This window comes from Dermacentor variabilis, chromosome 4 (genome assembly GCF_050947875.1).
Source record: "Dermacentor variabilis isolate Ectoservices chromosome 4, ASM5094787v1, whole genome shotgun sequence".
Taxonomy (NCBI): domain Eukaryota; kingdom Metazoa; phylum Arthropoda; class Arachnida; order Ixodida; family Ixodidae; genus Dermacentor; species Dermacentor variabilis.
In genome coordinates, this window is record NC_134571.1 from 182191105 (window position 1) to 182479462 (window position 288358).

General features: G+C 45.1%; 1 protein-coding gene and 1 long non-coding RNA gene across 6 annotated transcripts; both read left to right on the forward strand.

Annotated features, from left to right (window-relative positions):
- The first annotated feature begins 12410 nt into the window (after positions 1–12410).
- Positions 12411–13860, forward strand: LOC142578088 (uncharacterized). Its single transcript, XR_012827162.1, has 2 exons — positions 12411–12571; positions 13733–13860. It is a non-coding gene; the product is annotated as an uncharacterized LOC142578088 (long non-coding RNA).
- Positions 13861–101135: 87275 nt separating this feature from the next.
- Positions 101136–224012, forward strand: LOC142579985 (luciferin 4-monooxygenase-like). 5 transcript variants are annotated; one of them, XM_075690687.1, is made up of 11 exons: positions 101136–101243; positions 101300–101368; positions 104803–104951; positions 108772–108973; positions 136526–136629; positions 153575–153777; positions 193311–193479; positions 195128–195409; positions 196807–196951; positions 203279–203548; positions 223845–224012. In XM_075690687.1, exons 3-11 carry the CDS (start codon positions 104829–104831, stop codon positions 223961–223963), a joined length of 1617 nt encoding a protein of 538 aa, XP_075546802.1. In that variant the 5' UTR covers positions 101136–101243; positions 101300–101368; positions 104803–104828; the 3' UTR covers positions 223964–224012. The 5 variants fall into 5 exon arrangements, with proteins under 5 accessions (XP_075546802.1, XP_075546807.1, XP_075546805.1 ...); XM_075690692.1 differs by lacking the exon at positions 104803–104951; XM_075690690.1 differs by lacking the exon at positions 101300–101368 and having other exon boundaries at positions 101137–101243.
- The last annotated feature ends 64346 nt before the right edge of the window (positions 224013–288358 follow it).

Genomic DNA, 288358 nt, shown 5'->3' on the forward strand with positions numbered 1-288358 from the left:
TATTGGCGTTACACAATCCATTCATAACCATCACGTCAGTTTTCTCTTTTTTCTATTACGCAAACAAGGCCTTTTACTTCATCAAAGCAAAGGTGTCAGGATCTGCGCTAATTGTATGCTTTCTTGCTTTGCGAGCCCTGTACTTCAAATATATACAAGTATGAAGTAACAAATCTCTAGTTCTCGCGGTGTGTTTCTGCTTGACTGCTTGATTATACGCCGAGATGTATAAATCACCGAAAACTTGCACGAAACCATTCAATGGAATGCTTGAACTGTTGTGCAAAGCAGCGGCACTTTGCTGAATCTCATGGACGAGGACAACGGCATCAAGATGATGAGAATAAGAACACCAAATGTGACAGGGCAACGAATGTGCCATGAACAATTGCAAGAGACCAACGCAAGAATGCAATATTTGGCGGGAGATGTATTTTCTGCGACTTTTATTTTAAACGAATGTGGTGTTTATATGTGCACTGTATATATATATATATATATATATATATATATATATATATATATATATGAACGGTGTTTACACTGATTTTATTGCAAGAGGCGCATACGATAATTCTCTGTATCCAGGTGCTACTAGTGGAAGAAGCGGAGTCTGGCGCACCATGTCTCTGTGGGGCGTTATCGCCAAAGCCTTATCGGAAGCATTATCAGTCACACAAGCGCCGAGTTGGTTTGCACCCCTAATCAGTGCTCCTAATAGTTGCAGCTCTTCAGCCGGCAAGAGCGAAACACATTCGACCGACGCATACCACCTACCACCAAGATCTAGACCTTTGTTTTTTTTTCTTAGTCTGCCAACAAACGTCTTCGGCTGTACATCGCCGATCTCAAAGCTCTGGGCAAGCGATTGTGCCGAGACAATCGACCACTTTTCCAACAAAGGTAAGCACAGCTTAGGTTCGCAGTCGTAGCGAGGGAGAAATTAAATTGGCGGCATTACATGGATATTGGTATGACTGTGTAAACAATGTCTAAATGCAAATACCACATTATCTGCTTAAGTGCAGTTGTGGCGGCATGCTCCTGCCTGCCTTGACATGTGTTCGTTTAGAAGGTCGGCGTTGATAATCATATACATAAGCAGACTAGCATGCCTGCGAAAATGTGTTTCCCATAGAGTCCACACAGCAAACTTCGTATTCACCTCGTGTGATTTTAAGAATATTTTCTATATTTGAAGTAAAATCATTCCAATTTCAAACTCAAGCTCTTGCAAGATAATCACGCGCGACCTGCAGATCACTGAAATTTGCCAACACTTAAGTGCTCCTAATGGTCTGGCATACTGTTGTCCGGTTTGAATGCGCTGAGGGGTTGCAGCCTCAAAATCATCAATCTTACATATTCCTTAAAAAAAAACTATTGTCAGTTTTAGTACATCGTTTGCTGATCGAACATATAATAGTAAAATTTGAGGTGTTCTTGTATATACAGTAATAGGTTCTGGCGCTATCCCATTCTCCTCTTCGCAAAGCATTAATACCCTTTAGTTCTATTTTATTAATGTGAGTAGCAGCGAAACAGTTCTTGCGGCTAGGTGGTATCGAGGTTGCCTATTTCTATAGCGGAAGAAAGAGAACTATTGCAGAGAACTATTGGAGTGGTAACTTGCCTTCAATATCTGACATTGCAATGTGCCAAATTTCTACTCTTCAGCAAGACGTTGATTGCATTAACTTCACGATCTCTCCTGATGATGTCGTATTTCGGACCTGAGCCGCACTGTGACCGCCAAGAACACTGCATACGGGTTTAGTTTAAGATAGAACTTCAATATACAAAGTGAATATATGAAAAAATGATTTCTGCATCAGTAAATTTCATTTCCACAATATCAAGAATACCACGATAAGGCTTTGGTAAGCAAAAGAAAAAGTGCACTTACAAACGACAGGGGGCGACGTCCCCTCGATGTTTACGCACGACCTGCTCGCTGCGACGTAGGGAATTTTGACAGCATCTCCTAGGGCCTAGTCAGCGGTAAAGGTAGACTACATTGTTTTCTAAGGAGTCGAATGATGAACAGGCCACTTTCGGGATCATGTGCTGGGTAAACGTGGCCTGAATACAAAGAAAAATAATATGGAATTCGTGAAGTCCCGGCGAAATACACGCATTGAGTTTTTGGCACAAAACTCAAAAACATAAATTTACCCTCATTCTGTCTTCTAATAACCAGCCTATTTTTTCGAAATTAACGACAACAGAGCTTTGCAAGAACGCTTAATTTGTATAAATAATTGAGTGTATTGCTTTGGGGCGCCGTTAGTATGAAATTGAAGACAATAAATAGCTAACAGTTGTCAAATACCCTACTTAGTTGGGGCTGGCGAATCGTCAAGGGGACTTTGTCTTTGTATATGTGTATATGGTAGGCCATTAGGCAGTCATGGCTGATATTGCCTGTAGCGCTGCATCGCTGCTGGCGCCGCATGAAACATGTTTGGCTAGTTGTAAGCTGGTGATTATGGAAAAAAAATACATTTATGCTGATCAAAACTGTACTCGTCCACAGAGAGAGGCCGCCATGAAGGACTGCGCCGAATATTAGGCCGTCATAGTAGACAATTAGGCAGTTATGGCTGATATTCCCTCTAGCGCTACATCGCTGGTGGCGCCTCATGAAACTTGTGTCATGAGTCCCTATATAGTTTGCATAGTGCGACCTTACGCAAACGCAAATTCCTGAAGAGAGTCTGCGTCTGGTGGGTGGCGTTGACCTATAGCGACTAGACAGCAGAAACGTGCCCAATGCACAAAACACTGGAAGGATGCGCAGTAACTGAACAGTGTGGAGCAAGTACAGTCCATGTTATAGGAAAATACGTAGGGGAAACACACAAGCCGATATAGGATCAGCCAAGGTGTAGTAGGCATCGTACGATGGGACAAACGTCAGCTAAAGTGTGTATGGTCAAACTCTACAGACAGCTAAAAAAATTTACAGTCACTTTAGGATACGCTAAAGAGTATGAAGGCAGAAGCCTGGCCACACATCGGACCATTACTTGACATTTTCAGTCTAATTTGTTGTCACATCCGACCAGTTCTTTTTCATTACCAAAGGTCTTGGGTTAGAATGCTCTAATTAGCTTTATCTTAATTGAGACTACCTAAATTTGCTTCAATTAACCCCAAAGGTAGAATTCTCGACGCATCCTTCACGATGTGAATTCGAATCAAACTTCGAGATATGGGCGGTTCGCCCATATTTCCGTGTAGGGTCCTGGGCTCCAATGCCTTAATCACTTCACCCTAGGGTTCGACTCCCTCAAAGGGTCGTTGCCTCTTATGCCAACCTTAGTGTTGTCATTTGACTATAAGACTGAATTAAAATCCAACTTGGAAGCGGGTTTGGCTCCTGCCAAATTTGGTGGGTAAGAGTGCCGCAATTAGATGCGGCCTCACTAACTTAATACTGCCTGGAATAAACTTAATCTTAATTGGTCCCATCTTAAAATCCGAAAAAATATCTTAATTGGCCCCAAAGGTCGTGGGTTCGACTCCAACCAAAGGTTTGGGTTCGACTGCTTCGAGTGCTTGAACTTAGGCTTAACTGACTCGAAAGGTCGTGGGTTAGACTCCCACCAAAAGTCGAGGGTTCGACTCTCACAAGTTGTCGTGTGTCCGACTCTTAATGTTAGCGATGGCAATTGGAATTCAACTTGAAAATATGCCCAAAAGCCCATGGCTCAGTGACCGGTCGAGGTTTGAAATGTCTTAATCACTTTGCTTTAATTAACATGAACGACTGTGGGCACGACTCCCACCAGGGGTCGGGGCTTCAACTCCCAATAAGCATAGTTGTTTCGAATCACCCTTCACGATGTCAATTGAAATCCGACTTGACGATATGGCCGGTTCGCACTTTTATTGCACATGAACTAACTTCGTCTTAATTAACACAAGAGATTACGCGTTCGAATCCCACCAAAGGCCGCTGGTTCGACTTTTGAAATTCGCAATGGAAATTGGAATCCAACATGGAGATATGGACGGTTTTCGAGTGGGTTCGACTCCCTGCAAATGTGGCGAGTTCGAGTGCAGTAAATAACTCTGTTTAACCAACGGTGGCTCATCATGAATACCATAATAATAATAATAATAATAATAATAATAATAATAATAATAATAATAATATACAGCCTGGTTATGCCTACTTCAGTGCAAAAACCCTCCCGTACTTCTCCAATTACCCCGGCCATGTACTAATAGTGACCATGTGGTCCCTGCAAACTTCTTAATCTCATGCGCCCACCTAACTTTCTGCCTCCACCTACCTACGATTTCCTTCCCTTGAATCCAGCCCGTAACCCTTAATGACCATCGGTTTATTTCCTCCTCATTACATGTCCTGCTCATGCCCCATTTGTTGTTGTTTAGTTCAACTATGATGCCATTATCTCGCGTTTCTTTCCTCACCCAATCTTCTCTCTCCTTATCTTTTTACGTTACACTCATCACTCTTCTTTCCATAGCTCGTTGCGTCATCCTCAATTTAAATAGAACCCTTTTCGTAACCGTCCAGGTTTGTGTCACGTACGTCAGTACTGGTAAGACACAGCTGTTGTACACTTCTTTCTTGAGAGATAATCGCAAACTGCTGTTCATGATCTGAGATTGCCTGCCAAACGCCCCCCCGAACATTCTTATTCTGATTCTTTCAGTCTCATGATCCCGATCCGCGGTGACTACCTGCCCTAAGTAGATGTATTCCCTTACCACTTCCATTGCCTCGCCAGCTATTGCAAACTGCGGTTCTCTTCGGAGTCTGTTAAGCGTTACTTTAGTTTACTGCAGAATATTATTTAGACCCACCCTTCTGCATTGTCTCTCCAGGTCAGTGCGCATGCATTGCAATTGGTCCAGTGAGTTACTAAGCAAGGCATTATCATCAGCGAATCGCAAGTTACTAATGTATACTCCATTACCTCTTACCCCCAACTCTTCCCAATCCAGGTCTCTGAATACGTCTTGTAAACACGCTGTGAATAGCATTGGGGAGATCGTATCTCCCTGCCTGACGCCATTCTTTATTGGGATTTTGTTGCTTTCTTTATGGAGGACTACGGTGGCTGTGGAGCCGCTATAGATATCTTTCAGTATTTTTACATACGGCTCGACTACGCCCTGATTCTGTAATGCCTCCATGACTGCTGAAGTTTTGACAGAATTGAACGCTTTCTAGTAATCAATTAAAGCTATATATAAGGGTTGGCTATATTCCGCACATTACTCTATCACCTGATTGATAGTGTGAATACGGTATATTGTTGAGTAGCTTTTACGGAATCCCTCCTGGTCCTTTGCTTGGCAGAAGTTTAAGGTGTTCCTGATTCTATTTGCGGTTACCTTAGTAAATATTTTGTAGGCAACGGACAGTAAGCTGATCAGTTTAATTTTTGAAGTCCTTGGCGTCCCCTTTCTTATGGATTAGGATTATGTTAGCGTTCTTCCAAGATACCGGTACGCTCGAGGTCATGAGGCATTGCGTATACAGGGTGGCTAATTTTTCTAGAACAATCTGCCCACCATCCTTCAACAAGTCTGCTGTTACGTGATCCTCCCCAGCTGCCTTCCCCCTTTGCATAGCTGCCAAGATTTTCTTTAGTTCTTTCGGCGTTACTTGTGAGATTAGATATTCCTGTAGGATATTCTCTCTTCCATTAACATCGTGCGTGCCAGTGGTACTGTATAAATTTCTATTGAACTCCTCAGCTACTTGAACTATCTCATCCATATTAGTAATCATATTGCCGGATTGGTCTCTTAACGCATACATCTGGTTCTTGGCGATTTCTAGTCTCTTCTTCACAGCTTTTAGTCTTCCTCCGTTCCTGAGAGCATGTTCAATTCTATCCATATTATACGTGCTTATGTCAGCTGTCTTACGCTTGTTGATTAACTTGGAAAGTACTGCCAGTTCTGTTCAAGCTGTAGGGTTAGAGGCTTTCACACATTGGTGTTTCTTGATCACATCTTTTGTCTCCTGCGATAGCTTACTGGTAACTCTCTAACGGAGTTACCACCGACTTCTATTGCATGCCCCTAAGATTGTCGTTCATTGCTTCAACACTAAAGTCCTCTTCCTGAGTTAAAGCCGAATACCTGTTTTGTACTTTGATCCGGAATTCCTCTATTTTCCCTCGTACTGCTGACTCATTTATCGGCTTCTTATGTACCAGTTTCTTCCGTTCCCTCCTCAGGCTAGGCTAATTTGAGTTCTTACCGTCATATGGTCACTGCAGCGCACCTTGCCGAGCACGTCCACATCTTGTATAAAGCCAGCGTCAGCGCAGAGCATAAGGTCTATTTACTTTTTGTCGCGCCATTTGGGCGACTCCACGTAAACATTCGGCTATGCCGCTTGCGGAAGAAGGTATTCATTATCCGCCTATTATTCTGTTCTGAAAAGTCTACTAATAGCCCTCCCCTGTTGATCCTAGTGCCTATGCAATATTCCCTCACTGACTTGCCTCCAGCCCGCTTCTTGCCTTCATTGGCATCGAAGTCGCCCACCAGTTTCTTTTGGCTTTACCCATCGCCAATTCCACGTCATCATAGAAACTTTCGACTTTCTGTTCATCATGAGTAGATTTAGGCGCGTAGACCTGTACGACCTTCAATTTGTATCTCTTATTAAGTGTCACAACACACGCCACCCTCTCGTTGATGCTATAGATTTCCTTCATGTTACCAGCTATATTCTTATTAATCAGGAATCCTACTCCTACTTCTCGTCTCTCCGCTAAGTCCCGGTTGCACAGGACGTGCGCGCGTTTAGCAATGTATATGCTTCTTTTGCCCTCCTAACTTCACTGAGCCCTATTATATCCCATTTACTGCCCTCTAATTCCTCTAATAGCACTGCTAGACTCGCCTTACTAGATAACGTTCTAGCGTTAAACGTTGCCAGGTTCAGATTTCAATGGCGGCCTGTCCGTATCCAGGGAATCTTAGCACCCTCTGCTGCGTCACAGGTCTGACTGCCGCCGTGGTCAGTTGATTCGCAGCTGCTGGGGACTGATGGCAGGGGGTTTGATTGTTGTATTCATATGGGATGTTGTGGCCAAGTACTGCACCAGGGTGGCCAATCCTGCTCTGGTGAGGGAGTGCGTTACCGGTTCTGTTCAGCGGGAACAGGCCACCCTCTAGGCCTGATTATGCAATTTTAACAACATCCGGCTTTTTTTAAATCCGGTGGAAAATTGCATGACACCAGGAATCGAACTACGTTTCTCTTGCACGCGAGGCGGATGTTCTACATCTACGCCACCGCTGCACCGCGATATTTAAAGAAGAAATGAGCCGCCTATTCCACCACACCGGCCCGGAAATATCCCAGAAGAAGAAAGTCGGCCTACTGATGCGTTGTGTAAAGGAGGAACTTATCCGCGGAATGGTACGGAGCACACCGAAGACTGTCGACGAGTTTCTTCGCCAGGCCACCAGCATCGAGAAGACACTGCAAATGCGGAACCGGCAATTCAACCGCCGCACGCACTCGCCAAACTACGCCGGCGTTCAGTCACTTGCCACCGACAATCTGCGCGAGACTATCTGAGCGGTCGTACTGGAGGAGCTACAGAAGCTGTTTGCTTCATCACAGCCTCAAGTGAATTTAAATGCCGACGCCGTCCGTGAGGAGCTCCAACAACAACTCATAGTAGCCCCTGAATCGCCTCAGCCGCAAGGGATTACATACGCCGCTGTAGCCCGCTGTCATGTTCCCCCTCCGCGCCCACGGCAGGGCCCAGTGATGACACAGTTCCGTCGTCTGCCACCACCCCCGCCGCCGGCACGCCAACCCGTCACCCCACCCAGCATTCCAAGGAAGACTGACGTTTGGCGCGCCCCCGACCACCGTCCGCTTTGCTATCACTGCAGGGATGCCGGGCACATCTACCGCCGATGCCCATACCGGGAGATGGGACTCCGAGGGTTCGCCGTCATGGCGCCGATACCACAGCTTGGCGAACGACCTCGCCATATCAGCGACTACCTCGCCACCACTCAGTGGAGCCCTCGACCACCGTCCCGTTCGCCATCACCAGGCCTCTACCAGCCGCCGCAGCGCCGACCATACACTGGCCCATCCCGGGGCCGCTGCGCGAGCCCATATCCGGAAAACTAAAAGCAGCATCCGATGGAGGTAGGGTTGCTGTTCGTCGAACTGACGAAGATCCTCCGCCGCCGACGAAGACGCCGAAGATACTACCTCGACGACATAACAACGACACGCCGCCGTCCCGGCGAAGTCCAGAAGCAAAGAATACGCCTACGAAGGAAACCTGACGACGCCACGTAACAGCCACAGGTAAAGGCGACGTAGCCGTGATCTGACCCTAAGACCTAACTGTAACGCAAGGCATAGAACCACCGACCTCGACGTGCTTCTCGACGGCCACGCAGTCACCACATTAGGAGACACAGAAGCCGATAACTCCATCATGAGTGACCCCATCGCAGCCCAGTTAAAGAAAGTTAGGACTGCATGGGAAGGCCCTCAAATTCGGACCGCTCGAGGACACATCATTCCGCCGACTGGAATATGCACGACAAGAATTGCCGTTCCTGACCGTACTTACCCTACCACCTTCGTTATCCTCCAACAATTTTCACGCGACGTCATTCTCTGCACGGAATTCCTAAGCCAACACGGCGCATTCATCGACCTGAAGTCGAAGTAGATAACACTGTCGGAAGATCAAGCGATACCTCTGGAGAGCTGTCGTAGCCACCATGCCTTCAGCATGCTCGAAAGTCAAGTCAGCATCCCGCCTCACTGAAGCAGTGTCATTTCCATCGGCACCAAAACACCTGCAGACGCAGAAGGCATCATGAAGGGTGACCAACGCCTACTGCTCGACCGTGAAATTTGCGTCGCAAGAGGAATCGCTCGACTGCACGGAGGGAAAACGAAAATGTTGCTGGCAAACTTCAGCCAGGTGTTCAAGCACATCAACAAAGGCACGACGATCGCGTACACTGAGGAACTTCTGGAAACCAGCAATGCGTTTGTCCTCTCGGATTCTGCCGCATCTACTCCGACGACCATAGTTCCCGAACCAGACTTCGACGTAAATCCAGGTCTCACCATGAGTAAGCAGCAACACCTCAGAAGTTTGCTTCGATAATACAAAGACTGCTTTTCGACGTCATCGAGGATTCGACAAACACCAGTTGCAAAACATCGCATAATAACCGAAGAGTGCGCTCGACCACTCCGCCAGAACCCTTACCGAGTTTCGAAGCGAGAACGTGCAGCTATTAGGCACAACTCGACGAAATGCTGCGCGACGACACCATCCAGCCGTAGAAAATCCGTGGGCAACTCCTGTAGTCCTGGTGAAGAAAAAGGACGGAAACCTACGTTTCTGCATCGATTATCGTTGACTGAACAAGATTACGAAGAAGGAGGCATACCCTCTTCCACGTATGGGCGACGCATTGGATCGGCTCTGCAACGCAAATACTTCTCGTCGATGGACCTCAAGTCTGGCTACTGACAAATAGAAGTCGACGAGATAGATCGGGAAAGGACCGACTTCATCACGCCAGACGGCCTCTACGAGTTAAAGGTCATGCCATTCGGACTATGCTCGGCGCCTGCAATGTTTGAGCGTGTCATGGACACGGTGTTAGAAGGATTGAAGTCGCAGACGCGTCTTGTTTAGTTGGATGACGTCGTTGTCTTCGCCGGAAATTTCAACTATCACCTTAGGCAGCTGGCGACAGCACTTGAGGCCATGAAGTCATCAGGGCTCACTCTGAAGCCGGAAAAGTGCCGCTTCGCTTACGATGAGCTTCTGTTTCTAGGCCACGTCATCAGAAAATCTGGAGTGCGCCTCGACTCGCAGTAGACAGCTGCCATCGCAAAGTTCCCGCAGCCCACTGAAAAGAAAGCAGTGCGTAGATTCCTTTGCATGTGCGCCTATTACAGGCGCTTTGTCAAGGTCTTCTGCCGCATCGCTGAGCCGCTAACACATCTAATGAAATGTGATATCGAGTTCAAGTGCGAAACACCACAGGCCGACGCATTTCAAGAACTCAAACGATGCATGCAGTCGCCGCCGGTACTTGCACATTTCAACGAAGACGCCGATACGGAAATCTACACTGACGCCAGTAGCCTAGGCCTTGGTGCCGTCCTAGTCCAGACGAAAGACGGACTCGAACAGGTGATATTTTATGCTATCCAGTCGCTGTGAAAAGCGACTACGACTGAAAATGAATGGCTCACCATCATTTGGGCTACGGCAAAATTCCGCCCTTACCTATATGGCAGGCCATTCAAAGTCAGTCAGCGACCATCACGCGTTCAGCTAGCTTAAAAGACCCTTCAATTCGGCTTACGCGGTGGAGCCTCAGACTGCAAGAATATGACCTCACGGTAGTCCACAAGTCCGGACCAAAACACTGTGACGCCGACTGCCTATCGCGCACCACCATTGACCCCCCTCCAGAAGACTACGAGGACGATGACGCCTTCCTCGGAATAATGAGCGCGGAAGCCTTCTATAAACATCAAGGAGCAGACCCGGAGCTAAAAGGCCTCGTCGAGTACTTGGGAGGGAACACCGACATTGTCCCTGGGCATTTAAGCGCGGATTGTCTTTGTTCACGCTACAAAACAACGTGCTCGTGAAGAACTTCTCGCCAGTCCACGCCAGCTACCTTCTTGTTGTTCCGGCAGCGCTGCGTCCACAAGTACTCCACGACCTACATGAGGATCCTACCTCTGGGAACCTCGGCTTCTCCCGGACGCTGTCGGGGATACAGGAAAGGTATTACTGGCCACGTCTGACCGCCGACGTCGCCCTTTATGTAAGAACATGCCGAGACTGTCAGCGACGCAAGACACCACCGACAAGGCCGGCAGGCCTCCTTGCCGACCATTTCAGCAGATTGAAATGGATTTGTTTGGACCGTTTCCGACGTCAAAATCAGTAAATAAGTGGATCGCCGTGGCGAGCAGACTATCTCACCCGCTTCGCTGAAACTAAAGCTCTACCGATGACAGCGCAGCCGAAGTGGCGAAATTTTTCGCCGAGAACATCCTACTGCGGCATGGTGCCCCAGAAATCCTCATCACTGACAGAGGAACGGCCTTTACAGCAGCGCTCACCCAAGCTATTCTGCAATACAGCCAGACAAGCCACAGGAGGATAACTGCCTGCCACCGGCAGACGAATGGTCTCACGGAGCGCCTGAACAAGACCCTCGCCCACATGCTAGCAATGTACGTTTACGTCGAACATAACACCTGGGATGCCGTCCCGCCCTACGTAACCTTCTTACAACACTTAAAACATGGCGGTGCAAGAAATGACACACATCACGCCGTTTTAGCTGGTTTACGGCAGGAAGCCAACGACTATTCTCGACGCCATGCTGCCGCACGTCTGGGACGAAGAGAATCTTGACGTCGCCACCTATCTCCAGCGCACCGAGGTAGCCCGACAACTCGCCCGCCTACGGATCAAGAACCAGCAGGGTATCCACAGCCGACACTGCAACCTCAGTGGATGCTTCGTCGAGCACCAGCCCGGCGACCGTGTTTGGGTTCGGACCCCGATACGTTGACGAGGACTGAGTGAGAAACTATGGTGACGCTTTTTCGGACCCTATAAGGTCATTCGACGCATTGGCGCACAGGACTATGAGCTCGCGCCCGACGACATTTTGCATTCACAGCGGCGCCGCGCACGATCTGAAGTGGTCCACGTGGTGCGTCTTAAACCATTTTACGGACGCTGACGAACTTCCTTGTTTTGTTGTTCTCATTGCTACGGGTGTTTTTCTATATTTCGTCTGCAGTATCGGTTCGATACTGCTTAAAAGGGGGGTATTGACATGTGTACTTGTTTGTCTGTATCGGGCGGCACGTTTCACCGCCTAACAAATGTTATCGCACAGTGCGGGACTCGCCTGCATGCATCGGAAGTTTCTGGAATGTTATCGCTGCTTCCATCCGCTGTCTGTAACCGAACCTTGTGTAATCTGATCGCATCTGTGTGCGACGCGAATAATGTAGAACTTGGTCGAAGGAACGCGGGTCCCTGCGATTACGAATGATGTTTAAAAGCCGGCGCCATAGAGAAAGGGATGGAACAAGAGCGGACACTGGGCGAAAATTGGAAACAGGAAACACGTCACGCTATACTTTTAACATCGACGAATTGGGGCCGCGAGCATCGAGAAAAAGAAGAATGTGAAATGAGATTAACAGAAATTGTTTTATGTTTTTTTATTCTTTCTCGGAAAAATTAAAAATATCTGCGTATAAATTAAATTAAACTTTGCGGCTCACTTCCGTTGCCTAGCGACAGGCGAACCGGCGAATGACGAGCCAGATGTTTGCGTCATTCGTCAGACACGCCGCCGAAGCTAGAGAGAGCGGCCGCGCATCTGAGCGTTGGACTGTTCGGGCGCCCGTCTGCCTGTTTTTCTATTTTGGTATTTAGCCTGGTTTGGTGGCCTCCCGGCGAATTATTGCGTTCATTCGGAACTTCGACATGGCAGCACTGCACTATTGGACTACGGCAAGGTGAGAAACGTTGTTCGACAGTCTGCGACGCACTTCAAGCAATTAGGCTTACTGCCCGGCAACTAGGCTAGACTTGTGACGCAGTTAACGAAAAACAGCGTGGCTTTCGTGGAGCAGTTAATTTGAATTAAAGAATCGCACTGGGAGATGTTTGCGACGCTTCCTATAAGCCCCAATATTGTTTTAACTAATTTCGGTAGTTTTTGGGCACACTAGTCGCACAGGGTGCTGTGACGCAGTTTCGCGTGTACTGAATTTTACTGTGACAAGTTTTGGCGCTTTCTCTGACTGCCAACATTATTGAAACTGATTTCATAGCTTTTTGGGTTACCTTTCGAGCGCAGTGGGCGCGCCTGGCGCTGTGACTCGGTTAGCGAAAACCGTGGTGCGCGGTTTCGCGCTTTAATGTACTGACAAGTTCATGGCGCTTTTCTTTCTCTGACGCCCGACATCGTAGAAAATTATTTTCGATACATTTATGTTATGAGGCCCGCTCGCCGCGCCTGTTGTGACGCAGCGAAAAGCAGCTCGGCCGTGGTGACAGTTTGGCGCGTACTGAATCTTACTGCGACAAATTTGTCGCAATTTTTATGTCCCCGCAACAATTTAAGCCTTATTTCGGTACCCACGCTTGTCGAAAACGCGACGAGCAATCGTCAAGAGTGATAACACGGGAGTGCGTTGCTTGCGCCTGCAGAACGCGCAAGGGATAAGCCAAGGAGCTCAAACGCCAGGAACTAGTAACTCAAAAATTCTGTCTTCTGAACGGCACCCACGCATTTTGTCTTGAGTGCGAGTAGAAGGAATTCTGCGAGCGTCCAGCATGCTCTGATTGAGAGCCTGTGTTGTGGCCACCTCAGTGTACTCGTAGCGTACTATCGCGTCGGTTGTAGCCAAGTTCGCGAAACGCGCCGTTGCCCGCGCATTCGTGCTATTAAAGTGCAGGAAATAAGTATTGGGAAGAGGCGAATGCTTGGAATTAGAATGTGTTTGTGGTATGTACGGTATTGCTTGGGATGAGTCGGGTATTTTCTACTCCGTGTGTGTAAATACGAACTGCTTTTGTTCGTAATGCCGCCCACTCGCCACTTTCGCACGCTTCGTCTCTACAGGCATTATTCTTAGATGTTAATACCAAAATAACGCTTGTAATTTTTTCAGCTCACATCGTCTGGTGGAGCTTCCTGCGGAAACTACTGCTGCTTACCTGGTGCCACAACGCTGGACGAATGCACAAAAGCCCGCGACGAGCATTTACAAAGAATAAAATAAACGTTAATTTTTCCACATTTCACAAGGTGTCTTGCGTCTTTATGAAATTGGACGTGTCACATATTCAATGGAGGCTTGTGAAGATCGTTCGCAATCAATTTTACTTAATAAAATAATTTGGAAATAAATATTTAATAAATAAAAAATATGTAAATAAATATTTGCTGCAAAAGCAAAAAACAAAAAAAAACTGAGCCGGCGGGACGCGCACCAGCTAGAATTCAAAACGCGCGCGCACGAAACCGAAACCGGAAGTGTGCTTCAGGTTTTAACATCCACGGCTTGGTGCGCTGCAGTCAATTCGGCCGCTGGGCTCCATGGGAGTGTCCGCTCTTGTATTCCTTTCTCTATGCCGAGGCGCTTGACCGGCTGACAAGATTTGCGACGATCGCCGACTGTGTTCGCCGTTTTCGTTGAGCATTGAGTGTAGCCTGTCTTTCTGGGCACAGGTTCGCCCAATAAACTTAGTTTCGCCATTCACAGTTTTCTTGCTGTGGCCTCAACTGCCGCTACCACGTGAAAATATCTGATTCTTGCCTATTCCTTGTTGCTTCTTCATTGCTTTTAGGCTTCCTCCGTTCCTGAGAGCTTTTTCAATTCTATCCGTGTTATAATTCATTAATGCCAACTTTCTTACGCTTGTTGATGAACTTAAAAACTTCTGCCAGTTCTATTCTACCTTTAGGGTTAGAAGCTTTTATACAATGGCGTTCCTTTATCAAATATTTCGTCTCCTGCAATAGCTTACTGGTATCCTAACAGAGTTTCCACCGACTTATAGTGCACATTCCTTAATGATGCCCATAAGATTGTCGTTTATTGCTTCAACACTAAAGTCCTCTTCCTGAGTTAAAGCCGAATACCTGTTCTGCAGCTTCAGCCAGAATTCCTCTATTTTCCCTGTTACCGCTAACTCATTGATCGGCTTCTTATGTACCAGTTTCATCCGTTCCCTCCTCAAGTCTAGTCTAATTCGAGTTCTTACCATCCTATGGTCCCTGCAGCGCACCTTGCCGAGCACGTCCGCTTCTTGTATGATGCCAGGGTTAGCGGAGAGTATAAGGTCTATTTCATTTCTAGTCTCGCCATTGGGGCTCCTCCACATCCGCTTTCGGCCATCTCGCTAGCGGAAGAAGGTATTCATTATCCGCATATTATTCTGTTCTGCAAACTCTACTCATTACTCTCCCCTGCTATTCATAGAACCTATGCCACATTCCCTCACTGCCTTGTCTTCAACCGGCTTCTTGCGTACTCTGGCGTCGCCCATCAGTATAGTGTATTTTGTTTTGACTTTACTAACGGTGTCTCACTTCGCTTTAACACCACAGTTCGTACTGTCGCTTCCTTGCAACGGCATCAAGTTTTCTTTTAGAGAAATTGATAGCCTGATTCGCCTTTATCATCCCCAAAGTTCGTGGGCTCCACTCCCAACAAAGGTCGAGGATTTCACTCCCTGCAGAGATCGTAGGTTTTAACTAAATTAGCCTCATTTACCACCCAAGGTAATGGGTTCGACTCCCAGCAGAGGTCCAAAACTGCGACCGGAATAGAAGTTGCGTATATATATTTATACCATCTGTTATTGCAGCTTTTAGTAGAAGGCTAGCTCTCACATTTTGTACGTATCTTCATAATGCGTACAGTTTGCGTGCTCAATAAGATATTGTTAGCTGAAACTTTGTGAGTACGAGCGCTCATTCAGACAGCTTAAATTTTCTCACAATAATACGGATGTTCGCGCAACAAAAATACGGAATTCTGTCTGTTTCGTGCAAAACAGTGTATAGCCTTTATATGATTACAGTGAAAATGTCCGTAAAGCTTAAAACGGAAAGCACTTTCCGTATATTAACGGCAGGTTTTGCCGTATTTTTGAAATATGACATATTTTCTGTATATTTACCTGCAGTTCTCCGTATAATGACGGAAATCCTCCGTATAATGACGGAAATTTTTTACAGTGTACGCCACTGATCGCTTGCGAGCCTTGTTTCTTCGATTGCATTTGAAAGCTAGCTGCTGGGTACTTCGATGAATGATTAGGACCTGATGTTGCAGTGCAACGACTTTCTCTTCGACGTGGGCGATTTCTCTCGCTTTTGTTGATTCGGTGAGAAGCTTCAGTTCTGAACTTTCCGAAGATGATGGCGATAAGGCTGTGCTTATTGGTGTGCACTGCTGACTGGTGGTACGACTGACATATAGTGATGCAATGTGTGTGCGATGTTTTTTGCCTTCATGGAAGCATTAGTTTTGATCTTTGATGATCTTTAGTTCCGCTAGGTCTTGGTAGGATATCTTCATTCCTGTTTGCTACGCCAGAGTAAAGAGTGCCGTAATTATTTTTGTATCCAGCATGTTTGTAATGATTTTGTTCCTACTGTCAGACGCGTAAGTCCTGGGTGAAGACATTGTCAGGAGACATAGGAAGCTCCTTTTGCCTTACCCGATGGACATATTTCACAGTGTGTTTTTATGTATAACATAAATTGAAATATCGGCCTTGTGCATGGAGAAATAATTGTGTGGGGTAATTGCTGGTTGTACTTGTGATTAGAAGGTGTTGCTTTGGTTGGCTGCGCGAGAATGGAGAAGCCATGATGACCAGCTCAGCCACCTAGGATTCGGCGCAGCAGCTCCGCTGGGGTTCCGGGTCGTTCCATGTCGCATCCGAGAGCAGGAGCTGGATGTTGAGTGAGAAAGCTTCCGCTGCTGGTCTGTGTATTAACCGAGAGCTCTATCGCGAGTGGTGCCAGCGGCTGGTAATTTGTGGGGATGGGGTCGCCTTGGCCAGTCAATCAGGGAACTCCTTGGAAGCTGTAGAATGGGGCCCCAGATATAGGGCGCACCCGGTGTGGCCAGAGTGGTGCACGTTGGCTTCGGTGAACCACACTGCGGGCACACGTGGACTTCGAGGCTTGACAATATGCCAGTTTATTGGACACTAGGTGGCGTATGCGCGAGACGTGTGTGGTTGGTCGGTATGGTTTGCAGCATACCTTACCTCTGTAGTAACGCACGAAGAAAAGTACAGTCTTGCCAGTGAATGTAACCACAGTCACTGAGGTTGGTCTGAGCATCAAGACATTTAAGAGTTCTTGGTCAGGTGCGGAAAGCACATTGAGGAGAATTTTCCATGGAAGTTGCTGTGGGAATACCGCGAATAACTCATTTGGCTGCGCGGTCGTTTGCCGCAATTCATGCGATGACAAAAAAATTATTGACTGCCAAGGTGAATTTGTAGCGATGGGACGGATGCTCATGCCTAGCTCTTCTTTTGGTGTGCTAGGAATAACGACTTCTCTATTGGATCATTTTGAACAGTAAGGGTTCATACGCGATCAGCGGTTGGATGCTGAAATGCCATTTTGATGCCTTCAGCAACCTGTCGCCTGGTCCAGCTGGCAAGGTCGAGTTTCTTGAAGAGGCGGATGACGACTTTGTGGTCTTGTCGGGCAGCAGTGGAAGTGAGTGTAGTCTGGGCACCAATGAGTGTCGGGTTGCAGGGGCGGGTACATCAACAAACACATCTGTTGAATTTGCGTGCTGGGGTCGCACCTAGACCGCCTAGAGAAGGAGTAGAATGAGCGAGCTAAATTGGATGGAAAGCTAGAAAAGGAACTCAAGAGCGAATAGAAGCAGATGAAGGAGGTAGAAGAAAAGCTAGCCAACGTAGAAATTAAGCTGAGAAGCGCCATTCCACAAAGCAATGGCAAACGTTTCTATGCGAGCACGGCGGACGGGGCTGGTAACGAAGCGAGAGAAAGTAAGAAAGATGAAATCACCACGCCGGTAAGCAGTAGCGAAAACTTCAGTGATGGTCACGAAGGGGCTACTTCATACGTGCCGGCTGCGGAAGGTAATAATACAAAGGAGAAGGATGAAATAGAGAGGCAGGGTATCGCGGCCCCTGGTTAAGCTTTCGGCGATGAGGAGGAGAAAAAGCGCGGAGTAGTTTTTGATACGGATTCAAACATGCGAAAAGTAGAACCAGTGATAACAGGGAGGGTAGGAGCAGGTGAACGATTGCAGATTAGCGCGCTTCCTGTAAGACCGATTAGGCAGGTGATATTGAAAGGCAAAGAATGCATATGGGACACAATGGAGGAGAGACACCTAGTGGGATAATGAGAGGAGTGATAGATGTACTGCAAGGATGAGGGTCAGGGATCACGAAGATAATAGCCAAAGGGGTCAGCGACCTGCCGAATGTTTCAAAGGGAGTACAGATGGCAGTGTGCGCTGTGCCAGAGGTTGAAAGGTAGGGGTATGCAATTTAATGAGCAGTGTTTGCACTAAACTGGGAAATTTGAAACGTAGCTAAAGCAATACATTTTACAGTCATTGACATCAACAAGAAGTGCACCCAGCAGGCCACGAAGGTGCTTTTGTGCGTGAGAGGATATAATTTAATCGAAGTGTGATAGCACCGGTTGCAAGAAGATTCGGGGTCTAGGCTACAGCGATTTTAGGCTAGCTCCAGGCGATCAGGAATGAGGAATAAGCATTCAATGTAGCGGCACACTACTAAATGGCGAAATTGGACTATAAAGAGTTACGAAAAGACCCCCTAAAGGATAAAACTAGAGAAGGTAAAATTTGTTACATAAACATGCATGGTGGTCGCGAGCAGGAAAAAGGGTTGGAAATTCCAACCCAGCTGATTAATGAAGCGATTAGTGCGTGCACCTTGACTGAAACGAATCTGCGAGATTTGCAGCAGCCTCCTGTTATTGATAATTTTTTTATGTGGAACGGGCAATAAAATCATGGGGTTAAGGAAAGACGGATGAGTAAGCATGCTAAATGGGCGAAGTATAAAGTGTTAAAAGAGACATATAAGGATCATTTGTTACACTAAGAGAAAATCAGGCATCCACCCGTTCGTAGCAACTGCTACAAAGGAAACTCATACGGGTTCCTCGAAAGAAAAGCCTCGCAGTTGAAGAAAAATTCGTTCTGGTCCGGGACAGGAACCCAAGACCACCGCCTTTCTGGGGCAGCCGCTCTACTATCTTAGCTAACCAGGGGCTAGCAGATGGTACTGCGAAGTCGAATTTGTCGACAACTCGAAGCACAGGCGAGAGTTCTGACGTAATGTTTCTGCGGAAACCCGCAAGATGCAGGGAAGTAATTTAATTACTTCTCCGCACCTTGGACAGAAGTGATTTGGAGAAAAGTACTTCTCTCGAAATTCAAGAGAAGTATTTCTCTAGTACTTTCATAAGGGCCTGTTTACCCTCGAGTCGCCCATCGCCGCAAGCCGCACCGCACGCTTGCGATTGCACGAAAAACTGCACGTATCCACAATTTGTGCATAAATTACCGCTTACACTGTGTACACAGTGTATACCGTACGCATTGTAAACCGAAATTTGTGCACATGTGTTTGATACGTGCAATTTTTCGCACGACCGCACGTGTGCGGTGCAGCTTGCGGCGATGGGCGGTTAGAGCGTAAATCGGCCCTAAAATGGAGTGAAGTACTTCTCTTTACTTCTCTCCACCTTGGAGAGAAGTTAAGGCAGGCAGACGCTTATAGGATAATATTTTTGTACTAACTCCGTGCATAGTGATTTCAGTAGCTCAGACAAGACCTTTATTGATAGCATTTCCAGATAATAGAAGAGCTTATGACAACGTCGACAGGGAATCGGTCTGAGATATTCTTAAGCACGAAAAGATACAGGACAATTTCTTGGAGCTGCTGAGGGAGATATATACAGAGAACCGAATCAAAATTGTATGGGAAGGCCTAAATTGTGATGAAGGGGTGGAAATTCTACAAAGACAAAGGCAAGGATGTCCTGTGTCTCCAGAGGTGTTCTCGCTTTATGTTTAGGGAATAGAAAGACAGCTGGAAAACAGTCAATTATGATTTGTTCTAGCATACAAGTGTAATGAACAAATGGTGCAACAGAAGGTTCCCGCACCGATGTATGCGAACGACATAGTGCTACTAGCGCACAGTGCAAAAGACGTACAGGCACTGGCTAATATGTGTAGCGACGCAACGACAAATGTTGGCCTTAATTTTAGCGCATAGAAATCTGGAATAATGATTTATAATGACGAGACGGCGAACTATGAGGTGTCGGTTAACCAGCAAGTCATACCAACAGTCAAGAAATATAGATACTTTGGCACATACGAAAACGTGGGAAAGACGTGCTCAAGTACCCACCAAGACAGCCTGAATATAAAAGATAAGCGGAATGCAGCAATAATGAAACATAGGGTTCTATGTGGCCACAATAAATATGAAGTTGTGCGTGGAGTCTGGAAAGAAGTAATAGTGCGAGCGCGAACGCTCGAAAATGTGCCTAATATCCTGTGCCTATTGATGTGCCTATTCTGTGCCTAAAACAGGAAATATTTGAGGTGTTTGTAATTACCTAAGTATCGGTGGGCCGGTTGGCTTTGGGAATCCACGGCAAAACCACAAATTCCGCAGCGCAAGGGGGCATGGGTTGAGCCTAGTTTGATGTCGGAGAAGCGCAGAGGGAAATAAGTTTTGAAGAAAGACTTTAGAAGATGACTCAAAAGAAATGGGTGGCATAAGCGCAGAAGCATCTGTACCTAAACTACGTTGTGATAGACTGAAGGAAGAGGTCAAGGAAGTTGGGAGCCAGGCACGGATAAATTAAAAGGATAGATAGACAACTACGAGGAATCGGAAAGAAAGTGAGAGAAACAGAAACAGCGAATTGGATACGAAGAATTCAAGTGAAAAAGAGCAAGCAGATTTACAAGAATGAAAAAAAAGAAATTAGAAAGAAAAATTCGCATGATGACACAAGGGAAAGCGCATATCTATTTGAAGCTTTAGATGGTTGTCTAAGGTCAAAACCGTACCACAGAAAACATTCGCAATTAGATGAGGCATGTAGAGACTGCAGAAAATATCCGGAGACCACTGAGAACATCCTAATGGAATGCGAAGGCATTTACCCAGCGAGATCACTATGCACAGTGCACCTTCCAGTAACACTTGGATATAAAGTGGATGGAAGCATCAACGAGTGAGCAGTTGAGATAAGCAAGATACTTTTAGAGTATTGGTTAAAAAAAGCAGGGAAGAGGTTGATACGAACGGATCGTATACAGGCATACCAAGCGACACAATGCGGATAAAGAAATCCTGAGCAAAAATAAGAAATAAAGGAAATGTATACAAAATGTGCTAGCATGAAAAACAAGTATAGAATACCTGAATAAATCAAGCAGTATGGGCGACTTTTTGTCATTGCCTCGCTTCAAAGTGGTTTCCAATAAGTCATCATCAAGATAATCATCATCTGACCATCATCTGACTGACCGCTTCTTTGCTTTATAGGAAACGCCGACGTTAAAGAAAGCAGCAAGCATCGTCCAAACCAAGCTTTCCCGGCCGAAAAGGAAAAGAAAAGACTGAGCACGTGTCGTCACAAGGCACCGCAGGCAAAGCGTCTTCAGAAGCAAGATATGGCCGTGATTTCAACTACGTTATCTGGGGAAAGTGTCCACCTGTCACTGGATGTCGGAACCAGCAGGGTATAAAGGCGTTGCCTACTGGGCATCGGTTGCAGTCCGGCGGAGTACTTGCAGAGTGGAGACTGACCGCTTCTTTGCTTTATAGGTGAGAATGCCTAATTAGGTATTATTGCTTATTTCATTGTTGCATACTTCTCCGCTGGACTGCACCAGTGTTTCCATGATGGCTGAGTTTGATTGCCTTGCGTGCATGAAATCAATTGCTGATGTTTTGCAGAGCCTCACATGTGCCGAGTGCGACAATCGGTATCATGCAGGAAAGTGCTCGGGGGTTACGAAAACGAACTTGAAAAACTTTTCCACTAAGGAAAAACAACAGTGGGTGTGTCTGACTTGTGTAAATCGTGCATCGCGATTGCCAACTGGAAACTGTGACGGCGTAACCCAGAAGGATTGAGCAACTGATGTATCGGTCGAGCTGTCACTGACGCATGTACTGGCCAAACTTGATGTCGTACTGAGTCAACTAGATGCGTTAGAAAGGCGGCAAGACGTGCAGTTGGACAAGCTCGACGCTTCCAACCAGGAAATGCTGGCGCAGAGGACGGCATGCAGGGTATTGAGACATTATTGGGATTGCTTTCATCTAATTATGACATAATGCTGCAAAAGTTGGAGGAGCAAGGAAAGGAACTTAAGGAAACAAACAAAAAAAGTAACTGAACTGGAAGCCGAGCTTTTGGCCAAATCTGACAGGCTGTCGAATATGGAGCAAGCAGTAGATGATCTTGAACGGTACTCACGAAAAAGCAATCTAGAAATCCACGGTGTCAAAGCGAGTGATAACGAGGACCTACGAAAGGAGGTGGAATCTATTGCAACCAAACTCGAACTTCCTAGGCCCAGTCACGAGGACATTGAAGCCGTGCACACAATCAAAGGCAAAGCTACCTCCGTCCCACCTATTCTGGTGCGATTTTCAAGGAGTGAAACAAAAGAGCGTTGGATTGAAAAGCGGAACAGACTGAAGGGTGAAAAGATATACTTGAACGATAATCTAACTTCCCGAATGAAGAAACTGCTATGAATGACAAAAAAATCTGGCGAACGATAAACAATATTGCTTCGTCTGGGTGCGCAATGGCAGAATACTTGTAAGAAAACGTGAAGGAACGTCCGTGTTACGCATTGACAATGAACAAGGCTTACATAAAATAATCTAAAATGATTGACCAAGTACACTCAACTGAACAATGGCTATCAATGAAAGACGAGTGGGCGTCAGAGCTTTCTAGCAGCTTATTGCTTGAGCTAATCCATGTGATTGTGAGAAGCCTGCGCAAACACTGGGACATGTTAAATATTCATCTCGCTAAAGCACTGCCATCATTACATGTTTTAATTTTAACCGAAATCAATATTTCAAAAGACGAATTAGCTCATTTTGCACTGCGTGGTTTTCAGTCTTTCTTTTTGAGCAGGGATAACAAAAGAGGTGGTGGCATAGCGGTCTATGTAAAAAGTGATTGGCACTGTGAACGAGTGTCCTTTGGTTTTGAAGATGCTGAAGTAGTTACTGTACTAATGACTAAAGCAGATCTGGAATTTACAGTATGTGCTGTTTATAGGCCACCGAGCACTAACCTAAATACATTTTTAGACGATTTGGCAAGCTTCCTCAAAAAGTACGCGGACAGAAGCAGCATTATTTTGGCCGGTGATTTTAATATAGACATTTTTACAGCAAATAAGCCTGCAACATCTGATTATTTAACACTTTTGGCAAGCTACGGACTCGAAAACAAAATTCAGAGTTATACACGAGAGGAAATTCTCGGTCATCGTTTAACAAGGTCGTGTATAGACCATATCAGCACAAAAATGTGCAAATATAATTCATTTGGCTGTGTTATTAGGGAAAAAGTAGCGGACCACTACTTTATCGCTATAGCAGTTTCAGGAGATGCTGCTGCTCTGACTGAAACAAAGACTGTAGAGAAATGTGTTTTGAATTCTAATGAAGTAGATAAACGTGTGAGAACATTCAACTGGGATTCTTTAACGCGGCACAGCCACCTAAAGGCTTACGAACTGTTTGTAGAGGCCTTTAGAGAAATTTACCTTTGCTCAGAAAAGAAAATAAAGCTTAAAAGAAGAAATAAAGATAGCCCGTGGATTGATAACGAAATAATGGAGCTTTGCAGCGTTAAAAGCAAGCTCCTTAGAAAATGCCAAGATAAACCCGGGGACGCTCTTGCAAGAGAAGAATTTAGGCAGATGAGAAACAAAGTAAACGCTAAAATAAGACTAGCTAAGAAGCGCTACCACTCAGGCAAGTTTGCAGCTTGCAGTCGTAACACCTGTAAAACATGGACCTTGGTTAACACTCTAATAGGGAGACCTGCAAAAAAGAGTATTGATAATACTCTTGCGGACGCCTTTCTCGAGTCACCTGCTGCTCAGATAGCGAATGATTTTAACAAACACTTTATCGAATCAGTAAACAACATTACAAATGGGTGCATACCGGCAAATATCCGAAACAATGTCACGTTCTCTAACATTCATTCTGCTTTTGTGCCTACTGTTGATGAAGCAGAGTTACCCGCCGTGGTTGCTCAGTGGCTATGGTGTTGGGCTGCTGAGCACGAGGTCGCGGGATCGAATCCCGGCCACGGCGGCCGCATTTCGATGGGGGCGAAATGCGAAAACACCCGTGTGCTTAGATTTAGGTGCACGTTAAAGAACCCCAGGTGGTCAAAATTTCCGGAGTCCTCCACTACGGCGTGCCTCATAATCAGAAAGTGGTTTTGGCACGTAAAACCCCAAATATTATTATATTATGAAGCAGAGTTGTGGGATATTATACGACCCATGAGTTTAACAATATCTCCAGGTTTTGATAAAATTAGGATAAGAGATATAGCTGCGAACTTCGATGTGCTCAAATCAACACTACTTTACATCCTTAGTGAAACAATAAAAACCGGTCAGATGCATGAAAACGTGAAAGTTAGCATTGTGAGACCTCTTTATAAGAAAGGATCTCGAAAACTTTACGAGAATTACCGACCAATTTCAATTCTTTCGTCTTTGGCAAGCATATTGGAAAAAGTAGTCTATATTAATATGGCCTCATTCTGTGAAAAGTTCAGCCTTTTTAACCCAGCGCAGTTTGGCTTTCGCTCGGGACAGAGTACTGTGGGTCTTTTGGAAGATTTTAATGACTATATCTGTAACGAAATCTATAAAAACAATGTTGTTTTGACTCTTTTCGTTGATTTACAACGAGCATTTGACACATTAGATCATGAACAGTTACTATCAAAACTAAGCAGGTGTGGTTTCAGAGGCCCGTATTACTCATTTTTTAAAAAATTGTTTAACATGCAGACAACAGTGTGTCCGTGTGGCGGAGTCCTATAGCTCTTTGTTGCGTGTTAAATCAGGGGTACCGCAAGGGTCCGTATTGGGACCGCTTTTGTTTAACATTTACATGAATGATCTTGCTTGCTTACCACTAAAATCAAAAATTTATTTATACGCTGATGACACGGCTTTGGTAGTATCAAACAAATTTTCAAACGAAGCCGCTAGAGTGTTACAGTATGATGCCTGTAAACTACTTGGTTGGTTCATTAATAACAAAATGTTCATTAATAAATCGAAGACTAATATGATATCTTTTCACAGCCCATACAAAGCACTCGGGGATATTTCCCCTGTTTATCTCCACACCAGTGACTGCCTTGCATGCTCATGTCCGCCGATAGCTCTGGTAAACAGCACAAAATACCTGGGACTACACTTCGACGACACATTGTCATGGAATGTCCACATTGAAGAACTCGCAAGGCGCTTACGTGCTGTGTGCGCTCATTTGTATGCCCTAAAATCTTTCTGTGATGTAAATATTCGTAAAATGGTTTACAAGGCACTTGGGGAATCGATCATAAAGTACGGAATAACAATTTATGGCTTTGATTCTTCTAGTAGACTTAAGATAATTAACCGCATCCTAAAAAAATTGCCTATAGCCTCTCGTATGGCACACTTGGTCACGGGGAAGATCTCTTGCTGAGCATGTTCCAGTCAGGCATGTTGTTTGTCGAGCAACAAGTTTTGTTCGATGCCATGTGTAAAAGTTATTTTTCTACTAAATTCAAAAACTTGAACGTGAAATCTCGCAGCTTACGTCGGACAGAAAAATATGTGGTACCTCGTGTGTACACAAACTATGGCAGGAGAACTCGTGCTTTCTACGTGCGGCTAATTTTAGTAAATTAAATGAGAATGATATCGCGGGAACATTTCAACAAATAAAATCACATTTAAGGTCATGGGCGATAAGTAATGCCCACATTCTTTGTAATTTTCTTCGGGATTTGAAGCATGCGAACCTGATTGCGAACTCATCCCTAATGTCAATGTGTATTTTTTTCCCTGTTGATGCAATAATATCTTTTGTTCAAATAATATCTTTGTTCACTTTTGCAATATTTTTTTCCTATATTCTTTTTATTAATTTGTTTGTACACATATCAGTACTACCAGCTGACTGCCCAGCCTCGCACACAAGCAATGTTGCTTATGCGGGCTGGATCTGTAACCATGACATCACTGGATGTAATAAAGATTATTATTATTATTATCTGCTCACGGTCATTACGTTCTGTGTGCCCATATGTGTCTGCGACTGCCACACTACGCATGCTTACATAGTTACCTTACGTTTACTGCAATTCAAGCTGCCCATAACGCTGCGAGCCTTATTTCGTGTAACATTGTTGCGATGTCTAAAATGTTGCAATCGCATTCAGTGTGTCGACCTCATGGGAAAATGTGACGACCTTCTATATTAAAATTTCAGAGCCATTTTACTGTGTAAAGGTGGATCACCAGCGGAGCTTTAGAAATGGGGATAAATATGTTGATAAAAAATAGGGTGATTCAAAATAAAAGACACACCCATAACGAATTTCGCTTTCTTTAACAATTGTTTGTTGCTTTTTAAATTACATACACAGTGCTTCTTTATTTCATCCTTATTTTGTTTGCCTTTTTTAGATTTATTATTTGGCCACCAAGTGAACTATCGCTTTATGATCACTCTGATACATTGCCAGGGGCTCTGTGGTGACACTGGAAAGATTCTTGGCCAGTGTGAGGTCTGTACACGACCGATGATGCGTCCTGTGTAGACTGATGTTTGTCTGGAATTTAATGCCAACAAATGGCAAGGGAAACGCCACGAAACAATTTCCGTCTGGCTTTTACACGTCTATGTTCAAATTACCCAGTATAAGGATGGGAGTGCTGTCAGTAGCGGTGATCCAAGCAGAGGCGCATACGCGTGGCATGTGCGGTACGCTCCGTCCCTATTACTTGCCGCCCGCCGTTGCCGCGCACATTCCCGCATCTCTCCACGTTGACGTTATGCGTAGGCGCGTTGTTCTTCCACAGTCCTCCCCGCACGTGGCCTATGCGGGTGGAAGGGAACTGAGGTAAGGTTATGTGATTTACCCATAGAGCCCGTGAAGTCAAACCGCGGTCCACACTAACCAATATATATTCTGGTTTTTCTTTTTCTATTATGATTTTTTTATCCTAGAACGTTTTGACACTTCTCGCGATTAAACGTAGCTACGGCATACGCGGCGATAGGCTTTTGCTTTAGGCTGTAACACTTCCAGCTCTGGGGCGGTCGCCATATTTTTTACCTACGCAAACAAACCGGCAGAACCTAGCGTGTAACAGCTGATCTGCAATAAATTTAATGAAGTTTTCCAGAACACGTCAAAGGCGCGAACATACACAACCTGGCGGGCGTGATACTCCAGGCTTAGTTGAGGACAGACTCCAGGTCGGCCCTGTTGCGTTGCGTTTGCGACGTGGCTTCGGGCCACTAATGTACTTCGCTGAGTGGGCACCTTCTCCGATAAATCATTTTTTCTCCCTGTCTAAAGCTGGAGTGGCGCAAGCCGTTTAGGCTAACGTCAGGACAAGTGGTTCCTAATAAGGCTTGAAACAATCGATGTGGACCATTTCACGGCTTGGCGACGGCGATCCATAGAAGCAGGGAGAGGTTCGGTGACGTAATTGGCCAGAGAAAGTTCCTTTAGAAACCGCACCGATGATTTTTCGAAACAAACTTCTATAGAACTCTGATGTTGTTGTAGAAGGCACCCATTACCCCACCATAAATTCAAACGAAAACTGGTGGTATGGCAGTCCGTCGTCATCACTAAATATCTGCTGGTCTAGCGCCGTGAGGGTGCCAATGAGTTGCCGAAATTCTTCTTTATATTGAGTGTGTTCTGAAATACGTGTGTTTGACGATGAGTTGGCCTGGTAAGAAATAATGGTGTGAATTGGAGAAGAAGGTTCTCGGCTATAGAGTTAAAAGGGGGAATCGTCATAATCGAATCCGAGTTTTAGAATATAGAATCGTGGAACGTATTTCTTAATTAGCATGTCATCCTGTGCCGAAATGTGGGCTCCGTTCGAAGAGTGTGCAGTAAAAGCATAGTTGAGTCCGATGCTCTTCCCACTACGCTCGAGCGAGGACAGGCGCGCTAAAGCGCGTTGAGCAGTGACTGCACCCCTTGCTCACCTCCAATTTGTTAAGGAAGAAGGTGACTTCCGTCATCTTTGACTGGAAGATGAATCGCCTTCCAACTTTTTCTTTATTTTCTATTAGTACAGTATACTTTCCTGCTGAGAAGCTGTGTGTATGCGCACCGGTCTGAGCAAAACGGGCAACGAACGTCTAGCTCACATTACCTAATATATTGTGGCATGTAGCTTTTCGAGTAAATTTCAAGAATTCTTTATTGCTAGGCCAATGTTCTGCGACTAATTTTCTTTCTTTCGCATATAACAGTTTTTGCGAAGCATCTCGAACTCAAGGGGGAGCCAGCGTTCTACAAGAACACGGACTGCCATATAGGCTTTGAAGACGTTTCGAATAAAGGCCCGTTCGCTCCAATTACTTCTGTCGGTTGGCTATAATAAGAATACTAATTGCAGCACACACAATAAACTATTTACGTTTAAATACCTGCTAACCTTGTGATAGTGCGAGTTTACGCCTGAGTGTGGTACTGCTCTGCTCAGCGCGTTCCCGGAATGTTCTAGCGACGCACATTGCGCTCTCTCTGCCCCAGCGCATGTGGTTTTCAATAAACCGCCATCAAGGTTAGTGTGAATCCACACATGGTGGAATGACCAGCGAATGTGGCGTTGAGTCCAATTCACTGTGCGGCGGTACTGCCAACCCCTATGAAAATTCTCGCAGATCTGGCGATTTCAGGCTTTGTCAGAAAAAAATGAAATATTTTTATAGCCGTAGAAAACTTGCGCTTCTACAGGGACGAAATATATATTGCGATCACACGCACATGTTGGAATCTATCTTATTCGAAGCTTTAGTGAAATATTACGCCGCCAATCTAACTTGATCTTATAGACACCCAAATTATACTAACCGAGCTTCCCCTAAATTGTACTCGTCCGGGTTCACCCGAACTCAGTTGCACCAATGATCAAGGTCAAGCGAGCCTCACTCGACCTCAGACAGAAGAAAATTCTATTTATCCGGGGTCACAGATATTTTAACTCAGGCAAATTCTACTGGCAGGCACAGTTGAACTCGGCAAAATGTTGGTCAGCCAGCTTCACTCGGATGCACTACAGTCCCAGGGACAGCATGATTGCATCACAGTCCATCGCAGACTGCGTGAGCCTGAGCAAGTTGTAAATGAGTAGGTTTACTGACCGAACGTAATTATGTGCAACTAGTATCAACTTGAGTCATTTCTGAGGCGCGTTTCATTGAGTGTGTAAAAGATCTTGAAAGTCTTCATCACTTATAATTTGACGTCAAGCCGTAGAAGCTCTGTTATTAAGGTGAAACTTCTACAAGGTTTGGTGGCTGTAGAAGCATCAGTGTCGCTAATTGCTCTCCTCAATAGTTCATTTGAGTGCATGTACTTGGGTACATTCATTTAAAAAAAAATCACCTGTATTTTTCGTAAGGACAATCATAACTACGCACTTTACGAAGTGATTTAGACTGTCATAGTAATCAGATGCACACTCGATGCCGATTTTTTGCAGGCTGCAGATGCCATGGGGTGAAGGAGACATCTTCTTTGGCTCGCAGCCGATCACGCACCAGTCCGGCATGCTGTACTTTATGCTAGCTTTGCTGGATGGTGCTAGTTGCACTCTTTCATCGGCCAATCTCACACCTGCGGAAATACTGGACTCTGTGGATAAGTACAAAGTAAGGAATTTTTCGAAGTCCGGATTTTGGGAACGCAAGCTTACAACATCGGGCACATCGCTCCTTGGCACATATTGATGTTTTCACAATATAACATCGTGAAAACATCAGACCATCCAGAGAACCAATCCGCCTCTGCTGCCTTCTTCTCGCCCCTTAAATTCGCACATCTCAAGTATTACCGTGGCTATCGTTCAATCGGTATATTTTCTCTTGTTTTCGTTATTGAGGAAACGGCAAAAAATATGAAGATTCCACGCGGTGTGAACATCAATGTAAACGATGCTTTTGATGAGCTGAAAAACGCAACAACCCTTCGCCTTTACCCGTTACTATTACTCTTTAGGGTAACTGTGCCTAAACATGACACCTGGCAGTATTTGGTATCTGGGTACATGCAAAAACACCTCCCTTCACTCTACATCGAGGATCCCTTCCGTGTGAAGAACTCTGGTGAAGTCATCCAGTTCCTGGCGACAGCAGCTCCTTGCCACATGTCTGTGTTTAGCATTCCCGTAGCGGATTTATTCTACTCTCTAGAGCATGACACTTTGATGAGGTTTGTGCTGCACTGCAAAGAAAATGACAATGATAAACTGTGTTCTTAAGACAAGTGTGGTATTTCTGTGGGGGATTTTCTGGAACTGCTGTCCGGGTATTTATCATCGACGTTGGTCGTTTGGTCTGATGAAGTTTATACCCAGAGATCATAAGTTTGTATAGGTGCCCGTGTAGCGCCGATTCTTATTCAATTTTACCTGAGTAGGGTCGATTGTGACCTAGCGGGTGTTTTGGAAGGTGTGGTGCTAAAAACGAGGCGTTATGCTGGCGAGTACATTGTTTTTGTTGTAGCGAACCACTGCGTCAGTACCAGAGTGAATGTGCTCTAGATATTTAAAGAGAATGGTTGTGGTCTTAACTTCACCCTTGAATTACCTAGGTTGCAGAGTATTCAGTTTTTTAGATATAAATATCTTAATTGGGCGTGAGCATACCTGCGGGCTGTATTCACCGAGGTCTCAGAAGCCCATGCTGGATTTCCGTTCTGGTCGCTCGAAGTTAGTGAAGAACGGTACTCCCACACCCTGTTTAGAGGCCGCGTTGCGTAAGTCTTCCCCGCATCGAATGAGTGAAGCTTTTTCTAATCAACTCAACAACCTTAGCCAATGCAGTAAGTACTGTAGCCTCGCTCAGTGACATATTATTGAGGAAGTTAAAATTGGAAGCAAAAGGTGTCGTGACAAGAGAGGTCGACACTAACGATAAGCCAGTCACCAGTATTCCATATGTACACAGCTTCTCTCGGCCCGTGAAAAAGGTGGGTGGTAGATTCGACATAAATGTTGTCTTCTCGGTGATAAACAAGTTGGGCCGCATGTGGGCAAAAGTAGGAAGAAAGTACGAAGGCAATACAAAGAACTGGAGGGACGGTGATGTCAAACACCGTGACGAGTTGGTTAATTGTGAAAGGAGTGTGATGTATCACATTCCCCCGTCCAGTGGGAAGTGGTACATTGCCTAAACAAGAAGGTATTTGAATAACCGATTAATTGAGCACAGAGCTTCTTTGGAAGGCGGCCGTCATCTAATCTGAGCCTACATTGCAAAGAATGTAAGTGCAACCCGTTGCTACGAGATAGGAAAGAGCTGTGAAGACACAAAGATAGGACAGCGATTGAGATTGTGGAAACTTTCTTTATTCATAAATCCTCTGACATGCGCGTGGCTAGGCCATCAGTGCGTCTGCACAAATTAGAAATTGATTCTTTTACTCCTAATCTTTAGGCTAATACATGTGTTTCTGCCAGTGTATATAGTTTGCGTGTTCTTCAAAATAAACTATTGTTGCTAGTCTGCGCTTGTCTGTGTTCTCGCCGTTTGCGCCATTCCCCCTTCAGCGAGTGGTAGAAACGTGGCGAGGCATTATGAAATGAAACGTTCTTGTGCATAGAGTAGCGGCGGTTTACACTCGAAGAGATTTCGGGCAACGACGATGACACGCAGTATAACGGAATGGCTCTCTAGGAAAGCTTCGCTTTAGAGCAATACAGATCCAAGTCACATGTTATCAGCGATGTCAAACGATGCTTTCGTGCAGCAGTTAATTTAATGCTATACGACTGATCAACTTCTGCAATGCTTATAACACTAGCACCAGCGTTCTTTACTTGTGCAATATCTGTCATCCCCAGTTCAATCTGCGATAAACTAACCAACTAAGTCAAATATGGCCAAATAATCCAAAAGAAAGTTTCGTTAGAATAACATCATTGTGCGCTTGAAGGCTGTTGTTTTAGTGAGCAAATTCAGGTACGATTTTGGAGGATTCAGAGTTAAGTCCAAGGGTGAGGATGAGAGGCCCCCAGCCCGCATGCGTGTTCTAATGGAGTCGCTTGCAGGTGCGATGGTAAGCCAAGAAGGCTAGTAGCTTGATGTGCGCTGTTGTGCCTGGTGATCCCTCGGAACAAACGAGGCTTCATCGGCAAACGTGCAGCTGACTCCCGTGCTGTTCACTATTCGTAGTTTACTCAAAGCGCCTAAATCAGCGTCACCTTAGTCTTACGAACAAGAAGTCATGCATATCTTCGGCTTTTCGCACGAACAGAACTGACAGGCGAGGCGAATGCTAGCCCGGAATACGATTGGACCGAGGGCCGGCGGTGACGCGCATACAATGGCAGCTCATTTCAATGCAACTCCACGCTCCAACTACCGCGAAGGCCAGTTTCCCAATCTCCATATATTGGCCGTCACGAAAAGGACACTAATTGATGAAAGGGCCATTGTCAAGGACTCCCACGAAACGGCGTCACTTCTGGTTCACAGTTTGCCACGTGGTTGTCTCGTATTGTGCAACATTCGAGAACAAGGAGACGCCAAAGGAGTGGGAGTGCGGCACAAGGTCGGACGTTGGGGCGGGGACATAATCTGAACTGTTCTACATTTGGGATGGGCCAGTGAATTTCCTCGACGAGATTGAAGTAAACGGCATAAGGAGCAGATCTGTATTGCTGTGAGGAGAGATGCTAGGAAATGCAAGGACTTTAGCATGTAGCGTGCTCGGAGAGTTGGAGCTGTGTTTGTAAAAGACAGTCATGTACATTTGAATATAAAAATTTTTCTCATCCCTTAAACATCCCTGCGGACCTTTCTTTCTCCTGGCGCATGTAAAGGCACAATCCGTGGGACCTTCGTGGATGTGCAGGCCTCCGAATTCAAAACAGCGGCGTCTTTTCCCGCACCTGATGCTATAGGTTACGATCTCCCCTCAACACTACCAGAATTTGGGCGTGTGGAGGGGAACCTGCGTCTCCTTTACAAGTGCACCCACTGTTGTGTGTTGTTACCAGTGAGGCTAGGTTGTGCTAGAGCATGGCGGACGCATATGAAACCCGCACAAGCTGTGTTGTAGTTCACCAGCTGCGGTTGCCAGGTCGAAGACGAGCGAAGTAGGAAGGTGGCCTCATGCTCGCGCTCCTCTTGCGCACTTACTATTGTAATGCACGTTATCATATTTTCGCAATCGCGGTAGAGCTCAAAAGGGGAAGCCAGCGACAACAAAAGACGTGTTCTTTAGGAAAACACGTGATCTCGCCGATATCGATGGTACTGCTACCGCCAGTGTTGTGGCAAGTGCTCGTGGTCATTGAGTTGAAACTGTTCATGTTTGCAAGTCGACATTTACACTGCATTTTGAATTAATAAGTGGATATTTCCAACAATTTACACGGTCAATAAAGTTACAAACGTAACTTCGTGTGTGTACCTAACACAGTGCTATTACTATCAATGCCTCGGGTTTCCTGTGATACTGTGACTTTTGTTGTAGTGCGTCGCCAGCCTTCGTATTCTTTAAGCTTCTTTAGATTACTGCGCTTTTCAAAAAGGATCAGGCACGTAGTATGTTAGCAAAGCGATGCCAACTCGAAAAAAATCCTCACCATTCCTACGCCCTGATTCATCCTAATAATTTTGATCTCTGTGCAGGCGACGACGGCCTTATTCTTCCCATCTCAGATCAAAGCTATCGTGAGTGGGATGCGACGTACTGGAAGGAGGCTGCCCAGCATGCGAGCAATCGTCGTGGGTGGTAGTGTGCTTTCGGCTTCCACAGCCGATGCAACGCGTGAATCATTCAGTGGTCTCAAGCTCCTGCTGAACATGTATGGAATGACAGAGTCGTGTAGCATTGTCGCAGGTCAACCGAAGACGTGTGCTGTCCAAACCAATGCTGATGTGGGCGTTCCAGCAACCGGTGCTGGCTGGAACGCTGGAAAGGCAGGCTAGTCTGGAAACTCGTGGTGCAAAAAGAACAGTCAGAATCTTTTTTATTATTATTGTGCCGTACTGAGCATCTGTAGAGGGTCAGAACAAGCGTAGGCATATGGTTAAAAGATTAAAGTGATGTGTCAGTTTATAAACACGGGTTTGGCGCGAGCGTATGGGCTCGATTACCTTTTTGCGCATTGCGTGTAGAAGTTTTTACAAATGCCTTGATTGGGTGTGAGTGTGGTGCTTTTTTAAACGCTGACGTTTTATTTTCGAAGCTTTATGTGCACTTTTCGGTTTCTAGAAAATATAAAGTTCCATTAGGCAAATTGGTAAGTCATTGTAATGAAGTGCAAAGTCTTTATTACTTCAAGCAATTGGGTAATTTACTGCTGACACTATTCCTGTTTCCCTTCTCCTGCTTCCCCCTCTGAAGTCTCTTGAGCACGCCAGGCCCACGCGTTTTGCCGGCCTTGTTCAGCTCGTGGCCGGCGCTCGGCGACGACATCGGGGTCGGTCGACTTGCGCTCGCTCTGCCCCTGTTTGCGTCACTGCTCCGTCATTCTCGCTGGGTGCTCGGACCCTCGATCATGAGACGAACCCGGCACGTCCATAGCGCATGCGGAACCCGTAGCAACTGCCAGAGGAGGCCGACCCAGCTGGCCTCCAGATACCGTCCTGTTCCGCGACGCTTCGCCTCCTTTCTCATTCCCCTGTACGCCCAACGCCTCCTAGGTATTCCTCTTGATGACGTTCCCTTGCGGCGCGCTCGGCGCGCTCCTCCGTAGACTGCCCAAGCGCGATACTCTTCTCCACCTGCAGGTGCCTTCTTCTGGTGTTCGTTTCTCTCGCAGTAACACACATAATGTCTATCGATTTCACAGGCGGGGCACGTACGCATGTACGTAAAAGGGAGGTCTAAACGTCCCCTTCGCCATCCCAAAACGCAGCAGTCACGCACGTACCTCAGGCGACTATCTTCCGCTAGAACCCGCGAACGCTCCTCGACATAGATTTGCTGAAGATTTGTCCCCTTTAAAGATGACTCCGATGAAAGTGGTCCGTGGCATCGCCGCGACCACCTGTTAGCGAAGCACGTGCACGCTTGTGCATGATGAGCGAGCGCTTTTTCGTTTGGCAAAGGCGCAAACTCAGGATGATCTCTTGAACTCTTCAGTGTACCGAAGCTGTAGGCCCGTATGCTGCCGGCCGTCCAAGCTAGCGCACGCGGCCCTCTGCTCTAGCGGCTCCGGCGTGAACTAGGACGTGTTATGTCAATGCCCACCCACACCAAAGTGACAGTGCATTTGCCCACTTGGACGCGCTTATCCGACCGGACTCTATTTGCCTTGAACTCTAGCCTCGCGGCATGCGCCCTCTCTCCAAATGTGCGCGCGGGTGAGCGCGCAGCAAGGCGTCCTAACGATCTCGGGCACTCCTGATCATCGGACGCAGGGCGCGGCAATTAAGCGAAATGTCGCTTTTTGTCACCACATCACACAGCGACAGTAACACGGAGGCTGATACTCTACCCCGTTTTCGATTACTTACTCTGGTTTTTATCACATCTTCAGTGGCTGACTTTTTCTACGTATTATAGAGATTATTCTTATTATTTGATACCATTGTCATGTTCATACAACTTCTATAAGTCCCCTAGCTGACCGTTTCTTTCCTAAAGTGGTTACAGGATACTCCGATACTCGAAATCAGTGCAAGTCGACTAAGAAGACGTTGCTTTATAAAATAACTGGTGTTCGGTTATCACCACCGCGGCGGCCCACTGCTGATGTCGTTGTGCTGCTCAGCTCGAAGTCGTGCTTTTGATCCTTACCGCCGGGGGTGTATTTGGATATGTGCGAAAAGCCTAAACGCAGGTGCACTTAGACTTTGGTTGGAGTTTCCGCTTCTTTTGCACCACAATCCCATTATATTGCTTTGACACAAATAAACATAAAAACAAAAAAGAGAGAACTGGCATGGAAGGCAGGAAAGAACCTGCGAGTTGAAACGCAGCTTGACTGGCCCAAGCTCCCAGCGAAATAAGGCGACATAGTGCGGGCATTCGAAAATGCAATGGAAGGTTATGAAATATAATGAACGTTACGTCACATACAAAGAGGCACAGATTAGAAATACGCCAACAGGAAAAACAGGTCAAATATTTAAAACAGCAACAAATGCGTCAATGCACGTCAACATAAAATTTATCCAGTGAAAGCAAGCTAAAAGAAATACAAAACATACCGTTGCAAATTTTCTTCTATAACCTTTTTCAGATGAATGCATTGCTAACAATGGTACCAATGCAACGTAACAAACGCATTGTTTCCGAGAAATTAGGGACAATCTCTCAGGTGTAAAATCAAAATCATTAATTCTGTACCTAAGTGTAAACTTTATCATTTCGAAACAATACTTTGATTCGCACCGGGTAACGGTCCAGTACTCATTGTGGCTAGTGAATCGGGGCTAGGTGTCGCGCTCTAGACATGCTATGGAGCTAAGGCTTTCATTCCCTTTATTTGTTTCATGTTTATGAGCATATATTAAAAATATTCCAACATGCTATCCAATCGTAACAGTTTAAATCTGTTAAATAAAGGTCAAGTATTAGCATTAAATTTGGCGATCGCAATAAATCAATATCCATCAAATTATATCCAATATAGCTCTGAAACAGTGGTAGCAAACAACACCACAAAATTTGTTCATACTCATTTAGGTTTTCAGTCTTAATTATGAAGGTGTTTTCTACTTTCATCATCATTGGGCTTCAAGGAGCAGGACACAAAGTGTCCTGCTCCCTCTATGTTGCATTGCAATGCGACATGCCCTTTAAAATGCTTTGTATGAACAATATCATTGCTCTTTCTGGATTTGCTGTCTACATAATAGCTGATATTTCCTTTTGTAAACTGCATGAAACATATCTTTTAGCACTGCAGGATTCCCTCACGTATTTATTACGTACGAGGTCTGTTAGAAAAGTATCTGACCTTTTTTGCGAACACCTCATGAATATGGACAAGCCCGTTTTCATCAGCCGCCCTTGGACGTTTGTGCGCATGCAGGATTTTTTTCCTGCCTGCCAATAGCGTGAATTGCTGGGACGCAGCGTTTGAATGAGGTAGTACACAGTGCTGTCGTCAGTCTTTTATTGCAAGGAAAATTGCGGAGCAACTGGAGCAGTGCTACTGCATCAAAGTTTGCCAGAAACTGGGCGACAGCCAAGTGGAAACCATTCGGAAGATTCAGACTGCTTTCGGTGACTATGCTATGAGCAGCACACAGATTAAGGAGTGGTACAACCAGTTTAAAGATGATCCCACATCGGTGGAGAGCGAGCCACGCTCCAGCCGGCCATCAACATGCCGAAATGACCAGGTCATTGCCGAAGTGAACCCCGTGGTGATGCGGGACCGTCGTGTGACTATCCAGGAAATTGCGGAAGAGGTGGGCATCAGCACATTTTATCCACATTCCATTATCACCGAAGATTTGACCATGAAGAGAGTTGCGCCGAAATTCGTTCCCAAGCTGCTCATGGTGGAGCAAAAGCAACTTCGTGTTGAAGTCCCACAGAGATGCTGGATTCCACAAACAGTGATCCCAACTTCATGAACACCATAATCACTGGTGACAAGTCTTGGTTGTATGTTTACGACCCGGAAACCAAATCCAGTCGTTACAGTGGAAGCATTCCACGTCACCAACGAAAGAACGCTAAGTGTGCAGCAACGTCAGTGTTGCTGACTGCTTTCTTTGACTCCCGCAGTGTAGTACACCACGGATACGCACCACGAGGTCAAACAATCACTAAAGATTACTACAGGGATGTCCTCCATGGCCTATGTGATGCTGTATGGCGCAAGATACCAAAGTTGTCAACAGGAAATTCGCGCATCCATCACGACAATGCTTTTCTCGCACTTGATTCAGACTTTTCTGGCGAAAAACCAGACTCCTGTAGTTCGACAGGCTCCTTACTCTCCTGATATGGCCGCCTGCGACTTGTGGCTGTTTCCCAAAATCAAGAGGCCATTGAAACAAGTGCGATTTCAGACAAGAGAAGACAATATGGCTGCAACGACAGCTGAGCTAAACTCCATTCGGAAAGAGGCCTTCTCGGAATGCTTCTAACAATGCAGCACCGCTGGGAGAAGTGGCTGGATTCCCAAGGAGACTACTTTGAGGGTGATTAGGTTTCCGACGCTCCAGTTATGCCAGTTTTTTTTTCTTCTTCAGCCAAAGGTCGGCTACTATTCTAACAGACCGCGTATTAATATTTTTTGTGCAATGGCAGTATGGTTTACCTGGCCCACACCAAACACAAGCCTCGTTGCGTTAGAGCATGTGTCCCTTGGCAATTAAATGCAGACCCTAACACCGCTTCTCTGTCATCTGTGTTGCATACGAAGCCAGCTTTGTCGTCTGCATTCCCGGCCGGCAAGCGGTGCGCACATCCGAGAAAAGTCGGTGCTGACAAAATTTCAAAAAAGAATTTCTCGCATTTAAAAATAATGCGTTTTTTAACTTCACACATGCATAGCAAACATGTAGAGCTATCCAATAATGTATCACATATTTTTTGGCCAACTACGAAAGATGTTTTTTGCTTGAACATGAAGCTTCTTGCAAAAGATTAGAATTTTTTTTACAGGCGATCAGCTGAACCTTCAGAGCTTCATATATTTTTCTCCTATACTACGTCACCTGGGCTAACATTCTGTATTTAATTACTGTCCGGTGAATTTTTTCTTACAAAAAAAACTAACGGATTGCAATTTGACTCATTTTTGCCGGTGCCAAAAGCCGTTGAAGTATTCAAATATTTGAAATATTGGCTATTTCGGCAGTTATATCCCTTCACCGTATTTCCACGCACACCATTTGAAGGCCTCGATCAATACAACGTGAACTTGAAAAAAGAATGTTGATTGATGTCCTCTAGCTCAGCTGAGCAGGAAATCTAAACTGTCACCAAAATGCTACAAAATATCTGGCAAAAATAAATAAAAGTCGGTAACGAGTTCTGAACTCTAGTAAGCATATGGCAATGTTTCAGCTATATGTGTGGTGTCAAAAAAACGCTTGTTGATTCGGCATGGAATCACACACCTGCAAGTGCATCTGTGGCATTTTCAGAGTTCCGTAAAAACGGCATTTTACGTAACTTTGTAAAAATGGTTTATTGCTATCTAAAATACATGAGTAAAAATTATTAGGTATAAATTGGCTTAAATTTAAAATGCGGCAGAAAATCTCCAGTAATGGCAATGATGTGCCTTTCATGTTTGCATAAAACCATATCTTCTGAATTCTTTCGTTATTTTTTCTGGCAGTGAATAAAAATGAAATGGAAGTACCACAAGGAGTAACTTTGCTGTATTCCAGCACATCAGTAATAGCTGTCTTTTTTCATATAAAAATCTGAAGCATTTAATATGAATAGGTCGCTTGATATGGAAAGACCTGCACAGGAACGTTATCATGGCAGAAAACACAACTGGATCATGCAACAGCAATGCAGCATAATAAACTGCTCCCATAAGCATCACTTATTGCGATTCCCAAGTATCAAAAGTATGTAAGGTTTACTGAAATTGGCACACACCATTCAACCAACAAATAAGGATTGTACAGTGATCCTTTTTCAGTTTTACAGATTTTTTAAAAGTTGTCTGCCAGGTAGCATAATTCTTGTTCTTGAGCTGGATTATTCAGAGGTGGACATTACTAGCACAAGAAATGGAAACATTAAACTGATTGTCATAAATTTATTAATTCACTTATAATATAACGACACATATTTGGGTTTGCAAATTGTAGCCAGTGAGTTTGAAAGACATTCACTTGAAATTAATTTCCAGGATGACACCAGTTTCGAGATTTTTCCATAAATGTGAGAGAAATACATTGGCATTCCGGTTACTTTTGTGCTTCAATGCATAACAGTGCGTTTTATTAAAAAAAAGTAAGAGCTACAGCAGTGCATTTCTACAGCCAGTTTTATGGCATGTGTCTCGTTACTGGTGTCATTCAGGAAAATCATTCTAAGTGCATACACCTTGTAATATTACCGGCTACAATTCGTAAAAACTTTATTAGGAACTGAGATTTCGTTAATCAGCTGACTATGGTGTCTTGATTTGTCATGCAAGTAATGTTTGGCACTCTGTATCTAGAATTATGTTAGCTGCAATAGTCAGTCTTCAATAAATTCCATGAAACTTAAAGATAATTACCCTGCATACGAGGTCTCCGTTGAGTGCTGTGGGCCATGGTTATAGTACCACTGGCTACCTAATAGAGAAAGCAAGTACCTTTTTTGAGTATTCTTATTTACAGTCATGTCAGTCTGCTTGTATATTTATTTATTTAGGAATTTATTTTTTAAATTTATTTCTTTTGGGAAAGGTGTTAGTTGAGGGCCACACAGACATCTTCAGTATTCAATTTTGTTAGGGTGTTAAGCTGTAGGAAGTTTGTACTGTGCAATAGTTTTAAGAAGTTTCTGATGTTCTCAAACTACAAATGGTTGTACATTTACACAGATGTTTGGTTACAAATAAGCAGTTCACCTAGAAACATGCTTTTTGTCTGCATCAGTTCAGCACTCTTGATTTTTCGGAGGACCATTCAATCTGACAATTGAAGAAATTGGCATAACAGTACTGCTAGCAGTCTTACAATATGGTTTATTACAGGCAATCTACGAGCATGCTTTTGAGCCCAGGGTGACAGAGGCCTGCGATACAGAACGCCCGTATTTAAATTTTATCCCTATGCTCTCACAGCAAACATACTACTGTGACATCAAAGGTAATTATATGCAACACAGCTCAGCAATATTTTAAGGAAAGTGCAGGTTTAAACTGCTAAATACCCAGTGAGGCATAAAGGGCTTTGAACGTAATTTGTGTTGATGTTCAACAGATCTGCAACAGTTCGTCCTTGGGCTTTCAATATTGACGAACAACACATCTCAACTATACCTCAAAGGGCTTTCAATTTTGAGACTCAACACATCTGCAACAATGCTTCAATGCGCTTTCAACAGTGAAATACACCATAGTTTCAACGATATGCCAATGATCTTTCAATTTGAGAGGCCACAATGATGTTTCGGCAAAATATCGCGGGCCAATTATCAACACTTGTCAACAATTTCCTCGATGATGTTTCAACAATTCCCCAATGATGTTTCAAGGTCATTTGTTGACATTGAACAATGATATTTCAATAACCTTTCAACAGTTTTTTGTAAGGGGTAGCCAGTCCTGTAAGTTACCCGAAAGTCAAATTCTTGAAGTCGTAAAGCCGATCGGGGCAGTTCACGACACGGTTCTGTAATACTTACAAGCAGCATAAAAATGATGGTCGGTGGTGAACGTGTATAGGCGACCGTAAATATAAAAGTAAAATTTCTGAACAGAAAGAACAGTCGCTAGGCTTTCTTGATCCGTCACAGTGTATTTTCGCTCAGAATTGCTGATACGACTAGTGTAAGCAACAACGTGTTTCGCGTCATTGTATTTTTGTTCCCAGCAATGGTGTAATGCTTATCGCACTAGCATCAGCATGAATATTTGGGGAAATACAAGGGTCGAGGTGACGTAGTATAGGGACCGACGTAAGTAGAACTTAATTTGACAGAACGATGACATGCGCTGAGGTGTCCAATCGAAGTGTACATCTTTTTGCAAACGGACAGGTCAACTGAAGAATGTCAGCTAATCTCGGAAAAAAGCTGGGGAAATATGAGCTCGCGTATTCTAAGGAAACTGCGGAGTTCTGGTGCAGTCTGCGGTTACTGAAGTGCGCTAACTCCTCCATTCTTCTGTCCGTCAGGTCAGACTCCATCCCTGCTCACGAGGTGCCCAAGAACCAATGTCTGGCGCTCACCACACCGACACTTCTCGGAGTTGGGAATAAAGCCGGCTTTCTCCACGCAATACAAAGCAGGGCTAAGGCAGGTTTTGTGGTTTTGTGCTTTGTGTACGACCGAAAATAACGTCATCCCTGAAACACAGACATATCTCCCACTTTATTCCGCGAAAAATTGTGCGCATGGATCACTCAAGAATGGCGGGCGCGTCACAGAGCCCGATCGGCACAACGTTATATTCCAAAAATCTGCAGGGTGTCACAAATGCGGTCTTCCCTTTGTCGGCGTGATTCATAGGAAAATCCCGCTAAATTGTTATCAACTCCACTGACGAAAAGAAGGCCGAATGCACGCATTCTACCGCGTCGCTGATTCCTGGAACCGGGCACACGTTTTACTTTGTGAGCACGTTTAGCCGCCTGCAATCAATGCATTGTTTCCAAAGGCCATCTTTTTTCTTCACCAGCATAACTGGAGCAGTCCATTGGTTCAGGACCCTTGGATGAAATTTTGTTTAGCATCTATTGCACTTGCTCGGCAATAATCTTCAGTTCAGAAGTAGACACGCGATAAAGCTTGTGCCGGATAGGGTGAGCTTAGCCACTCTCAATCCGTAAGCGAGCGCGCGAAGACCGAATAGATTCTGGTTTTCACCTTGGAAGAAGTCCAACACGGAAGCATGTGGGGATAGCAGTTGTAGCAAGGCGTCACGTATACGTGAAGACAAGGGACTTGCTGACCATGCTCCGGATATTCGGTTCAAGGGGGTAGATGGGTGGATTGTTCGATTGGGTAATTGGTGCCGTGGCTGACGATTGTAATAGAACCGTACGTGTGGTCCTCGAAAACAGTATCCTTCATGTGCTCAGGAAGTAGTACGGACACGGCAGAAGTTTAGTGCCCACAACGACGTGGTTCCATTGGTTACACATACAACGCCGCTAAGCAATATGTCCTTCTCGAAATAGGTGAGTTACTGTACCGTGGCGCCAAATGAACAACAAATGTATTTTGTCGACGCGATCGTTCATCGACAATTTCATCGACAAAGACGCGGCTGAGAGAGAGCTGACAAGTGCGGCTATCAGAAGGTGCCCCGCATGTTTTTTTTTTTAAAGTCAGTTCCCAGGATAACATCATGCGTGGAGTGCTTAAAACTGCAAATTCAGTTAATAAACACTTCCCGGCCAGTAAAATATTCGCCACCGAAATACCAAGGAGACGAGGTATCTCGCTACTTTCACCACGCAATCTAGTATGGCCATCTATAGAAAGCATTACTTCTCGGCAAAAGCGGTTCTTGAAAGGAAGGCTCATAACAGTTATTCTTGCCCCAGTGATCGGCAACGCCATCCTAGATAGGCCATGAAATTACAGTTCCACTTTGTTTCGGAGCATCATAATTGACCGAGGCATCTGTGTGGTATCGCTTACGCTAACCTCACAGTCATCGGTCATGCCGGCTACTTACCCGGCGATGGTGGTGGTGACAGTTAACGTCACCGCGGCGAGAGAGAGTAACACTGGCGTTATAATGGCGGATTGAAAGTGCGGTCGCAAACAGGAGAAACACTGCCGTGATTGCATCGTGGAGCGCTTTTGGGGAAGCTGGTCGCATGTGACCCTTGACAACCAGGATGGCAGAAGTTTCGGCTCCCGGGCCAAAACGACATTGATGGTGGTTATACCACCTTGATATTTTGCGGCCTGGGCAAAAGAAACCAGCAATATGTCCACTGGCCCGCGCAACTGGAACACACTGGAGGTTCCTGGCCGACGACGTACCTTTGAAAGGAGATGTAAGAGCTCTTAGGCCGACAAAATTATTTGTTTGGTTCTGCGTAGCCAATGAAATAGCGACCCGGTTATCTGGCAGCATGGTGGTAACTAAACTTTGGGCGGTAATTCTGTTGCACACTTTGTGGTGACCTGGCGCGGTAGTGCTCGACATCTGTTGCAGCATAGGACAAAGGAGCCAGTGTGGGATGGTAAAGCTACTGAGCATCATGAAATCGAATTTCGTTGGTCATTTATACGTGTTGATTTAGCTCATCCTACACGATTTCCTAATAGTCAATGTGAGGTCGACTGACGGGTAGCCGTCTACGCTGGAAACAGTCGTAACATTTACGAGGCGTCCAAACTTCGGTGTGAGGCGCTAGGTGTTCAGGGTGTCGAAAGTGCAGCAATTACGTATTACGTAGTCGACTGAGTTGAGGCTCTGCTTGCTGGTGAAGAAACAATCAACACCTTCGCCGATTCTCTGCAACAAATGGCCAGGTTTGCATTTCTGTAACATGCGAGGATTGATCATACTGCAGAGCTTCAGTATGGCTTCTGTATACGCTGTCAACCTGGAACTTGGCATCTTTGAAGCAGCGTCTGCATCATCTGCTTCTTCTTTGCGACGGAATCACCGGAGCACTCTTTGATTCAGGAGACGAAATGAGCCCATGTTGTAAGCGCATCTTAGTAGTTCTCGATCTGCAACAGCGCCTTTTACGTCATGAACAATACATTTGAGAGCTGACTTACTCTGTCCTAATGGTAGTAGTTGCTCACCCGATTGTTATGGGTGAGCCACTCGTCTACGTACTTGCCGGACTTACCTGCGTAAAACCAGGACTCCATAAGGTGCAGACGCTGCCAGGAACCAGGCACCCCTGATACTGTCACTGAAGAGCACGCTGAGCTGGTGCAGTCCGGGCTCTACCTTCATCACGTGACATCTCGAAAACCACTGGTCGTGGCGTCAGTCAAGCAAGGCCGCGCCTTAGGCGAATATCAGGTGGTTGGAGCTATTTGTTGGCGCGGTTGAGGTACCCCGCCGCGTCCATCAAAAGAGTAAGGAATGATTGTGTGTTTATTTACAGTAAAAGGCTCGCAGAGAGGATCCTTTGGGAAGATGGCCGTTGAAATGCTTCTGCTCGCCGCAGAGATTGTCGTCGTCCTTTGCTGGGCCATTAGTAATCACCCGCCGCAAGAACTCCTTTCTACACTAATACCCTGAATCAGGCACGTAGCCTGGGGGGGAGGCGGCCCGCACCCCCCCCCCCCCGCTACCGAAATTAGGGGGCGTACTCCCCTCCCCGCCCACACCACCACTCCTCACACACATTCCTAATGCGCTGACAAATCAATCTATTCAAAAGTCAACATTTTGATGCATTTTACAGCGAGAGCTGTATATGACTAGCCTTACATAAGGATATAAAGTTGGGCGAGTTGGTACGGTAACATGGTCTTAGATTGTAGAGCGAAGTGACACGGACACAGACTAGAAGCCCTCGTTCTGTCTGCTTCTAGTCTGTATCCGTATTACTTCGCCCTACAAACCAAGATCATGTTAACCTTACATAGTTTTTCGTGATCCGTCTACATAAAAAATCATCGTGTGGGCCGATCCTGGTGATAGTGCAGAAAAGGTGCAAACGCAATGGCACATACCGCTGTGGGCTAGGGAACCTGTAACGCGCCCTTCGAAACCTTCGGGATGGACCCACGTATGGGGAGTGCTCAACACCTGCTTCACCTCCGCCGCGGGTGAGCCAGTATTACACTATCTTCAGGATCGGCTCACGTATAGGCTCCGACGATAGTGCAATACTAGGTCCACCCGCGGCGGAGGTGAAGCAGGCGTTAAGCACTCCCCATACGTGGGTGAAGCACCTCCCTTTCGTTTGAGAGCTTTGACTGCGGAGGTGAAGCAGGCGTTAAGCACTCCCCATACGGGGGTGAAGCACCTTCCTTTCGTTTGAGAGCTTTGACTGTCGTAAGCTCTCGCTGCCATTCCATCTTCAGAGAGTAGAATGGTTGTCAATTTTTGTCACTCCTTTTGGTTGGCGGCAGTTATCGGCATCTCCTGGAGCGTGAAGGCCAGTTTTCTCATCGATTCGATGCCCGCGCGATTAACACGAGATGAGTTCAGTTGTCACCATCTATTCAACGATTACGCGCATCGCTGTTGCTTTGTTAGTTCAACCTTCTTTGTTTAGACTGATCTACTGACCACGAAAGGATTTAGGGTCGTAGTCAGCGTATCTGTATGCTTGAGGAACGAGTTGCGGCAGCAGAAAACGCCAGTTGCGTTAAACTTTTCCTTTTTCTTCATAATTTCCGCAAGTCACGGCTCGCCGCGACGCTGGCAGATCCTCAGAAGCAGACCCGCCATATGGGTTGCATAAGGCGGAAAATAAAATGATGCCAAACAGCGTCCATCATCTGATGCTGCAATAACCGGTAAAACCATAAATAATATGATGGTCACCCGTTACCTCGTTACCTAATTATGGAGCACTTTTCGTGAAAAATAACAAACTAGAAAGAAGTGTCAGAAAGAGTTGAGAAATTAAGCGATCTACTAAGGGAGAGAGCCAGGCAACAGCCAAACACGAAGGAAAACAGAAAATTAACAAAGTTAGCTGTTGTTTGTGAAAGCATTTATGGGTCAAAATCTCTATTTAAAAAGGAAATAGAGAAAAGGCCGCCGGAAGTGGAAAATAATTCCGTGTGTTTTGAATACCGCTTCTACAGTTATCAGTGGAGCCGCCTGACGTAGCCTTTTCTCTGCTGTGCTAATGTGAGTGTTTTTCTAACACGTCAAGAATCGCAGCGTCCTGCGCTCTACGCGGTTGTACGGGACTGGTGACCACGCGTCGTTACGCAAATTCCCAAATAGCAACACGGGTCGATTTTGGCACCTAAATTGGTAGAGCAGTAAACGAGGGATCCAAAAGAACTGTGATTGTTTCGCAAACGTATGTATTTCACTGTTTAATTCTTCCAGGGGCAATTCAAAAAACGGTACTAGAAATCTTTATTTTTTACTTTCGCTTGTTTAATTGTTCTTTCCAGCGTTCTTCCTGCGCTTCTGTCATGCGCGAGTCCATTTGATGTGCTTCCTTGTTTGCCAAGTAAAGGAGTGGTGTATCTCACAGGCGCACTTATTTCATTTCTCTTTTGCGGATTTACGTGTCTTTATGGCGAATGGTGGCTATTATTTACATTTGTACTAGTAAAGTTACCTCCCCCCTCATTTGCATAGGAAAAGCAACCTTGTGTTGGGCACCCTCTGAAAAAAAAAAATCCTGGGTACGTGCCTGCCCTAAATAATTAAAAGTAGTAATTCGGCAAATTCATAACTTTCTTTAAAATAAAAGCGTGACCTCCGATATAAAGCCAGCTGCCGCGTCCTGAAACATGCTGTTTAGTCATATTGGGAGCGCTGTCTCCTGCGTAAATATAATTTCGTGCTTACATGTCGCGCGCGAGATACAAAAGTTACAGGGACGTTTCACTTCGTTAACGCGTGTGACGCGCTAGCGTATGGGTACTAGAGGGCACACGACGCTATCGGCCCTCGCTGCGCCTGGACGGCTACACTGTCCGCAAAGGATATCGTATTCAAGACATGACTCGTGCGGTTGCACCATACACAGCAGCCGACGGAGTAGAAGGCCCCGTTGTAAACATTCGCCTATTATCTAAATCATCTAACATATTCTGAGCGCTCAAAAGCAAACATGAAAACGCGCTGTCAAAATTTTGACAGGCTGTCAAAACGCTGGCGTGAGGAATTGCTGCAGAAGCAGCGAGCGAAATGACCGTCGTGTTGTCTGTCTCTTGAAACGAAACTGCGCGGTCAGAACACAGGACACGGAAAGCTACGAGCAGGGGGCCCACCTAGACTCTGCCCCCACATCAGATCGTTTTTAGTAAAAAGCCAGTGCGACCGCGTCTAACCGCACCCTGGCAGCCAGTGGTGGCTGCCAGGGTAGTGCCGTTCTGTACCGCATGGTGGCACAGTGGGAGGGGGAGAGCTCTCGCATTCTTCCTTCGTGACAGCTAGCGCTTCGAGACGCTGTCAGGTGAGAAGCTGTCGCTGAGACGCTGAGCCTTTGGCTATAGCATCTGGAATGAGGTGGTAGCAGGCGCTGCCACGCAGTTCCTATCGCATTGCGTGAGGGAATGGCGGCGCTCGAAGTACCAGTTGGCTTCCGTGTACGGGTAAGGCACGGCAGAGTGCCTTACCGTAACAGAGTGCAATAAAATGCCGCAAATAGCCGCTTGCCACTGCGTGCTTAACGTATTCTTGAATAGTAAGCCGATAGGTTCCTCACAATTTTATTCGTTATTCATTATTAGCAAACATTGAAGCAGCGCCATTCGCGAGACATGTGTGTCAGACTTCGTGTTCAGAGATTTAGTTTAAAGCGTATGAAGGGCGCTTAACAACTTCTAACCAGAAATTTCTGCGTTGTCGTGGGACAAAGTGCTAATTTAGGGTACACCAAAGGCTAATATTAAGTCAACGTGGACTGCTGAAATACCATCCCAGAAACCTCGAAACGCTTGTTTCGTGCAAAGAAGAGGTTTATTTTAAGAGAAAATGCATTCTGACGCGTCCGCGTACTTCTAGCGCAGTTCAAGTCGCTCGCCTTCCGTATAAAGGAGTGGTGACGTCATGGTCTCATAGTGATGTTGCGCGGTCGGTGAGTAAAACGGCGCCCGCAGATGGCGCTAATGCTTTTCTGCGCAAAACGCAAGCGCACGGCTAGAAACAGAGCGAAGACAGAGCCACTGCCGCTCAATGGAACGCACTTTGTGCGGCCCGTTGCGTCGGGCGAGAGAGGCGTGACGCGCCTAGTTGCCATCGCTACCGCTGCAGCGCTACTGCTCCGGGACAGTTGCGGGGAGGAGAGCTGTGCTCTCCGCCCGCCGCGGCCTCACGGTCAGGGCTTCATTTGTACTGATAAAGAGCTGTGTAGCGGTGTTTCACAAAATATGAACGGTAATGCCAACTGGCGATTTGCTACTGATAGCAGTACATCAGCATCGCTGCAGTTGTCAGCGACAATTCGTGTCGGAAGTCACCTATGTTAGGTGCGCTTCTTCGAGCGTTCGCCTATTCAGTAACTCGCGTTCGACACACACGAAGCCGGTTATCCGCTATATTAACTTGTGGCATATAATTAGTTGGTTAGCATAAAAATGCTCGTTTTAAGAAATCCTAACTCTGATCAGTCTGGTCCACAATTAGAGCCGATGATTAACGCTGTTTTCCGTTTCTGGACATGCAGAGATCTACTGCATTATAGTTCAGCCGGTTCACGGGTATGTGCGGGAAATATTTTGCAAATGGGCACTACAAGCCTACATCAATGCTCGGAAAGAAAACAATAAAGCCAGAAGTCAGTAGCTTGACTCCCGTTTTCCTTTTCATTTCAAAGTTCATGTACACAAAATCTGAAAGCGTTACAAGCGCAGAACGTTTCTCGAGAGAAGTTATGTGCAAGCAAAATTTTTTCCAATGTCGAATTCAGGCTGCTAGCCCAGTTCGTCAACAATGGTCTTATGAGCTTGCTCAAAAATACTCTGGAGAAGTCCTCAGCGTGGTTGCGATCCTCTTTTTCACAAGTCAGCGCCGGACATTGTGTGAACTGAGGAAGTAGTGCTGACATCAAGGTGTTTCATAGCCTGCTGGTTCGTCTCGCGTCTGAGCACTTCATGACCTTGGTGACGAAGGTGCGTACAAGCTTACACATGCCAACTGCTTCTATTGTTGGGTACCTTAGCCATCCATCATCAACGTTGCGGTTCAATCCACAAATTGCTTCAGCCGGCCTCGCTGCTTGAAGAAGGAGTTTGCAGGAATTACAAGCCACTTGAGGACGAGCATAACAATTTAGTTCGAAAACGGTACAAAAGAACATAATCTATTATATACGTAATGAAATCCACCACAAACATATTTCATTATATATATATATATATATATATATATATATATATATATATATATATATATATATATATATATATGTGTGTGTGTGTGTGTGTGTGTGTGTGTGTGTGTGTGTGTGTGTGTGTGAATTCGTCACTTAAACAAAGGATAAAATAATGCAAGCCTAATTCAATTTTTTTTACCTTGTCAAACAACTGTACCTTTTCCTCACATGCACGTGCAACGTAGCCGGCCTGGTATACAATTGGTCCTAACTCTATATCAGCTACCAGCTCACTCCACATAGTGATGAATTCAAGCTCTCTCGAGAGCTCACTGGCTGCAGATGAGATGGCAGCTGGCAAGACAAGTTTCACCATACTGCATGGTAAGTTTGACGTCTGCTTTCGCCAACCATGGCGAAACCATGTTCTTCAACCATAAAGCCCACCGTTTGGGATCGCGCGGAAATTCATGATATCGTCGGATCTTTCCTTGCATTGGTGCTGCACAGCGGCACACAGCAGTTGCTCGGCATGGCACTGTCTGTGCTAAAACGTCTGTTCGCACCGTACACGATCACACACGTGCGCAGATGCAGTAGGGCAGTCGTATATCATGAAGAAACCCGCTGCGACGCGTGAGACTCACTGGTTCTGCACTGGTTCTGCGGCGCTCGGGCGCTCTTCCTCCTGCAAAGCGTCCCGGAGCAGTGGCGCCCCGACGGCGGAAACTGTAAACTCTCGCATCACGCTCTCGCCCAGTAAAACCGGCGCGACGCGACGGGCCGCACCAAGTGCGTTTCCATTGAGCGGCCGTGACAGAGCCGACAGCAGCGCGAAAGCAGAACTATGGTGGTTAGCGGAAGGTAATGCGCGCGACAATAAGCTGGTTCTTTATTTTATGACGCCAACTTCGACGCTCGTTGCAATGAACGACCGTGACAACGACACATTGGCTCGCGATGCTGGACTCGACTTCAGCAATTTACGCGCTGATGAACGTGACCTGCTGCTGAGAGCTCGCGCTACTGGCGTCGTTACGTACTACTACGACGTCGGCCTGCTTTGAAAGACACTCCACGCGACTTCAGTAAGTCGGCGTTGAACTCGTAATCCTCTGGACGAAAGTGCAGCGAGCACACTATGCGTTTTCTTTTGGCTCTTTGCCAACGCGCTTTGACAGAGGTACGGCACGTAACCACTTCAGACGGAGAGGTTCACTCGTTGGCACACAGTGATAAGTAACGTTAGATTCGCCGCTGCAACTGCCCTTGGCCAAGTTCCGTGGACCGTTCGCGCATCCCACGACATCACATTGACGTGACATTCTCGCTGCTTGTTCCAAACGAAAGCTTCACGAGCCAGCAGGACCACCGCAGCACGACGCGATAACAAAACAACTGACACTTCAAAGCGCGCACGGCTTAAAGTCGAGCGCGCAGAGTCGAGCGAAAACGTAACCTTTCGATCACCCATACTCCTCAAGGGTAACGTCGAAATGTTATTTTTTCTTAGAATCGAATAGAAGTACTCAAGTAGCAGTTTCTTCCGTCTTATTATCTAATGAAATGATCTTTTTATTACGAGTAGTTCATCACTAGTGAAATAAATTATGATCAGGGGTGCCTCCATGATCGGGCTAGTACCGGAATGCCGCCGGGGAGTCTGAAATCGTGTCAGGCATATATTTTATTTTCTCGGTTAGTAAATCTCTGTTCGTAATTATATTGACGCCTTAGACGTTCTAGAGCATTGCTTTATCACTTTAGCTTGACTTCATAGTGACCTTTATTTTCCCTTTAAATGGGCAGATGAAATTCCGAGAGAAACCGGAGCAAGCACGGAGGCCTAGGCGCCTTCCTCTATCGCTTGCTTCGCGGATTCAAACGAATTTCGGCGATTATAAGAGCTGGTCATTTACACTTGCGCATAATATGCCGCGAGATTAGGAGCATGTGAGCCTCAAAAGGAGTCGTTTCTTAAACTAGTTGAAGGGAATAATTCGGCTCATAGGGTGCTTGGTGCAAACAACACCTTTCCACACACGCTTTCATTGTTTGTGTACGTGTGTTTGTATAAAAGGCTCACTAACTTCGCTTGACTCGGCAACCGCATGAAGTGGCGAGCCGGCGCTGTTGCTATTGACTTCCACTCATCGCAAGTTGCCTTGCCCTGTGTGGGTATCGCAGCCTTTGCAATAATAGAGAAACCCTGTGTGTCTCGTGTAATGGAATCATCTTAAGCATTTTCAGACACTATTTCCAGCTAGATTCATTAGTGTATTGGGTTTTAATTCTGCGTAGTCTAGGGTTTATATCTGGGATGCGCACTATGTATCAAGTTTAATTTATCAAGTAGCATGCTAGGTGTGCCGCGAGGTAAACCTCTCCGGGATTCATGAAAGAGCGTCTCTGTCTCAGTGCTGACTGGACCCATAGAGCTTATATTAACTGACGATTTGTCTACATTTTCTAAACGGCGCAGTTTTTAAACTTTTGGCGAACAAGATAAAAAACAATGTTATTTACTGTTTTCTAGGGAGCACCATTGTTTCTTTGGTCGAATGGTCACACTGAGGGCAAAAAACATCACTAGCTCCTGAGGTTTTCTTCCAGCGTTTCTCCCTTAAATATGTATCCTCGCGCATCATGCAAAATTTCTTATATTCTTTGACGTAAGGTGGTATTGTCCGATTTCTACTTACAATTTGCGAGATGGCACTTACATATGATTTGCTAAAAGAGGTTCATTGCCCCATGCGTTGTCTTTGGCAATAAATTAAAAAAAATATAGTTGTGCACCGTCATGGCACCAAAGTGAGCATTCAAGACAGCATATAGACAAGTATCATAATAAATACTTTCACGTACTTTATGCTATGAAATCACGTTTTAATTCCCAGATTGTTGACGTGCGCACAAGTCGGAAACTCGGTCCCCACGAGACCGGCGAGATATGCTTCCAGTCATTGTCGATGGTGAGGGGCTATTACAAGCGACCGAAGGAGACCGCCGAGCTTTTCGACGAAGAAGGCTGGTGTAGGTCAGGTAGGCAGTGTCATAGCTCGGCACTTTTGATGACCCTGCACTTTAATTACCATGTAAGCATTTATTTAAAAGCGTGATTGCTCACGTGCGCAGCTTTCTGCGTTTTCTAGCAAACGTAAATAAGTACACCGAACGCTGCTAGAAGTTTCAAACATTTGCGACATTTAGGAATGTTAGGAAGATCGATCTTTTTCCTCACTCACATGTTTATCTTGCCTTTTGCTGCACAGGCAACTTGCATAACATAAAGCGACGATACATCGAACGTTGTCGATCGGCTACGAAAACACGGTAATAGTTAAGATACAAACACATCTCATCAAAATTATTATTAAAAGAAAAAGTGTGGAAGAAGCTTAAACTTCGCCTTCAACAGTAGAACGCGATAGCATTCAAAGACACCTGATTACTTCTTACGTACGCCTCGTGGCAACTGGAGCGCATATAACCGTAATGTTTACCGGGGAACGCTGGCCGCGAACGCTATGCACGAGAGCGGGCTTTCTGGTAGAAATGCGCCTCTTGCATGGGCCGCGATGTGAAGCAGGTGAGCGCCAGCTGGAGGTATTGCAAGGAACCGTGCGCGCCACTCTGTATCCCCCGAGACAACCGCGCACCGGCGAGCGAAAATGACAGACGCGACGGCTGGTTATGAATGTACAAACGCTGGAAAAGTGGGTTCTTCGAGTTTTCGCGTTACATAATTATCTTTTCTTGTATAGTCAAATTACAATCCGTGAGCTATTATGTCTGTAGGTTGTGTGTAAGTCATAGTTTACGATTTTTCTACCTATTTTAACTTGACAAATTCAATCAGTTCACTAAATTCTTTGCGTCACATGGAGAGCAAGCAAGTATGGGTGGTCCCAAAATGTTTTCGCCGAAACGACTTCCGGCACCGACACCGAAATTTTGTGCGACACCGGCTCGTAACGCTATCGCGTTAAAGGCTAATGTCAGACTGCTCAAGCTACTTGATATCCGTGAGGACCTCGCAGGAGGCCTTACGAGAATTAACGCCTGTTGCTCTAGTTGCACCAACAGGACAGGGTGGTGCTGTTGTTGGTATCCTGCAGTTCCGCCTCGATGTAATGGATTACTGGAACGTATCCGATACAATGCACCAGGTTTCTCACACAGCGTGCAAATACTGTTGCAGGCACAACCTATAAAACAAGGTGTTTCCGCACTTAGTTCTGCAGTCAGGTTGCGAAACGATACTACACTTTAAGTCCGAAATATTAGGAACAAAGTCACTTGTGTAGACGTGAAGCTCTACTGTTGGGACGAAATTACACAAAGCAGAAAGGCACTCGAGGCCTAGTGAAGACGACAGAGAGAAATGCTATACTGATTATACGTGCAGCATTTCTCTTACTGTAGTGTGTGTCTCTTACTGTGAGTGTCTTCAGGCTTAGTGATTAGAAGCATACATGCATGAACTGATGCAACCTGTCACCATACCGTAAGCGCTATAAGGCGCTGTAGAGAGAATTGCGTTCAATGTAGCGTTGAAATGAGCATGCTGGTTGCTGCGAAGGCCCGATCGTCTGAGCCACGCCTCCCCACTAATACTACTATTATTTTGGCGCAGGTGACGCTGGCTGCTATGATAAAGACGGCAAGCTGCACATTCTCGAGCGACTGAAACAGATGATCAAGTGCACAGATAATCAGGTCGTCCCCGCAGAATTGGAGGAACTGCTGCTCCGCGAGCATGCACTCGAGATGGCTGAGGTTTCCGTGGTGGGCCTTCCGCACTCGGGCTATGGTGAGGCACCTGCCGCTGACATCGTCCTTACGGAAGAAGGCAGGAGGAATGACCTGCCGACACTCGCCGATAGAATAAAGGCCATGGTTGCCGGTGAGTTGCTTGAGGAAACAAGTGGTGGTTGGGCTATATTCTGCAGATAACTGTGAGCATTAAGGTAAGATCGCGATATCTGACAATCAGGCAGTCCGGCAAGCAATCTTGATAGGCGTCATAGGACGACCCTAGATTAATTTCTGTCTATGTCTCGACTATCTACTTTGCTTTTGCATGGGTTCGTTCATAGCGAGATGCCTACTGCGAAACCTGTGATCGCGCATTTGAATTTGTACCTTTGTACTTCAGTTGTAAGAACGAATATTGCCACTGTACGCAGAGCACTGTTACGATGGTCGATTCATTCCTTCTATAACACAAGCTTACAAAGTGTTCCGCACTCCGCCCACCATATCAGAGTCTCGTTTTGTGCCTCTTTATAAGATTGCGCATGGCGTTCAAATGGTCCTAGTAGCTGGTGCTAGATTGTCTCCAGACCATATGCGCTTCTAGCAAGTCGTGCCATAAATAGCAGAGGTTTCACAATTAATAGATTCATGACCGCCTTCAAGATTCATCGGGAGGAGATTTTTTTTTCTAAAATATTGCCCATTGCTTTCATTTCATTTATTTTACCCTCAAGGTACATAGCACATTATAGAGGTGAGGAGCTAAGAGAATACAAAGCAAACATCGGTAAAAGTAACTCAAACAAAATAAATAAGAGCAGTAATAATTCCAAATTTTGAGTTGACATCCGATGATAACTAACAGAGGTACAAAGGTACAAATACAAATGTGATGTACACAATGGCAAAGAGGTTCGAAAAACATATTATGTACAGTAGATTTACAAAATGCATTGTGAACTTTTTGATCATGATGCTGATGAAAACGCAGCAATAGAGAAAGGTACATACACATAGGCAAGACAAATGGTAAGTATATTACAATAGTTAGTTTTGAAGTGCGTTTATAAACATAAGTGGACTAATTATACCTGTTAATGAAGGGGATTAGTTGTTCCAGTCTTTGCTAGTCATTGGTAAGAATGAATTCGCGCCAATGATAGTAGTGAAATGTGATATGCTAACTTTATGATTATGATCACGGCGAGAAGAAATAACCATATTAAAGATATTACAAATTAACGGAATTTAGATTTATTTTCCCACAAATACGAGAATAACGTTGTATATATCAGATGTACTGGCAGTCGGGCCAGTAAAATTAGACTTATGCTATAACTCGGCTAATGTACGTAGCATATTTTATAGGTACAACACTCCCAACTACCCGTGACTGGGTAAGACTTTTGAAGATCCTACACAAGCGTTTTTCTTTTTTTGTCATCTTACCAAGTCCACTAGCTGGATCGGCTTGTTACTTCCTTCGGACGAAAAATCCGACAAATATTCATACGTATTGGGCGCGTAATTATGGCAGGATGATACTACATACGCGCGTGTGTGCTCGCATATTTGTCCATAAAGTAGTCTTGTTGTGACCAATAGAGGGTGGCCGAAACACACAAAAGAACGAGTAGTCCGTCTCTGGCGTAGTCCACATAAGCCTGGTCTATCAGTGCAACAGCGGACCTGCTTCCTGCTCCTAAACTATATTACCTGACAAACGCCTGTATACAACAAGTACAATTTGATTACACAGCGAAAGTACATGTTCTCTACATTCTTCTGTTCATTTCCCCTTTCTCATTCCCCATCTAAGTTCAGCTTTCACCTCAGTATTTCATAAACCAAAGTCAACAATTATGCTATCCAGAAATCGCAATTTTAATGCCTGCGGGTATCAGGTTTTTGTTTTATGAAGTTCTATACTCTACAACCTCAAGTGTGAAAGCTTCTTTCGGTGTTATTCATCCGTCTTCCTACGCTGAGTTATCCTACCGTTACACACCTAGAAACATGGAGCGCTGCTGAGGCGCAATGAGCAACTAATGACGATTGAGAGAATGCGAGCGGCACGGAAACCTCCCCGTGTTAAATCTATGACGCGCGTAGCCACCGAAGGACTGAAAACACCTTTCGCACTTCTTGCGTCAGTGTAATTTATGATACTCTGGTACTCTTGAAATAAACCACAAATCAGAGTAATTTGGAGCGTAGATTAGAACATCAACTGTTGCTGTTACATTTCGCTTCGTCTCTGTCTGACTTGCCTTCAACAGCAAGGCATAGATTGGGCTGCTTAGAATTGCACTCGTTCAAGGAAAACGCATTAACCTACAAAGTGCAATGACTAATTTTGCGTTTTGTCTCACTGCCTTTCAGGTAACCTTGCTGTGCACAAGCATCTGTTCGGGAGTGTTTATTTCGTGGATCATTTGCCGAAAATGGAGACATCAAAAATCAATAGATCAGAGTTGGCTCGCACTCTGATAACAGCCTAGTGTCTAAACTCTAGCCTTATCCCTTGTCCAGTGCAGGAGTGTTTCTTTTAGTCTATCAATAAATATTTTTTGTGTCACGAGTCCTTCCGAGTGTTCCTCTAGGGCGGACTGCAGATATTCATTGCGGAACATTGTTAGGATATGAATAATTCATGGTTTCATTTGCTACTCTAATGAGATAGAAACATAGATGCAATTCTTTTCAGAGTCCTGAAAACAATTACACAGATTTGTGCGACTTAACACAGCATGTTCCACTTAGTATTTGTTTTTGCACATCAGGTGACTTGCCTAAAACTTCTTATCACTTGCATGCGCCTCCAAATTGTACAACGCGCATAATTTTATTTGCGGCAGCAAGGAATATTTATCGCCTGCACAGATTGGGGCGAACTTGTACCATAACAGACAAAAAGAAGCACAAATTTGTGCGCCATAGTTTAGGAGTGAATAGTTGTCATTCGCCAAGTGCATGCTTGATTGCGCAATAATCGTGACAGTGCTGCTGGACATTCCAGGGCTTGGCCGAGGCGCGCAGGTGGTGTATACATCTGGCTACATTGATTTGGACAGAAGGCACCGATAAAGAGCCACAGGCACATCAGGACCACACTTTGTATGAAAGACCTCAACGTTATATCGAAGTTTTTTCAGCTGCCGTTTCCTGTAAATGGTCTTTAGTTTTCTTTTTAATTACATGCCAGCGCGAGGAATAGTCGGCTCAAACTCGCGCGGGGGGAGGGGGAGGGGGAGCGCGCCATCTTCCGTGGCACGCAAGGCAACGAGGGAGTGAGGGGGGAGGAGTATTCTATTCCGGCGGCTGCTGTGTATGACCGGGCCGCGCGGACGCCGTATTGAGAGCCATCTGCGATGGGATAGACTGCGCCGAGTGCTGACTTGCTCACTGCTACTGCCGTGCTTCTTCACTCCAGCGTTTTGACAGCGAGTTTCCGCGGTCATCCAGCGAGGTGTGTTCATGATTGCTTGTGTGCGTGACATCATGCTTGCTAATTTAGTTAGTGAGCGAAAGTTTAGAAGTTTATGCGGCTCGTAAAACTGTTACCCTTACTTTCTTCAGCTGTCTACTGATTTGCTATCGCAATCAATGCTTAGCCTTGCGGGCGAAACGGCAACTTTATTTTGTTTGCTTAATGTTACCATATTTAAACCAACTGCGCTAGACACAAAGCATCAATAACACCATTGTTAATTGTGAGGATTCGCACAGAATAGGTGGCAAGCAGTGAGGAAGGGTAGAGGAACAAGAGTGGATGGCGAATCAGAACAGTCTCTAATTAGCCGATGTAATGAAAAGTTATAATACATTTGGTGCCGTTGGCTATTCGGGTTAACCTTGTGTTAGTGAAAAGGGCAGATGAACTCGCAGCGCTGAAGTTTTACAAGGCCGATGGTGAAGGAAACAATAAATTTTGAAGAAACGTGCACTTCCTTAGGGTTACGTGTCCTCGTGGTACAGAACACACCGCCGACAAAAGCGGCGCTGATCGAGAAAGCAGTTCATCATTATCATCATCATCATCATCATCATTTATTTACCCTTAAAGGCCCTTGGCTTAGGGCATTACATAAGGGGGGGGGGAGCAGTCGTTACATATACAATGGTCGGTAACAACAAAAAAGCAATACAAAGTGCAGGGTTCATGTTCAACAGTAACATCATCAGAAGCAACACTAAGATAGACACAGCGGCTCAAGAACAACTTGGAAACAAAACAAAACACGCATACACATTCAAAAACACGGCAAGATAACTCAGCCCTTGAAATGTGCTGTTAATAAGTGCCTGAATTTATTAGGTTCTATTTGAGTAACTATGGAATCGGGTAAGTCATTCCACAATGTAATGGAGCTAGGTAAAAAAAATTATTAAATGAGTTTGTGGAGCCATGTATGCGCTGCAAACTTAAAGAGTTGAAAAGACGGCGTGAGGTGCGAAGCGGCGGGTGTAATACAGAATTCCTTAGCTGTGGAAAGGTATAGTACCATTTGTGAAATAGGCAAAGCTGTGAAATTTTACACCGAAGTGCCGAGGGGTTGAAGATAAAGGGATGCCTTGATAAGAGTTATACTGTGTCGTCTGTCATACTGCGATGTGTTAAAACGGGCCGCGCGATTTTGGATGGCTTCAAGCTATCCAAAATTAGTTCCGATTAGCTATCCGATTAGGTTAGTTCTATCGATTAGATAGTTCTGATAGGGATTCCAGATCGCCGAGGCATATTCGAGTTTCGAACGGATGAATGTTACGTAGGCGAGTTGACGGACAGAACGGGGTGAAAAAGCGAGGGATCGTCTAATAAACCCAAGCAACTAAGAAGCATCTGTACAAAGTTTTGCAATGTGCTCAGACCATGCTAGTTTGTTGTTCACGATGATTCCAAGATACCTGTATGATTCTGTTTCAGAGAGTGGTGTAGAATTTAATGAATACGGATAGCTGAGGTCATAGCTGGTTACTGACACATCGGGCAGCGGCAGCGGTGGCGGTGGCACGTTGCTGCACAAGAGTGCTCAAACAACTGTTTTGAATTTTGCAGTTCCTTCGCTGCTGTCCGTCTGCAAGAATTTCCGTATCAAGCGCTATCTGCATTTCTGCTGGCTTCATTGACGCACCGTGTGTGACTGCCTACGTGCTGTCATCACGTGAAGATAAGCCCCTTCCTTCTGGCTATAAAGCTGCGCAAGTCGTCGAGAGCCTTCACACATCGGGCAGCGGCAGCGGTGGCGGTGGCACGTTGCTGCACAAGAGTGCTCAAACAACTGTTTTGAATTTTGCAGTTCCTTCGCTGCTGTCCGTCTGCAAGAATTTCCGTATCAAGCGCGATCTGCATTTCTGCTGGCTTCATTGAGGCACCGTGTGTGACTGCCTACGTGCTGTCATCACGTGAAGATAGGCCCCTTCCTTCTGGCTATAAAGCTGCGCAAGTCGTCGAGAGCCTTCACACATCGGGCAGCGGCAGCGGTGGCGGTGGCACGTTGCTGCACAAGAGTGCTCAAACAACTGTTTTGAATTTTGCAGGTTAGTTGTCTTTTCTTACTGTTGTTAAGCTGCCAGTGCATACTGCCGCCGCTGCTGCCACTGCTGCCCATCGTTTAGTGTCTTGCTTGCAATGTCATTTGAAAATTTTGATCCTTGTTCTGCATGCTACGAAGACATTATAGATGGTGAAGAATTTATGACTTGTGCAGATTGCTGTCAAAGGTTTCATATAGGGAAGTGTGCAGGGGTTGGGGAGCGGAGTTTCAAAGCAAAAAATGCTGAATTAAGAAAAGCCTTGAAATGCTTGACTTGTCGATCTTCGGCGTCTCGCAGTCAGGATAGCAACAGTGATGCATCTTCTGCTGTCCTATGCAAACGGCTTGCTGAGATTAGTAAGTCGTTGGCAAATCTCACGGCCAAAGTGGATGATCTCACATCTTTGAAGGAAACCGTTTCAAGCATTGAAAAGTCTGTACAACATATGTCTGACACGTATGACAAATTGCTCGAAGTATCTAATAGGCATGACAAGGAAATTGAGCTCCTGCGTAAGAGAGTTGACGACACTGAGGCAAACCAGGACGGGCAGCAAATTCGAAAACTGCGTCAGGAATTGAACGACCTGAGTCAGTACAGTAGGCGGCAAAACATGGAAATACATGGAATGCCTGTGACAGATGGTGAAGATTTACTGAGCAAAGTAAACAGCCTTGCTGTGAAGCTTGACTTGCCCACACTTGTAGCAAATGACATTGATGGGCTACACCGCCTTCCATCTAAACCAGACAAGGTGCCTGTGGTTTTGATCCGTTTTGCCAACCGATCCACAAAAACAGACTGGATTTCAAAGCGCAAAGAATGCGAAGATGACATTCGATTCTTTGATAACCTGACGGCTTCTAGCAGGAATTTACTGTGGCTCGCTAAAATGAAGGCTAAGGAAATGAAGTACGCTTTCGTCTGGTCAAAGGAAGGAAAGATCTACGCTCGAAAGCAACCTGGTGCACGAGCCATCAGGATCGCTTGTGAGGAGGACATTGATAAGATGGTTTAATCACTGTTGCTGCGAGACTGCGCAGTACACCTGCACAACAATGGCTTATTTTACTGCCGAGTCATTCACCGACTTTCTAAAGGATGGTGCGTACAATCCTCGCAACACACTATCTCTTTACCACTTGAACTGTCAAAGCCTAAAAAATAAATCAGAAGAAGTAGAAGCTGAATTAACTAAACTGAACTTTAATTTTGACCTTATTGCCTTCACTGAAACTTGGTTTACCTCAAATGCAGATGTCAGCGAGTTTCCTGGTTACAAACCCATTTCGGTATTTCGAGATGGAAAGCGTGGTGGTGGTGTATCTTTATATGTGCAAAATTATTTGTGCTTTGAGGTCTTGTCGGATTATTCAATTGTTTGTACTGATTTTGAAACTGTCTGCATTGCTTTTTATAGAGTTGCTATTATGGTTGTGTATCGCCCCCCTCAAGGAAATTCTGACAATTTTTTTCGCTTCATTGATTGTTTTCTGCAGTTTGCTAACCAAAACAACTGGCGTATCATTGTGCTAGGTGACTTCAATATTAACTTTTTGGAGGATAACGCTCTGAAGATTAACTTAAATGAAATAATGCTGTCTAATGGTTGTGACAATACTATTAAATTACCTACTCGCATATCCTTGCACTCTGAAACATTAATTGATTTGTGCTTCACTAATTTCCCACCTCAGAGTTGCATATCCGGTGTTTTTTCTTCTGGAATTAGTGATCACTTGCCTTTCTTTTCACTTTTTCCTGATACAACCAAATTGAATAAACGCGTTCACGCTCGTAGAGTTAATGATGAAAAGAGCATCTCCAGATTTTGTCACCTGTTGTCTACAATTAATTGGATAGATGTATATGGTGAAAATGACTCGTCCCGTGCTTATGATATATTTATGCAGAAGCTGCTTAAATGCTATTACGCTGCGTTCCCAACTCAAACTATAAAAAAACATAGAAAGGCTAGAAAAGAATGGATGACAGGAGCACTTTTGAAACAAATTAAAGAAAAGAACAAAATGTTCTCTCGTTTTTTGGAAACGCAATGCCCGGATGATTTAGTTAAGTTTAAGAAGTTTCGAAATAAATTAAACTCAGATCTAAAGAAAGCTGAATCTTTTTTCTATATTAATAAGTTTTCGTCAATCTTACACAATCCTAAATTACTTTGGCAAGGTATTAACATTATTATAGGGAACAGGAAGAACTGTCTTCCCTCTGAGCTGAAAGTGAATGGGGTGAATTATGCTGGAATTTCACTTGCCAATATGCTGAATGAACACTTTTTAGTTGCCGGAGCATACCGACCCTCTGCTAGCTGTCATTCAACTCGGTCTGTTGACTCATACTTACCCTCTTGCAGTACTGAATCTATATTTTTGTCCCCTACTTCAGTGGATGAAGTTATTTCTATCATTAATTCATTCAGGAACACCTGTTCACCTGGAGATAACGAAGTTGCCGCTTTTCCTATCAAATGTACTGTAAATATTATTGCTGGCCCTCTTACGCATATTTGTAATAGAATGCTTCTTTCTGGTGTATTCCCTAGCAAATTAAAAATCGCGCGCGTTACCGTTTTATTCAAAGGAGGCAACAAAAATGACCCAAATAATTACCGTCCTATTTCGGTATTGCCTCTGTTTTCGAAGTTAGCTGAGCGTATACTCTATAGGCGACTAAACAATTTCTTACAAGCTAAACATCTTATCTGCCCCCAACAGTATGGCTTTCAGGCCGGTAAATCAACAGAATCTGCTCTGTTAGATATTAAAACTTTATAATTAACAATTTTGAAACTAAGCTTTTTTCTGTTGGAATTTTTCTCGACCTGCGCAAAGCTTTCGATTCTGTGCAACATACAATACTGCTCCACAAATTAAAGACTTACGGGATCCGTGGAGTGGCAAATTCACTTTTGGAAAGTTATCTAACTGCACGGATACAGTACACTCAGATTCATGATGTAAAATCCAGTTTTGGTATGATAAAATTCGGTGTCCCTCAGGGTTCAATTCTGGGACCACTTTTATTTATTCTCTATATTAATGACATTGTAAACATTCCATTAACTCCTAACATCATGATGTATGCTGACGATACTAATGTCTTTTTTTTCGGCTCCAGTCTCCAAGTAATTGAACACCAATGTAATACCTGGCTTGAGGAGTTAGCGGTTTGGCTCTATGTTAATCAACTTCAATTAAACGTAAACAAAACAAAGTTTATGCTCTTCCATCTAAAAAACAAACCATTAGATCATCACATCAAACTATTTTTTAATGACTTTAACATCGAGCAAGTTCATAGTTGCCGGTTCCTTGGTGTGTTTTTTCGTAGCGATTTGGGTTGGAGTGATCATATAAACTACATTAGACTAAAAATGGCCAGATCTATTTATGTTATTTATCGTGTTAGACATCTCCTCCCACTACAAGTTAAAAAACAGTAATATTTTGCCCTTGTTCAGTCTCACCTGGTGTATTGCAACCTAGTGTGGGGTACATGCAACAAAACTGATTCACACAAATTGCTTTCTCTCCAGAAAAGAGCTCTACGTTTATTAAGTTCAAGTTCATCTGTTGAAGCAAATCTTTTCGAAACATTTCATGTTCGCAATTTATTTCATTTATACAATTTTAGTTTGGCTCTTCACATTTTTTATAAAATCAAGCATGACTTTAACTCTTTTTCTAATACTTATAATTCAAGAAACGTTGCGTATGGTCTACGTTCCGTTGCCCTATCTACTGCAAGACCCAGAACAAATTATGGTAAACAAACAACCGATTATCAAATTATAACATTGTGTAATGCCTAGCAGTCTCTTACTCAGATTGCTTTATAAAGTTATAGTGTGTCTGTATTTAAGAAAAAACTGACGATTCTTTTCCCCCCCGGTTAAATTTCAGCTAATTCTGTATACTTGTTTTGTTCTGTATAATTCTGTATAATGTTTTGTTTATTGTTAATTGATATTTATTAATGTCTATTATTAACTATTTTTCTATTGTGATCATGTTTGCTCATTGTTTTTTTTTCTTTTTTTTTGTCCATTCGGCCCCCGTTTCCATGATGTGTGATCGGAGTGTAGGCCTTGTCAGGAGGTATGCTTGGTCTACCTCCTTTAGCCTCACCTCGAGGGCATATTGTATATAATATGGCCAACTAAACATACTACATTTCGCTTTCTTGATACATGCATGAACTTACATTTGGAAATGTTCAGTTGCATAAGCCATGTCGCACACCAGGTTTTTATGAGATTTAAGTCGCGTTGAAGCAGAGTGATCATCGGGAGTAGATATGCGGCGGTAAAGGACACAATCGTCTGCGAAGAGGCGGATACAAGATGATATGGCATTAGGAAGATCATTTATAAATATCAGAAAAAGGAGTAGTCCCAGCACCGATCCCTGGGGCAAACCAGAGATGACTGCAGTATTTTGCGATCTGTGGTTCCCTATTACTGTATATTGTGAGCGTTCGCGGAGAAGGCAGTCAATCCATGACAAGATTAAAGGGGTAATGTGGAGGCAGGACAGTTTTGCCATTAAACGCCGATGTGGAACGCGATCGACGGCTTTGGAGAAGTCTAGGTAAATGACGTCAGTTTGAAAAGAAGAATGTAAGTTTAAGTGAAGGTCTGTGGTGAATTCGAAAAGCTGGGACTCGCAAGAATGGCCTGATCTAAAACCGTGCTGTTTTTCATAAAAGAAAGCGTTATTGTCGAGGTGCGATGCGATCTGCGAATATAAAATGTGCTCCAGTAGCTTGCATGCAATAGATGTTAATGAAATTGGCAGGTAATTAGAAGGATCGGATCGATTGCCTGCCTTAAATACTGGGGTTACTTCACTTGTTTTCCAATCATTTGGTATTTCGCCGTTTGAAACAGACTGCTGAAAAATAATTTGCAAAATACGGCTAGAAATGCTCACGGTGCCCTTCAATATTTTGGCAGTTATGTTGTCTGGCCCAGGAGCGCTTGACAACTTAAGGTTGTCGATGAGTTTAGCGATACCTTCGTGGGTTATAAAAACTGGTGGCATTAGGGAAAAACTAGTTGCAGGTATTGGGGGAATACGAAGTGCAGGTTCGTGGGTGAACACGGAGGAAAAATATGAATTCATGACATCTGTGCGCTCAATATCAGGGGCAAGTAAGCCATCATGGTTAACCAAAGAAATGTTTTGAGTACGGCTTTTGCACGGGCTGACCAGATTCCAGAAATTTTGGGGGTTAACTCGCATAATGTTTTCAAGATCTTCGTGAAAAAAAATTCTTTTTAGAACGTCGTAGTATGCTAATGTATTCTTGTAGGCACTTGCTGTACGTTTCCATTTTTTTACAGAATTTGTGTGCTTGGCCGCACGATAGAGGCGCTTCTTTTTGTTTGCTAACTGTCGCAAGGCGTTGCTATAACAGGGCTTGTTACAGTCACCACGTATGCAGACAAGGGGGACATAGGTTTCGACAAGGGATAAGATTTTATTCTTGTAGAGCAGCCAGTTTTGTTCTACTGATCTAGTGGGTGCGGCCTGCTGGAAAAAGTAGAAAAAGTTTCTAACTCACGGTTAATAGGGCGAAAATGTGCTTTATTGTAGTCGCGAATGTATTTTATGGAGCGTTGCTTTGTGAGGATGGGAACGGAAAAATTGAACACAAGCACCTCGTGATCGCTCAGACCAGTGATGCTTGTTAATGACTCAATTAACTCAGATTTGGAAGCGAGAACAAGATAGAGAATGTTGTCGCCACTAGTTGGCACTTTAACTGTCTGGGTGAAGTTAAACGTGAGGACTAAATCAATGAATTTGTTCGACGGACTGGAAGGTGCTGACAGTGTTTCCCAGTCGATATCGGGAAAGTTAAAGTCTCCACAAAGTAGGAAGTTTGCATGGACAAACCAAGAGTGCAGATCAAGTAGGACGGAGTGAAGTTCGGTAAGAAAGGAGGAGTCGGAATTAGGGGGCCGATAACAAGCAACAATAATGTTTGTACAGCTAGGAAGGGCCAGTTTAACGCTAACTATCTCGTGAGAGGAACTAACATGGACGGGGGATGTATGCAATTCCGATTTCGAGAGAACAAGGACGCCACCACCCCTTCTTACCGATCTGTCGAGCCTGTAAGCAATAAAAGATTTCGTTTCGCAAAGAAGTTCTGTGTCGTCGATATCTGGAGTTAGCCAAGACTTGGTAAAAATAGCAATGTCCGCGGAACTATCTTCAAGAAGGGACCCTACTGCTTCTTTCTTTGGGAGGTAACTGCGGATATTTGTCAATATTAGAGTCATGTTCTTTCAAGCCCGCGCATTTCTGTTAGCTAATGATGTTTGATGAGGATTGGCACTTAGTGGGCGGAAAGGAGGTGGTGGTGATGGCTATGATGACAACAGCTCTGTTACAGTATCGGTTGTGTCATTGTAGACGTATTGCTTGCTACCAATAACAAGTTTGTTGAAACGTATCTTGAACGCAGCGTTAGTTTACTGAGCATACGCAAAAAAATGGCCAGGCTTAGCTTGGTTAAGCCAAGAATGCGTTGCATATTGCGCGAGTTGGGGCCCAGCTTTCCCTCCGGCTGTCGTGAGGTCACGTCACGTGGTTGCGCTAAAGGTCAATGGTGGCTGCCCGGCCGCGCCCAAGGGCTGAAGTGAGTGATTGCAATATGCAACGCATAAAAATAGAAGCAACTTAATAACAAACATAGCAAACTTAAAAGAATAGACCCACATATGAGACGCGCAGCAATGAACAATGGCTCAAACCCTCAATGGTGGCTGCGCGGCCGCGCCCAATGGCTGAACTGAGTGATTGCAATATGCAACCCATAAAAGTGTTTTCCAGGCCAATCTGACACGGGCTGAATAATCTTCGCGAACAGTATACCCTGAATTTTTAAGCTGAGATGTAGCTGAAAGTGTTAATGATTTGGTTTTGAAACGCGCAAATTTTACAATAATGGGGCGTTTCTTTGCTTCCGTGTAACGACCCATTCGGTGCGCGCGCTCAATGTCAGCAGGATCAAGTGACACACGAAGTTTGTCGCGACAGAAGGAAACGACATGTTCTTCAGATCGCGCCCACGTTTCTTCTTTTACATCCACATTCCAAGAAAGATAAGGTTCGACCTGCGGAGGCGGTTCTCCGCGTCATCGCATTTTTCGGCTAGCTGTTTGATTTCAAACGAGAGCTTAGTACTGTTCTGGCTTGTGTTATTGTGTGGGCAGGGGCTACTCGCTTAAATATTCCCAATATTTCTTTCCAAATCATCGACACGCAGCGACATACGAATGACCGTTTCTTGTATGTTTGACTGCGCACCACGAACAGCTGACAACTCGGCAATTATTGTGGCATGGGATTGTTCGAGACGAGCGAAGGCTTCAGAAATAGACTTTAATGACACAGGGGGCCCAGGGTTAAGTTCAGTATCACCTGACTGAACGAGCATCAAAAAAAAACAAGGAATGCATTAAAGTAGTGGAAACATGACAGGCGAAGCATTCGGCGACAACAATCAAGCATTTCAGCGGGCCATGTCATCGCGAGCAAGAACGGGTCATTTGAACGGAACGATGCCGAGGACGGCAGGTACCTAACCTGCGTAAGAAGGGGCGAAATCATGACCAAGTTCCGACCGGCGACGTGCCCCAAGTGGCTCCAGAGCAGATGCGTCTTTTCTAGTCGATGCGTATCTCCCGCGCTGATAGTTCCGCCAGGTTGCCAGGCGTCATACTTGACAAGCGGCTGGTACGGCGGTGGTAGGCAAGTTTCAAGTTCTTCGTGGGCGGTGACGGAAGGGTTCCAAGGTAAGTCGATGAAATCAAAGAATCCAACAGGATAGTTGATGCAGGAAGGCAGTGGGGTGATGCAGAGCAGAATAAAAGCCTGCGTAAGAAGGGGCGAAATCATGACCAAGTTCCGAGCGGTGACGTGCCCAAAGTGGCTCCAGATCAGATGCTTCTTTTCTAGTCGATGCGCATCTCCCGCGCTGATAGTTCTGCCAGGTTGCCAGGCGTCATACTTGACAAGCGGCTGGTACGGCGGTGGTAGGCAAGTTTCAAGTTCTTCGTGGGCGGTGACGGAAGGGTTCCAAGGTAAGTCGATGAAATCAAAGAATCCAACAGGATAGTTGATGCAGGAAGGCAGTGGGGTGATGCAGAGCAGAATAAAAGCCTGCGTAAGAAGGTGCGAAATCATGACCAAGTTCCGAGCGGTGACGTGCCCAAAGTGGCTCCAGATCAGATGCGTCTTTTCTAGTCGATGCGTATCTCCCGCGCTGATAGTTCCGCCAGGTTGCCAGGCGTCATACATGACAAGCGGCTCGTACGGCGGTGGTAGGCAAGTTTCAAGTTCTTCGTGGGCGGTGACGGAAGGGTTCCAAGGTAAGTCGATGCAATTGAAGAATCCAACAGAATAGTTGAAGCAGGAAGGCAGTGGGGTGATGCAGAGCAGAATAAAAGCCTGCGTAAGAAGGGGCTAAATCATGACCAAGCTCCGAGCGGTTGCGTGCCCCGTGACGTGAATAACCCTGTTTCTCCTCATAAGTTCCAAACAACGTTCTCATTAAAACCTCACAAACTCTTTGAATAAGGCAGTAATCGAAGCATGGTGGTTGGCTCGACGTTACTCTTACAGCAGCAGCGGGCTTTACTGTGGGAGCTGCTACAGCAACTTATCAATCTTACATATGACACATTTGAATGCCAGAGTCCATACACTCAGCATGTAGCGCCACATAATTTTGACGGCACCTCAAGTTCAGCAGGTATGTAGATATAGTTCTACCAATACGCATGCACAAGTCAGTGCAGTTCATGCGAGCATAAATTAATGAACATGACGCTGATTCTGTCAGCAATTGCCAAAAAGTGGTTTGACTTGCGAATTCTGAGTCAAGCCAATGAGTCATCGAACTAGTGGAGAGAACAATTTTTAACCACATTAAAGAAAAATTCCTGTCAGAGGTGGGATGCAGCTCTGATTTTCCAAGAGAAAGAAAAGGGCGACCTGACTATCTTTTGAGAAGACAGGATTACTACAGAATGCACAACCATACCTGCTAGGATCTGCATTCGTGTCACTGATAATTCAAGGCTTGATCCATGAACCTCATAGGAAACTGTAACCTCAGCTCCCGAAAAGGATTGCGCACTATATCCGCTGCCGCTAAGATTTGTTTTGTGCGCCTAATGAGGCGGAGAAGTTTGAACAGCCTGTACTTGAAGAGAGTAATATGCACCGCATGGAAATCTCTAAAGCTCAACCAGAAGGAACTTGTCGCAACATAAATTTTGTGAAGAACCTGAACGTGTCTATCTGGTCAACCATAATAATATATCTACTCGGACGCTTGTAAATGGCAAAGTGGTGGAAACTTGTCGACACTCTAGCCTCGGTGAGTGTCGAGCACCAGGACTTTGCTGACAGGAGTGACATTTCTGAAGGAAAAGCGATAACTGTTGACAGCTACGACGGAAAATGCAGGATTCTAAAAAAATTGATGATATTATGTGTTGAGTTTAAAGGACATAGTTTCGAAGTCGAAGCTGTTTTCATAAAAGATCTTGACTTTACTTTCATCCTAACGCGTCCCGACATGGCGCATCTTAATATGAGTATATCTTGGCTAGGTGGAGAGACAATGCATGCAATGGAAAGCATGCAATAAGCCGGTGGTGCCACAGTGCAGGAGCAGGCTAACGCGTCTCGCGTGGTCAGTGCAGCACCTGGCCCATGAGTCGAGCCGTGTCAGGTTGTCAGAGGAGCTTTGCAACGTCGTGTATGAATTGCTGCATCGTAAACTGTGCTTATAGCTACAACAGCGGCCCACTTGAAGCAAAGTTTTTCAGTTTTCCGGCGGGACCATGCTTCAGAGAACAGCGGGAACGCTCGATTCGCAGTGTATGTCGTGTGAAGTGATCGCGGACATCTCGCGGCATTAACTCCACGAGTTCTGTTTTGGCCCCAAATTGCTCTGCGCATGCAAGCGAAGCCACACCACGCTTGTACTGAGCTACGTGACGGCTCAAATAGCACGTGGAAAGCTGGCACGCAACGTTAACTTAATGATAGCCGTAACTATAGGTAAAAATATCGGCGTAACGTTACAGTTTCAGCTGCTACACAGTCAGATGCGTGTCGAATCCGTTCGGTAGGCACAGATGACGCTTCATGGGGCCATAGGAAGACTGAAACAGAAAATCGGAAACACCCCGCTTCACGTCTATTACTCAAGCACTCATGCCGCCCGAGCAACGTCCCTAAAGGAAACTAAGCTACAGTAAACGAAACTTCGCACAACAGCTGCGAAACCATTAATTGCAACACCGTTTGGAGATCATACGTTTGACTGACACCTATTGCTCTCAATGTGAGATAATCTTAAGATGACGCTTCACCACATGTCGGACGCAAGTGTCATTGTCTACACAGTAATAAGCAGAAAAAATAACGATGCATACTAACCTCGATGATGACGGCGCATGCCTCCAAGTTTACACTGGCCTGTCGCACGCATCGCCCCTTTAGAACGCTAAGTCACACGTCCGCGCGTCCTTCTGTCACGTCAAAAACATGATTGCTTTGGCATAATTTGTCTCTTCTTTTCAGGCCCTAAAAATTACAGCACTGTTAACTTTCTTGTAACCTATCTGTTTTGTTACACCTGTCGCGATCGCGCACTCGCACTTCCATGCAATGCCGGCGCATCAGCAGACGGGGACGGCAGTCCGTAGCACACCGGTGGAAAATGAAGTGGCCGCTCATGGCACTGGCGCACTTAATTTTTGCGCCACCTGTAGTTGCTGCACGTTCGCCACATTTTCTTGTGCTCCTGATAACACAACACTTGTTGGGAATATTTCTAGTACGGATGGCATAAGAATGAAATTCCCGCAATTAACCCGCATTAAATGCACCCACCTGCATCAGTTATCTTGGAAGTAGATTTCATGCTTCGTGACACGATAGTTGCCTAAAGTAGTTGTACAGCCATGATAAGAAGTTACGATGGTTTCGCATGATAAGACGCTATAGCTAAATGGATGAACCACGGAAGATGTAAGGTGCTTCGATTATAAGATCACCTCTGTCGACAGTTGCTTCCTCAATCGCTATCCTGTAAAAAAAAAGAATATTTCGTTTCGACTGACCAGACAATATCGGCACAGGTATATCCAGACTGATAATCCCCCTTTCCAATGCCTCTAAACGACGACATCATAAATAAAACTGACAGTTCTCATTACTGTTCAAGAATATACCTCTGTAGGTGTCATTGGCAACCGCCGCTGCAAGAAGAGTACGAAAAGTTCACCAGTCTTGTTACACAATTTGAATTGCTCGAATCTAATCGCTTGTCATTCGGTTGGAAAAACTTTGGGCCCTAATTACAGAAGATGATGAATAATGTGCTCAGTTATTTTGCTGAAATATTGACAATAGACAATAGTCAATTGACAATAGTCAATTTATTACCGCACAACATAGGGACAAGAAAGCACCTTTAATGTACCCAGGAAGAATTGAGCTAATCAAAATTGAATATCAACAGCAGAACAGTGTGAGTTCTTCTAGGAGCAGGTTGTTTTTCTCGGGAGAGTTTTCGAGGATGAGATCTGTACTAAAAAAATCATCCCGCGGAGGTGATTCAGAAGCCTGTGACACCTTACCATATTCACTCGCTCACTCTTCCTTGGGTTAGCTAGTCATTTTCACATGTTTATCAAATACTAGGCCTATTATTAGGACCATTAGGACTATTATTTGGAGCAATGGCTACGAGGAAGGCTACCAGCACTTTGTCCGTGCTATTTCTTCAGACCCAGTAATTGTGCTGCAAAACTTTAACAAGCCGTTTTAATTATGCAGCGGCGCATCCAACTATGGAACTTGCGCTCTGGGATCTATTCGAGAAACAAGGGCGACAGAAAAAGTGGTCGGATTTTATTCATGCAAATTCTTTACGGCCCAGCAGCACTGCACGAGTACCCGAGCTGATGCAGTTGCGGTTGGCGCCTAAGTGTTTTAGAAGTTATTTCGACTGCTTACCGACCGCGAGGCACTGTTAGGGCTAACTCAGCCAAAAGGAAGGCTGGCACGCTGTATAAGCGAAATGTAACACTTTGTGTTCGATGGGAGTCACAGGACTGTAGATGAAATTCCAGATGTCATATGATGTCGAGGCTGCACATAACAGGTACCGATGAAGAGTGAAACAGGCAAGTGAGCAGTTTATTTGAAGGCGCTGAAGATAGCAATTGTAGAGTGACAAGCTTTCTGTTCTACGAAGTCTAGTGCCACAAATTCTGCGAACATACCGTGACAGCCCTAACTCCAGAGGCCACGAGGGCTTCTGTAAAACGTACTGGAATATTACGAGCCGGTTATATTGAAGAAATACGAAACAGGATGCACGAAACTACGTGCAAAGCTGTCATTAATGTCCAGTTACTAAAGGTAAGAACCGCCCGAAAGGAAACAGAATGTTAATTTCCGTTTTCTCCAAAGTCCGATACAAAGTTATGAACCTCGACACTGCTAAGCTGAAAAGCGGGTGCAAGGAAAGCACAAGACTCAAGCCTTCTCATTTCCCATATATGAGTGTAGACTCTAAAAACAAAGAGAGTTCCGGGCACTCTCATTGAACGAGTATCTGTTTGTCCCCTATTTCACTCTTTCCGAGAGTAGATCGACCCTCATTCAGCGAGAGTAGGGCAGCCCCTCCTGACCGAGTTTTGTTACTCCACCGCAAGGACGTGTTATTACTCTGCCGCAGAGTGTTAATACTCTCGCCACAGGGGTAATAGTACTCCCCCAGACCGAGCACTTCTACTCCTCCAAACCAAGTATTTCTACTCCTCTAAGCCGAGTTATCGTGCTCCTTCAGAACAGAGTGTTAGTACTCTTCACAATAGTGTGAAAGCACAATGTAGATCCAGGGTCACGTTGGAAGGGATTCGCAATACTTACGTGTGGAGAATATTTTATTCCTTCCTAACAAATTCCTGCACTTATGCTCGGTGAACGGAATGTAATCTGTAGTCGCCAAGTTATCCAAGTGAAACATTTTCTCTCTTAAAAGGTCAAAATCATTATTGATCAGTCACAAGACAAACAGAATAATAATTGGAGAAACATACTGACAAATACATATATACAGATTACAATGATGCCCATGAACTTTACAACACATCTTTTAATAAAACATAAGTATATTCTCTAAAGTTTCATCAGTATTACAGCGTATAAGTATTCTTTAATCTCAAACGGATCCTTCTTGTAAAAAAAGAAGCATACAATGGATAGGTAAACATAGAACAAACGTGTGCAACCTCACAAAGTATTGGCACTATGATCGAAGATGAATATGTGCCACATTACTGGCCAGCAAAAGCATCTCTGGCACAAAGCGCATGCACTTCTTTGGCAGAAGTTACCAGATGAGCTTTTAAGCATGGGGCTGGTAATCTAGATAAATTGTGCAAGAAATTTTTTTGTGTTCCATATTCTAAGACAGCAGCTCATATGATAACGTCCTGTACAGCGCATGGATGTTCCCGAGTGAGAGTACAGTGTTTTAAAAAAGGTATCGTATATTCTCATTTGAGAGCCGCAGGAGTAGCGAGCTTTGCTTATATTTCACATGGTTATTCATGTATGGGCTGCACCCCATTGTTGCTAAGTGTGTCTTGTCGTGGTTCTGCAGCAATATCGAGCCTGGTCTCAAACCGGTACAGAGGCGTATTATAATTCCTATTCGGTTGGCCCCTTCACGAAAGTAGTTTCCGTGTACTGTGGGTAGCAAATGAGTATAAAACTGTTAAGAGCATTAGCATTAGAATCTTTCGCATCAAATTTCTTCTCATATATGGTAACTTTTCAATCTCATTGCGGTAAGAATGCCATACTTATGAGGAGCAGCATGCATAATTACGTGATTATTTATTGTGACTCGTTGAATATGAAATCTAACTAAAGTATAGCATGGCTTCAGATGTGGACCAAACATCAGTTGTGATGAATATGATGCATCAAAGGCGACACACGCATAAGAACAGGCAGGGCAGTGCACGAAAAAGACAAACAAAGAAGCAAAACGTAAATTGATAATGGCACCATCCTGTTTCACATATCCCTTCCGAGCACGTGGATTTTGCATGCGACTATGCATATATTTGCACAATGAACCAACTACCTAAAACCAAACCTTTTATTTCTAGCGAAGTGGTTAACATGCGCTAAAGTAAGTAAAATAAATTATCGCACTTCACAGAATCATCGTCTCAAAACAAGTACATATGTGTCTAGGAAGACTAATACATCTCCTGAATGTGCACGCTATCTTAAGTCCAGAAATTTACCATGAAACAAATGTTTTAATTTTATTTTGCCTTATAAAAAATTATGTCTACAGAAGCCACGAAACTACGGGGATCTTGCTTAACACTATATGTTCACATCCGTCAATTGATGAACAAGTGTTCTACTCAGATGCTTTCAGTTATTTGCATTGAACGCGTCTCTACCTCCTCTAGCATACTTGGATGACAAGTAGATTGATTCACCCAAATCAAAATATCAAATACCTGCCAGAATCTATCTGACTATTTCACAGAAGGAGAAACCACAATTTTACAATTTTAAAATAATTTTCAATTTCAAGTGACTTTCCGGCTTCTAAGACGTAAGGTGTGCACCACGGTGTACACAGTTAAAGGCCTGAATTGCTCCTTGCTTTCGCTTCGGGAGGGAAGAGCGGATCTAATGAACTGGTTTCTTGAGCATGCAGGTAAACTATAGTGATTTCTTAAACATGGGACTCTCTTTTCACAATGCTTCCCCTTTCTGGAACCTAAAACGAACCCATAATTCTAAACTTGAGTGTGAAAAATAAATAAAGGGGTAGATATGAAAATCTGTCTCCTTCATGTCAGCATTTAAAATACAGAATCACTGTGGTTTGAATTTGCGCCTTGTGTTCACGTGCTGTTAGATGTAAGCTATTAAAGCCGTTAAATGCATGTAAGCACCTTACCAAGCATGAGGTTTTGCTTTTTATAGTGAACACAGTCACCGTGCACATTGCAAGTATGTGTCATATCACTAAGAAAATATGCAATTTCATTGCGCCACTATTTTTTTATCACATGGATATATCTGTTGAAGCAAGACAAAAAGCAGTCACTTCTCACAACTAATCAGTTTTTTCTAAAACACATTTGTAACTTTCCAATGGCACTTGCTCCTATGTGTTTGTCTCCAGAGAGCATCCTTAATTTTGATTTTCCCATCAGAGACATCACATAAATATACCATGTTAAGATGATTGCCTAGAGAACATGACAATTTTCGTCTTGGTGTGATATACTGTATTCTTATTTTGTTGACATTTAATCAAATGCTACACACAATATACCCACATTCTAGTTCTCTTGTCCAAATTTCATGGCAATGTATTTTGATTCTTTGGCGTGCGCTCCTCTGCACTATGTGAAGTCGCGCGTAGCTGGCTCTTTGACATCCTTGCGTCCTTGCAGCGGCCTTCTTGCGGTATATAAAGCTGGTGCCTGAAAATTATCGTGTGCAAAGGTAAACACTAGGACATGGTGTAAAACAACATCAGGACAGTCAAGGCCATGGCACTAAAAGAAAGTCTTAGCTCTTAGTCTTCCTAGTGAAATGCATGCCCAACATCTAAATGACTGCAGCAGTGAACTGCTGAGGAAACTTCAATTTTTAGATTTAAACAGAATAAAAAGAACCGACAGTTCATCCTCAATCTGCACAAATGTTAAAATACTGCTTCATGTAAATAGAATATTGGTCGTTGTCAGATGTCATAAGTCTGTCATTAGTCTGGTGTGTCGCAAACACCGCTTGTGACGCATCCTCAGCACGTGCCCAGTGAGCTCCCCGCATCATCTCTGGTTGTGCCACTGCTCAAGCCATAATTTGAGGATCATATCGGCAAACATGATGCTCAGTAGCGATGAAAATATGGTCATCCAGCTCCGTGGATACGACGGGGTGTGCCTATAAGAAAGCGCGACAAGGCTTGTTCTGGCAAGCTTACGCACATTTTAAAAATAAAAAGAAAGTTTATTGCGGCCTGCATCTAAGCTTACTAAAAGGCATGAACTTATTTTCATTGATGAGGTGCGCAATGGAGTTCATTTTTGACAGACTCGACTACTGCTGCAGTTTGAAATCTAGCATTTTACATTGTTGAAGGCATGTAAATGTTGCAGTTAGACCGCAGTTATTAGTTTATTAGACCAACTCTTTCTTTTTCGTACAACAGACAACTGGTAACGCGGAATTCAAGCAAAGTTTTATTTTGATACTTTATTTCTCCACTAAACATATTAAAGCGATATACAACATTTTGATCTGCGATACAGTAGCAAGATGCACAAATTACATTTTAACCCCCAGAGCAAGGGTGATTAAGCTGTTCATATGACATAAATGAAACGCCAACGCATATTAGGAACTGCACAGGCATGTCCAAAAGAATAATCGTATGCTAAGTGCCCCTGCAATTTTAATTCTACACAGCAGCCGTTATATTATATGCCGATGCATAACTCGCTGCTTGACAATTCACCGAGGACGTAGACACAAGCACCCTTTCAGAACCGAACCGTGCTCGAAAACCGCCACAGGAAACAAAAAATCAGACATATAGTTACATCATCTCAAGACATGAGCAAAAACCGTTCAATCTTTGAGCTAAACACCATAAGAGCGATTTAGTGCGCGACGGCGACGAGCGAGGACTTCGAGTGACAGCACTCTTGAACAGATCGCTTGGGTCTGGAAACCTAGAAATTGTCGCTCGTCCCCCGAAAATGCTGTGAGCGACTAGCCAATAGCGCGAAGCCGGAACTCTGTGTACATCGCTCAAATACTACCGATTGTCGCGCGGGACGAGCAAACTATTGAATTTTTATACGTGCAAGAATAAGAACCTCCTGCAAGACCTTCGGAAATATTTTAGGCTACTTTTTTTATAGTAAAATACATCAAAGTTTAATTACTAATGCTCGCGTCACGCTAGTTTCGACGCGTATTTGCAGCCCTCATACCGGCAACACCGGGGAGAAGTCGCTCAAAATTGTCGATCGCACGGAGTGCGACTTGTAGGCGACGAGCGAACCCAACAGCCATCTCCATCGCATCGCTTGTAGCTGTCGCGAGCGCAAGTTCGCTTATATGGGGTTTATACTTTTTTCAGCAGGAAACATGGCTTCCTCATGCGTTTTCAGTAAGTTCAAGATTACGCGCCCAATTGAGCTTTTACAGCATGCAGCTGAATGCCTGCGGCAAAGTTCTAACTAGCACTGGAGCTGCACTTAACGTCAGTGGTCGCCGATTACCCATGCGCGAGGCACCGTCAAGAGCGCGGCTTGTTTATAAGGAAAGCATGCCGCCAGCAAAATGACGCCTTCTGTTATGTGACTCCTTATTTCAACATCGTTCCGTACACAGCAGACTGCCAATGTAAATAAATTCAAACTCACAAAACGCACGTTATGCACGCTCCGCATAGACTCGGAATCGTGGGCTGGGGTGCTATGCAGGATGCGCTGAGTTTGGCGAAACTCGGGATCTTCACGAGCTCTGGCGACACCCCAAGATGAAAGCACAAATCGTACCGAGACACACTTTATCTTTCGACAAGCCTCCAGTTTCATTGGTTTATCTAGATTAACTCTGGGTGGCTATCATTCCTTGGGCGTTGCCTTCTGGGCGGTCGACAAACTGGGGCTCACGTGATCATACCGTCGGTGCATGGTCGCGCCTTCTTTCACTTGTTTGTCGTTCCACCGAGTGCATTACACGCACAAGCGAGTTATAAAACAAATGCATTTGGTACAATATTATTAGTTAGCTTAACGTGGTTTAAAAGCATTTTAAAGCTTACAAGATGTACACTTAATGTATATCCAACTAATTTGTAATTTAGTACGCTTCGCATTATACCACGAGGGAACGCTGTGGTGGCGTCATCACATACATTCATCGGGCGAGCATGGCGGCTAAGCATCGGAGAGGCCCAGAGTAAACAAACTCGTACAACGAGCTTGCAGTGCGCGACGTAGTGATCAGGCTCGACGATGACCACTATTTCTTGTATAGTTCTGTTCCTCGGTGAGCAATCTTTCCGTGCACCCAGAAAGGCTGCTAATAGCTTAGGCGATTTTACAGATTGCAACGCGCACCTACTGTTCACTGCACAATCCTGAACAAACAACTTATCTGGTGCTGCTTCTGTGAGTGCGCCGAGTTCCTCCACTCTGCGTGACTGCGAGCGTCACGAATATTGCATAGTGTGTGCAAAAGGAAGACAGCCGATACAGCTACGATGCGACAAGGAGGTGGTGCCGATGATGGATCTCGCAAACAACACAGTGAAGGAGGCATCGACAAACTGCGGATAAGTATATTTCTACTGTTTCATATTTAGTATAATAATAATAGTGCACGGATTAAGTCACTTTCGTAGTAACGAACTGAATCTCCAGCAGTTTAAAAAAGGCATTGAGAGCCAATGAGTGTTCGTGCTTCTACATGTACGTGGGCCCGCGGAAATACGGAAAAGATAAAGGTAACCTTCACTAACTTAGTGATATAACAGAAATTCATCAGTGGCATTCAGCCCGCAGAATCTATGAGAGTATCTTTATCCAGGTGAAATATTAATAGCAGGTACTGATATAAAGCAGGAAACTTACACAATTTCATGGGTTGAACTGCACATAGGAGGCATTTCCGAATCGTGATCGCCACGTTACCGATATCCTTGAAAAATGTTTAGAATCGTTGCATTCTACCGGTTATGCAATATGGGACATAAACCTGGAGGTTAACAAAGAAACTTGAGAAGTCGAGGACTGTGCAGAAAGCGAAGTAACAAAAATTGTTGGAGATAGCATTAAGGAAGGAAGACAGTGGCGTGGTAAACCGTGGCAACTGATATGCTACTTGAGATTAAGAAAAAAAATGGAATCGGTGGGCAGGCTATGCACGTCTTCAATCACTTGTTGCCAATTTATAACAGGTGATTACATAAGTGTGACAGAATGGATGTCAAGGAAAGAGAACTGCAGCCGAGGATAGTAGAAAATTGCGTAATGGGACAAAAATATGATTTTTGTAGGCATAGGATGCAATCAGCTCGCATAAGACGAGATTGTAGGGGGCGCCATTGATTTTGGAGTGAACAGAAATAGGTTTGTGGTGCTGACAGTAGAGACTCGTGAATGTGCCAGGACACCTCAGCTGTTAGCACACTAATAAACATTACAATTGGCTCTGAAAAATAAACCAACCTGTTATGAAAAATAAAGCAATGTTGTCCCGACAAATTGTTTTATAATGCATACACTAAAGGCTTCCACAGTTAAGGGCAGTTAGTACCGATAGTGCAATGAGCATTTTTATTTGTAAATAATGGTTTATATGCGATTGATTCATTCCAACAATCCACTTTTTTTTGCAGCAGGACATTCTGTTGCTGGAGGCACTCAACCGCCTGGTGGCAGTAGGCGAGCGCCAGGCACATGCTCTTGAGAGTGTGGCAAGGTCCAGAGGCCTGTTCTGCAAAAGTAGGATCAGTGCCCTCATTGCTTTCTAGTCGAACCCCGAGAACACACCTTATAAAGGAGCTTTCAGTTTCTTATTTTGCTTATTATTCAAGAGCATGAATAAAATTATTGCAGTAAACAATGTGCTGTGCATATTGGGACACTTGTAACATGCACTTGATGTCTCTTCAAAATGGGCAAAAACGTAAGACAACCTGTGCCACTATTGGACCATGTAAATGAAAAAGACACTAATACAGCATATACGTCATTGTGCTGTTTGTTCTTTCTGTGTGCAAGAATACAGTGGTTGTTGGTTAGCCACAAGATGAACAGTGTGTGTATTTCACAATGAAAAGTCAGGTAACGACATGACCTTAATAATGCTATCACCTATAGACTGTGCAAAAGAATGCAACACACCCCGATTTAAACGTGCCATTACATGCATGTTCGATACCACATGTTCTTTAACAGTGTCATATATTAGCATGTACTAATTTTCACACAGCTTAAGCTCATGCGTAGCTCACTTGTGATGCATCTATTTCATAGGCCAAATAATTGTACACTTTGTCCTTTTGTGTTGTATGAAAAGCGGCATCCTCTAGTCGGATACAACCTCACAAGACAGGAGAGGCCCCGCCCAGATGACCAAAGCGTAGCAGCCGATTGCCTCCACGTCTAAAGAAATAGTCCCTCTCCAATGAGCGGCTATTAGTGCGCCCAGCGGCATGACGTCAGTGTAGAGTGTGTGCCCATTGGTGCAGGCTTGTGTTCACCTGCCGTTGAAGTGCAGGTTCTGCGGCCTCCTAAAGTTGTATCCGACTATAAAATCACGTAATGCCTTGCACTGGTTGCATAGACCTTAGCAACTTGATAGCACACAATGATCAGGAACAGAAATCTATAAAGGCACCCAAGCAAAGCTGGCTGGCCACACTTCCATTATGAGGGGCTGTAAACAGTTCCCACCAAATATTCCCATGATCCTTGAAAAAGAAGTGGTGTTTGGCACTTTAGAATCAAAAACAAATTACAGTGAATGTTGTGTACCACGTTAAAACAAACTGAGCGTGGTTATCCCCACAGCATGTAATGGAAGCTTGTGCTTCACATAGGAAAGAAAGTGCTCTGTCCAGTACAATTGTCGAGTTCGCTGTGGCACCTATTATGTCATTATGTCAACACACAAATTTTCAAAGGCCATTCATTTCACCATTATTTTTGTATGACGGTTCTTTAAATCAGTGCTTGTATTACATGAGCGGGTGGATTTGAGAGCAAAGCTTTGTTTGCAAACCTTCAGACTTCCATAATTTTGTGGCAAGGCGCTGCCATGGTGTCGAATAGCTCACGCTTCCTCGGTGCCGCACCAAAGAGGCCCAATGCTCTATTTGAAGTTGGATCGTGCAACAATTCGACAGCACACAAAGAAGAGTAACACACACAGCAGAGCGTTCTGCTGTGTGTATTTCTCTTCCTCGGTCCATCACCAAAGAGGCCCAATGCTCTATTTGAAGTTGGATCGCGCAACAATTCAACGGCCCACAAAGAAGAGTAAGACATACAGCAGAGCGTTCTGCTGTGTGTATTTCTCTTCGTTGTGTCCCTTCGAATTGTTGTGCAAATTCAGCTTCAAGCTTCTATACCAATACAACGAGTCTTCAACCTCACCAATGATCTGGTTATTAAGCCACAATGGCGCACGTCTTTGAAATGTCCCAACACGAATTAGCTCTCCAACAAATCACCACAAGCATAAAATTTTGCTACACAGGTATATGCACGTGCCATATTTTGTACCACTAAACTCACAGGAATCGAAGGGGCAAGCATTAACCAGCCTTACTGCTGCCGTTACCATCATCATCATGACACCAATAGAAAGACAGTGCTGCGTTTCAGTAAAGGGAGTGCCGGAGGGAAAGGCGTGACAGCGAGGCTTACAATAAAAATAGCAGTTACAAGACATGTTCAATGCCAAATTATGCTGGATATCGCTCATCCTACTTTGGCATTGTGGCAAGCTTTTACACATTTGAGCATGTCACAGTTTGTGTAATCATTGCTCTAAAGCTGACCCGCCGTGGTTGCTCAGTGGCTATGGTGTTAGGCTGCTGAGCACGAGTTCGCGGGATCGAATCCCGGCCACGGCGGCCGCATTTCGATGGGGGCGAAATGCGAAAACACCCGTGTACTTAGATTTAGGTGCACGTTAAAGAACCCCAGGTGGTCTAAATTTCCGGAGTCCTCCACTACGGCGTGCCTCATAATCAGAAAGTGGTTTTGGCACGTAAAACCCCATATATTATTATTATTATTATTGCTCTAAAGCTGTACAAAAGGTCTATTCGCTCTGCAATCTTTATTTTTATCATGGCGGGTTAAAGACCCATTTTTCATTGGCATCTGCACCAAATTTCCCCCGATACGTAATTTTGTCTTGACGGTTCACGACATCTTCACGCACACCCGAGTTCTGCAGAGCATCGGATCTGCATTGTTCTACTGCTGAAGAATTAGAGCCCCATTATGAGAGGAAAATAGACAATTTGTCCGTACAGAATAACGCTGGCCCCCCCACAAGAAAATACACTGAACCACTGGCACATGCACCAACAGTGAACACAGCAAACCCTCTGGAGTATTTTCTTCATGCAAGCCAGCACACTAAGATTCTCAATGCATTTTCATTTTGCCATAAATGCATAGGCACAACTGGCTTGGCGCGACATCCGCACCTCGCACTGCAATGAATTGTGCAATGCCTTGCTGTTTCATAGTGTGGCCGACAGATGACGCATGACCAAAATTCAGCATTATGCATACTAAGTAACTTGTACTAAGTACTAAGTCTCATAAAGAACCCCAAGTTCTTTATGAGATTAGCATTCACAGGGTACTTCACACAATTTGTGATATCCATTTATCTATTTATACTTCATTAACCTCTTTCCCCAAAAAGTGAGCCATTTGGAAGGCACCCTGATAGACAAGTAGAACAATTGGTAAAAAGTCAGCAACCAGCGAAAAAGTCAGTATCATAGGCTGCCGCATGTGTGATGTCGGTAACACAAAATTTAAGTCGGCTACACAGAAGTGACAAATTTGGCAATATGGTGCGTCTACACATTGCTTCAATGCTAATCACAGTAACGCTGACATTGACGGCACCTTAATTCCTACGTACGTTCCGTCGACACGCCCGACTACGTTCGTAATGTTTCCGCAAAGTAAGAAGCGTTCTTTTATAAATGCCCGCTCAGCCGCAGTCTTAGGGAAAGCCAGCCACCGCTTCCGCACTGCCGCATCATTAAGCGCATCAGACATCTGTGATACAGAGGCTCACAGTAGTTTTATGACGTCCAATGTAGCGCTCGGCGCCGACGCTTCCCTGAAAACTCCCAGTCCCGTAGAAACGGAGGGCGCAGAGGAGTTGCTCTTCGACGGTGAGTGAATGAAGCCCGCCACGCTGTCTCCAGAGACGAGAGTCTTCGCTTAGCTCGTCACACAGCCAGCGCACTGATGTCTTCGACAGGCCAAAATGACGCTGAAACTCCACGGCGGTCATGTACGTGAACGGGTCCAGACGGTCATACTGACGCTTGCTGCCGCTGGCTGCAATAACACAGGCTGCTGCTGCCGCCGCCGCCATGTTCCCGAGTTGAACTCGGAGGGGGTTTCGCGATGTACGAGTTTAGCACGAGTTCGCCTGTCAATCAAAGCCAGAGGTCACGCCCCGCGCGAGGCATGTAACTCTTGTGCGCGCACCCACCACGGTTTGGCCGCGCCCAACTTATCTTTCGGCAACAGCGACGCGGTGCCGAGCGGAGAGGCATCAACAATATTCACCACCGACATAAAACACGCACAACGCACTGTCATCGGTGATGTACTGCACACTACTATCAAAAACAAAGCGTTGACTGTCGCTGGCTTATGCATATATCTTCTCGGGCTGAGATGGCCCCACAGCACGGTTTCATTGCCTGCATTGTGGCGACGTAGCGCACAGTATATAATTATCGGCACGTCACTGTAGCTGCTTGCAAGCCGTCGATGCGCCAAGGGTGACGATGATGCTGAGGAGTGCGTATCGCAGCAGTCGTTTGAGGTGGCTGCTCTGTAATCGGTGATGTATCGGAGCCACAACGTCGTAAACACGATCAGCGGCCGAGAATCGCTCGCTGTTCTAGACCCAGTGCAATGGCATTTCTTGATCACAAGCACTGAGCACTCAACAGTTCCAACACCTTCCTCAGTTCGAAGTCTCATTTCATAACCGCACACAAGAGCCCGCACCTGCCAAAATGCGATTGCTGCGGTGTCGTTACGATATCCTTCTGCGATCGCTGCTGGCTCCAGCATAAGTAATCCGCAAGCACCTTGGTGCGCACTAAACACTCAAATACTGCGTACATGCGCTCAGGGGCACTTTCAGTGGGCAAGCGATGACAAGCGATGAATTGTGTCGATGGGAAGCACGCACTTCTTCGCAATGCATCGCCGAGGCTTCGCGCACAAAGATAAACTGCTACATTTTCACTAAACTGCGCCACTACGGGAACTACGGACCGCCATTTTCCAGGGACAGCCGTTGCTTCCGTATTTATGACTAGTGTGTCGTTTTTAGTTAAAAAGCGGGGGCCTTAAGGCGCCTGCGATGAATAGCCGTACTGCGGCGCTGCGTTTCTATTCCCCTAATAGAGAAAGAGTGGTGATCACTGACATTATTGAGAATAGCACTGTAGCGCCCCTAGGCGACTTCTCACCGTATGAACTGCCTCGTGCGTGCGACCCGTTTCAATGTATCCACTTCTAAGCTATCGCCTCTCTGTCGCAACTCGCGGCAAGAACTGCAAAATTTAATAATTTGCTCGATCTCCGTTTGTCATCAGAAATTTCTAGCATTCAAAACGAAAAACAGGCACTTAAAGAAATAAAAATGTTCGTTATTTTATCTGTTGTATTTTAACGTATTCGTTTGAGCGAAAGCGTAGGTGCAAGAATGCGCAGCATGTACGCTGTTCGCATTCGATCGAGGATAGATAGTTGCCGAAAGAGGATGCACGCCCTTGACGCGCCCGGGAGAGGCGTGGCAAGCGGCTCACGGCAAGTGTGCAGGCAGACAGCGGGACAGCCACGGTATTGCTAAGTTGCGATAATCCGTTGATAACAATACGCGGCGCTAGCGCGTTTCGTTGTGCAGCCGTCTGCGCTTGAAACGTGCAAGCAGCGTGCCGCGCAGGGTGCGCTCATGTTGTCGTACGCGGCTTTTTGTCTACATATTTTTTTGCCTGCAGCCTTTGCGTGTTTCACGCTATCTCCGTTCACTGACTGCCGCCGAGCAAACTCGGGTAAAACTCGGGTGAACGAGAAACTCGGCGCATCCTGCATAGCACCCCTAGTCAACAAACCATTTATCGGTCCTCTCGCCTCACGTCCTATTCAACATACCATGGTTCTGGCAGCGTTTGCGATTTTCATAGCTCTTACGGATAGCGGCAAGTGATAAAATCACATTCAGTTATCGCCACGACTGGCTTTTTTGATTGACATCGAGAGACACAGCGCGCTTGCCTAGTCCGTTTCCAACCGCATCGGCTAAGCGCAGCGACGACTTACTGGCGATAGCATGTCATATACGCAGAATGTGTACCTAAGTTAGAATTTCACTCCACTCCGCATTTTGGGTGAATAGAACAACGCTCTGAAAAGTAAATCGGCCGCTCCACTCCTGCGATACCCTCCCTAGTTTTTAGAGTGCACACGCACACATATGGTGAAATGGTGGAACAAGATGCGAACTCGGTCATCGTGCTATTGGAACGAATATATGACACGTCGCGTTGCGCAACGCGACAAATGGACATCACTTACGCGAGAAAAACAAGACACGACACCTGAGCGCAACAGTGTTGATTATTTTGAACCAACTAGCCCATCGGAAATTTTCCTCTTGGAATGAAGGTAATTCAAGGAAAATATAGTGTTGGATAACGTGGCAGCGTTAACCAGAAAGAAACTCAGGAAATTGGCTCATCACATTTTAGATTCTCCGTGTCCTATCACCCCGACGGAAATTGACTCGCTGGAAAACGCATAAGGGACCTAAACACGTTCATCTCACATTACCACAACTTCTGTGGTTGGTGCATGGCGCGTTATAAGCTGCCGTCAAGCGACATAATTACTCCCAGACGACTAATTTAGCATGCAGTCCAATTTTGCTGCATTCGGTCCACTATCACGGTTACCGGCAGATTGCACCTTTTGCATTACTTAAAGTCGGCTTCCCGAAACAGCTGAAAACCCAGCAGCAGCTTGCATGCTACAAGTCCACCATGAAAAAAGGTTACCACCGACAACGCGCCACGAGTGTTCTCGTAATTGTGCCAAAACGGAAAGTTCTTGTTTCGAGTAGGACCTTACACAGTGGTAAAAACAGTTAGCCAACAAGGCGTCACGAAGGCAAGCTATTGTTTGGCTTCAAACAGTGACATCGAAATAACGACAGTTGCAAACGTTGTGCCTTATCATCTCAGGATAGATGAAAATAAGCGTCCGAGAATATGTAATAATAATAATATTTGGGGTTTTACGTGCCAAAACCACTTTCTGATTATGAGGCACGCCGTAGTGGAGGACTCCGGAAATTTTGGCCACCTGGGGTTCTTTAATGTGCACCTAAATCTAAGCACACGGGTGTTTTCGCATTACGCCCCCATCGAAATGCGGCCGCCATGGCCGGGATTCGATCCCGCGACCTCGTACTCAGCAGCCCAACACCATAGCCACTCAGCAACCACGGCGGGTCCGAGAATATGTGAGGTATCGCAAAAAAAGAAGACGAAAGGCGTCAGTGAGGGTAGATTAACAATAAAAATGCAGGGGTAATCAGAAGAGTGTAAATAAAGTATGCAATAAAAAGTTTTTGACATTATTGAGACAGTTCACTGTACAGGCAAAAGTTACTGCCTAGTAAGCGATATTTAGGTTTCAATAAATAGGATTCCTTGTTATTAATTAGGTTACAATTCTTTGGGAACCCAGTTTGCGGTATGTTTGCCTATCTGTTTGTCCGTATCTAACCTCTTTCTTGGCAACTAGCATCACGTCGCAGTCCACGGTATAAGAAGCGGAGTGTCGGCCTGCAGCGCTGAGGAAATCTCATTTGAAATCAAACCGTTTGGCTAACATGATCCATTCGGTCTCACCGGGTTCCTACCACTCCTAATGAACCTCTTTCGAAACATATTTAGTCACTCGGTATGTGCCATTAGAAGTATACTCTTCAACGAACATCTTTGACACCAGTTTGGGTTACAGGGTGTGTGCCACCGATTATGTGCCATGGTTAGGTCACAAAAAATTATTTAAAATTTCGCTCATGCTGGGAGAAATCAAACCCGTGTCGCTTATATTCGGACTGTCTTGTATGAGTCTATATACCGACGCGCGCGCGAGGTGCCAACTTCGCTGCGGTGTGGCAAGGCGGCGCAGCGTGTTCAGCAAGAACCGTGAGAGAGGTACCCGGCTGCAGTACACACCGCATACATGACCTGTTTCTGCGAGAGCCATGCAATGTGGCATTACATTGCTCCATTGCTAATTACATTGATGTGAACTGTGACCCTGAGATGGTTTCTTCAATAATTGTTTGCTTCACCACAGGCGCATGCAAATCATCTACATGCCGGCACGCATTAGAAATGATCATTTTAGTTCCTTCATAAGGTCATTAGGGGGTAATTTGATATACCTGGCGCAAATCTGCTCATTACAATAAACTATGACTCTATTATCCAACGTCTCACAACTCTGTCGAGGTTTTTTTCTGGCCCTGTCGTCGACAATTAGGAGGGTCCTGCAGCAGAGCTCCGTGAAATAAAACGAAATGGACACGGATGAAAGTAATGGGCACACATGCGGGGTCAAGGGAAGACAGTGCATTGGTACAGCGATGTATTACAGGAGACCAATGGCTGCGTCAGACTGTAACGATATAAAGTCTATCACAGTGCCCTCGCTGCGGTGACACTGCGCACGGCGTAATTAAACAGCGCTGTTCAGTATATATGTAAGAGTAGGGTTGGGATAGTTGGTTGGACATGAATAATCTAATAGCTTGAAGACAGAGCTTACGTGGAGGACAGTTGTGAGAACACCGAGGTCTAACCTACCCGGTAATATTTGAACGTCATACCGACGATTTATTGTAATTACCCTTCTTTATCTTTTTTATCCTCAGGTTTTAGGCATTGCAGAAGGAAGTGACATATTACAGTGCAAATTCTAAGCACTTGACACAACAGCCAAGATAAACAATTGGCACGTTTGCGCAAGAGTACATCTGGACCAAAGCAACAAAAAGAAAGTACCAGCGTAGCAGTGCGCGCTCGGGACCCAGTAGAGATAAACAAGGCCATTCAGAAGAACAAATCAAGAACAAATAAAATAACACCATCGAACACGTTTATGCATGTTAATAAAAAAACTTATCAAATGAGATGTATGCGTGATAGAAGTTAGTGCTCCTGGTGGCTGATCTCATTCAGAAGTAGCTCTAAGCAATATTTCTGTAGAATAGGTCACAATTTTACATAACTGTTTGTAAGATTGTCAAGTGCAGATGATATGGAATGAAGGACGTTCAATGAGCAATTCTCGCACATGATTCTTTTGATAATAATTTTATGGAAAATACGAAGTCGGGCTCTTTTACTCCAGAAGGTAATTTCTGGAACGTTAAGCTGTGACTTGATCAAGGTAACACTGGCCCTGCGGCTATAAGTTGATATGGTGAACCAAATGGAAAGATTCCGCACTGCTTTTACTTCCAATGTTATTGTTGTTCGACCAAAATCTTAAATATTCAAGTGACGGGCAAATATAAGTTTTGTCCAGAAGCTTTTGAGCGATAGGGGTTCGATACCGTAGTTTATTCGGAAGTGAAAATGTGCGCGCTTTGCGCTGGCGATGATGTACTCGACGTGATAGCTCCATGTCAGGTTGCCAGGGACATGGAAACCGAGATGCTTGTAAGAAGAAAACGGCTCAAGAGACACGTTATCAAGGGTACGCTGTACACATGTGTTAATGAGGGGCGAGAAGCGCGCCTTGAGTTGCATTCAGAAATGTTTATATTCACGTCCCGTGATTTCCGGACGGCAAGTATGGGCGCTATAACGTAAACCTATTCCAAACTTTTCTATTCCAATTCTGAAATCAGCCCTTTGCGATTGGTGAAAAACTTTTTGGACCACCCCCACTTCACCTGTCTGTCACGCTACATCACGAAAATCGCGATAGCTCTCCATCTGATATGACGTGTACACACTGACTATGTATGCTTTTACCGAACAAAAGAAAAATAGTTATTTCTGATTCGACGCATTTTCGCCATTAGCGCTCGGTTATTGGTCAAAAGCTTTCGGGCTGCGCCCACTTCACTTGACGTCCCAAAACCGGAAAAACTCACCGTGTCAAAATAACGTGTATGCGTTAAAGATGCATTAATATACCGAACAAACCTGGATTTTCTTCTGAATAGCCGCAGGCTGCCCCGTTCCGAAAGGAATAAAAGATGACTGCCGCCGATCGCTCACGTACTGGATACTCGCACCTGCTGGAGAGCATGGATTTATTTGCGTATTATAAAACATTTTGCGTGGCCGTGTGACGTTTTCGAGCACTTTCGGCACCTTTAGAACCTCCTTCTGCCAACTCTTCTTTGCTGAGGATCCGTTTTAGCGTCATTCTTAAGATTCCGTTGCATGCTGCCGCGATTGTCGATGAAGCCACCGTAAGCTAAGTAAGGGAAAGGGGACAATCGCCGATGCCGCACCACCCTCCTCATCCGGTTATCGAATTTCAGTGTAGTGGCTCGGCCCCATTGAATCGATCTCCACTTGAGAGTGCTTCTCGCCTCTGGTGAGCCAATTAGATAAGACAAGCCGCTCAGTGTGGGCAATGTTATTCGTTTTTCGAGCAAACAAAAGTGACCTCCTATGAACGAGATGACCGTTCGATTGGGGTGTTGAGACAACCCTGCCGGTGACCGCCCGATGCTTGCGTCGGCGGTTGCGCTAACTTGAAGGCAGCAGATTGGAATAATAACATGTTGGAATAGTTTTAAGTTACAGGGCCCTATGTTAGGTCTATCTGAAGAGGTGCAACGTAGTCTTTATTAAGTAATTTAGTGTAAATCATGCAGTCATCCCCGAACGGGAAATTATTTAGTCAGATGTTAGCAGGTAAGTCATTGGTAAAGATTAGAAAAAAATGGGGCGCGCCATACAGATTTCTGTGCAACAGGAGAGAACAGCGACTGGTCAGGGCAATCAGTATGCTTAGCGGAAAAGTACCTAATTGATCAAGCTTAAAAAGTAATACGTGATGTAGGAATGCAGAGTCGACTAACAGGTGCAGGGCATTAGCACAAACAAGAAGCTGCGTTTAAGTAAACAATTTTTGGGGACGACACGTTGCGAGGCTGCCAAAAACTGATAGCACTCAAGAATGTTAGCAAAGCGGGTGGAAATATTTTGTTCGAAAAATTCACATCGAATAGATGTTAGCGAGAGTGAGGAAATGTGAGGGAATGTGTGTTACCCCAGACTTTTGCTCAAAGACAACTTTCCCTGTCACCTAGTTATCCAGAAGGTTAGAATGATGTAAAGATAGTGGAAATGTGCATACCTATATGATCGAATAGTATTCCACAGTGTTTGTTTTGCAGAATTTCCTAGTGACACTATCCATGTCACATGACGATAAGTATTTAAGGTTGTTGATGACGCCCCAAACATTTTCAAAACCGATAACAATGGCCTCAATGTATAATTTAACGGATAATGGCATGAAGTGATTACTGCAGTGCCTACAAGACGAGCAAACGCTCTTATAAATCGGAAATTTAAGACAGATGCGCACACTGCTTAAGGTAAGAGGTCCAGGTTCTGCTCTTTTACAAAAGTGCTATTGTGCTGCGTTCGTTGTCTCGTAGAGCACTCTAAAGCCTTTTCAAATAGGTTAGGCATAGGTAGAAGGGGTTTGATTAAAAAGGAAAACATTTGCTTGTTTTATTTCAAATAAGTAAGAAGGCTTCATAGCTTCTAGGCTGACCAACGTTTATCAGGCCGAGCGTTGACAACAGCGCTCAAGAATCGGTTTTTTATGTTAGAAATATGTTTCATATGTGCGTTGTACCACAGGGGGCTCGTATTAGAAAAAAAAATTCTTGATCGGGATGCATTTACCTTTCAGTTCTGGAATATTACCTTGGAACAAGAACTCATCTAAAGGAGTTGTTAAATATGTGTAGTTGTTTGGTGGCGCCCTTCTAGCACGAGAATTGTGCACGAGACAGATAGATCTGGGCGGGCCCTTAGAGCATCAGCACTAGCAACGTGCGTACCAATTCGACAGGCTGAGATTGCAACAGATTTTGGCGACGAGGGTAACACTCCATAAGGTAAAATTTGCCAAAGTACGGTTCCCTCGACCCGTTAGATCCAGTCCCTGGCAAGCGTACCCGGACCATATGCAGGAATTCTTTGTGGCGAATGAGGTGCCGAACCACAGGAAAAGCATGGTCTTGCTCAGCTGCTGCGGCTCACGCACCTACTCGATTCTCTGCAGCCTCTTCGCACCGAATAAGCCGACTCAAACTACACTTTTAACCTGCCTAAAGATGCTGTAGTATGGTAGCCAGCTGGGCGAGTCAGTATATCTGCATTATTATTAATTACCGCGCGCAGTTTTTTTTTCTATTTTTGGGCTGCTTGAATGCAATAAACTTTTAGTCGCTCGTGTTTCGTCTCTCTTCTGTGTCCAGTAGTAATAACTATTTAGAACGAATTGAAGGAGAGACAACTAGACTTAAATAGAGTGTTGAGCATTGTGTTTAGATAGCATTTGTTTAATCGAAGATAAACCATAAGGGATTGGAATGTTGGTGTACAGGGCCGTGATGTCAAGTGTAGCTAGAATTAGGTTTTGGCTTAGTGTGCCTTTAGTAATAATTTCCTCCATATTTCTCAGTAGGTGGGGCCTATGTTGTACAAATGACGGAAGTGTTTTTGGAAAGTCCCCAAGGAAGTGGTTAAGGAATGTGGAGATGCTCTCTGTTGGGGTGTTGTTCTTTGATACTATCGGACGGCCTGGGATATTAGCGGTGTATAGTGCCATGCATAGAAAGTTATGAATTTTTGGAAGGAGGTAGAAGCGCCCAGCACTTTTGTTGCTTGGTTTAAGAAATTTGTATTCGGACAGTGTTGTCAATTTATCAGCCACAAGTGATTTCAGCCTGTTGGTAATTGTCAGTGTGTACTACCATAACGTCGGATCGTTATCTAGCTTACGGTGAGGTTCTGCGTTGTTTAGTAGTCTGTAAACCTCGTGGTCGTATTTTTCTACTGGCCAAGTAACTATACTTCCAACCTTATCTGCTTCCTTAATGCCAAGGTCATTCTGGCAACTAGGATTTGAAATCCGCCGCAGGTATGTTTATAGGTCGCGTAGATGTCTTGGATTGGCTTATACTTCCTTTGCGAATAGTTTTTAGATAAAGGTGAAGTTCTATGGCTTGTTTTGGTTCGATAGTCAAAATCGATTGGTCTCCATGTGGTGTCCTCCCCATGTCTGGTGGGTTGTCTGCGAAAAAGTATCTCATACGCATTCGGCGGGATAATTCTGAAAGGTTTCGTGAAGCTCGAATGCATTTATTGTGTTGTTTGTCGGAAAAAAGCTCACGCCCTTGGTGAGCACGGCTATTTCTTCTTTACTTAATGTTTTTGAAATGGCTACAACAACAGACTGGTTTAATTTTGTGGAAGCTTCCGCCACGTCTGGCATTTCTAGGATCGAGGTCCCTCATGCTGGCGTGAGGCGGCTGTTTTCCTGGAAGGTTGTTCTTTGATGAAAGTCAGCTTTTTCCCATTGTTTTTGAACCAATTTGCCAGACTGATTTTCTTCGTAATGCTCTAAATCTTTCTGCTCATCCGGTGTCAGAGCTGTGTTCTGAAGTCTGTGGCTAAAGCTTTAGAGTTATTGTTCGCAGTGCTCCTTGATGATATTCAAAAGTGAAAGTGAGGCATTGTTCAATGTTTGTCAGTTTGCGCGATGGTGAGGTGGGAGCGTTCCTAGAGCTTGTATTTCCTTCAGTGTTAGACCTTCAGGGATTATATGGTTTTCTGTGTAGACTGTGTACGTTTTCAGATGGGAGGTGTAGCTCGCATGTTTTTTGGTAAGCTTTCTAGCCTGTAGGAATTCGGTGCTTCGTGGCCGAGAAAAGTTGTGGACTTGCGATGGCTGTCATTTATTTGTATTTTTGCGGGTTGATCTGCGTGGGATGTGTTTATGTTTGGCACGTTTCGTCCCTCACGCCATCTATAATTCCAGCTCGGTTTCTCTTTGACTTTGTGCGTGTGCATGCGGGCATGTCACTGTCTGTGTGAACACTTCGGTAGTGGATTTTCTGTCGTCTGTTAGATTTGTGTCTCTTTGTACTCTCGTTGATGCCGTTTTTGGAGTAGTGTGTGTGTTGTGGCTCGTTTCACATTCTGCTGTCTGTGTTCCGAGTTTTCCTGAGTTGACTGTTGCCGTTCGTTTGTTCGCGGTGGAACGGTCGGAAGAGCCGGGGGGGGGGGGAGGGGGGGGGGGCTGGTATCTGAGGTAGACTTAAAGTGTAGTTCTGTACTTATCGTTAATAAAGGATTTGATGTGTTGAGAAACCAGCTGGATTCCTCTGCGGTTTATTTGGAAGTCTTCCCAAGCTAGGTGTTCCTGCGGTGCTTCGTGTATTTCTGCGTGGTGCATGGCGTCAACGTTCTTGTGGAAGTGTTCTAAGTAGAAAATAATAAGTTGAGTTGTCTGGTCTCCTCATTGTGTTTCATGAGTGCGTTAGTTTGGTGGATTAGTGGGCGGTGTTTGTTTTATAGGTGGGGAGCGACAGTTGTACAGTGATGTGTGCGTTTGAGCGAGTTGTTTGTATTACGACGTTGATAGAATCACAATTTAGCTAAAGACTTTATTGAACATGGTCATATATTCGACAAGGCAAGGCTCTTGCTACTAAAGAGAAATATCTGTTCACGTCGCGAGAGGATATATACGGAATCATGGCTCATACAAAAGTTTAAATGCGTACACCCGACGGGAATGAATTTGGCACGTCGCTGCTTAGAATCTTTAAAAGCTGGACCTTAAATCTAAAATTCTCATACCATCAGCCAAAGCACAAAACACATTGTGCCACCAACTAACATTAATTCTTAACCACACCTATTCCTCCATTTCCAATTTTTTCCTGCCTACTACTCAATTTTCTCTTTCATGTTTTTATGTTTATATAGTACCAAGAATTCAGACGTCTAACCCGCTGTCCTTCTTTATGCAGTTTGCGGTCAGCATACTCCTTATCGGTGGGGATGCGCACACCGGGCTGCTGCCGGAGGTGATCAGCCGAACGCATATCAACACTGGTTTCCACGTGCCAGATTGCTCCTACCATTCGTGCTGGAACAACTGACCACGTGGTTCGACGACCGACGCGCCCTGCTGGACACATGACCGGCATCGAGCGCCATCTATACAACCGTCTATATATGGTCTTTCTTCGCTGCCGGAAGCCATTGGGCACGGCAGTACCACAAGAATCCAGACGTCTAACCCGCTGTCCTTCTTCATGCAGGTGAGGAGGCGTCACGATAAGTGTTTTAGATCTATAGTAACCCCTTCTTGTTGGTGCTGCCGCGTCCGCGGCTTCTTGTTGCAGTTGCCGGTGTTGTATTGTTTCTATGGAAACTTCTTTTAGTAGCTGGGGATGTAGAAGAGAATCCAGGCCCCGAGTTAAGCCAGATTGCTAAACAACTAAAGGATATCGCAACCGATATAAAAGATATCAAAGGACATCGGCTAACCGAAATTGAAAAGAAGATAGACGCCCTCTCCAAACTTGAAGAAAAAGTAATCTCATACGAAAAGAACATATTGCAGTTGGAAAAAGCTTTTAAAACATTAGAAAGCAAGGGTTGATGATTTAGAAAACCACAGAAGAACATCAAATCTTATTGTTTACGGACCTCCCGAGGACGAGGGCGACTACAGCTCTACATTGGAACACAGCGTTAATCAAACAATCATCAAGGAAATACTTGGCCTGGAGCCAGTTGCATCGAACGAATACATCGCTTAGGCAGGCCGAATAAAGACAAAAACAAACCAGTAATCTTAAAGCTACTTGATTCAAGTAACAAACCAGCGATACTGAAGAAAGGCTATAAATTCAAGAACAGTAAGTACTCTATAGGTGAAGATTTCAGTCGTAGAGTGCGGGAAAAGAGAAGAAACCTCTGGGAAAGCGCCAAATCAAACCGTGAGAAAGGTGAAAAATTATCCCTATTCTTTGATAAACTGTACATAAGCGACAGCACGTTTGTCTGGGATGACGAAAAAAATGTGAGAGTCGCAGTTCGAAAAAGCGCCGAAAGAAGTCGACCAGTAACTCGAAGCCACAAACATTCCCAGAAATAACACTGCTAAATGTGAACGCGAGAATATTGTAAATAAAGCTGAATCATTCGAAAACCTGTTACTCGAGCACAGCCCTGACATTGTTGCTATTACTGAAACATGGCTTTCACCAGAAATATACAGCCACGAAATAGCACCCCCGAATTACTCAGTTATCCGTAAAGATCGACCAACTCGAGGCGGTGGCGTAGCTCTGCTTATTAAGAAGCCCTTACCCTTTGTATTGATGCCCGACGTTCCAGATGTCGAGCCTGTGTTCTGCAGTATTATGTGCGATGAGTTTGCTATACTTACTGGTTGCTTCTACAGAAGTCCTCTTTCTGGTCACGAAAGTGTTATTGCTGTACAGGAGCTTATGCAGAAGCATGCTAGCAACCGAGTTATTCTTATTGGAGACCTCGATTTACCTGATATTGGCTGGAATACCATGCACCACACTTCACTCTCATCAAATTCGCTCATTTATTTGAGGCTAAATTTCGGGCTTCATCAAGTTGTAACCTCTCCTACGCGAACACAAGAAACAGGCGCTAACATCCTAGACTTAATATTGATTAGTGAAAACTTCCCCCTTGATCTACTGAACTCGGAGATCATAAATGTTATCTCAGACCTCAACATACCAAAATGCCAGCTGCCCCTCTGATGCACTGCAACAGCCAAAACTAGTGAAATTATTGTCCCTAATTTTGAAAAAGCAGATGATTCCGCTATACTAACCTATTTAGCGCATGAATATCAAGAATTTTACGAAACTGCCAACGAAACTTCTGTTCACGTTAATGATCTCTGGCTTCATTTCAAGCGTATAGTATCGCACTGCATGCGTCATTACATCCCGAAGAAAGGTAAAAAAATCAAACAAAAAAAATCATTGGATAACTCGCGATATAATTCATGTCAAGCGCAGAATAAAAAAGTTTGCGGCGTAAGATGAAAAAGAACGGTGCAAGTACACAAACAAAATCGCAACTCTCCCGCGCGGTCGACGAGCTCAAGTTAAAGACGAAGCTTGCGAAGCATATATATTTCAATGAAACATTGCCTAACCTTATCAATCACAACCCAAATCGCTTCTGAAACTTTTTTCGCGCACGCCCCGCAACGGCACCAGATCGTCCACGCGAGGAAATGCTGGCACTCGCTGATAAATTTAACCAACACTTTCAATCAGTCTTTACTAAAGATAACGACACAATTCCATATTTGGCACCGTCATCATTTCACACTATTGACACATTAACAATAAACGTCTCCGGAATATTTAAGCAGTTACTTGAGTTAGACGTGAAGAAATCAAACGGTCCCGATAACATTCCCAACGAGTTATTGAAAAGATATGCTGAATGTAACAGTAATTATCTTGGCCTTATTTACCGCAAGTCACTTTCGACGTCAGAGCTACCTGCAGATTGGAAAATTGCCAAAATTGCACCCATTCAGAAGTCAGGTGATGCTAATCTGCCATCTAACTACAGATCAATTTCGCTTACCAGCACATCCTCTAAAATTTTGGAACACATTATTCTCAAACACTTAACCGCATATTTGAAGAACATATTCTAGTAAATGTTCCACACGGTTTTAGAAGAGCCTTATCGACAGTCACTCAGCTAACGGAGGTCCTACACGATTTTGCTTCAAGTAATAATAATCATAATCAAACGGACCTACTTTTACTAGATTTCAGTAAAGCGTTTGATTGTGTGTGTCATACTAAACTAACTGCCAAAATTACAGCTGCGATTGGCAATGGACCCATTACTGCATGGATAAAAACTTTTTATCTCACCGACCCCAATTTGTCGTCATCGAAAACATCCCACCTGCTCCGGTGCCTGTGACATCAGGGGTCCCACAGGGCTCAGTAATAGGTCGGCTGTTATTTTTACTTTTTATCAATGACATTGCAAATAATATTGATTGTAAAATCAAACTGTTTCCAGACGACTGCATAATATACAGAGAAATACGCAATCACCAAGATCAAGTTCTGCTCAATAATGCACTAGCAAAAATAACCGAATGGTATGATAACTGGCAAATGACCATTAATACAAACAAAACGGTTTGCATGACAGTAACGAGAAAAAAGCACGCATCGTTTTTCCACTACACACTTAACGGCAGCCTCGTAACTAGAGTTCAACAGCATAAGCATCTTGGTTTAACAATAACGTCCAGCCTTAACTGGACAGCACATATTAACAACATTACTTCTTGTGCATTACGAAAACTCTTCGCTCTCAAAAGGTACCTGCGGTTGGCATCAACTAACGTCACACTTTTAACTTACATTACATTTGTGAGACCTGTCCTTGAGAATGCTAAGGTCGTATGGTTCGCGTACACTAAAACATACATATTTAAGCTGGAAAGGATCCAGAGAAAGCCAATTAGGTTTATCCACCGAAAATACCGGCGCAGTGATTCCCCTACTCTTCTTGTAACACAGTCAGGGCTTGCAACTTTGGCTGTACCAGCAAAACGAGCTCGTCTAAAATTTCTGCATCAAATATTACACAGCCGACTAAAAATAATTGCCTCTGCATACGTTACCTTTTCTAAATCCCGCGTACTTCGTCATAATCATGCATATACACTAAACGAGTTCCTTTGTAATAACGATACCTTTCAGTCTTTCTTTCTCCCCCGTGTTGTTCGCGAGTGGAATAACCTAGCTACATCTGTAACTAACACAGTATCGCAGTCTGATTTTGTTAAGTTATTAGAAGATGAAATACTTAGTTAGGAAAGAATAGATCTTATGCATATATAATCGTCAGAACTCACATTTCTTGAACTGTAGCTAAATATTTACCCCCTTTGTTTCTTTCTTTGTTTTTATAACACTGTAATAATCCTTACGTACATGTAACCTGAAGTGTACTATTTCTGTGAGTTTCTCTTGTTATTCATATTATTTGTGTCGTGAAATTCTGCATTGAACTTGTTTTATGTATTTCCATTTACATGTTTTGATGTTCTTACGCTTCGGTATATAAAACATGAATTGTATGTATAATCATATGCTAACCTGCTATGGTCTCGATATGAGACTGGCAGTATTGTAAATAAATAAATAAATAAATATCAACTGTACGACCCCTTTTCCCATGTACACCAGCCCCCGCTTGCTTCTGCTCATGCCAACCTACTATTCTGGATTCGATTAAGCCCCCTTTTATGCCTGTTTTTATTATATTGTTTAAAACAGCCTCACCAACACATTCCAAAGTCGAAGATGCCAGGATACCTTTTTCGGCGCCTCAGCCATACAGGGTATTCCCACTTCTGTATACCGCCGTGATGAGACTTACACTGAGCTACTGCGGTAACGTCCATTGAAAGGCCATGCCGCTACTTTCCAGCCACCCCATGCATAGCACCGCAGACTCCTTATCGCCATCCCAACTCTTTCGAAATTACCCGATGCATCGCTGCTACGCTACTCAAGTCATTATTTCATCATCATCATCATCATCATCATCAGCTTGATTACGCCCACTGCAGGGCAAAGGCCTCTCCCATACTTCTCCAACAACCTCGGTCATGTACTAATTGTGGCCATGTCTTCTCTGCAAACTTCTTAAGCTCATCCGCCCACTTATCTTTCTGCCACCCCCTGCTACGCTTCCCTTCCCTTGGAATTCAGTCCTTAACACTTAATGACCATAGGTTATCTTCCCTCCTCATTACATGTCCCGCCCATGCCCATTTCTTTTTCTTGATTTCAACTAAGATGTCATTAACTCACGTTTGTTCCCTCACACAATCTGCTCTTTTCTTATCTCTTTCTTTCTTCCTTTCCTTCTTTCTTTCTTTATCATTCTTTCAACTTCTGTCTTTTTGGGTCTTTTTTTGTTACTCGCCCACTGACCGCCTGACCGGCTATTGTAAAGCCATAAAAACATGTCGGCAACGACACCCCTGCATGCTCCCTAACCTCTCGCTTCCTCAACGCCCTGCATGCCTTTCTTCTTGTTTACTTTTTCTTTTTTTCCCTCTTGGTGTCTTTTTTTCTCATATTCTATCTTTTCTCCCAGGCGACAGTGCTCATTCTCTTTGAAATCTGTCCCTTTACAACCAACCGCCACTGACAACAACCGAACGTGACATCACTGCACTACCCTTTAAAGCTAACATGCCGAGGATGACAAGGCCGCTTTTGACGATGCCCTGTACAACGCCTCTCATGACATACACGATGTGCAATGGGGATCCTCAATGGGGATCATCAATGTATATTTGAAGGAAGGACGCAACCTCCCCCTTGCAATTGACGAAATTCGTTCGATAGGAAGATCTTCTGTCTGAGTCCATGAAATCTCTCCTTTTATACTTACGTAGTCAGGAAATTACAAGCTGTAAACACAAGTTTTATTAGGATTCCTTGATGAATTTGAGTAAAGGCATGTGACAACGCATCAGTATATGGCTATAAATAGTACTAAAAAGCACTTTTTAGGTGATAAGAAATCCTGACTATAGTATCTGAAATTCCCTCGCAATGTTTAGATATGGTCCAGGGATACATTGGCAAAAATCTAAGGAGCGAAAACACTTCCCATGACATATTCGCTGGTACTAGAGTTCAGTGACCACTACTTGTATTTACCTAATCATTTATACAGCGATAGCAGTTCCCGAATACGTATACGAAGTCACGAGTTCTAACTTAACCTCCAAAGTGACGTTTTATGTTAATGGAAGGCTCTAAACATAACAGCTCCACAAATAGCGCTCGCAATCGACCGTAGCAATGTTTTATTCTTAAGTGATTGATCATGGTGGCGGCATGGTAACTTTTTTGGCTACTTTTTAAGCACCTGCAATGAAGTGGATACATTTATGGCTACTTTTCGCGATTTCGTGGCCACTGGCCAGGCAATCGCGGGATTTGCTGGCTAGTGCCGGGATTTTGGGATTTCCTGGCCAGTGCAGCGAGAGGTCCGTCTGCTGTACCAGCGTGTGTGACGGGGATCAGTGCACCAGTAAGGGGAACGGCTACGAGTAAGGTTTGATGTGATGCTACCTTGGGTGTTGCCGCTTATACTTGTGCCATGACTTGCTGGTGAAGAAGGGCTGCTCTCTTCGTTCGTGGAACGAAAGCGTGAGAAGAAAAGTGACGATGGCCGCGATATGGCGCCAAAGTAGCACACGTCGTCTGCATTAAAACAAAGCGCTGCATGAGCTGAGTGCTGTCTGCGGTGGTTTCTGTGAAACGCAACCACGCATCCCCCACACGCAGCCTCTTGGGATCTCCCGATTAGCGAGGAAAACGCGCCGCACTTCACTCCATTTGGAACGTGCCGCACAAGACAGATTGACCGCGCCAGCCAATATATCGCGAAATCAAAACGCATATAAAGCTGCACTCAAATTTTGTATTAGGGAGTATAGTAGTTGCCGCTGAATTTTTTGAAAAATCAATTGTGGAGTTACGAACAGTTTTGAATTAGAGAATTAACAAAAAACGAAGGCTTACTCCGAGTGTATGGAAAAAGTCGCAGAATCAACCTATTGCAGCACCCATCTGGGAAGTTGTCTGGTTGACCACATGGTATCGATGCTGAGGTTGCACTTCCATTGCGTATGTTCCCATTTGCTAAGGGCAAGTACCTGCATCGTCCCCGCGGCTAACTTGGTTAGACGTGTAAGACAGGCGCGTGCGGCGAGACCTGTGTGATCGGGCCTCAGCGCAGCTTGTTCAATTCAGTCATTGCGGCATAAACGCTTCCCTATTCGCAGTTTAGATGTCTTCCGTTCGCCGAAACAGAACATATGCCCTCCTCTTCAATGCGAACGAAAAGAAGAAAGTTAGCGCCTTTGCAAGACGTCTGTGAAATTTCACCATAGGACAGTACGCGACCCCAATTTAGGCGCACCCGCTTTGACTTATCTCAAGAGCTCTGCGACTTTCGAAACGTTTGGCTGCTAGAGATTGTGATATAAAGTCTCAAGAACATTGATAGCAAGACTCTACTGCCACCCAAAAGCGTGAACGCTCGAGTAGGCTCGTATCGAGAAAATAAAAAGGCTACATACAAAGGGGCGAGCAGAGAAACTAGGAGGGTCCTCTGACAATCCTTCTCTCTTTGCGCTAGCCAGATAAGATAGGTTTGAAGCGCAGAAGCAAATAAAACACGATAATACCGTGGCTTTCCTTTGACGACGCCTCTTCTGAGCAAAGTCTTTAGATTAAAGGCGACTGCAGAGATTGGATGGGCGTCATCATGCTTGATTAGGTTTACGCTTCCAGTGCACCGTCAGTAGAAGCTGCTGGCGCTGTATTTTCGGTAAGCTCCCTCTAACCGTGTTTTCTTGTAATTCACGGCTTCCTTGACGCTTCCAGCCAAGCGAACACACGTCGTAAACCTGACAGAAACGTGCAACTCATTTTTTACTGGCGGTTCACACGCAGGTAAGTCTTCAACACGCTATTCAATGAACGGAGCGTACGCAGAATTGACGCAAGGCATGAGCGAACCCAAGTGCTATCATACCTATGTTAATATCATTGTAGATTTTTGCTTATATTACTGAGTCGCAATTATGTGAAGTTGTATAAGTAGAGCCTACATTTCGGAGATGCAAGTCGGCCCAAGACGCGCCTTCGTATATGTTATCACCAAACCTATACTGAAAATGTTTGTATGAGGTTGCACAAGCCAAGCGAATAGTGGTGTGCGCTCTGGAACCAACTCCAGAAGCAGCAACTACGCTGTAAATTGCGACGAGTCGGTAATGCAATAGTTATCAGACAGTTTTAGTTACACGTACGTAGAGGCTTTGCGTACGCAGAGCTTCTACGTGTGAGCAGTGCGCATGCGTAGAACGTAGCGGCCCCGCGCGCGTCTCACGGACGTACGTGAGATTCAATTCTTTGCGTGCGTTTTTTGCGCACGCAGACAGCTTCGCGAGGGAGTTCCGCGAGATCACGAACAAGCGATAGCGGGCCGCGCGCCCGCAGACGGCTCGCATCGAAACACGGCGACAGGATTGAATTGGCTACCGCCGTGTTCTTATTTCCCGATAGATGGAGCTACGGGGCCCCTCTTGGCGTGTGTCGCGTACGTGTAGCTAAAAGCGTTTCAGATGGCGTGCACGTAAAGTACGTAGGCTTTTGACGTTTGCGTACGTGAAGTCTCTACGTACGTGTAACTAAAACTGTCTAGCAGCGGACAGTAAATAAAGCATCCTTAGTGGCACAGAGATAACTTTTGCTGTCGCTAACTGTCTGTGATTGTCGAGACCATCATTTTAAGTGGTTCGTATGAAGTCTCCGTAGCATTCGTTGCTCCTGAAGAAGCGCACGACTATCCAGTTGGCAGAAGTAACAGAACTACGCCAACCTATTGAACGTGATGCGTAAAAGATGTTTCATTTCACGCCGGCAGGAAGTTCGGGTGGTATCTTGGCGGACATATTACGTTTGGCTCTCGATAGTGATAGATGATAGTCTAGCTTATCTGAACAAAGCAGGCGGCTTGCCTTGTTGCTGGCTGCAATCGCCGTGGCTAAAACGGCCATACGGTCTTCTTAGCTCATCGGCGCTCAGGTTTTACTTTCCTACGTAGAATAATACTACATCACATGAGTAGGTAAGTTTGTTTTGTTTTCTTTAACAACAGTATTTTGTGGAAGGTTTTAGCAGTTACGTAACCTTCGATTATCATTTTTTAGCAGAACAGTATTAATAAGTTGAATCGCTGAAAACATGAGCCAATCAAACTTCGCTATGCATCTAGAGCGGTCTAGTCTAGCTGTTGATGGAAATAAACAGTGGAAATCGTGAATTCGTAATATCTTGAACTAAAATAGCGCGGCATATTAACATGGTTCTACGGCAGTCGCATTGAAGCGGTTGTTTGGCGGCCTCTACATAACGGCAGCTCAAATCATCAACTATATCTGCTAGGACGGAAGAAGGTAGACATTTCGTATAGGCAGCGTGCCGCAGGGCGCGTGTACTCGTTGGTTTCAAGCTACGAGTAAACGAGTACGGGTATCAGTACCAGAACCTCTATGGGCTGCGTAATCACTATCCGACGTATCACAAAACAAAGCCTTTATCGGCACACCCACGGACTCTCCACGGCACACACGCTGTATTTTTCCACAGGTAATTGGAAGTCACTTTGACGTTGTACGTAAATTTTGGTTACCTTGTAAGACATAAACTGAGACGTATTCAAGATGCACTGTATACTCTAGGAGGAGTTCTTGTTTGTCTATTTTGTCTACAGGTGTTTTTATATCTGTCGTTCATCTTACCGGTGACCAGAACAACAGTTTAACCTTGGTATTTCTGCAGTGCCGAACTTCTTGCCTATACTGCTGTTTTTGATTTCCCGGATAACTTTATCGAAATCTTAAAGATATGCAATGCAATCTAGGAAAACGTGACCGATTGCATGTTGGTTGCTGTATGCAACAGTTAGCACAGTTTAATAAAGTCACTCTTTTGAATATTTTATTCAAGAATAATTACTCTCTGCAAAAGTGCCGAATATAGGGTAAAACTTCAAATGAAAAGTTTGTAGGGCCTTCCGCGACAAATCTCACGCAGTGCCCTTTAATTTACTAAGCAGAGTTATGGAGTGGGCCCCACCATTCCATTCCCACGGTGTTGCGGAGTGCGGAAATGTTTGGAAACTCTTTGGCATGAGTGGAGTTTCACCACTCTCAATCTTTAACTGGCCTTGCTGACCGATTCTACTCCTACTTTACAGTAAATGAAACCCTTTCTCTATAATGGCTGAATATTTTCGCTTACACGGCCCTTAACAATAACATACTCTTCAAAACTTAACAATCTGACCAATAATAATGCGTATAATTGTTACCGCGTACGTACTATTATTTTATCACTTTGGAAAGCATTCTTGTTTGGCACGACAATATCGCGTTTTATATTTACTGGAATATGCGAGGTGGCATTATTTTTTCCAGGACACCTTTGTGACCACCTGTTATCCCGCCTTCTCGATATTAGACAATGTGAAAAAAAAAAACGCGTGCTTAAAATCACCATGGACTGGCGCAGGCTGTAATCATATGCGACATCGTCTTCGGCCTCAAAGTTTCTGGGGTCATTGAAGAGTGGTCTTGAGAAATCGAATCATTCTTGGCAGCTAATTCGTGCTGACTTTAAACGCACGCAATCCTTGTAACGCAGAAAAGTTTCATGGTCTCCAGAAGTGTTGAATGTGTAGAATACCGTTTTGTTGGTAATTATTGCGGCAGAGGCAGTCACCTATGGAAGATACTAAAAGAGCTGTGATTAAAATATGGAAATTTGTAAGAAATTGGCCAAGTCTAGTTTAGAGAAATTTACTGATATAGTGTACTTGTAGTGCTGTTTAAAATGAACGTTTAGCGGTCCAGAATAATGTGCTCATTTGATTCAAATTCCATTCCGGAATTTCGGTGTTTAATTCCTTTTCCATTCCATCTGCCCTACAACCATTCCGCTGGTTGGAAAACGTGAAATGATTATCATTTCAGCTTCGCGTAGCCAGTGCGCAACACTAGGAGAAAGTCCGCAATGTATTAAATAAATCAAGTGACACGCCTGCTTGTGTGCCTCATTTACAACAATTACAATCATGTCATGTAAAATACGAGAGTTTGGCAATTGTGCCTGAAGCAGCATAAAGAGGCAGAGGTGGTTAAACTGCTACAATACATTTCCCTCAGAAGCCCCACCGTAAAGAACTATTTGGTGCGGCTCCTGCGAGTGCATACGGGCATCCTTGTCCATTGCACGTAGAGTTATGGGACTAGAAATCAGGAGTATTTATTTCAGAAATGTCGACAAGCTTTTATGCGCTTCAATTTTGCTCTGTGATGCAGTGATCCCGATAATATTACCCAGAAATATGAAGGCTCGTATCCATGATCGTGTCATCTACTCGCCATACCCCGATGTGGACATTCCTGAGTGCTCTTTCTACTATCTGGCCAAGGAGAAATTGCTTGTGAACCCTGAAAAAGTACTGCTGGTGAGTACACAGTAATGTTCGTTTCGGGATTGCATCACATGTACATCCGGGGCCGTGGCTGTGTTGCAAGTCACGAATGAGTTTTTACAACGGTGGTACACCACATTGCATTTCAGGTACATTGTAGACACTCACACGAAGATAATCATCTAGCAAGTCACTAATGCACCAGATGAAGGTAGTACAGCAGGCCAGGTTTCCTGATGCGGCCCAGTAAGCGCGGGCGCGTCCAATCAAGGGTCAAAAAAGAAAACTCGGACGAGTGCCGGCTTGTGCTCTCTTCCACTCACGGAAGTAATGTAGTTGTCGAGTACAGTTTTCAATTCGTGTGGGACAGCTTTGCGCGATGAATGATGCGCTATGTATAAAACATAAGGCGTAACAATGCCATATATATGTATTTTGGTAACAAATGCTTTACAAAAGCTCATATTTCCTCCAACGTCAGATGGCGTGGCACTGCAGTTTCACGCCTGTTTCACGGAGCAACTGTTATTCAGAAGCGCTGCAGTTTTTTGAAAGCTGCGACGCCATGCAAGTGCGATATACGGGCAAAGAGTAAAAGTCTACTGTCCTAGGCCCGTTGTGAAAAGACGTACATTCCATCTAAAGGAGCCCATGCGTACGCGTACCTGTTTATACGCGTTTCAAATCACCACCTTGTGCCTGTAAGTGGCCAGTCAAAAAACGATCGCTCCAGATTGATAAGAACAGAAATTTGCCTCTGGTGAAGGGACTCCACCTTTATCATGCTTGTTTGGTGGAAAAAAATCGCACGTAGTAAATGATGGGAAAGTGTTACATAGAAAACAAGTTCGCCTAAGTGGATGCCTGGGCACCTTGGTAATAATCTGCTATTATCAAGAATGTCAAAATAACGATGGAAGCGAGATGAATGTTTACTGTTCTGTACACTTCTTCTAACATTGTTACAAGGAATAAAGCCCTCCCTTATATAATGCCTCCGGGCCTTTAAGGTGAAAATAAATGAAATGAAATGAGATACCCCGGCTATATATTAACCCAAAAGCCCGATTAAAAGGTGCGAGATGTAATGACCCTGGAAGGATGGTTGTTGTGACTAGAAAAATGCAGAATTTGTTTTTATCTTTCAAAAGAAAAGGCCTGAGTATGAGAAAATAAGTTTTTCTTTTGTATAATAGGTGAGGACTTGCAGTAAGGAAACACTGTATACAGATGTCTCTAAGCCAATACATGTTACAAATGAAAAACACTTCGCATAACATTGCATCAGGTTAACAAGAGACCATTCCACCACCGGAGATGACTTCCGCAATAGAGAATACAATAGGAATACCGATGAAGCTAACAGAGGTTGACCAAGGCAGGTAACTAAGAAGCGAGAGGCATGATAATATTTATTGGGACCAAGCGGCCTTTGCGGTCACTGGCTTCTCTATTAGCGGAGCTCCACAGCTGGAATCACGCTATAGCAAGCAACCATGCTGCTCACGCGGTTTCCGGTGGTCCGACGAGACTATCTGAAATTCACGAACTAGGCCTTTTCACACTATTTTATTCCGCGGCATGGAACGGCCGACCTCCTGCTCACACACCATTGTACCGAGAGTAGGCTTGCAAACAGTTATGATGCAGTAAGACAAATATTATGGCTAAGATAGCGGCAAAAGCTTCTGTGTGTCTGACTTATTTCTGGTCGAGGATTAAGTCCACCATCATGCGTGGGTCACCAACATGAGTGAAAAAGCACACTTTCAGCATTTCGTAAATTGTCTACTGCACCTGTGGACGGTTGCCAACTGCACTGAGAACTACTATAAAGGCTAGCATACGTAAGGAGATTCACATGTATGACGAACGAAAGACTTACTGAGGTCATAAGAAGCAAAACAATAAGGTTCTACTACCTTACTGTGAAAACCATTTCGCAGATGAAGCTCGCTGCTTCGAATTAAGAGTCGCAGACTGCGAAGGCAAAGTCAGCGCCAGTAGCAATACATGGCAACGTGATGTGCCTTGTTGTGTGAACAGAAAACATTATTTATGAGGACACATGACATAGACCCTCTGTGAGTGGGCTGCTGGCGCTCAGTCCTATATTTCGTCAGAGCAGGTACCGGTTTATTGCTACAATCATACATTCGTGCACATGTTGAAGTACAGGTAGCGAATTTATCCCACCATCTATGTAGGTATGTGTAGAATCGCAGTAAGGTGTGTATATATATATATATATATATATATATATCTGCGTTTCGACTAAAACACTTTTTCTCTTTGTGAACACCATCGCTGATGCCAGGGTTTCCAGTGTTTCATTGCAGGTCCTGTCGTTTGTGCTCATGATTATTACGAGACAGTCATTTACGCATGCGCATGTTCATCGCTGAAGTGTTGCAGAAAGTTTTTGTCTCTGAGCGGCAGTCGCTATCCCCAAAAAGTAACATCAAATTACACGTTCTCTCCGCACATCATGTATGTAGGACGCTGTTTGGACTTTCATAAAAGAGCTTTGATTGAATATTATATTGAAACACCTCTACGCGCGTACTTCGCTCTCTACACGAATAGTAAAGAAAATAACTTTAAGATGTCGTTTACAAGCCTTTAGGCGAGTCACGCAGCTTCTTAAAATAATTTATGCAACAAGAACAATAATAAGGAAGAGCAAGAACAAGAACACGAATGTCTCTTGCAATGGCCATGAATTCCACGGTGATACCCGAGGGAACCTATTTGCGCACGCAGCACGTGAGCCACAGACAAGCAGCGCGAATGCCCAGCAGCGACCAGCCACATTGTAGGAACTAGCGTGAAACACGTTGCGCTGGGTGAAAAGGAACCTTGAATCCCTATCGATACTCCATTGGTCTCTGTTTAAACAAATAGTATTTCCCTGCCAGAATAACGGCGCAACTGAGAAAAAGACGCTACTAATTCATACCTTAAATTCCAGGTGTTTGTTACACTGTGCGGAATGACAACTAATTGAGAACTGACAATTAATCAAATATTCGCGATAACTTTTCAAAAGGGTTTCCAGCGTTACCATGAGCGCAATCAAGAAATTCAAGCTCTGTTATTGAGTGCGCTGTAGAGGATTTCTGCTTCACAACTGCATGAATACTACGCCCTTCTGGTATGAACTATGTTGTATAGCGTAGCCGCTTACCGGAGCGAGATAGTGTCTGTCAACCATAGTGGGGCGTAGAACCCATTGGCAATATTCGCCAGACTATAAGCGATTACATATTAGCTGGGGGTGTAATAACAGTGTCCGTGAGCCAAGTCTCTGCTGGCAAACTCTTCAGTCGGTACAATGCGCAACTATTAAAATGATAATACCAAGGGGATGGAGATAACAGCTTGAAAACTTCTTTGTCGTGTAACCTACTATGACCTAGCTGAGGACCATTTGCTCCACAATACCAATATACGCAGAGTACTCTGTGCAACGTAAGGACGATGTATCCCCGCTAACATGAATATCGTTGTAGCACCTGCACATTCCAGCATTCATCCCCGTACGTGTGGGAACCTTTTTAGAATTTTTATAGGCAATGACAGGCTATCCTTAACCCTATAGCATCATATGGTGTCTTTCGGTTGCAACTCAGCAAGTGGTGGATGTCGTGTCGTCCAGGATTTTGAAGCCTGGGTCTGACTCGGAGGTGGCTCCAATGGTCGAGCTGCTAAATTGCTCGAATGATAGCCTGCTTGAGGACAATGAGAACCACATAGTTAGGTCAAATAAACGTCAGATGGCAGATGGTACAATTGTGCCATGCGGTGCATTAGTAGAGTGTTGCAAACGAGTGAACGTTACGACCATTTGCAGGTTAGCGATGTCGTCAGCCTCACTGGAAGCCAAACCTTGGTTCACATGAAGCGTTATGCTGTTGGTTTCCGGAATAATGGCGTGGTTCCTGGAGACCGGGTCTGCATACACCTGGACAATGGAGTGGAAAATCTGGTAGCCATCTATGGCTGCATCCTCGCTGGAGCAGTCGTTGTCTTAGCCAGGCGTTCGCTTACTGAAAGTAAGTGGAGCACAATTTTCCTCTTGTTTGCTTGCAATGGAAGAACGAAGATGTGAGGGGGCGGGAGGCGTGGATTTGTGATTGGCCGAGAAAAAGCAATTATGGGTACAGAAGAAGAGTAATCGAAAATTGTGTACAGAAGTTTATGATTCTGCACAAATCACTGACCGTAAAGGTTGTCTTTCTGCACCTGCTCTCTTTTTCTTCTCTTCGCCTCCCCTATCTACCACCCCACGTGTAGGGTGGCAAACTAAACAAGGTCCGGGTGACCTCCCTCCCTCTCCTTCCTGCGTTCTCTATCTCTGTCTTTCAGCAAAGCAAACTAGCCCGCATTGGCAGTGAAACCGCTTTCTCTGTCTGTATAAGTGCGTAGTTCTACGTTCGAAGAGACAAAATGTATGTGAAACTAATGCTGGGTACTCCGAGACAAACATAATGAATTGTTAGGTGAGACCACCACTCGTCTTATTTGTAGTTCTTTCAGTATCTGTCAGTGTGTGTAGGACATCCGCTTAGCAAGATTTCTACAAATACCCTACAAAGAAATGCTTTAGGGAAATTCAATGTTAAATAATAGCTACCGTGATTAAGTGAAAACTACGTGCTGGGATGCGCAGTTATCACTTTTTAAAGCCAAGCTTTCTTTGACTCTTCCTTCGACTATCCCACGGCTGTTACTGCTGCTATTGTCTTAAACACCACGTCAGGAGGTGCTTCAGAGCATGTGTTTGCATGACAGGAGTGCGGCAGAGAGGAGAGGCAACGCGAGAAACTTGTGAACCTTTGCACTGTGGCGAACGTGCACAATGCCCTCTCGAGCTCCCTGGGCGTCGCCGCATTAGGCTCGTGACATCTGTTAAATTTTTGATTCCCGCCAAGCACTGCAGAAATTCTAGCGCTGACCTCCCTACTAACGTGCAAGTGCCGTAGGAAACTAGATAGAATGATAGAGAGGCGGGTGGAGAGAAGGCAGAGAATGAGTAGAATCGACACAGTCGCGAATCGAGTGAAGAACCGCCTTGCCACGTTTCGCTTGCAGTTTCCATACAAGGTGGAGGTAGGGGATAAGGAAAATGTGACCTGAGAAGGCAAGGAAGCGACCCGCCGTGGTTGCTCAGTGGCTATGGTGTTGGGCTGCTGAGCACGAGGTCGCGGGATCGAATCCCGGCCACGGCGGCCGCATTTCGATGGGGGCGAAATGCGAAAACACCCGTGTGCTTAGATTTAGGTGCACGTTAAAGAACCCCAGGTGGTCAAAATTTCCGGAGTCCTCCACTACGGCGTGCCTCATAATCAGAAAGTGGTTTTGGCACGTAAAACCCCAAATATTATTATTATTAAGGCAAGGAAGCGCTACACAAGAAAGTGGTTGCGTGCAAATGGGTTAAATATAAGTGCAAGATGCCATACGGTACGATTCTGGTATTTCTGAAAAATAAATGCCACATATATTCTTCAAGTGCACAACTTACACAGATCGTGCAGAAGGAGAGCCGCATTCAAGCACAGCGTATGGTCTGGCAACACTGCGGAAGCGGTTACACGTCACATCAACGCTTCTGTGCCCACTGTTTTAGTTTTACAGCTATGACATTGCTCGAGGTCGCGGGTTTGGTACCGACTGCGGCAGCCGCATTTCGACAAGGGCTAAATAATAAAACGCTAGTTTTATGGACACATTACAGAACACCACGGCGCCGTGCATCATAGAAAATTGTGGTTTTTGCACGTGCAGACCCATTGTTACATAAACGTTTATTACTTCTGTCGCGATCCGTTGTGCCATGTAAGGCTATGAATAAGCTCGACAGCCTCAGAGGTTATAAAGTATTGCGCACAACAACACTTCAACGAAACACCTCCCCATGTGCGTTCTTTCTACTAGGCGGTGAAACCGCCGTAGTACACGCAAGGTAAAATTTAATCACAACGCGCCACCCTCGTATCGGCTAAGCGTTGAAGATGATACTAAACATTCGCCGTCAATATCTTAACTAAGCAAAAAGCGCAGAATGATTCGGTTACATTGTTTTCCACAGCACGTGGGACCCGCATAACTTTTATTTCCTTTATTTAGAACCTTGTTAAACGTTGTGAGCGCTCTTGCCTATGCAGACAGAAACAAAGTTGCCAATTTGGGTCTGACAAACCTTGTTGTGCTCCGACATGTGAATAATACGCGCAACGACGAAGGATTGATAATAATGGATTAATGATGGTACAAGTATGGTGTGACTAGGACGACTTGACGATGACGGCATGTTGACAATGCAATGACGCTGATTATTGTCATGAGCGGACAACTGCTTACTGCGCTTCGTAAGGTGACGATACCGTGACCAGGACATAAGCACCGTACAGCCGGCGGTCATGTTCTCACGCCGATCGCCAAATGCACTGCGAGGGTACAATACAAATTTGTGAGGCCGCATTTGTCGGTTCATTTATCACCTGTCAGAGTGTTCTAGGCAGGTCATACTCGGCATGGACTTTCTTCGAGAGTACGGCGCTATCATAAAGCATCGCGAGTTGCTTCGAACACGCAACTCATTCGGACGACGATCACCCACAGTCCACTGTGTTATACGTTTCCGGTGACTGCTCTACTTTGCCACCCCGGAGTACTGCTTTGACCACCGTAGAAACAGACGATCATCCTCCCCATCTTGGAATCGCTGAAGGCAATCTGTCAGTCTTGTTGGCTCGACAGCTTTGTATAGCCCGATGCATCTTGCAGCTGTCGTCACGGACTGCTCAGATTTTCGTGCCCAATTTCCGTCGTGAATACCAGCATTTCGCCTTACGAACTTCCATCGCCTATTTGGAGCCAGTCAGTGACAATTGCTATGTTTAACTGGAGGACGCAATGATCGATATTCTAACTGTGACGTAGCAGCCAACAGCAATAATGATGTGAATTCTAAATTATCAGGCGAACAACAAGATAGCATTCGAAGCCTTTTACAGTCTTTTGCGGACTGTTTGGCTTCATCATCGAAAGTGAACAAAACGCCTATTGCGAAACACAGAATTATTACAAGTCCCAATGGAACACCCGTGCGCCAACGTGCCTACCGTGTTTGTCGTAAAGAGCAAGACGCCATCCGAAAGCAAGTCCATCAAATGTTTACCGACGACATCATGCAGCCCTACACCAGTCTATGGGCGTCACCTGTGGTTCTGGTGAAAAAGCAAGACGGTACACTGCATTTTTGCATTGACTATCGCAAGCTTAACAACGTTACGAAGAAGGACGTTTATCCCGATCCCCTCATCGACAGCTCTTTGGACCGCCTTCGACTTGCTCGATACCTCTCATCGATGGACCTTCGCAGCGGCTACTGGCAAATAGAGGTTGATGACCGTGACCGTGAGAAAACCGCATTTATTACGCCTGACGGACTCTACGAATTCAAGGTCCTTCCTTTCGGTCCTTCCTTCCTTTCTGCGTCTGCTACTTTCAGCGCATGATGGACACGGTTCTTTCAGGTCTGAAGTGGCACTCACGCCTTGTCTATTCAGACGATATCATTGTGTTTTCAAAACATTTAAGCAGCACCATCAGTGCTTACCAGCAGTTCTTGCGCAATTTGTACTGCTGGCCTGTCTTTAAAGCCTCAAAAATGCCATTTCGGGTATGACGAACACAAATTATCTGGCCATGCCATCAGCTACGAAGGCATTCGACCAGACCCGACAAAACCATTGCTGTTGCTTCGTTTCGAACACCTTTGAACAAAAACGAACTCCGCCATTTTCTAGGGCTTTGCGCATATTATCGACGCTTCGTGGCTAACTTTTCAAGGATAGCCGAACCTTTGCAATGGTTAACAAAGAATAATGTGCCGTTTGTCTGGGAGCAGGACCAACAAGAGGCCTTCTGTGGACTCCAGGAACGTCTGCATAGGTCTCCAGTTCTAGGTCACTGACGAAGACAGTGGCACCGATTCGCACATGGATGCCAACAACGCTGGCCTTGGTGCCGTCCTTGTACAGTGGCAAGATGGAGTCGAGCACGTCATTGCGTACGCAAGCCGCACTTTGGCTCAAGCTGAAAGGAACTATTCCACTACGGAGAAGGAATGGTTCGCCGTTGTGTTGGCAATTGGTAAGTTCCAACCATATTTGTACGCCCGATCGTTTCGAGTTGTGACAGATCACCATTCATTGTGCTGGCTCGCCAGACTGAAAGATCCATCTGGCCGTCTTGCAAGCTGGAGTCTTCGGTTGAAAGAACACGATATGAGCATAGTGTTCAAGTCCGGGCGTAAACACATCGACGCCGACGGCCTTTCACGGGGCTCCTTTTCACCCGTCGCATTCGACGTTGATGAATAGGACGCATTTCTTTCCATTATCACAGTATCAGACATCAGCAAGCAACAGCGCGATGATTCACAACTCCGGCCTCTCATCGACTACCTTGAGTACCGTCCACCAGAGCCGCCTCGTATGTTCGTCCGCAAGTTATCCTCGTATTTCATCCGCGATGGCGTCCTCTACAAATTTGGTTTCCACTCGACCGCAACCGCCTGCCTTCTTGTAGTGCCGTCTTCACTACGTGACGACATCCTTCGGGCTTCTCACGACGGGCCATCTTCGGGCCACTTGGGATTCGCACGGACGTCTTCACGCATACGCCAAAATACTTCTGGCCTAAACTTTTGTCTTTTGTGGCTTTGTTTATGGCAATATGTCACCGTATGAACTCGCCCAACTTTCTATCCGGGTCTCCAGTCGTCGGCATATGCACTGGGCGTGACGTAAAGCAATACGTGAAGACATGTTGCGACTGCCAAAGAGGCAAGACACCACCCATGCTTCCCGCTGGATTTCTCTCTCCCGTGGATCCTCCGCAGATCCCTTTTCAGCAGGTTGGCATAGATTTGCTTGGACCATTCCCCATGTCGAGGGCTGATAACCGTTGGATTGCGGTTGCCACAGACTGTCTTACACGTTACATTGAAACCCGAGCTATCCCACGACGCACTGCTAATGATATTGCAACCTTCTTTGTACATCGTATCGTACTCCGTCCCTGTGCTCCAACAGTGGTTATAACCGACCGGGTCACAGCATTTACAGCGCAGCTCACAGAAGATAGCATGCTTCTCAGTGGTACAGTTCACCACAAAGCCACTGCTTACCATCCCCAGACGAATGGGCTCGCAGAAAGAGTAAGGCCCAAACAATGAAGCGTTCCTTTCCTTCGAGTGCTTCCTAACCTTACGTGAGGCCTCCTTACAGCGAAGGACCGATGGAGGAAGCAAGCGTACTCTGAAAGATCCCTTCGCCCGTCCTCACGTAAGGAGCAGTTGTCGCATGCCTGGGTTCGAGATGAACTCTTAAAAGCTTTACGCGAACACATATTCCATAAAAAATGCTGTGTTGTCACACAATTTTTAAATTTAAGAGGTAATATAGAGATGCGTGGGTGTCTTTTTCTAGTTTTGTTCACTAAACGCAAAAAAAGTACCATATTACAGTGCAAAACTTGATGTGCTCCAGCAACCCTGGCACGCCGGCGTCCTGCAACGCCTAGCAACGCCTATCAACGCTTTCATGCCGCACTCGTGACTGAAACGAACATGCCTGGATACGCGTACCATGCTCGCGCTTCTCCGCACGTGGACGACAGCGCGCATGCGCAAGGAAACCAAGTGGCTACGCGTTGGGGTGAAGCGCTCGTTCAGGGCCAGGAGCGGAGTAAGGACGCATGAAGGTAGCTTCGGAGCTACCTTAGGATGAGGAAGCACCAAGGAAGCCTTTACCGAGGGCCCCTCAGTAAGGAAGCTTTCAGAGTGACATAAGGTGGGCCTCACCGCAATGAAGGCTTCCTTACTAAGGTAGGGAAGGTTTTATGGTTTGGCCCTAAAGAAAACTATCGCTGATATGATTTCCATGTACGTTAACATCGACCACAAAACCTGGGACGACGTTCTCCCATATGTTACGTTTGCATATAATACTGCCGTTCAAGAAGCTACCAGCTTCACCCCTTTTCGCTTGGTCCATTGCCGGGAGGCTGTCACAACGTTGGGCGCAATACTTTTACCTACGAAATGTTGTAATGTTGTCACTGATGCTGCCGAATTCGTTCGATGCGACGAATAGGCGCGCCAACTCGCACGAATGCGTGTCCGTTACCAACAACACAAGGACGCCGACCGATATAATCGTCCTCCCCGAGACGTTACTTATCAACCCGGTGACAAAGTATGGGTGTGGACGACAGCGTAGTCGGTCGGAGAAACCTTTGCGCCGTTACTTTGGACCTTATAGGATCGTTGAACGACTCGGCGACGTCACAGAGGAAGTGATTCCTGAAGGAGAAGGCACCACTTGCCGTACCCGACGCCCACGTATGTCCGATGTGGTTAACATCTCTAGGTTGAAGCTATACTACTCCCGCTGACCGCAAAGCTCTACACCTCTCTCACCACCTACGTCTTCCTTAACGGTATAACCGTAGCAATCTCCAGTGCATCAATGTTCCGCATCGAGACGATGCCTCTAGGGAGGGGATAATGCCACGACCTTGAAACAACTGACAACCACTCGGTGCAATTCGGTGCCACATGCTGGGCATGTTTGTGGCTCCAGCCCCAAGACAACGACGAAGGTGCCAGGACAGCTATGCAAAAGATCTATAGCGTAGACGGAAGTCTTTTGTGGCTTTGTTTATGGCAATATGTCACCGTATGAACTCGCCCAACTTTCTATCCGGGTCTCCAGTCGTCGGCATATGCACTGGGCTAGTGATAATTACTGGCCACTCAACTACCGTTCTCTTTATCATACCGGAGTGCTGCCCTTATGATCTGATTCTGGGTCGCGACTCTTGTGACCCACCGTAAGCACATTGACTACTCTACAGGCATTGTTTAGTTAGACATGCTTTGCGATTCTGGCCCCTGTTTCGTGCTGCACCTCCTTATTTATGGTCTTTTGATTTCAGCCGGTTACCATATGAAGCCGCTGTTTCCCTCATTTTCAACTCACATCCGCTTGTACGTGACATAGACTATGTCATCTCTCCACTCGTTGACATGGCTTTGACGTACACTGTCGCTATTCCTGTTACTGTCGTCGCTATTATGAGCCACGCCACCTCCCTTCCTGTCCTCATCTTTGAATTGTTTACCATGCACTTCTTAACACTGTCGTGGCCCGTTTAACACCTTCGAGTGACTGTGAAATCTTATTGCTCACTGCCGATGCTTCTTCCTATGCCAGCATTACCCGGACGTGCTCTCGTCCTTGTTCGTCACCTGACCCCACTAATGACAAGAGGATCTCTGCCGACATTGCTCCTACTGTGAATAAGAAACTTCATTGCCTACTCATCACTTATCGAGGCATTTTAGAGCGCAGCTCTTTGGCGTCCGTTCCTGGGTTTCGCGTCGTCGTCGGCCTCGTAACCAGCTCCGCCCCCCTTTCATCCCCCAGCGCTAGCAGCGACCGACTGATACCGCTGGATGCCGCTGACGCCGCTAGAGAGTCAAGATAACGTGACTGCATAGAACACCGTCGCCGCCATGCAGAAAGAGGAGGAAAGGGTCCCCCCCCCCTGTTCTTGTGTGGCGGATAGGGTGCTCTTCAGTTGCCGACGCGCCGGTTATTCGTTGTCCCTGAAACCAACTCCGCAGCTGGGGTTGACTCACTATCGGCGTCAGCGGCATCAGTCAGTCGCTGCTATCTCTTCCCTCCTCCCTTTATCGTGTTGTCCGCTTGCTGCGCGCGCTTCTGCCCCCATCGTTTGCCGCTGGGTGTACACGCCGCCCCCCTCCCCCCTCTTCCTGCGAGTCTCCGGTTGTCAAAGCGCCGGCTCGAACTTAATTCCTTTCTTCGCTCCTCCTCCAATGCAACCCCTGTGCGGTGGCAATCAGAGCCAGATCGGTGGCGGCGGATCTGTATATGTGCACCGCCCGAGCCGAAATTGCCGCTGCCGTTCGCCCTGTGCGGTGGCAATCAGAGAGCCAGATCGGTGGCGGCTTGACATAAAGACAAACAGCAATTTCCTAACACTTATGCGGGAGAACATCCCGTTCCTCTCGCTCGTAACGCGTCCCACGGCTGTGACAACCTCGCGAGGCACTTGTATAGATCTCGTCTTTGAGAATCAAGCATTGGTGTACCAAGTCGAACATATATCAGTCTATTTCTCCGACCACAAAGGTTTCTTCATGACTGTCAAGAACTGTTAGTGGAGTTTTTGTTAAAGGAATACGTGTGAAAAATAAAAAAAAATTCTGTGATAGCGCATACATGTGTTGCTCGATTTCTTTGCCTCAATCTATCGAAAAGGTGAAACAGCTTATTTGCTGCGCTCAAATTTCGCATTAGGAAGTAACGTAATCGTCGGTAATTTTTTTTTATTTCGACGATCATCATCTAGGCCAAACAACCATCGGTACACATTGCATATGTAGGGGCGCAACTATCACCTGCCAAGCAGGCGAAGAAAATGGGCTAACATGGAGGTAGCGCGAAAATGGAGCACGCTGACGCGCTGAGCGACCGGGGATCCATGCCGGCAGGCCTAAATAAACCATGACTACGGCGGCTACCTCTTCGCGCAACATCATAATCATCATCATCATCACCATCAGCCTATTTTATGTCCACTGCAGGACGAAGGCCTCTCCCTGCGATCTCCAATTACCCCAGTCCGGCGCCAACCGATTCCAACCGAGTTTTTTCTCTTAATGCCTATTAGAATATCGTCTTTAGCCGTTTGCTCTCTGATCCAAGCCTCTCTCTTTCTGTCTCTTAAATTTATCCCTAGCATTCTTCCATCGCTCTTTGCGGGTTCCTTAATTTGTTCTCAAGCTTCTTTGTCAGTCCCCAAGTTTTTGCCCATATGTCAGCACCGGTAAAATGCACTGACTGTATACTTTCCCTCTCAATAATAACGGTAAGCTCCCAGTCAGGAACTCACGATGTCAGCCGTGCGCGTTCCAACCCAATTTTATTCTTCTGTGAAGTTCCTTATCATGATCAGGGTTCCCTGCGACTAGTTGACCTAGCTAAACGTACTCCTTCGCAGACACTACAGGCTGACTTGGGATCTTGAACTCATGTTCCCTTGCCCGGTTGTTTACCATAATATTTGTCTTCTGCATGCTAACCTTCAGTCTTATCCTTACACTCTCCCTGTTAAGGTCCTCAATCATTTGTTGCAACTTGTGCGCAGTGTTGCTGACTAGAGCTATGTCATAGGCAAACCGAAGGTTGCTGAAGTATTCGCCCGTCGATCCTTCCTCTTAAGCCTTCCCAGTTTAATAGCTTGAATACGTCTTACAAGCAAGCAGTGAACAGCATTGGCGAAATTGTGGCTTCTTCTCTGACCCCTTTCTTTATAGATATATTCCTACTGTTCTCGTGTAGAATTAAGGCGGCTGTGGAATCTCTGTAGATATTTTCCAGCGTATTTACGTAAAGGGTCTGTACTCCTTGATTACGCAATGTCTCTATGACTGCTGGCATCTCTACTGAATCAAATGCTTTTTTCATAATCTGTTAAAGCCATATTCAGAGGCTTATTGCAAGCTGTAGATTTCTCGATAACGTGAATAATGACGTAGACGTGATCCATTGTAGAGTATCCCTTCCTGATGCCAGCCTGTTTCCTTGGTTGACTAAAGTCCAGTGTTGCCCTTATTCTATTGGAGATTATTGTGGTAAATATTTTTTAAATACTGGGAGTATGCTAATAGACCCCTAATTTTTATATCAGTTCATTAACGTCTCTATTACTGTGGATCAGTTTAATGTTCGCATTCTTCCAGTTTTCTGGGACCTTTCCAAGTCGATAGACACTTCGTATAATGAGCCACCAGCTTTCCTATTATTATGCCTCCTCCATTTTTGAATAAATTAACTGTTATTGTATCTACTCCTGCCGCTCTTTCCCGTTCCATGCCTTACAAGGCCCTTCTCACCTCATCTCTAGTTATAGGAGGAGTTGCTGTTTTAATTTCGAATATAAAATATTTTCGTCGTGTTGATCAGTTTGGACAGTTCCGCGAATTCTATTTTATCTCTTGAGTGGACACTTTCATTCTTTGTCGTTTTTTTATTAGGTCCTTTGTTACTTGGGAGAGCATGCCTACTGGTTGCCTTGGTGGCTTGCCTCTCACTTGAATTGCTGCCTCTTAAGTCAGCCTCGTTATCGTTTCCTTCATTTCCTGTATGTGATCATCATCATCTCTCTGTTCTAAGGCGGCATATTTGTTTGCAAGTACCAGCCTGAACTTGTGTGCTCTTACCCTTACTGCCTCTAAGTTGACCTGTGTTTTCCTGAACAATTTTACTCTTTCTCTGTAGAAATTGAGGTAAATCCTAGCCCTCCCTAACCTATGATCACTGCACTTTACGCTACTTATCACTTCTACACCCTGCACTATGCTGTTATCGGCAGAAAGTATGAAATCAATTTCATTTCTTGTTTCACCATTAAGCCTTTTCTAGGTCCACTTTCTGTTGCTACCGTTCCTGAAAAAGGTGTTCATTATTCTCAGCTTATTTATTTTTGCGAATTCTACCACCATATTACTTACTTTCTTCCATGTGTGCCTATATATGATCTTAATGTGCTTCTATTCGTTGCTTTAGAAAACGCACATTTAAATATAACAGGACGTCCCGGTACAGCCTTTGACTATCGGACCTCCTTCTGTATATTATTCTTTTTTATAACCTGTAATCCATAATGAATAAAATCAATTCAATCTCTCCTCTAGCGTTTTTACAATCGATGCCGCAGTAGCCAATTGCGTGTTCACCGGCCTGCTTTTTCCCCAAATTTACATTGAAGTCACCCATTACTACTGTATACCGAGTTTGCACTTTTCTCGTCCCTAATTCACCATCTTCATAAACCTGAGCTACTTCCTCATTGTCGCGACTGGGTGTTGGAGCGTAGACTTGTACTACCGTTATTCTATACCTTTCATTAAGTTTAATTACGACTAGTGCTGTCCTCTCTTTATTGCTATAGAATTCGTCAATGTTGCCCACTATGTGCTTATGGATTTCGAATCCTACTTCGTATTGCTTCTTATCAGGGAGACCTCTCTAGCAGAGGAGATGGCAGTTATTTAGCAATAGGTAAGCCTCACCAGTTCTTATAATCTCACTAAGGCCCATAATATCCCAAACAATGTCTGATAGTTTCACAAAGAGTCCTGCTAAGCTAGCCTCACTGGAGAGGGTTCGGGTGTTAAACGTTGCAACGGTCTGTTTCTATTGGCAGCCTGTCCTGAACCAGAGATTCTTAGCACCCTCTGCTGCGTTACAGGTCTGACTGCCGCCTTGGTCAGTTGCTCCGCGGCTGCTGGGGACTGATGGCCATGGGTTAATTGTAGATATCATCCGGGAGGTTGTGCCCGAAAACTGTACCAGGGAGGCCAATTCCTCTTCTGGTCAGGGAGTGTCTTGGTTCAAGCTTAGTGGGCCTTCCTAATTTGGTTTCAAGTGGATTAGTATTGCCGCACCCACTCTCGACATCGTTAGCCGGTGTCAGGCGTCACTCCAAGCCTCCAGATGTGGTGTACTGGAGAAAGTAAAGAAAAAACGGGGGCGGGGGATTTGAACATCCGGATACCGCAACCGAGCATTTGACATAGCTCAGTAAGATAGTCCGGCAGGCAGCAAGGGTACCTTGTCGCCGATCTGTATGGCCCTGAGGGCACTACATGCCTAAGAGTTTCCGCTGATTCGTCCTAGATGGCACGATATAGTGACAATTCTCGGTGGCCTTAACCTCGTTTGTCGAATCTCAGGCATGCACGTTGTCTGGAACGCACCTAGGTACACGATATATTTCGCCATTGGAATATGAACCTGGCAAGGTTTAACGCTAGAACGTTATCTAGTGAAGCGAGTTTAGCAGTGCTATTGGAGGAATTAGAAGGCAGTAAATGGGATATAATAGTGCTCAGTGAAGTTAAGAGGCCAAAAGAAGCATATACAGTGCTAAAAAGCGGGCACGTTCTGTGCTACCGGGCTTAGCGGAGAGAAGAGTACTAGGAGTCGGATTCCTGATTAATAAGAATATAGATGGTAACATACAGGAACTCTATAGCATTAACGAGGTCTTGTTGTTAAACTTAATAAAAGGTACAAAATGAAGATTGTGCAGGTCTACGCCCCTACATCCAGTCATGATGACCAGGAAGTCGAAAGCTTCTATGAAGACGTGGTATTGGCGATGGGTAGAGTGAAAACTAAATACACTATACTAATGGGCGACTTTAATGCCAAGGTAGGCAAGAAGCAGGCGGGAGATAAGGCAGTGGGGGAATATGGCATAGGCACTACGAACAGCAGGGGAGAGTTATTAGTAGAGTTTGCGGAACAGAATAATATGAGGATAATCAATACCTTCTTCCGCAAGCGGGATAGCCGAAAGTGGACGTGGAGGAGCCCGAACGGCGAGACTAGAAATGAAATAGACTTCATACTCCGCGCTAACCCTGGCATCATACAAGATGTGGACGTGCTCGGCAAGGTGCGCTACAGTGACCACAGGAGGGTAAGAACTCGAATTAGCCTAGACCTGAGGAGGGAACGGAAGAAACTGGTACATAAGAAGCCGATCAATGAGTTAGCGGTAAGAGGGAAAATAGAGGAAATCCAGATCAAGCTACAGAACAGGTATTCGGCTTTACCTCAGGAAGAGGACCTTAGTGTTGAAGCAGTGAACGACAATCTTGTGGGCATCATAAAGGAGTGTGCAATGGAAGTCGGTGGTAACTCCGTTAGGCAGGATACCAGTAAACCATCGCAGGAGACGAAAGATCTGATCAAGAAACGCCAATATATGAAAGCCTCTAACTCTACAGCTAGAATTGAACTGGCAGAACTTTCGCAGTTAATCAACAAGCGTAAGACAGCTGACATAAGGAAGTATAATATGGATAGAATTGAACATGCTCTCAGGAACGGCGAAAGCCTAAAAACAGTGAAGAAGAAACTAGAAATCGGCAAGAATCAGATGTATGCGTTAAGAGACAAAGCCGGCAATATCATTACTAATATGGATGAGATAGTTCAAGTGGCTGAGGAGTTCTATAGAGATTTATACAGTACTAGTGGCACCCACGACAATAATGGAAGAGCAAATAGTCAAGAGGAATTCGAAATCCCAAAGGTAACGCCTGAAGAAGTAAAGAAAGTCTTGGGAGATATGCAAAGGGGGAAGGCAGCTGGGAAGGATCAGGTAACAGCAGATTTGTAGAAGGATGGTGGGCAGATTGTTCTAGAGAAACTGGCCACCCTGTATACGAAATGCCTCATGAACTCGAGCGTACCGGAATCATGGAAGAACGCTAACATAATCCTAATCCATAAGAAAGGGGACGCCAAAGACTTGAAAAATTATAGACCGATCAGCTTACTGTCCGTTGCCTACAAAGTATTTACTAAGGTAATTGCAAATAGAATCAGGGACACCTTAGACTTCAGTCAACCAAAGGACCAGGCAGGATTCCGTAAAGGCTACTCAAGAATAGACCATATTCACGCTATCAATCAGGTGATAGAAAAATGTGCGGAATATAACCAACCTTTATATATAGCTTTCATTGATTACGAGAAAGCGTTTGATTCAGTCGAAACCTCAGCTGTCATGGAGGCATTGCGGAATCAGGGTGTAGACGAGCCGTATGTAAAAATACTGAAAGATATCTATAGCGGCTCCACAGCCACCGTAGTCCTCCATAAAGAAAGCAACAAAATCCCAATAAAGAAAGGCGTCAGGCAGGGAGATACGGTATCTCCGATGCTATTCACAGCGTGTTTACAGGAGGTATTCAGAGACCTGGATTGGGAAGAATCGGGGATAAGAGTTAATGGAGAATACCTTAGTAACTTGCGATTCGCTGATGATATTGCCTTGCTTAGTAACTCAGGGGACCAACTACAATGCATGCTCACTGACCTTGAGAGGCAAAGAAGAAGGGTGCGACTAAAAACTAATCTGCAGAAAACTAAAGTAATGTTTAACAGTCTCGGAAGGGAATAGCAGTTTTCAATAGGTAGTGAGGCATTGGAAGTGGTAAGGGAATACATCTACTTAGGACAGGTAGTGACTGCGGATCCGGATCATGAGACTGAAATAATCAGAAGAATAAGAATGGGATGGGGTGCGTTTGGCAGGCATTCTCAGATCATGAACAGCAGGTTGCCATTATCCCTCAAGAGAAAAGTGTATGATAGCTGTGTCTTACCAGTACTCACCTACGGGGCAGAAACCTGGAGGCTTACGAAAAGGGTTCTACTCAAATTGAGGACGACGCAACGAGCTATGGAAAGAAGAATGATAGGTGTAACGTTAAGGGATAAGAAAAGAGCAGATTGGGTGAGGGAACAAACGCGAGTTAATGATATCTTAGTTGAAATCAAGAAAAAAAAATGGGCATGGGCAGGACACGTAATGAGGAGGGAAGATAACCGATGGTCATTAAGAGTTACGGAATGGATTCCAAGGGAAGGAAAGCGTAGCAGAGGGCGGCAGAAAGTTAGGTGGGCGGATGAAATTAAGAAGTTTGCAGGGACAACATGGCCACAATAAGCACATGACCGGGGTAGTTGGAGAAGTATGGGAGAGGCCTTTGCCCTGCAGTGGGCATAACCAGGCTGATGATGATGATGATGGGGATAAAAGTTGATGGAGAATGCCTTAGTAACCTGTGATTCGCCGATGATATTGCCTTGCTTAGTAACTCAGGGGACCAATTACAATGCATGCTCACTGACCTGTAGAGGCAAAGCAGAAGGGTGGGTCTAAAAATTAATCTGCAGAAAACTAAAGTAATGTTTAACAGTCTCGGAAGGGAACAGCAATTTACAATAGGCAGCGAGGCACTGGAAGTCGTAAGGGAATACATCTACTTAGGGCAGGTAGTGACGGCAGATCCGCATCATGAGACGGAAATATTCAGAAGAATAAGAATGTGCTGGGGTGCGTTTGGCAGGCATTCTCAGATCATGAACAGCAGGTTGCCATTATCCCTCAAGAGAAAACTATATAACAGCTGTGTCTTACCAGTACTTACCTACGGGGCAGAAACCTGAAGGCTTACGAAAAGGGTTCTACTCAAATTGAGGACGACGCAACGAGCTGTGGAAAGAATAATAATAGGTGTAACGTTAAGGGATAAGAAAAGAGCAGATTGGGTGAGGGAACAAACGCGAGTTAATGACATCTTAGTTGAAATCAAGAAAAATAAATGGGCATGGGCAGGACATGTAATGAGGAGGGAAGATAACCGATGGTCATTAAGGATTACGGACTGGATCCCAAGGGAAGGGAAGCGCAGCAGGGGGTGGCAGAAAGTTAGGTGGGCGGATGAGATTAAGAAATTTGCAGGGACGGCATGGCCACAATTAGTACATGACCGGGGTAGTTGGAGAAGTATGGGAGAGGCCTTTGCCCTGCAGTGGGCGTAACCAGCTGATGATGATGGTGATGAACGGCACTTAACACTTGTGTGTGAAAAAAAGGAAAAAAATTAAGCGCTTACCGAGAGGCCCCGAGTCGCGTATCAACCGCTTGTCGAGCCTGCTTTTATCTTGGCGTCCGAAAACTAGCGCTCCCGGTTAGCAATTCAGAATGGTCAGTCGCACCGCCATATCAGTACCGCGCTCAGCTTCGCACAAAGCAGGTGACCTTGACCTCTCCCAGTAGTGTCTTCAGCCTTTCTGCAGCTTTGGACAGCGGTTACACTAGAGTTAATGAGAAGGAGGAAAGGGGGGGGGGCGTAACTGACGCCGCATTTTTGATGGGAACGCTGAGGGCCTACACGCTAGGGAGTTGAGTATTGTACGCCTCATTGAACCTACAGTGTCGCCTTTTTCGATCAGTCAGCCATGGTTTCAACATTTCTGGCTTCTAAGAAATTGACAGTTGCAATATCATTCCCGGGAATACACACGAAATTAAGCAAGAACGAATAACTGCAGATGCAGATGAAAGGACCGGGCGCATATACGTTCGTTCTGACGCGCTGAATATCTGTGTTGACTTTACAGCTAAATGTTATTTCTTGCTTTCCCTTATTCTTTGCGTGAATATTGTAAACAAAAACCTTCCCGTGATTTTTCTCTGTACGATTTGCGCGGAAATTTCGCATCCTCAAAGAACGCCCGTTTTGGCAGCGCGCCTCGTAAGTTCTTGCAGATACAAGAGGATGCGATGGCTACCTCTTCACACCACCGCCCACAAATTGACGACCCGGACAACCGAGCCCTGCGAAGCCAACATGAAGCCATAAATTGGTGAACCGGACGACCAGAGCCCATACATGTCAGCGTCAGCGCAACGACTCCACCAAGGCAAGTGACGTGGAGTCACGCGGTCCGGCAGAGGTACCGCAGTTGTAGGACGTCTGGAAACTTTACATCCACTTGCCGGGCATCTGGTTCATTTAGATGGGCACTAATTTCCTTCTCAGCAAGGTTCCAGGCTCCCGCTGCCCCTTCCGGGGCCCCAATGCTATGACGACTAGCGGGCAGAAGTCTTTGCTCACTACGTCACCGCGAGTGCTCACTCAAAACTGCTCTCGCTACTTCAACCGTGGCGTGATTCCGCAGGTTGTCGTCCCACATTGCCTGCGTACACCGGTGCCCATCGTCAGCACGCGCCGGCCCCACCATAAGACCCCTTTTGAGTTCGTGAGCCTCCTCCCCAGCTCGAAGGCTGCTGCACGACGACTCTTTCCAAAGCAGGCACTGGACCAAACATAAGCGTTTCGGCCTATTCTACGGTACGCCGCTCTCTTTCCTTCGCCCTCCTTGCAAGCTATCCGCTCTCCATTCAGGGACACCTCACTGGTTACCTATACAGTTTCACTCTTGCAGGCACGGCGACGTCACAAGCACAACCTTCGCGATGCATTCACCGACCGCTGCAACGCTGATGCTATCGGCTTTTGAGCTTCCACCGGAAGCAGCAGCAAACGCGCCTTCCCATGTTCTGTGCTCACACCTTCCACGGATGCAGTGTCCACCGTATTACAGGACGAACAGCTCTGCCATCTGGTTTCTTCAGTTTAAGAATCACTTCTACGTCTTGGTCGAATTGGTCGAATATGGTCGAATTGTGGATCTCTGACTTCGTCACGCCTGGCGATCTGCGAGAGCTTGCGGCAGGGGGCGATTTTCCACTACAGTATCACAGTAGCTGCGCCTCGCTCACAGCCTACGTTACCAGTGCTGTCTGGTACATCTCCTTTAGATTGCTTGGATCCGGCACTGCCAACGACGACACGATCTGCCCACTTTTCCAGGACTTAACCATTGGACTTTATTTCAATCGCTCTTCGCAATATGATGGGGGCCTTGTAGCGGTGCCGCTATCGCCTCCAAAGCAAGCGAAGAACAAGATGGGTTCACGTGCAGGCAGCACGAGAAACGAACACGCTAACCCGTTTGACATGAGCGGCTGCGGTGCCGGTCTCTCCCTAGATCCCGCGGCAACATGGCTGCCCTGCCTAAATAAACCGTAGCTACGGCGGCTACCTCTTTGCGCCGCCTCCCATACATTGCCACTAGTATTGTAACTCCCACCCACCGAGTTCTGTATCGTGTTTCTGTTGCCGAGGTGGAAATCGAGGTGAGCGAAGTGAAAAAAGTACCAGATAACTTCGTGAACATTAGGCTCACCTCTGTTCCTGGCAAGTCACCCTCGTAAATCAAACTGGTGCGCGCGGTGGATTTGCGTTGACTACCACCATATAAGCAGGGTTACCGAAGAAGTCCTCTATCTTTGTCTCGCACCTAACATGCATTTATTGTTTTATGGTGCACTGTATTTTTCGTTTACTGACTTCCATTCGTAATACTGGCCGATTCTTGTTTAAGGGAAGAACCACGAGAAGACTGCTGTTATTACACAAGGAAATCTTTACCTATTCCGAGTTATGCCCTTCGGCCTCTGAAACCCATCAGCGCGTTCGAGGGAAAGATGGACACCCTTCTAGTAGGTTTGAAGCAGTCAATTTGCTTTTCGTACCTCGACGATGTCTTCAATTGTGCCCCAACATTTGAAATGTACCTTTAGTGCTTGTGACTATGCTTGCTATTTTCCGTGCACCGACCTTCAGTCGAACGCATCAAAATATAACTTCGGTCACTACGACATCCCTGTCCTTGGACGCATCGTCAACACTCAGCAGGTTCATCCTGAAAGCTGTAAATGTAGGTGTTGTCCACACCTTCCTCATGCCGTGCTCTGTTCGAAGCTTTATCGGCTTGTTCTCGTACTACGAACACTTTGCTTAAATTTTGCTCACATGCCTTGCCCTCGTACCGAGGTTCTGATGAAGAATGTACCTTTGTTAAAAGCAAGAAGACGGTTTCATTGCGCTCGTTGAAGTCCTCTCAGACTCCCCAATTTCATCCCCATTCCACATTTCTGTACCCACGGTGGTCTTTACAGACGCTAGTGGATGCGATGTCAGTACTCTTCTAGCTCAGATCCTGAGTGATTAAGAAGCCGACCTCGCTTATGCTAACGGGCTTCTCTCGTGCCCAAACTCAGTTACTTTATAAGCGAATTAGGGTCTTTTTAAGAGTCTGGGTAATCGCCAGATTGCGTCCGTACCTGCTTGGTCGCTCATTTCGTGTAATTTCTGATCACCATGCACTATTCTGACTATAGTTGCTGAAAGAACTTCCAGGTCAACTGGGCTGGGCATTGCGATTGCAGGAGTACGCATTCACTGTCGTATATAAATCCGAACGTGTACACCAAGGCGCTCACTGCATGTCTCGATATAGAGCGAATCCCCCAAGGTCACAGACAGGACTTTGCATGTTGATGACACCACACTTCTTTTAGTCGTTGCTGCGCACATTAAGTCTATCACCCTCTATCGACTGCACGATGAGCCTACCACTAGGCACCTCAGCATTACCCGCACTATGACTGAGTCTGCCTGTTTTTTCTGGCCCCGTCTTCAGCGTCCTGTGCGCCGATATCTTTACGCTTGAGACGTAGGCCAACGCTGCTGACGCCCTTCCACGCTTCCCACTAGTCTTCTTGATCCCATCAACATTTCTACCCAACCTTTTTTTTTTTTTGGTGTAGGACTCTATCTACTTGGGTCTTTTCCAACGTCCAGTGTCGGCTCCAAATGCGTGTCCGTAGCGGGCGATTACGCCACCCCCTCCACCACTACACTATGCTAGGCAATCTGCTAGGCCACGGTATTCCTTCTGCACTATCTTTCGTCGCACCAAGAAGAATGCGCATATCCAGTGAATTTTCGCCGGTGAAAGATAATCTGCTGGTGAAAATTAATCCGGAGTCCCCCACTAAGGCGCAACTCATAAACAAATCGTGGTTTTCGCACGTAAAAGTGCCGAATTCTGTTGCACTACGGCGCTCGTCGCGTGATACACATGAATCACGAATGCTGCTACTTATCGAAAGTCATTGAGTAGATTCATCAACCAGGCTATACTGCCCGCTTAGTGGCCCCTGCTTATCACCAGCAAGGAAATGGCCTTACCGAACGCCTCCACAGAATACTGAGTGACATGGCTGCTCTGTATGGCGCCGTAGACCACCGCTACTAGGACGTCGTTCGGCCGTATGTCACCTTTACATATAGACCACCCGCCATGAGGTAGCTTGTTAATCGCCGTTTTACGTACTGTTTCGCCGTGATCCTGTTTTGTATCTTGGCAACGTATATTCCAATGCACTACAGTCGACTAGCGCTTATCTCCAATAAGCAATATATCTCGCTGCCCAGGCTTGTCAGATTGCACGCATCCACCTCGCAATTCCGAGGCTTACCGAAAGTCCCACTGCAGCAGGCGCCACAGGGACTTTGAGTTTTCTTCTGGTTCCCTCGTTCTCCTGCCGTCAGCTTCTCGTCGTTTTGGCCTACCAAAATCATTTTTGTGGCGTTATTCAGATTCCTACAGGATCCTACGACTACTTTCCGATGTAAAATATATTGAAATTTATGCAGCCGACTGTGCTGCATCGTCAGTTCAACCAAAAGCGGATGTTATTACTGGTGCTTGTTTGAAACACTACATGACAGTGGCTTGCCCACGAATGGCGTCCGATTCCCGGCGGCGTATTCTCGCATGGAAGAAGCCGACTAGCAAATTAAACGAGGAAGACGGAGTTCGCTGTCATGACCTAGCAGCTGCCGGTGCCACATTTTGAGGCTAAATTGTACCTGCTGTGTTGGCCGTATTACTTCAGTTTGTGCTTGCTTCTGCGTCGAAGCAATATTATTGAGATGCTTTATCAGATTTACAGTGCTGCCATCTTTTCTTGCCGCTTTTTTCGCGGCGTGCACGTTCCCTTTTCAATCCTACGATTTATATCCTGCCCCAGATGCATTAGGTGAATAAACCGGGGCGCCCGTTATTTATGGTATAGGCACTGTAATTGAAAATGTATCTACGTATGTAGACTGTGTTGTTAGTACCAGGCGCTATAAGATAACGCTCTCTCACTTTTTTTTCTCTTTCAATATGGCAATCAGCCCTTCAAGATTGTTCAAAAAATTTTCAGGCCACCGACACTTCGCCTGTCTGCCACGCGAGGTCGCGAAAGCCGCGATGCGACGTTGGCACCTTGAATATATATGTCTACCACGAACGAAAGGCAAATAATTAGCGCTAATTTTACGCCTTTTTCGCCATTAGCCCTTGCCATTTGTCGAAAGCTTCCGCGCTGTGCCTACTTCGCTTGTCTGCACACGACGTAACAAAACCGCAAAAGCTCTTCGCGTCAAAGGTAGGTGTACGCGTTAATGACGTGTTAGTATGCCGAACAAAAGTGAAATCTGTTGTAAATAGCCTAAGACTGCCCTCTTCTGAAAGGAACAAAAAATGGCTGAAGAACAACGATTCTCGCACGGGCTGCTCGGAGCTGCCCTGAGCATCGATTTATTTCCATGTAATAAATCCTTTTGCGTGACAGTGTTACATTAACCAGCCCTTGCAGCACATATGCGACATCGCTCTGTCACCTCTTGACAATAACAACAACTTTATTGAAGCGTCCTGAGGAACTTGACTGGAGGGATCTCAAGGCACCCCAATCAACTTGGTGACTCCGCCCACGTTGGGACCGGGAGGTGGTTACTCTCTGCGACGTCATGGGCCCTCTGGGCGGCCTGTAGTTGGGGCGTGAATTCCGCGCTCTTCAGCAAGGCGTCCCACTTGAAGTTGTAAGGAAGTACGGAGCCTGCGTTTTACGGGCACAGCCAGAGCATGTGGTCAAAGGTACAGCATGCGTGACATCATTTGGAGCACGGCTGTGGCAAGTTGGTGTCTATCCAACTAAGAGCTCTTGATGTGAAGTGTGATCTTGTTAGTAAGATTCTGAAAATAGCGGCCTGAGGCCTGTTCAGTTTCAGGCTTGGGGGAGGGAATTCCCTCCTGCTTTTTCTGTAATGCGACGTAATTTCGTAATAGGTGGTAACAGGATCTTTGAAGGGGCAATCCTGTGGGTGAGATGGAGCGATATCTCTGGCGCGGTTCATAAATTAGCGCGCCAGGGAGTTGGCCCGCTCGTTAGGGTTCCAACCCGCTTCCTTAAGATATATCGTTCACATGGGCTGCGAACCAATTGCTAAGCTATGGCCCTGCAGCTTTCTCGCTGGTAGCACTACGAAAGGATCAGTTGACGATGCCGGTGCGTGTTTAGAAAATAGAGCGGACGAGAAAGCCCTGACCGCCGTCCACGAGTCGGAGAAAATGGTCGTCGGGACTTTTGAAGCTTGAAGAGCCAAGGCTATCACGGTTTCATCCGCCTCGTTCACGTATTTACTGCACATTAACGCCACACTGGTAAGTTATAGGCGCACGTCAACGACCGTGATTGCAAACCTGTCTTCGCTGCCGTATTTGGCGGCATCGACCAAGAATGCGTCTGCCCTGTAAGGAGCGATTCCTTGAAGAATGGTTCTAGCTCGTGATCTTCTGCAACCTTCGTTATATATCGGGTGGATGCGCCACGGTATGGGCTCTACCTTTATACGCTCGCGCGCTAATTTTGACAGGGAGTATCTGTTGAGCAGTGCCTGTATAGGGACCATCTTCTTCAAGAATCCCAATTCCCGGCTTAGTTGATGAAAGCCTGGAGATCTGAGCAATAAGCTGTGCTCCGATTAATTCACGTGTGGTGTTCTGAATTCCGAGTTCGAGCAGTTTTACCGTGCTGGTAGACTGTGGAATACTGAGTATTATTGTGACGCTGGACTTGATGAGCGTGTCGAGTTTGTTCTTTTCGATTTTGCTGCATTTGAGAAACGATGCTGTGTAAGTAATATGACTTGTGAAAAAAGCTTGGAAGACCCTGAGTAGGTTGTCCTCCTTGAGTCTTCGCCTTTTGCTTATGATTCTAGTGACAAGTCTTAGTATACTGCTCGCCTGCTCACCTAGCATGTTTAGAACTTCTGCATTATAGCGCTAAGCATTCATTAAAACTTCGAAAATTTTGATAGAGTTCAACCACGGAATGGGGTGTCCGTCTCGTGTCGTAATTCTGACTGGCCGCATTTTCAGAGGCTCGAGGATCCTAACGCCCTGCCTGGACTATCTGTAGAGATGGAGTTCGGATTTGGTCGGTGAAAGCTTGCAACCCGTGCATGTAAGCAATTATTCGGTTACCTCTATAGCCGCCTGGAGAGTTTGCTCTAGATCAGCCAGAGATCCCCCCGGGGCCGAAAACTGCGGGGCTCCGTGGTTGCCCAGCTCGTAACGGCTGCCCGAGATCGTCCCCAGACAAAGGAACGCGTTCGTTTCTTACAGGAACCGAAGCGGTATATTAAAGAATTTCCGCCCCAGGTTCAGAGAAGAAATTTCGTTCAGGATGGTGCTCGTGGGCCAAGTTATCAAAGACCTTTGCGAGGTCGAGTGCAATGGTTCCTTTGACGTCCCGCGTCTCGTTGTCCAATGCGGACCTTTTCAGGAGGAGCATTGCGTCCTGCATGGAAACTCTCTTTCTAAAGTCTATTAGATTAGGCCTAAATAGTTAGTGGTTATCTTTGTGAACGACTATTCGATTGTGCTATGCGTGCTCGGCCACTTTGCAACTATACGATGTTAGAGACATGGGACGCAGGTTATTTATGTGCGGAAGTTTCCCTGGTTTGGGGATGAGCACCACCTTGGCAGTGCGCCATTCCGACAGGACCTGTCCCGAGCTCCACACGTCGTTTATCTCTGCCGTTAGGATATCGATGGCCTTGGCGTGCAGGTGCAAAAGAGTTTCTTGGTGACCACGTCCGGCCCAGGGGCCGCCGACCTTCCATTTAGGCTAAAGAGTGCGTCTCTGATTTTCTAAACTGTGAAAGGTTCGTATAGTTTTGGTCTCCCTGGCCCCGTGTATGCCACTCTCGCGTTTCTGCCTTGTGAATCTTCTTCCTTGACGGCTAGGTAGGTTTGCGTCAGGTCGTTGACAATTAATTCTTTCTTGAGGCCCGAGATGACCTGCTTACGTATGAGCCTATCGACGGCGACATTTAACGCACTCCTTGACTGTTTGTCGTTCAGGAGGCCTTTAAGCAGATATCCTACCTTTTTTCATACAACCATCCGTTTGGTAAGCACGTCTCGTCCCACTGTTGAAGGCCCAGCTGCCTTGAATACCAGTCTATTTTTTTGTTTACTGACGTTAGTTTTGCTTGTAGTAGGCGATTTAATTTCTGCGTTTTCCACCTCTCCGCGAGAGTGTGTTTAGCCTCCGGGATATGCGCTAACAGCGAGTCCATTTTGGGGACTTCAAGATGTGTGGTAATTTTATTGGTCGCGTTTTTGACGGCCTAGTTAAGATTGGCAATTAGATCTTTGAAGGATTAGCTTAAAGGGCCCGTTTCGGCTCGACCTTTCCGGAAAAGATCCCAATTGACAGATTCATATTTGACAGGAGGTTTGGGTTTGACTTGCACCGCAATTTCGAGAACTTAGTGATCACTACCCAAGTCCTCCTGGAGATTATCTCACGTGCCCCCAATATTTCGGAAGAATGCGAGGTCTAGTGTTGTGTCTCGACTGACCGAATTTCCTCTTCTGGTGGGAAACCTAAGATCCGTAAGAAGCGTGAGGTTAAAATCGAATGTATATTCCGCTAAATTTGTGCCCCTTTTGCTGTTAAAGCCGTATTACCATTCCGTGTAGGGAGCGTTGAAGTCCCCGCCATTAAGACGGGCGTGTTTCTGGCTGCCCTGATTGCGGAAAGGAAGAGTGCAAGAAAGTCTCTGCTCTTATGCGCGGGTGGACTGTAGACATTAACAATTAAGACATTCGCGTTGATGGATCTACTGGGCACGATCTCGATCAGTTGCGCTCCTACTCCTCTCCAATATTTTGGAACAGTGTGCTCCACAAAGGAGACCTTCTTTTTAACTAAGACGGCAATGCCTCTCCCTGTTTCGCTTTTCTATTCTACTTGTACGATAGCCCGATAGAGTGGTCTCCTTCTCGGCGAGCCTCCCCTGCAGTAAGATAACTTGTGGCTTGTCGGCCACCAACCTGATGAGCTGACCTAATGAGGCCTTGCGCCCCTGGAACCTAGCGCAGTTCCACTGCCATATTTTGACGGTGTTGGTATTTTTGATCGCCATCTTGTTTACCTTGAAATTTTCAGAAACCTTTGGCACCCTCGTCTGTATTTGAACCGGTTGGGAGCGGTTCAGAATGTGTTTGTTCAGTATGCTTAGAAATAATCAAAATATTCTATGCCTTATTTGCGCATATGGCGTCCTCCTTTGCTTGCTCCTAAGGCACGGCCACCGCCATGATCAAGGGTTGAGCTAGCAGTACTACGTCTGCTTTGGTTACGTCGAGGCCTCCCTTAAGGCGCACGATAATATTGATCTGTTCCTTGGGGAGCTTTGGAAGGCGAGAAGCTGCCGTTAATTGCGACAAAATAATTTTGGCCAGTCCCTTCGCTGTGTGGTAGCCAGCCGGCTTGTTCACGGTGCCCCGTTGGCCATCTCGTAATGGCCAGCTCTTCGTCTCCTGATTTTTACGGTTGCTGAGGGCGGTGATCCACCCAGCACCGTTGAGATCTTCCTGCCAGCTCTTCCTAGCCAAAGACCAGTTCTAGCTGCATATTTAGAGTACCGTTGCACACCGCCATTATTTTCGACGAGCCACCGCAAGTTAACTAAGCAGAAGCAGACCAATTGACACCGGCACCACTCTCGTCATCCAGTTATCTGTCTTCACTGCTCTGGCTTCTCCCCATCAGAACGCCCTCCACTTAAAATTGCTCGTCGCTTCTTGTAAGCCAAGGAAATAATGAAAGCTCATCATTCTTATCAGTGCTAATAAATTTAAAAGTAAACAAACGTTAGCTCTTATAAATGAGAAGAGCGTTTGATTGGGGTTTTGAAACGACGCTATGGGTAACCGCCCTGTGCTCGCATCGGTGGTTCCGTAAATTTTACGCCTGGAGATCAGAATTGCATTAGGTTATAGAGCCCAAGATTCCGGATACTTTTCATTATTTACAAGGGATATAAATAATTTAATGAAACTAATTTTGGACGCCAATATTCCCGAAGGTAGCTTTCTGTTGACAGCTTAATTCACGTCCCTGTACGCAAGTATGCCGCACAGCGAAGCCCTTACGCTGTCATGAAGGCATATCCGGAATGAGATTTCGATAAACCCATTGACGTTGATATTGTTAGTATTCTCATGAAGCTCATCCTCGAATTAAAAAATTTCGAATTCAGTAATTCAACATACGTTTTAGTCAAGAGAAAATCTGTTGGCCCTAGGGTAAACTTCTACTGCTGAGGCAAGCTTACGAAGTTGGAATGTCAACTACAATGAAGCCCATCCTTGCGTTACCTTTTTCATCATCACTCATTACCAACTGTAAATGTTTTTGGCGTTACTCTGACAGCCTTCAAAAGATGGCTATCCACAAAGCTTTCCCGTAAACCGACCTGCAGGTACCCGCTCTTAAGCTTTCAGAGCAGTCACATCCGGCATTGTCAGATGCGAATACCCTATAGCAAGACGCACAGAATTAACAGATTATGCTCCAATCGTGATGACTTCCTGTCAAACGGCCAATAACCAAAATACGTCCCCTTTTTAATATATTGACCGCAAATACTTGATACGGCCATAAAGCGTGGGGACCGGCTAAATCAGGTCAATGTCAAGGCCAATCGCACAACTCCGATCATATCTGAGGTGAAACTCATCGTGGCTTACTCTAGATCCGCGAAAATATTGACTGCCACATTGAAACGACATCACAATCGTAAATTTCACGCCATGACAGTTCCCAAACTACTGCCATCAAAGCATGTCAAGATGTCAGGTGACTCCATTGATAACATCAGAGCAACGATGCTTAAATGCAGTTTTTGGTGGCACCATGAAAGGAAGGGAAAGTCACGAATCTAGATTCACCTAAAAATTTAACGCTCGAGTGTCGGGCACAACAGAGGCAAACTCGCAAGCCTGCCGACCGATACCTAACCTCAGTTCATTGCGTCTCTCGATATTTCGCAGGCATGATAGGGAAGCTAAGTACAATAACGTCATGGTAATGTCAAGTTTATAATGACATGTTTGCGTTTCCATGGAACTTCGAACACCGTGTTTGTGTGATTTTATACATTAAGTACCCTTTACTCATTTTTTATGCACTGCATTGCTACAACTTTTGTATTTGCTTCCAATCCCATAGATTTGTTCACCTGTGCTTGCCTTGCCATATGCGCTTTCTGTCAATTTTTTTAAAGCAACACAAATGTACGTGCGCACTTCCTATATAAATTTTGTTTGATATGCGTAATGCTCATATGGCGATTAGTGTTGCACGTTATGCTTGTGATTATTTCGCACGCGGTTGAATCTTGTATTATGAGTATCCTCGGCATCGGCAGCCATAACACTGCCAAATCTTCCAGCGCATTTCAGCAATATTTTAGAAATAGTTTTAAAAGTCAGCGCACTACCTTTTACTTGCCATTCTGATGAAGGCAGGCCCACTACCCAAAACCTTTGGAAAGTAAAAAAGGTGTATACCCATCCAACGTTATTATTTTTGGCGCTACACCAATGCAGCCAGCCTGCTTTTACACATTCACATGCACACAGGCACACACACGCGCATATATGAGCTGCATCCGTGAGAGGAGAGGTGGACATCACTTGGACGAGGAATCGGAACACATGTTATACTAATAAAAAATTCCGCGACATTTTTTTTATTATTAGCTTTCCGTCACGTATTTGAGTTCACGAATTGTAGTCGGTAATATTTCAAAGCGCGTGCACTTGGAATTAAGTTCCAGAAAGATACTAGTTTGGCGATATGCGCCATCATTCGTTCCGTAAAAATGAACTGTTGTTCTGCAATTTTTTGTTTACCAATTCGTTTTTTTATGCATTGAAGTGCAAAATTAACTCAAATGCCATGTATATTCCATACTTTGGGATATAATATAGTCCTAAGGAATGGTTTTCTGATTCGTGTAGACAAGTTATGATGTTATCTGCGAAGAGTATTGACCTGATCACCTCTCTACTGTCTTTTTGAAGATGACCTACGTTACCTGGCCGAAGACAGCGACTGTACACATATTCTCACCGATCAAAAGCACGCGCAAAAAGTCGTCAAAGTAGCGGAGGAACTGAATATAAAGGTAAGCAGCGACATTAAAACATGGATTTAATAAAATTTCATCAATTCACGTAGTTATTATCTGAAGTTTCTGTTCAAATGAAGCCGCAGGTTTCGGCTATTAGTAACAAACAAGCACGTACTATCGTGAGCAATATGAGCAGGAACACGCGAGCGCGTGGGAAATAGCCTCGAAACCGACGTGGGGCGATGCGTTGCGGCCGCTGTAGGAAACAAAGTGGAAAGGGCGCCGCGGTTCCGCCAACTGTCGGCACTCCCGCCTCACTAGCGTTGCTGCGTAATGGCACCGGATTGCATGTCACCGGGCGCTAGCGATGATAAGGCGGTTATGTCATGCAGAGCGTGGACCGTGCTGTCTGTAGTTGAGCGCAAAATATCTCTAGCTCTCTTTTTATCATACTTGCGGAACGTATCGCAATGATACCGGCGTGATACTGTGGCGCCTGTAATAGCGCTCGCACGCAGGAAAAAGCAGGGTTGTTTTGTTATGCGTGTTTTTCTATGTCTCGGTTATTGTGAACAAAGAAAAGTTGTACGCAGCAGTGAATTTAAAGGTTTTATTAGACGATTGCTTAATGGTAACAAAATTTTCATCCACACAAAAAGTATCCCAATACATCAGTGTTACAGCTTGACCTTTCCTTGCAGGCTTCATGCGTTAATAACGGGTCATGGCTCCGCCTGCTTGAATGACGGCCTCCATTCTTTTTGGCAGAGACACGTAGAGAGCCTCGATGAAGGCTTTGTCATCTTGAAGATGTTTCCACTCGCGCTTTATGGCTTCCCACAGTTCATCACTGGTTGTCGAGTCCAAGGAGAGTCTTGAAAGGTTAGCCTTCATACGTGCCCAAACATGTTCTATGACGTTCATGTCTGCACCCTTCGCACACCACTCCAAGCTCCTTACCCCTAGTTCGCCTAAAAGACGTGCCACGACCTTTGCTGTGTGAACGGGAGACAAGTCCTGTTGGAATAGATAATACCCATCCGGGTGTGGACCATTCAGAGCATAGGGGATCATCTCGTGCTCCAGCAATGTGCAATATGCAGAACTCGTAAATCTCCCAGGGATTCTTACAGTGGGACTTAGGCCATCCCGCGAAATAGCCGCCCACACGTTTACTGACGTGCGTCGACTTGCGGCCACCTGCTTGACGTTCTGCGGAGAGAAGCGCGTATTCTCCATGCGCCACACTCTTCTCTGCTGGTCCCAGCGGCTTGAGAACGTAGATTCATCAGAGAAGATGACATATTTCCAATCCTCGACCTTCCAGCTGCGGTGATCGACAGCGAACTTTAGGCGAGCAGTCTTGTTGGCAACTGTGAGAAGGGGCTTCTGAGCAGCGATACGACTACGGAGGGCGGCTTCCCTTAGCCTTCGCCGCACCGTGCTGTCGCTTACATGTTCCAGGGCAAGAGTACTGCGCACCTCCTTCGCATTTAGAAATGGCTTCTCGTTGACTGCAGCAACAATTTGCAGGTCTTGATCCGCCGACGTGGCGCGAGGTCGCCTCTCGTGCGGCGCATCCTTAATGCGTCCTTCATCTCGGTACGCCTGCACTATCCTGTTGACTGTGTTCAACCGGCAGCCCGTCAAGGCAGCAATGTTTCGCTGCGAGTAAGCTTTCTTCCACAACTCAACGACTTCTTCCCGCTTATTCAACGGCACTCGAGACATCGCAGGACGCTGAAACGCACTTCTAACCGCGGGCAGTCGTGGTCTCCCTTATAAGCATTTGCCACGAAAAAGAAATTAAAGATGCGCGTCGGCCGTGACGTAGCGTTTTTACTTCTTTTCTTGTTCATCAAAGATTCGAACGCTTCCATGAAAGGTGCGACTGGCCTTACGATAGACCTTTTAAGAAGTCGGCCAGAAAATATTCCCTGTCGCATGCTTGCAACTATCTAAGAGTCGGGTCTGACCGCTCCACATACGCACACTCAGACAAAGAAAAAAGGAACAAAAAAGGTTAACAGCGGTATTTTGCGCTGAACTATAGACAGCGCGGTCCACGCTCTGCATGCCATAACCGCCTTATCATCGCTAGCGCCCGGTGACATGCAATCCGGTGCCGTTACGCAGCAACGCTAGTGAGGCGGGAGTGCCGACAGTTGGCGGAACCGCGGCGCCCTTTCCACTTTGTTTCCTACAGCGGCCGCAACGCATCGCCCCACGTCGCTTTCGAGGCTATTTCCCACGCGCTCGCGTGTTCCTGCTCATATTGCTCACGATAGTACATGTTGTTCCTGCTCTGTTGCATTACGTCCTTAATTCTTTCTTCCTTTCTATTTTCTTCTTTGTTTTCGAAGAAAAATGTACTACTTCATACGTGCATCAGGCTGGCCGTATTATGGTATAATGTGCGCTTCTGCGCCAATAATATGCTGATGTTTATTCTCATTTTAGGAATATCCGCGTTCAGCTAGTCTTGTATGCGTATCGCGGTTCATTCCTGACTGGTTTATTTCAACAGCGCCTGAAAGGTGCGTCATATAAACGACACCTTTCATTGCTTGAGTGCAAATAGCTGACAGTGGCGAAACTATTTTTCATGTAATAAATATTTTTTTCAGTAATTGCCTAATTCAATACCCAGCAGCACAAATGCCAATAACGAGATTTGCCAGGTTTGATGCATTGTGTTTGAAGGTGGATGTCATTGTAGATTTTGGTTAAACGTTCATACTCCAATAATTAATACAATAACTATGCACGAGACGACGATGTTGAAGTTTACAAAAGCAATGCCAGCAGGCAAATAAGAAGCCATCCCAGTTGAATTAAGTTCCAGAATGCAGCAAGCTCAGTTAACTCTGCAGAGTAACTGTATGTACGTATCTGCGCGGCATATGACGCAGACGGGTAGAGAGCGGAATCGGACTATTTCGTGTACATTCATCTTGTAATGCACAGCGTTACACTCATCGCATTACAAGATGAATGAACACAGAAACACCACTACACACAGTTCAAACGCAGAGAGCATGCTAACACAGAGAACAAATGCAAAGAACACAGAGGCACTACTAATGCAGATATTAAATAGGCTAATCAAATCAGACAGACGGATGGTGAGCCCTTTATATTAGTTGCCGTGCTCAGTTCATTTCAGCATATTGCAAGACGAATGGCATAGAGGGACCTGTCAAGACTAAGTATCCCAAGCATGGTCCTCGACCATCACAGGAGTTTTGAATAGAATTTGTAACCGTTCATAGTGCATTGACACAGGTATCTTGCTGAAATATTTCCAGTAAAGAATATGTTGAATATAAGAGCCTCGAGGATTGCTTATTTGCGTAAATATTTGTATCATAGAAAAAAAGTTACTTGAAAGGTATTGACAGTTCATTTAAAGTGGCACTGCTAACGTTTACTTGAATAATCCTGACAAAAATTCTCTAGAAATCAGCTATCCGAGGAAAAGTAAATAAGAAATAAGCTCAAAAGCATCAATAGCACCAGTGAATAGTTTACAGCTGGCGCTTACAACATCACCTTGGGTAGGCTGTATGGTGGCCGTTCAAATGCAGGATGAGCGTTGCCATAGATGGAAGTATGCCATGCATTTACTCTTAAGAGTGGTATGGTTCAACCAATTTTGAAATCTCAGTCATTCGTGCAGTAAATAATTCAAGCTTATTTCGTAAACTTAAATCATTAGTATGTGGACAATGTAGCGCGTGGAGCAGATACTATGCCATAGAAAAAAATGCGAAATGCTCGCAAACAGAGAAAAACTTTCCTTTTATTGACAAACGCTGCCCGCTATGTTACAAACTAACCCCCAAAAATTCTGAAATACCATGTAACCCTAATAACGCCCAACCATTAGCATCGTGTGAAGAACAAAACCATCCAATTCCCGATCGTGAGGCGTCCGAACAGCTTAACCACTTTTTTTCTGCCATGTTTACCGCCGAACCTGCCGACAACTTACCTCCCTTTCTTTATCTTGACTATAACTTGATGCCCGACATAACATTTTGTCAGAACGGCATTGCAAAACTAATCGTCTTGTTAAAACTCAATCTCCATATGGTATGAGCGGTGTCAAAGCGAAAATGCTAAAAACACAAAAACGAATACTTCTGTGATACTAGTCCATATTTTCCAGCAGTCACTATCAACAGGGGTGGAACTGGTAGACTGTAAAGGTCCTCCACCTTTGTGCAGCAGCTATCGTCCTATTTCACTTACTAGCATTTGTTTTAAATTAATGGAACATGTGATCTACTCAAACATTGTCGATTTCTTAGAGTGCAATAATTTCTTTCATTCTAGTGAACACAGCTTTCGCGTGGGAGTCTCATGTGGTACCCAGTTAGCTTGATTTTACAACAATGTTAGTTTCCGCCTTGGCTTAAGCATACCCGTCGATTCTTTCATCTTAGACTTTGAAAAAGCACTGGACAAAGTTCATCATCAACGGCTACTACTAAAGCTTTCTCGACTAAACATTAACTCACCCGTATACAATTGGGTTCGCAATTTTCTCGCCAATCGACAACAATTTGTCTATGCTAACACCCACTCACCAAACCGATCCCCCCTAATATTAATGACCTCCCAGCTAGTATCTCGTCAAGCATTCATCTACTCGCAGCTGACTGCATCGTGTAGCGTTTCATCAGAAATAGCACAGATATTCATACTCTTCAACACAACCCCGACCTTACTGAGTCCTGGTGTAACACATGGTAATGTCCTTAAATATAAAGACAACTTCAATAATATCTTCCCAGCGCAGGCCGCATTACCAGCCAGCGCAATATATCATTTCCAGCTCTGCAATATCATCAATCAATGTTATAAATATCTCGGTGTAACATTTTCAAGCAATGTCTCGTGGTCAAACCAGGTAACAAACATAGCTAATTCCGCGAATCCCGCTTTGGGCTTTCTTTGTAGGCACTTAAGACTTTCTCCCCCATCTGTGGAACCAATAGCTTATTTTGCATTTGTTCGCCCAAAGTTAGAATACGCATGCGCTGTTTGGGACCCTCATCAATCTAACCCATCTAATATTCTCCAATCAGTGCAAAATTGCGCAGCACGTTTTATTTACTCTGCTTATTCTTATCATTCCAGCGCTTTCGAGGTTAAGGCTCCTCGTCACCTCACCAACCTTGAATTTCGACATCACATATCTAGACTATGCCTTTACAAAAAATTTATAATGCTCCCTTCGAAGTTCCAGCTATCTTGCCAGTTCATCGCTTGTCCAGCCGCACAAACCATCCCAAGCGGTTTAATCTCTCTCAGCGCAAACTACCACTCATCTTCACTCCTATTTTGTGACGACCGCACGGGACTGGAATCATCTACCTGCAATTGCCGGGCACCACTCCAATCCACATCAATTCAAGGCGGCACTAGAATCACACTTTCAGTGTAATTAAAAGCCCTCCCTCATGTAGAACCACAACGGCGGTCTTTGAGGTGTAATAAATGAAATGAAATAACAATCCAGCGCTACAGCTACTAAATATTGCATAAAAGACGAAATGCAGGCAGTGAGCATTTGAGGCGTTTGTTCTTAAGATATGTTCACGACTATTGGTGTGCCAAACGGTTCTATATTGGGCCCACTTCGAGTTCTGTTATCTGTCAATGGTCTGCCTAACTGCCTTTCTATTCGTGTGACTATAAGAATAGTAACACTGCGCCTATATCCAAATTTGCCGAAAAATTGTGCAACCTGATGTTCTCGTGCCATGCTAACAAGCTACAGATCAACCCATGCAAAAGAAGACTTCTTGCATTCAATTCCTACGACTGTACAACTCCTTCAATGTGTCCAGTTTCAGTTGGCATCACTTCTATCGGTGCAGACTTTTATTGTAATTACCCTGAAGGAGACCTTTGCTTCAATGTGACATTTAATAAACCAGTATCCAAAGTAAACCAGAAGACTACGAAAGAAAACCGGAAGTTTCCGTACGGGATTAGTGCGCGTCTCAAAACGACCAACATTTACCTATGCAGCACTAATTTTCTTATAAGCCTCATTTATTTATTGGCAGGCTAAGTTTTACTTCATCTGTTGGGAAGCACTCACATAACCCACTTACGCTCATTGCAATATTTGCAGAACCAGGATTCTAGGTTAATTACATTCACGTAGTTCTTGTAACCACAGTTATATATATATATGTATATATATATATATATATATATATATATATATATATATATATATATATATATATATATATATATATATATATATATATATTGTCACAAGCTGTCATGAACCACGCCTGCCGCGGAGACAACGAGAAGAAAGAAGAGAACGACGTTGGCCAAGCTGCCGCGAGACCGCTCTTCAACAACCGCGCCTATCAACCAGATTCATCTGGTTCTGCGTTAAACACCTCGTGTGTAACATTTGGTGGAGCTGTGCGGGGTAACTCCCACGACCTACAACGGAACCACCAGCACTAGAGCTACGCCGAAACCGTCGCCTCGCCGGACTTTCGCCGGCGCGCTCAATCATGGCTACAGAGCAAAATACCCTCACCAGCAGTGCCTCGGCAAGCCCAGTCCCTATCCAGCACTACCGAGAGCCACGCATGTTCTCGGCGAAGGCAGAGGAAGATGTGGATGAGTGGCTAACCCATTACGAAAGGGTAAGCCAATACAATAACTGGAATGCTGCCAGTCAGCTTAGGAACGTTGTTTTCTTCTTGGCCGGCACGGCGCTGGTATGGTATGACAACCACGCGGACATGCTAACTACATGGACACGCTTCGTTGAGGAGATCAAAAAGTGTTTCGGTGACTCGGACGCAAAGAGGAAACGTGCGGAACTCACATTAGCCCAGAGAGCTCAGGTACCCGGCGAGACTTGCACTACCTATATCGAAGAAATTTTGAAGCTGTGCCGAACCGTGAACCCTCACATGACAGAGGAAGATAAAGTGGGACACGTGGTAAAAGGAATAGCGGAAGACGTGTACAACTTCCTCATTGGTAAAGAGAACTTGCACACTGTATCAGAACTGATACGGCACTGCCGTACGTTCGAGGCGCTGAAGACTCGCCGAATTACACCAAAGTTTGGACGGCTGGCCAATGTAACAACTGTAGCAAGTGTTGACACGAGTCCTCCGCTCCCAGACCTATCGTCCGCCATCCGCCAGATAGTCCGCGAGGAGCTACAGCGACATGACGAACAGGCACGTTGTGCGGCGCCACGTTACAGCTCCTCCGTTTCCCGAGACACTCTTTGGGAACCCCCTTCGGCTACTTGGAACCACTCGGTGAACGTCGCGGATCTTTACGGCTCCAGAGACGAACCGCATTACATTACGACCGAACCACCACGCAATGATTCGCCCCCTCAACGTTTTGATCCACGCCCACGCAACTTTCGTCCACGAAGACTCGCCGCTACCTACGACTTTCAAGGGGAAGAGCCTCGTTACCCTCAACCGATGTCTTCGGCAGAATACTTCAACCCGCATTCTGAAGTTCGCCCTTCGCCAGTGTGTTACTGCTGCGGCATGCCTGGCCATATAGCTAGGTACTGTAGCCGACGCCGAGCATCGAACTACGGATCGTCAGCGCCGACTATGCGGTCTAGCGGTCGTACACTGCGCACTCAGTGGCCAGGAGACTCCACTTCAGCAAGCCACTTTCGAGAGGACCGATGCAGCGCCCAGGAGACCTACCTTGGAGAAGAAAGAACCCGGAACCGCTACCGCTCCCCTGCCTCCGACCGTACTCTGACGCCACCACCAGCCTTCCGAGCCTCCCGATCACCATCCCCTCGGCCGCGATTCACGTCACCATCGCCTCGGCGCCGTTTCGTGTCGCCCCCGCCGGGAAACTAGCCAGCGCGGCCGATGGAGGTGAGGTCGCTGGAAAATGTGTGCTGCCGACTCAACTGCCTCCAACTATTTTCATGCTAAAGAATAAGGTTCATGTACTGATTGATGGGGTCTCTACAATGGCTTTAGTCGACACGGGAGCAACTGTCTCGGTCATGAGTGTGGGGTTTAAAGGCCTTCTCGGACGCAAGGTTATGTTTCGTTGGGACCAGTGCACAAGTTTCCGTGGAGTCAGTGGTGAATCATTATACCCGGTTGGTGTGTGTAACGTGGATGTGTCATTGGGTGGGAAAGTTTTTAATGCAGAGTTTACTGTTCTTCCTCGCTCCTCGCATGACGTGATTCTGGGGATTGACTTTTTGCAATTGTGTGGTGCGAATGTTGACTGCCGGACGGGAGAACTCAGTGTCGACACCAGTGTTTCACCTGTGCTTTTTGAAGGTGAAGCTTGCCCGGAGAGTATGCTGTGCGTGTCTGAGGATACAGTTGTGCCCGCCTTATCCGCGATGCGTGTTGCCGTCGCCTGTTCATCTCCGGCTCCTATCTCGTTCGACGCTGCAGTGGAACCTGTACATCGGAACTGCCTCAAGAAAAACGTGTTAGTTCCGCACTGCGTAGTCTCAGTGACCAATGGATGTGCGGGGCTGTGGGCGCTAAACTGTTCCACTGAAGCGGCAGTGCTACCTCAAGGCCTAAAGATTGCCACGTTTCAGGAAGACTCGCCCGTATCGGTGGCAGTACTTACAGAGCTCCCCGATGGAGGAGCAACCAGTGTCTCTAGCCCCGGGAGCTCGAAGATACTTTCCATGATTGACAAGTCACTCAGCGATCACGAGCGTCGACTTTTGATGGCCCTGCTTACGAAACATACCTCGGTATTCGACTTTGCGCAGCGCGATGGCCCGCCATCAATTCCTGCGTCCAGAACTCGTCACCGCATCAACACAGGAGCCGCCCAGCCAATCCGACAAAAACCCTATCGTGTATCTCCGTCAGAACGCAAGCTAATCAGCGATCAGGTCCAAGAAATGCTATGCAAAGGCATCATTCGAGAATCATCTAGTCCTTGGGCAGCACCCGTGATATTGGTGAAGAAGAAAGACGGTACGTGGCGGTTCTGTGTTGATTACCGTCGCCTAAACGCCGTCACTAAGAAAGATGTATATCCGCTCCCACGAATTGACGACGCCATCGACTGTCTCTTTGCGGCATCTTACTTTTCCTCAATCGATTTACGGTCAGGTTACTGGCAAATTCCTATACACAAGGACGACAGAGAAAAGACAGCATTTGTAACACCCGACGGACTATTCGAGTATAACGTGATGCCTTTCGGGTTGTGTAACGCACCTGCAACGTTCGAAAGGTTCATGGACACGATATTACGCGGCTTAAAATGGGAAGTTTGCATGTGCTACTTAGACGACGTTGTGATCTTCGGGCGAACGTTTAGTGAGCACAACAAACGTTTGGATTTGGTCTTGAACTGCTTGGAGAAAGCGGGCCTTGTGCTCAATTCAAAAAAATGCCGTTTTGGGGAACGACAAACTCTTGTGCTAGGCCATCTCGTCGCTAAAGAAGGCATCCGACCAGATCCACAAAAGACTGCGGCCGTAGAAGCATTTAGAGTACCCAACTCTGTCAAGCAGTTAAGAAGTTTCTTGGGCTTGTGCTCCTATTTTCGCCGATTCATTCCCCGGTTTGCTGACATGGCTCATCCCCTTACACGCCTTCTCCAAAAAGGCGTTCCCTTTGAGTGGACTGCAGATTGCGACTCATCGTTTCGCCAGCTCAAGTTCCTGTTGACATCCCAACCAATTCTTCGGCACTTTGATCCTTCATCACCAACTGAAATTCACACCGATGCCAGCGGCGTAGGCATCGGCGCTGTGCTAGTTCAGCGTGTTGACGACAGTGAGCACGTGATCTCTTACGCTAGCCGGTCCTTGAGCCGCTCCGAGCGCAACTACACAGTCACCGAACAAGAGTGTCTGGCGGTCATCTTCGCCGTGCAACGGTTTCGTTCGTATCTCTATGGGCACCCCTTCACTGTGATAACAGATCATCATTCGCTATGCTGGCTTGTGAATCTGCGGGATCCCTCAGGACGACTAGCGCGCTGGGCCCTCCGTCTACAGGAATACGATTTCGTTATTTGCTACAAAAGTGGCCGGCGACATGCTGACGCTGATTGTCTCTCTCGGATGCCACTTCAAACAACTGAATGTGATGCGGACAATTTTGATGAATACATCGCTTTTGTGTCCCCGGAATTTCCGGATATGGGTACCGTCATATCCGAGCAGCACAAGGACGAGAGCTTACAACCGCTCTTCGCGGCAGCACAGGAGTCACCTGCAGGCAGTCGCTTTCGCCTACGTGATGGCGGCGCGCTGTATAAGAAGAGCTACTCGACCACCGGTGCACGCTACCTTTTAGTTGTCCCCAAGAACCTTCGCCACCAAGTATTACACGCCATGCACGATGACCCAACTTCCGGTCATCTTGGTTCCACACGTACACTCTACCGGGCTCAAGAACGTTTTTACTGGCCTAAGATGCGGAAAGACATCGAACGGTACGTCGCCAGCTGCTCTCAATGCCAGCGCTACAAGCGTCCGCCACAAGCGCCACATGGCCTGCTTCAACCAGTTCCCCCTTCTAGCGTCCCCTTTGAGCAAGTTGGTATAGATCTTCTGGGCCCTTTCCCGCGATCCTCCAAGGGTAATCGTTGGGTTATCGTTTGCGTAGATCACCTTACCCGCTATTGTGAGACCGCCGCATTGCCATCGGCCACAGCTACAGAAGTTTCTATCTTCTTGCTGGCTAACGTTATACTCCGACATGGACCTCCTCGCATAGTAATCAGCGATCGTGGGCGACAGTTTACCGCGGACGTGGTTGAAGAAACCCTTCGTCTGTGTTCATGTAGCTTCCGCCATTCTACGCCCTACCATCCACAAACTAATGGTCTGGTCGAGCGCACAAACAGAACGCTTGCCAACATGCTATCCATGTACGTCGATTCAGCACACAAGAATTGGGACAGTATCTTGCCTTTCATTACCTATGCCTTCAATACCGCGAGACACGAGACCACTGGTTACTCACCATTTTTCCTTCTGTATGCTCGTCCGCCGCGCTACACCCTCGACACCATATTTCCCTACTTCGCTCATGACAACGAATCAATTGATGAGATCCTATGTCGAGCAGAAGAAGCGCGACGCCTCGCTAGGCTACGCACCCTAGCATCGCAGGACCGGTCCAAGATCCGCTATGACGGGCGTCACCGCCACGTTTCCTTCGATCCTGGGGACCTTGTGTGGCTCTGGACGCCGTTGCGGAAGCGTGGCTTGTGCCAGAAGTTTCTCGCCCACTACGTCGGCCCTTACGTTATTCTGGAGCGCCTCAGCGAAGTGAACTACCGCATTGCACGTCTCACGAGCAGTGGACGACGCTCGGCCAAGGCTGAAGTGACGCACGTCGCGCGTCTGAGGCGTTACAACGCACGAGATGACTGACTCGCCCGGCGGGCTTCGTCTGCCAGCGGGGAAATGTCACAAGCTGTCATGAACCACGCCTGCCGCGGAGACAACGAGAAGAAAGAAGAGAACGATGTTGGCCAAGCTGCCGCGAGACCGCTCTTCAACAACCGCGCCTATCAACCAGATTCATCTGGTTCTGCGTTAAACACCTCGTGTGTAACAATATATATATATATATATATATATATATATATATATATATAAACAAGTTAACAGGTGCTATCAGTCGAGCAGGTCGTTAAATACATTGTTGCCAGCCATTGGCATATCCAATGGTTATAAACCATTGGCAACAATCCTTGGTATACTTTTTTCATACATATCAATAACACACGATGCGAGTACTTGATATGACAATGTTCATAAGTGAACACAAACTTTACGAGCTTCTCATTAAGCGAGAACTTCATTTACCCCAAAATATATATCTATGGCGTCAAGCAGATGGCCCATTTTTTAATCGTGGCTTTCTGAAGCATCCCAAAACTGGATGTAAAAAATTGGAGTTGCACGAGTACAAGAGAAGGATTAAAGAATATATTTTATATTCTTCTGATGCGTAGTGATATTGTAACTCATAAATATTATTTCGATCATCTCATATGACTTCATTTAGTTTTCCTTATGCTAGAATGTACATGCAGCTGGCGTACCTACTGTGCAAATACTATCTCCCGCAAATATTAGATGAGTGCCCCATGTTAATCATTACCCTATATTTCATAAGCATCTAACAAGGTAATCTAAAATGAGTCACTAAACTCTCATTCTTATTTTTGAACTAACTACTTAAATAATAACCCGTATACGTGTTGATCCTTTTCGGGTGACCGTTTTGCCCCTGCAAACAAATGGTAAACGCTATCCCTCAGCGCAGGACGTACCTACATGTATATGTCATCAGTGGTTCTGTTCGTTGTCTGTTATAACCGGACTTTGTGTAATCGGACTGCATGCCCGACGCGTTGTGTAGTACTTTCTTTATGCGGGCACCAGTGATTACGCTGGAACCTTCACCCAGTCATGTACAAAACCCTTCTCGCTTGACCTGTTGATCAGATTTTCGATAATCGCTAACTGTGCTCGCCGCTGTCATTGCGCTTGACTGTTGCTTGCTTTTCTGGTCACACTTTCGCTCAATAAAGGGTTACTTTCGTGATTCAGTTCTTGCTACAGTATTAGCAGAGTCCTTCCATTTTTTTTCTGGTCACGAAACTACAGAGAAAAAAATTTCAACAAGAGCGGACACTCCCATAGAGTCCAGTGGCCAAATTGACTGTAGCACACCAAGCGGATGTTGCTGACTCCTTCCGGTTTCGGTATGGGCGCGCGCGTTTTGAACACCAGTTGGTACACGCCGCGCCGGCTCCGCTGCTCGGCGCGGCATTCATTTTTTTTTCGCTTCTGTTGAACCTCGCGTGGCCTTGGCGTGGAATCGTTTCATTAAGTAGAAATGATTTAGGTTGACCTTTACAAGACTGCGCTGAATCTGCCAGGTGCAATTTCATAAAGAAAACGAAAGACGTCTTCTCAAATGATGAAATGTTTATTTTGCTCTATATAAATGCTCGTTCCGGGCTTCTTGTGCATTCATCCAAAGTTGTGGCACCAGGTAAGCAGCAGTCATTGCCGTACGATGCTCCACCGGATGCCATCAGCTGAAAGAAAGTAAATTACAAGCATGTATCATTTCGGTATATTGACCTAACAGGAGTATTGCGTGTAAAGGCAAAACGTGCGTAAGTGGTGAATGAGCGGCATTACAGATAAATTCACTTTTGCGTACATTTCGCCGCAAAGACTCCTTCCAAACAATGCCAGAAAATCTGAACATCCGATTTTCAAGCACCCCTCCTTTCCCGGGCATTATTCCCTGCACTTTATGTGCACAAATACACGGGTGACCGAGCGTTTTCAAAACAATTTGGCGTCAGTCGACACGATGGTACGCAAAGTACACAAAGGTGGCTACAACACAGGCTCAGCCAGACCACGTTACACGCTCGCAGAATGCCTTCTAATCGCACTCAAGCCAGACTCGTGGGTGCAAAGCCCGTTTTCAGTCCCTCAGAATACATAAATGTCACGTTCTTTAGTTCCTCCGTGTTATCTTTTACGCGTCCTGCCGGCGCATGCAACACTCCCGTGTTATCACTCTCGGCAATCGCTCGTCGCGTTTTCGAGAAGCCTGAGTACCGAAATAAGGTATGTTTTTGCAGGGCTCTAAAATGCGTCCCAAACTTGTCCCACTAAAATTCAGTACACGCAAAACTAACTCACTATGGCCGGCTTGCTTTTTTTGCTAACAGCTTCACAACCCCAGGCGCGGCGAGCAAGCCTCAAGATATCCCAAAAAGTTACCAAATAAATTACAATACTTTATCGGCTCAGAGAATGCGTCACGATCTTCTACCAGTAAGATTCAGTACACGCGAAACTAACTGTGGCGTAGCCGAGCTGCTTTCCGCTAACTGCGTCAATAAGCCGGGCGCGGCAACCGTGCTTCTAAACTACCCCAAATATAACGACGTTAGTTACAATAATGTTGGGGGCCACAGAATGCGCGAAAACTTGTCTGTCTTAGGCGCTACGACGTAGTACACGCATGTAGTACGTACACGCGCAAATGCGTCACACGGCCGAGCCGGTTCTCGCTTACTGCGTCTATAAGCCGGGTGCGGCAAGCGTGCCCAAAAACTACCGAAATAAGTTACAGTAACGTTGGGGCTCATAGAAAGCGTCGCAAACATCTCCCAGGACGAGGCATTAACTCAAATTAACTGCGCCAGGACGGCGGAGCTGTTTTTCGCTAACTGCGCCACTCGAACTAAGCCTAAATATGCTTAAAATGCGCCGTACACTGTCAAACACAATTTCTCACCTTTCCGTAGTCCAGTAGTGCAGTGGTGCCGTGTCGAAATGCAGACGATACGCAAGAGAAGCATCGAGAAGGCGGCGAGCCCCAAAAAATGGGCTATATACAAAACAGACGGGTCGCCGAGCACGCAAGCTTCGCACGTACGACCGGCCTCGCTCGCTCCTGCGGCTTGTCTGGCGCATGACGTATGCACGCGCGTCTGGCGTGCCGCTAGCTTGTTGCTAGGCAACGCAACAAAAAGTTGTAAAGTATAAGTTCATTTACACGAAAGACTTTCTGACATTTAGTGGGAAGGAATAAAAAAAATAAAACGTTGTCTGGAAGTTTATATAATTCTTTTTTTCTGGTGCTCGCGTCATCTAACGGATGTTGTTGAAACTAGGTGTGACGTGTTTCCTGTTGCCAGTTTTTGAAGAGTGTCCCCTCTTGTTTAATTTCTTTCTCTATGACGAAACTGCCGCCTTAGTTTCATATAGAGCCAGCGCCCGTCGCTAGAGGCGCAACCGTGCATAAGAGGGCATGCGAACGCGGCTACCGCTGTGGTTGCATGTGGGGCAGCCCCGGTATTCTAGCTTTCTCATATTCCTCAACCGTCACTTTAGTTTCACGTAACTATTTCTAACATTAAATATGCTTAAATTAGAGCCTGAGCGCGTCTTCTGCCATGATATGAGCGCCCGGGACGAAAGAAAAGCCGCTCATAACATGGAGCTTGCGGCGGTCTCAGACGGAAAAAAAAATTTGTTGAAATCTCGAATCTTAAGAGCCAGAACCGCGATGCGATTATGAGGCACGCCGTAGTGGGGGACTCGGGATTAATTTTTACCACTTGGGATCCTTTAATATGCACCTAACTGTAAGTAAACGTAAATAAATTTCTGAATGAGGTTTAGGTAGGATTAATGCAAGACAAGCTTCGCTACTAAATGTCTTTAAAATGCACCTCAATTTAAATAAACGGGTATTTTGCATTTCGCCCCCGTCAAAATGCGTCCGCTGTATAGGGCCGGGCGGTCTCGGCCCAGATTTCATCATCGCTGTTCGCGTCAACACTTCGGTGGGCTCCACTTTTTCATATTTGCCTGGAATTAAACGCCGCGCATTCGCAACAGAGTGCCAGTGGTCCCACTTATCACAACATGCAAGCATATGGGCTGTTGCACCCACGCTTACCCTTAAGTAAGCGCCAACTCTCCGTTGAACATAGCGCCAGATTGGTCGCCGAGCACAGCTGTTCACTAAATTTCTCTTAAACAGTGGCAGAGAAGGACTCTGACTGTGGGCAGTATATTATAAGGAGATCAAAAGAATGAAATTGTTATTGCAAAGGGCTGCTACCGTACCGTACAATAATTAATTACAAAGAAAGGGAAATTGAGCTGCTTCGTGCGCTCAAGATTTCTCTGCAAAGCGATGCCATTTCTGAATGAGATTTAGGTAGGATTAATGCAAGACGAACTTCGCTACTAAATGTCTTCGGTGTGGCTTTTAGCAACGGATCAAAACGATCATAAAGTGTTAGGACCTGCACAGTTGAAACTAGCTGTATTTTAATCAAGCAGTCGCCTTAGCAAGCAGTCGTTTAGAACCGTCAGTACGTAAGCCCAGCACTTATTCACGCTGCTCGTGGTTTCGACGCAGAAAGGACGAGACTAGGTATTTTGGTTCTTAATGCGCAACTATTTACAATATGTTAAAAACTTTAAAATTCGATTAAGAAAAGAAATAGAACGTGTTGGTGCAAAAGCAACAAACAAGCACGATCATTTATTTATCACGGAAAACAAGCGGAGCGAAATACACACAGCACAGAGGCGTCCGGTCACGAATGGTCCACCATTCACAATGCAAGAAGTTTGTTAAAAGCATGACACTGATATAATAAGCATAAAGAAATAACATCAAACGTGAGAGATGTGCATTGGGAGGCAGGAAACAAACATCTGCAAACGAATGGCAATAAATACAGAATGCATAATTCATTGTTTCTATAAAAAAGAAACTGTAAAGCATAAGCATTTCCTAACACATGGCAAAACAACCCTCAAAGGAACACAAGTAGCCACATCACAAATACAATTTTTTTTTAAATCGCTTGTTAGAGATACCACCGTTCAACTTCCTCCGCTGTTACTTGCAACACGTGTTCGGCATCGTTGTCCCACCCCGCCACTTCAACTAAACAGCCCAGCACTCGAAAAATAGCGCAGCACATGCACAGAACGCACCAGATCACTCAGCTCGCCTCGCACTGCGCACGCGTTTCGGTACGCGTACGATGCCCTCTGTGGCACAGTGGCGTCGCGTCGCGGCCCCTTTGGGCAGCAAATGAACCTCTCCCATAGCGTGACGGCGGAGTTTCGTGACCAAAAAAACATGGAAGTACTCTGGTATTAGTCTCCCTCACTCCAACGTGCCAATATGTCACAAAAATTTCATTGTTGCTTGTTCAGGAGTAGTTTCAACTGCTGACTTGTACTATTTTGTTATGTTTATTTTCGAAAAGTGCTCCCCGGCTTTTCGGTTCGGTATCTCGTGTACGTAATTATTCAGCAAAGCTACGTTTTTGTCAAAATAACGCATGTTGTGACTCTGGTGACTTAGGTGTCTAAGTAACCATGTCATATCGTAATAAATTCCAAGAATTTGTGACGCAAACTTAAGCAATACTCCCTTCTCAACAGGCTCTTTTCTGCATGGGGCCTGCATCAGGCTTTGTCTCAGTCACCGAGTTCTTGGACCTGGACGAGCGAGATTTCGTTGAGTTCCCTGTCAGCAACCCTCGCGACACAGTCCTCGCTGTATGCTACACTTCTGGAAGCACCGGCTTGCCTAAGGGAGCCGAGATCACGCATTACAACTACGTAGCCGCCTTCTACACAACAACGTAAGTAAGCTCCGAGGTCTTTCACGCACCTCATCAAGATTATTATCATCGTTGTCACCATAATAATCTTCTTATTGTATAGGCAAGGCCTAACAACGTGTAATATACAACCTTCCTTCGCAGGTTTGTTGCGAGCAAGAGTTAAATATGGCAGTGTCTCAGCTCTTTTGTACTCAAAACAACTCCATTCTTATGAAAAAAAGATCGGTTATTCTTTATCTGACGAAGTAACACAACTGGCGCAAAATGTTTAATCGAATAACCGTATGTCCTTACATATTGATTGGCGTCTGAAACAACAAAAGGCCGCCTAAGCCAGGTAATGGCTGCTGAAGTTTCGTTAACAACTTTACCACTCCAATTTGCAAGCTATTCCCCGCAGGGGCGTCAGCGTAATCGGGCGTTTGGTGTGTTGCGAAACAAGGTATCCGAGCACACGGGGGCAGGACCCCCCTGCGTCTAATCGCGCATGGCTGAGCCGTGCCTGGGAAAAGGGGGATCCTGAGGGTTGCGCTGATGCTGGGAGTCTGGACCTTTAAGGCCCCTGGGCAGAGACAGCAAACTCATTTTGCCTCGGCTTCACGTAGACGGCACATCCGGAGTTACGCATCTGGTACAAAATCGCTAGCTACCTTTTCTTCTCCTCCTCTCCACTCTCCGCCCTTCTCTTTCACCTTTAATCTTCTCTGTCTTCGCCTCTCTTCTGCATTACTTCCGATTTTCGAGGCAGCAAGGGTTGACGCTGTGTGAGTAGCCCTACTACCTTATGTCATATTCGGTTATAGTGGTTGCATACATATGCCACTTGCAGGACCTGTTTTATAGGTCATGTAGCGTCCCTTTGTAGGGCTTCACGCAGGGTGGCTGGCGTTACTGAAAAAAAATACCCTCTCTTATGACTTGATCTTTCCCCTCATGTCATATTCGGTTATAGTTGTGACGTACAGCTGTCATATGCACTGCCTGTTTCATAGGTCCTGTAGCGTTCCTTTGTTGGGCTTTACGGAGGGTGGCTGGCATTACGGCCGAAAAATACGCTCTGTTATGACTTGTTCTTTATCCTCACTACCTGATCGCTCCCTGGAGAGGGGGCGCACCGATGAAGGCTTCGATTATTTTGATCGTCAAAAAGAATCGTTTCCTCGTTTCCATGCCATTCGCTCTTGAAAAACAAACAAACAAGGCCGAAAAATCTCACCATTCCTCCTTTCGAAGTCACTTACCGAAATTTAGAGTACACCTTATAAAGCAGCCATGATAGCAAGCGGTGATCTGCTCTTGGAGCTCCGCAACTAGAAGCAGTATGAAAAACTGCCGAATCTAGTGTCATTTAGTGATGCCCAGGTACCAGAAATTCCACACGGCATTATGAATACCACCCGTCGCATAGTCTCAGATAGTGATCTGCTGGAGTTGGGTGAAGTTGAACTTCTGGAGTGCTCCAGTGAGCAGAACGTCATCCAAGTTAAACCAATTAAGATCAGGCATGACATCAAGGATATCCAGACAAAGCCCCTGATACTAACTTTCGACTCATGTGTTCTTCCTGAGACCATCGACGACGGGTACATCAAGCTTTGTGTTAGGCCATACGTGCCGAATCCCCTCGGGTGTTTCAGATGCCAGTGTTTCGGCCACAACTTTTAGGTTTTTAGCGCACAAAAAGGGACGAGAGACAGAGGTACGACGCTGACACAGCGCTAACTTTCAACAATTGTTTTATTCTACGAAGCGGCACGCATATGTATACGTAACGGTCAACAGCGCACGCATGCGCATATGTACTGGTTTCTAATCAAATGAGACAGTAGCAAGACATGTGTAATGGAAAGTTAAGATGATATCGAAGATGAGAAAGCGACCATGCATAGGCAAAATATTTTTTTGTACTTGCAAGATTAAAATGCCATCTCCATCAAGCCACCCTGTGTGACACGTTTAAAACTCGAATTTTTTTTTTTGAAAGATTGATCGAAAGCGCGCTAACACAAGCGTTCCCCAAACTAGCGACCTTCGCCGCTTCAATAATCTCACGTGTTGTTTGCGTGGCGCTTCTTCTTATCAAAGTGCACTGATTATAAATGGGACTGCACCCATGCTTTTTGCAGTGAAAAGACAGATGTCCCACCCCTCCAGTTCCCACATAATTTGCGTGTTCACGCAACCTATCATTTACGCACCTTCCCGTTTGTCCGATGTATTTTTTTGCCGCACGACAGGGGCAGTTCATGCACGTTAATGTTCTCACAAAGAACCTAGCCTTCCTTGTGATTTGTCCGGCAACTGGGCTTCTCAGAACCACAGTAGCTGGCCTCGCACACATTGAACAGCTTGATTTGTGCTGAAAATATGACGCTTACATTTGCGTTATTGCCAATATTCTTCAGTCTGAGATATCGTGGATGTACGGTATTATTGCGCGTTTCTGCTTTACTCGCGCAATTTCCGGTGAAGTGAACTGCTCATCCTGTGTTTTGCGGTCTCCTTAAGACCCATGACCCATCATGAACATCCATGATCTAATACCGTTAACAATATGACGTGTGCTACACTTTTTCATAATCGTCCCTCTGTAAGACAGCATTTCCCGCTGCGTGTGAGGAAGCTTAGCAATTAAATGCATGTCCCCCTCCTTGAACATTCCTTAATGCATCCAACCAACTTGTTACCTCCTTTGGAGTGGCACGTTGTAGAATGTTTTGTATGCATTCGAGAAGTTAGAAAGCATGCTCCATAGCTTGAAATCCCAACGCATTTCCTAGAACTCTAGTGCAAACACTCCTGCAAAGAGTTCTACGTAGACGCTTCGAAGTCACACATCGGGATATCTCATGCATCCTTCGGTTTATCCTTCTCGGAAGCCGCTGTACACCACCCGGAAACAACTATCTTTACGGCTGAGGCCAGTGCTCTATTGTCGGATGTGAAGCATATAGGGAAATTAAAACTTCACAATATAATTCTATGTAGGGACTCCTTAAGCCACGTAAAAGCCATGAAATCATCTTGTAAACAAAATTATCCCGTACTCATTGAGCTCTGTTCAGTTTTCTGCAGAGAATATTCCAAAGACTAATTCGATACAAAGTATTCATGAAACTCGACATGAACTCGATCGTCTATGTACCATTGGTGAAGAGTATTTCTCACAATAAAACAACGTCGCTGATTTTGCAGCCGTTTAGGAAAATCGAAGCTATGGGTATCACTGATCAAAGTCACTCAATGACGTACAAATCTCTGGAGCTATTCCAAAAGATAATCAGCAAATCTAATGATAGGTATAGCGTTGCGCTAACGTAGGAAGAACAGCGCAAGCATCTACACGGCGATAACTGTGATACGGCTCTCATTCGCCTACGCAAGCGGGCTAAAAGGCTATCGCCACATCACGGCCAGCTACAGCGATGCGGCACGGAAATAGCGCCCGAAAAGTTTCCTAATGGAAGAGCTATCTACTATGTGCCTCATAGAGAAGTGATAAGACAGGAATCAATGCCTACGAAGCTCAGAGTAGTTCTTGACGAGTCGTTGAATGCGCACGGTCTCCCTTCCCTTAGTGACTGCTTGGACAAAGGGGAAAAAATCTGAGTCCAGAACTACTGCATGTCTTGATAGGTTTTCGCTAGTACCCCAAAACCATTAACACAAACATAGGAAATCGAGATACATGACCCTCATCGAGATGCATTCCACTTTGTTCGGTTTGATACAGTTCCCAGTAGCCAGAACAGTAACATTGGAGAATGGCGTATATCCCCGGTGCGCTTTGGGTCAACATCTACTCTACTCCGTTTTAACCAATGGCGACTAATCTCTCTCACTTCTACACCGCACGTGAAGGAAAGGCATTAGCCTACATGATGAATATTTATATCGATGATGAGCTTAGTTATGCAGAAATTTTCGAAGAACGTTTAGACATCTATGAGAGGTCGAAGACAATCATGAGGGACGCAGGCGTGAACCTGGGTAAGTGGAAAACGAACTACGACAGCAAGCGGTGTTTGATCGCGACGATGAAAAAGTAAGAGGTGCACAAATAGCGTCAGTTTGTGTACTGGGACACGGCGAATGACCTCTTCGAATCCTACGCGAATACCCTATTCGATAGATGAATCAAGCCCATCGCAACACGAAACGCTAAAGTCTAAAGCAGCTTCACTGGGACAGTAAATGACGAGAGGAGGAAGGCTGTGGCGAGCCAGCCTCGGATAGTTGGTGAAAGTACGTGGCAATAGACCGTGCTGTAGAACAGTCAATAATGAGATGTCTTGTACTTGACACAGCGGAACAGTTTCAATGGTGAGATCACATCAATCTGCCGGCGCAAGGCTGTAACTACTCTCTAAAATGTATATAATATGTCACGAGGACAAGGGGATTCTAATAATAGTGCCAAGTTCACTGGTAAAACTGGGTGGTGTTATGTTACTACGCTAATAAGCACACCAAAAGCTCGCGTACATTTTCATAAAGTTCATTTAGCAGCTCCAAGTGAATAGGCAAATCGGAGCAAGACCCCTATATTGAGAGCCACCTGAGCAGCAATATGAGAGGATTTATTTAGCAGAATTCACTTATGGCTGTTAACACGGGCAATTAAATATTTCTAATGTATTGTCACTGGGGATTGGCGGAGAGTATATCTTTCTGATCAAACTAACACTCGGCTGTCTGTGTATCAATGCTGGTGAAGTGTGAACCTGCTTGCGATGATAATGAAGGCAACTTCAAAAGATGTCGCAGCCATCTCTGCCATCAAACGAGGAACAAACCATGATAACTCCTGTTTTAGCTAGGATAAAAAAAGGCTTCTTATACACTTGAAAATCACTAATGCTCTTGACGGGACGTTAATCTTGAATTTAAAAGACAATAGTAGTTCATTCCCTATCTTTCTTTCATTCAAGAGAAAATACCAAAGCCTCGCATTAGAGACATCTGAGCATTATACATTATAAAGGTTAATAAAACAAATTGTGAGGTTTTACGTGGCGGAGCCGCAGAATGATTATGAGGCATGTCGTAGTGGGGGACTGCAAAATAATTGAAATCACTTGGGTTTCCTTAGATTGCGCCAATTCCACAGTACATGTGCATTATTGCATTTCGCTCCCTTACACACTTTAGAGCATCGCGGAGAAAATATGTACGCGTTTTGAATTTATTGGCTCCGCGGAGAAGGAAGAATACAAAGTTGGCGCTGAAACATATTTTAATGCTAAAGAGGGGCACGTTCGCTAGAACTTGCAACACAGCTGCTCGTGCTGTGCAATAGTCGAGTGGGACAGCAACGCTAAAACATTTCGTGCGCTAGAAAGCAGTTCTCGTAGCTGGAATTCGGGCGTTTCGGAATGTTATATATGGCGGGCACAGATTACAGACTTCATGCAGTAGAACCGAGTGGTATATAATCGCGATGTCACGTAAATATCACAATAATGGTCTGTGGTTCCGCCTTGTTATCATCCGGCCCACCGTAACATGGCTAGGCGCTGGACTGTGTTATCGATAAAACACAGCGCCACCACTGCATCACCTGAGGTATGCGTCACCGACGGTGGCCATAAAAAGAGGCTGCCCGGCTGGGAAGACTTGCTTTTTCCTTCCGCTGCCATCGCTAATCGAATAAACAGTTGTTACGTTTTTATGTTGGGATTCATCCTTCAGCAGACACGATATTCCCGCAGGTCGAATAATTGAAAGTAACAATAGCAAAAGCTTCCCGTGGTAAGACAATCAATATAACGCGGGGAAGGCAGGAGATGGAAATTCAAGACGGTGACCAAAACGAGAACAAGGGGAAAGCAGGCGCCAAGGTTTCGATAAGTGCCCTTGTCTTCTTTTAGAGGACATATGGTTCCCAAGCCACAGTATATATCGTGATGCACCTGGTTCTCGTTTTGATCAACAATCCTTATAGCAATATATATTGCTATAATTGAAAAAGCTAAACAAAATTTGCCAAAATAATAAATAATAAATATATAGATTTTTATGCGCACCTTTTAGCATAACACTTATTTCTCGTATCCATCTTGCACAAATCGCTGTTTGCTGTCCCTCGACACATCCGATTGTTTCTTTAATATATTTTAGACAGCACCAAGTATTCGTAAATAACTGTTACATAGATTTATTGTGATATTAAGCTGCTTTCTATGGAGGTGTTTATTAATTATTAATTACTTAATTTCCGTCCCTCTTGGGAGGTTACAGGGCTCGTTCACTAGAGAAACATTTTTTTTAAACAACTTATGCAAGTGTACCCACGTGCACTTGAACAGTAGTCCCTTTTGTAATACCACCACTATCGTGTTTCAACAGAGCTGATTGCGCTCCATACGACTGGAGCGCAGCTCCAGTGGTATGAATCGCACAGCTGGGGCATCACAAGATGACTAGTAAAATATACGACGATATGTTGGTCGACGGTCTGCGACCGCTGCGGTGATATAATACTTTCAGTTACCCTGTTCTTGGTTGCCAATTTTCTTGACCTCTTCTTTCATTATCTGTCCACACTTTTCAGGTGTAGATACCTGTGCACTTCAGCCGCCCATTTATTTTAATCAATGCTACAGAGTGTTTCTTCAAAACTTGCCCGGCGCTTCTCGGACTTCACAAGAGGCCTAACCCATGTCACCCTTCGCTGCCTCATTTGTGGTTTTACCGTGGGCTCCCAAAGCCAACCGGTCTATCGGTCTTTGGCTAACTTCTAACACCGACAAGATATCCAATTTTATGCACTGAATAACATTTGGTAAAGTTAGCGCTGGCACCATTAGTCCTTTCGATATTCCATGCCCCACCTCATATTTATTCTGGCCAGAAATACTAAAATTAAGTTATGGAGTTTTACGTGCCAAAACCACTTTCTGATTATGAGGCACGCCGCAGTGGAGGACTCCGGAAATTTTGACCACCTGGGGTTCTTTACCGTGCACCTAAATCTAAGTACACGGGTGTTTTCGCATTTCGCCTCCATCGAAATGCGGCCGCCGTGGCCGGGATTCGATCCCGCAACCTCGTGCTCAGCAGCCCAACACCATAGCCACTGAGCAACCACGGCGGGTTGGCCACAAATACTCTGTTTCATTATTGCTGCATTCCGCTTCCCCTTCTTTTACAGATTATCTTTGGCGGGTGCTTGAATAGTCGTTCCATCCTTTATGTATACTTTGAGGTATTTACATTTCTGGATTGTGGGTATGATTCGCCCTTCGTTTGACACCACGTAATTGCTCGTCTCTTCATTAAAGAACATGATTCCCAATTTCTCTCGGCTAAACTTAAGGCACAGGTTTGTCGCTTCGTTGCCATTGATATTTACAAGTGTCCGTAAACCTCTTGCATTATCCGCTAGTAGCACTTCGTCATATGCATACTTCATTCCGTCGACCTTCTCTTCTACCATTTGTTGATTAAGCATGTGGTTTAAGTAAAACACTATTTCCCGGTTTTGTAGTCGTCTTTCTATGCTCTTAACATAAAACGCGAATATTGGAGACAGAGGATATCCTTGCTACAGTCCTTGAACTTCCACCACTTCATTGCATTTTCGACCCCCCCCCCCCCGTACAGATTGTACTCGGTTGTCTCTACATATCTCCTTCAGCAGCTCCACGAAATCGTCCCCTATGCCTTAGTGCTAAGAACATTCTATAGCAATTCCCAGTCTGCGTCATCGTTGAGTCCTTTTATATATTGAAATGGTGTCCATAAAAGTATCTTCTGCGCTACTGAAATCTATGTGCACTGAGTTAGTAGAAACATAATATGCACTACGCGTCCGGCTGGTGCCAACCCATTATGTAGTTTCCCAAGTATTTCATTTTTCTCCAGCTGCTTCGACGGTTCTAAATTTTTGGCTTGCATTGCCATGCTGTATATGACCGACGTTGTTCTAACTGGCATGTGCGAGCTCCTCTTATTCATATCGCCTTCGTCTTTGGATATTAGGTTGATCTGGCTTTCAGGTCGTTCAACCAGAATTTTGTTCATTTAAAGAGATTGCTCTAAGGCATACCTAGTCAACAGTGTCTTGCTCTATGGATCGAGTTTTTTTATTTATATATATATTTATTTACCTATTTACTTATTTACTTATCTATTTTTACCCTCACGGCCAAAGGCCACAACAAGGGGAGTGGGTTACACCAAATAAGAAAAGAAACAAATACAAGCAGTTAGAACGTTTAAGGCGAAAGGCTACTGATCATACAGGTTTAGCTAGGGTTAATAACGTCATCATAAATTGGTAGCAAACTGAGCCAACGTGGTAAATACAAAAGTACTGAAGTTACAACCATGCAGTAAACAACAAGAACAAGAAAATGCTTTAATTACACAATGTTAGCTAGAACTGCTCTATCGAAATCGTTGGTTATCGTGTATAAATACGACTTGACCAGGAAGATGGTTCCGTTCCGTGGATTACCGCAAAAGGTCGACTGAAGAAAAGTTTTAGTGACATGATTCAACAACAACTTTATGGCAGTGATCGATTCGAGGTGATACGTATTGTGGCTGAAAAATGAATTAGCTGTGGTGTGTTGAATGATGGTACAATTAATGAAAAAGGACTAAACGTGCGATTTACGACGAGGAGAAAGTGGGGTAAGTGCAAGATTGGTTTTCATGGCAGACAACTTGCAGTTCTGTTGTAATTACCTAAGATGAAACGAACCGAATTATTTTACATGAGTTCTAATGACGTAATTAGTTTGTAAATGCCAGGATCCCAAACAGCGCGTGCATATTCAAGTTTCTGACGTATGAAGGTAGTATAAAAAAGCATTTTTAGGGATGAAGGGTCAGTTGAAAAGTTACGGCGTAACTAGGCAAGCATGCGGTTAGCATTGCAAATTACGTAGTTGACATGAACATTCCAAGATAAATAAGCAGAAAAATGCACACCTAGGAATTTGTAAGAGTCAACTATTTCCAGGGGAACATTATTTAGGTAATGTGTATGCATGCTGTTAGTTAGTCGAGATAACCGCACCAATTTACATTTGGCAACGTTTAGTTCCATTAGGCAATGTTTGTACCACTTTGCTACACTTATTAGATCAGGCTGAAGCTGGTTATCATCCTCTGGATTAGCTATTTTACGAAAGATAACACAATCATCAGTAAATAAGTGAATGTGAGTTGATACTGAAGAAGGGAGGTCGTTAATATGAATGAGAACAAAAGAGCCGCGAGTATTGAGCCATGAGGTGCACCAGAAGTTAAGCTTCGAAGTTCGAAGTTATGGCCGTTTGCAGTTACAAGTTGAGAGCGATTAGATAGGAAGCATTCAATATATTTCAGGATGTTACACTCAAAGTTCAGCTGACTTAATTTATAAAGCAGAAGTTTATGACAGACCTTATCAAATCCTTTAGCGAAGTCTAAAAATTTACTTCGTTCTAATAAAAATTGCTTCTATTCAGATTACAGCGGGCTCTTCTGCCGTCTTATTAGGGCAAGTAAATTGGGTAAAATTGGGCAAGTCATCTACGATGAATCGAAATCTTAGGCGAATAGCATTCTCTCGCGATGTAAACGAATTTCTTGTACACTTATTGTGTGTTTCTTATTTTTTATACTTCACACAGTATAACGACGACATTAGGACAGTCAGATAACGAAGCTGGAATGACAAAGACGGCATCAGGTCACAAGCACATACCTTGTGGTGCGAGCGGTATACAACTTGAGTCACTGAGTCAGCGTAAGATAGATAGATAGATAGATAGATAGATAGATAGATAGATAGATAGATAGATAGATAGATAGATAGATAGACATACAGACAGATGGATAGATGGATAGATAGAGAGAAAGATAGATAGATAGATAGATAGATAGATAGATAGATAGATAGATAGATAGATAGATAGATAGATAGATAGATAGATAGTCTCTAAGCGATAGATGTAGAAATATATTGTAATCACATTAAACGTTCTTTCTTTTGCGTCAAATTATGAACAAACTGCACTGCGGAATACACTTCGCTATTTCACTTCCAATATTGTTACTACCAAGAAAAGATTCTGCAGGACTCCGGATTAATTTGGACCACTTGCGGAACTTTAACGTGCACGCAATGCACGGTACACGGGCGTTTCTGCATTTCGTCCACGTCAAGATAGGGCCGAAGAGGCCGGGATTTGATCCCGTGACCTCGCACTTAGCAAGCGCAAAGCCATAGCCACTATGTACCTGCGGCGGGTTTACCACAAAGTGCATGCCACCATAAAATTAAATTTTTTGATTTATGTGTTTTTCACAACATACAAAAGCGAGCTGTGTGTTTGATGTATTCACGTAGAAAAGGAAAGTATATAATCAACATGTATGCGCGGTTTCTCTGCATAATAAACTAATTTAGAGAACATTCTTAAATTTTGCGCAAGCTCGATACGTGTCTAAGCGTAAAAAAAGACCTATGTACTTCATTGTTAACCGGACCTCCGATCAAAATCTCTCCCAGGAAATTCTTTTGACAAAGAACTGTTAAAGCGATTCAAACTTTGTGTTGTCGCCACCCTAAAAAAAACGTCTTGTATTTAAGCTCCCCAACACCGGACTACATCAGGCATTCTATTGAATAGAATGGAAGAAGTCACGCGAAGCTTAAGATGGAGCTGTTGTATAGCTCCAATGTGATCGCAGTCGAACAACATGCGTTAACTCCAAGTGGTGTTGCCGACATCGAGACGACGCGGCGTTTTCCAGAATGACCTCTTAATTCACTAACGCAGGGTGGCACTTATTTTAATGCGTGAAATTGTACGGCGAGGTTCCCCGTTCTGCTCCGTTCAGTGCGCCCTCTGGTTCGTGTCCCAAAACAAGCGTGCCACTATCCAAGCTTTATTAGGTGACTTTCTGTATGCTTACCGCCATGCACATATGGGCCCACGAAACTCCGATGCGATAGCGTGACAGTCACCTTGGGAGTCATTGTTAGTTTATATATTTGCCTAAACTTCGTCCTTCTGACGTCAAAGCACTTTGTGAATTTGTGACTGAGTTTTCTCTACCATCGCGATGATTTTTCTTCAAAGGTATCTAAAGTGTTCCAATTTTTGTTTCTTTTTTGGAGTTCTGGCATTTATGGGATTTTAGAAGGCGATAAATACATGGTGCAGTTGCATACTTATTTCTTTAAATTGCGAAAATTATTTTCAGTAATTGTCAGAAATAAGTTTTAGCTTCATCGCATTAGCTGAAATGGCCAAAGAAACCCTGGTTTCGGGGTCACTCAGAAGCAGTTGCTGAAAAATCGAACATTGGAAATTTGTGGAAAACGTTCTTTTGGTGACCTTAATTAAACTTCCAACGGGCCGATAGTATTTTTGGTGTAGATTTACCGAGAGTTCCTTGTAGGGGTTCAACGCGGTAATATTCGAGTGAAAGGCCTTCAAACCTCTAAGACCTGCAGGTCGTTAAAATACTCTTTGCCCTTTATTGAAACAATATTTTTTTTCCAGAAATCCGTGCTAAGTTTCGCAAAATGAACATTGATTCCTTTCTACACCGACCCATTGCGACCTGATATCAAATTTCGTTGAAAACTAAAAATAGCCGGGAGTCCTCTTAGTCTTACCTTATCGGAGCACATCATAACTGTTCTGTGAATCAGATGATCTGCAAATTAGGCAGTTGCCTTGCCATGCTGCGTGGAGCTCAATTTCAAAACGTCATTCATCAGCTGGAATACCAATGTTCTTTCTTTGTTGGCATTAATATATGACGGATCAACGTGTTGAAAATGGTGTGGTTTGGAAAAAAATCCCAGACCATTACGATACTCTCTAATGCGAAATTAAAGCGCAGCTGTATACGCGTCTTCATTTTGCGATATATAGTCTGGCGATGAAAATCTGCCTCAAGCGGCACGTTGAAAATGGAGCTAAGTGTGGAGGGACCTTGGGAGGCATGGTTAGTTTATATATTTGCCTAAACTTCGTCCTTCTGGCATCAAACCACTTTGTGACTTTGTGACTAAGTTTTCGCTACCCTCGCGATGATTTTTTTTCAAACGTGCTGTGTTTTCAAGGCTTATCGATGAGGCCAGAGGTAGCATCTGTGCTGCATCAGCGCTTCCACATTGCATCGTTTTGACAGCTAGTTTTCAGAGTCAGCGAGAGAGATGGGTCCATGATTGCTTACGTGCGCGTCAGACCATGCTTGGTAATTTAGTTTATATTCCAATGTTTGAAAATTCATATGGCTAAACTGGAGACAGCTAGAGGCAACGCGTGGGGGACGCGTGGACGTAATTCAGACCAGCCTCAGCAGAGAACCCCCGCTTATGCCAGCGCTTTGCTTCCATACCCTTGACGCGCGCTACTCTGGCGCCGTCTCGTAGCCATCGTCTCCGCAATGCTCCTCGTGCGCGGCACTACGCTTTTCTTCTCACGTTTTCTTCCTCGTGCTCTCTTCGCTCTAGCTGCTTTTATAGTGATAGCAATAATATGGACACTCACGGCGCATTTACGTCGTCGTCGTCGCCGTGAGATTCCGTATAAAGTCCAAGCGCCGTATTTTCTGTGTATACATCATACGGTGTGAGTGAGGGAGCCATTGCCACTCCCCCCGCGATAGGGTGAGCCGGCGATCGTCGCTCAATCTCGCGCATGCAATGGAGCAAAGCAGGGCGGAAGCGCGCCGTGTTCCATCGCGCGAAAGCCTCCGGAGAGAGGGGGGAAGTAGGGGGACGCTTTCTACTCGGGGAAGGCCGGGTGGCCACGCGTGCCCGCTCGTCCGGTCCCTGTATCTTGAAAGCCATATGCGACGGGGACAGAGTCCGCCATGTGCTGTGTTTTCACGGCTCATCGATGATGCCAGAGGCAGCATCGCTGCTGCAGCAGCGCTTCTACATTGCATCGTGTTGACAGCGAGTTTTCAGAGTCAGCGAGAGGGATGGAGCCATTATTGCTTGCGTGAGCGTCAGACCATGCTTAGTAATTTACTTAATATGCCAATGTTTGCAAATTCATACGGCGTATAAAACTACTATGCTTATTTCGTATAGCTGTCGACTAATTTACTACCGCCATCGACGTTTGGCCTTTCATGCGAAACAGGGACATCTTTTTCGTCGCCTCCAGTGCTGCGTATTCGCTCTAATTTTTCGCTGTGCTCGTTCACTCGCTCACGAGAAACGTCGCTTACGCCGATGCTCGCCGCAGGAACGGGGGCCTAAGAGCTGTGGTCTAAAAGCTGAGCCACTTCGTAACCCGTGGCACGTTGAGTACTTTTCGTTTAGGAATAGTGCGTTAGGCGGTACATTAGATAAAGAAACTGCCGCGATGGAACCTGTGGGTCAGCAACATGTAATCACGACGTACTTGTAGTTAACGGAAGTAGAGCTGCCAATAAAAAAAGTTAGCTCATTCTTTTAAAGAAATGCGGCTGCTTTCCACTGGAGTAAATGTAAAACAGGACTGAATACATATCACCCATACAGCGGGCACGTTTCTTCATTGATTGCTTCACGGAGAAGAGAGTGTGAGCAAGAACACTCTCATACACAGTGAAACGAGTACTGAAGATGACGGGGCTAACGACGATGATAGTCAAAATTTCACTGGTGAAAAAACCACTTGTAGATGACACTGAAAGTTGGGGGCAAGTATGCTTCTATTGACGATGTATTTAATTGTATATAATGTACATAATGTGAACTAGTGTATAGAAAAGAAGACATATCGGTTACGACCCAGCATTTTAATGAGATAGCCGAAACACTTGTGAAACCACAATCAAAAATTAGGTTCTCTACATTACCGCAGAAAAACAAGGAAAGGCGTGCAGAAGGAGCGCACCTCATTAACGTCTCAAATTGCCAACATCCTTATAAACTGCAGAAAAATAAAGCTTGCTATAAAGCCTAACGCATATTAACGGGAGCTAGTTGGAATGATTATTTCCATTGCTCGTAACGCTCCTCAGTTGCGAAGAAGGTTACCGTTTCGGAAGGCATGGACTACATTATGCAGTACGGAAACCAGGACATGTTGTTAATGAAACAGTAAGATGCCCAGTACAAACCAACTTGAACCTGATGGTAATTCACGATGTTGCAATGTTTCTGGTTATGTGAAACGATGCACATTACCAGAAAAAGCCGCAGACGCAAGAGCGGAGAACTTCGACGCTACAAATTTTGATATAGGCGACCTCAAGTAGGCGCAGAACTCAGCAACGAATATATCTCAATGGATAGCCGTTGCGAAGCTAGAAGGAAGTAACAGGCTAGAGGCCATAATTTTTCAACGCTGAAAGACAAGAGCTGTTGACATCAAAATAAGGCAATGTCCTCTTGGGCGCATTAGTGTGGAGTTTGTTATTTATACTGTACTATCTTACGAATCAGCCTATATTTCTGTCATGATTAGCTCCTGCATAAGCCGGTATCTTTCGATGAGTATTGCCAAACATTAAAACCTGGTTTTGGGCGCACGTAGTTTTAACGAGCGAATATGCGTTTCATTTATGCGTCGTTGCACTAATACATTATTAGTGATGCATGCAGGGCCGTAACTTCGTGCGTCGTTTTCAGTCCAAACTTCATTTTGATGCCTTTTTCGTTGTTTTAATTTACGATGAGCCTGCGAAGTGTCGATATTGACTAGAGGAAAGTGTCGAGACACCAAGATCTCCAGAACACGACATCGATTTGAAGTCTGTGAATGAGTCCTTGACTACCATCATGCATTAAGAAAACCACCTTACTTAGAAAGACCGTGGAACACAAAGCAACATGGTTGTGATGTTTAGCAACGTACCTAAAGGAACAGCTGCGTTTTCAGTGAATTCTAATCAAATCAATGTTATTCTCCAGTTTACACAATGGATGGCCATTTTCGGCTAAAAACTACATAAGTAGTTTGACATGACCCAGAAGACCAGACAAGGCAGTAGCACAACGAACAGTGTGTGCACATATACGATAATTCACCTAATTCCAGCGACAGCTGCAATTGTTCATGAACGGAAATACTGAAACATAATTTCCATCATGGCGAGTTACCAGCATTTGAAACAGTTACAGCACAATGAATTTCCCACAACACTACCATAGCAATACTGGATATACAAAACAATGGCAATGGTATACAAGGCAATGTATGTCTGAATAAACTGAAACTAAACTGAACTGAACACCAGCTAGGCAACGCAGCATGAGAGTTATTTTTAGAAGATGAGCATTTGCTGAGAAAAATGAACAAGTTGCACATTATACATTCATGAAGGTACACTAAGGCGAAATAATAATTACATGGAATACATAACAAGTGAACAAAGTATGAGCGGAGTTCTTTACTACTGATATTTCCAATACGCTTGTATTTGTTCAAAGTGAGTAGTGGTTTATATATTAACGACTGATGTTTATACAGTGTTCTGAAATATGGAATTCACCATACTCAATTGAATTATGCAAGAGTTTGATGAAGCGCTCGGTGACATAAAGAAAAGTGAGCCAATCACCTGTATGTGTGTTTCTGCTATGAGACTTTGTATAAAAATTCACAAACGAAAACAAGAAAAGGGCGCAGTGGTGCATTTGCCGAAAGGAAGTTCGAGAAACAATGTGAAAATTGTGTACCTAATTTTATGAAACTACTTGGCCTTTATCTAGAATCACTTTTTGGAGATATGTGTGTGTTTATATACGCGCAACGTGATGGCATTCGCATTGAATATTACCCGGCCCATTACTCTGTAATCATTCTTGCAGATATCCCACAAATATTCCCAGCATTGTTGAATGAATTGCATTTAAAGGCGTGCTTTACATTAAGAAGAATTGCTCTTCCTTTTATCTTTTTGAAAATAAAACAAAGTGTATCTTTAGGACAGCCATATTGTAGTGTTTAGGTGAAGAGATTACTGGGATAGCATGCATAAATATCATTACGCCATATATGAAATTTTGGAATGTTAACAGAAGCACAAAAAGCAACAATAAGATACAATTCCGCGCACTGAAAGCTTGTCAAACGAGGAATGGCAATTTAGTGCTTATTGCAAAGCACAAAAATGCATTTTCGTAGGGGTACGCGAAGTCTAAACGTTCAAGTGGAAAGACTAAAGAATAGCCTGTTCTCTGACACCCTAATTTCGTCATGATATGAAAAACTGTTAACGGCAAAGAATGCCGAGAAAGATTATCACTATGAAAAATTAATTCTATATTTTATTTCGGGTCACTGATGCTGGCGATGCGATCTTGACGGGGACGATATTTTCAACACGAAGTAGAATTATTGCGAAAGACAGCATTACAGACATACATAATCATAAAGATAAGTTTATACTGTATACCAAAATGTGAAAAAAGAAAACCGAAACTGAAAGGACCAAAGAGACTGCCAGGTCGTAAACCATGACACTAGTTGGAGTTTTCATACCTATTAGTCCCGAGAACGACCTAGAGGGGTGCTGCGAGCGCCGCTCGCGCGACGTCAGGGCACGGACTCGCGCCTGTCGTCTCCTATATTTCGGGTGGTGTCCAGACGCCTTCTGCAATGTTTCCGTTTGTTCGCACTCGCACTCGTACTTATGACGGGCCTCTCAAATATATATTTTACGATGTCTTCGTTCGCGAAAACGGAATCAAGGAGCTTATTTCCTAGACAACAGCACATTTCCCGAAGGCATCGCTACAGTGCCACTCGAGGGAGCTCAGACCAGCCCATTACAGCTTTTTCATGCGCAGATCTACACTTTCCAGTGGTACCTCACGTGAATAATAAAAGCATAGATGCAAAAGCACAATACATAAGAATCTAGTTAAGATTCCATACCCACCATGGTGCAATATGCGTGTCACAATTAAACGCTGACTATATTTGACTTCTACAACATTTATCTTAATTTTAACCCGCTAGAACATTTTTGCTCACGACGAATAGTTCACGGTATAATAACGAATTGTTCTATTTCTTCACAGAAACCCAAAGCAGTGACACGAGGACTCAACTACCACTGCAGTTTAGATTCGGCCAGCACCACTTGCGTTTTTGACTGGTCGTCAAAATTACGCCGCTATTCACCGGTTAAACTTAAGTGGCAGTAACTTGAAGCAAAGCTGATTGAGGTTCACAGCTGTTTGCAGCACACGGATAGGAACCCTATTGCAAAAACCAGCGTCTTCCAGTGTGAAACCAGCGCGCTTTTTGGCGCTGGGTCGCACCGGGTACGCTGGCACTCGCTGGGACTCACTGGGACACCAGTGAGAACGCTGGATAAGAGCTGGGTCCCAATGGAACAGACGCTCGTTCCACTGCCGTGATGCTGGGGCGCACTGGTTTATGCTGTACAGCCACTGGTTCTCACTGCAGTTCCCTGGTTCGCACTGGAAACTGCGCTGGTTGTGTTTGTGCCGCGCTGGTTCCAGTGCGCAAGGACGAGCGCTGCTGAATATTAGATGCTTTATACAATTTCATCGCTTGATACTAGTCTCTTGTCCTAAATAACGCTATAAGTTGGGGTTATAAAACTTTATTTCGTGTCGCAGCTTGGAATAAAGGCGCGTGAGCTGCTCTGTTTGTTCATGGACATTTGAAACTGAAAATAACTTTCGTTTTTTTTTGTTGATTTTTCCTTTTGACTGGGTGGATAGCTAAATTCTTGAACGAAACCACGTAAACGCCGAGGGCACCGAGTTTTTTAGTAGTTCGCACGTAACATATGACTGGGTGTTGTCGCCGATGTCCCAGTGTTGTGGAGTGGACATGAAATGCAGAAGTCGTTCAGACGCGCGCGAAGGAACCCTACGTTCGAAGCCTATCGCTGACTGATATTATCCCACCGATAACAAAGCTGATGTGATTCGTGCGCTTCCACTTTCCCTATTGTACTAAAGAAAGTTCTGAGGCTCAAATACACACATTTTAGCTTTTGCCAGCTACCCGCGCGGAGATCGGTCTCCACCGAAGCTTAGCCCTAGCGCATCCGCCGAGTCCGTCCTCACGCTATCGGCGCGTATAGGCTCAGGAATCAAGATATCTAACAAGGATAAATCACGGTATATTTCAGCTTTCGCATCGGTGTTCTTAAATAAAAAAAATTTTCGTGTCTACAGTGCCAGAACAAGAAGCGATGACCGCAGATGTGACGTGTCATAAACACAGGCATATGTACTATCGCCGAAGGCTCGCAGCACTAGCCTGCGCTTCTCTGACGAAGATATATGACTAGACAGCCGTGTTGACTGAAAGGCATAACTGAACTAAGGAAACGTTGCATACCCTTTGCGTGAAGAACAAGAAACGGCTATCGAAATCGGCAGTAACAGCCCATACACCGTCCCGGGTCGGCGGTTCATTTAGGACTTTTTTTCGAAGTTAAAATAGCAATCGCAAGTGAAAATCGATGTTGTGGCCCTTCCAAGCATACTGCCGAATACGGACAGCAACTTTTTCTTTCTGGTACAGGCGTGTGTTTTAGTTGCTGGGTGATAGCGCATCAACCATGTCTGTACGAGACGTAGCTCTGCGAAACAAACTGCTTCTCGGCTTTGACATGGCAAATTATCCGTGTATTTCCGTCTGCTGGCGTGACGTAGAGCTAAAGTGCTAGGCTTGGGATCTGTAGGCGCGCGTTGCCAGACTTTGTTGTTTCAACCGAGACACTCACGGGAGGCATTTTTCGATATCTTAGAGAAGTTGTCGCAAGTGTACGATTCCTTGCAACGAGGTTTCCAAATGAATATTTATCTACTGTCAAAAAGAAAAAAATTGTACAAGGATTTGTGTGACGTTGTTCTGCCGGAGCCAATTTACAGAGCCTTGTACAGTGGAGGCCCTGGTATGGACGTGATAAAGAGATTAAAAAAAATGGAAGTTGCGCCAGGGGTTAAAATCCTTTTTTCTTTAAGTTACACGCTGGAACGTTGCTAGTAAAAATGTTTTTACAGGAAAAGGGCTTATTTCTTCCATGGGGATCTCACTGCCTTATCTGCAATGAACCAGAAACGATAGATGACGTTTTTCTTTATTGTTGGGGAGGGGTATTTTTTTGGGACGTACTACAAAGAGCGTTAAAGAAACAATTTCCCCTCGACCCTCATGGAATACTGTATCTAGCCATTACTAACGAGGATGGTTTTCCGTTTGATTTATTAATGTTAATTGGCCTCCAGAGTATTTGGCGCTCTCGAATGGCAGGATACTACTGCGATCCCGACGCACGACCTACGCGAATTTATTTCCGTGAAACTGTGCATCGGTTTGTTGAGATTTTGAAGGCCGGTGGCGATACCCCCGAGTGGCTGTCAAGGGTGGAGCCACTGATGGCTCTGAATGAATTTTAATGTGGCGAAGCCAGCCCCCTACCAGGCTGTTTATGTCAGTACGACGTGTTCATTGTATCTTTTATGTTTTGTTTTGTGTATTGCTATTGCTGTTCTTTCTTTGCCAAAGTCCGGCAATAAAGAAAAAAAAAGTAGGTCGTGCGCTCAAATCCTCGTCAGAGCAGTTTTATTTTTACGTTTCTTTTCTTTTTTTTGTTGCACTAAAACGCTCTTTGTTGCTTTCTGTATTTAAAGAATACATATACGGTGTGCAGGCACGGCATATTTCACGCGCTAGAGCTGTTTTTCGCACGAGTAGCCAGTGCCTCCCAGCACGCCGCGCCTTCCAAGCGCCCCAGCATCCAGCGCGCTGAACTGGGCCCATAATCCGGCGCACTGGGTCCGAGTGGCACTGGGTCCCAGTGGCACTGGGTTTTGCAATGGGGAATGTTCCAATATTTACTCCCTTTCCATGCTACACGTTCAGCTCACTTGAGGAATTTGCTGGTGCTTCTTGCTTGAGAACAGACGTGCTGAATCTGTTTGGAGAACTGACACAGGCTGCTCCGGTCAAATATTTGAGTGAAATATGCTTTTTGGACCGGTTCGCTGCAGCCAGCATGAAACCGAAGGCCCATTCATTATTAGTGTTGCACTTATTGAAGATATCATAGTTCCCCAGTGGTGACCGAGTGTTCATGCGAGACTTGTGGTGCCTTCTTTAAGAGGCGGGTACGCGAGGCTTTCTTTTATGCACTGACGAAGCAAATAGTTTTCAGTCTGTGTAATAAAACAACGCAGGATGAAGACGTGTTGAGGCAGAATGTGTTTGCATTTTACATTTAAACGCAGCCTAAGCTGTGCTGTAGTGCCTCAAGTATGCTATAGGCATTGTAACTTGAGCTTTCAAGAGCGACTTCATGGTTTCAATTCGAGGTTGTAATGAACTGCTGGGTTTCGCGAACAATGTGCGCCTCGCCATAAGCACAGTCGGTTGCTTCCGTTGCGGGAGCGGTGTGCCATATCGTCGATGAAAGCTACTGAGGGTCACTATGACCCATTTCATCGCTTGCATTTGATGGCTTCTCTATCTTAAACGCGACATTTTCTTTCGTGTGATTGCTGTTATGGTATTCGTGAAGTGTGTATATATATATATATATATATATATATATATATATATATATATATATATATATATATATATATATATATATATATATATATATATATATATATACGATACACGATGCGCCGTCGTCTTAACAGCCAATGCGTTTCTAGGTGCTTATTTCAGACAACGACGAAAGTAGTACCAAACCTTTTCACACAAAATGCACGCCTATCTATTCCATTTAGGCTGTAATACAGTTGCCACATTTGACTAAAACAACTCACCAGAGTGATAATAATTATCATGAAAGATTCGCTGGGCAGTGTCCTTCTATCACAGATTTGTAATGTTGACACCAAATATCAAGGTATTTCTTCCATGTAAAATGCTATGTCTCTCATACTTAATAAGGGAATGTTAATTGTTTAGCGGAGCATCATAAATAACTCTCCGTGTTGAACTTGCAGACGTTATTTTTAGGCAAAATTTATGAACAGACAGGGTGCATATAATCATTTCAAGAGCGCTACATAGCTTGCGATATCCAAGCCACAAATTTTCATGATTCACGTCGTTTCAAAGAAGAAACTGCGGTCCACGCATATCAAGAGAAATAATACGAAATAACCTTCTGTAAACACAGTTAAAACCGCCAATACCCCGAGCACGCACGAAGGGAACGAGCTCGCGCGGCAGCCGAGCGAGCCGGAGCGAGCGGCGTCCTGGCCATGACGTCACTCGCGAGAGGGCGCTACTCCAAGTTCTCGCCGCTAACACACCGCACAGCTACAAAATGACAGGAGACAAGGAAAGTAAAGAAACTGAGAACAGGAACTACTTGATGAGTTTTCGCATCTAAACCATGATTAAGGTGATGCAGTAGTTTTATCTGAGCACTTCAGCCCCATAGTTAGTATGGGAGTTGAGTACCTACCAGGCTTGTTATACAGTATGTCCCACATAACTTGAGCCAAGAATTTAAAAATGAAAGGTGCGTCCGAAGTGAAAAAACCAAACGCATACTATTCGCAATAGCCTATAGTACCTCAGACATTTTTTGTTTTGTTTTCCCAATAACTCACTAATTCACTAGGTTTTTTACCCAAATTTTTAATTATTGGCTGAGCACACCAAGTATGATACGCAGATTTGTAGAAACCACCGATCTAGTCGTTTCTTTTTCGATACGTCTCACGTAGTTCTTTTTTACTGGGTTACAAAGAAAGCCCGTGAAATATGAAAAAATCCACGTGACGGAGCGCTTGCACAGTGGTATCATGCTGCTCTCAAGCATGCGTTCGATGAACACGGACGCCTCCCATCGGATGACGGTGAAAATGCATGCTGCTGGCCGAGCGCTGCCGATGAGAACAAGAACGCCCTGCCTCTTCCTCGTTGCCAGTCGCGATGCGGCCGACCTTGTTCCCCGGACGCACGCTTGAGAGCAGCACAATAGCGCTGCGCAAACGCTCCCTTACGTGGCTTTCTTTTTAATATTTCGCGGGCTTTCTTTGTAACGCGGGAAAAAGAACTACGTGAGCCGTATCGCAAAGGAAACAACTAGATCGGTGGTTTCTGAAGATTTTCTACAAATCTGCGCCCCATATTTGGGGTCCTCAGTCCATAATTCAAAAGTTGGGTAATTACACCTAAATAATTAGTGCGTTATGGGGAAAAGAAAAATATGTCAGAGTTACTATAGGCAATTGCGAATAGTATGCATTCGGTGCAATTCACTTCCCGCATGCCATTAATCTTTAAATTATTGGCTCAATTTATGTGGGACACCTTGTATGTGACTTGGACAAGGTTTCCCATTATGTCTCAGGCTGGCTGCTACATTAATGCAGGGCCTCCTGCCTTTACCTTTGCTTTCATATTTGAGCGTGAGTGCTCCGTCAGAAATACTCCGCGAATGTCGAGATACATCATCATCATCAGCAGCAGCAGCCTGGTTACGCCCACTGCAGAACAAAGGCCTCTTCCATACTTCTCCAACTATCCCGGTCATGTACTAATTGTGGCCGTGTTGTCCCTCCAAACTTCTTAATCTCATCTGCCCACCTAACTTTCTGTCGCCCCCTGCTGCGCTTCCCTTCCCTTAGAATCCAGTCCGTAACCCTTAATGACCATCGATTATCTTCCCTCCTCATTACATGTCCTCCCCATGCTCATTTCTTTTTCTTGATTTCAACTAAGATGTCATTAACGCGTGTTTGTTGCCTCACCCAATCTGCTCTTTTCTTATCCCTTAACGTTACACCTATCATTCTTCTTTCCATAGCTCGTTGCGTCGTCCTCAATTTAAGTAGAACCCTTTTCGTAAGCCTCCAGGTTTCTGCCCCGTACGTGAGTACTGGTAAGACACAGCTGTTATACACTTTTCTCTTGAGGAATAATGGCAACCTGCTGTTCATGGTCTGAGAATGCCTGCCAAACGCACCCCAGTCCATTCTTATTCTTCTGATTATTTCACTCTCATGATCCGGATCAGCAGTCACTACCTGTCCTAAGTATATGTATTCCCTTACCACTTCCAGTGCCTCGCTACCTATCGTAAACTGCTGTTCCCTTCCGAGACTGTTAAACATTACTTTAGTTTTCTGCAGATTAGTTTTTAGTCGCACCCTTCTTCTTTGCCTCTCAAGGTCAGTGAGCATGCATTACAGTTGGGCCCTTAAGTTTCTACGCAAGGCAATATCATCAGCGAATCGCAAGTTACTAAGGTATTCTCCATTAACTCTTATCCCCAATTCTACCCAATCCAGGTTTCGGAACACCTCATGTAAGCACGCTGTGAATACCATTGGAGAGATCGTATCTCCGTACCTGACGCCTTTCTTTTATGGGAATTTTGTTGCTTTCTTTATGGAGGACTACATTGGCTGTTCTCTCTTAACTTCACTGAGCCCTATTATATCCCATTTGCTATCCTCTAATTCCTCCAATAGTACTGCTAGACTCGCCTCACTAGATAACGTTCTAGCGTTAAACGTTGCCAGGTTCATATTTCAATGGCGGCCTGTCCGGAGCCAGGGATTCTTAGCATCCTCTGCTGCGTCGCAGGTCTGACCGCCGCCGTGGTCAGTTGCTTCGCAACTGCTGGGGACTGAGGGCCGGGGTTTGAATCTTGTGTTCATATATGAGGTTGTTGCCAAGTACTGCACCAGGGTGGCCAATCCTGCTCTGGTGAGGGAGTGTGTCACCGGTTCTGGTCACCGGGATCAGGCCACACTCCAGGCCTGTTTATGCAATTTTTATCAGCAGGCGAATTCTTTATTTTCTTTTTTTTCTTTTTTACGTTTAATCCGGTGGAAAATTGCGCGGCACTGGGATTGGAACCACGGACCTCTTGCACGCGAGGGGGGTGTTCTACCTCTGCGCCACCGCTGCACTTGTCGAGATACAAAATACTCCTAAAAGGGGGCCTGTCGGTGAAAGAAACGGGATGTTTGCAATAATACCGTTACGCTATGAATTTACGCGTGGGGTGCTGGCAGAGCTCTGTTGACGACATGGGCTGAGAAAAGAGGGGCTCTATCAATTTAGGGTTATGCCGTTTGTACTTAGTAATGCTCCGTCGACATTCACACGGATGATAGACTCTTGGAAGTTATAAATTGCCAATCTGCCTTTGTTACCGTGTCGACATCATTGTGGTTTTCCCAATGTTCGCGAGCCACCTTACACATGTACAAACTATTCTAGCTGTCTTTTGTCGATCTGGCCTAAGCTCTACTGCTCCAAATGTCATTTTGGCACACGACTTCGCCATTGGCGTCCCGCCGAGTCCTGACAATATCCATGCCACCAAAACTTCCCGGTGCTGTGGTCCACGAAATATGTCCTGACCTTCGTCGAATTAGTCTTCTACCTGCAGCGTTTTGTGTGAAAGTTTGCAAATATTGCGCGGCCTTTTGTGGATCTTTTAAAGAAGGACACGCCTTTCTCATTGGACCATGATAAAGCCGCCGCATACACCCTGCTGATCGATTTGCTGACATCAAACCTTGCTGCCATACTAAGACCCGTCTGCACCCACTAAAGTTCGCACCGACGCCAGTGGACATGGCATAGGTGCTGTCCTCGCCAATCATCAGCATGGCCAGCAACGAGTCATTGCATACGCCAGCCGCCTTCTTTATACTCCGGAACGCAACTTTTCGGTCGCAGTCTTGGCTGTCAGAGAATTACGCTTGTAATTAGATGGCCGTCCATTCTCAGTCCCTACTGACCACCCCGGCCTTTACAGGCGGTCTTCTCTCAATGATCCGAAAAAACGCCTTGGTCGCCGGGCTCCCCGGCCATTGTTTGTTGTAAAATACGAGTCCGGTAGTGAAATGGCGAGTGAAATGATGGCGAAAAGGCCACTTGCGCGCGAAAACAATCAATGATGGCACTATGATGTTACACGAAGTCCCACCCGAGGATGTGATTATGAGAATAAAAGGGCAACACAAAAACTCGATGGTGTACAAAACGTCTTGTATGACTATACGGGTGGTGCATACAGCTGTAGGATGAACGCGTTGCGTACTAGCAGTGCCGAGTGCCATGACAGATGGAGAAGTGGTGACATTTTTCAGCTTGTGAAAAAAAAAACATTTCATGGATGACAGAAACTTCAGCCCCTGTATCGATTAGCACTTGGGCAAATGCTCCCTCGACATGGACGTAACTGACATCCTGAGGTGAAAAGTTCGATGAGCTTGCACTTCTTGCCTCCTAAACTGCGCCAGTCTGTTTCCCTCGGCAGTAGGTGGTCGACGACGCATAGGTGACAGCGACCATCGAGGTGGAGAAGGAGAACTCGATGTTGCCATTCGGCACACTGCTACCTTGGCTTCTTTGCGTTCTCAGTTCATATGCCTTCGAAGTCGTTGCGCGAGACCAGATGGCTCGTCCGGCCACTATTATGCGGCTCTACGTTATGCAAGTGTCCGAAAAATAACGCAACGAGAACCGCAACCACGACTTTGATTATCCTCCTGTAATTCTGGTTTCACCGAGGGCGCCCTGTCGCCGCCAAGACCTGTGCGAGAAGCTCCTCGACCGCTACACCGCACGCTACACAGTTATTCGCAATATCAAAAATGTCAACCATGTGATCACTACGCTGTGTCCGTGAATGTAGCACATGTGTCGCATCTCCTACTTTCCTTCCGAGGGACGTAGCGCATCTGTCTCGCGTACAACCTTACCACTCCGGCATGTTCACTGTCAAATTAGCAGCTGCCGTGACGGTGCTCAGTATGCCGGGTAGTGATGCATGCCGGGTAATGATGCATGACGCGCTGCATGCACAGGAACACGACAGTGATTACTTGAGCGCGAAGGCAAGGAGGTGAAGATGCGCTGCTGAGCTCGCAGAGAGCTTGGCTGCTCTATCCCATTGTACAGACTTTGGGTAGCAAACCGGAGACTCATATCTGGTTAACCTCCCTGCCTTTCGTTTTCATTCTCTCTCTCTCTTGCAAATACTTAATCTTGCTGTTCCTTGCTATACGCGTAATCCCCATGTCCATACACATAGCTTTGTTTCGTTTTTTCTGCAGCAATTGCAACCATACGATTTTACAAGATGTTGTGGTCATCATCATCATCTCGCACTGGTCACTGTTTATTACCTCTCTCATGCGCTAGCTGATTTCAGCTTGCAACTGTAAATTTCCTAATTTCATTACTGTGAGCCTGCGGTTGCAAAAGCGCGAGTTACTTGCTTAATTTCAGATCGGGAAGCTTGAAATTGACATTTTCCTGCCTTTTGGTCCCATCTAAGGGAAAGGATGCAGGGAAACGATAAAAACACGGCTATCTGCATGTGACCGATGAACCTTGCTTGGTGAGCAAAGCATAATAGGACAATTGAATGTCCGCGGCTGGTGGCTATGGCGATGGCGGCACAGAACGCGTATAGGCCGTATTCATCATTCACTGCCAGCACTGTGCTCATTCTTCGCACCTCTTTCTAAGAGGATGGCCAATAGACTGTCGTTTGAAAAGCTTTTCTGAGGAAACATTTACTCGACAACTGTACGCGAGCCAAAAGTACCGCGTTGACGATTTCCGTTTGCATATGGCGCGCAATTACTACGTTATCAATTTTTCCAGGCGGCTTACGCAGGCACGAGCGGGGGACGGGGCGACATAGCTTAGGTACAACACCCTGCCGCCTTACCTTGCGCGTGCTGCCTGTGTCTGTCTCTATTCACTGGAAGCGTCAAGTGAACGTATCGCCGCTATCTTTAGCGATAGTATCCTTAACCTGCGGACACCGTCTCTGACGGTGCGTCTAGGATGCCCAAGTGACGAAATAAAACCTATACTCTCGAGATAAAGCAGAGAGAGATAGCAGAAAGTTGTATCTTTACTATCACACCACTCATTAATTTTATACCATCAACGACTACATTTCTCTTCTCCTGGCACCAGTTCTTTAAATTTAATGGTCCACTGGTTATCCATCTTACGCATTACATGACCTGTAGAGCTCTATTTTTGCTCTTAATATACCATAGAATATCTCTCTCAATATCTCTCTGTTTTCTCTCTGATCCACAACTCTCTCTTCCGAGCCTTCAATGTTACGCCTAGCACTGTTTCGTTCCATCACTATTTACGCGGTCATCAGGTTGCTCTTGAGCTTCTGTGTTAACCTCCAAACTTCTGCTCCTCATTTAGCACAGGTACAATGAAATGATTGTATACTTTTCGTTTCAATGATGGTGATAAGCTTCCGGTAAGTATTTGTTAATGCCTACCGTATGCATTCCATCCTATTTTTATTCTTTGGTAACTTTCCATCTCATGATAAGTGTCCCCTGCGGGTAATTGGCTTAGACAACCGTACTCCTGCGCAGACTCTGGGGGCTGAGTGGCGATCGTGAATTCTTTCCTAGACAGGCTATTGAATCTGCCCTGGGCCTTCTGTATAGTGCTCTTCAACCTTAATCTTACACTTTTTTGGTTAAGACCCTCAATGATTTCTTGAAATTCATCACAAGTGTTGCTGAACAGGACAATGTCATTTTCAGACCGACACTTGTTCTCATACTCCCCGCTGATCTTCACTCCTAGGCATCCCTAGTCTAATGGTTTGAATACTCTTTTCCTAGCATGCAGTGATTGAGCATTGCAGAGATTCTGTCTCTGTGCCTGAGCCCTTTTTTTGGCCGGCAACTTTCTACTTTTCTTGGAGAGAACCAAGGTAGCTATGGAATCTTTGAAGATATTTGCCATGATATGCATGTATGCCTCCTGTACACCTTGATAACTCAAGGCCTCCATGACTGCTGACGTCTCTACTATTGCAAATGCATTTTAATATTCTATGAAAGCCATGCAATGAGCTTGATCGTACTCCGCAGATTTCTCAATTACCTGACTGATGACATGAATATTATACATTGTATAGTGTCTCTCCCTGAAGGCAGCCGGTTCTCATGGTTGACTGAAGTGAAGTGTTGCCGTTATCGTATTGAAAATTACTTGGTGAATAGATTATAGAATAATGGAAGCAAGCCAATGGGCCTATATCTCGTCAATTCCTCAAGGTCTCTATTCTTATGAATGAACATAATGTTGGCGTTCTTCAAGTTCTCTGGGGCATTTGAAGACATGAGGCACTTAGTATATTGGGCAGCAAGCTTTTCAAGCACAGTGTTTCCTCCATATTTGTTGTTAAGTGGCTGTGATGCTAAAAACTAAGTGGCTGCATATGACATGGAAAACAAACAAGGCGTTACAAAAAATGATCTCAATATTAAATGCAGGGAAATCGTAATTTGCACACTATGCTAATAACCTTCGAAAGTTTTACAAGGCTAGTTACATGGAGAACCCGCGACATATTTTCATGGAAAACCACGTCAACGCTATTTATTGATGGTACAAATTTGTTTTTAACCATAACCAAGCATAAATAAAGATAAATAGTATAGTGTGTCGCTTTTCGACTAGCATGAACTACCTTACTTTACTTTTAGTCAATTTGTAACGAGCATGGCGAAGTCCACAATGTAATTTTGTAACGTTTTGTTTGCACGTGTAGAAGTACCTTTAATTTCACTGCCCTAAAGAACAAGCTAGTATCGTCTGCTAAATAACGAAAACAGCTCGATCACCAATTTCAATTTTGTCGATAATGTTAACCTGAAAAAGTGAAGTACCAAGTATGCTGCTCGAGAAAGGTGCTAAATTTGATATCTGAACGCATGTTTTGTTTTGCAACTTGTCGCCAGATGTGTTCAAGTTACGATAATACAAAGTTTAGGAAACAACATCGCAGATCATACTGCTGCAGTTTTTCTTCAGAGAATTGTGTGCGAATTCTATCAAGTGCTTTTGATAAGGTCTTTCAGCAAACCGAGTGTATAAAACTATATTGCAAACGAGTGTACCGTTCTTTTTATTTTTCAGTTACCAATGGCTGCTTCAGTTGTTTACCATTTAGTCAAGACGTTCTTTGAAAGTGGGAGAACTTTTATTTTATTAACGAAGATATATTGACGTTTTCCGGTTATCCATTTTGTGCGTTTTTAAAAGATCAAGAGGATAGAGATAGGCCTAAAATTTGAATGTATATCCTTATCGTAACCTTTAAATAATACATATTTTGCTACTTGAAGTTTTCTTGGAGAAACCCACGGTCATATCTCTTCCTTGATAGAAATACCGTTGAACAATTTGAACACATATATTCCTTTCAAACTCATTTTCATACTATTACCTTTATTTGCGGATATGAGTGAAGACAGAGTTCTTGTAACTCATATAAATTCGCACACGCCAGAAACATAGTCTGTAAGTCTAATGTTGGGCGAGTGTTCACAGCACTAAATAAGCTGGCTCGAATATTAAGGTTCTTGATTGCTTAGAGCGGACAAAGTCGTAAAAACAAGGATTGCTGTGTTAAGCAAGTGCAACAGTTGGCACAAAGTGTAAAAAGTTATCTGTAATATTCCTTCGATCTGAGAAAAGAAATACAAGTGGACCGATGAAGAGGAACATGAATACATGGCTAAGAGAGCACCAAAATAGCTTCCACTATGTCAGCCAGCGACGTAACCTACCATCACGTGTGTTCTGCCGTACGTGTGCAGGGCCGTACAAATTTTAAGGAGGCTCAGATCCAGTTGACATCAACGTAATGTGAACCGTGCTTGCTTTGAGAGAATCGACATCACGAATAATGTGACTGTTCTACAGTGAAGAGATAATCATAGTACGACGTGTCGCAAACTGATGCACATTGCAGGTTTCCTGTTTTTTGTTCTCGTGATGCCCCCTCACACTAGCTGGACAGAAAGAGGTTAATTGCCGAGCAGCACATACCCAGTGGCATATAAAAAAAAAAACTGGCGTCGAATACATTCACTGAATAGCGTTACATATGAAGTGGAACTTACCCACGGTAACGGGCCAAATTTTGACAGTGCCTGAACTTTCTCGATCGAGCTGCAAGTATACACGGCTCTATGGTTGGGATCAGCACGAATTTTTGGACTCTGCGGCCTTTGGTAGCAGTCCACGTACCTCCACTGCACTATCTTCGGTTTCTGCCTCGAAATATGGCCAGATATTTCTTTATGAAAACTCAATTTACCACGTAAGGAATGCATTAAAAAACTACTTTATTACCGCATGTCCATACCAGAATGGAAAATATATAAAGTGCGGCATATAGAATGTGAAGTGCACGGGGAAGAGAATGCGTCTGTGTGCCTTCAATAATTATGATTTGAAAAGAAATTTGGTTTATGCAGGGAACGCAAAAAAAAGTAACTGCTGATAACAATACATGCATGATTTAGAGGAGGCACCAGAAACACACATGCGTTATGTACCTGTACGTTTATGTTTAGTTGTGCTAGTGATTTCGCTAACGTGTGTAGAAATGAGTATCAATAAAATATTCTGGTAAAGGCAGTTGTTATTTCAAGGCCTGTGTGGTGTGCCCTCCATTCAGTTTGCAAGTCGTCCCTCTTCAGACCAGTAGGTGTAAAAAAAAACAACTTAGCGCGGTCTGAAGGCTGGATGCAGTGCTGCTGAATGCCGTCATACCCCATAGAGCGGATAAGGCCCGAAGAAATTCACTGCTACAGATTGTAACCATGTCCCTTAGAGAAGCAGCGTTTACTGGCCGGTCATACAGAGTGAGCACTCCTTTACCATCCTTTGCATCGTAGGGGATTCGGTGAAGAATTCAGCGATGGTCTTCGGGGAGGGGGGGTAGGTGGCATTGAACAAGGCCGGCGAATCGCTGCTCTTAAACCCCCCGCTTCAAGCGGTACAGATTTATTCCGCTGGTACGTTTCGGTTCGTTAGACGAAGGAGGCGCCTCTTTACAACGTTTGCGGTTAAGTTTCATTCGGCGGGTGGATGCGTCAGTGCTTCGTCCGTTCCGTTCATTTGTGGTGATCATTGCTGGTGTAGTTTAACTGCAGGCGACGCCGGAGCTGCAGCCCCCAGGAGATGCGTTCTTCTCGGTTCTCGTGCATGGTACGAGAACCATCCTTCAAGCGGAATTCGACGTTTCTCAACCTGGCCGTATAAGCCAACCGGTGGAACTCTGCGGCATTCTCAAACTCTGCGTTCGCGAAGAGGTCATCGTGGAGTACATTGGGCACTCGTTAATTTTGAACAATCTTTGTGGTTGACGTTGCGGCCGCTGGTAGGGACACCGGCGGAGTCCGGGCTCTCGCGACAATGCTCTAGTTCGGCTGCTGGTGCTATAGATAGTTCTGCTCAGTGTTTACTGGCATAGCTCCGCCTGGCACTCCGGCTACCAGGAGTGGTTTGCGGCATGGGATGAATCGTTTCGCGCACCGCCACCTGTTAGTCACAATTTATATAGAGCCGCAGTGCTACATCGGTAAAACAGCGAGCTATACAAGATGACGCGACGACGCGAACACTTCCTAAATTTTTTGTCACCAGTAAATACTTGCGACACCACATGTCTGGGAATCACGCGTGCCGTGTAATAGATGCAAGAACAAATAAGCAAACTAGCGGGCACGAAAGAACGTCATTAAAAATATAATGTTAACAGGACAGGTACCTTGTATGAAGAAGCTGCCAGCGTGCACTAGCACGTTGCCATCAAGCCAGAAAGTGATAGACAATAAATCTTAAGATTATGTGCATATTCAAAGAAACACATGAAGTAACGGTTTTTAAAGCTGCGCAGGTCAACCGACCAATTACTGACACAAATGTGTTCTTCTCTTTCTAAGTGTAGTATGGCTCCATTAAGTCATCTTCTAAATAATGTTTTCTTGCTGAGTATGGGAGCATTAAAACAAAAGACTTGGATCCGGTTTGCAGGAACCACAGTGTATAAGCAAATGTGCGGAACTCTGTTTATTCATTAAAAACCAGTGCTTCCTTGTCCAAGTAATAACGCAACTACCAACTACCCTACCACTGTTGACCTACCACTGTTTCGTAGACCATGCTAAGTGGCGCAAGTAATATACGTCCTAGCATGCTTCTTGCCACACAGGGACAGCTTCTCCGGTATTGACAACCGAGGACACAAGCGAGCGAGCTAGAGTGGTGCCGCGAAAGCAGCAGATATCATCTCCAGCCTCGTAGCAGTGCACACTGTTGCCTCGTCTACGGTTACGGTGAACAACCGAGTACGAGGCGGTGCTCGGTGCAGCCCCATTGGAGATACCGCGGCTTTGATGCGCAAACCTGCGCGGGCGCAGGGATTTTTGGAAGCTTGGATCTGTATCGTCTGCTACATTGTTCCCGCGCGTGACGGCCAATGAACTACGGCCAATGAACTTGGCTCGCGTGAGCGTTTAAGAGGCAAGGTTAACCTTGAGTTAGCGCGTCACATATTAAAGGATAGATGGTGCCCCACTCGAGGCAAATGGACAGCACCACCTCCACTAAACTTTTCCCCTTCGAGGGAAAAGGAAGCATATGGTTTCCTTTCGTAACTTCCTGCAGGTAACGAAAGGTACCCTTTTTTGCGCCAGATAAGCTTACTGCCAGCGGTTAAGTCGGTTATTACCAGTATAACTTCCGCCCTTCTACATGTGGTAAAGAAGAATAGACACACCCAGGCAAGTACCGAGGCAGAACTGAAATCGGGAACGAGGAGTATCGGGCCCTTTGTCTGGTTTTCTCGCGTCCGTTTTAAAATTTGAAGGTGTGGTACACAAACACAAGGCTAAGTTTCCCGCGAGGGCGATATGCTACTGAAAGCGAAGCTTGTAGTCGAACCTGCAAAGAACAGGCTTACCGAACCGAAAATATTGTTACGGTTAATGTTAAACCGACTTTATTCAAGGGACGAGATGGATGGTAAAGTCAAGATGGCGTCCTGAGGCTGCACCAGCTCACTTCTTCTTCCTCTTCTTCTCGCCCGGCTCATGCCGTAGCAATCCCCGGTTGCCAGACGAAGCCCGCTGGGCAAGTCCAAATCACTCGGAAAGCGTAGGGTGAAACCGCTTAAGACGGGCAACATGTACTAACTGGGTCCGGCTAGACCGACGACCAGTCGACGTCAAGCGTGCCACTACGTACGTCAAGTCACTCAAGCGATCTACAATGACGAATGGGCCCGTGTACTGAGGTAACAACTTTTCGCATAAGCCACGTTTACGTTGAGGAGTCCACAACCACACAAAGTCTCCTTTGGCGTACGAGACAGACTGGTGTCGGCTGTCATAGCGCTCTTTCGATCGGTCTTGCGATGCCACAGTACGAAGACGAGCGATACGCCGGGCTTCTTCGGCAAGACAAAGCGTCTTGGCAACAGAGTACTCGCTGGGAAAGTCAAACGGTAGTATAGTGTCAATGCAGCTTAGCGGTGAACGTGCGTAAAGGAGATAAAAAGGACTGTAATCGGTCGTCTCATGCTTTGCAGTATTATACGCATAGGTGATGAAGGGGAGTACGTCATCCCAGTCCTTGTGATCGGAAGATACGTACATGGCCAGCATGTTAGTTAGAGTTCTGTTCGTACGTTCTACAAGCCCATTTGTCTGAGGGTGATAAGGCGTTGAATGACGGAACTGCGAACTGCAGAGACGAAGCAGTTCTTCTACGGCGTCCGCAACGAACTGACGACCGCGATCGCTAATGATCACACGGGGGGGACCATGTCGAAGAATAATGAATCGAAGCAAAAACGTTGCAACGGACGCAGCTGTTGAAGATGGCACGGCCGCCGTTTCCGCGTAACGGGTCAGATGGTCGACACATACGATCACCCATCGGTTGTCGTTAGATGATCGGGGAAATGGGCCCAGAAGATCGATACCCACTTGTTCAAATGGCAGGCGAGGCGGCGGCAGAGGTTGGAGAAGACCTGGCGGAGCGGTCGTAGGGCGCTTGTAGCGTTGACATTGGTCGCAACTGGCGACGTAGTGCTTGACTGTGTCCCGCATTCTGGGCCAGTAAAAACGCTCCTGTGTCCGGTTCAAAGTTCTTATGAATCCTAGATGGCCAGAGGTCACATCGTTGTGCATGGCTCTCAGTATGTCCGTTCGCAGACTCTGCGGCACCACCAGAAGGAAGCGTGCGCCTTTAACCGAATAATTGGTCTTGTAAAGCAGGCCGTCACGGACACAAAATCGACCGGTGGCTCCAGGACACGATGCGGCCACAAATAGAGGTTCCAAACCAATATCATTTTCCTGCTCTGCTTTGAAAGTCATCGAGTCTGGGAATGTAGAAGAAATGGGAGCAAAACAGTCATCAAAATTGTCTTCGTCACACTCCGTCGTCGTCAGAGGAAGGCGGGAGAGACAGTCCGCATCTGCGTGGCGACGCCCGGACTTGTAGGAAATAACGAAGTCGTACTCCTGCAGTCGAAGAGCCCAACGTGCCAGTCGTCCACTCGGGTCACGGAGATTCACCAACCAGCACAACGCGTGGTGGTCAGTAATGATAGTGAACGGGCGTCCGTAGATATAAGGTCGAAATTTGTGGACAGCGAAAACAGCTGCCAAGCATTCTTGCTCGGTCACAGTGTAATTGCGTTCCGCCTTAGTCAAAGAGCGACTAGCATAAGCCACAACGTGTTCAGCTCCTTGATGACGTTGCACAAGTACGGCGCCGATGCCGATGCCACTGGCATCAGCGTGCACTTCCGTAGGTGCGCATGCATCGAAGTGACGCAATATGGGCCCTGATGTTAGTAGAAATTTTAGCTGACGGAACGCGTCGTCGCAAGCCGATGTCCAGTTGAAAGGGACGGCTTTTTGGAGAAGACATGTTAGGGGGTAAACCACGTCGGCGAATCTTGGGACGAAGCGCCGAAAATACGAGCACAGGCCCAAGAGACTCCGCAACTCCCGCACTGACTTCGGTGCTTCGAAAGAGCTGACTGCCTCAATCTTCCGTGGATCTGGCCTCACACCGTTTTTGTCGACCAGATGCCCAAGTACTAACGTCTCGGTTTCTCCAAAACGACATTTCTTGGAATTGAGGATCAAGCCGGCTTGTTTGACACAATCCAGAACAAGATTGAGACGGCTGTTATGTTCACTCAATGTGCTGCCAAAAATCACCACATCATCGAGGTAGCACAAACAAATTTCCCATTTAAGTCCTCGGAGGATAGTATCCATGAATCGTTCGAAAGTTGCTGGCGCGTTACAAAGGCCGAACGGCATAACGTTAAATTCATAAAGGCCGTCTGGTGTCACGAAGGCCGTTTTCTCCTTATCGTCTGGGTGCATGGGTATCTGCCAATACCCCGATCGCAAATCCAGTGATGAAAAGTAGGCAGCGGAATGTAGACAGTCGATGACATCATCAATTCTAGGAAGCGGATACACATCCTTTTTGGTGACCGCATTCAGTTTCCTGTAATCAACGCAAAACCGCCACGATCCATCCTTCTTCTTTACTAAGATTACTGGTGCTGCCCACGGACTAGAAGACTCTTGGACAACACTTTTCCGCAGCATGTCGTTCACCTGTTCAGCAATAACTGTCCTCTCTGCTGAAGAAACGCGGTAAGGCTTTTGCCGAATGGGGTGCGCAGATCCGGTGTCAATTCTGTGGCGAGCACGAGAACGCGGGAGTGAAGCCTGCTTGTCGCCTTGTGTGAAATCGAACACAGAAAGATGTGCCCACAAAACTTGTGCGAGAGCGCGGCGCTCATGTGAGGGCAGCGCCTTGTTGATCATTCGTAGGATCTGCTCTTCAGAAATGCTTCTTTGGGGATCGCTAGTATGAGACTGCTCCTCCTCGCTTAGAACTGTAATGGAGCTGTAAGTAATCTCGTCAAATTCAGCAAGCTTCATATCACGCGGGAGAACGGCAGGGACGCAAGAACAATTGAAAGCCCATAAATTGGAGGCGCCATTCACTGGTAGTTTTTCACTGGTAAGGATGTGTCGGCAAGGGTGGCGAAAAGCGCGCTATTCAAAGTATTTTCGCCTGTGCCACAGTTAACGGATGCACCACAATCCTGAAGAAAGTCAATCCCGAGAATCACGTCATGAGTGCATCGCGGTAGTACGAGAAATTCTGTTTTAAGATCTTCTCCTCCGAATAAAACACTTGCAACACAAATACCAAGGGGAACTAGGCACTCTCCGCTGACACCACGAAACGTCACACCATCATTCCACGGGAACATAACTTTCCTACCCAGCCTCTCTTTGAAAGTCACACTCATGACGGAAACGGTAGCACCAGTATCCACTAATGCTGTTGCAGGTATACTATCAATTAACACACGCACTTTGTTCTTCACCATCATAATAGGCAGAGGAGTATTTCGCAGATACACAGACTGTCCGGCGACCTTACCTCCATCGGCCGCGCCGGCTAGTTTCCCGACGGCGGTGGAGACGTAGCACGTCGCCGTGGTGACGGTGAACGGCGTTGGCGACTGGTTGGGGGCGTCAGGCTGCGGTCAGAAGCTGGCGAGCCACTCCTTCTACTATACTGACGGAAGGTATTCCGAGGTGGTGCGCCTGTGGTGTTTGCAGGGTCTATCGGCCAACGGTCGTCATAACTATCACGTCCAAAATTAGGCCAAGTTGGTGGTGGGCCATATGTTGTTGTCTGTCGGCGCCGGCGACAAAAACGAGCAATGTGTCCTGAGGCGCCACAGCTGTAACATACAGGAGATGCGCGACCGACGTTGTATGCCTCGGAGTCTACCCTGGGACGCTGCGAATAATAAACGCGATCTTCCGAATTCCGATTCGTGGTGGTAGCTCGACGAGTTCGTTGATCGTGCGTCATGTCGTCGGGAAAGGTACGTCGGTGCTGTCGCAGCTGATCACCTCGACAGTCTGCAACGCCTGGCATGACAGACAATGCTGACACAGCAGATGCATGTTCTTGAGGTTGGTTGGAAGCGCAACCAAGCTGTTCGACATCCGCCCCTCTGGTGTGTCGTTCAAGTTCTTCGCGGACAATTTGCCTTATAGTTGCCGCAAGGTCAAATTGAAAGCTGTAGTTGTCGTTTTCGTCAACGCTTGCCACCGTTGTGACATTTGCTAGCCTGCCAAACTTTGGCGTGATACGGCGCAGCTTCAAGGCCTCAAATGTGCGGCAATGCTTGATGAGGTCGGCGACCGAGGCGAGACTCTCCTTTCCGATTAAATAATTGTAAACATCCTCGGCTATGCCTTTGAGAAGGTGTCCAACCTTGTCCTCTTCGGACATTCGAGGATTGACAGTCTTGCAAAGCTTCAGGATCGCCTCTATGTACGTAGTACAGGTCTCACCTGGGACTTGAGCGCGCTAAAGCAATGTCTGCTCCGCCCGCTTCCGTTTCGTGGTGGAATCGCCAAAGCACTCTGTGAGGTGAGTAACGAAGCTGTCCCACGTTGTGAACGTATCTTCATGGTTCTCGAACCACACTAGCGCCGTGTCTGTGAGGAACAGAACCACATTGTCGAGCTGAGTCGTGGAGTTCCAGCCGTTGTACTTGCTCACACGCTTGTAGTGGGTGAGCCATTCCTCCACGTCTTCGCCGAATTTTCCAGAGAAAGGGCGGGGCTCCATCTGATGCATCCAGGCGCGGGTTGTTCGCACTGGAGCTACCAGAGAAGGCTGTTCGTCGCTGCTGTGGGACATCGGGATCTCAAGCGGTGTTGGAGGCAGTCGAGCGAGGCGTCGGCTCCGGCGTGGCACTTGCTGCAGCAGCTCCGTCGTCTTGGTCGAAGTACCCCGCACCTCCACCACAAAACTGTTACGGTTAATGTTAAACCGACTTTATTCAAGGGACGAGATGGATGGTAAAGTCAAGATGGCGTCCTGAGGCTGCACCAGCTCACTTCTTCTTCCTCTTCTTCTCGCCCGGCTCATGCCGTAGCAATATGTTGCACACAACACGAAGCCACGATTCCAAGCATCACTACGTCTGTGCAGGTTTTCCTCGATGGGTGACCACGCTGCATATTGTAATATACAACAATACACAAATAATCACATATTGTATACCACCAAGCATTTCTAAGAACCAATCTCATCTTTCTTTGTTTTACCTTTTTTATAGAGACTTCGCCAATATTGCCACATGACGAACCATCAAATAAAATTGTATAATTACCTAATATTGTGTATAACCTCCCACCTCAATTCCCCCTGTGAGTTATTGTGTCCCCCGTTGCCCTCTCTAATGTCAAGATGCCCTAATAATAAATAAATAAGAAAATGAATTATGTCACACGCTATTTATTACCGATGTAGCCTTATAATCCGGCAACGGAAGCGCTACCAGCATCCTGAAACACTCATTATAATTTAAGTTTTCTACACAAAGTACACATCTCGTAAATGACAATACGTGACCGTCCTGACAATGCGCGCCGCAACGCACACCACCAGATTTGACGGATAAGCAACCAACGGCTTGAAATTTCGTGTTGCTGTAGCTTACGCAAACAAGTTTCTTTATTATATCCTATCGAGCGAGCTTCCTACTCATGTGCCGTGGAGTACACTGCAGGTGTACTCCACAGCACCCACGTGATACCGGACTGCTCTTTATACGCCCATCAAAGACAGTAGCAGCTATTGAAACTAGGAGCTCAGGCACATCGTTCATTGTCCTTTCGGACAATAAGTTAGTGGTTGTGAAAGAACGGCTTTCAGAGCATCGATACACTTCGATAGAAGTACGAACATGTGATCGAAATAGGAAGACGAATTTCCTGCACCGATTCGACTTTGTGGTTAAATTTTGCGTGTGTGCTTTTTTTTTTTTGCTCTTGCATGTGTGAATGTTCGCACTTTCTAAGACATATTTTCAAGCGAAACTTCTATTGTTTCACTCGTGTCGGCGTGGATGTTGCCGTACGAAAAAACTCAAGCCACGCGAAAATAAAAATTGCTTGTCGGGCTGCGGAGTGGAACCTCCGGCCCCCGGGTTGCGAGACGAGCACTCCAACCTATTCAGCAAATGTTGGTTCATCCTACTCACCCTTCAAAGCTGGGTTTTATATGCATGAAGAAGTAGCCGCAGCGGAAGGCGCGAGCCACTCACTGGTGTTCCCTTCTTCCGTAAGAAGGAACCGCTACGATCGCGTGTTCGCTCGGCTTGCGCCCGCCAGTTCCCAACAGTTCAAGTCCGGCACTCAGATGGGGAGGCCGCATTTGGTTGTTTCTACCGAAGGGCCACGCGTCATGCGTTCTGCCGAAGAACAAGCACTGTTTGATCAACGCCGCCGGGCAAAGCCTCGAGAAGAGGGTCATCGTCGACATGTCGACCTCGCTGTGAGGAAGCGCGAAGCCGAGGTGTTCCGACAACGAAGAGCCGCGGATCCCGAGCTTCGCTTCCACACCTCTTCCCAATAGTTGACGGGCGCTAAATTTTTTATTATCATTTAAGTAAAAAATAAAAGTAAAATGAGTTGACAAAGGCGCACTATTCCAGCCTCTTCAGTTGAACTCCATTTGCCGCTATGAACGCAGCACAAAATTTCCAAATGTATGTTACCATTGCTTCAACATGTTTGTGCTCCGCTGAACTGTGGGGCGCCCCATATTCACAGCCCCATCTCGCTGCATCCTTACGTTCTAACCATTCATGTCTGCGGTCCCCAAAACTGTTAGTGTTTCTGTGTAATTCGTGATAGAAGGGCATCTTCCTCTCACAGAGTATTTGTGCCGTATATTATGCAGGTGGCCTATACTGGCGGAAACGTCAAGCGTCCTGCTTGCTTCCCCTCCCATTACCCACCAGGCGGGCATGATGTTCACCATGTTGGCTGCGCTGGCCGGCATCACCTGTGTCTTGGTGCCGACCATGATGACGCCTGCACTAGCTGTAGACACCATCGAGAAATACAAGGTTCTATATTTTTATGTCTCGTTTATAATGCGGTACCATTTTAGGTGGCCCTCACACACTTTGAAGGTATCTGCCTGACTAAAAGGGCGGGCGGAAGCTGAATGCAGTGTAATAAGAAATAGGTGTGCCGATCCCAAGGCAGATCAATGTATCGCAGCGTCTCAAAGTTCCATCTTTCACGTGCGAATGATGTGAGCAACTGGCACGGGATACAGACAACAAACAACTTTGGCGTTAATTCACAGAAAACTGAGAAGCGTCTTCAGCCTAGGTTGCCCACGATGCACGCGCGCGTGACTACTGAAGCGTTAAAATGCAGTTCATTTTTCATGACAGACCATCAAATGGCCCATGAGCGAAAAAAGCCGGTGTCCATACAAGCGAAACGAGTAATGCAAGCAAGCAAAGCAAGCAAGCAAAGCAAGCAAGCAAAGCAAGCAAGCAAAGCAGGCAAGCAAAGCAAGCAAGCAAAGCAAGCAAGCAAAGCAAGCAAGCAAGCAAGCAAGCAAGCAAGCAAGCAAGCAAGCAAGCAAGCAAAGCAAGCGAGCAAAGCAAGCAAGCAAAGCAAGCAAGCAAAGCAAAGCAAAGCAAAGCAAAGCAAAGCAAAGCAATGCAAAGCAAGCAAGCAAGCTAGCCAGCCAGCCAGCAAGGCAGCAAGGCAGCAAGCGAGCGAGCGAGCGAGCGAGCCAGCCAGCCAGCGAGCCAGCCAGCGAGCCAGTCAGCCAGCGGCCGCCGCAAAACGAGCTTCCCGAGCAGAGGTTCAGTGCTACGGCTGAGAGGACCCTGACGTTCGGATTCGAACTATTTTCCTCAATACATCGGGAGTGGGAAACTTTTGGCCAGCTTCGCTCAAATTTCTCAGGAGGGAGTACGTAATAGTCGATGCTATGGGGGAGCCAATTGTACAGGCCCTTTTTGTTGAGGAAGCCGTTAAAGTCATGCGAGTTTGCGTCTCGCGAAAAACATCCTATTCAACTTCTCATGCAAGGTCACGGTATCTCTGCGACGTCTTACAGCCGTCCATGACATCCTTCTGTCATGAGGCCGATGCTAAATTGGACAAACCGGTCGCTGCATTAACCAACGGCTGATGAGACGTTCAAAATTCCTCAGGAACTGAAACCCACAGCAAAGAATGCGGATTCTCTCAAAGTCTGAAAGATAGAGTGTTTCTATGGAAGCATGCAAACCAGATCATGCGCAAGATGTGTGAACTATAGGAAATGGCGGGTTAAAATTGGGACAGAGTTCGCGAGCACATGTTCACTTAACCAATTTAAATAACGAAAATTTTCATACGGATGTCCACGCGTGAGGATGTATGGTAGTACGTAACATGAAATCGCATGTAATCACGTTGTTGCAATTCTCTTCCTCTTGTCTTCTTTCCTACATGTGGTTTCAGAACCTGGGCGCACCACACCATAATTGTTAGTTGACGGGCAGCTCCGTGTAAATTTTGTTCTTGCTTGTTTAGTCCTACTCAATGCTTAGTTTCCGTGTGTAACAGCTAGCGCACTTCAACAATGCAGTTTGGTGTGGTCCAAGTAATGTGTGAAATTACATTGAAATGATGGCACGTAAATTATGTGATATAGTCGCAGCGTGTGCTTTGTCGACATTTATCACTGTACGAACTCACCGGCAGGTGACGATGGCCGTGCTGTTCCCATCCCAGCTGCAAGCTGTGGTACGCGAGCTGTGCCGCACGGGACGCAGGTTACCCAGCTTGCGGACTATCGGCACAGGTGGCAGCGTGCTCCCGCCATCCGTAGCAGAAGCAGCCCGCGAGGCCTTCGGTAGTCTCGAGCAGTTGTCGAGGGGCTATGGCATGACGGAGTCCTGTGGCGGTGTCACGAATCAATCGAACACTAGCGAGTGCCTGGATAGCAAAGATATTGGAGTACCATCGACAGGAGTCACAGTTAAGGTACAGTATGCTTTAGATTCCTGATACCACATGAAGCCGCTGTGCCACCGGTAGAAAAAAGTAACGAAAAAAACCATGCAGACGTTCCTGTGGGAGATATGTATGTATACGTAGGCGTTGTGCCACTTGCTCATCTGCAGGCAGCGCGGTGTCATTAGCAATGTTATGAAACTTGCTCCGGCCAGTATAAACGACCGCGCCGCGGCATCAAGAACTAATGTGGAGGGCGGCGCAAGGTGAATTGATGACACAAGCAAACTACTGCAGGTTGTGAAGCCAGGCGCGCTAATGACGTTCCCACCAATATTAGCCATTCTCGCTCTTTAGCGTCTTGTTCATCCGTGCAGCACCATTAACTACCATGACAAAGCGTACTCCAGTGGTGGCTGTTCACTGTATTCTTGCCGCTTAGGCGGATGTGTATGGTACGACTACGGGGGCCCTATATGGAAGGCAATCTGCGATGGGGACATTGTGCGCCGTTTCTTGCCGCCTGACTGTTTTCTTGCCGCTTGACTCTCGCAGAAGCGAACGCGTGATCCCTATCTTAAAGGCGATCTCATTTTACGTGACGGACGGACGGACGGGTTTTCTCGTTGGGTAGGCATAGAAATGCTTACGCATTTAAAAGAGGTGGAGTACTGTGTTCTCGTTCACAAATGCTCCAAATGTTTTGCGCTAAGCACTTTGCGAATGTGACCTGGAAGCCGGCTGTGTTACGTTCTTCTAGAACATGTCTGTGGGTAAATATGCCTAGTAGATAGAAAGTTTTATTGATATCTTAAAACGCAGTGACGGTGCAAGCACCACATGGCACGCCTCCACAACACCATTCAACTGCTAAATAATGCTGCTTAGTCATTTTATGAATGCGATCAAGACTAGTATGTACGATAGCTTGATATGTTAGCAGTATTGAGTAGTGGAACACGTGAGTGCACTTGCTCCTGAGTGCTCATTTTGTTAAAGAAAGGGGTGGCTACTGTGATATGCGTAGACTAGTTAGGTACTAAAAAATACACGAGGAGATGTCTGAGTATTCCTGATTTGCTGCAAGCACGTATTGAAAGCCTGTATGTGGCTTTGTAAACCTTTCTAAAGAGATTTCATTGCAGTAGGAAAGAAGCGCATTGACTCTAAACTGTGCGCTCAACACTTCGTGCATCGTAGCAAACTCTATGACTTTTTAGGAATGCTAAATATTACTGATCAGTTATGTATACTGCACCTTCATGCGACTAGAAAAAAACAAGAAACTTGAAAGGCATTTCTGTTTATTTCTCATAGGACCTCACCTTTTTATGATTTCAAAGTAGTCTCAAAGTAAATACAGTATCATGCCTAAAAGTACCTTCTCTCACATATAGCAGTCAACAGTGCTCTGCTTTTATTCCTAGGTGGTGGACGTGCGTACACGCGAAAAGCTTGGTCCACATCAGCTAGGGGAGATCTGCTTCCGGACGTTGTCGATGGTGAGGGGATACTACAAGCGACCCAAAGAATCCGCCGAGCTATTTGACGAAGAAGGATGGTGCAAATCAGGTGAAGAGTAATATCAACACCGCTGTTTTTTTTGGCATAGTAACTCGAATTGCTTTTTTCTGCGCTTCACAGCGTAGCATGCAGTGAAATTCAATCTGCTCGAGTGGTGATTGGAAATGTGGCGATGTGATGCCGCCTTTACGAGGGACGAACATTGTGCATGAACATGGTTGGCTTTCATCTAGCTCCGCTGCACGCCACACTCTCAACGCAGCAGTCATGAAAACATCTGATGCTGTTACTTTGATGGTGCTTTTAAAGAAGCTCCATGTGATGCCAGCGGTTTGAATGTTTTTCGAAAAGTTCTCTAAAGCACGTTTTGATCCAAGGTAAAATTTCATTTTGTTTTAACGTTTTTGTGAAGTCGCAGTTTTAGTTTGATTCATCATGCAGCAAAGAAAAAAATACAATCTAGGCATTCCAGCGTCGATAGCTGACATAAACCAGTCCAGTCGCATACGCTCCTTCGCATAACCTATAAATGCCAAAAAGAACCTAGAAATGCAATGGCGCATGTACATAGACGGTGTTTCAGCGACCACTGGAAATTTTTGAAAGGTTGCCTGTGGCAGATAGCTCAATTATAGTTCATGAGCTGGTCTAGGGGAAGCGGCGGATGCTACTTGCACAAATAATTAAAATGCAACATTCACTAATTAACTAGAATTCACTCATTATCTTTCGAACTAATTATCGAATGGCCCATATTGCAATGTACAAATTCTAGCAGTGTAGTTCGCAAGGCGGATCCACTTGTAACGAATTCCCAGGGTGTCACCGGTAGCGAGACATAAATTCCTGAACTGTGCAGAAGTCCAAAATCAAGAAAGGGGCTTACAGATGGAATAGCACACTGTGGTATAAAGTTTGTAAACAGGAATAAGGGCCAGCTCTTCTGAGGCACGTTATCCCTGCTTACATACTTTATACCACAGTGAGCTGTGTGGAGAAATGCATTTGCGTTCCAGTTACTTGAGTGCTTCAGTGCATGAAACGACGTTCTGTCAACAAATAACCTGGAACGTCAATGCATTTCTCAGCAAAGATCAAGAATTTAATCTCGAAACTGGTGTCATCTTGAAAATAAGTTCCAAGTGGATCCGCCTACCGAACTCCACGCCTGTAATTTGTAAATTGCAATATGGGCCATAATGTAATTAGTTAAGAACTTAACAACTGAGTTATTATTAAATAGTCACTTTTGCATCTATATTTTTCGCGCATGTATTGTCCGCTGCTTCGAGTAGACCAGCGAATAGAATTCTGATATCTGTCACAGGCAACCTTTAACGATTTCTGAAACTGTTCACTGAAACAGCCTGTATGCACACACGCACACAGACACACACACACATATATGTATATATATATATATGTATATATATATATATATATATATATATATATATATATATATATATATATATATATATATATATATATATATACGTGTGTTTGTGCGTGTGTGTCTGTGTGTGTGTGCACTTCGATAAAAACTTGAAATGGTGGTTAGAAGGTGCTTTAAATTTTCTTTTCACTGCGCAAGCGTGTACATTCACTCACAATGTGGTGGTTTGGGTTGTTGTCACAATATTCGCCCACATTGTGAAATCCAGGGGTGCGCGAATATTTGATATTTCGCAATAACGAATTGAACAGTGCCATATTAGAGTTGGTATTCGAATCGTATTATCCCCTAATAATGAAAAACACGTAGTCTTTGAATAGTTTTGGGTTACTTGAAATTGCTTACTTGAAAACACAGGAGCAACAGTGCGCAGCAAATTTATCCCTGTGGCCATAGTTGATATATAGAATACGGGGAACTTCGTAGTAGAACAGGAAAAGTGACTCATCAGTGAGTACAGACTATGCAAATAAACTCATCAGTAAACTCATCAATGTCCACTTATGCTTTTAATTAACAATGCTTCATAACCTACAATGAGATGACCGAAACTTCCTAAAGTTGCGAATATACCAAGATGTGAAGACAGTTGCATATTAACGGTAAGATCAGCTGGTGAATATAACAAATGAATTGAAAAGTACTGGATTTGATTCGATTCGCTTCTTTCTCTATTTCATTCGTATTCAATTCCGTGTCAAAAGTACTATTCGCACAACCCTACTTAAATCCTGAGTTAGGTGACTGGTCCAATAAGACAGGACAGATTCGAAATTCAACCTATGCTTCCGAACTTTAAGTCAAATTATAAAGAACACATATATGTGACTGTTATATATAGAGGAATTCTAGAGCGAAATCATGTAGGCCCACTCAATTTTGAATAAAACCTACTAAGTTTTTTAATATTATATTGTTACACCATATCTATTAGATTTTATCATTGTATAATACCTGGTTCTTGAATTTCCTTTGTTTCCTTTCGTGCGCTTGTAAAAATTATTGTCTAGTACCCCTCACATAATACTCCTACAAGAAGCCTTCGAGGTAATTGTAAATAAATAAATTAATAAATATCCAGTTGCCTTGTCAAGTAGCGCTTCTGCACTGCTTGTTCGTAGCCAAGGTATGTGACGTGCCGGGGGACAACAAAGTTCGTCGTTTTGCCCAGAACGCGCTGCACAACTTGTCGAATGAGCTTTCAGGATGATTTCTGAGACACAATATTTGAAGTATTTTGGAACAGCGTGGTGAACGTTCTGGCCAACATTATTTTGTGCGCGGATTTTGGATCGTATCAATGGGATTGGCAATTCATGAGCAGTGGGGCTTGGCTTTGACCAGCTTGGGCTTCTAAGCCCAAGCTTTTCGTGGTATTTGCATCGTCATCACTACAGTGTTATCCCCCTACTCACGTCATGCTGTCATGACGAGTCATCTCAGCCATACAATCTTTTACACTCGTTCCCCCGTCGCCGTGGTGCTGTCGTGGTCGTTCCAGCGTCAGCACTTCAGCTTATTCATTCACATCCTGCCTGACACCCCAAAACTTCAGTCTTTATCAGAGAATTTATTGGCTGCACTCTGCACATACTACTTGAGCAGTAGCTTTGCCATTTATGAAGGAAGTTTAAAAGCGCTGAAAAACGGTGAAAACGGTGAAAACCGGTGAAAAACGCTGAACATCAATTTATTGTAGAAGAGTAGCTTAGAGGTAGGATTTTCAAGACAAGTGTGCAAATATACAAGCCTGTTTGGTTCGTGGTATCGAGTCGTAGCTGTAGGACGCGAATTGTAGAAAGAGCGTAACCCACGTAACACGCCTTCATCCCTATTTCCCGCCAGATTTAGTTTCTCAGGGTTTTCGCCTTTGTTATTGTTTGTTTCGCAAAATATAAATGATTACATGCAAGTGGTAACTAAAAAAGCTGCGACTCGCTCTGCCCGACATTAGCAGAAGCAGAGGTGGAAAATTCGAAGAGGCAACGAAAATTTCAATTTAAGCCTATACGTGTTTTTCGTGTGGTGTTTAGAGTGCTCGCCTACCACACGACGCTCCTGGGTACAAATCCTGCTGTACGTTGTGCACAAAATCTGTGAAATACCAAGGCGTGCTTATGTACGAACCCTTGTGTACTTGGTAGCATTTGTTTTACTTTGTAAAAACAGAGGTTGTCATACTTTTTTTAAAGCTGGAACTACGGCCCGCATATTCTTGGGCCCAATAGGAAGAGCTCTTATTTAGTACTTTCGTGCCACATACAAAATTGTCCATTTCGTCGGTGAACCGCATGGGAAACATCTTTAATTTGAACTTTTTTACCACGTAAGCATTACCCATTTATACGATTGGCGGCTTCGCAAGCACCGCTCTCTTAATATTTGCTTCGGCTGCGAACAAAAGCTTCAGCTTTACGGGCCATGTGAAACAGGACTTCTTATACTGTTAATCCCATGTATTTGAACTGCATAGTAAGCGTTGTTATCTTGAACTGTTCTCGTCGATATAAGCCAATATTATAAGCGGCACTTGACTGAGAGTCTGCTAACGTCCTGCCAAGACGTTCTACTTTTATGACTGTCTTCATTATTTCCGACTGTCTGTTTCACCCATCATCGGCAGTTTAAAAGTAATGGGTATAATGGGTAAACGTTTCCACTTCAATCACATATTTCTGAATTGTCGCCACATTCTGTTTTTCATGCAGATTTCGAGTAATGAAGGACCCCCCTTTCGCGGCTAAACTAATGGCGCTGAGTTTCTCGGTAACTTTCTTGAAATCCTAGTGGCTAGCCTCACACGCACATCGGAATGTCAAACATAAGGGAAAACGTTAATCGGCTTGTGGGTACCTGGACACCAGAACCATCGTCTCGCAGGGACCTAACATCAGTTGGCATTCAGGATCACTTGTGTAAGCATTGCTTAACGCTAGAAGTTCACAAAAAAAACTTATGTAGGGTACACACAAGAATGAAGCAACAATTAGCATTCTTTATGCGAAGTTAGGGCGCAAAAGGGGGTTCGACAAGGCATAAGTGTGATTTTTCGGCAAGTACTACTCTGGACTACATACGACCATAAGACGGCACAATGTTTACTACGTCACCGCTTTTTCGTAACATAAGCTGCGCGTGCATCAGCACATTGATGGCATGCGCTTTGGTGACCATTCAGTGCCCGTTCCACGGTTTAATTAGGTGGTAAGTAGCGGTTTGTTAAATTGGAGCTGTCTAAATGCGCTCTAATCATCGGGTAGTCGCAACGAAAAGTTAGAAGCAATACAGCTAGAAGTGTTTCGGCTACGTTGGTGAGTCTTTGCAGGCGTCGAAATAATATGTAATGTACGTGTATGAGCCATACCTTTCTTGCTTCAAATTTCTCAAGCTTTCCTGACTCAGTTGCGACAATTGAATCAGTGAATCAGTCTACGCCACCTAAAAACGTTCACCGGCATGTGCATGGCAGGCCTCGTCAACATATTTATGCAGCTATGAATAAGCTTTGTGCCTTTACCTAGCGTTTCCCCACCTAGGTAAACTATACACGCGCTCTAAACCTTCACGAGTTTTTTTCCAGTACCATACTCGCACTGCCGCTGCATTTAAAAGCTCTAGCAATATTAGTAAGCAGTCTCTCATTTTAGAGTATTTGACTTGGGCTTACCGGCTTCATATCTAAGAACACAAACACGGGCCTTTCAAAGAAGAAGCAGACTTCTGCGTCACCTACGTTCTGTATGCGCACTGTCTGAGGACTGCTTGATCTGACTGACAGAAACGCCTGGTCTGGCTGATGGTTGCCGAGGGTGTGGCAATACTTGTTCCACTACGCAAGGACGTTGCCTATTCAGGTTGTAGTCAGACTCGATGGTTGTACTTCAGGTCATCTAGATGAAGAATGATCTCAACGGCGCTGTAAATGACTGTTGCACAGCTGTGAAAACCACAAAACGATTGAAATATTTACCTTTATTTCTCAAAAACTACACAGAGTCCTTAGAGCATCGTACCCAAGTGTGACATTAATAGGAAACATCAAAAAATTGCACCACGAATTTCTATAATTTGAATCTCAGACAGATAGGTAACATTTTACACTGTGTTATGCGCACCCCAGTGGTATGACACATATTTCGACCATACCCCGATGTTGCTTCTGCATGTGTGGCCTGGAAAACAAACGATTTCGGAATAATTGTAGTGGCAGCTTCATGAGCACTTTCCTCATTTAAAATCAGTGACATTATTTATGCACACATGCATCAAATGTTATAATTCATCTTTTGGGTGTACGGTTAGCCCTGTATGTAGCACTAACTAAAATATACAACTCCTTTTCCATCAAAGTACCTGATAATGATACTGTTTTTAAGTCAGGCTCTTGTCTGCCACTGCCAGTATTGGTTAGCAATAGCTGAGCGTCTCTACAGCCAACCTACTCGGCAACACAAACATTCAGCAAACAATGCAAGATGCCAAGCGGGTGTAGACTACATTCTGCGTATGAGAGCCGACAAGGTCGATGGTGACGACTTCCTAAGCTGTCAAGAAGAACATGGGCTCTAGGTCGTGATTTCTTGGACCCTTTCACAGCTGTTTAGTTGGAGGCACCAATTTTAAATGTGGACGTCTTGCTAAAATGTCAATAAGAGCGAACTAGGATTAAGACAGCGCTATCAGCGGGAGCTGTCCTATCACTATCTTGTATGTCCTATCACTATCTTACTATCTGGTCATACGAGTATTTGCCTCTTTATTAATTTGTATGTTTCCTTCCTAAACTTCAGAAATGACTGCTGCGTTACTGAGGACAAAAAAGAAAAACTAACTCCCTTAGCCTCCTGGGGTATACACATATCCTGCATTCTGCCATCATCCTTCAGGTACTGCTAACACTGTTCGTACGCTCTCTGCAGGGGACGCTGGATACTACGACGAGGATGGTCATTTGTACTTCTGCGAACGCCTCAAGCAAATGATCAAGTGCATGGACGACCAAGTTGTTCCTTCTGAACTGGAAGATCTGCTGCTCCGCGAGCACGCCAATGAGATCGCCGAGGTGTCTGTTGTAGGCCTTCCACACTCCGAATACGGAGAAGCTCCTGCCGCTGCAATCGTTGTCACAGAAGAAGTCAAAAAAGAAGACTTGACCACTGTTGCTAATCGGATACGGGAAACTGTTGCAAGTAAGATATTTACATACACAAAAAAAGTCCCCCTTCCGGTTTAACCCCCACCTGTGATTACAGGAGTATGTTGGGCGAAAATCTGCAATGTACCATGAAAGAAACACCCGGCATTTGTTTGGATATTACACAGCGGCCAAGCACACAGTATACGATTCCTTATAGAAACGTGCGTTACATACAAAGAAGTTAAACATCCTGGCTCAGTGGCTCTTAAAGAGCCCCTCACCAAGCCCCGTAGAAAGTTTTCGTTATACGCTGGAAATTGTTACGTGTCCTCTAGGGAGCGTTCCGCCGGAAAAAAATTTCAAATTGACTCATTATTACCGAGATAGAAATATGTGTGTGCCGCGAACGCATGATTTCAGCAGGCGGGCTCCATAGCCAAGCAAGACGCTCTCTCCACTCGTCCCGTCTAGCCTACGCAAGTGAAATTCCTGCCCTGCGTTCTCCCGTACCGGATCTCGACGATCCCGCGACGCATACGTCACAGGCCCCGCCTTCATTTTCTTCTTTTTTTTTTTTGCTGCTCGTTTTCTTTTCGGCGCTACGCACTTCCGCCGACGGCAACGCCCGCGAGCTTTCTCGTTCGCGCAGCGCACGATTTTGCGCGTTGTGCACGAGGAAACATGACTAGCGGTAAAATTCAGCGCTACACGAATACTGAGACAGAACAAGCGGATCGCAGTGCGTAATCACATGCTGGAACACGTTAGAAATTGCCATAGTTTTGGTACTTACGCACGTGACCGCACGACCGTGGGAATAAGCAGACGAAGCGGAAGTACATCTATCTCTCTTGCTTCTGTGCGAAGTAAAACAAAAAACACGCAGATATTTCGTTTGTGCGTTTTATTATTTCTCTAAAGTTCGATTCGTCAATTCAAGCAACAGATCGCACGGATAACAGATGTTGTGTTGAATATTTCTAGAAGTCACGTGTCGCCACGAGCGACGTCACACTGCGGACACAATTACGTAGGCGCAGGGGCAAGATTACGTCACCGTCCCGCTTGGAGCGCGGCGGCCGCGAGTGAAGAAGGAAACGGAGTTCGGATTGAAATTTCAGATCTTTCCGCGGCGCGCAGCGATGTAATACTTTGCAGACACGATGGTTAACGCACAGTGTATGCTCTCCGATTGTCAGCTCAAAATAACCAGACCTGGTGAGGGGCCCTTTAAGAAATTATGGAGTTTGGGGAGATAGTTCAAAATGGAGTGTATATATATATATATATATATATATATATATATATATATATATATATATATATATATATATATATATCTGGTGTTTCGCATAGAATGTCGAACATGTTTAATATCCCCTGTGCCAGAGAGCACAATTCTAATCCTTGCTATAAATTAGTCAATCAGGCGGCCATTACATCGAGTAATCCAGACTAATTACATAACTAACCTAAAGGCCCTAAATAACTACTTACTTAAATGTTTTACTGCACGTACATTGTTCTACAAATTGCAGCCGGCGCGGCATCTACTTGAAACAAATTCTCTAAACTGCTCTAGTTGAGCGATATTATTTTTTTTACAATGTCCGAGGAAATGCACTGGTGTTCCGATTACTTTTGCGCTCCAATGCATAAACAAACCTTCATATATATATATACATATATATATATATATATATATATATATATATATATATTCGCGCGTGTGTGTGTGAACGAGCGCAGAAGGAAAACTGAGAGCCCCGATTTTTATTAGTTGTCATCATTGAAAGCCCACATACAATGAAGCCAAGAAAATCACCAAGGAAGTTAGCTGTTCTCCAAATTAAACTCACGAAAATAAGGAGGAAGTGGGAAATGAGAGTAGAGGAAAAAATGACTTGCGCTGGTGAGAGCCGAATCCACAGCCTTAGTAATACGCCTGCGTTACACTACGAGTGGTGCTACGGCTACGGTCGTCGACCCGTCCACTAAACTGGGTATCTTATGTTTACTAGATTTAAGCACTGGGAGTGTTAGCGAACGCGACTCAAAGCTATGGTGGGCGGATGTGGAACATCATTAGTTTTGTCCGGTGGCGCCGCGTAATACGTCAACTTAGGAGAGCAGACTCTTAACAGAAAAAACCCTCGTATTTACCTATGACATTAAAGGTGCAAGATTCGAGACCCTTGCGGTGAATGAATGAGAGAAGAATAGAAACCGAGGAGCTCCATATTTATTAGTCATAAAAATATAAACCCACCAGAAAATTAAGCCAAGGAAATCATCGGCAAAATTAGGTGTTCTTGAATCCTTTATAGAACTTTTATAATAGTCTGCGGAAGACACCGTAACTCTAGTAAATTAGCTGAATTACATGTAGCGGTGAACATTACTTGAACGAGAAATTGAAGTGCATCACCAACTAATTAACTTTCAAATTAGTTTTTCATGGTTCCTATTGCAATTTGCGAATTCTAGCCGTTCAGTTCGCAAGGCGTATCAACTTTTAACAACGTCTAACGATCATACGGGCATCGAGATAGCAGACGGGAAATTTGCTGCACAAATGCGCTATAATTCGAATTGTTGCCTAGCAGCCTTTTTGTTCCCTGACGCTGAAAAGTAGCTGGAATACCGGCAAGTTTCGGGAATTGATACCTAGAAACATGTTTCACGCGTTGGCTCGCGATCTCACTGCTTCACAGACATCTTTTCCTGTACTCTGTCTTTTATGAAAATCATGCCTCGTTCTGTAAAAGAGAGGTTTTGGTGCTGCATTATGGAATGACGAATTCCGCCCTGATATCAGTGCCGGAGTTTTTGGATGCGCTACAATACAATTTAATTTTGTTCCCTCTTTCTCTGGCATGGAGATCATTGCCTTCATCTATCCATCTTTTTACCTTCACTACTGACGCCTCTAGGGGACAAATAAAGAAACACAGTGCCCACATACCTTTTGCTCGCTTTTAATTGACATCCCATGTGATATTTTTTTTTCGAACACTGAAACGTGCGAGAAGCTTCGCAGAATGTGGCTATACTAGCCCATGTAAGTGCCGAAAGAAAGAAATGCACAGTCTTTGAAAAAAAGCGCCCAAATGCTGAGACAATTCGCAAACACACGGACTAGAGCGTTGCATGTTTGTCTACCACTCCCTTCTCCCGGCTTCTGCAGTGTACCTTCCAAATATGTTGCTTCAACCAACAAATCCGTACTCAGATTTGCTGCAACCAAAGTGAGCTTCTGAACCAGCATGTGCATCATCGTTCAATATACGAAGCAAATATACGAAGTGGTAAATAGTGTCACGTACTAGTGACGATATAAGCAGTAGTGACGATGATAACCAAGTCCACGTGTCAATAGCAAGCTATAAATTCGCCATTTATTTAATCATTCATTATTAGTATAGAAGGAGGTGCCGGAGTCATTAAAAACAATAACGGTCAGACGGACCACCTATTAGTAAATTAACACTATGGAAATTAATACATTATGGCAAGATAGCAGTGACAGGCATCAGATTACACGAAGGCAATGAAGCAGATAATCAAATACAAGAAACGTGCTTACAATAACTGAAGTTTAAGTCAAACACAAGCAAAAGAAAGACAGATACTGCGTATCAGTAAATACAAATTTAGTAGTTGACACATTAAAGAAACATATGAATGACATATTTCAAATACGAGGTTATTGTTGCCAATAATCAGAAACAGAAATACGTTTAGAATATGCGAAGTACAGGTCAAATATATGCTATGCAACGACAAATATACAATTTCAAAAAAAGCTAAAGACAATGGCAGATATAGAATAAAATTAATGTATTAGGCAAACACACAGCCAGCAGAAAACCTAATATTTCTGAGAAGACACAAATAAAAGAAGATAACGGGAGATAGAGAATAAAATCGATACGTTAGGCCAATACAGTGGCAATAAAAACTAGGAAATAAATTTGTCTACAATGTATGCTTGTAGTAATGAGTGTGTAAGCAGGAGTGCGCCTAATATGTCTTCATATCTCTCTTGAACATTAACACTGATATGGGGTGGTAGTTTATTACAGTATTTAATGGCCGTAAGTAGGGCAGTAAACATTCCGTAAGTATTGTTTATTCGAGGCAGTAAAAATTGTTTTGCGAGGAATGTCTGATATTGTTAATGCTGATAATAGCATATATATAGATGTATCAATAAATGATTTCATTGTTTAGCGTGCAGCGTATTAGTAAAACCAATTTGAGCTCGATCGCATATTGTAATCGTAGGACTTTTAAGGAAGGGAAATATAGTACTGCATGTGACATGTCACTAGATAAATTGATGATCTGAAGGCTTGATTTTATAAATGTTGTAGATATGGCATGTGCGTGGTGTATGTGTCTCCCCAAACTGAGATGCAGTATTCTAAGTGGCAACGTATAAATGCGTAATAAAATGAAGTTCTTATATTTTGTGGAAAATGCTATCGCTTTAAAATTAGTACTCTTATTCTAAAACATATTTTTTTGAGATCATGTCAGTGTGCAAGTTATACTTAAAAAGGAGCTCTAGTTTGATGCCAACGAGCACAACTTCACGTTCAGGTAAAAGAACATGAGTTTGTAAGATGAACGGTGGAGCGGGCGCAATGACACATTTATGTGTATGAAAAAGCAAAAAGAGCGTTTTAGAACGACGGATCTGTAGTTTACTACTTGTGCACCACGCCCATAAATTGTTTAGGTCAGAAGTTAATCGGTTCATTACAGTATTTATGCATTTGCTATTGATAAAGATAGTAGTGTCGTCAGCATATAGTATAGATGAAGTACCGGTTAAACAGTGACGAACGTCATTATTGTACACGAGGAAATGTAAAGGGCCTCAAAGCGATCCTTGTGGGACACCACTGGGGTCTGATGTAGCACCCCCCGCTCCCCCCGTGAGGATGAACCACTGTGATGACCCACTTATGGGCAAAGGTTCGTGTTCTCAATGTTTTAGCGGTTCTCTTAGGCGGAGCCTCCGAGAACCCAATTGAGGACGAAGCCGTTGGTTTGGACACACACACAAAGACTTTTAATCACACACAAAAGAAGCATAAAGCAAATAAAAAGAAACAGAAAACATGCTTAAATTACACACTCAAGAAAACATTGCGGTAAGGAACGCTCTTATAGGGCTTGCACGAGGTTAGCGAGGGTGCGAGTTCGGGCTTGCCACGAGGGCGGGGACGCGTCGCGGTCTCGACACGGCAACGCGGCGACAAGCTGGCAGAAGGGGTGGCGCCGGTCTCACCAAAGGTTGCGGCGTAGGCTGACCGACCGGGTACCGGGAGCGCGCCAGCTCTGGCGAGGCGAGGTAACGCTGGCGGCTGGGTGGCAGGAGTGGACGGCGGCGGCGTTCTGGCCGGGCAGAGAGCTCGGGCCCGTAGCCCGACTGCTCCCCTCTCGCCCACGGGCACGGAAGCTCGAACGCCGGCCTCGGGCAGCAGGCGGCACGGCAGACGGGGCGGCGTTCTGGCCGGGCAGCTGGCGTAGAACTCGGGCCCGTAGCCCGACTGTTCTCGTCCTGCCCACTGGCGCAGAAGCTCACCGGCCTTGAGGAGCCGACGGCACGCTCAGGTAGACGGGCGACGCACAGGAACAGGTTGGCAGGAGGCCCCGGGCGGGTGAAGTCCTGGTGGGCTCGGGTCCGGAACCCGATGGCCCGTCTTCAACGCCCGCTCCGGTGGTTGACCTCCTCCTGCCGTCGTTTCCTGGGACTCTCCTGGCGTCTCCCCGGCGTCTCCCTGCGTGTCCTCTTGCGTGTCGCCCCCGTTCTGCCAGCGCACCACGCTTTTTGTCGTGGTCTGGCCGATTTGGCATTTACTGATTGGCTGCCCGACGCCCCGTGGTCTTTTCTAATTGGTTGCTTTTTTCCTTTTGTTCTCTTCCTGCGCCGCGCGTTCACGTGCCGGGCGCTCTTCGGCGTCGTCGTTTTTCCTCCTTCCAGCTCGGCGCGCGTGCACTCCGCGTCGTCTGCTCTCGACGGTCCCGAACACCGCACCGTGTCGCGCACCACACATCACATAAGCCCCTTTTTTAACAAGTTTTTCGGAAGAAAAACTGCCGCTCAGTGCGCGACACAGTTCACACATGCTCGGAACACTACAGTCACAGTCATGGTCCGTTCACAAGAACTCACAGTACAGTTCACTGAGCATACAGATCAAAGACAGACAGTAATTGAAAAACACCACAACAAACTCTATAGAATAAAACCTGTAGCACCAGAGGCTATCACACCACACTCTATAAACAATCAAGTTGAAGTCACCAAGTCCGAGGTCACAAGTCCGTGAAGAGCCATAAGCGAAGCATCGGCTCCTTCAGGTGACCCTTTGCCATATCAACCTAACTAGACCTTTATCTTCTCGGTCAGAGTCCACTGGCCAGTTCATGACCATATCGCTCCGGGCAATAATGTATCTGCATGGTGTCGACCAAGTCACTGTCTGCGCTCTAATGTAGTCAACATTGCAATGTGTGGTTGCAGCATCAGTGCCAATGGTCGAACCAGACGCGAGTGCATGAGAACACAAAGAATGTTCTGAGTCCTTAAAGCCATAATCTGGTGGCGTACACTTGCATGAGCCCTCCCAAGTGCACATAGGGTCACAAGCAGTTGCCTTTATTGAATTCAAAGGACGCAGTAAGGACAACTCAATACTTTTTATGGAAACCAAACCTGGTTCCTCAGCAGCCCTGATATTTTCAGGTTCATCCTGCCCATGGTGCGAACCCTCAGACGTGCTATCTTTAGCCTGTAGGAGGTGCTCGGTTCGAACTTTTTGAACCAGTCCCATGCACGGCAGCTCTGAACACTGCACGAAACAGTCATCGCCTGCGCTGTGCTCACGCGGCACTAGTTGAGGTATGGAAGCAATATGCTCCTTGTCTTGTGACCATACCTCAGTATCATTGCCTACAATGGCATCATTACAAGGTGTCTCTCCTTGAGACACTTTTTGCTCGCCAAGACCTGACGTCATGTCGGAGGGAACCCTCGGGTCGTCCCTGCATTGCTGTGCTGCGTCCTGAACAATGGAGCTCGTCCCTTCGGATCAAGCCTCCGCGAGTGCCTCGATGCAAACGCGCACCCTGCGAAGCTCTTCCTTCAGGCGCTCCCTCTCAGCTGCCTGTTCTGCAATTCGCCTGTCACGCTCTCTCTGAGCTTTCCCGCATATCAACAACCATCTCTCTTGCACCCACCTGTGCAAGTCTGCCCCATGTAAGCCCAATCGCTGGGCCACGGTGGCTAAGTCAAACAGACTAATTTCTGGCTGTTTCTTACCCAGATATGCGCCTTCCGCCTCTGCGACTTTTAGCCGCAATTGTAAGTTATTCTCCTCCAATGCAAGTTCCTCCCTCCTAGCCTTGCGCTCCTCTGCCTGCTCTTCTCGCGCACGCGCTTCCTGCTCGTTTATCCATTCCCTCAACTCCGCACCTTCTAGCCCCATGCGCTCGGCTAAGGCTAACAAGTCTCGTGCGCTAGCCATAGTTCCTAGCCGCTAGAAGAAGGATCCAAACGAACGGCTTTGTCCTGTCGCACGGACGCCAATTTGTGATGACCCAAATGTGGGGTGCAAAGGTTCGTGTTCTCAATGTTTTAGCGGTTCTCTTAGGCGGAGCCTCCGAGAACCCAATTGAGGACGAAGCCGTTGGTTTGGACACACACACAAAGACTTTTAATCACACACAAAAGAAGCATAAAGCAAATAAAAAGAAACAGAAAACATGCTTAAATTACACACTCAAGAAAACATTGCGGTAAGGAACGCTCTTATAGGGCTTGCACGAGGTTAGCGAGGGTGCGAGTTCGGGCTTGCCACGAGGGCGGGGACGCGTCGCGGTCTCGACACGGCAACGCGGCGACAAGCTGGCAGAAGGGGTGGCGCCGGTCTCACCAAAGGTTGCGGCGTAGGCTGACCGACCGGGTACCGGGAGCGCGCCAGCTCTGGCGAGGCGAGGTAACGCTGGCGGCTGGGTGGCAGGAGTGGACGGCGGCGGCGTTCTGGCCGGGCAGAGAGCTCGGGCCCGTAGCCCGACTGCTCCCCTCTCGCCCACGGGCACGGAAGCTCGAACGCCGGCCTCGGGCAGCAGGCGGCACGGCAGACGGGGCGGCGTTCTGGCCGGGCAGCTGGCGTAGAACTCGGGCCCGTAGCCCGACTGTTCTCGTCCTGCCCACTGGCGCAGAAGCTCACCGGCCTTGAGGAGCCGACGGCACGCTCAGGTAGACGGGCGACGCACAGGAACAGGTTGGCAGGAGGCCCCGGGCGGGTGAAGTCCTGGTGGGCTCGGGTCCGGAACCCGATGGCCCGTCTTCAACGCCCGCTCCGGTGGTTGACCTCCTCCTGCCGTCGTTTCCTGGGACTCTCCTGGCGTCTCCCCGGCGTCTCCCTGCGTGTCCTCTTGCGTGTCGCCCCCGTTCTGCCAGCGCACCACGCTTTTTGTCGTGGTCTGGCCGATTTGGCATTTACTGATTGGCTGCCCGACGCCCCGTGGTCTTTTCTAATTGGTTGCTTTTTTTCCTTTTGTTCTCTTCCTGCGCCGCGCGTTCACGTGCCGGGCGCTCTTCGGCGTCGTCGTTTTTCCTCCTTCCAGCTCGGCGCGCGTGCACTCCGCGTCGTCTGCTCTCGACGGTCCCGAACACCGCACCGTGTCGCGCACCACACATCACAACCACCAAAATTTACAACGCGTTTTGGTAGTGAGGAAACTGCGGATGAGCGAAAGAGCTGGGCCATGAATGGCCAGAGCTTCAAAGTTGTAAGAAAGAATGCTAGGACAGGTTTTGTCAAATGCTTTACTGAAGTCAACAGAAACTGAGCCAATCATATAGCCGTCGTCAAGGGCTTCTTTTCTTTCGCCAGTGAATTATGTTATTGCTATTTCAGTCTGATAACCATTAGAAACCAGTGTTGCTCACGCGTGAGAACATTAAATTTGTGAAAGTAGTTTGTTAAGCGGTTGTACAATTGCTTTCTCAATAAACTCCCTGAAAAAGGATAGCATGTAGATTGGGCCATAGTTTGAAATTAGTTCTTTGTAACCTTTCTTGAATATAAGGCCTATTTTACCGCATTTCAATTCTTCGTAAAAAACGCCTGTTTTAAGCATGGAGTTAATATTGTGCGCGAGTAGATCGGCGATATTGGATGATATCAATTTTATTTTCGACGTTTCTAAATCACCAAGGCGGGGACCTGCAGTAGTAAACTAGCAATTGAATTAGACACTTCTTTGGGTCACGTAAGGTACAAGTAAATTGAATTTGGGGTTTTCCTGAATACTGGCTGTCGAATACTGTCTGGTAAATGCCTGTGTAGCACAAAAAAAGATTTAATCATTTGCGATATCAGTGCTTTCCGTTCCTGCCCTTGTTCCTGTATTAAGTTTGTTCAGTGTGCGGTTTGATTAAGACAGATGAAGAAATGACCTAATGGTATCGCAGGCTTTGCGGGTATGATTTCTGTGTTTAACGATCGCTTTCTCAAAGTAGGAGCGCTTGGCTTCTTTCAAGAGTCTGGTAACTGTATTAAAATAAATTATGTACCGCCACTTTAGACTTACAATAAAGGGTTGGCGTTTTAAATATTACTTTCATTATTATCACGTTTATTATTACGTTATCAAGTTTATTAGTACTTTTTAAGCGGTATCCTTTTGTCCAGGGCTTTGTAGGGTTTTGTCGCGGCTGAGAACCAGTGAGTATCCTGTGTTCGGCTCGTAAAGTGTGAGTACATGCTTCCAGCTTTGTTTTTAAATCACCGGAAAACCGGGATTAAGTCTCGCATTGGAATAGTCAAGTTGCAGTTGATTTCTGCGATCTGAATAATGAAGTTAGTGTTGTGAAAGTTTTATGCCGCGTTGGTACGGTGGGTTGATAGATTTTAAAAGAACGAGCACGAGATTGTTGTCCAATATGGGAACGGTGAAAAAGCCAGCGCATTGCTCTAGGTGTAAATTTAATAATAAACTGTTAATGAGTTAGATCATCCGAACGGAGGACATCTTGTGGGCACAATTATTAGTGAATCTAGGCCATATTCTGCATAGCAGTTGGTGTAATTGAAGCAATGACTATCAGAGGGGTTAGGAATATCTATGTTTACGTTACGAAGGATAACGATATTTTTGTTTTCGTTTGCAATGATGTTCAAGATAGCATCTAGTTGGGAACAGAAACTAACGGAACAAGAAGATAGGGAATGATATACGGATCCAATATTGTATTTCTATTGTTAGCTGAAAGGAAAGATTTATCGAATTCCAAGCATACGAATTCAACGTTAGTGCAAGCAAAAGAGAGATGGTGGCGACGACGATGTGGCTGGTTATCTTGGACGAGAAAAAGACAGAAGAAATATGAAAGGCAGGGAGGTTAACCAGATGCAAAGATTCGATTTGCTATTCTACGCTAAGGAGAGAGGGGAGTTTAAGTGATAGCAAAGTAGAGATAAAGAAAGAAAGGAGCATAGACATACAATCAGAGTCGGTAACTGTCACCGCACACCATCACTGCAAAGCACAGTAGCATTTGCAGCACTATGAGCATCTGTTCAGGCTACAGCCGTTTGTCCAATTCTGGTGTTCTTAAAAACATCAACAGTTCCCTCATCACCCTCCGCTGCTTTGGCTTGTCATGTCGGCATTCCAAAATAAGTTGCTCTGTTATAAGACATTGTTCAAAAGCGCGCTATCGCGATTGCGAGCGATCGTCTCTGTAAATTGTAGCGAGGACAGTCACAGAGAAGGTGTTGAAGAGTGTTCTCGCTACCACATCAACACACGAGGCGTCGTCCGCCCATCCGATTGGGAATGCAAAAAAACTTCGTGAAGGCCAGAACTAGTCATATTGGACAAAACAGGGTAGCTTCGCGACGGCAGAGTCCTGCTGGAATGCAAATGCGTAAACAAAAGTCTAGGTTGCGCAGCCGGTTGCTTTGAAAACTTCCTGCGTTCCACAAAGAGAACGTGACATCACGAGCGATCATTCGAAGTTTTCTAGCCGCATCTGTCCTTGATAACGGTATCGGCTTGTCTTCCTCGCCTTGAAGAGCCGACCGAGCAGCGTTATCGGCGTGTTCGTTGCCTATGACGCCGCAGTGACTTGGAAGCCACTGAAGTGTCACGTGTTGACCTTTCTCAGACAAGGCATTGATTAGTTCTGTAATCTCGAATACCAGTTGTTTGTGCGGCCCACGCCACAGGGCTGATAGCAAAGACTCCAGTGCTGCCTTCGAGTCACTAAATATTGACCATCTTCGAGATTGTTCTTGCCTGACGAGACGAAGTGCAGCGCGATGAGCTGCTAGTTCCGCAGCCGTCGGTATCTTTGGGTGACACATCTTGGAACTCACGGTGGTGGCCTTCGCTGGGAAATCCACGGCTCCAGAGGAATACTGGAGAGTTGCCGATCCATCAGTATAAATATGTACGTGGTCGGCGTACCTCTGGTGCAAAAGGAACAGAGTTAGTTGTTTAAGAGCAGGGGATAACAGCTCAGATTTTTTTCCTGATTCCCGCTACGTTGAGGTGCACAGCAGGTCGAGCCAAACATCACGGAGGAATCAATGGCTTAGTTGCTGAGGTGAAGCCTGATTGAACGTTGGTGTAATAATCCTAATTCGTAGTATATTATGATGACGGCGCCTTTTCAGGTGGGAGTGCTGCCAGATGATGGGAACGGGCGCGGGCAAAGTGCCTAAGGTGCAACCTGAACACTTCCACTGCAATGTGTGTTTGTATGGGTTGGTGCCGGCTGATTGCAATAGCAACCACTGCCGATGTGCATTTTGGCAAACCATGACAAACCCTGAGAGCCTGAGCTTGAATAGCCTATAGCGCACGAAGATTTGTCTGGCAAGTGTTGGTTAGTACGGGCACACTGTATCTCAAGAAGACCAGAAAAAGAGCCCTGTACAATTGCAACATTGTATGCACTGACATTCGCCAAGTCTTTCGGCCCAGAAAGTTGAAACGCTGGGAGATTGCTGTCGGACGCTGTTGCAAATCGGTCATGTGCGTGCTTCGTGAGAGATTTCTATCAGTGATTATGCTAAGAAATATGCGAATCTTCTCATAAGAAATTATCTGGCCGTTTATTGAGATGGCGTAGGGTGTCTTGGACGATAACTGCTGAACCAACATACCGAACATCCTTACGTATATATACTTCTCTTGTGTATCCGGGAATACCAAATAACTTGCTATGAGCGTTAGTCAGGCATATTTCGTATAGGCAGATGATAGTGAAAGCTACATTTAGATTAAAAAATAAGTCGACAATGATATGATACGTAATTAAGATGCTACGTACGTTAAAGTATATCAGATATTTATGGTTAAGCCTGGCGTTCTTTAGTGAAAGTTTTATTTCTTCTGAAGTATAATACATCGTCTGAAATATTTCTTTGATTAATTATGAAAAGGTTCGAATGGTTACGAGCTGATTAGCTAAAGGTGGTGTGTGCTAGAAATGACGTAAACGCGGCTCCCTTCTGTGTTTCGTGCTTTGATCCGGCGGTTCTCCGTCCATAGGAATTTCCAGTGGTGCTGTGTTTTAAGTTGGAGGGCTTGAGCAAACAGACATTTGTTGTCTTGTGTTCAGTGGTCGTTAATAAAGACATTGATATCTGCAGACGGGGGAAAGCGGGAGTGTTAGTGTTTAGTCGTGCTTTCTGGGCTATACTTAAAAATTCGGTCCTTTTAGTGCGGGAGCAGAAGCGTGCTATTTTATGCTTATCCTCCTTGGCAGGGACACGGTGAACAATGTCTATGTCAGATGGTGCCACAGGCGACTAATCTTGTCACCGAGTTTTCGCAGAACAGCGCATAGTTATTGCCCTGTGTACACGCCACACCTTTGATCTCGAGAGTGTTTGTACGAGAATACTGCTCGAGGTCCGCCACTCTTCCAGCCATCATTTCGTATTATTTTGCGAGCGTCTTGCTCTCCGCACTCACAGCGTCTCATTTTCCCCTATGTTCTTGATACAACTGGTTGATCATGCGCAAACTTGCACACATTTCTACGATTTCTCGCCTGAGGGCGTCAACATCGCGAGCGAGTTGTGCATTACTAGACATCGCTAAAAAACCGCGGGAGTCAACCTGGCAGCAGTAGACGTGACAGAACCGACGTGACAAATGCCGCATAAACGCGAATACTAAGCTGCCCAGCCAAAGAGTACGGCTTAGAGGCGTTTTAGAGGCCAATGAGGATAGCTATAGGGGCTTCTTGGAGCGCCATCTTTTCGTTATCATTTCTACCGGAATTTTTTCACGTCTTGTATGACGTTTCGACCGTGTATATACAGCGACGAGAAATGGAAATAAATCTTTTGTTGAAAGTTAGTGATGTATACATCAGACGTGCCTTTCTGTTGTCCTTGTTCAGCTTGCGCTACAATAAAATAAGATGTGCTGCTGCCAAGTGAAGCATGAGGCCAGGCGGATCCTTTATTGTAGTGCTGGTAGCTCCACATCGAGATCAGTGGCAACGCTGCGAGATGTCACTAGGTGTTCATAGCGGTGTTAGCTGGTGGTGCTGGTGGGCGTGAAGTCCACGTGCCAAGATATCTGAATACATGTCACCGCAACGGTGGTGGATATCAGCGCTTGCCAGTTACGGCGCTCCGATGTGCGCACCCAAAAAGTATGACTTTCCGTCGTTTCCTTGTTGCGACGGCTGCTGCTGCCAAGTCTGCAATCATAATATGCCTATTACGTGCGCTACACATTCCATGGCCTGGACAAATGTATGTATTTTTCGTAATCTGAACTAGAATGTCGGCTATAATCCCTGTAGGTCACTAATCCACACCGCGATATTTTTATGGCGTCTATTATTCCTCATTCCGTGGGTCCTCACGTAATTCTGAACTTCTTCTCACGGTTCTGCTTCAACCCGTACATTTGTACCAGCAGCATGCAGTGACCTTACACTTCCCTTTTCAAGGATAGCGGTTAACTGCCAGTCGTCACTTGGTAATATCTTCCGTTCGCGCTCGAACGCATCTATATTCGTTTTGTAATGGGTGCATCGAACAGTTCCGAGGGTAACGTCTCTTCGTAATCGAGGAGGCAGGTGACGAAGAGCAGAACAGCTGGTTGCCTGAACGGCTCACACTCGTGCCAAGCACTGGCGATCCGGCTGGCCCAATGGTTGCACAGCAGGCATGGAAGAGACGATCTAGCTGGCCTTGTTAGTGTTTTCTTCTTCTTCATTACAATTACCCCCGGTGCAAAAGCAGAGCCATCCTGGCGACTTACGACGTGGAGACGAGCGGCTCATAGAATTGTTTCAGGCGACGCACGTGAACAACATTCCGTCCACGGCGGCGCTTGTCGGATGTCGATATAAGCGGCTCTATGACATAGTTGACCAGAGAGGTGCGTTCGAAGATGCGATATGGTCCATCATACTACGAGAGAAGTTTTGTGGAAAGTCTGAGCGTGGTAGAAGGCACGGACAACAAGACAAGGGTGCCGGGAGCGAAGATCGGATTCGTAGCGTCGCTATCACGATTGGCTTTTTGTCGTTGTTAGTCAGCGGAGGTGAACTTTCGGGCTAATTGACGGCATTCCTCGGCGTATCGGGCGACGGCTGAAACGGGAGCACATTCTGACGCGTCTGGTGTATAAGGCAAAACCATATCGATGGTATGGGAAGGATCGCGACCGCAGAGAAGAAAGTGTGGAGAAAATCCTGTGGTACTTTGTGTTGCCGTATTATATGCGTACGTGACAAATGGGAGGATGATGTCCCAGTTTGTATGCTCCGATGAAACGTACATATCGAGCATATCACCAAAGGTGCGATTGAAACGCTCTGTAAGTCCATTAGTTTGAGGATGGTACGCCGTGGTGGTCCGGTGAACTATGCGCCACTTAGCAAGCAGAGCTTCAACCACCTGCGACAGAAACACATGGCCTCTATCACTCAGCGGTTCCCGAGGTGGGCTATGACGAAGAATGAAACGATGGCGTAGAAAGGATGCAACGTCACTGGCGGTCGCTGCAGGTAGAGCAGCGGTTTCGGTATAGCGTGTAAGGTGATCAACTTCTACAATAATCCATCGATTTCCAGCGGGTGTTAGTGGTACCGGCCCGTAGAGGTCGATTCTCACACGGTCGAAGGCACGAGCAGGACCCGGAAGCGGCTGTAATAAACCGTGGGCCGGATGAGGCGGAGATTTGCGGCGTTGGCATTGCGGGCACGAGCGGACAAACTTTTGGACAAAAGTAAACATTCCTCGCCAGTAGTAACGTTGCCGCAGGCGGTCATACGTCTTCAAAACGCCTGCGTGTGCACATTGTGGGTCAGTATGGATAGACGCGCACATGTCGGAACGCAAAGTCTTAGGGATAACCAGGAGCCACTTGCGACCATCGTGCTGGTAGTTGCGTCGATACAAGAGGTTATCCCGGACAGCAAAATGGACAGCCTGGCGACGCAGGGAGCGGGAGATGGGAGATGCAGGCGAGCCAGAAAGGAGATCCAGAAGAGAGGCTAACCAAGGATTTTTGCGCTGTTCTGATGCGCAGGTGTCGATGTCGACCGAGGATACCGCCTCAATGGTGGAGAGGGAGGCCGTGTCGGCTGGCAGCGGAGAGCGGGACAGATCGTCAGCGTCAGTGTGCTTGCGACCTGAGCGGTAGATGACGTGTATATCGTATTCTTGAATGCGCAGAGCCCAGCGGGCAAGGCGTCCAGACGGGTCTTTAAAAGAAGATAACCAACAGAGGGCGTGATGGCCAGTAACGACATGGAAAGGCCTGCCGTATAAATAAGGGCGAAACTTCCACAGTGCCCAAACGATGGCCAGGCATTCTCTCTCTGTGACGCTGTAATTGCGTTCCGCTTTAGTCAGCGCACGACTGGCGTAAGCAACGACGTACTCGGAGTAGCCAGACTTGCGCTGCGCAAGGACAGTGCCAAGGCCGACACCAGTGGCATCGGTATGCAATTCAGTTGGGGCGGTGGGGTTGTAGTGTCGCAGTATAGGCGGAGACTTCAGGAGACGGCGTAAGGTTACGAACGCGGTGTGGCATGCAGGAGACCAGGAGGATAGGTCGGTGGCGCCACTTAGGAGTTGTGTCAGAGGTGATATTATCGAGGCAAAATTACGAACAAAGCGTCTGAAGTAAGAACAGAGGCCGATGAAGGCGCGGAGTTCTTTGAGAGTCTTATGTTTCGGAAATTCTGCCACGGCGCGAAGTTTGGATGGGTCGGGGCAAATGCCGTCTTGTGATACGACGTGACCTGGAATCATGAGCTTGCGCGCGGCGAACTGGCACTTTTTCAGGTTCAGTTGCAGGCCTGCGTTGGTCAAAGTTGCGCCTGCAAAGTTGCAGGCCTGCGTTGCGCAAGGTCAACACTTGCCTAAGGCGAAAAAGATGCGTGCTGAAATCAGGGGCGAACACAACGATGTCGTCGAGATAGCACAGACACGTGCTCCATTTTAGGCCGCGCAATATATTGTCCATCATTCTTTCAAAGGTAGCAGGCGCATTGCATAGGCCAAATGGCATCACATTACATTTGTATAAACCATCCGGCGTAATGAATGCAGTTTTAAGGCGATCAACTGCTGACATCGGGACCTGCCTATTGCCCGAGCGTAAATCCAACGAAGAGAAGAATTGAGCGCCTTGCAAGCTGTCCAGAGCGTTGTCAATGCGTGGTAGAGGGATCTTTTCGCGTTATCTTATTAAGACGGCGATAATCGACGCAGAACCGAATAGAACCATCTGTTTTTGTGACGAGAACCACCGGTGATACCCACGGGCTATTGGAAGGGCGAATGACGCCGCGCTGAAGCGTGTCGTCCACTTTCTCAGTGGTCAACTGACGTTCCTCGGCGGATACGCGGTACGGGCGCTGCCGCAATGGCGCGTTGGAGCCAGTGTCGATGTGGTGGCTGACGGTTGATGTGGGACCCGGAGTAGACTGAGCGACATCAAAAGAAGAACGGAACTGGGCAAGCAGGTGAAGAAGCCGGGAGCGCTGCTCGAAAGTAAGGTCATCGGCAATGAAAGGTGTGAATAAGTCAGGTGATAGCGCAGCAGACGTGGAAAGTGCACAGAAGTCAGTGAGCTCTGTATACGAAGCATTCGGCACGTCGGTTATAAACATGTCATCAAGAGGCTGAACATGGCCAAGTGCTTCACCGAAAAGAGCCGTCAGGGCTGTAGGAAGCGGATTGCAGAAAACGATGGCGATGAGACCGGCTGAAATGTCAAGCGTGACGAAAGGGAGGGGAACGTCTTTGCGGGTTATGAAGAGTTCCGAAGGAGTGAAGAGGACAGTGCCTTCAGAGAGAGCGCCACAGAAGACGAGAACAACGGCAGACAAGTACGGCGGTATGGCGATGTCTTCCCGAAGGACTAGCTTAGCGGGAAGAGATGTGGCGCCGACGATGGCTACGTCACACAGAGGCGATAATTCGACTTCAGCACGTGCACAATTGATGACGGCGTTATTTCGCGAAAGAAAGTCCCACCCAAGTATCATATCGTGAGAGCAGGACTGAAGAACCACAAACTCCACAATATAGAGAACGCCCGGAATAACAACTCCAGCTGTGCATGCTGCTGAAGGCTACACTGGCTGGGCGCTTGCTGTGCGAACAGAAAACCCAGAAAGTGGCGTCGTAACTTTTCGTAAGGCGCGTGAGAGGCGTTGGTTTAGGACAGAGACGGCTGCTCCAGTATCAATTAACGCAACGGTAGCGAGGCCGTCCACAGTAAGGTCGACAACATTCGAAGGCGACAATGGAGGACTTGTACAGATTGATGGCGACGCTGTTCTTGCCTCCTGAACTGCGGCGCTTAGTTTTCCTCTTGCGTGGGTGAAGGGCGCCGACGCATGGGGGATAACGAGCGGCGACGCGGGGAAGGCGAACGACGTGTAAATACCGGATGCTTGGCTGGTGGCCTGTTCGACTGCCGACTAAAATAAGTGTCTTGAATAGGTTGCACGTCGGCGTAGGAAGGCGACTGCACCAACCCATCAGAGTGCAGCATGCGGCGGCGACAGAGTCGTGCAATACGGCCGGGAATACCGCAGGCTTAACACATGGGCATGTTGCCTTGTGTGTGCCAAGGATTAGCAAACGCAGGAGCAGGTCGATGAACGGGATGACGAACGGGTGGTAGCGGCCGTGGATGTAGCGCAACGAGTGGTTGACGAGGAGGCTGTGCGGCGACGGATGAGTAAGTAAGTGGCACGGCGACAGGGTACTGATGATACTGCATAGGTAGAGCCTTAGCAACTTGCTCTTCAATAACCCGCCGGAGCGTAGGGGCGAGGTGTGTAGGAGGCTGTGACGGCAGCGGCTGCTGTAGCTCAGCGAAGGGCATTAGAGAGAGCTGACGTGCAATTTCCTCCCGCACGAAAGCTTGGATTAGTGTAAGCAGGGGGGAGCGATCAGGGAGGTCGGTCATGCAAGAGAGGCCCTCGTGAGCAACTGAGGGGCGCCTGGTCAAATCGCGCTGCCTTCTCAACTCGTCGTAGCTTTGGCACAAGTTTATGAGCTCCGCTATGGTGTGCGGACTCTTGGCGATCAACATTTGAGAAATGTCATCGGCGACGCCCTTCAAAATGTGCTTAAATTTCTCATTTTCGGGCATATGAGCATCCACACGTTTGCACAGGTCGAGAACCCCTTCGATGTAACAGGTGACTCTTTCACCGCGCTGTTGCGCCCAGTCTCGTAACCGCTGCTCGGCGCGCAACTTGTGGATGGTGGGGCGACCGAAAACTTCAGCGAAAGTAGCCTTGAACCTGGACCAGGACTGAAAGTCGGCTTCGTGACTTTTAAACCACAGGTGAGGCACTCCCGCAAGGTAGAATATGACGGCATTTAACTTGACAGTATCATCCCATCGATTATGCAAGCTCACCCGTTCGTACGTAGCCAACCAGTCATTGACGTCCTGTTCATCCGTACCGCTGAAAACGGCTGGATGGCGTTGCGGGACAGCGCCAGAGCTGGCAACTGGGGGTGGCGGTGACGTCGGCTTGGGAGCGTCAGGCATGACGGGAGGCAGAGCCCGAGACCGGAGTTCCAGGGTGTAGATGTTCTTGAGTACCCCGTACCTCCACCAATTGTAATGGGTGCATTTAACAGTTCCCAGGGTAACGTCTCTTCGTAATTGAGGAGTCAGGTGACGGAGAGCAGGAACAGCTGGTTGCCCGAACGGCTCACACTCGTGCAAAGCACTGGCGATCCGGCTGGCCCACTGGCTGCACAGCAGGCATGGAAGAGACGACCTGGCTGGCCTTGTTATTGTGCTCTTCTTCTTCATTACAACTTGTACACTTCCTTCTCATAATGACAAAAGCGTAGTCGAGGACGGCTGAGAAAGTTGCGTGATGAAATTTTGACATTCCAAAGCGTAATATGGGGTCAGCTAGCACAAGAGAAAGGGTAATTGAGATAATTAATAGATGCTTTGTTCAGTAGTATACGTAAGTACGCTGACAATGATGATGATGTTATACCCTGGGCATACTCATGGGAGCAACAGCTTTAGAATACACCAAAGAGCCACATTAGCTAATTATGTAACGTAGCTAGGGTTTGGCGTTGTCGAGGCCGCACATAGGCGACCGATCAGACCAGCACTCCGAAACCACTGATTCTCTCGCTACAGCGCTAGCCTAGAACCCGGTCTTGGCACTGAAATGCGTCCAATAGAACTAAACGATAAGTAAGGCGGCGACGCCTCTTCACCAGGAAACGGCTGTATCACAATTTTTGTGCCATGTAAGCATGAATTAAGGCTCATGAATAGCATAATTATATAGTGGTTGAAAAATAACAATAATGTGTCACTTGCATTGGCATGCCAATGTACACTGCTCCTCTTGCTTTCAGCAATAAACACTTGGTGGCGTTGGTGGTAGGTACATCGCAATGATTTTGCGCGTTCACCGGCTCGGTGGCAGGTAAGCGACACTGTCAAAAAACAGCGAACATTTTCCATGAACGGTTGTAGCTGCAACGCCACGCCAGCAAGCACTTCCTGGAGAGAAACTGAAGATTACTATGCCGGCTCTGCCGTTAGTGCTGCCTTAATACAAACCTTAGAATACGGATAATCACCCTGATAGAAACCGCATTAGAAGTTTTCTCGAGGACATAAGTTATTGAGATGATAACTGTTTCAATTGCAGACTCGGCACAAAGAGCGCACTTAGGTACCGATGGTTTTTTGAAGGCCTTAGGTTCTTATAAGCTTTAGTAAAAATTTAAGGCAGCTTTCTCAATGAACTTTCTTTTTCGATTTCGCAGCCAGCCTCGCCGTGCACAAACACCTCTACGGCGGTGTTTACTTCGTGGACTCCCTACCGAAGACTGAGACGGCGAAAGTGAACAGACCGGCACTGGTTCGCTCTCTCACGGGAGCCTAAATCTAGTCTGCCTTATGTCAAATAAAAGATTCAGTATGAGAATGTTTAACACGCTGGATGACTAGCGCTAAGATGAGTGTACGCTGCCAACCACTCAGCGGATGTGCGTATTATCGCGTCTAATAAAGGGAAGTATCTACAGGGTCTCTATGGAAGCGTCACCCTGGCCATGCCGTAGTTCCTTTTTTTTATAGACTCGCACTTGCTGATGAAGATCCTTTGGCCAGGGGAGGCAAAACGAGAATTCAGCATGTTGCAGGAGTTGAAGAACAAACACGGTGAACATTTTAGGGTTTTTTTTTTTCAGTGAACGTAGGCGGTGTTTGCGGCCATACTATAGGATGATGTGTGCTGCTGCTCCGGTAATTACATTATTTATAGATATATATGCGATAGTTATGTTTATGCCTCATGAAAATATCAGCGTACCGGTCTATGAAACCCATGTCAGGTTCACTTACAATAACGTAATAGTAAGCGCAGCTCTTTCTGTCTAACATTCGAAAGTGCACCGGCCTGTTAATAAATAATGCAATATATTCAACAACTTCTATATATATTTGACTTTCTTTCATTTCGCCATTTGGTATGTGCAACTGGTTCTGTGTTAATTCATGACCATATCATAATGTCCACTAATAAGGACAAGGACAGGGGGAGAAAACACAAAACGATGACACGGGCGGTAACTTTCAACTGATTGAGTCAAGGCAACACGTGCCAATATACAGACAAAAATAACATGCGCGGAACGGAGCACCAAGACCACTCATCAGCCTAGCGGGGCATTCACTTATGAAAAAAATTGATCTCTTATTTTTTATTGGGTCGTAACTCGAGCAAGCATGCTTCGTAGTGAACATAAAATTATTATCTACGATTTGCAGCTTATTTTTATTGGGTTGTTGACGTTGATAGTCCTATGAAATCTTGTCTCGTCGTGAAGCGTCACGGCGCTAAACAGAACTGTCGCCAAGCAAGGTGAAAAATTATTGAATCGGTGGACTTTTCCGCTCCTGCACAGCATCCTTGATTACTATCTTTTCACTATGCCAGGCTGTGCAGCATACAATAGGGCTAGTCCTTTTTCGTGCAAATGAAAAAAAAAAATAGAATTTAATCTACCATATTCTCATGCATGATATTATTGTGAGGCTGTAAACGAAATATAACATCTATAAAAACACTTTGAGAACGAGGGCATTTTATAATATCTGGCGATGTAATGTCACAAAGCACAGCAGAGTATCAATGCCCATGCTGCAAACGCTTAAAGTGCAAATGCAACGAAATTTCACTTTGGCTAAATAAGCAATAAAGGAGCAGTAGACACTACTGAGTAATGCTGGGATTTGGGTCTGTTGGTACATATATAAAGAGGTCGAGGATTTCGGACGAGTCATTATCTTACCAGCAAGGACTGTTCACCTGATCTTGTAAAAACTTATCTTATTAAGAAAAGTTTAACGTGTATGGCACGTGAAATTGCAGAATCTGAAGGGATTTCTAGACACGGGCCGGGATATGTCAGCATGGCCGCCTTCACGCTCTCAGGCAAAGAGGTGACATATTTGCACATGCGCCGATTATAACTCCTGGCTACAACGGCATGTACATATTTCTGATTGCGTTTTTCACTGGTCCATTCGTAGTAAGATTTCTTGCTCCTTGGCAACGAATGCAAATTTGACTTGTCGATCTGGAGCGGGTTCGCGCTTTCCGCTCGTAGTTCCGGATCAACTCGCTCCGTGCCGGATCGCTCTCACTTGCTCCATTACCGAGGCGCGGATTCGGGCGGAAATAGCTCGCGTGGCTTCCGTCTTCACGCGAAGTCAGTACTCGGTCGGTACACAAATATTGTGTTGCTTCGCTAAATGGCTACGTTCCGTGGTGCTGCAGAGCTCGCGCTTAGCGATGAAAGCTCGCACGACAGCATCTGCGAGGTGACGCACGTGCTGCACGAATCCTTCAATACCCGTTGTGAACGTGGGACGGTGACTTTGGTTGCCGTGGAAACGTACAGAGCGGAAGTCGGACATGGTTTCCGGAACCGGTTTGTGTCACGTGTACGCAGACTTCCTGTGTGATCCTCCGCGGGGCGTTTTTGCGCTCCGCTGGCCGATATGGATTTGTGAAACCTAGAGTACATTCTAGTGAAACCCGAGCGCTCGCTCGAGGATTTCAGCGGCCAGTCCAGATCAACCCGTGAAAAACGCCATGAATCATTCACAATAAAAGTTATAGGAAGTTCCGCGCTCATCGTTGTGCTCTCGTCTCAGTCCGTATTTTGTTACGCTGCTGCCTTTTCAAGTACTATTGATAACCGGCAAGTAAACATGAATTCATGATTGCCAGTCGTCCTCTAGAGTCTGTACACGAGTACATTTATCAGAGTCGATACTAACAGGGGAAGCTTACCATGAGAAGGAAATGCTCAGAAGAATAAATATGGGTTTGGCTGCACATGGAAGGCATTACCACATCACGACTGGGAACTTGCCACTGTCGTTGAAAAGAAAAGTGCACGATAATTCCACTCTACCCAGAATGGGGCAGAAACTTGCAGGCTACTAAAGGATATCGAGAGAAAGTTAAGAACCATGCAAAGAGCGACGGTAAAAGACAGGAATGATGTTTCGTGGATCAGAGAGCGAAAGGGGATAGCTGATATTCTAGTTGACATTAAAAGAAAAAAATCAATTGGGCAGGATATGTAATGTGCAGAGTCTATAACCGGCGAACCGACAGAGTTATAGGATAGGTGCCACAGGAATGGAGGAACTGTCGAAGAGGGCAGAAAATTTGCAGGGGTGACCAAATTAGGACATTCGCAGGAACTAGTTTCAATCAGACAGGGCTAGAGAAAGGTAATTGCAGGTTGCTGGGACAGGTTATCAAAATAAATGATGACGCTGAGATACTGCTCAAGCAACTTTGAAAGAGCCGCGGGGCTGGTAACTAATTTTCTTTTTCGCAGTCTTTTAATACTGCTTTAGCAGATGACGCATTCACTTGCTGGGTAGTGGCTCTGACCCGAGTCATCGTTGCCTCCATGCTTTTTATAGCACCGCAGGCAGCTGCAGGCGATCCTTTATCTCAATGCCGACGAACGTTTTGTGACTCATATCGTCGTTTTACAAAGGTAAAATGTAGCACGAAATTTATGCTGTACTTGCACTGTTTGATACATTTTTTCCCAGCCATCAACATTTTTTTAGGTGAGCTTTAAGCACTTAAAAGCAGCAACAGATAGCAGTGCGCAGTTTAAGCAGCTGTAGTTTGTGCCTGATGTGCGACAAGTTTCCCACTCACTGAAGTAGGTTGCCACCAAGTACGGTGTTTCAGAATTGGGGCCGCACGTTGCGTTGCTAATAAAGAGGGCGCAGGATCAAATCCTGGCCGTGGTAACCGCGTTTAAAGGGGTTTAAATGCGTGGACGCCCGTGTACCCTACATTGGAGGTATGATAAAGAACCCCTGGGGGTAAACGTTATTCCAGAGTGCCTCGTATTACTTGCCTCATGATTTTATCGCGGCTTGGCGCGTAAGACTCCAAAATTTAGTTTATCAGTTAGTGCCCTTTCATTTTTCAATCTTTTCTTCTTGCTTACAAAATGTGTGTTGTCTCTACAAATGAAGAATTTGTATTTAAGAAGCCTAACTTTAAATCTAGCTTAACTGTAACTGTAAAGTCACTTTAATGTGCGCTAAGAGCATGTAACACGAATGCTTTTGCACTTATCCCTATTGAAGTCGTGCTGAAACAGCTAGATGTCATAGGCGCTGAACTACTATTGTACGCTTCAAGACATTACGTTTACATACAAAAGCTTGTCTTTTTTGTTAGAAACAAAATCACTTATACCTGGTCTTCTGTTTCAGGTAGACTGCTAAGAGAGGCACCAAAGAATTCTATGATAGTTCTATGATTTTGTCCCAAGAAACTGAACAAAGCTGTACGTTATAGGTGCAGGAGTTAAAAATATGAATTCAAGTGCACTTCACCCTTTCCCCACTGAGGACAAGCCAGGCTTGCCGTTGAAATTTACACCTGTCCTACTGAAGATAAGCTGGAGCCAACAGCAGTAAAACCTGCAAACATAAGTTTGGCTTCACCGCTGATAACTTTGGCGTCCTTGGATGCTTTCTTCTTTTGATGCACGGTAGGTGACACCACAGTGCAGCATGTTTCTATACTTGCAGTAAGCTTTCGAAAATGACGTCATCGTCTTGTAAAGGCTCTGATTAGCAGCTCCAGAACTCAACCTCGCACACAAGAAAAGCAGAATGAATACCCTTCGCACCTCATGTCAGCAGCGAAAATAATATTAAATTCTACGGTTGTAAGTAATAAAATCACGATTTAATTGTAATGCACGCGATAGTGATAGACTCCAGATTGGTTTTGATTACCTGGGCTTCTTTACCATTCACCCAATGCAAAATGCGCGAGCATTTTTGCATTTCACCCTCATTGAAATAGAGCGGCCGTGGAAGGAATTGGATCCCATGACCTCGGGATTAATAGCGCCACAACGCAAAGTCCACACCACCACGGCGAGTATGTGACTGCTTGCCACTGGACACGTTTACATGGGCATTACGCGGACAGGTAAAAGTCGAAAGCGAAGAAGCAGATACTTCATGTGTTAAAAATGTTCCTTGTGTGATTGAAAGAGAACCACTTGCAAGGAAATCAAGACAAGGTGAGAACACTGCGGCATGATACTCTGAACTGTTTCTTACTTTCAAGTTTTCAGAGCCGTCGAAGCCAGGTTACACGGGCGTTCATCGAAGTGATTGTATCGTTGCTTTAGAGCAAGGAACCCAACTTTTCAGATAACCTTACAAATAGAAGCTGCGCAGTACATCTTTATTAGCACTGCGCTGAAGCAAACTCAGTTTTCTTTTTTCAAAATAGTTCTTTTCAAGGCCTCCCTCTCACGCAAATATATAGGCTGCATATTTTATGCTCTTTATTTATGTTTACGTTTTTTTCAACGACTAACAGCAATCGGAGGATATTTGGGTGCTTTTCCCAGGGAGCGCTCGGTGTTGCAAGGGTTAGCAGAATCTTGAGACAAACTGGTATTGAGATATATTCCCCTAAGCTTGGTGAAAATTCATCAACATTTTTTTGTAATTTTCAAATATTTTGTTTCTTAAATTACCGAGAAAGGCTTTTGAAACATAATTAACTGAACCAATAAAGTGATTCATGGCATACTTTGGGGACGGATGTCTCCCCGCTGGTTCTAGTCTCAGATTCTGCGTAGCTTATGTGTTTGACTTCTTCCTTGCGCAGCTCAAATTCCAATGAACGGGTATTGTTTTTTTCTTTTACTTGAAATATACACATTGGTGTGCATTCCGTCCCCTTCATTTGCGTTCATTGATGCGCACAACCAACCGAGTGCGTTAGAATGTGAATGATGCACTGCACTGATGCGAGTTGAAGAGACAGTGTCTACATCCCGTTACTCTAGGCTCGGACAAGTGCCGTCTCATCTTGGTCGGCTCTGTGACAGGTGGGAGTGCCCTCTTAGTAGCTGATTCCTTCGATAGCAGGGAGTCCACCACCAAATGAAGTGGTGGACGAAAAGAATGACGCCAGTTCACCCAAACTTCAAATCGATTCAAAGGAGTACTTGCCCTTGACAAGAAGGAAATTACTTCACCCCGACGCTTTCATCACATTTGAAGTGTGTAATGAGCCAAACTGACTAATGAACAGCACGGCCCCCAGCAAATGTTCTTCCGGACAACGGGCCATTCTAAACCTTTTTTTCACACTCTGCCCCCGTTTCATATGAATATGAAATGACATGCCAGAGGTTGAATTATACCCCTGTAGCAAACATTTCTGCAGATGTGTCAAAAACTGCATCGCACGACATTACGTGACTCGTGATGATGTGTATATCACAATACAATCCACAATAGTTAATTGCAATGTTTACAGCAAGCGAGCGTGAGTCCAAGAAAGCCCGCCCATTTTCCCTTAACATATTCCCTTTCTCCTCTAGCTTTCCCTTTAGTAATAAGTGGCAACACTGAAATTAATGTTTTCTATTATAGGAGGTTTTACAGATACGGGCAAAGGAAGAAAAATCCTTTCTTTCGCCAAACAAAATGGCGTAGATATTCTTTTTCTACGGGAAAGACATTTTAGAACAATGCGGGATGTATTAGAACTGCAAAGCAGATGCAATGCTGAATAATTCTTCTCCTTGACTTACGCCCGCTGCTGCAGTACCGCACTTATATTTATGTCAAATAGATACAGAAAACGTGCACACTGCACATGAGACAAAAGGCCGGGTAATTACCGTTGACATCGTTTTCACCGCACGAAGAGCGAGGATTATAAACGTATACGCACAGCTACTAGAACTATGACCAATACCTTCCCTAAACAGATAAAAATAATAGATGGTTAAGCTTAGACCATAGTAATACTGGGATACTTTGAGCACTGGACACAATTCTTGACATACGAGGTTCGCGACAAGGCGGTTCTACTTCTATCACAAAATAACTAAAAAAATTGCTCATGCACAACCAATTGCCGGATGCATGGATTTCCAAACGCGGGAAGAACTTTGCACCAACAAGAGCCTAGCGACATACAGCAAGCAGGATAGACAGAATTTATACATACCAAGCAATAACTCACAACTTAGCAGACTGTAGCTTACCCTCCATACCACAGGAACTTTTACACATAAGTAATTACTGACCCGTAGCATTGCCAATAACAGGAAAAGCGAGAAAATTAGGTAATCTAAACGAACGCAGCATTCCCTAATATGGAAGTTGAATGCAGCTCTATATGTGTTTTCATTTCGTGTCTGATCATTTTGTATTATTATTATACAGATACATCGTTTATATCAGGAAGAAAAGGGTGCGAGTATCGTAGCTCGCGTGGACCAGCTGTCTCGCTTGGCACATTGCAAATGGAGCGAAGTGTGGCGCGACTGCCTCACTAATAGTAGATCGGGAGAGGCAGCGCGTGCGTGACGCGTTGGCGCCATTCACAGCAGCCGCAGCAGACAGACCTCTACTCATGCAGCGTTTTGTTTTCGTACAGGCGACGGGCGCTACTCTGGCGTAATATTGTTGCCATCGTCCCCACAGAGCCCGTCTTGTTCGATACTATGCTTTTTTTCTCAAGCTTTCGTTCCTCCAACAAGTGCGGCCCTTCATTGCGGGGAAATCGTGCCACCAGTGTCAGAAGTAAGAACACCCAAGGAAGCGTCATGCCAAGCCTTACTTGAAGCCGCTGGCCGTCGCCCCTTGCAGGAGCAGTGATCCCTGTTACACACACTCACACCGCTGAAGAGCGCCTCCTTCCACCCCATATGCCAAGCCTTAAATAGTTAATTGCCAAGGCCAAGGGCCCAGAAAAGAGTGAGAATATAGTGAGCGTCTAAGCGCAATAACGAGAGAAATACAAAAAGAAAAATAACATGGTCGTTGGAAAGCAAAAAAAGAAAAGAAACCAAAAAACTGGTGAAATAGGTACATGCGAGAAGCGATCGCTGACCGACAGAAAGCACCCCGAGAGCACAGGCAGGCAAAGAAGGCACAGTTGCTGCAGGATGAAGTAGCCTGTAAATCGGAAATATAGCGGCAGAAAAAGTGCATGGTCCAAACACTGGTGCGAGCGAAGATAAAAGGTAAAAGTGAACGTTTGTTGTCAGAAATACGTGAGAAAAAGAACGACGCACCTAGAATATTTTGAAACCACATAATATTATTAGGAAGTCAACAATACAACAACATATCCTCGACGAAGATGGAAACAAAGTGGAAGGGGAAGCGGCCATAAATTACATCCGAAAATGACAGCTGAATCTTTCCAAGGCAATGACGAGGTTGTATTTGAAGAAAGAAGAACATGAAAGAGAACCAGATGGAAAAGGAGATGGTGCTGACAAATTTCAACTGGATGAAAGCCGAAGAGAAAACTCCAAAGTGCACAGTCACAGGGCTAGACGACGTTCCCGTTAGGCTGAATAATTACCTAGGACCAAAAAGTAAGGAGCGGTGGTGAATGCAGTGGAAAAAACTTTAAAAGACAGACGAATACCAGACAGTTGGCGACAATTAAAGTAGAATGAATTTATTTATGGAGGTAATGTGGAGAAAAATAGAATTCCCTCGTATAGACCGAGGGATCATTACATCGGTAATATCTAGGCCAGCAATGCAGGCAATCAAATTAAAGCTGCAAGCATAGGCCAAGAATAATGACATTTTGGGAGAATTTCAGAACGGCTTAACATTAGGTAGGCGTTTGCGTGATAACTTATTTCTTCTTACTCAATGTATTGTCATGTTAAGAGTAAAAAGCAGACTGTTATATATGGCATTTTTAGACATTACAGGGGCGTATGATGACGTGAACCGCAACATTTTGTGGGATATTCTGGAAAGGGAATGCTTGGCTGATAATTGTCTACAGCTTTTGAGAGAGAATTGCCTCGAAAATACCGTTTGCGTGGAATGGGAACGCATGAGGAGCGAGGACAAAGTTGATATCAACAAGGGACTGAAGCGAAGGTGCCCTTAATCCCTACTGCTGTCTATTATGTACATGGTGAGGATGAGGAGGGCGCCAGAAGGAAGTAATATCGGGTTTAATCTTTCATACGAGCAGGCGGGTACAATATTAGAGCAGCACCTTCCAGGTTTATTTTATGCGGACGACATTCCTGTTGCCAGCTAACAAGCAAAGTTATTTGCAACGTCCTGGCTGATATCCGTGGACAGTAATGCGAGAATTTAGTTTGGAAATACAGTGTTAGAAAATCAGCTGTTATGGTTTTCAATATAAACAGTGAACAGATAGTCACAACACAGCGCCAGGAAACACCTTGAGTAAAATATTATAAATACCTTGGTATATGCATAAACGAAGGCAATAAGTATATATATATATATATATATATATATATATATATATATATATATATATATATATATATATGGGAACACAGGAAAAAAGAATAACAGTAATGGGAAGAGCAATGCAGCCATAATGAAGCACAGGGCGCTATAGGGATACAATAGCTACTAGGTGCTCCTGGGTATGTAGTACGGTATAATGGTTCCAGCACTTACTTTTAAAAAATGCGGTTGTTTGCTTGGAATCAAGGGTACAATTCGGTGTCGATGGGCGCCAGAGGTCAGTGGGACGCCTAGAATTGGGCGCTCAAGGGAAGACTACAAATGAAGCTGTGTAGGGTGATTTGGGCTGGACTAGTTTTGAAGTGAGGGAAGCTCGCAGTAAAATTGATTATGAAGAAAGACTGAGGAATAGGAAGAAAGTAAAGGGGCTGAGAGAGAGTTGAGTTATCTGCAGGAAAAACATTGACTCATAGTGATGGAAAAGAACTAAGAAACTTACCAGAAAGTATGCGGCCTGTAGGGTGGGCAACACAGCAACAAAGAACGTCAAGCGGAAAGTCAGAGAGGCTAAACATTCTCATGGGTGGCGGCAATGGTAAAAAAACCTGTCATGAGTAACTACTTAAGAGGAAAAAAAACGAATTAATGAAAGAAACAACTTATGATAACTCAAAGGAGGCTCGTTACTTTTCAAAGCGAGATCGGGATGCCGTAGAACACGCACCTATAAAGCGAGATATAAGAAGGAAGAAGAAGCATGTGCTTGCTGCGGTAATTAAATCTATGGAAACGCTGGGGCATGTTTTGTCAGAATGTGAAGACGCCTGCCGAGCAGTCTATTTAGACACAACTGGCCTCTATGAAGCCCTTGGGTTCAGCGTGAGTAGTGGAAAAGTAAACATGTCCGCAATAGAGATTAGTCAGAAGCGATTGGAAGATTGGTGGAAGAGCAGTAGGGAAATGACAAAGAACGGAGGTGTACAAAAGCAAATTTTGCAATCGGGCTCCAAAAATTTAGTTGGGGGAGATCGCGTCTTTTTTTTTAAGCTAGGTAGGTCATTAGGCAGTATATTAGCTAGAGCTTTGTGGTGGAACCCACCGTCCCGTTTCAAAGGGGACGTTCATAACATCCATCCAGCCACCCCTCCCCCCTCGGAAGCGCAGGTGAGATCTTCCCCGCGGCTGCGGATGCCGTGGCTGCCAATAACTCAGCGCATGCGTAGGCCGTCTCCCCTCCGCTCCGCCGCCGCATTCCGCCTCATGCTTCGCTGCAGTTTCCTCATCCACTTTACTCCTCATACTCTCTTCTTTCAGATCTCCAGCGCTCAGCGTTCACTTTCAGCTTTCAGTATGTTCGCCCAGTTACGAGGTACAACAACGCTAAGGCACGCCGTCGATGAACGCTGAAACGGACGCCAAAGTGCAGCGCTCGCATAAAAGACAAATAACAGCGTCCACTGGAAGGCGAAACGCAAGACAAAGCTAAAGAAAGGGATGAATTCAAAAAGAACTGGCAAGACATGTTACAAAGAGTTGTAAAAACAAATGAACACGTGTAACAGACAGGCCCTCAAATATACTAAGAATAAGTATAATGACAAGTGGCGGATAACTTACTTTCACAACTCAAGAATAGCTTGAGTGCATGTGACTCAAATATGACAAAGCACCAAGAGCCGTGCACAAGCTACACAAAACGCGCAGGAAAAGCAAAACAAGCAACAGCACATTTAAAGTTAGCAGAAGAAGAACTTTCAGACATAATATGCGCACAAAACGAACACACAAGAAGGGCCAAAGAGACAGTAATCCAAAAAATCCAAACGCCGTTTATATCATCGTTTATATCAGGAAGAAAAGGGTGCGAGTATCGTAGCTCGCGTGGACCAGCTGTCTCGCTTGGCACATTGCAAATGGAGCGAAGTGTGGCGCGACTGCCTTACTAATGAGAGATCGGGAAAGGCAGCGCGTGCGTGACGCTTTGGCACCATTCACAGCAGCCGCAGCAGACAGACCTCTACTCATGCAGCGTTTTGTTTTCGTACAGGCGACGGGCGCTACTCTGGCGTAATATTGTTGCCATCGTCCCCACAGAGCCCGTCTTGTTCGATACTATGCTTTTTTTTCTCAAGCTTTCGTTCCTCCAACGACAAGTGCGGCCCTTCATTGCGGGGAAATCGTGCCACCAGTGTCAGAGGTAAGAACACCCAAGGAAGCGTCATGCCAAGCCTTACTTGAAGCCGCTGGCCGTCGCCCCTTGCAGGAGCAGTGATCCCTGTTACACACACTCACACCGCTGAAGAGCGCCTCCTTCCACCCCATATGCCAAGCCTTAAATAGTTAATTGCCAAGGCCAAGGGCCCAGAATAGAGTGAGAATGTAGTGAGCGTCTGAGCGCAATAACGAGAGAAATACAAAAAGAAAAATAACATGGTCGTTGGAAAGCAAAAAAAGAAAAGAAACCAAAAAACTGGTGAAATAGGTACATGCGAGAAGCGATCGCTGACCGACAGAAAGCACCCCGAGAGCACAGGCAGGCAAAGAAGGCACAGTTGCTGCAGGATGAAGTAGCCTGTAAATCGGAAATATAGCGGCAGAAAAAGTGCATGGTCGAAACACTGGTGCGAGCGAAGATAAAAGGTAAAAGTGAACGTTTGTTGTCAGAAATACGTGAGAAAAAGAACGACTCACCTAGAATATTTTGAAACCACATAATATTATAAGGAAGTCAACAATACAACAACATATCCTAGACAAAGATGGAAACAAAGTGGAAGGGGAAGCGGCCATAAATTACATCCGAAAATGACAGCTGAATCTTTCCAAGGCAATGACGAGGTTGTATTTGAAGAAAGAAGAACATGAAAGAGAACCAGATGGAAAAGGAGATGGTGCTGACAAATTTCAACTGGATGAAAGCCGAAGAGAAAACTCCAAAGTGCACAGTCACAGGGCTAGACGACGTTCCCGTTAGGCTGAATAATTACCTAGGACCAAAAAGTAAGGAGCGGTGGTGAATGCAGTGGAAAAAACTTTAAAAGACAGACGAATACCAGACAGTTGGCGACAATTAAAGTAGAATGAATTTATTTATGGAGGTAATGTGGAGAAAAATAGAATTCCCTCGTATAGACCGAGGGATCATTACATCGGTAATATCTAGGCCAGCAATGCAGGCAATCAAATTAAAGCTGCAAGCATAGGCCAAGAATAATGACATTTTGGGAGAATTTCAGAACGGCTTAACATTAGGTAGGCGTTTGCGTGATAACTTATTTCTTCTTACTCAATGTATTGTCATGTTAAGAGTAAAAAGCAGACTGTTATATATGGCATTTTTAGACATTACAGGGGCGTATGATGACGTGAACCGCAACATTTTGTGGGATATTCTGGAAAGGGAATGCTTAGCTGATAATTGTCTGCAGCTTTTGAGAGAGAATTGCCTCGAAAATACCGTTTGCGTGGAATGGGAACGCATGAGGAGCGAGGACAAAGTTGATATCAACAAGGGACTGAAGCAAAGGTGCCCTTAATCCCTACTGCTGTCTATTATGTACATGGTGAGGATGAGGAGGGCGCCAGAAGGAAGTAATATCGGGTTTAATCTTTCATACGAGCAGGCGGGTACAATATTAGAGCAGCACCTTCCAGGTTTATTTTATGCGGACGACATTCCTGTTGCCAGCTAACAAGCAAAGTTATTTGCAACGTCCTGGCTGATATCCGTGGACAGTAATGCGAGAATTTAGTTTGGAAATACAGTGTTAGCAAATCAGCTGTTATGGTTTTCCATATAAACAGTGAACAGATAGTCACAACACAGCGCCAGGAAACACTTTGAGTAAAATATTATACATACCTTGGTATATGCATAAACGAAGGCAATAAGTATATATATATATATATATATATATATATATATATATATATTTATATATATATATATATATATATATATATATATATATATGGGAACACAGGAAAGAAGAATAACAGTAAAGGGAAGAGCAATGCAGCCATAATGAAGCACAGGGCGCTATAGGGATACAATAGCTACTAGGTGCTCCTGGGTATGTGGTACGGTATAATGGTTCCAGCACTTACTTTTAAAAAATGCGGTTGTTTGCTTGGAATCAAGGGTACAATTTGGTGTCGATGGGCGCCAGAGGTCAGTGGGACGCCTAGAATTGGGCGCTCAAGGGAAGACTACAAATGAAGCTGTGTAGGGTGATTTGGGCTGGACTAGTTTTGAAGTGAGGGAAGCTCGCAGTAAAATTGATTATGAAGAAAGACTGAGGAATAGGAAGAAAGTAAAGGGGCTGAGAGAGAGTTGAGTTATCTGCAGGAGAAACATTGACTCATAGTGAAGGAAAAGAACTAAGAAACTTACCAGAAAGTATGCGGCCTGTAGGGTGGGCAACACAGCAACAAAGAACGCCAAGCGGAAAGTCAGAGAGGCTAAACATTCTCATGGGTGGCGGCAATGGAAAAAAAACCTGTCATGAGTAACTACTTAAGAGGAAAAGAAAACGAATTAATGAAAGAAACAACTTATGATAACTCAAAGGAGGCTCGTTACTTTTCAAAGCGAGATCGGGATGCCGTAGAACACGCACCTATAAAGCGAGATATAAGAAGGAAGAAGAAGCATGTGCTTGCTGCGGTAATTAAATCTAGGGAAACGCTGGGGCATGTTTTGTCAGAATGTGAAGACGCCTGCCGAGCAGTCTATTTAGACACAACTGGCCTCTATGAAGCCCTTGGGTTCAGCGTGAGTAGTGGAAAAGTAAACATGTCCGCAATAGAGATTAGTCAGAAGCGATTGGAAGATTGGTGGAAGAGCAGTAGGGAAATGACAAAGAACGGGGGTGTACAAAACAAATTTCGCAATCGGGCTCCAAAAATTTAGTTGGGGGAGATCGCGTCTTTTTTTTAAAGCTAGGTAGGTCATTAGGCAGTATATTAGCTAGAGCTTTGTGGTGGAACCCACCGTCCCGTTTCAAAGGGGACGTTCATAACATCCATCCAGCCACCCCTCCCCCCTCGGAAGCGCTGGTGAGATCTTCCCCGCGGCTGCGGATGCCGTGGCTGCCAATAACTCAGCGCATGCGTAGGCCGTCTCCCCTCCACTCCGCCGCCGCATTCCGCCTCATGCTTCGCTGCAGTTTCCTCATCCACTTTACTCCTCATACTCTCTTCTTTCAGATCTCCTGCGCTCAGCGTTCACTTTCAGCTTTCAGCATGTTCACCCAGTTACGAGGTACAACAACGCTAAGGCACGCCGTCGATGAACGCTGAAACGGACGCCAAAGTGTAGCGCTCGCGTAAAAGACAAATAACAGCGTCCACTGGAAGGCGAAACGCACGACAAAGCTAAAGAAAGGGATGAATTCAAAAAGAACTGGCAAGACATGTTACAAAGAGTTGTAAAAACAAATGAACACGTGTAACAGACAGGCCCTCAAATATACTAAGAATAAGTATAATAACAAGTGGCGGATAACTTACTTTCACAACTCAAGAATAGCTTGAGTGCATGTGACTCAAATATGACAAAGCACCAAGAGCCGTGCACAAGCTACACAAAACGCGCAGGAAAAGCAAAACAAGCAACAGCACATTTAAAGTTAGCAGAAGAAGAACTTTCAGACATAATATGCGCACAAAACGAACACACAAGAAGGGCCAAAGAGACAGTAATCCAAAAAATCCAAACGCCGAAGAAACACAACAGACCGCCTAAGGATTCAAGCAATAGTCGTTAACCATTTTGCGAACACATTGCAAATTGAAAAGAAACGAATAACTTTAGAATTTAAGAAAAGAATAAATGCATTCTGAAATTTTGATTCCTAAGTCAAGATAGACAAAAACGCCTTATGTGCGCTTTAGAAGGCTAGAATTAGGAATAGTGCAAAAAGCAATGAAACAAACCATCGCATCAGGTGCTGGTGGCATCTCGACAGGTTCTTCATTTCTTCGAGGAAATAGGAGACACGCTGTTAGAAATGTTAAACCACTTCATACTTAAAGGGACACTAAAGGTTACCAGAAAGTCAAGTTAAAGTGGTAGAGCAATGTTGTAGAACGTCTAAGGCGTCAATCTAATCCCGAACAGAGCTTTAGTAACCGAGAAATCGAGGTAAATGCATCAGACGATTTGAGACCCCCCAGCGACATTCCGGTACTAGCCCGATGACGAAAGCACTCCTCATAATTTGTGTTACTAATACTCAACCACTTGTATTAAAATATCATTTCATTCGATTATAAGACGGAATAAAATGCTACTTGTGTACATCTATTCGATTCTAAGAAAAAATAACATTTTGACGTTACCCTTCAGTAGTATGGGTGTTCGAAAGGTTTCGTTTTCGCTCGACTCTACGCCGCGCACGCTTTGGAGTTTCAGTAGTTTCGTTATCGCGTCGTGATGTGCAGGTTCCGCTGGCTCGCGAAACTTTCATTTCGAACAAGCAGTGAGAATGCCACGTCCTTGTGATGTCGTGGGAAGCCCTCGTTGCTTTCCCGCTCCGGAGAGCCGGTGTCGAGGCCGCCGTCGTAGTAGGCAACTACCCCGGCAGCGCGAGCCCTCAGCAGCAGGTCGCGCTCGTCAGTGCTCAAATCGCTGAAGTTGAGCCCAGCATCGCGAGCCAATCTGTCGTTGTCAGGGTCCATTGTGACGAGCGTCGAAGTTTGCGTCATAGAATAAAGTACCAGCTTATGGTCGCACGTTTCTCCTTCCGCTAGCCACCATACTCCCGCTTTCGCTCTGCTGTCGGCTCTGTTTTGGCTGTGTTTCTGGCCGCGCGTTCGCGTTTTGCGCAGAGAAGCCGTAGCGCCGTCTGCGGACGCCGTTCTACTCACCGATGGCGCAACGTCACTATGAGACCATGATGTCAGTACTCCTCGATCGGAGGGCGGGCGATTTGAACTGCGCTAGAGGTACGCGGACGCTTCAGAACGCATTTTTTCTTAAAGTAAGTCTCTCCTTGGCACGAAACAAGCGTTTCGAGGTTTCTGGGATGGTATTTCAACAGTCCACGTTCACTTAAAGGTAATCTTTAGTGTCCCTTTAAGAAGCACAAAGTAAAGTCTACCAATCCAGGACGTGCCACTCTAATACTTATAAAAGGACGAGCACCCACTGACACTGGAGTGAGGAGACCATTCATTCTATTTAATACCAACTATAACATATTAACAGCACTTTTATCTCAATGACTTGCCAAGTTCTTTCCGAGCATTATATCTTTTACCAAGTATCATCGGTCGCGTGAGGGTGGATGTTCGCTATATTATAACTACCTGCAGACAGTTTCGCTTGGAAACTACACAAGGATCTGAACAATTTGTGCATTACTGATGATGAAAAGACAGCTTTCGATAGTGCACGGTATGATTGCCTCATCATCATAGAAGAAGTGTACAGGCTCCTGCCAAGCCTACCTGGAAACTAGCCAAAAGATAACATTAAACCTAGACATGTCTTAGAAAAAGACAACACACCAAAGAAAAGAAAGGTTCCTCACCATCTTACTAATGATGTTTATATCAAAAGAAGTTTTGAAGAAGCGACAACAAAACCGCTCAGAGACACCTTCCCAACTGCGCCGAAAACAAGACTCCTTAAGTGCGCATCAAGCAGTAGCGCTTCACTGTAGACTGTAGCGCATCACAAGACTGCAGCGCATCAAGCCGCCCGCATTCATAACTGACGAAACATGCGAGTTTGGGTGCGGGCGTTTTGAACGCTGGGTGGTACGCGTTACGCCGGCTGCACTGATCAGGGCGGCATTTTTTTTTGGTTGGTTGGTTGGTTATTTGGGGTTTCATGCCGCAAAGGCTACTCAGGCCATGCTACGCCAGTCACAAGTTTGCAACGCAACACAATGTTAAATCAGGTAAACATACCGTGCATTACAGTTGACGTAAATAGCCAGTAGTCTCTCAAAAGTCAAGTTAGTATATTGCGCTAGCGGGTCATGTGCAAGTAATAGGGCACGGTACAAGGTATATCTAAATTATATTGTCTTTGTAAAAGCTTCCGTCTCTGTGTTTCATTGTGTGGACTTGTCATAAGCATATGTATTGCTGCAAGAGCTTCATTGCATTTTTCGCATGTCGGCGGGTTTTGTTTTCGGAGGAGAAAATTATGTGCTAGATGTGTGTGTCCAATCCGAAGTCGACACAGGATAACCTCATAGAACCGTTTCCGGTGAGTGCACGACTTCCACTCACCAATCACGGGTTTAGTAAGATGAAGCTTGTTGCTCCTACAATTCTCTCATTCTTGTTGACATTTTGTCATCAAGGCCTTCCTAATCGCAGTGATACTATCCTTATATGGAAGCGTTGTGGTTGTTTTGTATTCGTGCGCTGCCATTGATGCACATCTATCTGCTACTTCATTACCCGGTATACCAATATGGCTTGGTACCCAGCAAAACCTAATTGATATGCCGGATTGGTTTGACGTTACCATGTTTAAAATATCCCCTAACAGGGGTTCCCATTCGGATTTCACGTGTAGAGCCTTCAGTGCGATTAATGAATCAGTGTATATTACGGTCTTTTTGTGTTTGTCAGCGGTGATCTTTTTAACTACATTCTACACTGCTTAGACTTCGGCTGTGTAGACAGAGGCATGGTGTGGAAATCGAATATTTGTTTCCCAATGTTCCGTTAAGGCCCCAATACCCACCTGTTCTTTTGTTTTAGAGCCATCATTGTAACATTTTTGATATTTTTTCGTGATGAGCGCGGAATTATTGGTTAATATGTTCGTGTGGGGTGTCTTCCTTCATTAAATGCGTGAATGTCCCGTCACATAACGGTGCGAAATCGTGCCACGGGGGCAAACGCTGTGGCTATCTGGCAACCTGAAGGACTTCGCGAGGAATGTCATAATCCTGAATATATTCCTCATATCGCAGGACAAGCGGCTTAATCATGTTCGGTTTGTTTCTATTGTCTAAGCGTGAGTTGCACGGTGTGACAATGTTGAAGCATGTGTGTCGAGGTGAATAGCGAATTCTGAGTACGTAAGAAAAAGTTAGTAGAATATGCGCTGCTGTAAAGGAGGTTCATTACAGTCAATATATAAATTCTGGACAGGAGATGTTCTGTAAACACCACTTGCCAGTAGTAGCCCAAGGTTATGAACTAGATCAAGTCGTCGGATGTAAGAATGTCTCGCTGAACCATATATGATGATACCACAGCCTAATATGCTACGCACCAAAGTACGCTAGATGCGTAGCAGGCATTTACGGTCAGAGCCCCAGTGATTTCGGGACAGGGCTTTGAGGGAGTTAAGTGCATTGTTCGCTTTAATTTTAAGGCTATTTATGTGCGCGAGAAAGTTCAACTTTTTATCAAACAGAATACCCACAAAATTATGTTCTTGTTTTACCGGCAGTGTGGCTTCCTGCAGCTTAAGGATGGAATGTCGTTGTAGGGCTCTTTGTTGGGTAAAGACAACACTGATAGATTTTTCACTTGAGAAGCGAAAACCGTTTTCAGACGCCCACAGTGTTAGCATATTTAATTTAATTTGAATTTGCCGTTCGCAGATTGCCAGGTTCGATGCCCAACACGCAGTTTGTAGATCATCCACATATAAAGAATGCATTACGGAGGATGGAATTACATTATTGACCGAGTTCATGTTTACCACAAACAATGTTTTGCTTAATACGCATCTCTGTGTCATACCATTTTCCTGAATGAGTACACGTGACAGCACCGTTCCTAAGCTCACTTGGAATGTTCGGTCCGACATGAAATCGGCCAGACATTTGAGCATTCTACCGCGGATTCCTAAATCTGCTAAGCCCCTTAAGATACCAAACCTCCATGTTATGCTATACGCCTTTTCTCGATCAAAGAAAACAGTTAGACAATATTGCTTGGGTGATCCGTTGTAGAGCAACCTTTCTTTTATCCACATTAATGGTTATCTAGCAGGTTCTACATTTAAAGGACGTATGTCAATCTTATGTTTATAATGGCTTCATAAGACTTTGCAAGGCAACTTGTGAGTGCTATAGGTTTGTAGCTGGTTGCTCATGTGGGAGGTTTTCCAGTTTTCAAGAAAGAGATGATGGCTTTCATCCCCTCATTCGGCATTTTTTCCCGTTTCCCAGATTATATTAAGAAAGCGAAACAAGGTTTCAACTGCATTGGAAGATAGATGAACGATCATAGCGTCATGTACTCTGTCCGGACCAGCTGCTGTTTTTTGTCACTGGTGAGTACTCTATTGATTTCCGGTAGTGTCAAGGGGGCATTATACGATCTCTCTGAACTTCCTGTGGTGGGAAGCTAGAGTTTTTCTGCTGATTGCCTATATTTTAGAAATGTAGCAGGATAGTTTACTGAGCTTGGTATATAATGAAAATGCTGCCCTCATTTGTCTGCCTGTTCTACTAAATTTGTTTGTGTCCCTGGGGCTGAAAGTATGGCATTCGTGTAAGGAGCGTAGTCACCTCTAAACTTACGAACCTGATCACACATTGTTTTAGAAGTTATCGAGCTATGTATGTAGGAGACATAATTTTTCCAGGACTGCCTTTTGTGCTCCGCTGTGTGTATTTGGCTTTCGCTTTTTTTAAAGAGAGTAGATTATCTTTTGTTGGGGGGGCATCACCGACAGATGCCCCACGCTTTGTTTTGTAGTTTTTTTTTGTTTGCGTATATTCCTTCGTGGACCAGAGTTTTAGGTTTTCCTTAGGAAGCCAGAGGATTGTGGGGTTGTCTGTTCTACTGCAGCAAATATGCATGCGATAATATTATCATTTATTCTTTCTGTGGTTAACTCATCTGATATCTTATCCAGAGTGGCCTTTTCAGTAAAGAGGGGCCCGTCTGCTAGATGGAGTTTCCAGTAGGGTGGTCTTATGGTATGGTAGAAAAGAGATGTATTTTAATGTTAGCAGGCATATGGTCGCTACCATAGGGGTTATCAATAACACTCGTATGAAAATCGCCAAAGAGAGATGGAGAACATACTGCCAAATCTAGGCAACTCATAACTCCTGTGCGGAGTAGTAAGTTGCCACACCAATGTTTGAAAGGCATATTTCGTTTGTTAGTATAACATCTTGAAGTATTTGACCCCTGGTGTCAGTTGCTTTACTACCCCATAACGTGTTATATCGGTTATAATCACCGCCTATTAAAATAGTTCAGGTACCTGGTTTAAAATTAACTCTAGATCTCTTACAGTAAAATGTGAATGCGGCGGAATGTATATTGAACGAATGGTGATGGTTTTGCGAGATGAAATGATCACAGCAACGGCTTCTATGTGACCGTTAGTGTGAACTTCTCTAGCTGCAATACCACCCTGCAGAACAATGGCTACACCACCTGAGAGCCGGTTCGCCTGCGTACAGTCTCGCGTACAACAGTGAAACCTTTTAAAATGTTTTTGTGTGTTCGCCTAGGTTTGTTTCCTGTAAGCACAGGGCCACAGGAGAGAAGTTATTAACATGTCTTTGATGTCACCCAAGTTGTGTAAGGTATCTCTACCATTCCACTGGATAATAAAAATCATTCTGTATCTGAAAGTTAGGAAATGACATTGAAGAACGAAAATCTAATTGATAAGATAGGTGACTAATTTATAAAAACTAATACAAACAGGCGATAACCTTTAGGTTATCGCTTCCTTAGTTAAGGCGGTTATCGGGACTTCGTCCCTCCTTCCGCGCTCGAGGGAACGCTTGTCCTTCGGCGTCAATGGCACCGGGGTTTTTAGGGTCGACTTCCATCGCTCTCCCTGAAACACTGGAGGACCGAGAGTTGGGCGCCGAGACACGTGTCTCGGGCCTTGGGGATCGTTTGATTTTAGGGCCCTGTGGAACTTGTGTCTGTAGGCCCTTCGAAGAGGATGAAGCAGCACTGGCTTCTTCACACGGGGGGGGGGGGCGGGAGGGGTCCCTGCGGCACCACTGTGCTGGGTTCGGAGGACTCTTAAGGCCTTTTTGACGCTGCCCTCTTCTGCGTCACATCGGCATACCTTCTTCGCCGAATGTACAATAGTCGCTTTCTAGCTTCATAGCACGAGATGTCTTGTCTTGCGTCCCAGACAGTGGCGCGTAACCACTATGGGGGATTGGCCAAGAAGCAGGCGGTTTTCCGTATGGTTAGAAGTAGAGAGAAACTAGATTTGTATAGTGGAGCGTGGGACGATAGTACTGTAATTTAGAAGTGTAATTAAATATTGTTAGGAATTCCGATAAAGTAAGTAAACGTAAAGACGTGAAATAATATAAATTGTGGATAATTTTAGAAATTTATCAAGGTACTCTTTTTGAGTCTCTAATAAAAGTGTAAACTGCCAGAAAAGCATCCCTGCGGCTGGATCCCAGTGATGTCGCCCCAAAAGAAAGAATGGTTGGCGAGGTTAGCGAGAGGCCAAGTTTGGTAAATGAGTACTCTAATAGTTTTCTTTGTCTTAGAAAACGACGGCACGAGAGAAAGTAATGTTCGATAGTTTCAGGTTCACTGCAAAAAGAACATAGAGGGGACACTGCGAGACCAGACCTGTGTAAGTAAAAATTTAGAGGCGGTATGCGACCTCTCAATTTTGTAAAAGAAACTTCCAATTGCCTTGAAAGACACCAATTAGTATTCCATGAGAAGCCAAGATGGTGGAAATCAGAAGACGGTGTTAGCATGGACATGTTTTCTTTCGCAGTTAGTGCAAGTACTTCTTTTTCTTTTTTCCAGCTAGGGCAAGACCGCGAGTAAGATGGATTGTCTCCTTTGCAGTTAATGCAATGTGGGGAACAGGTGTAGGGTACAGATTAATCATTAGAGTTTCATTTAGCACAGGTTGTTTGGCCTCGGCATGCATGTGAAGCATGTCCGAACATTTTGCACTTAAAACACCGTCTTGGGTTCGGGATATATGGTCTGACGTTCACTTTTATGTACCCTGCATCCAGCGAGGTAGCCATTAGGCTTGTTCCAAAGGTAAGTATGGCATGTTTTGTCGGGATTTCTTGGTCATTTCTACGGATGACAATTCTTTGTACTTTAGTCACATTTTGTTCCTGGAAACCCTCAAGGAGTTCCTCATCGTTCAGGTCAATAATATCTTCCTCTGATATCAAACCTCGGCTTCTGTTTAGTGTTCTGTGTCGTGAAATTGTCATTGTCGCGTCGCCAATACTGGTAAGTGCCAACGAGAGCTTTTAGGCCTGATCTTTGTCGTTTACTTCTAGGAGGAGGTCCCCGCTAGACATTTTTGAGGCTTTGTATGTCGGTCCGATTTTGTCTTTCACACACTTGGCCACCAGGAATGGAGAGAGCTTCCTTATTGGTATGTTGTTTTCACTGTGGACTACATAATACTTGGGAAATGATGGGGTGTTGCTCCGAAAGGATAACTGGAACGGTGCTTCGGTGCGGCATCTTTTCAGACGCCGATCATAGACAGAAGTTTGCGCGGCCATAAGAAAATGTATTTGTTTGACAACAGCGCCGACCGCTCACCACGGAGTCCAAAGAGGGGACCCAGCAGATCTTGCGTACAAGCCTGCACGAAGCCAGTCGTACGTCGCCACTATAATCAAATATGGTGTGCCCAAAGTAGGATAGCCACACAGGGCTAACACTTGGCGTCAAGGATAAAGGAAGTAAATGGAAGAGAGAAGAAAACAGAATGGACAGAAAGTCAGAGAGGAAGACGAAGATTTGAGGAGAGAGAGAAACAGGAAGAGGCGATTGCCGATTTGCCCCAGTTGGGTCAGTCCGGGGGGGCCGTCTACGTGAAGGAGAGCGCAAAGAGGTGTGTTGCCTCCGCCGGCGTGCCTTAAAGGTCTGAACCCCCAGCATCGCCTCAACCCCCACTATCCCCCTTTCCCTGGACGCGAAGACTCCGCGCACGGCTACACGTGGGAGGGTCCAACCCGCGTGTGCTCGGGTACGTGGCGTCGCAACGCACCAAACGCCTGTTAACGCAGACGCCCCTGCGGTTTTGTTTTTGTTTTTCTTTCTTTATTCTAGGCTCAACTGCACGCGGTCTTGGTGTGGAATTGTTTTATGATTTAGTACAAATTATTGCCAACGATCTTTACTAGCTTCCATCAAATCTGTGCCACGTGCAATTTCGTGAATTAGACACAAGGCGCCTTCTGAAATAAAAAAAAACAATATTATTTTGCTCTATATAAATGCTCGTTCCGGGCTTTTCGTGCATTCATCCAACGTTGTGGCATGCAACAGTTGCAGTTCCCATACGAAGCTCCGCTGGAAGGCACCAGCTGAAGAAAATTAATTACAAGCGTGTCATTTTGGTATTTAGATGTTACAGCAATACGGCGTGTGAGGTGAAACGCGCGAAACCGGTCGATGGGTGGCATTATAAAAAGAAACAATTCTCTTTTACCTACATGGCGTAGAATATAGCAGACTTATCAGCAACAATACGATAAAATATCAAGAAAGCATCCCATTTCCAAGCATTCCCCCAATACTAGGCATTATTTCCTGCATTTAGGGCGCACAAATACATGGGCGCCTGAGCTTTTCGAAAACAACTTGGCCTCAGCCGACATAACTGTACCCTACGCACAAAGAGGTCGCTACAACACAGGTTATTAGCCAGACATTGGTAGACTATCGTACAATGCTTTCTACTCGCACTCTGGACATATGCGTGCGTGTAAACCCTACTGTAAGTGGTTGAAACGACAGAAATCTCGAGTTACGAGTTCCTGGCTTTGGAGCTCCTTGGCATTATCTTATTCGTGTTCTGCCGGCTCATGCAACACACTCCCGTGATATCAATCTTGGCAATCACTGGTTGCCTTTTCGACAAGCGCGAGTATACCGAAAGAAGGTTTATGTTGTAGCGGACCCATAAAATGTGTCACCAACTTTTCCCACTCAGATTCAGTACGCGCCAAACTTTGTCACCGTGGCTGAGCGTCGCAACCACAGAAGCGACGAGCGTGCCTCAAAAGTATCCCGAAATATAACTAAATTATTTACAATAATGTTGGGGGTCAGAGAAAGCGTCACTTACTTCTCCCAGTAACATTCAGTAGTCTTGAAATTAACTGCGTCAACCGACCAAGCTACTTTTCGTTACGTGCGTCACAAAGCCGGGTGCTGCGAGCGCACCGAAAAACTACCGAAATAAGTGAAAACAACGCTGAGGCGCGTAGAAAACGTCGCAAACATCTCCCAGCTCAAATCATTACCTGAAATTACTTGCGCCAGAACGGCCGAGCTGTTCCTCGCTAACTGCGTCACAAGTCTCGGTACGTGCAGTAAGCCCAAATTATTTGCAATGCGTCGCCGACAGTCAAACAAATTTTCTTACCTTGCCATAGTCTCATAGTGTAGTGGTGCTGTGTCGAAGTGCAGAAGGAACGCCAGAATACGTCGGGAACTCAACTGACGGGGCTACGTCAAAAATGAATAGCCCGCAGATCCCACGCTTTGTGGGAATCGATGGTATGCGTAGCAGTGTGGGGGCAGCCTGCGAAGTTAGGGAAACGACCATGAGAGCACCAAAATGTAGCTGGCTGTTTCATGACCTACATGACACGTATGTCATGACACCCATGTCATGGCCTATCATTTAGGTTGGCATACATTCTTGTCTCAGTTCAAAATCCCAGTTCATTTAGACTCAAAACTTTATAGATTTAGAGGCAAGGAATGAAAAAAACTAAAGCAATGTCTGTTAGCTTCCTTTCACGTTATTTTTTCCTAATGCTTGCGGCAGGTAACGGACGGCAGTCATACTAGCGTGACGTATTTCTTGTTGCAAGTTTCAACTTTGTGCCCCTCTTGTTCACTTTCTTCCTCTATGAACAAAGTCTGGATGCATCTTGGAAAACTAGGCGCATTCTAAAAATAAGCGACGAAGCTGGAAGCGTTTAGCAGCGTGCAGATTGGTTATAGGCGTTCTCAGGCCTCGCGCCGTACGTGTAAAATCACCGGTGGCTCCTTGCGCTCCCGGCGTCACCCCGTCAAGACAGAGGTGAGCGCCTGACTTTCTTCATATCGAAGGTGACGACTATATTCTCGCGGACATACTTCACACCCTCCAGTTCAGATCAAAGTGCGGCATTCAAGCTAGGAAACACGCGCCGGAAGTGGTGGCGACGGTACGACAAGTTGAAAGACTCGCACCACACTCTAAAAATTTTAACACCCTTATGGGTGTAAATGATTTGCCGCATGGGTGACACCCTTTTTGGGTGTATTGCTACACCCCAAGCAGAGGGGTGTAAGTTAACACCCCACAAAGTAAAAGGTGTTAATATGACGTCACCTTGCCTACGGGTGTAAAACAAACAACACCCTTCCTATATGGGTGTAACAAAGGCACCACCCTTTCATTATGGGTGCAGCATGGACAACACCCTTCCAAAAGGGTGTTATCCCTGCAAGTATTTTAGCGTTCACTACATCCATGTAGTTAATGGACAGACTAGTTGTTGTGAATGCTGCCTAGCCTTAGATTTGATACTACCTTGTTCAGTATGAGCCAGAATGTGTGAGGCGTCGTCATATCGTGCTTCTGGTCTGTCATGTGGTAGCATATATAACGTGTGGCCCTTTCAGGAAAAAAATGTAAGTTTCACGATCGCAGCAATGCACACATCGTATGCTTTTCGTCATCTTCCTCTGCAGTGATAGTACACTGCCGGCAGGATGCAGAGCGCAATAACACACGCTGCACTAAGGACACAGGATCTCCCGCATCTTGGTGCACCAGTACTGATCACTCCATGGAAACAGCACACAACCAAAAGCATGTTACACGCATTTCTGAAATAATTAAAAACTCACTTTTAAAGGTCAAAAATTTTCGCAGCAACACCAGCTTGACCAGGAGGGAAAGCCACCACAGCTCGTTGTTGTAGCTCATATTTGAATGCAATAGAGCGCAAGCAATGCATGGATTGGCGACGGTAACCAGTACAGTACTACAGAAGCATACGTTTGCCAGTCAAGCAGTTTTTTGCCGTTTTAAGCAAATATTTGACACCTCTACTCAGCAAAGTTGTCATTTATCTTCACGGGATGCTTTTACTAGTACCTTGACATATATAATGGCCTAAAGGTAGCCCTGAAAGCCAAAGAACAAAGTGCAACAAAGCGCTTCCACTTAGAATAATGTTTCAGCATTTACAAACAAAACTGCAAGTGCAGCTGTGCGTGCCATTTAACATATAAGCATGCACTATTTCCTGAAATTTATGTGTGCTTCATTTACTGCCAGTGACCTGCTTATACCCAACAATTTAGTTTATTTTTCACCTGAATATCCCACAGGCATTGTATGTTAAGCTACCAGAATAACAATCAGCTACTCTAAGGTTACCTAATTGAACAAATTCACAGTAAATGTTGTGACGAAATGTCAGAAGCATTTATTATTTCATGAAAGAGAAATGGGTACATAATAATGTTTGCAGATTTTAAATGTAAAAGGGAAGGAGTAAGACCATACCAATACAAAGACATAAGCACTGAATGGCACAGGCTCGTTCAATTAAATTTTAAGCAGAAAGGTTTTTTTTTCATAAGCTCACTACGACCTATCACACGTTTTCATTCGAAAAGCACTGCATCTTATCATAAAGTACGGAAATAACCGGCCACATAAGAAAGAACAAGTCTGAGTGTGTCTATGTGAACAAAAGGATAGAAAGTTGGGCGAGTTGGTACGGTAACATGATCTTGGATTGTAGCGAAAAGTGACACGGACACAGACTAGAAGCAGACAGGACGACCGCTGATTCTCAAGTAAATTTTTATTGAAACGAAGAGCATATATGTATAGGTGATTGCAAAAAACCGCAGCATAAGAACATGACAAGGTATGAAGACATCAGTTCAACATATCAGGAAGTAGGGAAGTCAAAAAAATGAAACAACGAAAAGACACTACTTCAGATTAACACACGTCTTGTGAAGATACTGAAATCCGCATTTTAACAGAGACAAAGATGCATCGTTAACGCAAGGGTCTCCTAATCTTTAATGTGGAATGCCTCGATTATTTCCTGTGTGATTTGGCATTTGTGTCGTGAAAGAATTTTTGTCTTCAAACAAAGTTTTACAACCGCCATTGAAACAATGTGACACTAGATGTGAAGCATTAGGTTTGTTAAGTGAATGTTTGTGTTCTGTTAGTGTTAGATTAATACACCTGCCGCTCTGTCCAATGTAAGTCTTCCCGCACTTGAGAGGAATCTGATAAACTATACCAGTGTTACAAGGCACAAAAGGGGACACATGTCTAACGCTGCAATCATCTTTTCTTTTTTGCCACCCTGTTCAGGTTTCCTATTAATCAAGGGCACTTGATAGACAACTTGTGGGAGGCCGAGAAAACTGTGTGGACGTAACATTTATTGGCTATATTTCGTAAACCATGGGTTAATCTATGTACATAGGGCACCACAGCTAACCTTTCTTTCTTTTTCTTGTTTCTTAGCGGAGCTTTTTACCCATTTTAAAGGCATTTTGCAGGTTGGTGATAATAAATGCACAGGATAACTAGCCTTCTCGAGCCTATCTATTTGTTGTGAAAAACTTTGTTTCATATTGTGTGGGCATGACTAGCTTTGTCAGCTCTTAAGTCTGCCATTACTAAGTCATGTTCACACAATATGAAACAGTTTTTCACATCAAATACATAGGCTCGAGAAGACTAGTTATTCTGTGCATTTGTTATCACTAACCTGCGAAAAGCTTTTAAAATGGGTAAAGAGCCCCGCTAAGAAACAAGAAAAACAGAAAAGAAAGGTTTGCTTTGGTGCCCTATTTACATAGATTATTCCATGGTTTACGGAACTTGGTCAATAGATATAACGTCGATGCAGTTTTCTTGGCCCCCCACAAGTTGTCTATCCTGTGCCCTATGATAAATACACAACTTGAACAGGGTGCCAAAAAAGGAATGATGATGGCGGCGTTAGACATGTGTCCCCTTTTGTGCCTTGTAACACTGGTATAGTTTATCAGATTCCTCTCAAGTGCGGCAAGACTTACATTGGACAGAGCGGCAGGAGCATTAATATTAGTCTAAAAGAACACAAACATTCACTTAACAACCCTAATGCTTCACATCTCGCTGCACATTGTTTCAATTGCGGTTGTAAACCTTTGTTTGAAGACACAAAATTTATTTCATGACACAAATGCCAAACCACACAGGAAATAATCGAGGCTTTTCAAATTAAAAGATTAGTCCGTTAGCCACGCATCTTTGTCTCTGTTAGAATGCGCATTTCAGTATCTTCACAACACGTATGTTAATTTGAAGTAGTGTCTTTTTGTTGTTTCGTTTCTTGACTTCCCTACTTCCTGATATGTTTATCTGATGTCTTTATGCCTTGTCATGCTCTTATGCTGCGGTTTTTTGAATCACCTACATATATATGTTCTTCATTTCAATAAAAATTTAGTTGAGTTAGCATGCGGCCTGTCTGCTTTTAGTCTGTGTCCGCGTTACTTTGCGCTACAATCCATGAAGATATGTGAACATGGCTAGTAATAACTAGTGAGCACTGCACAAAAGTTGAACATGAAAACTACTAATAGTAAAGACATATACTTCGCTCAGCTGAACTGCAAGATATTGCAAATATCACAAAGACAGCATAAAAACTGGGCAGGACAGAGCACTGACTGTTAGGTATAGTTGCAATATGCACACCAAATCTAGACATAAAAAATCAAAACTAAACTGCCGGAAATGGTCGTCTCTGCATGAGACCACTGAGGAACAAAAGGCATACTTTTTATAATTCCATCTCATAGATTACTGATTTTATTAAACTTTAGACACATGACCCATTGTGTGTCACAAATGCCATGTTCTCATTACCTATGCATGATTACCAGCCTTGGAGAAAGAATGACTTGCACTAATGTTTTGAAGGAACTCAGGTAAAAATGCTGCTTGTTCTTAACTTTCTGCTGTGACAGCACACTTGCATGCAGTTGTGAACGCAGTTGGCTATAGGGCTCAAACAATGTTTTGGCTGCACAGGTACCGTCTACCGAAAACCTGGTTCACTATAGCTTGCATCTCGGAGTGTGCAGCCAGACTGGTGGCACAGCATTGTTTTTTCACCTTGCCAGTTCATAAAGCCTCAGCAGGTGCAATCACCTGCGACTGCTCGTAAAGGTGCCATAAGGTCAGGCAACAAACAGATACCACGCAGCAAAACTTTCAGAGTACATTGTGTGAGTCGAGGTGTGTAATTTGTGTTTTAGTTCGGCAGCATTGCCACAGTCACAACTATTCATTGCAGCTCCAAAATTTCAACCACATCCAACAAAATAAATTAGGACACTTCCTTAGGTACGGTGGGAGGTGCCCAGCTGCAGGCTTTCTAGAACCATGCATTATCTTCAGACGGTGCCAGTACAGCCCGTAGCACATCTTTCAAGCACTCCAGACAAGTACATCGATTACATTGTACACAGAGCACCTGGTGTCCATTTACCTATAGAGGCAAGGTAGCCCCTAGGACACGTTTTGTGACAGGCATGCTGGACACTTTGTCCCCTGAAATGCGAGTGCGATTTGGTACTTCAGTGCCTGTACTATCCTTTACATCTAAATGAATATTGAATACATAGTAATAACATGAAAACGATAAAAAATCCATCAGCCATCCACTGTGTGGCAAATCTGGGCTCTAGCTATTCTCTTATCAAATGTACCTGTAGGCATTACGACCAATGTGCTCCCAAGATGTATGAGGAATTAGTCATTGCAGAGCTGTAAGGACATGATAATCCTACGATGATTATGTTCTCGAGGCTTTTTTCCCCACTTTCCAACTTTGGAACGTGTATACTGTAGTCATGAAAACAAAAATGCTACAACTGGCTTGTGGTAAGCTTTGCATCTTATTTCCTAGCAGCTCATTGAAACGAGCCACGATGACAAATGGAAATGCTCTTACCTCATCAGAGATTTAAATTTCTTAAACACTAACAAAATGAGATAGGCATTAGAGTGAGCATCACTTAAATACATTACACTGGTTTAAAGTTATTGCACCGCTTTGTGCCAGGTAAAAATGTTAGAAACAACAAAAATATTCAGATTATATGGCCGACCATGAAAAGTAAATAAAAACATCATTAATGCTTTCTTAAAGGGGTTGAGAAGCTTTACAACTGGCAGTCTTGGTGATGGACACGCTGATAGATGAGCAGCAATTCCACTGAGACGAGAATGTTGAGAGCTTCGCATGGAAGTCTGCGAGACACTGTACAGTAGTTCTTGGTCCACAAGAAGGAGGCTGCTTGCATACACGTCTGGGCCACCATACTGAATGCATGGTGTTACCGGAACTTTTTCTCCCTGCGTTGTGGTAAAGAAAGCATGGTGAAATTTGGATGATATTTAATATGCAAAAAAAGTTGAGGCGTTCAGAGAGGTCACAAGAGTAGAGAAGTGGACCACCCGAACGCGAAAAACACGAAAAATTCCCTGAAATTGTTTTAATACATAAAATATTTGTACTATTTGTCATTCATTATGAGGGTTCATAACTGCAACACATTTCATATATAAGAAGTAGAATTATCAGCTTAGTCAGTTTGTACAAGCTCGTTTGAGGAAAGAAATCGAGTTTCACAAAGGCAACCTCAACATTCTTGATTGAAAAAAGAACACCTCAGGTGACATCCATTCCTGTGAGTGGAAATTGCACGGTTCAAGAAAAAAAAAATTAAAACTGGCGCACCGATACTGAAAAAAGAATAAGCACCTGCTACTGCAAAAAGCTAAAAGAATGGAGAACATTAAAGAGCAAATACAGTTGTCACATTATATTGATCAAGTACAGCAGAAATGGAAATAAATCAGTGATACTGTTCTGTTGGCTTTGAATGCAAGAAACGTAAAAACAGGAACCTGCAGTCACGCCACTTTGAATTTCCCGCGTTTGCTGCACCTCACAAGTTTGGCATCGTCGGGTACTCGGAGATAGCAATCTATTGATATAAAGATAAACGAGCGTGAGCATAAATTAACAGGATACATAACCGGGCAATATTTGCACATAAAACAACTCACGTAGCGAAGCTACTGTCACATACCCGATGACGCATCTGCGGGTGTTTGAGCGAACTATTCAAAAAGGAATGCGAGTTTCACTTGTTTCACGCCTACTAAGCTAAGATAGAATTTGAGTTTCCTACTAAATTATACTGGATAATTACGCTCCGAATAAAATGCGGGAAATTTTGTTACGTCACATTGCATACTGTATGAAAGTGAGAAAATTGCTTTTATTGTATTCTGCCCACGCGACATGTAGCAGCTGCCATTCTCATGCAGCAAAAGCATGAAAGTGGTACTCGTACCAGGGAAAACACACACATACAGCGCCAACGTTACGCCTCTTGGAGTTAGAACTAAGCACGATCAAGACGGTTTTCTAGCCGTCATAACGTCATGAACACGACCAAACATCGTGCAAAACAACTGTCTGCTCTCGAAAATTATTACCGCTCCCATTTACATACCTATCGCTGCCACAAGCAAAAGTCAATAGGCTAGCTGTCCACAAGCCGCCGGAGTAGGTTTGCGTTGGTTGTTATCGCGAAATTCGCGAACCCTGCAATATTTTTATAATGTACGCATTTCTATACTTACCAACAAGAAAAGCGATCCCTCCGTCAGTCCGTACCGCACGATATCTTTCCAAATAGAACCCGCAGCAGCGCATGAATTCACCTTCGTGCTAGCTCTTGCTTCAACACGACCGAAGCGGCGAGAACATAGCGCTCCCGAAGCTCTCAACTCATGCCGCACTATGCGCTTTTCGCAGATCCCTTTCAAGATAGGTGTATGCGCGTCTGTTTTCAAAGCGAAGCAAACGGTGAGAACACAGCGCGTGAAGTTTTCAGCAGTGGGCACACTCTGTCTGCGTTGCCGTTCGCTTTCAAGATACGGTTCGCGCGGCCGTGCCACAAGCAGCCAATGCCGGAGAACGGTTGATAATGGTTCGACGCAGATGAAAAGGGCTAACGGCTAAAGGAAAGAGCGATAACGGCTCAAAATGAACGGAACGTCACTAGCGCACCTGGAACCGCCACCCGCAGTGCTTTGCTTGCGCCATTCACTAGGCGCCGCCGACCGCAGCAGCTCGTGTCGCCTCAGTGCTGTCGCTTAGACTCGTCGGATCAAGTTTCATAACATTGATAACGACATGGACAGCGTGTAGATCAGGAAGAGTCACAATGCTTACGCATAGTCAGACAAATCCCAGAGGAGTTCCTGTGTGATTTTTTAACACGACAGCGTTAAGGAGCTCGTGTCACAGAAAAGCCGGTGTCGTCGGCGTCGGCGGCGTCGGCCGTGAGCGATAAATCCCAGAAGGCACTTCATAAATGAAAAACATCTTGCAAGACGGGGTGGTGGGAATCGAACCAGGGTCTCCGGAGTGTGAGACGGAGACGCTACCACTCAACCCCAAGTTTTTTTTTCTTTATTACCTTGTGATTTACATTGTACAAACATATTAGCAAACAAAATACATCAAATGCCTAGCCATTCGGCTAGTTCGTATGTTTTAAAATGTCTTAATTTTGCCTAATTCATCAGAAACAGTAATCCACTCCGGAGGATCCATTTAGGGCCCTATACACATCCCTAATGTAAATGACAGCTTCTACGAAATAGTGTCTTGCCGATTGGGGATACAAATGCACATGTCTGACGTCCATTCTTGTTCGCCAGATGCTGTGCATGCACATGACCATGAACATATCAGTGGATACTCCTGGTTCAGCACAAGGTAAGTACCGAATTCCGAAAGGGCTTAAAGGCAGGTCTTTTTTTAGTCCTTTGAAGTACAGCGCAAAGGAATATCGCGTCATGGCAGTGAAGAAAAACATGTTCCATTGTTTCCGGTTTTCTAGAAATTGAGCAATTGTCAGACCATGGAACAAAAAGGACTTTGCTGTGTAACCATGGCTTCACGGGTAGTGTGCCGGTATGCAGTTGGAAAAAGAAAGATTTCAATGAAGGTTTCACGGGCATTCGCTTAATACGCTTGAGGACGTCTCGCTCAGGGCCCAGCTGGTACTACCCACGATACACAGGAATCGGCAAAAAAACATCAAGCAGGTCTTTGTATAAACGCTTACGTGTCGCGCTCGTTAGGTCTTGCCCTAAGAATCTGCACCGAAAACACAACTTCTCGTAGGTAGCCAGATAAGACTGCGGGCCTCAAACAATACGTTGATATTACGTAATCTGACAAGGAATCCTGTAACCGCACTTGAATTACAGTTCTAAGAAAAACGTCAGCCTGTTCACGCAAGAAAAAAAATCTCGTCACAATCTGCTTGAAAAATAAATGTCATAGTCCCAAGCCTCCGTTTCTAACTTGATGAAAAAGGTTGCAACGGCTCATGCGCTCCCCCAAGTGGACCTCCAGATAAAAACTGCGAAGACCCTATGGAGTTCTTGTACAGAAACTCTAGTAATTCCTATCATCTGCAGTACATAATATAACTTGGCAATTAGAAACACATTACAAACAGCGGCTCTTGAAAACATAGAAAAATTATGTCCCCCCCCTTTTTCTGTTTGTAACTTAACTCTTCCTGCTTCGTCTGCCCAATAGTCCTTGCTATCCTTATAGTGTTTCAGTGGAACTCCCAAATAGCTATCCCGAGTGGTGTTCCATTGTATGTTGCACAACGTGTCTGGAGCGTGTTCCCAGTTGCCATGCCAGAAGCCAAAACATCTTGACCAACTAATCACGCTTCCTGTTGCTGTAAAAAAATTCTTAGCCTCTCGTACAACTTCACGCACGCTTCTTTCATCTTCGCAAAAGGCTGCTATATCGTCAGCGTAAGCAAGGGCCTTAACTTCAGTATTGAAGAAAGTGTAGCCCCGAATAATCAGATTTGCAAGTACTTTTAAACAAAAGGGTTCGAGGTAAAGAATAAAAGGGAGGGATGATAAACAACAGCCTTGTTTTACAGAAGCTTCAGCGCATATACTTTCACTCAGTTTCCTATTAATCACAAGTTTCACTGTACATTTGTCATACCCCATTTTCACGCCCTCTAGAACTAAAGATCCTACATTGACATGGTTAAGTATGAGGAACAATATTTCGTGCACGACTCTGTCAAATGCCTTATACAAAACTAGTTGAAGCATAGCAACCCGATCCTGCATGGCATCGCAACATTCAAGAACAGTTCTTGCGACATGGATATTTGTAACAATAGATCTTCCTTTAATTCCGCATGTCTGATGCGGACCTACAAGAGACTTTACAACACTTTGGAAACGGCGAGACAAAACTTTCATGAAGACCTTGTAATCAGTATTCGTTAAACTTATCGGTCGGTATGTTTCTACTGAAAGCAGTTTGACCGGGTCATTAGTTTTCGGAATGAGTATGACGTGGGATGTTCGAAAGGACGGTGGTGTTAGTTTCTTTTCATAACACTCTTCAATAACTCGGTGTAGAAATTCTGCCATTTCACTTTTGGAGAACTTGTATACAGCTGCCCCGAGACCATCTGGGCCAGGTGATTTACCAGGACTGAGATCGTCTATGGCCTGCTCAACTTCTGTGACTGTTATTGGCCTTTCAAGTGACTGCTTTGTCTCGTCATCAAGACTAGGCATGAGCGGCAGAAAAACACTTCGAAACCTTTCAGTATCGCATGCTTTATGACTAAAAAGTTTTCTGTAATATTCAACAAAGGCACGCTCTATCATTTCACTCTCTCGAGTAACGTTATTTTGAAAACTGATTTCACTAATTTCCTTCGATACTGCATGTTTCTTCTCATCGCTGAGCGCGCGCGTTGTGGGCGTCTCACCCAACCATAGGCTCTTGCACCGCGCCCTTATCGTTGCACCGCGATACTTTTCTGTTTCTATGATCTCAAGCTTCGCCTTTACTTCTTTTATTTCTTTCGAGAACAACCCGGGCTTTGCATTATCTGCGCTGACCATGTTCTCTAACGCAATATGCAGCTCATTTTCTTGCTGTTTTTCTTTCTGCTTTAAAATACTTGCTCTTTCCAAAGCGGCGATTTTGAAGTCGATCTTGAACTGTTCCCACACCGGTATAAAATTACATGTTTGATTCAGCTGCATACTGTTTATACATTCCTTTATCTTTGCAACAAAAATTTCATCCTGTAGTAATTTGTTGTTGAATTTCCACAACTCCCAGTTGAACTTTGACACTTTTTTCTTTGCACCTAAAGTAATCACGACTAAGCAGTGATCACTAAAGCTCACATGCTGCGTACGGTACTGGGCATACAAAGGTACAAATTCAGCAGGCACATAAATTCGGTCCAATCTAGCATGAGACATATTCTGAAAGTGAGTGTATTTTGCTTGGTCTTCATGCGTCAACACTAAGCCAATATCTTCGAGTTCATTCTCCTCAATCATTACGCGTAATACTTCTGCCCTTTTATCTCTATGATTTCTGTTACTAGATCGATCTTCAGGTCGACATACGCAATTGAAGTCGCCAAGAAGTAATACACTCCTTTCGCTTTCTAGACAAGGTCGCACAGTATTAAAAAAATCTTGCCGCTCATTGATTCTATTCGGTGCATAGACACAAACAGCACGCCAGGCAATTTCAGCACAAAAAAAATCACAAAATACTAGCCGGCCATTTTCACTACTAGACACAGATTCAATAACCCCAATGCTTTTTCGAATAAAGATAGCACAACTACTAGACCTATCAACTGCATGACTCACGCATACATTATATCTGCTACGGAAGACTTCAACCATTTTATAAGTAAGTTCTTCACTCTCAATTTGGGTCTCTTGGACCGCTAACAAGTCTATATCACTTTCTAAGAGAATGCGACTTAGCTGATATTGCCGTCTTCGTGCAGAAAGGCCTCTTGAATTAAAAGTTGCGATGAGCAAAGCATTTTTGAAGTTTACTGCCATATCAAGTTGGGATTATCGCCAATATTTTGCTCACATTTTTTACGTCAAAGAGGGGCATGGGCTGACAAGGTTTCCATATATGTGGCCGTTCCAGGGTATTAACGCAAACAAGTACTCCGCTGACTGAGCGGGGTTGTACAAGGGAAAAAAAAGGAAAAAGCCGCCGCTAAGAAGGCGGCAGTTTTGAAATAGTCCGTCTGGACGTTGCAGCCTTTGGGGGAGGTTATCCGGTGCTTGTTCCATCACCTCTTGCAGAGGTGTATCCAGTTTCCTCTCGGGTTCTCTTTGCAGGTCCGCTGCCAGACGCTGCCATATCGACATCTGTGGAAATTTCCTCTGTGGCTTTCGTGTTTTCCGGAAAAGAATCGCTGCTGTGGTCTTGGGTGTTGTTTGCGTCATCTTTTGGTGTGTCCAGGCTCGCTACGGTAGCGATAGGCCCACGGTCTTCCTCTTTACTCGGCTTGTTGGCGTCTCCGCCTGGGGTGTGCAGAGGCACTGCTGCCTCAGTCTTTCCTTCCTCGCCATGTTCTTTAGTAGCTTCTTCAGCGTCAACTGCGTCCATCATGTGCTCGGAAACCAAATCCCTCCGGGCTGGGCCTGCTACGCTGGCGTAGGAGCGCACGCACTGGGTCTCGTCGTGGCCATAGCGAGGACAGAAGCCGCAACGTGGAACACGGCACACCCGACGTATGTGGCCAATGCCGCGGCACCGGAGGCAGAGCGGGGCTCTGCCTGGAACGTGGACGATTGTGACATCTTCAGCAACACGAAGTTGATGAGGCAAATCTTCGATGGTGACGCCCACTTTCAGTTTTAGTGTTACGGAGCGCGTTGGTCGATCCTTTATCAATGCAGCCTTTCACCTTCCATTTCTCTCTTGTGATTTCAGTCACCTTTCCGAAGACCGCCAGAGCCGTTCGCACATCGTCGTTCGGCACACCATAGAGTAGCCAGTAGAGCTTCAGGCGTACTCCTCTGTCGCAGGGGTCTATAACCATGCAGCGCTCATTATTGACATTGAAGGTGTCCGCAGCCAATAGCTTCTTCTTTCCTTCCTCGTCCTTGAACGTCACTGCCCACAGGTAATTCATTTGGTATGCCCCAAGGGCAACCACCTCCGGCAGCAGTGAAAGACGGTCGAGTGCGTCGCGGAAATGCTCGCAACGATACGGCGTTTCCTTTAGGCAACCATGCAAAAAAAAACCGTATTCAAGACGGAATCGCCTGTGGGCAGATGCGGCAAAACAACCTGGTAATCTTCAGCCTGCTTGTCAGGAGACCTAGTTACGCGGCCATTGGCCGCTGTAACCGCTCCGAGGGAGCACATGCTTGCACGACCGTTCACTGTGGTGGCCGGAAGTGGAATGGACTCAGCCATGAGTTCGTTCCTTCAAAACGGGACAAAATCGCTTCTAGTGAATGCGGTGCTGCCTTAGAATCGTGCCGTAGAAAGTTATACTGCGGTGTATATCGGTAATTATGACCATGTAATTTACCGGAGTCAGTTTCACGAGTAGCGAAGTACGTTTCCGCTACATTTCTTCTGCGCTCTGCGCACACGCAGAGCCATCTTGCGGCAAACACAGAAGACCCCCTCCTCCCAATGTACGGCGCTGCCCCGACACGTGGTGCACCACTCGCCCCATGATCGCGTCCGCCTTCATGGCGCGGGGGGTCCGGCTATCTGTGCCGATCGCGACGTTTGGCTGGCGTAGCGCGTTTGAGTAGGCGGTGCGAACGGGGTGCGATAACGCTATCGCATTCCACTCTTGAAGGCGAAGCTTAATCGTCCTCCAATATTTTTTACTGGAAATGTGCAGTCGGCGGTGACCCAGAGTTGACAATGCATGCAAGAGGGGTGCGAAGCTTTTCTTTTTATGAGAGTCTTGCCTAGCTCCCAAAGATCTGCTCAAGCTGAGACTTGCTGATAAGCGCATTAAAGAGATAAGAGCATTATCCAAATAAGAGCCTTATCCAGGGCACGGTTGGCTTGCAGCCTATTGACTTGGAGCGAAATCATCGTCTCGGTAAAGGAGCGCATACCATATGGAGACCAGTAATATTTAGGCTTCTGGATTCTAGACAGAAATCTATAATATTAGGAAACGGCGCAATCTAAAAACACAGGATTGTCTATCGGGTAAGACTTCTGTAAAAGAACACGAAAAATTAGGAAAATGCTGTGGAATAGCGCCAAGAAAAACCGAGATAACCATGACAGCGTTTCTTTGTCATTAGAAAAGCTTTACAATAATGACAACGTTTTCGCTTGGGACGAAAACAACGGGGAGAGAGTTTTCCTTTAAAAAAACGCAGGAGCAAAGCGTCAAATCACGCGAAGCCAAGCGCAGCCAAAGAGCTAACATTATTGAATGTAATTGCGAGAAGAATTTAAATAGGACTGACGCGCTTGCAAATCTGCTCCTTCAACCTAATCCTGTCATTGTAGCGATAACTGAAACATTGCTTCCCTCGGCTGTCTTAAATCACGAATTTGTGCCTCCCGATTACTCTGCCATTCGAAAAGACAGAAAGACATGTGGTGGTGGCATGGCACTGCTGATAAAGAAATCCCTCGCATACGAACCGTTGCCAAATCTGAGGGATGCTGATGCCGTGTTGGGCAGAATTACCTGCAACAACACTGCCATAATTGTAGGCCGCGTTTATTGAAGTCCTGACTCGGACGAAAGCTTCATAAAGAACGTACATGAGTTCCTGCAGTGCCACGGTCACTGCCTAATAATTATCATCATGGGGGAGTTTAACCTTCGAGAAATTAACTGGAAGAAAATGCAATATTCATCATGTACTTCACAAGCGCTATATGATTTAATTCTAAACTTCAACCAACACGCCCACGTGGTACTGCAAGTTGTATACTTGATCTAATACTACTCTCTGATCACTTCTTCGTAAATAAAATACATACTAGCATTGTTGAAGGCATAAATGACCGCGATATTCCAATATGTCACCTACCTCTGTCATTTAGCATAGAAAAAAGGCCTTTAGAAAGCACCGTCATCAACTTTACGAAATCGGACGACACCAACGTTTTGACGTACATGGCACATGAATTCACAGATTTTGCATAAATGGCTTGCAATCCTTCGGCAGACGCAAATGCCCTCTGGATTAAGTTTAAGACAGTAATACATGACTGCAGTGAACAATTTATTTATTTATTTATTTATTTATTTATTTCGGATACTTTCCTTGCCCGAAGGCATTACAGAAAGGTCTGGTAAGTGAAAAAAAAACAGTGCCTAACCATACAATAATAGGTATTACAAAATGGCAGAAAATACAGCAGCCTTGAAATTGGCAACGTCAGAAATGGCAGCGATGGAGGAAGGAAGGTCGTTCCAATCGGCACTGGTTTTAGGAATAAAAGAAACATAACACATTCTTGTTCTAAAATATGGAACACCAATTTTAAACATGTGATCGAAACGGGATGAAATGTATGAAGGGCGAGTAATAAACTGATCCTTTAATGGTGGGTTGTCGTGATACAGCCTGTGGGAAAGACAGTCTAAAACATTTACGGCGCAATGAAAGCTCCGGTAATGTAAGTGTGTTTTTCACGGAAGTAATGCTTGCGTAACGGGAATAGTTCGATAAGATGAAACGTGCTGCGCGATTCTGGATGGATTCTAGTGTGTTTATCAGTGTGATTTGATGGGTATCCCATACGGTGGATGCATATTCTAGCTTTGTGAAGAAGGGTAAAAAGAAGGACACCGACCACTGAATGAATACAAGAAAAGACGTTTCGGCTCCCCTGACGGGAGCCTTGTTCACAATGAAATCAAGTACGTGCGATACAATGTTTATATGGCTTTAAAATATGATGTAAGCAGCGAGTGTATATGAGGGGGAGGGTTCCGTCATTCCGGTTGAGGGTGCTATCTGTGATTTGGATTAGGAGGGATTCCAAGTGGTGTCTTGATGTCAAATTTCTCTCTTTTTCTAATATCTTGGCGTTATCCCAATCAATCCTGTGGCCCAAGTCATCTGCATGCTCTGCCAAGGCGTTTGAGGCGACTTTTTTCTTTTTGACATCGTTGATATGCTGCTTGAACCGCTGTTCGAAATTTCCTGTCTCGCCGATATATACGCAGTCGCAGTCTTCACATGGAATCCCGTAGACGATGCCAGGAAACTTAGTCTTTGGAAGCTTGTCTTTCACGTTTACCAGCCGGTGGCGTAATTTTTGGGACGGTACGTGAGCTACCTGAACGTCATAGCCGCGTAGAACGCGGGCTAAGCCCTCGCTCACACCGGGCACATACGGTATGGGGGCGCGTTTTCTTGGGAGCACACAGTCAGGCCTTGGGGGCTGAGACAGATGGCGTTCCACCGAGTTCACAAACGACCTCGGGTAGCCACATGCCGAGAGATTACGGTGAACCTCTTGTAGGTCGGCAGCCCGGCTTTGTGGCGTTGTGCAGATACGCTTGGTTCTGCCGACAAGAGAGGCTACTACCGATCTCTTCTGGTTCATCGGGTGTACTGAATTAAAATGCAGATACCTGCCTGTCTGTCTGCTCTTTCTGTACACGGTAAATGCCAGACTGCGCCTGTCACGTTTTACGAGGACGTCCAGAAAAGGAAGCTCGCCATCTTTTTCTTCCTCGACTGTGAATTGGATAGACGCTTCAATACTATTCAAGTGTGACAAAAATGAAGGAATTTCTTCTCGCTGAATTATGCAGAACACATAGTCTACTTAACGTAGGAAGACTCTGGGCGGCGAGTTGAAAGAGGCGAGTGCTCGACGCTCAAGCAGGTAGGCTCAGGCAGGTATCTGCATTTTAATTCAGTACACCCGATGAACCAGAAGAGATCGGTAGTAGCCTCTCTTGTCGGCAGAACCAAGCGTATCTGCACAACGCCACAAAGCCGGGCTGCCGACCTACAAGAGGTTCACCGTAATCTCTCGGCATGTGGCTACCCGAGGTCGTTTGTGAACTCGGTGGAACGCCATCTGTCTCAGCCCCCAAGGCCTGACTGTGTGCTCCCAAGAAAACGCGCCCCCATACCGTAGGTGCCCGGTGTGAGCGAGGGCTTAGCCCGCGTTCTACGCGGCTATGACGTTCAGGTAGCTCACGTACCGTCCCAAAAATTACGCCACCGGCTGGTAAACGTGAAAGACAAGCTTCCAAAGACTAAGTTTCCTGGCATCGTCTACGGGATTCCATGTGAAGACTGCGACTGCGTATATATCGGCGAGACAGGAAATTTCGAACAGCGGTTCAAGCAGCATATCAACGATGTCAAAAAGAAAAAAGTCGCCTCAAACGCCTTGGCAGAGCATGCAGATGACTTGGGCCACAGGATTGATTGGGATAACGCCAAGATATTAGAAAAAGAGAGAAATTTGACATCAAGACACCACTTGGAATCCCTCCTAATCCAAATGACAGATAGCACCCTCAACCGGAATGACGGAACCCTCCCCCCCATCTACACGCGCAGCTTACATCATATTTTAAAGCCATATAAACATTGTATCGCACGTCCTTGATTTCATTGTGAACAAGGCGCCCGTCAGGGGAGCCGAAACGTCTTTTCTTGTATTCATTCAGTGGTCGGTGTCCTTCTTTTTACCCTTCTTCATGATGCCTCCCGACCAGACGGGCTTCCGTCAAAACCTCGACTTCATATTCCAGCTTTGGTCCTACTAATGTTTTCTAGAGGGTAAGTTTTATCGGCATAGACGCAGCAGAGAAATTTCGACGCAAATATCTAAGAACACGGTTAGCGTTATTAGTGACGTGTTTGATGTGCCTATGCTATGATAATTTACGTGAAATATGGACACGTAGGTAATTGTACGAGTTGACGGATTCAAGAGAAGTATCGTGAAGTAAGTAAACACGCGTGTTGTCAGTGTTAGTGCGGCTTGATACATGCATTGTTTTACATTTATTAACGTTTAGTCGCATGAGTCATTTATCGCACCAGTTGAATATGCTTCTAAGATCGCCTTGAAGCTTATCAGAATCAGTGTGGTTAGTTATATTGCGATAAATGACGCAGTCATCTGCGAAAAGCCTGATAGATGAATGGGAAATGCATTTAGGAAGGTCGTTTATGTAAATCAGGAAAAGCAGAGGTCCCAGTACCGATCCCTGTGGTACACCCGATGTTACGGAAGTGCGAGAGGATGAACATTCATTAGCTGAAATGTACTGAGTTCGATTAGACAGAAAGCTTTTAATCCAGTTTAGTACATTAGGGTGAATGTTAAGGATGCTAAGTTTAAGAATGAGGAGATCATGTGAAACAGTGTCGAAAGCTTTTGCAAAGTCCAAAAACACGCAGGCTACATCGAAGCCTATATCAGTATGGGTAAATAGGTCATTAGTAAAACATATGAGTTGCGTTTCACATGAAAATGTTTTCCTGAAACCGTGTTGTACAGTCGAAAAGAAGAAATTAGACTCAAGGAAATCAATTAGATGAAAATGTATAATATGCTCGAATATTTTGGATGATATACTTGTCAGTGATATAGGACGATAGTTATCGGGAGAATGAGTGTTTCCTGTTTTAGGGACCGGCACAACCTTGCCAACCTTCCAATGGCTTGGAAGAACTGACGAACCTAGAGACTGGGAAAAGAGCATCGAAAGCATAATCGAAGAATATGGTTCAGAAATTTTAAGCATTTTACAGTTAATTAAATCTTCAACTGATAAAGACATTTTAAGGTTTTCAATCAACTTTTGTATGCCGACCCAATCTATACAAATGCAGTTCATTGGGAAATAACAGTATTTAGTTACGGACGGTAGAGTGGCAGGAGCACACTTGTCAAAAACGGAAGCAAATACATCATTCAAAACGGAACAGCACTGGTTCGGAGGGATCGCGACATTGTCAGAACGGCCTTGTTGGATTGCTTTGCTTTCTTTGCCACCAGCAATATTCCAGAATTTACGTGGATTAGACTGCAAATGTGATGGGAGGGTGTTATCGAAAAAAAATCTTTTTTTGCATTTGTAATAGCCATAGTATATTCTGCGTGAATTCAATGATATGCTGCCCAGCGTTCGGGAAGGTTAGTTGCTTGGCGCGACGAAAAATACGTTTCTTTTTCTTGCGCAGACGGCGTAGAATTGCAGCAAACCATGGCGAGGAAGGACTCGAAATAATCTTTCTTTTAGGCACATGGCGATCTATTAGTGTTAGCAGTTTTGTTCTTGTACATGGACCAGTTCTCTTCAACGGTACGTTCAAGAAAGTTGACTGTGTAGTCAATAACGAATGATTCTAGTTCACTTGAAATGGACGTGGTATCGGTGGCATTGTTATAACATATAATTTTAACGGTTTTCTTCGAGCGAACTTTCTTCTTAAGTGTTAAGTGGAGAAGCGAGTGGTCACTGATTCCTTTAGGATAGGTTGAAGGAGAAACCAAATCTGGAGCTGTTGTAAAAAAGAGATCTAAAGTATTAAAGGAAGTGCTGGTAGTGCGTGTGGGTTCATGAATCAGCTGGATTAGATTAAAATCAGCGCAGATGTAAAAAAAATGGGTGCACATGGAAGATGACTGCTTAAAGGAGGGAACACCGTTTTGCCACACTATGTTCGGAAAATTTAAATCACCTAGTAAGAACAAATTTGATATTGGGTATCGAACAAGTAATTTGTTAAGGACATCATGAAGGTCAGTGCAGAAATTTATACAGTTATAAACAAAGAAAACCAAGGAAATACAACCCATGGGTTACACGTGTGGTAATTCATGCCAAACGAAAAGTGAAATGGTTACGACGGTCTTAAAAGAAGACTAAAATCAATAGCTGGAGACATCAAAGTTGATTACCGCCAAGGCAGAACTTAAAAACAAACTAAGGCATTCCAGAAAATAATACTATAATATTACCTTGCCTAACATCGTAAAAGGTAAACCACATAGATTTTGCAATGACTTCCGTGCACGCAAAGTAATCACGCAAGTGCGACCATACGATAAAAAAGTTTCTCAAGCTAATGCATACAAGTACTTCCAATCGGTATTTACTGCAGATAACGGTTTTGTCCACCAAATAATTCCTACAATTTTCACCATCGACTAACTAAACATAACTGGCTCAGGAGTCTTTAACCTTTTACTCGGATTAGACAGGAAGAAATCTAATGGCCCTGACGACGTCCCGAACGAATACTTAAAGCGATACGCAGAATGGTGCAGCAGGTATCTTGGCATTATTTATCACATGTAACTTTCAACCGGACGTGCGCCAGATGACTGGAAAAAAATCAAAGATAATACCAATCCATAAATCAGGTGACACAAACTCTACTTCCATCTGAAGACCAATATCACTAACTAGTACATCATCAAAGATACTAGAGCATATAATTTTAAAACACCTAACAACATATTTTGAAGAGAATGTCATACTAACAACTAATCAGCATAGATTTTGGCACGGGATATCAAGAGTAACACAGTTGACTGATCAGCACAATGCGTTGGCGGGCTAGTTGGTACGAATCCATGTATGTACTCGCCACGTGCACGTAAGGAACTTTTACCTTACGCGAATGTGCACTCAAATGCTGTGATACGCGCCATTGCTTTGATGTGTTTAGAAACTTCGTTAATGAAATCTTGTTATCACTCTGCGAACCTGAGTTTCATTGCACAGTTAAATAGGCTGCAGGCTGCTGGTTACCCAAGTGTGGTGGTGACGTCAGTCTCGGAGGTATTGCTTCAGAAACTGAAAGGGAAGCAGCACAAAAGTAACTGCATCACACAAAAGAAGAGGCCTGAAGTTGTGCCGTATTGCCACAGAGTGGCTCGCAATCTAAAGAATGTCGCCACTAGATACCAAATTCCGGTAGTGTTTTCCGCTCCTCAGAAACTGTCAATGTTCTGCAGCCGTATTTCTAAAACAAGTAAAAAACCAAATTGTGAAAAGAACCATGCGAAGTTTCTAGATTGCAGCGTCGGTGTGGTTTATAAGATTCCCTTGTCATGTGGCAAAGAGCATGTAGGGCAGTCAGGCCGCAGTGTTAACGAGCGCCTTAGAGAACATGAGCGATCCATACTAAGAGGCACAGGTTCACATTTGGCTAAGCATCGTAAAATATGCAAGTGCAAACCCATGTTTCATGATACCATGATTTTGAAAAAGCCGTGACACCACCGCCCGAGAGTTATCGGAAGCATTTTTCATTCAGTAATTGGGGTCACAGTGCATTAGTGGGCCTTCCTTAACCTTGTACAATGCTGAATTTGGTTTTTTTTATTCTGTCGCATGAGTGCGTTCTTGGGATCGGATGTCGGTGACTCCACCGCATGGTGCTCACTGTGCATGTTCCTCTAGTTTCAGCTGTCTATAAAGGGGTGACACAATAAAATGATGTCAGTTGAGAGTAGCGTCTTTTCCTGAGGTCGTCTTTCTTGTGCCTGCTGTTTTGCGCTAAACAAAGTATTCACAGTTGGCTGATATTGTGCATGACCTAGCACAGACTATTGACAACCGCGGTCAAACAGACATAATATTCTTAGATTTCAGCAAAGCATTCGATTGTGTGTATCACAACAAGCTAATTGCAAAACTGGAGTCAATTATTGAAAACGGAAACATTACAGCCTGGACTGGGGATTTTTTATCACAACGTTCACAGTTCGTTTTCCATGGTCAAGCATCGTCTGATACAGTTCCTGGCACATCACGCGTTCCCCAGGGCGCGGTCTTGAGGCCCTTAATGTTTTTAATTTACATCAATGATATCGTCAATACCACGACATGCAGCATAAAGCTTTTTGCAGATGAATGCATTATATTATTACGATATTATCGGGAGATAATCAAGATACGAGACGCCACGAGAACGACGATAAGGTTGGTGTCTCTGCCTTGGCGCGGGCGAGTGTCGGCCTGGCTGTCTGGCTCCAGTGTAAATAGCCTGTAAATAGCCCCTTTCATCTGTGTCTTTCTACACGTAATATTCCGATGGAGGTGCTGGGCATCGATTCCAGTACCTCTCCCCTGTATAAAGAAATAAGAAGTTATGAAGATCTCCTTACTTCGAACAGATGCCTTAACAAGATAAATGCCTGGTGTAAACAATGGCAAATGTCTATTAACATCAAGAAATCAGTGACAATGGTAGCAAGAAAGATTAAGTCAGGATTCACCTACTTGCTCAATGGTGCCACCCTAACTAATGTTCAGCAATACAAGTATCTAGGACTGACTGTAGCATCTGACATGAAATGGAACAAGCTCATTGCCAAATTCACTTCAGCAGCCACCCGTAAGCTATTCCTAAAAAGGTCCCTTAAATCTGTTTCCAGTCATATCAAACTGCTATGCTGTAAAACTTTTGCGTGGCAAGTACTAGAATACGCCAACACGGTTTGGTTTCCTCACAAAAAGACAAACATAACCGAAGTGAAAAAAGTTCAAAGAAAAGCAATACGGTTTATTCACAACAAGAACAAAACCACTAACTCGCCAACAGAACTCTGGATACATCCGGAATGGACACACTGGTAAACAAGGCAAAGCAAGCTCGGCTAAAATTCATGCACAACTTGTTGCACAACCGCTTTAACACAAGTTTTTCAAAATACCCTATTTTCTCTACGTCCCGTATTTCACGCCATAAGCATAATGAAATGTTAGGTGAGTACCCTTGTAAAACGGACAGATTTGGATGCTTTTTTCTCTACTGCTCTTAGGGAGTGGAACCACCTCGACTCAGTAATAGCTGATATAGAATTTCCATTAATTTTTAGTAACATGATAGAAAAGAGTAAGCAACACCTGCTAGAAAAGCTTTAGTCCTATGCAAATCTGTTTTTTTTACATTGTTTAGATCTATCTCTTTTGTAATGTTATTTAGACTGCATTAAGTTATACATTCTTAGGTTGTAAATAGTTGTGTTGCATTTATATTTCATCAGATTGTATTGTATCACAATTCATTATATTTATAACGGTTTATTTTATCGTTAGAGTTGACTTAACTAATTAAATGCATGAAACGATGTCTTTCTTTTTTTGCATTTGTATTTTTCCAGACTGTGCTGCGTGGCTAAATGTAGCGTATCTAGTTTATTGTACTTTGTATACACATGTTCTATGAAAAAATGCTGTATCAACGCTTACATTGTAGAAATATGCCCACCTGCTATGGTCTCGATAAAGAGACTGGCAGTATGGAAAATAAATAATAAATGTCGCCCCATGAGAGAACGACTGTTTCGCCATGCAGCAGCTGTACTTCGAGCGCATATTTTGCGCTCTAAGTTTAATCAAAAAAGAAATAAAAGTTCGGCATAACCCTTCTGACGATGACTGTAGACAGTACTGAGTGTACAGCATGGAACCAATGTAGCGGCCCAACCTGTTGCTATCGTGTATGATGCATGTACTGCAGCGCGATTCCTCTCTCACGATTCCCTAACTCCGCCAGATCAGCCTCCACGATAGCGAAGCCTGCGCGTGGTCTCCACAATGTCTGGCACGCTGGTGCGTGCGAACGCTTTGAAGCAGGTCGTGAGACTAAAGGACAACTTTAACTCGTTTCTTTTATAGCCGCGCTGCGCCATCTAGCGACACTACTGGGAAGCCCGCTCATGGTATCTCAGACAAGAAACATGGCGCACCGATGCCTGCAAACGTTGAGAAGCGTGCCCTTGCATACGGCACACTTAGTGAGCACATAAACAGTGAACAAAGAGGGCAAGAGGCTCATTGTAGTGCGGCACATATGCAGTCTACTTGTGGCGGTGTTCGTTAAAATGTTGGCGTTGAAGATGTTCATTTAAAAGTGGTACGTACCCGCAGCAATTGCGACGCAGCCGACTAATGCTCCGGATTGCTGTTCTCGAGGAAAGCTTGTGACGTGTGTTTCATTCTGCTCAGGATTGGAAAAGCCTAAGGGATATTTTTCATCACTATAGAACGGCCCATTCCCACTGGCAGATATTTGGTTAGGCTATTTGGCGTCACATACGTTCATTGAAGGGCGGAACACACCTTCAGGCCGATACCCAGTGACTACAGACCAGCGCCGAAAAACTGGCACATGCCCAGTAATCGAAGTAGGCGTCAAGAAAGTGTTTCTTCGTACTCCCATTAGCTACCCATTCGTCCACATACATACATACATACATACATACATACATACATACATTCATACATACATACATAAATACATACATACATACATACATACATACACAAACACACACATGCATGCAAGCATACACAGAAACGTAGGAAGTTACTTGGCCCCCTAAAAGTGTGTGAAGTAACCAAAAACGCTCACCATAATCACACACCTCCTTGCTCACCCCCTTGAGACTTAAGCACAAAATTAATTTCTAGTTTAGCAGTAATTCATATTCCCAAAAGTCAAATTGAGCAGTGTTGTGTCGGACTCATACTTATTTGTGAATGATCCAGCTTGTCTCGCTCAACCTCCATATTACAAGAAATCATACCAACCTAGGCTCACTCAAATTAAAGCTCGCGAAGAATGTATTCTTGCAGGATCACTGAGACATACGTGCTCACGAAATCACACATGCTTGAAGGTGCATGAAATCAGACTCATACTCATGGAATTCAGGTTTCCATCTTCCGACTTAGAAAACCACCGACTTGTCCTTCCTCATTATATCATGGAGCGAGCCTTACTGAGATACATGGGATAATGAATACAAGCCTAGCACAGTTACTTAGTTTACCACATGCTTGAAGGTGCATGAAATCAGATTCATACTCATGGAATTTAGGTTTCTATCTTCCGACTTAGAAAACCACCGACTTGTCCTTCCTCATTATATGATGGAGCGAGCCTCACTGAGATACATGGGATAATGAATACAATCCTAGCAAACTTGCTTAGTTTACTAAGGTGAGCAAGTATGCAACTCACCCGGAGAAGTTCGTAATCACCAGTTAACTGTACACGTATTTCTTATGTTGAGCATACATGTGCCATAGCACCCAAAATAAGCGTCCGGCCGCTAAAGATGTACAGGATTGCTGTGCGTTATATTTGCGGACTGTTGACGCTCGACCTTAGGTATTTTAAGAATATTCAAGTGCTTCAGTAATGATTCATTCTCCATGAAGGAACTGAAAATGAACTGCTAATGCTTGAAACATAGCAACACTGAAAAAAAAGGAAATACAAGAAAATACAACGTGCCACGCGGCAGAGTCACGCACGTTGCTCTAGCACTTGAGTTACGATGGCGGAAGTCTTCCTGTGGACTTTCTTGTTTCCTACTCCCAATTGTTTAACCCATTATCACCCACTGTAATATAGCTACTGCACTTGTTGTCGCACCCTTACCTCTTGAACAACTCAATATTTTCTTCTGGATTTTTCCGTATCTTTTACGCAGAGGAAATGCACACACGCCTTGACAAAAGGTACAATCTACTGTTCAACCTATATATAAAAAAATTCACGCTGATTGCAGCGGAACGACGGACTGGTCACGAATTGGGATGCGTACTCGCTTTTAATGAATTTTTCCTCTCCTGCTTTCTATAGGTCCATCGTGTTTTAACGCTGTTTTAGTTAGAAAGAAACTCTCGAATCTGCGGCTTGAATACAAAGAAAGCAACACGCATTCACCACCACCAAAGTATGGTGTACCTGATATAATTAGTGACGGCAGTTATAAATTGACGCTACCTTTTAGTTCTTTTTCAGCATGAATGGAGATTTGTTTCTTTGCAACAAAGCCAATTTTCCGCTTGCGCTATGCTCTTAATGCGTTAGCGAGTGCAGCAAACATAGAAGAGGTCATTGATATTGTGATTGTGCCGCCAGAAGCAGCTGTAGATACGGACGAAGAGGAAGGTGACGACAACGACTGTGATGCCTTTTTATTTTCTTTATTTAAGATGCCTTACACGCCCTATGGGGGCATTATGTAAGAGGGGTTACAAAATCAAGGCATAAAAAAAGAGTAAGTAGCCTTCTGAAGTCTACTACAAAAGATACGCCTCAATGTAGGGCTCATCAACATTACTACAAAGATCAAAACATGAAAAAGGAAAAAAACTGAAGTAACAAAATGCCACAAAGTACACTTCAAGGAAAGAACATGAGTTAAATTTAACGTAAGGCACTTATACTAGAAAGTGGTCGAACAAATGTCTGATAGGCCAATTTGTGGATCCTGGGAGGTGAATTACCTAGATTTCGACGCAGGTAACCTAATGTCCTTGAAGTTTTTGCGCAGATGCCTGCAATGGGGTCTGTCCAGGAGAGACTTTCGGTTAGGTGAACACCCAAATATTTATATGATACTGTATGTAACAATTCTTTATTATTGACGTTTTATGAAAAATGTTGTACGCAAAAAAAAAATTGACGTCAGCGGTTAATGTCAGTTAGCAAAGCCTGCAACAATATTCCGCCAAAATTGTTTCATTGAGATAGCATTGTTGAGGCATCTTAGCTGCACTCGCGTTGTAGGCGTTTCCATGCCATGCTTGCTGGATATAGCTATATGTGTGTTTGGGCGCTCATTGTGGAGCGTAACTGCCACTACCAGGAAACAAATCGGAAAACAGCTGTGATGTGGACATTGTCACTGCAGAGAATCACTGAGATGTGAGAAGTGCGCGGGCAATTTGTGCCTCGAAAGATGATGCTTTAATAATTTCACGCAAGACAATTGCAGCGCAATGTCCATAGCTTTTCTCATTGAAGCCCTATGCGCCCATTTTACTAGACGTAGTATATTATTGTAACTTGAGAACCAATATATATTTGTCGGTATTTTTTGCATAGGTTATGTTTGTGCTTTATTTCATTATTTAAGCTCTCAGGTAAGTTGTACTGGCAGTTTTAACGTGGGTCCTAATGGGTTAATTTCCAGCACAAATCGCGAAGTGAGTAGGATACCTCGAAGCAAACTGTTTCGACCTGTCCTGTCGTCCGTGATAGTGAAGTTGGGAAATGGACTCCGAGGTACTTGCTTGTGGATGTACATGCATGGTATACGAACAGTTTCAACTTCTTTGAGTTTATCAAAGCCCCAATTGTCATTTACTGTTTTGTTTTGAAAAGTGTTTGCAAAGACGGCTGTAAATGTGGCTAACGCAATCCTTTTGCGGCGTGACCACGTGCCTAGTTTAGAATGCACTTTGCTGGCTCTATATTGATCGGAAAGTTTAAATGCAAAAGTGCACTGCACTACCTTATGATCGTTTATTGATTCTAGTACGTGGGCACCAGAGGGGCCTCGATGATTTTTTAAGAGAACGTCTAGTTCGTGGTCACCCAGCTTTGGGTTCCCGCATGGCTGGACTTAATTCATGAAAGTTTAATGTTTGTAGACAATAATTATATTCAGGTCTGCTGCGATGCAGGCCTGTTGCAAGTGTCGTTGAAAAGAGTGTGTGACTTTCTTGTCGGTCTCAAACAACCGCCATTGTATTCTTTCGGACGATAAACAGAGTTGGTCTGCCGTTTTTCCTCGTGACGTGTTCCGAAGGAAAGCTGCCGAAGCCACAACCAAACATTTGAGTAAGATGGGCTAAGTATGCTTTAAGAATACCAAGGCAGTAGCAACGAAACTCCGGAGACGGTAAGGAATGCAATCATTTGTTAAGGAAATGCGGAAAAAAAGACTTTAGTTGCTTTATTTTTCTACATAGGCTCTTAAGGATGGCTGCCCGCTTGATGCGACTATTTCAGAGCAGGAACCATGGCAGAAATCTTTGGATTTTTTCTGCAAGATAAGTTGGCCATGCTTAAGATCGAAGACTCATTCATAGTTGCAGATTCCACGCAGGTTGTTGAATGTTTGCAGTAGCATAAGAATGCAAATGTGTCAGCCTTTCTATTGATACCAACTGACTTTCTTTTACTATTGTTTTAGCAGGATATCATGCACTACTATTGTGTATTAAAGAAGCCACTGACAGGTTAGATGCCGTTCCCTTTCAAAACAGTTGTGGAGTACTCGGTAGTGTTTCTTTTGCATTTGATTGAGGTGTATATCAGATCTGGCGTTATCACATGGGACAAAAGTATTTACATGCAAAGTCTCAAAATATTTTTTGGGTCATGTATTTTTGGTATCCTTAGCGACTTGTTTTTGCGACCTGTTTTCGACTCCGCTAAAAGTTTCAATCATTTGCAAAAAAGAAACCCGTGCAAGGAGAAAAAATCTTGCTTGATTCGACACCAAATTCATTTTTGACCTATATGGCGTGTCGTTGTCTTGCGGACGCGAAGGCAGATTAATCATGAACACCTGACTAAAAGAGCACAACAAGAATGTAAGTGGCGGCAACCAGAGCCAGCTTAGCTTACAGTGCCGTAATTGTGGTGATACGTCTACATGTCGTCTTACCAAGCCATGTGTGGCTGAGTTAAAAAGAGCGGGATTGTTTCTCGACATAGAAATCGGTCCTCGAGAGAGATAATCGAAGCGGTCAAAGTGCTTGAAATACTTCTAATGAAGGGCTTGAGTGCGTGTTTGTTTTTATTGCTCACTTGCCTTGCCTTACGCTGAGCTTCGATGTGTGTGAGTTTTTGACCATCTGTGTTATAGGCGAAGCGCAATGTTATGCCGGCAAACTGTATTTGATAATGTCAGTAAACAAGTATAGACTAATAATGCTAATTAAGTACGAGCTGGGGACCCCCTTGCGATGAAGCATGCTATTATGTTTCTGGCTTCTATAAATGCTGCTTCCCTGTGTTCCTGTTGTATCACAATATTGTCCTAGAACTCATCGTTCATTTGTGTATATATGAGTATGACGCAAAGTATGACGATAGGCACATTATATGCGCCTGTAAGCGCTATAGAAATAGGCTCCGTCGTTCGCATGTAGTTCAAATAATGATAGCCATTATCGGCTACTTCCTGTGCCTCCGAATGCCTATAGCCAGCTTATAATTCTGTGGGCCCTTACTTCTCATACTGTTAGTTAAATGCATGTATTCTACTCCACCTTATTTGTGTAAGCCGCAAAATGTGTCACAGTCACAACATGCGGGATAGTCAAGCTTCGTGTGACCATACCGGGATGGTTCATTCTCGCATTCATTTGGATCTTCTGGAAACTATGTGCGCTCATTATTTCCAAATTGCAGTTTAGATGAAAATTGCTTCTGCAGATTGGCACTCCCCACTGCGTGGAGGTCAGTCTTTTTTCAGTAAGGAATGCGCGAATAAAAACAAGAACGTTCAACTTTTACTTGTGTTGAGTTTTGGCTGACTGAGACCCCAGCCAGCTGTAGTTGATACACTTCACAGCACAAACAAAATTAACAATTGATGGTTCCCGGAAGTTATTTTCCTTCTACTACCCCCCGCCATATCTGTGAACTAGTTAAACTGTAGCTCCAAACATAACCACACGTTGGAAATTTCAAATGGACTACTTTCACGAAATGACGAAACTTAATACATTACCTGTGATTATGGGTAGTTCAAGGTGGTTTGTGTATAAATATTTTTCGTTATAATTTCTTGGCACTGGTGCGTACGAGCTCTTTCCCAGTGCTTTCTAAAATGAAGAGAAGCTTCCAAGCTAAACGCGGTAGAAGAAAAAAAGGGCTTCTTAAACATGGCACACTTCTCTGGGTTCTGCTACGCGATTTTTCCAACGTCGCAGAGAGACCAGCGGACCTGCATGAGAGCACGAACACAGCCCGCTTTCATGCAAAGTGGGAAAGGAGGCCTTCACGACAAGCCTCCTCCTCCCGGAAGCGCGCCCTCTCCCTCTATCTTCTTACCTCATCAGTGACGTCATGGAGGCATTGTTTTGTTTGTGAATCATTTCCAGTGGGATATTCGACAACCGCCAGTAGTGGAAGCAGCGCTGCCGCCGCGTATCGCCATAAGACCGAGTGTCCCAAGGGACGCATAGGGAGCTTCCGTACCCTGCTTAAGGCTTTCACCTTAATATTCTTTCAACTAAAATAAGTGATATAGAAAACTTTCGCATCTGCTAAGATCAAGGGAGGTATAAAAGCTTATAGCGGTACATATTTCTAACAAACGTGTTCCACGCCGATGTTTACAGTCGTCTGTGTTCATCGCCATGGGGACTATTTAAGTGGGCGGCAAAAAGTACGATTCGTATTGAAGTTTATGATGTGCAGTGAAACGGTTCAAATTGTTCGAAGTGTTATTAAGGCGAAAGGACTAAATGTCTCGTGGGTCAAAAATCCGATATTTGGCGTTATCGAAAAATTGATCGTCCGGAGTTCTGGCTCCAATATTCAATTGGTTGGTAACAACCTTATAGTCCGGCAAAGCTGTCGCCGACGGGGCCTCATTCAATGGCACCGAAATTTATAAAAGTCGAACCCACGAGCTCGGGCGTTAATTAAAGTGGAATGAATTAAACCGGGTTAATTATGATCATTTTAATTAGGACGCTTCAATCCACGACATTTGTTAAGTAAAAACAATAGCAAGGAATAACACATTCGAATGAGAATGTCAAGTAGTTTAGTGAATGTCACGTGAACGCACAGCCGTTTGACTTAATAATAATAATAATAATAATAATAATAATAATAATAATAATAATAATAATAATAACCTTTATTTCTTTCCTTCAACGTGATGGGGGAGGTAAGGGAAAAAAAGCTGTAACAGACAGCTTGACTAGTTCCCGCCCCCCCCCAAAAAGAAAAAACATATTCCATAAAGGCAGACAGTTCAGCTATCGACAGCAAAAAAAAAACATTTTTTGATTGTACAAAAACAATACGTATAACTACAAGCATCTTTGTGGCGTATAAATGTGCACATTCCCAAAACATGTGAACACGTAACTGTAGTAATGATATTGTGTTTACAGGACACTGCTGGAAGGCATATGTAAACAGCATACACACAACAACGGCTTATTAACATCTGCATAATGGTATATCACGAACATTCGTCATTACATTTCACAAAGAAAAAAGAAGGAGTTCAGGAAGCACGTCAGAAGACAAAGAAATTTGATATGCATACAAATTATACATACGAGAACAATGTTCAGGGAAATACAACTGAGGCAGAAAAGAATAATTTTAATTGCTGTTTTGATGTATGTTCTATTTGTATAGCGTGTCTGTGACAAAAATTTAATAATTCTGGCAGTTTTCTTTTCATCATTTGCTGTCCATAGGTAGTTCTACACGTCTCTACGTTCCAAAGTTCCCTACTACGTGTATCGTATAAAGGAGCTTGCTTTGACAGAGAAGCTAAAGCTGAGAAAAAGTTAATGTTTTCTTTCACATCCTTTTTATATGTTAAACACAGATGGTATGGATACATGTGAGTAATTTTCATAATTTCCAGCTTTTCAAACAAAGGCAGAGACGGATGATCTCGAGGAACACCGAGAACATGTCGCAACATTCTTTTTTGCATTGTAAGAATTTTACGTAAATTTGTAAAAGCCGTAGTTCCCCAAACTAAATGTGCATAATTAATATGAGAGTGAAATAATGTATTGTAAAGAATAACCTTGACCTGCACAGGCAGTATCTCTTTATTAATGTACGTAGCTCCTACGACACTTGAAATCTTAGAAACAACATGGTCCACGTGGTCTTCCCACGTTAAGTTCTCGTTGAACACAACGCCAAGAGTTTTGAATGCGCGGAGTATTTCTATTTTTGAATCGCCCAACAAAAGATCTGTATTTATAAAAACGCTCTTATTCCTTGGACGGAAAAGTATGGCTTTCGTCTTGGCCGTGTTTATTTTTAATGCATTAGCACTTGACCACTCAGTCAAACGTGATAGGGAGCTATTTGCTTCAGAAATTAAGTCATGCGGATATGCAGCTGAGAAAAGCATAGTTGTGTCATCGGCATAAATTATATGTTTAACGTTCGGATTAATACATATAATGTCATTCAAATAGATATTAAATAAAAGTGGTCCCAGGATACTTCCATGAGGTACTCCTGATGTTATTATTTTTTTATCGGAAGAGAAACCATTGAGGTAGACATACTGTTGTCGATTTTCTAAATAAGATGCTAAAAGTGCTAGTGCATTACCACGGATTCCATATGTATCTAACTTTTTGAGTAAGATTGGATGTGTAAGAAAATCTAACGCTTTTGTGGAGTCTACAAAAATACCCAAGGCTACTTCTTTTTTTTCAAAGGCGTTTAAAATAAATTCTTTCTGCTCCAGCAAAGCCTGTTCCGTCGACCTGTGTTTACGGAAGCCAAATTGTGACTGGGAAAGTATACCATATTTATCGCAGAAATTCATTATTTTGGCGTAAATTACTTTTTCCAACCCATTAGAAAAAATAGGGAGTATGGACACGGGTCTGTAGTTTCCGATGTCAGTCTTATCGCCTTTTTTATAGAGCACTGTCACCCTAGCAACCTGCAATCGTTTTGGAAACACTCCCTGTAAAAAACACAGATTAAATTGATGGTGTTGGTCGTATCGTAAAGCGACTGTCAAGTTTTTGTCTATGCGTTGCCTGTAGGCGTGTGTATGTTGAGGTGTTGAACGTTAATGTCCAACCGTAACACAATCCCAGCTGGTAACAGTTCCGCCTCTCCGCGCTGATAGTGTAGAAATATCAGTTTTTCCGCGTTTCATCCCTGTATAAAAGAAAAGCCTAAAACATCGAAGAGAAATATGCAAATAAATTGTTCATGAACCCTGAAATCACGTTCTCTTGAATTGACAGAGTGCAGCGGAATTTACGCTTTTGTCTGCCATACAAAATGCCATTTCGAATGACCACGATAACACAGAACTAGTGAAGTCCATCAATGGCAAAAGCGCGATAAGGGGTTCATTGTTGAGGCGCGTGGTATGACGGCGGTCCACACAGGCGAAACGAGAAATGTGAGCTTGAAGTTTCGTTCCGCCGGTAGGGCGTCGCGAGCCCAAGTAACAACTGTTCATATTCCTCCTCGCCGGTGTGCTATGCTTCCCTTTCGGCAGCGGCTGTGCCGAGCTGCAGTCGGCAAAGTGCAGCAGAATCAGCGCAACCCAGACGCAACATGAACGCACGCATTGAAAACGGCGTCGTGTACTCACCAATTCCGAGCGTACATATTCCTTTGTGTTCAGCCTACACACTCATCAAGGATGCTCTGTCCAAAGCTCCGGAACGGGTGGCATTCGTGAGTGGTTTGATCACATAAAATGTCAATGTATGTTCAGGCCGTGTTGATTGCAACCTAATAGTTACGCGCTCAAATTTGCCAGAAGCTTGAAATCAAGTGTCACACTGCAACATTTTAAGCGTTGCAGGCAGTACATAGGAAATACCAGTTTGTATTTTTGCATGTGTGTGATTGAATTCATTGTATTCTGTCACATGTTAACGGGTTTACGAGAGTCGTGACAGCGTCACCAGTAAGTGTTACAAAAATAATGATAATCAGAGAAAGCACGCGTGAAGAAAACGGTTTTCAACCACTTTTAACAAAGAAAACATAACGTCTCTGCTCACGCAATGTAACACCTTCTTGGCTATTTATGTTTCCTTGTGGAAACCTGGGATAGATAGATAGATAGATAGATAGATAGATAGATAGATAGATAGATAGATAGATAGATAGATAGATAGATAGATAGATAGATAGATAGATAGATGGGTAGATAGATGGATAGATAGATAGACAGATAGATAGATAGATAGATAGATAGATAGATAGATAGATAGATAGATAGATAGATAGATAGATAGATAGATAGATAGATAGATAGATAGATAGATAGATAGATAGAGAGATAAACTTTATTAAAAGAATAATCAGAAAAGAAATACCGTTGATGCTCGGGGCCCCTAGTCCAGGGCTCTGCTGGCTCTTGCCATCCTCTCAGCTCTCTGTATCAGCTTGAGCTGATCGTCGACTTCCAATCTGGTCAGCAGTACCGCCCATTGCTCCCTCGTGGTGCACGTGTCGTGTTTTTCAATGCTGTGCAGTGTGCACTCCTACGTAATGTGGTACAGGGTTGGCATGGCCCCACACCACGGGCATTCGTCCCTGTATGCTGTGGGATGTATGCGATGTAATATGTGTAGGTTGGTGTAAGTGGCCTGTGTCGTTCAACACCTGCGGCAAGTTCTTTTCTTCATCCACGTTCATTTCCATTAATTTATCGTTTCAGTATTTTCATTTATTAAGCACAAGTAATTTCCCCTATGTTTTCATTGGTGTCAGTTTTTGTTGGCTTCTTATGATATGACTAATAAAATCGGGCCCCTCGATTAACCCCATTTCTTCTCGTGTGTATATATAAGTATACATAGTTAGTTACATTAGGTTCCTGGCAACTGTATGGTTATTTGAAGGAAGAAATCAACGTTGAAAACAAATCTTTTTTTCGACGTTTTCGTCGGTGACCAACCTTTACAAGAATGATTTAGAATACTTATTACAGCTGTTTTGCATGTTTCTATTAGATTGTTGGTGAAACAAGGGGCAATAACTAGTTCGCTTGTAATGCACCTTGCGCCCCCATCTTCTCGTTGCAAACTAGTTATGGTGCAATGCTGTAGAAAGAACCATGCGAAATTCATAAAACAAAGGTCGTTGCGTGAGCGAAACCACTTTTGGTAAATACCCGGCCCCCGCCGAAACGACGAAAATAAATTTGTTTATCAACGCAGATTTCGGCGAATATGTGCACATGTGTTTGTCTGTACATAGTGTATATATCGCCGCGTTGTCGTGATCGTTAGAAGTCGGACTGTGACATAACTGCGAGCATCAAAATTAACTCTTTATTGGGCGAACCTGTGCCCGCAAGACAAAAGGACATGCGCCGATCATGCAAATCAGTTCTGGGAGTGAAACACGTTGCCTATTTATGGATGACCCGTTGGAGATTCCAGAATCCTCACCTGTGTTCGCATGCACTCAAGAATGCACAACGCTATGAGGTTCCCGTATGTAGCTGACTAGATAAGGCTGGGCGCCATTATAAGCAAACGGAATCGATAACATTAATAAAATAGTTTCGATGCACTCCTAAGCGTCGCACGACAGACCGCGCGCAAGTTCTCACCACGTGTCTCAAACTTTACTCACTCTTTCCGAACGAGGTTTTCACTTGCTCAGCTTTGAGGCAGCCGATGGCTTGCATGGGTATTCCCATAGACGGCCGCTATTTTCTAGCTGACATCAATCAAGAATGGTGTTATAATCAGTGCGCTTCTCCCCACTGTTAGTGTGTGTAATTGCTGATTCAGTAAACGTGCTGAGGTAACCGAAAGTGTGCGTTTCGAATTCCGATAACAATGGCGTAGTTCCCGAAGAAGCAGACTATCGTCTGCTCAAGCTCGGCTACGGCCACCTATGTAGGAATGAAGCTATGGCCACATTGCTTATCGCTCTCGTAACCATCGGGTCTCGCAACATTCTCTCTGTTGTAAGCGGTCAACAAGCCTGGAACCATGTGAACTTTAACCCATTAGCCCCCACGTACTTTTAAAAGTACAGTACCACTTTCTTTTGTCAATAATTAAAAAAGAAACATAGTGTGTTCCTTAGTACGCTACTTTGCAAAGATGAGTCCTGCCATGACAACCGCACTATAGTTTTTTGTCAACTGCATGATCTATTTGATCTATTCATTGCTATAATCAGAGAAGTGCTGAACATAGCAGGTGATGCTGAACATGCATCTTTATTTTTGTCAAGCATTGCATATGGTTCTCGAAGCGGAAGTTACTATGTAAGGTTTAGAAAATATTGGCGTAAGCGATCATTGTTTGACATCACAGACGCAATACACATTTATAGCACTGCAGGTAAATGAATGCAGCCTTATTTTGTGAAGTACGTTAGGCCTACGTCTATGCCAGAGGTACACCCGCCGTGGTTGCTCTGTGGCTATGGTGTTGGGCTGCTGAGCACGAGGTCGCGGGATCGAATCCCGGCCACGGCGGCCGCATTTCGATGGGGGCGAAATGCGAAAACACCCGTGTGCTTAGATTTAGGTGCACGTTAAAGAACCCCAGGTGGTCAAAATTTCCGGAGTCCTCCACTACGGCGTGCCTCATAATCAGAAAGTGGTTTTGGCACGTAAAACCCCAAATATTATTATTATGCCAGAGGGGTGCGCTTGTTCTTGAAGTACACTCGTTCTTTTTTTTGCCCATATTTCGACAAACTATTTTTGCTGGCTACAAGAACTTCAGATATGGTTGCAGCAAAAAATTATATTAAGAATCACCTCCATATTGTTGTTCTCCCGTCTGGTTCCTTTTTTGCTTCCGACAAAGGTGACAATGCTCTTATCTTCTAAGTCAATATAATAACAAGATTTGGTAAAGTAAATTTAGAAGAATAAAGTCTGTTAGATGTCATGTCATGGTTATTTAAAAAGATAGCTAAATTATGCAGGACTTTATAACAAATTGGAAAATAGGAGGAAAAAGAAAACAACAAAGGTTGTGCATAATCCTCTGTCATCGATATGAATTATGCAGTACAATGTTATGTTTGCTATTCAATTTTTATTGTATTTCCTCTCGCGCGCTAGACGTTTCATGTATATTTGGGTAAATTCTAATATATTATTGCCCACTTCTTTCATCTGTTTCCCTTCACCACCAAATTTATGGCCAAATATTGATTGCGCATGTGCGCTACAAGGGAAAGGAAAATAAGATGATGACCTTTACTGGGACAGAAGGCTACTGTCTCAGTCAATAAAGCCGAAGTAATCGCTGAAGCATGCTGTCGTGTATTTATGGCGACTGCATCAGGTTGCAACAACATATGTTGCTATCTGTACTTGGTTATTTTCTGCGAGATAGCGCAGTTCTTGCAGTTATGCTAGCGACAGCTTACAAAAACACGCATACGTTCTTAAAGGGCCCCTCACTAGGTCTGGCCATATTTACCAGACCTAGTGAGGTGTCGCTGTGCGTACAAATCGCTAGCGCGATTTGTCTGCTAGGCGTTGCATGGCTATGCGCCGTGGAAAGAGCCGAAATTTGAAGTCTAACGCTTTTGCCGTTCTCTTCGCTGGCGCCATGCTCCTAGTCGAATATGTGAGATACTTGCGAACTTGCGCGTACGTACATATATATGCTGTAACGTCGCTCGTAGTGACAAATGGTTTCGAGAATTATTCAAGCCAACAACTGCTACCCGCCCAATCTGTTGCTTCAGCAGGTGAGGTAGAGTTTAGCGAAATAATAAAACACACAAACGTAGGGTCCGCGCCTTTCAATTTAACTTCGTATCGTAGCAAGAATTACGTACCTTCGTTTCATCTGCTTGTTCCCCTGTCATTCAGTCGCACGCGTAGACAACGAAAATATCCCATTTTCTACTGAGTCTTAGCGCCAGTTTATGCTTTAGGATCCGGCCGTGTTCGTGTAGCACTGACTTATATCGCTACTGTCCTCGTGTATAGCGCGTAAAATCTGGCGCTAGGCAAAACGAGATAAACGCAGCAGCTTGCCCGCGACGCCGTCAGAAGAAGTGCTCCTTGCAACAAAAAAGGGAGCAAAAAACAGAAGGAAGGGCCTGTGACGTGTGGGTCACTTGATCTGAGGTCCGGTATGGGAAAACGCAGGGATGGAACTTCGATAGCGGAGGATAGATGGCGCAAGAGGAGGGTGTGTTATGTTGGCGGTGACGCTCTCTTCCTGAAATCACGGAGTGGCGGCATCGAATTATTTCTATCGCGCAATTCATGAACCAATTTGAAATATTCTTGCGGTAAGATGCTCCCTAGACGACAAGTGCCACCTGCGAACGTAAAACCAAAATTTTCCATGTGGCGTGGTTGAGGGGCCCTTTCAGCCAATCAACAAGGGGCCTGTCGCGGCAACCACGTTGCACGCTGTAGCACCACGCCATGTATTAATCATCCTCCATAAACCTCGGTCTATTTTCACGGAACACCAGGTACCCGAGCGCCCAAGGGTTCGACCCTCCCGCGGTTAACCGTGCGTGGCTTAGCCGTGTCCTGGGAAAAGGGGATCCTGGGGGCTGAGCAGAGGCAACACGCCCCTTTGGCCTCGGCTTCACGTAGACGCCAGCCCCGGACTGACCCAACCAGGGGAAATCGGTAGTTGCCTTTTCCTGTCTCTCTCTCTCTCTCCCTCCATCCATCGTCGTTTCTCACTTTCCATCTTTCCTCTTTTCTCGTGGCTTCCCTTTACTTCTAATTTTTTCAAGGCCACCAAGGGTTAACCTTGTGTAAATTGCCAACCTAGGCTATTTCATATATGGTTATAATGATAACGCACAGCTAGCGCTTGCAGGACCTGTTTTTCGAGTTCCTGCAGCGTCCCCTTGTAGGGCTCCAAGGTGGGTGGCTGGCATTATTGCCGAAAATTGCATTCCTCTATGGCAAACTCCTTCCCTCCGCTCCCTGATCGCCCTCAGAAAAGAAGGCGCACGGAAGACGTATTCATGTTTTTTGGACGCCAAGTCAAGAACTTCCCACATTTTCATGTATTTCACTCGGAAAAACTCGACAAACCACTGCGCACCTTTTCACCGTTCGTTGTATCAAAGTCTCGGACTGATGTTTTCGGTCCCGATTACAAGGCGGTAAGATGGCAAGCGGTTATCTCCTCCTAGAGCTCGGCGATAAGAAGCAAAACGAGAAACTGCCGAAACTTCTATCATTTGGGGAGACCCAACCAACAGTAATACCGCACCTTACTATGAACATCACCCGCCGCGTTGTGTCGGACGATGACTTGCTGGAGCTGACTGAGGCTGAATTCTTGGAAGGCTTCAGTGAACAGAATGCCATTACCGTTAAATGAATTAAGATGAGACGGGATGGCAGAGAGATCCAGACCAAGGACCTCATACTCACCTTCAGCTCAAGTGTCCTTCCCGAGTCCATCGAGGCCGGCTATATCAAACTTTGTGTTCGGTCATACGTTCCAAATCCCCTCCGATGTTTCAAAGGCCAGCGTTTCGGCCACAGCTAGCAGAGCTGCAGAGGCCGCCGAAGTTGTGCGAAATGCATCGCCGATGAACACACCTCCGAATCTTGTGAGAACAGTCCACTGTGTAAACTGTGACGAGGAGCATGCCACGTACTCACGGTCGTCGCCATCCTGGAAAAAAGGAAAGGAAATTGTTACAGTTAATGTAAAGGAAAACGTAAATTTCAAGGAGGCACGCAGGCGGGTTTCATACCTGCCCAAGAACACCTTTGCCGTTCTGACGCGTCAGGGGGCAGCGACACAACGGCTTCTGGCGGCAGTCCGACCCACAAGCAGTGAGTCGGCAGTTACGCCATCTACCCTATCCGCGGCTGCAACTAGCCCTGCTCCGCCACCCCAGCAGACGGGGTTTTCCACCTCCGTGCAAGTGGCCTCAAAGGTCACGTCTAACGTGCCGAGGCCTTCGATCCAAACAAAGCGCTCGGAAGAGCGCGAGTCCTACGCCTCGCAAGAGGCGATGAACACAACGACCAGCCAGACGGCGCCACCATCGCCTAAGGAGCGGCTAGCCTCTCTCGACCGTTCCTAAAAAGAAAAACTCGCGTCACGGCGCCTCCAAAGGCCCGTGAGCTAATCCTCGTCTCTTAAACACACAGCACACAACACATTCTTTATAATGGAGACACAAATACTACAATGCAATGTATGAGGACTTCTACATAACCACGACGACATTAATAAACTTCTGCATGAATGTAGTCCAAACGGGCGGTGTGTTAGAGGAACACACCTCAAACATACGCAAACTGTCTCCGACAGTAAAAAATTTTTCGTAAAGACCGTGATGACACTGTCGTGTCGTCCATGGGTGTGGCTATTATGGTGGACAAAGGTGTGGCATGTCGGGAAATGAAATTCCGTACGCCCCTAGAGGCAGTTGCTGTCCAAGGGGTGTTGTTTAACAAGCTAGTCACTATTAGCTCTACATACATTCCTCGGAAATACGAACTTCATCAAACAGAATTTCAAAACTATATAGATGAATTTCCGGCGCCCTACGTAGTTACCGGCGACTACAGCATACACAACACTTTGTGGGAGACACTTGTTGCGATGGGAGAGGTCGCCTAATTGAAAATTTTATCTCCTTCTCAGGAGCGTGTATAATTAATAAGAGCCGACGTACTACAGTGTGGCACATAACACGTACTCATGCATAAACTTAAGTATAATATTGAGTAAACAAAACCGCATCTTGAGTTGTCTGTTGTGAAGAACTCCTTCGGAGCGACCACTTTCCAATTATTTTAAACCTAACGAAACAGGATGAATTCTGGCCACATTTTCCAAGATGGAACATGAACTCAGCCAACTGGGAACTGTTCCGAGAGCTGACTTATTTAGGCGAAGATAACATTGCTGGTTTTAATGTAGACGACGCTGTGGCATATCTAACAGGTTTTAATATTGACGCTGCAACTAAATGTAGCTAGCAAACTAACCGACCTGCAAGTAAACGTCGCATCCCATGGTGGAATGTCGAAAGTCGGAAAGCATGATAAAATGAAAATAGAGACTGGAGATTGCTTCGAACTTCTCCAACCGCCGAAAACCTTATTAATTT

Coding starts and splice junctions, on each gene's coding strand:
- LOC142579985 (XM_075690687.1), top strand. CDS start 104,829: ATGAAGGCTCGTATCCATGATCGTGTCATCTACTCGCCATACCCCGAT. Junction 193,480..195,127: donor ACACCATCGAGAAATACAAG/GTTCTATATTTT, acceptor ACTCACCGGCAG/GTGACGATGGCCGTGCTGTT. Junction 203,549..223,844: donor GATACGGGAAACTGTTGCAA/GTAAGATATTTA, acceptor TCGATTTCGCAG/CCAGCCTCGCCGTGCACAAA.